This window comes from Megascapheus bottae, chromosome 27 (assembly GCF_031878675.1).
Source record: "Megascapheus bottae isolate mThoBot1 chromosome 27, mThoBot2.hap1, whole genome shotgun sequence".
Lineage (NCBI taxonomy): Eukaryota > Metazoa > Chordata > Mammalia > Rodentia > Geomyidae > Megascapheus > Megascapheus bottae.
In genome coordinates, this window is record NC_143535.1 from 17,013,629 (window position 1) to 17,301,986 (window position 288,358).

General features: G+C 44.0%; 2 protein-coding genes across 3 annotated transcripts; one reads left to right on the forward strand and one right to left on the reverse strand.

Moving 5' to 3' along the window:
- Nucleotides 1–82,287: 82,287 nt before the first annotated feature.
- Nucleotides 82,288–204,350, forward strand: Fli1 (Fli-1 proto-oncogene, ETS transcription factor). The gene is made up of 9 exons (XM_090319703.1): nt 82,288–82,629; nt 148,775–148,986; nt 158,154–158,308; nt 163,088–163,291; nt 174,068–174,133; nt 198,328–198,393; nt 200,693–200,752; nt 201,825–201,872; nt 202,352–204,350. The coding sequence occupies exons 1-9, from the start codon at nt 82,612–82,614 to the stop codon at nt 202,879–202,881; spliced, it is 1,359 nt and encodes a 452-aa protein (XP_090175829.1). The 5' UTR covers nt 82,288–82,611; the 3' UTR covers nt 202,882–204,350.
- A 24,772-nt stretch (nt 204,351–229,122) lies between these two features.
- Nucleotides 229,123–256,740, reverse strand: Kcnj1 (potassium inwardly rectifying channel subfamily J member 1). 2 transcript variants are annotated; one of them, XM_090319829.1, is made up of 2 exons: nt 256,547–256,740; nt 229,123–231,273 (listed from the first exon to the last, which is right to left on the reverse strand). In XM_090319829.1, exon 2 carries the CDS (start codon nt 231,265–231,267, stop codon nt 230,149–230,151), a length of 1,119 nt encoding a protein of 372 aa, XP_090175955.1. In that variant the 5' UTR covers nt 231,268–231,273; nt 256,547–256,740; the 3' UTR covers nt 229,123–230,148. The 2 variants fall into 2 exon arrangements, with proteins under 2 accessions (XP_090175955.1, XP_090175954.1); XM_090319828.1 differs by lacking the exon at nt 256,547–256,740 and adding an exon at nt 234,779–234,980.
- Nucleotides 256,741–288,358: the final 31,618 nt, after the last annotated feature.

Consider the following 288,358-nt stretch of genomic DNA (forward strand, 5'->3'; position numbering starts at 1 on the left):
TATAAAAAAAAACAAAATGGATATGTTTTGCTTTACTTTAGAGACGTGAAGGCTAGTTGAGAATGGTCTGGGTGAGAAGCTCAAATGCAAAACCCAAACCAATGAGAATATCTTCATGTTTTAGGTCTACTTAAGAATCTTCCCAACACCATTTTGGACCAATATAGAAAAGGAGCAGAGAACAAGGAAGTTCTTACCTCAGTCTTTGCCCTGGCTCTTCCTGCTGTAGTGCCACGTAGTTTTCCCTCTCGCTTCATAGATGTCACAGGAAGATCTTAATTCAGTATGACTTCCCTTGATGGCCTCATCCACCCATAGCCTCAGTACTCCTCATCCTTCTTGATCCGCTTTATTTCTCTCCATAGCAATTATGACTAACTATTGTACTATGATGTTTATAGTTTATATAGAGAGTAGAGTTCAGTGTAGAGTAGAGTTCTTTTCTGGTGCTAGGCATACTTCGAAGTCTGGCCATATGAAGAAAATGAAACCCAGCCTGTGAATGTCTGTCACTGCAACAACTCAGGAGGCATTAACAGGAGAACCATGGCCAGGCCAGGAAAAATGAATAGGAAATAGGAAATGAATAGGAATAGGAATAGGAAAGGGAAGGGGGAAATATGAAAAGGGGGGGGTGGGGGAGGGAAATGGGGACAAAACATGAGAAGGTGTATCAATGTGTGTGACGTAATGCACCTTCTATCTGGCACTATAACTATAACTTCTATTAATTACAATAAAATAATAAAATTAAATTAAATTTAAAAAAAAAATGAGCCAGATACCAGTAGCTAATGCCTGTGATCCTAGCTACTCAGGAAGTTAAAATCTGAGGCCGTGGTTCAAAGCCAGTCCCAGCTGGAACATCTATGACATTCTTATATCCAATTAACCACCAGAAAACCTCAAGTACAACTGTGGCTCCAAGTGGTAGACCACTAGCCTTAAGCGAAAGAGCTCAGGTATATCACCCAGGCCCTGAGTTCAAGCCCCATGATATACAAGAAAGAATGAGGAGAAGGAAAAATGCAAATTTAATGACAATGTAACTAGAAATGCATTTTAAAAGGTAGAGACAAATATGGTAGTATGGATTTCCACATCTTATATGGCATGAAATAAATATATTATCTAAAGATGATGAGCCAAGAGAAAGTATGCCATTCAAAGTTACAATGATACCTCAAAGGACACTGAAATGAAAATTCCCATAAAGATTAGGAAATCGGTGTGTTCGGTTACAGTGTAATTGACCTACATATTGTATATTTCGGATTGTAGTCAACTGGTACGATTTAAAGCAACTGAAGTATATTAAATTTTAAAAATGTGACAAGCTGTGCGTATGGGAATGTCAGCTTTCCACTTTTTTTAAATATTCTGTTCCACTTCACTTTTCATTATCAAAATGAATTTCTATTCATTTCTTTAAAAAGAGATATCAGTTTAGTACAGACATTGTTAACAGAAGAGACCATGTGTAATAGAAGAGCTATGCGCCTTAATGTGCCCGCTCTATCAGAATGAGTTAAATTATACAACTTTGCTTTTCTTTTTCTGAGAGCACTTAAAGAAAGCCCATGAGAAGCTTTGATTTAAAAAAAATTGATATGAAAGCAAAAGCAATAGTAATTTCAGAAAAGAATAAATAATAACTATGTCTCAGTTTTTCCCAGTTTGGCAGAGTTCTTCTCGGTGATGGTTCATTCTTTGACTTGGATCTTTAAGAGAAGGAGACATTGGCATCCCAAACCCTAAGGAGTTTTGCCAGTGGTCATTTTCAACCCAAGCCTGTCATCCTGGCAGTAGAGCCAAGCGGTTCTTATGCATTTATAACTCCCAAGTCCTTGTGTGAAAGGTTTAAAGGCACTGGGTGATTTCTCAGTCAGCAGCTCCAGTGCTTCCCCTTGACAGAATCAAATTTCCAAATGTTCTGAGGAAATGGCTAACTTGGCACCCAGCCTGCAGCCTGCCAGCCACCCACGCGGCTCCCAAACCCCAGGTGAGACAGAGGCAGGATGGAGAGCTTCCTTCTCAGAAGGCCAGCTTCATCCTCCCTCCAGGTGTGGCCAGGCTTCAGCTTCAGTCAGGCAGCCTTCCTTGGGTATTAGGCTCAAGGAGGCTGGTGAAAGGCATTCTGCCCAGCTTCTCGATTCCCCTTGAATCGATGCAAGGATCGCCTGTCTTCCAAACAAACATCTCTCCAGTTCCTCTTCCTCCAATGATGGCCTTTCCCATGCAATGCCTGGGATCGGGACAGGAAACAAACAGAGAATGGAAAACAAAAAAGATGGGTGCAAATTCCTAAGAGGCCTGCGTTCCTGGCTATGTACATTTATAATGTTAAGCGGTGTGTGTGGGGGGAATCACCAATAAGGCAGTCGATGAGTTAGTATGAATCAGATCTTTGTTCTTTGGTGAACCCTGTCTGGAAAGCTGAACTCAGGCTTCTCATTGACTTGGAGTATTCATTTTTATAGAAATGGCTGTAAAATGTTCCCAAGACTGCATTCTCCTCTTGCCAAGCCAGAAGGACTAAGAAAGGTGACCACACAACTGGATACCTTGTGGTCAGGCTTATGAAAGGAGAAACCTCTGTGCAGAGATTCTACAACTCCTCCACTCCCCCCCCCAAAAAAAAAAACTGGAAAAATGGCAAGGAAATGGACCCATGGAGGGACCTGGTAACAGAGAAGGGAGCCAAAGACAGTACTAATTCTCCTGGCTCTGTTCTGTGCCACCCACATCCATGAGCTAGATACACTCTCTAAGTGCCAAACCCATCCTTCCTAATCACCCTTGCAGCCAAAATGTAGCTTGAGAAAGCAACTGGAACATTCACAGCAAGCAAAGGAGTTTAATTGGAGACAAGACTAAGACATAAGAAGGGAAGGATTCCTTTTTGAAATCCAGACAGTTAAGAGTTGATTTGACTTCCTAGTCAAGTTATATGAAGATGATCTAGATAGATGCCATTCCCCAATGGCATTATGGGAATTATAATCTTTTGGCTAAGGTCTGAGGGGTTGGAGGGGAGACATTTATGTCCAGCCCAGTTTGATTATGCCCCCTGTGGAAGTAAGGGACTGTATTTCTTTTGACTTCCTAACACTGCACCAACTTCCCTAAGGAAGCATATTTTTATATTGTTCTTGTTGTTCTGGTCGTGATGATGGAGATGGCTGGAGGATTTGAATCCAGGGCCTGGTGCTTGCTAGGCTGGCATTCTGTATCACTTGAACCACACCTCCAGCCCTGTTTTTTGCTCACTATTTTTTAGATAGGGTCTTGTAAACTTATAGTTTCCATGTCCTGGTGGGCCTGCAATCTCAATCCTTCCTCTCTCCACTTCCTGAGTAGCTAGGATTGACTATACTGGCCTATATTATTTGTATTACTATGGACCTGTTTGGGTTCCAGTGACTTCCTTTTTTGATGATGAGACTATTCCACGTCCTAGACCAAATGAGTTCTAATTTCCCTGGTTATAATTTTAATTTCCACATGAATGGAATAAACATGGAGGCCTTCCTATCTCATTTTCCTGTGCTGATGGAACTGAAAATTGAAGTCACCTGGCCATCCATCTTTCTCTCACTGGACAGTTTTGTATCCCGATGCTCTTGCCTTTATTAACATGACCGCTATTACAGCAGTGAGACTGGAAAGACCCATTAGCTCATCTGACCCTACCTCCCTGCCTGGGCAGGATATGAGCCCTAAAAATGCTTCCTGGTCTAAGGACAGCTTTGGGGTTTATTTATCCTAGGTTACAGCAAACATGGCTTTTAAAAAAACAGGAAATAAGGTTTCAGCTAATTATGATTGCAGTTATAACAATGTAATGGAAGAGTTTCCATACAAGGCAGTGAGTCTTCCAGGAAGCTGAAGACCGCAGCTATGGCAACCCCCCTCCCTGCCCCCCCAGGATCTAGGGAGGATTACCTATTCCTACTCTCTAACTCTCTGGGGCCAACAAGTCAGGAAAATTAGATCAGCTTGAGAAATTCTTAAATTGGTCCTAATTCACTGAGTTCCTAATAGGCAAATTAATTGTTCCATTTGCCTTTGGGTGAGGCCAGCCCTTCAGACATGCTCAATAAAATGCTTCATTAATTAAAACTGATGGAAAAGGAGCATGAGGCTGTGAGAGAGGAGGGAAAGGAGGAGGAGGAGGTGGAGGGAGAAATGGAGAAGAAAGTATGCATGGAATCCAGTATCCCTTGTTTGTATGGAAGGAGCCCTTTAAGTAGTAAATTTGTTTTGCAGCATTTCTCTATTTCTCTCCTCCCTCCCTCCCTCCCTCCCTCCCTCCCTCCCTTCCTTCCTTCCTTTCCTCCCTCCCTCTTTCTGTTTTTGGCAGTACCATGGTTTGAACTCAGGGCCTTGAGTTTGCTGAGATTACCTTGCTAGGTAGTGCTCACCAGTTGAGTCAGGCCTCTAGTCCAACTTTTTGTCAATTATCTTGGAGATAGAAGCTTTCCGGTTTTTCTTCCCAGACTGGCTTTGAACTGTGTTCCTCTAGATCTCAGCTTCCGGTGTAGCTAGGATGGTAAGTATGAACGGATCAGGTCAGATTCTTGACTCTGGCACTTGACTGCTTTTCTTGCTTTATTTCTGGAGAAGCAGTGCTTTCAGACAAGAGAAGGGAGTGGCATTTATCACTGTCACGTTCAACAGGTCATTTTAAGTCTGTCTCTATTTCTGGGAGGTGCCTATTTTCCTTTTTCACTCTCCATAGGCATCGCCGGAGCCTCTCTGTGCTCACTCTGCTGCCTCCACCTCTGCTTCCTTTCTTTATGGTCCCTTTCCCATCAAAACCATAAATGGCTGATTAGACCAAAAAGCTTGTTCCTGGTTTGGTTAATGATCTGGGGTAATTCCACTTTCTGTGTATTCCAGCCTCAGGCTCAGGAGAAGAAATAATCTCTTAGCTGCTACCTTCTGTGAAGCAGGACCCATCCTTTGTGTACATCTCATCTGACATCTTCATTTTCATATGTGATGTGAGTAATAAAGATACGAATTAGGCCAGCAGAATCCTTGTCTTTCTCTTTTAGAAAAGTTCCAGAGGTTTGAATTTAGGGTCTTGAACTTGCCAGGCAGGGTCCTCTACCACTGGAGCTATGCCCCTTCTCCCACCCCAGCTCTTTTTGCTTTCTTTAGTTTTTGTTTGTTTCTTTAAGGAAACTTAATCATGATCTTCTTACCAATGGTGTAGAGGCTGAAATGATCAGCAAATGCCACTCTTCCTTGCTTCGTTGTTGAGATGGAGTCTCATTAGCTTTTTGTTCGGGTTGGCCTTGAACTATGACCCTCCCGGTCTCCATCTCCTGACTAACGAGAATCACAGACATTTGTGTACCATTTATTTTCCAGGTAACAACAGCTGAATCCCAGAATTCAGGTACTACTTAGATCTGCTTTCAAATCTCTCCTGTTCTCCTGGCCCTCTGAGGCTGCCATGACACCAGCTTGAGGAGCTGATAGGCTTCACCTATGATTTCAAACCTCACCGATGTGATCCAGATGTCATCCACAGAGGTTATGTGCTCTTGATGAACTGAGGTTTCTATGAGAGGTCATGTTTATGTTGGCTGTGGGATTGCTCTGTTCTTGCCATAGAAACCACGTTATTTTGGTTTCCTTTAGTTGTTTCTGTCTTGCTTTAAACATTGTCTTGGTATAAAGGTAAACACAAGGTTAGCATGAAGTTTATCAACAAGTCTAAACAGCATTATATATTCATCTAGAGTAGAAAGAGCCAATGGTGTATGAGTCAAAACACTTAATTTGTAGCCCAGATCTTCCAGAGGATGCTACAACAAAGCTTTGAGAGGGTCACTCCAGCTCCTGATGGGGAGCTTACCATTTCCATGAAGGAATCTAAAGTGATGGGCTTGTGGGGTACTGCTGGCACACACCTGTAATCCTACCTACTCTGGAAACTGAGATCTGAGGATTGCCGTTCAAAGTCAACCTGAATGTCCATGAGACACTTTTCCCCAACTAACCACCAGAAAACCAGAAGGGGCGCTGTGGCACAAAGTGGTAGAGCACTAGCCTTGAACACAAAGCTCAGGGACAGCACCCAGGCCCTGAGTTCAAGTCCTATAACAACCAATACCACCAACAAAAGTTATCACTCATAGAGTAGAACCACCCTACCCCCTCCACCCCACCATGCCCAGCATAAGAGACTCATGCACCCTTTAGCTTTTCATTTGACCATCCTAACTTTGGTTTCACTTGGGAAGTGTACTTGCTCTAAGGAAATTCGTTGTTTTAGAAGATTAGACCTAGAGTCTTTCTTGCTGGCATGACTAGACAAAACGATGGCTGGAAGAAGATATTCAAAAAAGAGAAAGCTAGGCTATGGGATGGCCTCTCAGAGAAAAAGTAGGAATGCTGAGCCTTCTACTGAGTTAGAAGCTTTGAGTGACCAGTGATGATATTGCTCTCTACGGGTGGTCTTTTTGCTCGGAGTACACTATTTGAAGACAGCTTATGAGGATTAACTCACCCAAACAATTCATAATGAAGTGCTCCTGTGTCCCAGATATTTGATAAGAGCTAACAATAAAAGATAAAGTAAGATTCTGCTCTTAAAAGAGCTTATGGTTTATCAGGAGAACAAATAACCAGATGATATAAATTTTTAGCAGAGTCATATAAAGGGTTGGGTGGGAAAAATGGTTCAACTAAATCCCATCAACTCACAGGACCCTTTCATCTCAGAAATGTATGCTTGTCATGGTTCTGTCTATTTAGACGTATCACACTACGTAGTGAATTTTTTTTTTCCAGATCCACTTCTTTTCATTTGCCTTCTCAGGACTTGCACACATTGAGTGTGAAATCCTCTTGATCCTCCAGAATGTAATGTTCTTGAACCTTTGTGTATGTATATAAGTATATACATGTATGTGTGCATGTATGTATATGTGTGTATGCTGGGGCTTGAACTCAGGGTCTGAGCACTGTCCCTGAGCTGCTTTTGCTCAAGGATAATGTTCTACTTCTTGAGCCATTGCTCTGCTTCTGCCTTTAAAAAAAACCAAACAAACAATAGTTTATTGGAGATAAGGGTCTCACAGACTTTCTTGCCTGGGCTGGCTTTGAACCATGATCCTCAGATCTTAGCCTCTCGAGTAGCTAGAATAATAGGCATAAGCTACCAGGACCCAGCTAGTTTTGAATCTTGTAAGGTATGAGAAGTCCCAGTTAATCAGCTTGGTATATTTCAGATCTTTCTCAATCTGGACCTGAGACTCTATCTTATTTTCTTGTCTTGAAATTGGGAACGCCCACAGAATTTGTTCTCACTGATGATCTTTGAGCCAGTGTCATTTCTGATAGGAGCTGATGGAACCAATGAGAAGTTTCAGTCATTCTGAAATCTCACCTTAGGTGACAGCTGCTTATCAGCCTGCTTCCATGAAACTAAGACTCCTTATTAACTCATAATATGCATGTAGCATGATTAAGTGTTGCTTCAAGATACAGAGAGTTGGCATTTGTCATCGCAACATAACCTGATCCAACCTGATTCATACAGAAGTACTTAACAAATATTTACTGATGTCCAAATAAGAACAAGTTTCAATAGAACCAACTCAAATAAAACAGATGGGAAAGGAAGAAAATAAAAAACAGCTTGGTCATAGTCTGAGGTAAAAGTTATCTACCTATGTCAGGAAAAATGAAAATAAAAAACTTTGCTAACTTTCTAATAGATAAAGCATCCTCCCCTCATATCCATGGGGAATACATTCTAAGACCATCATTAGATAATGCTAAGTGCTATATATAGCTTGTTTTTTTTCCTGTACTTTACATACTTATGGTGAAGTTTCATTCATAAATTAGGCACAGTAAAAGATTAACAACAGTGACTGGTCATAGATGAACACAGCTAGATAATATCGACTGATAAAAAGTTATTTAAAACTTAAGAAATTCTTATTTCTGGAATTTTCCACTCAATATTTCTGGACTGTGGTTGACCATGAGTAACTGAAACTCTGAAAAGTGAAACTGTAGAGAAAGGTCGATGACTACATTGTTCTTGCTCCTATTTCTAGAAAAGTACCACTCAGAGTCTTTGGCATTTCACCTCTCCTCCTCCCTGAGGCCGCTTGGTCTTCACAGTGTCCTTGACAGGGACAGACAATTGGGAAAGTATAGTCACCTGAGAAAGCATCTAAAGACTCCATTGAGAAAGTCGCAGAGACCTCAGTGAAAACCATTGAGAAGGCCTAGGGTACAGCTCAGGGGTGGAACGCTTGCCTAGTAAATATAAGGCCCTATGTCCTGTTCCCAGCACCATAGGAACAAAATGAGATAAAACAAAACACCCTGAAAATTGTAATTGATGGGAAAGTATTTGAGAATTTGTTTTCTGGGGCCCCAGAGCATAGCTTGGTTGTAGAGTGCTTGCTTAGTATGGATGAAGCCTTAGGTTTGATTCCTCCATACCATATACACAGAAAAAACTGAAAATGGTGCTGTGACTCAAGTGGAAGAGAGCTAGCCTTCAGCAAAGGGTGTCTAAGAACAGTACCCAGGCCTTGAGTTCAAGCCCCCGGACTGGCAAAGTAAAAAAGAAGCAGGAGGAGGAGGAGGACCATATGCATACAAAAAAAAAGCCAGAAATGGTACAAGTGGTAGAGCTCTAGCCTTGAGAAAGCCCAAGGACAGTGCCCAGGCCCTGAGTTCAAGGCCCAGACTGGCAAAAAAATAAAAAGTGGTAGAGTGCTAGCCTAGCATGCACGAAGTCCCAGGTTGGATTTCTCAGCACCACATACATAGAAAAAAGCTGGAGGTGATGCTGTGGCTCAAGGGTAGAGCTCTAGCCTTGAGAAAACCCAAGGACAGTGCTCAGGCCCTGAGTTCAAGGCCCACAACTGGCAAAAAAAAAAAAAAAACAACCTCAAGGACAGTGTCCAGGCCCTGAGTTCAAGCCCTGTGACCAGCAAAAAAAATAGGGCTGTAGGCATGACTCAAGTGATAGAGCACCTACAGTGAGCAAGAAACTAAATGAGCACACAGCCCAGCATTCAATTCTCATTACTACAAAAATAAAAATAAGACGATGATAAAATTAAAAGAGGAAGGTAATATTCCTCTGTGCGCGCGCGCGCGTGTGTGTGTGTGTGTGTGTGTGTGTGTGTGTGTGTGTGTGTGTAGTAATGATATTTGAACCCAGAACCTTGTGCATATTTGGCAAGAGCTCCCTTGTTTTTTTTGTTTTTTTATTACTATTATTATTTTGTTTCTCTGAGATAAAGTATCTTCTCCAACTTTACTACATTTCTCTTATCTCTGCCTTCTAAGAAGATAATGGGTACCACTGGTCCCAGCTTATAAAATTCTTCAATAAAAAGAAAGCATTTTTCTATCATGTGCCTTAGAAAGTCTTTAACAATGATGCGTGTGAACACTTTCTAGGACGAAGATAGCACAGTAACTATGACATCACATTTTTTAAAAGACATCGTTCTAAGAAGATAAAAAAAGCTACCATACAGAAAAACAAGTTCTGCCTGGCTTTAGCTTTCAAGAAACACTGAAAGCCCTGCCCAGAACATAGGATAGCATAACCATTGGTCTCCATGCAAGTCATGATAATTTATTGTCTAGAAGTAATAACTTACCTATACCTACTCAGTTAGAAGAAAGCATCATCTAGAAAGTGCTCTAGGAGGGCTTCCAGCCAAGGAGACAATAGTGAAAGTTCTTCCTGGACTAGTGTATAATACTTTCTAGAAAGTTGAAGCAATTGGCCTTTACTCTTTGCATCTGCCTATGTGACATTGTCAAGGTAACTATGAGCCTCAACAGGGATAGCCTCATTGTCCTTTTGTTTCATCTACCTGGCCCCAGAAATACTAATACAGAGACACTCTGAGGTGGTCCACTTCCCCTCTCTCCCCTCCACCCCATTACCTGAGAACAACTTTCTTAGGGCCATATTATCAGGCTGTCTTGAAATTCTTCTCCCTGATAGAGTAAAACAAAACAGAGACTCAGAATTAAAAGATAGAAATCAGAATTGGAATGCCTTCCCATGCCAGCTCTTTAACTGATTGTTCCACAGCTTCAGTTTCCTGAAATAATAATAACCACAATTTTATTCCCTTATGGTAGTAACAGATTTGAACAGCAAAACCAAAAAAGGATTAATTTCTGCTCCTGAAGGTGAAGGGAAAATTCATCACATGGGTGGATATATTGCTCTCTCTCTTTATTGTTCCATCCATCCACTCACTCAGTAAACATTTATTCTACACTCTTTACTAAGTTAGCCAGGGCTAAGCTATAACACAGAAAGAGAACTGAGCCGTGGGAGTGGAGGAGAAAATACATTAAAAAAGAGTACATATCCTACCAAAACTAACAGTTGGGATTTTTTTTGTTTGTTTTTTGTTTTTGTTTTTGTTTTTTTTTAAAGCAAAGAAAGTGTAGGGATGGAGGGAGGAATGGGTGAGAATGATGAAAAGTTAAACTGCCTTATTGAATGGCAACTCCTTTGTAAAAGTACTGAAAGATAATTTTCTTTTGTGGGTCATGGGGCTTGAACTTGGCCTGGGTGCTGTCCCTGAGCTCTTCAGCTCAAGGCTACCACCCTACCCCTGGGCCTGCACTATCCTTAAGCTCTTCAGTTCAAGGCTACTGCTCTACCCTTGAGCCAAGCCCCACTTCCCATTTTCTAGAGGTTAACTGGAGATAAGAGTCTCAGACCCTTTTGTGCCTGGGCTGGCTTTGAACCTCGATCCTCAGATCTCAGCCTCCTGAGTATCTAGGATTACAGCACAGGCATGAGCCACCACCACGGCCCACTGGATAATTTTTTTTAAGATGCAATTTAAAAACTCAAAGAACTTCAAGCCTGAGGGGCAGCCTAACACAGAAACAGAGCTGAGATCAAATGCCAGGCAGTCACAATGATAGAAGAAAAACAAAAGGTCACCCCAGGGAGTTCAGGAAAAGGCAGCATGAAGGAGAAAATGCATGGCTCAGAGGGAAATAACTAAGTGAGGCAGAGGGAAAGGAAGGGAGGGACTGGATGAGAGTAGAGGCAAGGGTGGGAAATGGTCAAGGAAAGCGAGTCTTTCCATGGAACAAGAAGTAGAGACGCTGGTAAAAAAAATTCTTGCACCCAGCAAACTCTTGCTTCAGAACGGCAAGTCTAAGAGAAGCCCCTGTCCTCTGTGAGCCACCTGTGTCACCAGCCTCCTTGGTTTTCTAGCACAGAACATTCATGTTGAAGAAACAGGTAGAAGACTGAAATGACTATCAAAAGGTTCATAGCTCTCTCCTTGGCTCCTCTGAGTCCTCTCCTCCCTCCCTTTCTTCCCCCACTCTCTTTCTTTCTCTGTCTCTTTCTCTCTCCTACCCCCCTCCTTTTCTGTCCCTTTTTGTGAGCACCAAACCCCTTTAGTAGGAAGCATTTATCTAAAAATAGCCTTTCTCAAAGACCCAATCTTTTCTGAGTTTCATAGAACATCTGTTCAACAGTTTCCCATAACTGCTTTTGGCCATTAAATCAAAGCCGGCAAAAACAATGTTCTGTTTCTGTCTTTCAAGCAAAGAATTGCCATGAGGCCTTCCTCTCAGACCCAGACTACAATGGGGCCAGAAATAGCTATGGGAGGCTTTGAAACACCTTTAAGGCTTGAGTCCAAAGAAGGGAGTTGTGTGTGTGTGTGTGTGTGTGTGTGTGTGTGTGTGTGTGTGTGTGTGTGTGTGTGTGTGTGTGTTTTCTCTCTTTCTACAAGGACCATCCAACTCCCAAGCAGAGAAAACAAACTTCCTATAGCTCAAACTTCCTGGGAGAGGCCGTGCTACCCCATGCAAATTACCACCTGCAATGTGAGGCCCTGGGGTCTGAGCTACTCTGAGCTGGCAGAGATCAGAGATGGCAAATGTCTCATCCACACATGGCAGTATCTGGGGGTGGTTGGTATCTGCTGTGTGGTTGTATATGGTTCTAAGTTGTGATTGTGGCATTGCCTGACTCTTCTATTCACAAAACACTGAATGTGGAGGCCTGTAGCAACCTATGTTAGTTCAGGGGAAAAAGACTCACACCAAAGTTCAAGTAGATACTGTCCAGACTTATCATCCAACTAGCCAGGCATGTGTGCAAAGACATTTTGTCTTTCTGACCCTGCCTGTGTTTGCCCAGTACTGAGAACACACATTCGAGCATGACACTTGGGGCCTTTGCTTCCCAGGCAGATGGCAGCAGGAAGAGGAGGAGGGAGCCAGGGCTTGGTGTGAGCCAAAGTTAATGCCTTGCCCAGGGCCAGCGCCAGGGACTGGCTGTACTCACCACAGAGCCCAAGAGACCCAGTGCTGGAGACAACCGGAGGGGCCATTCTGGGGCAGAGCCCAGACTTCGCATGGATAACCATGCTGGAGCTGAGACATCTGTCCAGCTCTGCAAGATTCATTTAGGAGCTGAGGGTGCAGATATAGCTGGATCCAGCTCTCCCTCTCTCCCTGCTCTCCTCAGGGAAAAAGAAGCCTTCCAATGTTTTCCCAGTGTAGGCCAGGAAGGACTTGAATCTGTGCGGCAGAAGATGGAAGATTAGGATTAATAAAACAAGAGGTTTGTACCACGGAGGTACAAACCAGCACAAAAATGCAGGGTCATATGACCCCCAGTTATAGATCACAAAGAGTTCATGGGTACATGGGGGGCATTTCTTCTTAATTCTGTCATAAAATAGGCATATGGGCCAAAGTGACAGCTTGCTACTGTGAAGCTTGTTATGGAAATGAATGCCCCGGATCCACCTAGAAGCACAGGAATGAGGACTGTGGGGTCTGATACATGAGGCTGATAGGGAGAATGGGGGAGGTAACTTGAATGCTCATCCATCCCTCGATTTAGCCTTGTACACTTCTGGGTGCCTTCTTTAGATGGTGTACAGATGTTGGTAAAAATGCATCTCCATGGTTCAAGTCCATCTTGATTTGTGAGAGGATCGTGATTCAATGGCAGCTGGTCCATTGAATAGGTAGGCACAGTTGGGTAGAGCTAGGTGTGCAGTTGTAAGAGTGAGGAGTGGGAGCGGGTATTTCCTAGTCTTTATGCTTTCCCTGAACCAGGTCACACTGGGGGAGAGGAAGATACCGAAAGAGAACCCAGCTTGTTTCCTTGCTTACTTTCTCCCTTCCTTGCTTCTTTCTTGCCCTCCATCTCCTCCTCCTCCTCCTCCTCCTCCTCCTCCTCCTCCTCCTCCTCCTCCTCCTCCTCCTCCTTCTTCTTCTTCTTCTCTCTCTCTCTCTCTCTCTCTCTCTCTCTCTCTCTCTCTCTCTCTCTCTCTCTCTCTCTCTTTCTTCTGTTTCCTACTAGATAGCAGTTTGCAGTTTGGATTTAATGGCATTTTGAACAGAGTTGAATTTTTCTTAATATATACATTAGCCAGTGGCTCGAACCTATAATCCCAGCTACTCAGAAGGCTGAAATCTGAGAATTGCGGGTCAAAATCAGACTGGACAGGAAAGTCGATGACACTCTTAACTCCAATTAACCACCAGAAAAACAGAAATGGAATTGTGGCTCAAAGGGTAGAGCATGAGCCTTGATCCAAAAAAGCCCAGAAACAACACCCAGGCCCTGAGTTCAAACCCCAGAACTGTCACACCAAAAAAACCCCACAAAAAACAACCAAACAAAAATCCTTGGAAGGGGATGGGGGGAAGGAAACAGGGACAAAAACATGAGAAGGGGTATCAGTGTACAAAAAGTAATGAACCCACTACCTGATGAATGTAACTGTAACCCCTCTTATACATCACCCCGACAAAATTTAAAAACACTCAAAAAACATATAGATTAATATGCTATATGAATGGTCCAAGGCAATAGCCAGTTCAGGAGAACTGAACAGCATCAAAAACACAGAAATAATGTCCTCCTCTGCTGTAGAGGGTGCAGAGACAATGCAGCTCTGCTGACAGCCCACACCCCCAAAATGCCTGCTCCATCTGAGAACACGGAATAAAGTGAGTCCGTGCTTTTGTTTCTTTGTGAGACCATTTCTACAGATTTGTGACTTAGTGTGTGTATGTGTGCACACAGATGCACCAGTACTGGGGCTTAAACTTAATGCTTGGACACTCTCACTTGGCTTCTCTGCTTCTGGCTTTTTGGCGGCTTTACTGGAGATTAAAAAAAAAAATCTCAAGGACTTTCCTGCCCAGGATGGCTTCAAACCCTAATCCTCAGGTCTCAGCCTTCTGAGTAGCTAGGAATGCAAGAGTGAGGCATGCATGCCCAGTTTGCCCGTCACTTTGTGAAGCAATGGGTGAGGTCTAACTATCGATGAGTACTTGCACAATAGCAGCAGTACCGAACGGGCTATTGGGAGGCAGGTGTAGGTGTCTGGGCCAGCCTGGATGCTGTAATGAAAACCATTGATGACCAGAGTGCCTAGAATCTTTCCCTCCTTAGGCCCCTGCCTGCCTGTCAGTCTTTCCCAGGTCCCCAGACCTGAGCAAAAGCTTCACCAAGTAGATACACAGAGCAGAACATTGAAGTTAAAGGGAATGTGAGGGAAGTAGGGGGCAAAATGGTCTAATATTGTAAGCAGATGGGAGGGAAAAGTTTCATAAATAATACTTCACAAGAATGATTTTCTTTCTTTTAGTCATCTGGCTATTTCCCTGTCTGCCCAAGGAAACAACAACAACAAAAAAGAAATGTCAGTCCCTAGTTCCCAAATATTAGGCCATGAATTACCAAGGTGAGCCACCACAAGCCAAAGAAATCGCAAAATGCCTAAAAGTGGGGCTGGGGCAGCCACCACCCTGCAGTTGCCTCTGAGCTACATCCCCACAGCAAGCAAGAGGTGGCCTGAGGCGGTTGTGGAATTCCTAGGAACAGCAGGGTCTCTGCGAATGCGGTCACGGCAGCTGGAAGAGCTGCACAGCTGGGGCTGGTGGGAACTCTAGGCCCAAGTCCTTATCCATGGTTCAAGGAGTTCCATCCTAAGGCTGCTTTAAAGAAGCTTTTGTAGTGTTTCCTCCTCACCTGTCCCTTTCTGCAGAAAAACCCAGTTCATTTCTTACACAGTGTAGGGGTAGCCCAGACACCTCCAAGGTGGGATACCTGAGACAGGACACACAGCAAGGTCTTGCCGAGCACTAGGCTCCATACAGAAAGGATTCTACAGATAAGGAAGCTCTAGGGATTGCATATTCCAGGCAATATTCAAACTCTCCCTGTCACATGTTCTGCGTTCAAAGAAGTAGCCTTGGGACGCTTTGTTTCCTTGGAAGCAATGGATATGATAGGGTTAATATGTGGCAAGTGACCTGGAATCTCCCAGCACCAGTACCAGGCATGAGAGCCACCAGAGAGGATTTCCAGCCAATAAGGAGGCTTACAGGAGACTGTGCCAGCATAATTTATTCTGACTAGCCTAGGGTTTGTCTAGCAAAGCAAGAGGAATCATCCATAGATGGACAGGAGGAAGAAGGGGCTGCCTGCACAGTGCAGTGCTAGAGAAAGAACAGACCCTCTCTTCTCTCATGCACACACACACACACACACACACACACACACACACACACATGCATACCCAGATGTTTGTATACTGGCACTCAGACAGATAGACCCAGGTTCCATGCTGGTTTCACTCCTAGCTTTGAGGGTATGTGCAAATTCTTTATTGCTCTGAGCCTTGAATTCCTTCAACAATAAAAGGTATTTTAATAAATGCATTTCACAGAATGGCTGCAAGCATCCCGGAAGACAATACACCATTCATTCAACCAATATTTTGTTTAGCACCTGTTTCCTGGAAGTTATACTAAGTCCTGGAAAGACCATAGAATGAAGCAAACACAGGAAAGGAATGAATGAAAAACTCAGGTAAACGTGTGTTTACAGGTTATGACAACAAGTTTTAGAAGGAGGCCCCATAAGACAGCTCAGGGAGGGTGGTCTTCAGGCTACTTTGGAAAAGAGGAGGATGTCTGTCCATAGGAGAGTGCTGGGACCATGGCAGGAAGCCTGTCCTGTGTCACCAGGCTCTGGGACTCAAAGTCCTGGTTGTGTGTGTGTGGGGGGGGGAGGGCTGTGTGTTAAGGCCTGGGAGAAGAAAGACAGCAAACGGAGAATAGCTGAAATAATCCAAGTAGCATGGAAGAAAGAGAGTAGAGTAAGATAGATGGGTGAGCTGGGGTGTGGGAGGGGACAGAGCCAGTGTGTGGTCCCTTCATGCAGACCAGTCAAAAAGCCAGAGGGAGAAAAAGACTGAAAATGGCGAAAGAAGAGAATGATGATTTGTTCATTCTGGCTACTTTGGTGGTAGGCTGGGAGAAAGCCATTGCAGACATTCAAATGAGACTTGAAAGGTGACATAGTAAGGGGCAGGGTGAGAGAGAGGCCAAGAAGCTGGTGGGTACTGGAGTCAGCTGAAAATGGAGATGCCAGGATTTGGTGATACATTGGATGAAGGGCTGCAAGATCAAAGAAGGGATGTAGGATGCCAGGATAGGAAGACAGAAAGATGGGAAGAAGACTGGGGGAATAAGGTGTGTGACAGGCTGCGGTTGTGACCACCTGAATCTAAGATGTTTGTTTTGTGAGTGCCATAGGTCTATCTGGAGACCCAAGGGAGCTTAGGTGAGAGTTCAAGTGTGGGGTGAGCAGCTAGAGATGCTTTCCAAAGGCAGGGTTCTCCAAGCTGATTTAAAGAAAGAATTTGGAGCCAAGGACACAGCCAAATGCAGGGACCAGACACTAGATAAATAACAGGTGAGGGAGAAGGAGGGATATAGCAGAGGAAAAGCTAACAGGAATGACATCCCAGTGGTGGCTCATGCCTTGTAATCCTAGCCATACATGAGACTGAGATCTGAGAATCACAGTTCAAAGCCAGCCCAGGCACTAAAAAGTCCATGAGACTCTTATCTCCAATTAACCACTAGAAAACCAAAAGTGGTGGTGTGGCTCAAAGGGTAGTAGGGTGGTAGCCTTGAGCTGAAGAGCTCAGGACCAATGCCTGGGTCAGAGTTCAAGCCCCATGACCAACCAAAAAAAATGGCATCCCACGAGCCATCAGCAAAGGTAGCTAATAGCATCACAGGTGACCTGAGTGGAAAAATAAAATGAGGCTGGGACATGTGTATTTCAGGGGGATTTGAAGGGACTTCAAAGCTCTGTAGCCTCAAATGTTTCCTGTGGTATACTCCTTCCCTGAGCCTGAAATCCCTGCCTGGAATCATCCCTTGAGGACAGAACAAAGTCTCAGAGAGACCTGCCAGCCCCTACCTGGGAACTCACACAAGCATCCATGTAAGGTTGTACAGGGATCCTTCTAACCTCAGAAGGAGGCAAGGAATCTTATGAAAAGGAGGTCTTGGAGGAGGAGGATTTTGAAGGGAAGGGGGTGGGGATTGGAGACAAATGCCAGCCATTTCTAAATTTCCACCTGGTCCCTTTACACAACTCAAGTGAACATGCGGGAAGCCACAGGCATCCAGGACCAGATCAAGAGACCCTAGGACAGCAGCGGTGTGTACTGTGAGTAGGCAAGGAAGGAAAGAGCCTGCAGGGAAGCCTCCTCTGCAGGTCCTGGAACAGCAGCCCAGTCCCATGCTCAGCAGTGTTTATGGATAGGAAAGGAGGGGATGGGCCCCAGAGAGGAAGGTAAAGGGCCTGGTCTGCCCCGGCTGATAAGTGATTCTACAAGACAAGCAGAGCATCCAGACGGAGATCTAAGAGCATCCAGATGCTCAGCACAGCAGGGTCCAGTTCCTGAGCTAGGATGGGCTTTCATGTGTGCCTTGACTCCTGGGGAGAGGGCCTGGCGGAGGGTCCTCCCCACTCTCCAGCAATGACCCAGGCTCCCCAGGCAAGGCAAAGAAAGGCAGGGACTGTGTCTGTAAAAGCAGCCGCCCAGTCGCCCAGTCCCCCAGTCCTGCCTTGTCTCTGTCCTTATTCCCACACAAGGTCCAGGCTGGTAGTTTGCAGAATGGAATGTGAGAGGCTAAGATGGTGATTGATAGGACAGTGTGGGGCAGGTATGTTCTGGCTGCTTTGGGGATTTTATAGATTCAGTCCTCATACACCAGCAATTTGGAGAGTGACTATTGTTTTGTCTCTGTTTGATGAATGAGAAATGGAGTGTGGGGACAATGAAAGGACTTGCTCAAGACTGCACAGCTAATGAATGCTGTGATTCCCATCTAGCCCAGGCAATCGCCACAGTGCTTCTTGACCTGTTAACAAGGGTGACCAGTGAGCCAAGCCTCTTTGAAGGTGTGGGGGGAGAATACTCAACCATTAGATAAAATTCTCCTCCTTCTGAAGTGTTTTACATCACGAAAGACAGCAAACTGGGCACCATAGCTCATGCCTGTAATCCTAGCTACTCAGGAGGCAGAGATGGGGACAGTCCAGATAAAAGGTTAGCAAGAAACCATTTCAACCAATAGCTGCTCATGATGGCTTATGCCAGGAATCTCAGCAATGGAAAGCATAAATAGGAGGTTAGCAGTCCAAGACAGCTCAGATATAATGTGTGACTTTATTTGAAATACAAGGTCTCTGCCTGACAAGAGAAAGACCCTGAGTTTAAACTCTAGTACCACAGGAAGAAAAGGAGGAAGGAAGGAAGGAAGGAAGGAAGGAAGGAAGGAAGGAAGGAAGGAAGGAAGGAAGGAAGGAAGGAAGGAGAGAGGGAGGGAAGAGGGAGGGAGCAGGGAGAGGGAGAAAAGGGGAAGAAGGAAGGAAGGAAAGAAAAGGGAAGGAAGAGGGAGGGAAAGAGAGAGGCAAAGAAAGAAGGAAAGGGGGGAAAGAAAGAAGAGACAAGTAGAAAAGTAAATCACCTACTTCCTTCTTCCCAAGTGTGACAGATTCAAAAGTCCAAGGAAAAACTCCAAGAGTGGGTTTAAAAGACAGAACACTAATGTCTGAACCAACGGAACCAACCAGTTTCTAACTATCACATTAAATGCAAAGTTGGAGTTTGTCAACAAACCTACATTCATCTGCAAACCGGATTATAAGGAACTCAGCGCTAGAGACAGGACAGAAAATAGTTCAGAAGTCAAATGATTCTCATGGTCTAGTGGGAACTGGCCATGAAAGAACTAGCCATCGGGTTGTGGTTGTGGTAAGTGCAGTAAAGGAGTGCATGGGAGACTTTGAGAGCATCCTCTAGGAAGAAGCTGATAGGACAAGGCTGAACAGTGAGCAAGAGTAACTCCCCCAACATCACCTGCAAAGGCCCTGGAAGGAAGAAGCAGGACCAATCTGCAGTGCAAAGAGGCTAGCTGGCTGGAGTCTAGAAAGGACATGAACAGCCTCTTGATGGTAGATCCTGAACACAAGAATCAGAAGTCAAGAGCAAGCCAAAGCAGCAGTAGATAAGGCCTATAACAAGGTAGTGACTTTATTATATGGCCTTCACGCAGCTGAGACTTGTGACTCAGGGTGAAGGTGACCTAGGAGGACCACTGTGACTTCAGGAAAGATGGGATAGTTAAAGGGAGCACTGCAGAATCAGAAGCTGGGGGCCCAGAACAGCCTGTATGGATACAGCATTCAGGGCCCAGGTCTTAAGCCAGTCATCAATAACAAACTGTGTGCTTCAAATGTTAGCCTAGGGCCAGGAGTGTGGCCTAATGGTAGAGTGCTTACCTAGCATGCATGAAGCCCTGGGTTTGAGTCCTTGGTATCACATACACAGAAAAAACCAAAGTGGTACTGTGGCTCAAATGGTAGATTATTAGCTTTGAGAAAGCTCAAAGACAGTGCCCAAGCCCTGAGTTCAAGGCCCAGGACTGGCAAAACAAATGTTAGCCTAATTTCTTTACAGAGAACAAGTAGTGAGGAAAAACCACTGGGGATGCAGGGGATTAGAGAAAGGACCAAAGGAAGCACAAGACTGGAGTGGTTTCAAAGAGCTAAGGACTCTTCTTTCCCTCCTCCTCCTCCTCCTCCTCCTCCTCCTCCTCCTCCTCCTCCTCCTCCTCCTCCCCCCCTCCTCACTACCACTGTTTATTAACAGATCCTATTGCAAAAATAGCATGGCAGACATTCATCCTTCCAATAAGCCTGTTGATCTGCTCCTCCCTGTTGCTAGGGTCTCCATCGTTTATAAAATGGGTAATGACCTTCTTCATCCTGCCTTGTGGAGAAGATAATCTGAAAGGCCTTGGGAAGTTATTTGCTTCCTTAAGGCAATCTCACAAATCAGATCCTCCATGCAGATGATGTCTATTTCCCAAGAGATGGAGCCATCAGAGAAGTTATTTAAGGCAAGTCACTTCATATTGCTTTTTTGTTGTTGTTGCCCTAACCATACTTAGAGATTAGCTCATTTACTGACTTGGGGTTTCGGGTACCCCACACATGTAATATATGGTTTCACAGTTAAGGATGCTTCTTACATGGGATGAGAAGAGCAAGATGGAGAGAGGGCTACAACTCAGATGGGCAGAGCTGAGCTAACCACACAGATACTGGGCCACACAGTTTGAAGTGAAGTCAGAGGACTTCTGGGAGAGGCTAGAAGAGACGCACCAGTGGGCTCTGATGGGTGGGTGGCCAACAGCACAGGTGGGAGAGAAGCATCCACAGTACTGCGAGGCCTCAAGGGAGGGAGTGAAAGGCTGGCTGGTCAGAGGCCACCTGAGAGGAGGCCCCTACAGGAAAGGATGCCCAGCAGGTGGCAAAAGAAAGGGCCAACCTTAAGAGGTATGTCCAGACGGCTGAGTTGCTGAAGGTGAAGGGAAAGCAAATCCTTGGTCTGAGGCACATTTATCTTGGGACCATTTATATTATGCCATCTTCTAAGTCTATAAATGTTAACCTTATTAGGCAGCAATTTTTTTTTCAAATAAAATCTTTGGAGGAAATCTAATTGGTAAAGTAAATTAAGAGAAGACTGTGCTGTTTTAAAACAAGGTGAGTCTCATAAGCACTCACTCCATTCCTGGGATCTCCTTAGAAAAACTTAGGAAGGGAAAAATAACACTGGTTTGGGGATGTGGCTCAAACAATAGAGCATCTGCCTAGTAAACCCGGAGGCCTTGGTTCAAATGCCAGTACCACCAAGAAAGGAAAGAGGGCAAGAGAGAGGGAGGGAGCAGGACATCCCTGCCACTCGTAATTGAAGACTACACCAACTGTGGAGTAGAGATCTGCGCTAAGGATGAAGATTTGGGGTCACCGGCCCAGGGCTAATGTCTTAGGACATCTATAGTATCTGTGAGTAAAGTACTCAACTACAAAGCCAAGTAAGCCAGGGAACCCCAGGTTAGAGACTGGAGCCTGTTGGTATTTTTTATCTAAATATTAATTACTTGTTTTCATGAAATGTTAATCGCATTTTTGCATGACTGGATTTCCTCCCTAGGAACTTACTTCTTCTAGGCTTCCTTTCTCCTCTCTCAGGTTCTAACTCCATGTCTCCCTTTCCTGTTATAGTTCTTGCTAACAGGTATAGCTGTTTCCTCTTTCTTCCCCCAAAAGCCGCCCCCCTCTGTCTCTCTCTCTGTCTCTCTGTGTCTGTGTCTGTGTCTGTGTCTCTGTCTCTCTCTCTGTCTCTCTCTGTCTCTCTCTGTCTCTCTCTCTCTCTCTCTCTCTCTCTCTCTCTCTCTCTCTCTCTCTCTCTCTCTCTCTCTCTCTCTCTCTCTCTCTCTGTGCTAGTCCTAGATCTTGAACCCAGAACCTAGCCACTATCCTTGAGATTTTGTTTTTTGTTTCGTTTTATTGTTGTGGTTGTTGTTTTGCTCAAGGTTAGCACTCCACCACCTGAGACACAGCTCCTCTTGCAGATTTTTAGTGGCTAATTGGAGCTAAGAGTCTCACAGACTTTCCTGCTGAGGCTGGCTTCAAACTTCAGTCTTTAGGTCTCAGCTTCCCAAGCAGCTAGGACTACAAGCCACTGGCCCTTGGCCTCCTCTTCTGAACTCTCCTCCTCCTCTTCTACACCTCCTCATCAGACTGCATTTCAAGCTTTATTTTTAGCTCCTCTGTGTCCTGAGGATGTGAACAATACTTCTGAGTCATGGTTTTGCAAGGAAGTAGGGGCAAGCAGCAACCCTACACACCTCTGAAGATGGCTTATCAACCTCCAGCCAGCCAGGCTTGCAGGGAGAGAGCTTTATCTTCCAGTTCCTCCTCTGGTTGGTCTTTCCTCCTCCTTCCCTACCCCCAGCGCAGCCTCCAGCTGCTAGCCCCCAGGCCTGTAGTCACAGAAACCAGCTGTTCCTGTGGATCCCAGAAAAGCAAAGCGAGCAAAATTCACTTGCACCCATCCACATCACATCCTCTGCAGCATGGGTTTCAGGAAAAAAAAGAATCTTGTCTCCTGTGTATCTATGATTAAAAACAGAGAGGAAGTTTGTTCCGAGAAGGAGGGAGGTGATATCCATTCTTGAAATGCCCAAACTGGAGTCCAGAGACTTGAGCTCAAAGTGAATCACCTTGAACAAATCACGTAAGTCTATTCAAGAAGTTTTTACTGATCTTATCCTGGAGGGAAGTTCCTGGCTTCATTTGAGTAAAAATGAGATAGATGATTATGCTAGAAAAGAAGGACTCTATTTATGAACACTTAGTGAGTAAAATGTAGTACATATACTCTCCAAGACAAGGGTCTCAAATAGTTAATAAAAGTCAGGATTTAAGCATCATTTTGGGTAGGCACTGGTAGCTCACGCCTATAATCTTAGCTACTCAGGTAGAGATCTGATCATGGTTCAAAGCTAGCCAGAGCAGAAAAGTCCCAAACATTCTTATCTCCAATTTACCACCAAAAAACTAGAAGGAGAACTGTAGCTCCAGGTAGTAGAGCGCTAGCCTTGTGCAAAAAAAAGCTCAAAGACAGAGCCCAGGCTCCAAGTACAAGCCCCACAACAGAAAAACAAAAATCAATTTGGTGTCATTTCTACTTTATTCTCCTTCCTCTGGCTTCTTTCAGCTCCAACCTTTACCTGTCATCACTACAGTCCAATGGCTGGATCTTAAAGAGGTGTGGACTTGCTAGGGACTCAGGCTAGCTGGGTGAAATTCAGTATTTGAAGGGGGGGGGGCAACAATCAAGCAGATTATGTCATAAAGAAGTCCCCATGTCAGAATAACCTGCTAAACATCTAGACATGAACCATTCTAGATTTCTCCCTGATGGTTAGAGAGAGATTTTCTGTGACAGACACAGCTTCTCTGGCATCTCCATCTCCCCCATTTCTCCCTTCCTTCTGTCCTCCTCCTTTCCTCTGAAGCAGATCTTCCTTCCTCAAACCTCTGACTCTAGCTTGCCTTTTAGATGCTTTGAGGTTTCCCAACAGAAAAATATAAACCGCAGAGAGGTGGGAGAAAGAATGTAGTCCTGAATCACACTCAGAGATGAGGTTTCTGGTTTTCTGGGTTTTTTTTTTTTTTTTTTCCTTTTCCAGATGGACGCGGACAATCCCAGGGGTGCTTCTCAGAGAGGGGGCTGGCTGTTCTGATAATCCTGTTGCAAGTCCTGGGACCTGACTGACTGATCCCTGTAGGATATTAGTCACTCTATAAAACCTCTAAACCAGTTTCCCAGGCTGTAGGCCCCTATAGGCAATTTCCCATAGGGTCTCTAAGCCTGAGAACCTATGCATCTCAGGAACTTGGTGGTCGGTTTATGTGTTGCATCAGATGTCATTTGTTGCTTCAAAGATGATTTCAGTGAATATCTCCAGACAGAGCTGTGAGCTTCCTTCACTTCTCTCACAGAGGGAGCTGCAGGATGGAAGCCATCATTTCTCCTTGGGGACACGAGGCCTTCAAGGGCCTTGAGGAATGCAGAGACCTCGCCTCAAGGCCAGTATCTACAGTCATGTTTCAGAGAAAGTGCATAGTCCATCTCAGGGGATTGGAACAGAGAAGAAAGTCAGCTCCCAGATACCTCTGTGAAAACCCTGAGGACGAGGAATTTCAGGTCTTAGATGACAGCAAGGCCCTATGTGGCCTTGCTTCCCACACATACACAGACAGACAGACACAGACAGACATACAGACAGACACGCAGATACACAGACAACAGACACAGACACAGATACACATACACACACATACACACACAGCATTGCCTTCTTGGGTTTGTTGGGTCTTGGTTTAAATCCCCTCCTCCTCTTCTCCAACTGATTTCACCTATGGATCCCTTTCCATGTTTAATCAGTTTTCCAGCATCTGATAACCAAATTGGACTGGAGGTGACAGGGAGAGCTCATCAGTGATGGAGCAAGGAAGCACATTTATTTGTTCATTATTTATTCCACCACATAGGTAGTAAGCATCTCTCATTAACACTGAAATGGACTCAGATTCAGAAGAGAAGGACGACAATTACAGAGGATAGAGAATAAGAGAAGAGGAAAGAAGGAATGTATAAGGTCTAGACATCAGACAAGGAAAAATTAAGCCAATGAGTTCCCTGGGCAAGGCCCAGCCTAGGAAAAGTGTCATTATATGTACTGTTTAGTAGGGCTTGGATTTGTTATCTCTGACCATTAAAGAATTGAAGGGTAGGAAAGTGCTTAGAGCAGACAGAGCAGATTTATTTGAAAGCAAAGAAAACTCGGAGAGATCCTAGAACTGGATATCCAATGTCATCCCTGAAACTTTGCCAGCTTCAACTGTCATGATACCTGACTTAGTGGCTGGTTTTCAGCAGCCAAGAATCCAGTGATGAGAGAGAGTGAGGAAGAAGCAGAGTGGTGCAAACCTATCTGGGGAGGCTGGGAGCCAGCTTTCTTGTTCCCTAAGCCCTCTCAGAGTATGGTGACCGAGTACAGGCTCCACAGGCCTGAGACGTCCACACAGTTCAGGACATCAATGACCCCCAATGGGTTCTCTGGGCAAAATCCAAGTATTAGGTGCAAAAGCCTCTATAAATGACACCTAGTTAGTCCCGTATTGGTGGCTCACGCCTACACCCCTAGCTACTTAGGTGGCTGAGATCTCAGGATTGTGGTTGGAAGCTAGCCTAAGCAGGTAAGTCAGTGAGACTCCTATCTCCAATTAACCATAGAAAGTGCCAGAAGTGTGCTTAATTGGTAGAGCACTAGCCTTGATCTAAAGGATCTCAGGGACAGCGTGCAAGCCCAGAGTTCAATCCCCAGGACCAGCAAAAATAAGAAAAGCTGAGACAGTGACCAGGCTCTGAGTTATACATATATGTGTGTGTGTGTGTGTGTGTGTGTGTGTGTGTGTGTGTGTGTATGAATGTAGTATGTAGTATACAGTATGTAGATGTATATAGTATATAGTAGACTGTATATAGTATTTAGATATGTATAGTATCTGCCAAACCCTGTGCCCTGCTTCCATACTGGAAGTCAGGTCACCGTGCCCACAACCAGCAAACAGCAATAGGAGCCTGAGCTGGGAACTGGCTTTCTACCTAAGATGACCCCTGATGTGTGAGAACCCTCACACACACTGAGATGACCCCTGCTGCTTAAGCACCCTCTCCCCCTCCACAGGCAACCACATACCACCAGCCTCCCCAGAACCCTTTGCCCAGCAGGCTGTCTCTCCATCTGATTAGCAGCAACTTCAACCTGACATTTTGTTTACTGATTGGTTGATCTCCCCTCATCTTGTCCCCAAATCAGAACATAGCATTCAGACATGAATCAGGGATATATAAATCTATAACGGGTTGGAAATCCTGAATCCAGAAATCAAAAAGCCAACATCTAAAAGTTTTGATGCCGCACAAGAAAGAAAATCCACCCCGTGAAAGCATTTCATGCTTAAATTTATTTTAAAATCATTTAAAACCCTCTCCAGAGTATTGTTGGGCTCTCTTATAAGATGTATATGAAACATAATGTTCACGTTTCTACCTGGGTCCTGTTTCCAAAGTATCTCATTAAGTACAGGCAAATATTCCATACCTCAATAATTCCCAAGTTTGAAATGCTTCTGGCCCCAATCATTTTGGATAAAGCATGCTTGCTCTGCAGTCATGTCTTCCTGGCCCCAGCTCCTCAGGAACAGGACCAGAGTCTTACAACACTATATATGTCCTACAGTCTTTTTTTTTTTTCTTCCAGTCATGGTGCTTGAACTCAGGGCCTAGACCCTGTCCTTGGACTTTCTCAAGGCTAGTGCTCTACCACTTGAGGCACATCACCACTTCCGGCTTTTTCTATGTATGTGGTACCAAGGGGTCAAATCCAGGGCTTCATGCATGCTAGGCAGGCACTCTACCACTAAGCCACACTCTACCACTAGACCACACTCCAAGTCTCACAGTCTCCCTTTTCTCTGAGTCAGTGCCACGTGGGGCCCTCTTGGTCCCTTGTGTCCTTGCACCCAAGTATACCTTGTTGGCTTGTTCCTGCCCCTCGGTGATACAAAACCACTGTGCTTTCTCCAGCTGCCCAAGCTCATTGAGAATGGCACTTCCCAGAGATGGGTTTTTTTTGTGTCCTTTTTTGATAAGAAAAGTACAGTAAATCTGAAGGTGGAACAGAGCATCTTGCTGGGAAAGGAGTAGAAAAATGCCTAGCAAGTGAATGGGGCTTCATTATGAACTTGACATCCTCAGGAATTCTCCAGAGGACTCCCTGTTACTGTCTTGCTTTCCCTTCAAAGGGAAGGTGCAAGCCCTGCAAGCTCCCTGCTCACAGCCAGCCTCTGGGCTAGTCCTCTATGGCTTGCTTACCTACACAGTCGTGGTTATGGGATACAGCAACAAAGCCATGAGTTGGAATCAGAGAGATCTCTGTGTGAATTCTGTCCTTGCTAGCCAGGTGATCATGAGACACTTATTTCAGCTCCCTAAGCCTCAGAATTCCTCATGTCAACTGAGAAGTGACATTAGCCACTTTGTGCCTGAGCATTGCAATCATTTGATAATGCAAAATTTAGCATGGAAACCATTTTTCTTCTAGAATACCGGGCATTGTAACCCGAAGAGGTGTGAGTTTATTTGTGTTTGTGCCAGTCTTAAGGTTTTAAATTCAGGGCCTAAGTGCTGTCCCAGAGATTTTCTGCTCAAGGCTATAGCTCTACTACTTTGAGCCACAGCTCCAATTCTAGTTTTCTGGTGGGTAATTGGAGATAAACATCTTATGGCTAGCTTTGAGCCATGGTTCTCAGATCTTAACCTTCCGAGTAGCTAGGATTACAGGTGTGAGCCACCAGCACCTCAGAAGAGGTTTTGAAGATCTTATGAGCTATCCAAAATGTGGAGGAAGAGGAAGGCAAAGGCATAGGAAGAGAATGAATTATCTTTAGTAGTTTATTTGGAATGAAATAATAATAATGGTAAGGTTGGCTGGCTGGAAGCGAACAGTACAAGAGAGGGACAAGAGGCTCTGTGTGTATATTGCAAAGCCTCATCCAGAATGATATGAATGAGTACCAACAGGTCAAAAAGGGAAAGAAGTAGTCTAGGCAAGAGCTGAGGCCATGCCTCCTGTGCCCAAGAAGCCATAGGGAAAGCCACATGGAGGAAGTGAGGACAGAGGTTCTCAGTAGAGGAAGGGAGGCTTGTCCAGGTTTACTTCAAGAAAGGGGCATAGGAGGCTGTGGGAGGGAGGCACAAAGGAGGAGGAAGAGGAGCAAGCAGGCATTTGGTGGCACTCCACCAAGACAATCATATGGATACAGGTGGATGCTACTGGATGGCAAAAGAGTGGAGTCTTCAAGGCCAAAAGGGGGCATCAGAGTCCCTAAAATATAAATATGAGTCAGGCTCCATGCACGGTGACTACAAACAAAGCCATATCTCAGCCCTACAGCTGCCTTCTAATCCAGAGATAAAGGTGAGTGACCTGAAGAAAGAGCCCCCAAACCCAAAGGGAGTATTTATTTTAAGTAATCTGACGTCTGTCCGTAGGAAGAGTGTGGGGGTGGGGATTGGCCCAGGCCTGAATGGAGAGAGCTGAGACATTCACAAAGAGCCAGGCCATTGTGTCAAGAAACAAATTCCTCAAGATTATGTTTGTCCAAGAAATCAGACCGTTTACGGTCCCTGAGTCAAAACACTCAAGGGTTGGAAGCCAGCATTTCCTGGGCTGAGCCCTGTTACTAAATTAAAAAAGGAGAGAGCGATTAGATGCTACGAATTGTTGTTCAGGGAGTAGGGGGATGGGTTGCCAAGGCTCAGATCCAGGAGATGTGACAGAAGAAATGTAGAAAGGAGAAGCTGGGGCCTGGCTGAACCACTTGACCCTCTCCACCTCAACCCCCACACAGACTGGCAGCGCTGACGTCCAGTGAGTCCCACTCGTGGTACCCCTATCCACCGGTACAAGAGGGTGACTGTGGGTTCAGTTAGGTCTTGCAGATAGCCAGTCAGATTCATGTTATAGTTATCTAAGAGATCAAAGGAAACCCCAGTTTTTAGGCAAACATGGGTGTCTCACACCTGGAAGCCTACCTACTTAGAAGGCAGAGATCTGAGGATCATAATTCAAAGCCAGCCTGGCAAGAACATCTGTGACTCTTTCCATTGAGCTATCAAAAAGCCACAAGTGCAGCTATAGCTCAAGTGGTAGAATGCTAGCCTCGAGGAGTAGGGCAAAAAAAATTAAAAAAGCTAAGGGGGGCAGAGTGACCAGGCACTGAATTCAAGCCCTAGTACCAGAACAGGCATACACACACACACACACACACACACACACACACACACACACACACACACACCCCATCCTTCCCCCCCCCCCCCCCGGCAGTGGGCAAGACAGATAGCATTTGCTTCCTGCTCACCAACCTTCACATCATAACCCTCCGAACCAGCTCAGCAGCTATCACTGAAGGCTGCATGCAGAGGGGACATGGAAAACTCTCAGTAGACCACAGAGCCCCCTAACAGACCACCCTGGCTGCAGCACCCCTAAGGGTCAAAGATGAGAAAAGAGGGTGACTTGACAGTGCAAGGCTCCATCTGTGCTCCACATCACTGAAGCAGCCGTGCTTGGAGTAAGTTACAATCCAGCTGTTTGGGACAGAAAAACACAGAAAAGCCCCTGAGGCCAAGCTGGAGGTGTTTGCATTGTCCCTGACCCCAGACCTCAGGCAGGTGTCTCCCATATGCTTTTGGCCCCTCTTCAGCCTGCTGGGTTCCAGGCAACCGTGGGAGGTATTTGCAAGGCTGAAGGTGCTCTAGGATCTCAGGCCTCAACAGACTCTCAAAGGCTCAAGCCTAAGTTCGGCTTTAACAAACAGCAGAGGGGAGGTGTGAGATCTCTCCTTGAAGGTGAAGTATAAACACATCTCAGAATCAAAGAGGAAATGCAGCCGCAAAGCCTGAAAAAAAAAATGATTAGTCCAATCTGTTCACGAGGAGAAGGAGGAGGAAGAGGAAGAGGAGGAGGAGGAGGAAGAGGAAGAAGAGAAAAAGATGAGAAGCAGAAGTTAAGTGATTTGGTTCCTTGTAAATATTTTTAAAGATCATTTCCCCATTGATCTCCTTAAAAAGAGAACAAGGTGTTCTCCTGTGGAGTCTGATCTTTCTGCCACCACAGTGAAGGGCTGAAAGATCTCACGGATACCACAAAGTGTTTGTGGGGCAGGTAGCTGATCCTCAGCTCATGCAGCTGGGCTGGGGAGGGCCTGTGCTATTTTGAAGTGGATCGAGCTTCAAGATATCCATTTCATGGTGGGTGATCTCAGCAGCCATTTGCCTAGGACCGGATTCTGTCCTGTAGCAAATTGAAAAATGGTTCCTCATCCTTTCTGTGCTTTTGTGCCCTAACTCCTCTTATATTTTTTTGTCGATTGTGGGACTTGAACTCTGAGCTTGGACATTGTCCCTGAGCTCTTCAGCTCAAGGCTTCCACCCTTCCCTTTGAACCACAAGCCACTTCCGATTTTCTGGTGGTTACTTGGAGATAAGAGTCTCACAGATGTGTTGTGCCCAGGCTGGCTTTAAACCATGATCCTCAGATCTCAGCCTCCTGAGTAGCTAGGATTACAGGCCGGGGCCACCATGCTTGGCCTCTCTCCTCTTTTATAGTTTCTGTTTATTATTGTGTTCCCAGCAAAGAAATGGAACATTGATAGAGCATAGGAAGATCTGAGTTACTAACTAGCCCAGCCTCCAAGCTGTGTCTGTATGGTATAGAGCAGAATCATTTAGGCCAGGGCTGTAGAAGAATCAGTAGACCAAAACCCAGAATGGCGGACCCAAGTAGAGGTTGAAGGAGACTCCCTAATGCACCTCATATCCGACACACATTGGCCCTATGATCTGGCCCAACATTATTTAGATAAAAGAGAGCATCAGAGACATTGAGAAGCCTAGGTGCCAAGCAGCCATTGTCAACACAGCCTAGTAAAACTCTGCAAAGAGAAAAGATGGTCAGTGGTGTTGAATGCAGTGAATCTGTCTTCAGGCTGGCTGCTACGAAGTCACGAGTACACATGTCCTATGTACGTCTCCTTATCCTCCCAGCACCCTGCCTGATAGGAATGCACACGAGAGATCCTAAGGGTGATTGAAATGAGCTAATGTGCCTATAAATTTCCTTTATGTAGAGATGATCTAAAAAGGTCTGCCCCTGTCTGTCTGTCTGTCTCCCTCCACTGAGGATGGATCCCAGGGCCTCAGGCATGCTAATCAAGTTCCTCCTTACCATTGAGCGACAGCCCCAGTCCTTGGAAACATTCTCTTTCCATCTCCATCTGAGAGAAGAAACAGACTAATTGTGATGACCCAAATGTGCACTTAACATGGACAGAAGGGGAAATATGGCAGTTCTTCCAGAGTGCTGGTAGTTTTAAGCTCAAAGCAGAAGGCTAACTGCAGAGGCTAGCACAGGGGTAGGCCAGAAGTGGATGTCAGAATGTCCCAGATAGGAAGAGACTTGTGTTCCAAGAAAGTTTGGCTTTTCTTGCTAAAGATTTTCAGCCACCTATATTGAAGCCTCACATTTGGCGAATAAAGAAAAAAAGAAAGGCATAGGTCCTAATTATTTCCCAGGTGTCAGTGCTCTCTGATGGGTTAGATTCCTGTTTGCATGAACCACAGTTAACCATTTGCTTTATCTTATGATAGATCAAGAACCTCCCAAGATGGCTCCCTAACAAACTCTGCTGGGTCCAGAGTTGCTGTGTGGGTGCTTTTGATGATGTTTTGCTTTGTTTTGTTTTGTGTTAAGGTAGTTTTATAGTTTTCTTTTTGAAGTTCCTTGAGCAAAGAAGAGAAACACGTTGCACTAACCTTGACTTGTCCCAGCTGTGGAACAATTCTGTTTGTGTGTGTGTGTGTGTGTGTGTGTGTGTGTGTGTGTGTGTGTGTGTGTGCATGTTTCCACAAAGACAAAAGACTTAGTGGTTAGGATTTCAACTTTAAGAGTTTTTCTTCACCTCCTGAATAATTTTAAACTGCACTGTAGTTTCTGTTGGCCTGGAAGTGGTGAACACAGCTCAATGGCGCCCTCTGAAGGCCAGTAGGGGGCAGTACAGTAAAGAGAATATGGTGCCTGGAGCCCTCCACTTCTGATTGACAATGTCTGTTACTAAGCCAGTTTTGACACACCAAGCTCTTTGCACACATGCCCCATAGATGAGAAGAGACTGGAATAAAACCTGTATTGGATTCAATTCCTGCACAGACCTATTGCTATCTGATTTTATTTCCTCTGTCTGTATAATATGATGTGATTTGGTCCTAAGACCCTCAATCCCTACCCTCACCTGCATATAGAAAAACTCCAAGGATGATCAAATCTCTTCTACAGTGGTGTGGTCTTTACATAAACACACCTTCCTGTGTGTTTTAAGCACAAAGATGGCTGTGTGTGTGTGTGTGTGTGTGTGTGTGTGTGTGTACATGGGGGGTGATGGGGGGTGGCAGGGGAGAGATCCTGGGACTTAAAGCCTTAAAGCTAAAGCCTGAGTTTTTGTGCTCAATACCAGCACTCTATCACTTGAGCCATACTGCCACTTTTTGCTTTTTGGGGGGGTATTTAAGTGGAGATCAGGGTCTCGTGGACTTTGCTGAATTGCTAGGGTTACAGGAATGGCCAGTATTGCTAGGCATCATTTTTTTTTTGACTGCTTCCTATCTTGCTGTGTCTGCTCTATTTTCAGCAATAAACCATTTAATCATCAAAACCCCCTCTGATTCCAGCTCTAATATTACCCACTTTGTACAAATGAGATATAACCAAGGCCCAGAATGAGTATGGAAGCTTCATAGGTGGTAATGGACAAAACCAAGTTGAACCTAGGTGGTGTGGCCCAGCGCCTATAGCCAACCTCACTGCCTCCATGCCCACGAAGCTGGGCTCCTGTGAACAGCACAAGGGAAAGGAGTGGGGCTGGCACCGATTTAATGCTCAATAAAAAGAAGCTAGAATTAGATCCCTGGCTTGTGGTGGGAAACACTAAAAATATGGTACTATGCAGGTAAAGAAACTAACAGAACCGGGTGTTTGAACAATGGGCATACCATATAAAATTGTCTTACATAACAAAGCAGCAGACTCGTGGCTATACATTCTTAGCATTCTTATTTTTTTTTTCTGTGTCAGTGCTGCTATTTGAACTCAAGGCCTGGGCTCCCTCCCTTTGCTGCTTCTCTCAAGGCTGGTGCTTTACTACTTGAGCCATAGTTCCCCTTCTGACTTTGAACCTCGATCCTCATATCTCAATCTCCTGAAGAGGTGGGAGCCACACTGCTGCTTAGCTAGTATTCTTATTCTTGATACTTATTTGTGACAAGAAAGAGCAGACAAATTAAGTGCAGTGAAGTACTTCTTGAGTTATACTTACCATACACACAATTATCCAGAGACAGTTCCTTAAACTGTCTCAGCGGTAGAGCACACGCCTTGCAAGGCTGTGAATTCAAACCCCAGTGCCATCAAGCATGGCAGCCTCTCACCCCATAGTGTATTAAAAAAAAAAAAAGGACAGCTGGTGAGTGTAGGGGAGGAGAAGAGAACTTGAAAAAAGCCTTCCAGAGAGAGGTCACATTTAAAGGTGCCCTCTCCCTCTCTCTCCCGCTCCAGCAGTTAAAAACACTAATTTGTGCTCTGCACGACAGAGACCCCATCTGGCCAGATGCTGGAGGTGCAACCCTAACCAAAGAGAGACAACACCTGCCCCTGGGCCACCACAGAGTTCCTTTCCCACCCCTACACTCCGTGCCTTCACCGGACCACTGTACATCTCTTCCTGGGCTCCAGCTGAGCTCTAAGCACTGGGCTGGGAGCCACAGAAGACAAAGAAGAGCAGGTGCTGTTTCTATGCCCAGCATACCTACACAGAGATCCCAGCATGTGACCTCACCTGGGGTACAATGTGACAGGGGCGGGGGTGGGGGTGGTGGAGAATGTGTATGTATGTGTGGACACAAAAACCAGAGGCTGGAAGAGATACCTGTAAAGAGACAAGGGGTGCAGCAGAAGATGATAGCAGAGTGTCTGAAAGGACACCATCTGCCCCTCGACCCCCTAAGGCCTCTCCTGTCCACAAGTCATGACCTGTTTTGTTTCTTGGGAAAAAGGGAAAATGGGGTGGGTGGGGGGAGCTGGGGGCTCCCCTAGGATGAGCCCAGGCTGTAATGACTGAGGCCCAAGGAGACAGAGAAGAGCCTTCCCCAGAAGCCAGGCTCTTTGTCCCTTCGCTTCAATTTTCCTGTGTACATGTCACTTACACATCGCCTGAGAACACAGGGATGCAGGCCTCTATTGGCTTCTAATTGAAATCTGTAATGGGCAACACAGAAAAATCTCCACCATGCCCCAGGAAACTTCTAAGGCCAAAGGTCTCCACCAAAACAGACAAAAATCCAAACAAGAGCAAAAGCTATTATTAAATTCTCCCTTGAACCAATCAGGTTTGTTTTTTCCTTCCTTCCTTCCTTCCTTCCTTCCTTCCTTCCTTCCTTCCTTCCTTCCTCCCTTCCTTTCTTTCTTTTCTTTCTTTTTTGCTGGTTCTGAGGCTTGAACACAGGGCCTGGGCTCTGTCCCTTTGCCTCTCTGTGCTCAAGGCTATTGCTCTACCACTTGAGCCACAGTACCACTTTCTGGTTTTCCTGAGTGTTTTATTGGAGATAAGAGTCTCACAGACTTTCTTGCCTGGGCTAGCTTTGAACTGCAATTCACAGAAATTGCCTCCTGAGTAGTTAGGATTGCAGGCATGAGCCACCCACACCAGCTAATTAGGTTTTGACTAGTGATGGAAACAAAGGCAACTGGGCCAGGAAAGAAATGAAACTAGGAACAGAGCTTTAGTTAACAGTTTTATAACTTTTAACATATCCTTAAAAAATGCTTCCAAAATGTTACCAGACACTGTTGGCTTACACCTGTAATCCTAGCTACTCAAGAGTCTGAGATCTGAGGATCAAAGTTCAAAGCCAGCCTGGACAGGAAAGTCCAGACTCTTTTCTCCAATTAACCAGTAAAAAGCTAGAAGTGGTGCTGTGGCTCAAGTGAGAAAAAAAAGAAAAGAAAGAACAAAAGAAAGAACGAAAGAAAGAAAGAAAGAAAGAAAGAAAGAAAGAAAGAAAGAAAGAAAGAAAGAAAACCAAAAATACAAACAAACAAACAAAAAAACCAGGCAAGAGCATGAGGCCCTGAGTTCAAGCCCCACTATTGGCTGCCCCTCTCCTCTCTCTCTCTCTGCTTCTCTCTCTCTCTGTCTCTCTCTCTGTCTGTCTCTCTGTCTCTCTCTCTGTCTCTCTGTCTCTGTCTCTCTCTGTCTCTCTCTCTGTCTCTCTCTGTCTCTCTCTCTCTGTCTCTCTCTCTCTGTCTCTCTGTCTCTCTCTCTCTCTGTCTCTCTCTCTGTCTCTCTCTCTCTCTCTCTCTCTCTCTCTCTCTCTCTCTCTCTCTCTCTCTCTCTCTCTCTCTCTCTTCTCTCTTATCTCCCCTCACCTCCTTTCTGCCCAGTTCCCTAAAGAGGAGACAGACACTTCACCTGTTCCCAGCCTCACAAGCCTTTGCAGCTGACCCCTCCCCAGGACCTCAGGGAGCCTCCTTTCCTGTTCCTTTCCAGGGGAGGGCTGTCAGCAGCTTTGCAGCCCATCGACCCCCTGGCAGCCAGGGTCAGGAGCCACCCAGGCTGGGGAACCCAGGGATGGCTCATGTCTCCTGACCTGGAACCCCTACAGACAACAGGAGCTCCTGAGGTCACCATCCTCTTACCTTGCTGTGCATGGAAGAGGGCTACGGAGGTTGAGGGTTATCAGGGGCTCCAGGCTCTGGCTCTCATACACCCCATACACATAGATGTGCACACGTATGTATATACCCCCCCACACATACACACAACACACCTCATGCATCCTCACATACTTATACTCACCTCTATACTCACATCCCACACAAGCCATAAACACTAACATACACACAGACGCATGGAGATACACAGGCACAGGTGAACGTATACATACATGCATACATACATGCATACATACATACGTACACCCACAATATGAAGGGTGATCTGCTGTTCAGAAAGCCTGCCAAAGTGTTAGAGCTAAAAGGTGTGTTCACGTGAACAGTAGACTGGAGTTTTAGCATGCAACTGTACACTGCAGCCTAGCCTACACAACACACAAAGTTCACCACCACCGGTGGCTCTTGCAACAGCAGAGAGCAATGAAGTGTGTGACAGGTTCCTAAGTGACTCCACTTTCTATCATTGTGACAGAACACCCGGGATAAACCAAGGTCTGAGGATTATGGTTCAAAGACAACCGAGGCAGGAGAGTCCATGAGAGTTATTTTTCCAGTAAGCCGTCAGAAAACTGGAAGTGGCACTGTGGTACAAAGTAGTAGAGCACTAGCCTTGAGCAAAAGAGCTCGGGAACAGCGTCCAGGCTGAGTTCAAGCTACACAACCACCACCACCAACAAAGGCAGTGTCCCAAATCCACTTAAAGGGTATGACCTCACTAAACTGCACCAACTCCCAATACTGTCACAATCTTTTACATGGAGGCTCATTTCCAAATTATAGAAGGTCCCAGGACTACAGTAGCAAGAATTTGGGTGAGATTGGAATAAGAGTGAAGGAAGAAATAGGAGGTTGAAGGGAGGAGAGGGAAAAGGAAATGGGAAAAGGAATCATTTGCATGAGCAACTTGGCAGAATAGCACTAGCCTCCAATCCCTAAACTTTTGCATCAATTATTTTGGTGTCAAGACAGGCCAAGGATTCAAGACAACATTTGGACTGGCTGTAGTGAAGCAACAATGAAAATGCCCCCACTCTTGGCACTTCTGTTTCCTGAAATTTTTGCAGACAGACTATCTGCAAAGTGGTGAGGAATTCCCCCACCCCATGGTGGTCTTTCGTCTCAAAATGCAATGTGTGTCAAGTTCAAGGTCAGCTCCTGGCTGCTTGCTGTCCTCCACAAAGACCATGCTACAAAACCAGTAAAGCAGCCATTTTGCCAGACCTTGAATCACAAGGTAGCACAGACAATGTTCCAGAAAAGGGCAAAAAAGGGAACACACTGTAAGGCCATGTAGAGAGCTATCACGCCCTGCCCATGTAAGGAGATTCCCTGAAGAGAAACCACCACGGGCCTGGGGCAGCCCTGGGAGCCTGCCATCTAGTGGTCACATCCTCTATCTACATCGTCAGATTCCTCCACCATAGGGAGAAAAGCTGTCATTCTGACACCTTGAGGCCACATCTAAGCCAGGACCTTCCTTTTCCTTTCTCCCCACCTGTGACCATGTTCTAGAAACCACTGAAACGTAAAAGACAAACAAATAACAGATCTCCGTAGGCACAACTGAAGAACCTGAGAAGGTGTTGGAATGGCCCTTCCTTCGGTCATCATCATAGAGGTGACAGGCCAGCCAAGGAGTTTCAGGCTCAGATGCCAAAAGCAACAGGAACCACTGACCAGAAATACATTTGCTTTCCTCCTCCCTTCTTGCCAGATTATTGTTCCCCTGCTACCTTTGTCTTGACAGTGGAGCCCACTTGGTCACTGAGGGAAGCAATACACGTGTGTGGGCTTCCACAAGACTCTGAGGCTTAGGGGAAAGTCTTTGGTAGCTTAAGGAACTGGTACTGATAAGAATAGGCCACACACAAGCCTATGAACCAGGCACTGACCACTGGCCCAGGAGATTCCAGAAGGTCATTTTTCTTCCCTCTCTCACAGGATGAAGCCAAGGGAGGCAAAGATTGGAATTTGGGGGGGGGAGGGTATTGCACTTAATCATTGTCAAAAACCAAACAGGAAGCTGGGTGCTGGTGGCTCACATCTATAATTCCAGTTACTCAGGAGGCTGAGATCTGTGGATTTTGGTTGCAAGCCAGGCAGGAAAGTACATGAGACTCTTCTCTCCAATTAACTACAAAACTGCTAGAAGGAGAGCTGTGGTAGAGGAGCCTTGAGGAGAAAAGCTAAGGGACAGTACCCAGGACCCGAGTCCAAGCCCCAGTCATGGTATACACAAAACAAACAACCAAAAGAGCAACAGGAAGATCCAACCAAATAAAATCCAAAATATTATACAAGGCCTTCACTTACCATGTTGAATATGGGCCCGCTACGTGTGATAGTTTCCCTGGTTGATGGCTGGGTAGACACAGAATTACACGTTCCCAGTAGGCTTTCTATTTCCTAAGAACACCCCGCTTCAAGGGAAATTACAGAACTCTCTTAGGACTTGTTTCTTCTCAGCTTTAACATCGGTCTTGTCATTTCTTCATTCTTCATTTCTTATAAATGTACAATCAGGAAAATCATGAGCATATGGTCATAGGGTTGGTCTGACTTGCCTGTCACCTAGATGTTTCCAAAGAGGCTCAGCCTGTGTTTTATCTTAACCTCATCAATGGCTCCTCTCTTCCAGGACAGTGGCGGGACCCCTTAGCCTTCAGAGGCCCTCACACATGGAAGTACTTTATCTTCTCAGGTCTGTTTTTCTATAGCTCTGGCCAGAATCCTTTCACTAAGTCTGCCTAGAAAGTCCTAATTCACCCTTCAAGTTTTAATCATCAGAAAGTATTTGATAGATCTTGGATCTCATCACATTGCCCTGTACTTTGTATGGGATAATCTTTTACTTTCTGTCGAGCTCCAGTTAAGCAATGGATGCTCACTCCTCAATGCCCAAAATGCAGGTGGGGCATCACGTGGAAGAGGTAGGCAATTCTAGTTCTTCATGTCAAATTGACAGACAAAGGAATGGAAAGATGGATGGATATATAGGATGGATCACTCAGGAAGATGAGCAGATGGATGATAGATGGATGGATGGATGGATGAACATAAACAGTGGATCTAATACGCAACTTTATATAAGATTGTTCCTACTTTTACTCAGTCTTCAAAACTCTATGTCCCATAAAAGTATATGTCCTACAGAATTTTCAACATGTATATATTATATTTTGTTCTCAGAATAACCATAAAGTAACTCTTTGTAGTCAGGTGCAGTGGCTCACGCCTGTCATCCTAGCTACTCAGGAGGCTGAGATGTGAGGATCACAATTCAAAGCCAGCCCAGGCACTAAAAAATGCATGAGACTCTTATCTCCAATTAATCACCAGAAAACCAGAAGTGGTGCTATGGCTCAAGTGGTAGGGTGGTAGCCATGAGCTGAAGAGCTCAGAAACAATGCCCAGGTCCAGAGTTCAAGTCTCGAGATTGAGAAGAGAAAGAGAGAGAGAGAGAAAGAGAGAGAGAGAGAGAGAGAGAGAGTCCCTTAATGGAATTAGTATACATTTTAGAAAAATAGGAGAGGTGTTTGAGAGTAGGAATTAGTAAGAGGTGGGAGGATGAAAGAGAATGAAGGGAGAGGGTTGGGGGGGTATAAGCAGAGAACTTCATACACATGTATGAGTAGTTAAACCTGTTACAAATTATTTAGAAGGGGGGAAGGTGATCATAGAAAGTGGGGAAGGGTGAATCTGGTGAGATGCATTATGTATATAAATTGAGTATCACGACAGAACTTTTTATATAATTAATATATGTTAATTATATTACACATTCTTAGAACAAGGCCTGGTGGCTAGTTACTTGGGTAATGGTGCGTGTGTGTGTGTGTGTGTGTGTGTGTGTGTGTGTGTGTGTGTGTCTATCCAGTATACCCCACCCTCAAAGAAATCACATACTTTCAAGGTTTCATGTTTTCAATATCCATAGAGTGGGGCAGAAGAATGGCAAAGAAACCAATTCACACAATAGCAATAACTACTATTTGTCCCTTCCATTTAACATTTCCAATTCCCACCAATTGTGGATTTCCTTGTCCTCAGTGAGTAAGAATTCTGAAATGTTCATGTCTCTAACAAAAACTATCTTTGTAAGGCAGAGAGCAGATTTCACAACTTGTGTCTACCCATGGATTTTACACGACACCAAAATAACTGCATTATTCCAAGCTAAAGCAGACCCCTATGAGGGTCCGTCTCTGAACAGATGACTCAGGATTTCTGAAGTCCTTGTTTGGAGTCTACAGAGGAAGTCTGAGAATTTGAGGCGAGTGGGAAATGGAGCAGAGAGATAAGAAACAGAAAGAAAGGAACAAGAGGAGAAGGGGAGGAAAAAGAACCCCTGTGGGGAGTGTTCCATGCAATATGAGTCTTCTGTACACATGCTGAATCCATGGGCCGAATGTCTTGACAGGATATGTGGGTTCTTATGGAAACAGGAAACAGGGGAGGAAGTCTTGAGGAGAGGAAGGCCTGTTGCAGAAGATAAACCCACACCCTATAAACCCGAGTGAGTGTTTGCTTGGACATTCGCTAAGACAAACAGGAACACCAAATGATTCTCGTATCATAAAGAATGGAATGGACTAGAAGGAATGAGGACAAGAGGCGAGGGGGCTGTTTCCTGCTGTCCCCAAAATGAGAAACTCAGGGAGCGGGTTCCGTGATGTGTGTATTCCCTCTTCACTCTTTGTCCCTGAAATAACTCACAGCTGAGGCACAAGATAGCATTAGAATCTAAATGTCTGTCCATTCCTCATTTCCCTTTATAAATAGAAAGGGTTTCTCTGACACTTCTCTCCATTTAGTAGGAAATCATCTCTCACTATCCAAAGATGGCATCTCTTCTACATGCACACACAGCCCCCAGGATCCTGCTGTAACATTATCTACTCTAAGCTGTTATTTATCTATACCCTGACAGGGCAAATACTAGGTTCTGCCACTCAGAACTCTTGTGAACACAGGTACAGCCTATACCCACATTCAACTAATGTTGAATGGAATTGAATATTCACTCCATTGAATAAGAACAAATGCCTATAGTGTGTCTACGGTGGGCCAGCAGCTGATGCATGCATCAGCTCAATTCACCTGCACAAGCAACCTTCTAAGGGATGCCCTGGTATTTTCTAGACAAGAGAATTGAGTCATTAGAAGAAGGTGCTCTTGCCTAAGAGAACTCAGGAAATGCGTGGTACACACAAGCTCTGGATCAAATGGGGAAATCTCATTCTCAACAATGACACAATATTGCCTCATGTAGCTTTTTGAAGCTTCCCATTCTACATTCACTCCTCACCCACCCCTTGATATCTTCTGTATCTCTTGATACAGAAGACCAGCAAGCTGTGATACCCTGGTTTGTCATCAGCTTGCATTGCAATAGGACAGGTGACACTGGTGGCCTAAATATATCGCAGGCTTCCCTCATTATGAAAAAGTTCAGGTTTTTACCAAGGTCATTTTGCTCAAAAGTGCAAGAAGAAGAAACAAGAACATAGGCTGAACATGGATAATCCAAAAGCTTTGACACAATACTCCACAATCCAAAGATGCTGAGATCTGAAATGACACCTGCAATTGAAAAATCCCACACCATAGAACTGGGTTGCATGCACAAAATTATTTAAAATCTTGCAAAAAATGTCAGATTGTATGAATAAGGTGTACATAAAATATAAATGAATTGTGTGTATGTATGCCTATACTGGGACTTGAAATCAAATCCTTCTGAGCTGATTCTACCACCTTATCCACAGTTCAGCTTCAGGCTTTTTGCTGGTTAATTAGAGATAAGAGTCTCCCAGATTTGTCTGCCTCGGGTCAGCTTTGAAATCTTGATCCTCAGATTGCAGCCTTCTGGTTAGCTGGGATTATAGACAGGGGTAAGCCACCAGTCCCCTGGCTTAAACTCTGTTTGGCTGGGGTCCCAGGCCCTAGGTATCTCATCATGTACACACAAATATTCTGAAATCCAAAATCATTATGGTGGTAAATACTTTGGATAGGTTCTACTCAACTTGTAGTCTAATTTCCCATGCTACAGGAACAAAACAATTCTACCACTTAAGGAATGTGAGCATGTGCCTCAACTACTTGATGTGGAGATTCTGAGTTGAGTTTCAGTTGTAAACCATCCCTAGTTTGGGTTGCCTCAGGACCTCCCCTGAGAGCACTGTAGTGGTCAAGTTCAGAGTGGCAAGATTCATCCTTAATAGTCACAGAAGCCAGGTCAAGAACATAAATGAAAACCACATAGCCTTTGTCTCAATGTTTCTAAGTTTAACTCTTAAGTTCCTAATTACATAATTACAACATGAGTTAAGAATCTTCTATCTGGCGAATATAATGTAACCCTTCTATTAATTACAATAAAAAATATATGCAAAAAAAGAATCTGTGGAAAGGTATAATTCTTCTACTGTGAGAAGAGGAAATTGTCAAAGATAATTGAAATTTACTTTCATATTGAAAGCTTATCTTCTCTGTGTCTCTGTGTCTGTTTGTCTGTTTCTGGTCTGTCTGTCTGTCTGTCTGTCTGTCTCTCTCTCTCTCTCTCTCTCTTCTCTCTCTCTTGGATCAAACCTAAAGACTTTGGTATTCTAGGCAAGCACTCTAAGCTCTATCCTCAACATCTTGATTTTCTCTAAATGAACCAACACTATCTGAATAAGAATCAAATAAAGACAAAAGTAATAAATTTTTGCTTGTATACTTAGTCCTTAAATGTTATTTCTCATTTCCACATTTCAATTTATCCATAATTATATAATCAGGATTTTTTTCAAAATCTTTCTGTTCTATTGATGGTACTGACTATAACTCAAAGAAAAAATTGTAACCTGGGCTTGGTGGCTCAGGCCTGTAATTCTAGCTCTAATTCAGGAGGCTGAAGGCCACCATTCAAAGCCAGCCAGGGCACTAAAGACCATGAGGCTCTTATCTCCAGTTAACCACTAGAAAACAGGAAGTGGGACTGTGGCTCTTCGGTAGGGCAGTAGCCTTGGGTGGAAGAGCTCTGGGACAGTGCCCAGGCCCAGAGTTCAAATCCCACAACCAACAAAGAAGGAAAAGAAAGAAAGAAAGAAAGAAAGAAAGAAAGAAAGAAAGAAAGAAAGAAAGAAAGAAAGAAAGAAAGAGAGAAAGAGAGAACTATAGACTCAAAGAATACACATTTTCAATGTTTTATGAAAAAAAATCTAAAGGAAATGTTAGAGAAAAGTGAAAAATATTACTATGGTTTTAGAATTTTTTCTTCTAAGACTTAAAAAATTATGAAGATTAAAAGACCAAGCATAAAACATAAATAACCAATATTATACTTCAAATCACAACTGTCTATAAGAGCTAGTGGACATTTTTATTCCAGTTGTTGGAGAACGCAAGTATTTTAAAATAATTTTACAAAAGGGAAGTTCTTTGAGAGGCTAACATTCAATGTCTTGCTAATTGCAAGAGTAGAGAGAATCATTTTCACATTCTACCCACGTGATGTCTAGACTTCCATGTGCACAAATGTAAGATTAATATGCCTTATTCAATGCTGCAAAAAATGCTCCTCAGGCACCATGTGCCACTGTGGCAAATAGTGTGGCTACAAATGCAGTGTAACGTGTGAGTTCCTGAAGGATCACACGTCACAACAGGAAGACAAGCAACGGGGTGGGGGGAAAGAAACAGCAGGAACACCTGGGAAATTACAGTTCTCCAGGCTGGTTTGTCTGGCATTCACTCCTACCAAGGAAGAGGAAAGACTTGAATCTTTAGGAAGTTTATCTTCCTCTTGCCCCAGGAAAAGATTTCCTTTCTCAACCCTTCCTCACCTTTCATGGCGTGAACAGTACCACCCACAAACCCACACAGCACTTGAGGAACACAGGCACACAGCCTGGAGGAACAAGGAAGGAGATGACTTCCTTTGTTTTTCTTTTTAGATACTTCACCATCTCACTTTTGATCAGTCCTTTTCATTCAAGGGAGAATCTTAGAACATTCATTTCCCAGCAGGAATATTTTTCTTGGATGTATTTTATTACTTTTTTTTACTTGCCATAAAGTATGAATGCAATTTGCAGACACACACAAATAATTAACTCCTAACTTGCCAATGCTTTCAAGAATAAGATAGTTTTTTTAATGTGCCTTAGACACAAAAGGGGAAAAATGTGCATTTTAAAATCAAAGGTATAAAATGTATATATAGCTTAATCTCGTATATATGTGTATAAACTAAACTTATGCACATATGTAATATAATTAGATTGAATTTAGTCATATCAGTAATTATTTTTACCAGCTCATTCATTTATAACCCTACTTGCTGTGGGTGTATGGGTGTGGGTGTGGGGGGGGTGTTTGATACTTAAACTCAGGGCTCTGTCCTGTAGCTTTTTTGCTCAAAGCTGGCATTCTACCCACGAGCCACAGCTCCACTTCTGCTTTTTGGTGGTTAATAGGAGGTAAGAGTCTCAAAAACTTTCTTGCCTGGGTGGTTTCAAACTGTGATCTTCAGATCTAACTCTCTTTCATAGCTAAGGATTATAGGATTGAGTCACTGAATCCTGGTTGTACTTGTTTTTGTCTATTTTGTATTCCAAGTCATGAGAAGCACAGATTGCATGGTGGCCTGACACAAACTCATTCATGCTCACATGTCCTCATAAATCATAGTTTCCAGTTTGAAATAACTGAACTTTCTTTATTCTTTCCTATGACTTTTAAGTTCAGTATTTTTTGGCAGTGGTAAGGTTTGACCTCTGGTCCTTATGCTTACTAGGCAGGCACTTTAACCACTACACAACACCCCCGTCCTATTTTCGTGCTGGTAATTTCTGTGATCAGGTCTTTCTTCGTGCCCATGGTGATTCATCCAGGTCAGACTTCCCTGTAAACGTGTCTTACGAATTTTATTCTTCCAGATGATTCTTGAAGCTCAACCCCAACAATCTCAGTTTCCCAAGTAGTGAGGATTACAAGTGTGAGCCTTGGAGCCTGGCTTGGAGTTGAATTTTCATCAGAAAGGATGCACTGCCTCCCAGAGTAAGATCATCAAAAGAGAAGCAGTGTATCAAGCTAGATGCAGAGAAGGTCAGACTTGGTGAATTTAGCTCTGTGCTGCGTGTAGATGATCCTGACACAGCCCTGAGGAGCTGAAAAGGGGATTCATGTCTAAGAGCATAGAAAATGCACACAGGCAGTCTCCACAGTGTATTTTGTGGGGCAGCATCTTCCTTGGTTAGCCATATATCTTCTACAGGACAAACTGCAGAATCAAAGAAAGGATGTCTCATCTTTACTGTTCTGGAATATATCAGAGCTCTAAAAGGGCAACATTGGGAGAATGCCAGAAGCTGTGGCCTCTTTAGACTAGTAAGAGAAAAACCTAAGGCAAGAAGAAGAGATGAAGGAACCAAAAAAAAAAAAAGGAAGAATTGGGGAGAGAAAATACAAAAAGGAAAAAATTAGATGTGGGGAAAAAAAGAATGAAAAGATAAAATCATAGCCTTATACTTGGTATGGGAAAAGGCAGACTTGAAATTGTAGGGCAAAAAAAAAATCAAGCTAAAGTTGGAAAAGAAATAATTGGACAATTGAAAAGTTGTTGGAAGATAAATAATTGAAAACTCAAGCTGGAATTGGAATTTTTCCCCCAAAAATGATGACAGCCGAAACAAAGAGAAAAAAGATGCTAGAGCCAGAGGCCTAAGTGATGATTTCATATCGGCATAATGTCCTGAAGAAAGTAGACGTGTACTGGTGAAACCAGAGTAACAATCTAAGCCCTTCCTGGCAAACTGGGGTTTTGTTTTTGTGCCAGTATTGGGATTTGAACTCAGGACTTGGGCACTGTTCCTTAGCTTGTTCACAAGGTTGGCTCTCTACCCTTTGAGCCCCAGCTCCACTTTCATCATTTTTGCGTGTGCGTGGTTAATTGGGCATAAGAGTCTCACAGACTTCCTTGCTCAGGCTGGCTTGCAACTGTGATCCTCAAATCTCAGCCTCCTGAGTGGCTAAGAATTACAGGTGTGTGCCAGCAGCACCTAGCTTATAAAGAAGAACTGGTTTTCTGAGGAGGTGAAAGAAAAAGAACATATACTTGGGACTAAACGTGTTCACTATTAGCCAGGCGCAATGGCTCACGCCTATAATCCTAGCTACTCAGGAGCTTGAGATCTGAGGATCGTGATTCAAAGACAGCCTGGACACTAAAGTCCATGAGACTCATCTCCAATTAACCACTAGAAAATGAGATTTGGCGATATGGCTCCAGGGTTAGGGCAGTAGCCTTGAGCTGAAGAACTCAGGGACAACGCCCAGACCCAGAGTTCAAGCCCCACGACTGACAAAAAAAAAAAAAAAAAGTTCACTATCTACAATCAACCACGAACAGCTCTATTCTGGAAAACCTCGGGATAATAGAGGAAACACCCTACTAGGACACAAGTGTGAAATCATGTCACTTTCGATGGGACTGAAAAACAGACTGACAGTATCTATGAAGAGTATGTAACCAAAAGAATTGTGTGTTCACCGACGATTTCTTTCATCTGCAAAGCAATAAGGAAAAAACCTTCTCAACTGGGCAAGAGTACAGTCCTTTTGTATTAGTGACTTTTGTATTAGTGACTTTTGTATTAGTGTTTGTATTCGACAAACAGGTTTCACCATGGCATTGCATATCTGTATGTAGTGTACATTAACCAGTTTAGTCCCCTCCGTGACTCTATTTCCCCTTCCTTCTGTCCCTACATTTCATCAGCTCCCAGTGAGTTTCCTTATACCATCTTCATATAAGGATATGATGTATTTTGTTATTAATCACCCCTTGCCATTATTCCCTTTTCCTCCCTCTTCCGGTCTTTTGCCCTAAACAATCCCACCTGCGCCTCTTTTCAGATGGAGAAATTTCAGAACCCAGCAATGGAGGTGACAAGGTCTGGTCAGAACGGCAGGCAGCATTGAAAGGAATTCCACATAGAATTACAGTGCATCTATCAGAACTAGTCTTAAAAGAAAAGATGCAGAGGCTGGGAATATGACTTAGTGATCGAGTGCATGCATGAAGCCCTGGGCTCCATTCCTCAGTACCACACACACAGAAAAAGCCAAAAGTGACACTGTAATAATAATAATAATTTAGAATGTTAAAAAAAGAATTTTGCAATCATCATCTGGAAGGAAAATGCTTTATTTTTTTAATAGAAAATGCTTCCAAAAGTCTTCACTTTGGCTAATTAAATAAATTAACATTCAATCTGGGAGCCAGCCTAGCTACTCAGAAGACTTATATCTAAGGATCTTGGTTCAAAGCGAGACTCTTTATCTCCAGTTAACCATCTAAAAGCTGGAAATGGATTTGTGGCAAGGACCAGCATGAATGGAAGGAAGGAAGGAAGGAAGGAAGGAAGGAAGGAAGGAAGGAAGGAAGGAAGGAAGGAAGGAAGGAAAGAAGGGAGGGAGGGAGGGAAGGAGAGAGAGAGAAAGAGAGAGAGAGAGAGAGAGAGTCCAAACGACCCATGACACTGTTAAAAGGAAAAAACTGTTTTTTCTTAAAAGCCGCTCCTGTCTCCTCTGCAGCTTTGAGTTCTGTACTCTCAGGATTTCATAGAGTCAACTATCCATTCCCTTTTCTTTCATCTAGATCCTTCTTGTCAACAATCAAGTATGCTCAAGGCTCTGCAAATTCTTAAAATATACAATCTACCCTCCACAGAGCCCTGAGATCCCAGGATTCTACATCCTCCTCGAGTTCCATCAGCCACAGATTGAAGATTTTTCCAGGATGGGGAAATGTATCTGTATTTTCTTATTGTTGTTTTCTCCTAATCAGCGCAGCCCAACAGCTAGTTACATACTATTCACATTGTTTCAGATCTTATCCACAACGTGGGGACGTGGAGATGACTGAAAGATGGAAGGATTTGTGAGGGTTATAGGTAAAGATTGTACAAGTCCATATAAGGCACTTGAATATCCCTGAATAGTTTCAAGGTTTAGAATCAATGAGGGTAGGAAGGAAGTCTCTGTCTCTGTCTTGGGACCAATCCCCTGGGGATAAAATGATATATGACTATAGAGGGAAATGAGATATGATGTAACTCACTCTCAGTAATTGTCAGTCTTAATTGCATATTGGGATCATCTGGGAACTATAAGTTAGCGGAGAGTTTTGGATTTAATTAGTCTAGAGACTGGTCTTGGTGGTGGTGGTGGTGGTGTGTGTGTGTGTGTGTGTGTGTGTTGGTCCTGGGGTTTGAACTTAGGGCTTCATGCTATCATTTGGCTTTTTTACTCATGACTGGTATTACACCACTTGAGCCATATCTCTACTTCTGACTTTTGCTGGTTAATTGGAGCTAAGACTCTCACGGTTTTGGTGCCCCTCAAACTGTAATCCATCCTCAGAACTCAGCCTCCTAAGTCGTTAAGTTTATAAGAATGAACCACCAGCAGCCAGCTCAAGTCCCTCTCTCTCTCTCTCTCTCTCTCTCTCTCTCTCTCTCTCTCTCTCTCTCTCTCTCTCTCTCTCTCTGTATGTATGTATATACATATACATATATGTATATAGATAGAGAGAGACAGAGACAGAGAAGTATATATAGATGTATGTAAATATATATATTTATATATTATATATAAACATCCCGATACTGGTAGCTCACACCAGGAGCTACTCAGTAGGTTGAGATCTGAGGATCATGGTTCGAAGCCAGTCCAGTCAAGACAGTCTCTGAGACTCTTATCTCCACTAAAACTACCCAAAAAAGCTGGACGTGTAGGGGTGGCTAAAGTGGAAGGGTGCTAGCCTTGAGTAAAAGAAGCTCAGGGACAACACCCCACTCTGAAAAAAGGAGAATAACTTCCAATTTTTTAGGCTACACCATAAAGTTTTATAAAGATTTGTGTGGGGAAAATGCAGACTACAAATACAAAATACAATAAGGAGAATAGTCAGTGGACTAAAGAAAATATTCACTTCCTACACCTTTGCTTTGGATTTTCCCAAATGTCTCAAAGTATATGTTACCCAGGCAATAAAATACAATAAATAAAAAGAAGTCTTGAAGGATTGTCTGAAGGATATTTACAAGCTCACAATCATTGCCTCATAGTTCTAACTCCTGATTGGGTACTATGATAATTTACCCAGCTTTTGAATTGCATCAGGGTTAAGCAACCAACATGGAGTATAACTTAGTAAAGAACAGCAAAGTGGCCTTTTCCTGGAGTTAGCAGAGATGGAGTGGGAGAAAGTGATGGTCAGAAAGTTCAGGCTTGGGCGTAAGTCTCTCAGCATCCAAGAGTTTGAGTCCTCACATAGATATTGTATAGGACATGGGAACATTATTAAACCAAATTCTATCTTCTCCCCATCACAGACAGGGTGGCTTTGGGCAGTGCCCTTGGGCCATTTCCAAGGTTTCTAAGCTTTCCTTCTCTGCCTTCCACATCTATGGCAATGAAAATTATCTCTGGGATGGGGGGGAAGAGGGATTCTCTCCTCTCATCTCAACTCTCTCCAAGAATACTGTTTTTGTGTGAGCTGGTAGTTTTGTATGACACTATAATAAGATCTGGTTAAACACATGAAACATGGCTCAACTTGTATGTTTACCTCAACACTGCCCAAAGGTTTAGCCCATCTCCCCAGCCACACACACCCAGGCACTGCCATCTCTGCTGAGAGCATCGCGGGCCTGGAGCTACAGCCCTCTCTCCTCTCTGCACTGGCATTCTGCCCACAGAGCCACTTTTTGCAATAGCAGAAGGCAGGACTGTCTGTCAGTTTTAATTTCCTGAAGGGGACTGGCCTGTGTCACAATCTCCATGGTGGCTGAGTACTGTTTGTTCTGTCAAATCCCTGGTATTGGGATTGGAAGGGGAGGCAGTATGCAAGAGCCAGCTAGCAAGTGACAGTCAACAGAGTATTTGAGTGGGAAAGGATCTGACAGTGTAGGGGCTGGGCTCCCACCAAGACAAAAACTTAAGAAACCTTCTCAGAGTCCTGAGTAGAGTCCTTCGTTCAGGTGACTTAGTCTTCCTTCAAGTCTACTTACAGTAGGAAAAAAAAATGGGAGAGAAATCATCCAGCTCATGTACACAAGGTATGTGGCCTATGGGGATAAATTTGGTCACAGCATTGCAGGTGATTTTTTGAATAGTCACTGTGAGAATGACTCTGACCTCTTCATGATTTCTCATCTACCACCTGGGGATTTTCCATTCTGATTGGGACACCAAGGAGGATTTTAGGGACAGGCAGGAGGCAGAACCAAGCAGCTTAGATGTCCAAGACCTTGGATACACTCTTGTTCAGAGGGAGGAGAGGGAAGGAAGAAAAGGAAGGGGAGAGAGAGGAGGGAAGGAAGGAAGAAGGGAGGGAGGGAAAAAGAGAAGAGAGGACAGGGTCCTTCATATGAGAATTTTTGTGTATATCTATTCATTATTTTGTTTTTGTTTTTGATTTTCTCCCTCGGGAGGTTACTTCCTTTGGGAAATGGTATAAGTGAAATGAAAATCCAGTAGTCTACATTATTCCAATTGCCTTTGCTCAATGGTGATTTGTCCAAAACTCTTAAACATGAAAAGAGAACCTCCCATGAAGAATGCAATATCATGAAGAGAAGAGGAGCTGGGAACCAGTGGCTCACTTGTAATCCTCACCACTCAGGAGGCTAAGGTCTGAAGATCAAAGTTTGAAGCCAGTTTGGGCATGAGACTCTCATCTTTAACCACCAAAAAGCTAGCAGTAGAGTGTCCTTCAAGTGATAAAGCATCTAAAGGACAATACCCTCGTTCTGAGCTCAAGCCCTAATGGTGAGAGAGAAAGAGAGAATCAAACTTGCCAGAACAAAAGTGATGTGAGTCAAGTATTGTCCCTGTAGACTTTTCTGTTTCGTTAGAATCAAATAAATCTGGAAATACCATGGAAAATTGAAATGTTCTTTTAAAAAATTTAAAAAAAAAGATCTTTCTGGTTATCATTGAGGCAGCTTACTCCTCTGAGGTCTTTAACCTTCTGCCCTCTGTCTCTAACCCTGAGACCCTGGGGGTATCTGTCTGAAAGACTGGTTTCCAGAGGGGGTCAGTGTTCCTTTCTTAAGAGCCACCAGAGCAAATGACTGAACAGATTAGGACGGATTAGACAGATAACAACTCAGACCTTTTTACAAGCACATTTTTCACTCGACACTCAAATTCCCTCCTATGCCTCGCCTTACCGTCTCACAGAAACCAATGACTGGATGGTATTACTGAAATATCTCTGAGCCAGCCAAGTGCGTGGAACTGTGCAAAGCCAGATGTTCCTGCAGCCCTGTTTTACTGAGTTATTTATATCCATATAATATTTGACATTTCCTGTGTTGTTAAAGAGTTGGGGGCCCTTGACGTATTTTTAAGAGAACAGTGCTGACTTTTCTGAGGTTTTCTTTCATGCCTGGCACCAAAAATAAGTATTATGGAGTGGGCCTGTATTAAACAGATATTCAGATACCCAAAGTTTAACTTATTTCAAAGCCTTTCATCTCTAGTGATCTTTTGGAACATAAAGATACTAGATTATCCAGAGCATATGAGTTAAGCTTATCATATAATAGCACATGTCTATGGGCCTAATCTAAGCCAGCCAACACACAAAGGAATAATAATATATGTATATATATTACTGCTATCATAATTATTGTTTATTTTGTGTGGATACTGTCCATTAGCTTTATCAAACTCAAGACTAATGCCATACCTTGAGCCACAGCTTCTTAACATGATCCTCAGATCTCAAGCTTCCTGAGTAGGTAGGATTATAGGCATGAGCCATGGCTCATGAGTGCCCAACTAGGAAATATCTTTAATAAATACTAGAACTATAACCCACATTTCTAGAGATCAGTTTTATGAAGTCTTGATATGTGAACTCTATCATGTCTTTGAAGTTGATAGATATGGAAAGAGCTAGCTAAACTCTTTCCGTAAAAGCTTAACCAAATATTGGCTAGCACACTTTTCTGGTTAATGGAAACTTATAAAGTTGAAAGTATTTGGTTGATCCCATGTGGTAATAATAGCCGAATTATATAGGAAGTAAGTCAATATCATAAAAAGGAATCACTCTGTTTACTTTGCTTATTACATAGATCCACTCATAAAATATTAATTTTTCTTAAAGTTTTGTGATTTCCAAACTGTAAACTAGGGTCCTCCTCTTCCTTTTATAGTATGTGACAGGCAGGAGAGAAGTCCTAGTTACAGTCAGTTCTTGGTATCTCTGGCAGTTCAAAATAACCATAGAACACAATGGAAAGAACAACAACAACAAAAAAGAAAAAAATAATATGGAGATGGCTGGGCTTACTTTGGCTTCTAGAGTTGTCTTACAAACTTGTTCAAATCTCCCTATGTTACAACACTATTTTAGAAGATGAGCTTTCTATCCTCAGAGCAACAGAAGTATGCACAAGTTAATTGTACAGAGATATTTCCCAGAATACATTCTGCCACCCATTCTGTCATATCCCTGCTCTGCCTCCCTCTCCCACACTCCATTTTTAAGCCTGAATATCCTTTTGACAAATAAAATCCTTTCCCTCTCAGTTTAAGACAACAAGAAGTCAAGGAAGGCTAGTGCCCAACTAAGCACACTCCAAAGTAAGACAACTGTATACTTCAAAGCCATGGCCCAATCCCTTGTAATCCTTCAAAGCCATTAATGCTTCTGGAAGAGTCAAACAATTCTACCTCTTGCAGCGGGCAGGGAAGGATAGCCTTCTAGGGCATGGGTCTTCTTCTTTGTGTCACCAATTATTTACCCCTTTGCTGTCATCCTCAGGTTCTGTGCTAACAATTTCAAATCACTTCACTGCAATGGTTAGCTTAGGAAGTGAGCATACTACTCTACATACTAACTAGGGTTTTATTTATTTTTAATTTTCAATTTTTTGTGGGTCATGGAGCTTGATTTCAACCTGGGTGCTATCCCTGAGCTCTTCAGCTCAAGGCTACCACCCAGCCCTTGAGCCAAGCCCTACTTTCCATTTTCTAGAGGTTAATTGGAGATAAGCATCCCAGGTTCTTTTATGCCCAAGCTGGCTTTGAACCTTGATCCTCAGATCTCAGCCTCCTGTGTAGCTAGAATTACAGGCATGAGCCACTGAACCAGGCTCTAGGGTTTTATTTGTGTTTCTCCTTATTTTTTGCCAGTCCTGGGGCTTGAACTCAAGGCCTGGGCACTATCCCTGAGCCTCTTTGTGCTCAAGGCTAACTCTACCACTTGAGCTACAGTGCCATTTCCAGTTTTCTGGTAGTTAATTGGAGGTAAGAGTCTCATAGACTTTCTTGCCTGGGCTGGTTTTGAACAGTGATCCTCAGATCTCAGCCTCCTACATGGTAGAATTATAGGCATAAGCCTCCCTCTCCGGGCTAGGGTTTCGTATTTAGATATATCTAGATTCTTCTGGCTTCCAGCTAGGCTGCTCACATACAGCTGCTACCACGTCAAGGTCTTTCCTTCCTTGGTGTGTGCGCTCTCTCTCTCTCTCTCTCTCTCTCTCTCTCTCTCTCTCTCTCTCTCTCTCTCTCTCTCTCTCTCTCTCTCTCTCTCTCTCTCTCTCTGTCTGTCTTATTCAATTATTTTGTTACTTTGAAAGACTCTCAGGATGATTTTCCTCTTGAAATAAGTCTTCCATCTTCGCATTTTTCCTATTTACTTCAGAATCTCCTCCTTGTTGCTTCAGATCACCTTTAGCTGACTGGAGATAATCACTCAAGGTTAAGAATTGTCTGTGGGCCAGTGGGAAGATGACCTAAATCTGCCTGGAACTAGTATATTAGAAAGAGTAGAATTCTTTTCATAATCTTCTGGTTTCACGGCCTTTAGATCCCCACATACAATGTAATCCTTTTCTGAAGCAAGAATTTTGAGCAATGAGTGTAATATTCTATTTCCCCAGGCTGTCTTTGATGGGCCAGAGCCTCAAGTTCAAGAGCTACTTCCTCCAGACAAATGGATGCCTTCTTTTTTTGACATTTTTATTGTAATTAATAGAAGGGTTACATTATATTTGCCAGATAGAAGGTACATTAATTCACATACGTTGATACCCTTTCTCATGTCTTAGTCCCCATTTCCCTCCCCCCCACCCCCACCCCTGGATGCCTTCTTGAAAGAGAAGAGTCCAATCTCCTCATTAGAGGCTAGAGCTTATGAAGCCAAGGTTCCCAGATATGAGTTTGGATTCAGGAAAAATACATATATTAAAGTCTTTCATTACTAGTAGCATGAATCTCAAAGTTCTCTGAGAAATTTAGGCTAAGGGGTGTGGGAAGCTTTAGACAGCAACACTGTGAGAAAAGCAAGCAAAACCAACACAAACCAAAACAAAGCAAGAAAACTTACACCATGGTTGATAACAGTAAAATTCCTAAATGTGAAGATGGTATGTTTAAGTCTAAAGCAAAATATCTACTCCGATATTGGATTAAATGAAAGAACTCATAAGCCATGCACTGTGGCTCATGCCTGTTACCCTAACTACTCAAGAAGCTGAGATCTGAAGATTATGGTTCAAAGTCAGCATGGGCAATTCCTGTGACTCTTATCTCCAATTAATCACTAGAAAACCAGAAGTGGAGCTATGGCTCAAATTCAAGCCCCATGACTAACTAAAAAAAAAAATTCATTGTAGAGGCATTAGGAAACATCTGTATCCCTGGAGATGTAACAGTAAACAAGAACACGTAATATATGTGGTGTCTATTATATACAAATACATATAAGAAACATAATGTGCATATATAAATGATAGCTTAGAATGGTTGCATCAGTTAAAATAGGAAGAGACTCATTTTCAAATAAAAAAATGAAGGAACAGAATGGAGAAAATTGCTTTCGGCTCAGTCAAAATCTCCTCTCATTGCTTTTGCCTCTAATTCTTACCCTCAAGGCAAACGCCATCTCAGCATGGTGTGGACACCCACCTTTCCATTTTTTCTTCATTCTATGAGCTTAGCAGTCAGAAATGCTTCAAAAACAAACATCCCTTTGCCAGATGTCCCTCACATCTGGCTAAGCCTATAAAACTACCTCTACCACCACAACCTCCTTTCAAACTCCAAAGGGGAGGGGGAGGAAGCCTACAAAACCTCTGATGTAGTGAAATTAGACCTTGACATATCCATCTTTATGACTCTTTTCTTTCTTTGTGGTATGTCTTGACTCTGTGCTCAGGGTTTGGAAACATCACGTAGCTCTAAGGAAAACACATTTCTCTAACAAAAAAAAAATAAGCTTGAATATTTTTTAAAAAATGAAAACAATCGAATCTCCTGGGATTCAGAAGGGGAAGTCCGAAGTGTGCAACAGGATGTAAGGTGGGTGCCAGAGTACAGGTGAGACTGAGAAAGATGACAGGAAATGGATAAAGGTCCTGCCCTAAAGAGATATGATGGTGGTAACCTAGCAACAGAGCAGTACAGGTCCTAGGCTCAGCTGTTAGAGGGTCCAGACAACAGAAGTAAATGAGACAAGATGATAAGGAAAGGCTGTTGGCCACATTACGGACAAAAGAGTACCCCATCTCTTCCAGGGTGACATATTGGCTGACCCCCAAATCCTTTGGGCAAAACCCCTCTTAAAGAGCCTTGTTTCTCCTCCAAACAAAATACATAGCCAGGATCCAGGACCTTTCTGAACTCATTGTGGGCGCCAAATGACTATTGTCAGGCCACCCCAGACTCCCTTAGATCTTTACCAAGCTGCAATGGGCTCCACTGAGTTTTTGTTTTGTTTTGTTGGTTGTGGGACTTGAACTCTGGGCCTACGTGCTGTTCCTGAGCTCTTCAGCTCAGGGCTAAAGCTCTCCCACAGCACCACTTCTGGTTTCCTGGTGGTTAATTGGAAAGAAGAGGCTCCTGAACTTTCATGCATAGCCTGGCTTGGAACCACGATCCTCAGATCTCAGCCTCCTGGGTAGCTAGGATTACAGGCGAGAGCCACCCGGCACCTGTCTCCATTGGATCTTGATGTGTCCACAGGAAGGTTTCTGTCTTAGCACCAGTGGTACCTGAGGTGGCACAATTCTTTGTTTCGCAGCATGCTTGGTCTCCACCTGTAGGCTGCAGGAGCATACCATCATCCCCTTGTTGTGACAACCGAAGCATAGATAGGAAAACCAGTGGAGATGTCTTTGTCTATCCAGCTAGGAAACCCTCCCTTATCATACTGAAGCTGTACTTACCTTAGTCTCAGCTACACACATGCACATACACACACACGCACACACACACACACACACTTTTCAAGTTATGGTATAAATCCAGCACAAAGTACTTCTTTTTTTCCTAAGTGCAAAACAAGCAAGTTAATTGGGGAGAGAAAACAGGCATAAACTTAAGGACCTGAGAAACAGTAAATGGAAGTTAAATAATGGCTCTGTGACTAGAGCAACATAGAGAAATTGAGAATTTGAGACCCATAATAATGTTTTATATGGAACTGACAGTTTCTTGAACATATGCTTGGTCAATTAGCATCATCTTTAACTATTTATTAAATACTCGTTTGTTAACTGCAGCATCTAGCAGCTAATACAGAAAAAAATTTTAATTGTTTTTTGTCATCTGAAAAATGGGAATATAAGAACGTACTTTATAGGATTTCAGTCCAGATAAAAGGAACTAGGCCCCACTGGGCACAGAGCTTGATACAAAACAATCTCTCGGCAAAATTGACTGCCATTATTATTTTCATTCAGATGAAGGGTTGAAACTCAAATGACAGTAATAATTGTTGGATGATGCATTTTGAAACTTAAACATTCTTGATCCCCATCAAACACAGTCCTGGAAATCAAGATCCAGAGATGGAGTTGACACAGTCTCAATACCTGGTACCCCGAATTCAGTCAGCATCTTGAGTTCTCAAATGAACTTTCTCACACATGGGGAGTTAACTGTCCTCAGTCAGCTAGGACACATCCAGCTGACTCAAATGGCTTAAGCAATGGGGAATGCTATTTCTTCTACAACTGCACAGCCAGAGGTTGGGCAGCTTCTAAGAAGTCAGTCAAGAGCCTGACTGTGCTTCACTGAGTTTTCTTCCAATACACCTTCCTCTGGCTATCAAACTTATTTTTGTTTTCAAAGTAGTTTCCTAGATGATCATAACAATGTGGGGACAGGATCAGAGAGGGGAGGGAGAAAATATGATCTTTATACTTCTTCTGAAAGTGAGAAAATAATCTACACCATGTCATATTTCTCGATTTAAAACTAAAAGTGAGAATGAGCCTCTGTAATCTATGCCCACAAACAAAGTTAGGTGACATGGCCAAATATTTTCTTAAAGGTCAGGCTTGGCGCTATTTGTGTAACCAGATTTTACCCATACTTAAAGCTAGAGATGGCTCAAGAGTGGCTAGGACAGCCAGTGACATGGGGGGGCAGGGGGAGATGGTGTACAACAGGCCAAGTTGTCTCAGCCAGGAAGAATGCATAAAAGTCCTATCAGTAGAGACAGAAAACCTAAAAGCCAGGCTCTGGCTGGAATACCTATGATCCTAGCTACTCAGGAAGTAGAGATATGAGAATCAAAGCTCTATGTCAGCTCACACAGGTGAGACTCTTTTCTCCAGCTAACCACTAAAAAGCCAGAAGTAGAGTGGTAACACACTAGCTTTGAGCAAAAAAAAAAAAGAAAAGCTAAAGAGATGGTGCTGAGTTTAAGCCCCAGAACTGCACACATGTGTACACACACACACACACACACACACACACACACACAGTGTTGTATTCCAAATATGCAGCCAACCCGCAACTGCCTCATGATCTTTCCTGTCATTTAATTTGCTTCATGTAACAAAAGTGACTCCACACCCTCACTTTGTTATTTAACACATTGCAAGGAAGTTGGCTCGTCCTTTTTTCTTCTTCTTCTTTTTTATGAACAGTTCCTCTTCTGCAACATCATAAATCTTTAGCAGTTCTTCTAGTGCTGGACATACTTGGAGTTTCCAGAACTTAGCTGCAGTTGATTCACAGATACTACCTCATAATGGCCTAAAGCTGTCCCCTGAGAACCGAGCTGATGAGCTGAGAAACCCTTCCCTACGTGCTTAGAAAAGTATTTCTCTAGAAGTTGTTTTCTTCCTGAGCTTGGTGCTTTCTGGAAATCCTGTGATGAGTGCTTTCTCCCTGTGTGTCCTGACAGAAGATAGAGACCAGTGGGACCCAGAGGTGCCCTGAATCCTGCATGTCAAAGACCAAGAGAAAAAGTAGAGAGTAAATAAGTAGGATTTTGAAATTGTTTCAACTCCTCATCATGCCCAACTCCCCTCCCAGAACCCATTGCAAACTGGGAGATGAGACAGTTGCATGAACACTAAAGGCCTTCCAGCATTCCACAGGACAATGGAACGAGATGCAACCACCTCTTGTGCACCTGACCCCTGCATTCTAGAATGAGGCCCCAAGATCACATCTCACTCTTGAGCCTGACTCTCCTTCATGGGAAAGAAGGGAAACCAAAATAGGTTGACTTCAAGGTGAAAATATGTCATGTGAACTGGCATTGTTGTCTCACACATTCCCTCCTACCTGCTTAGGAGATTGAAATCAGAAAATCATTGTCCAGAGCCAACCCAGGGAGACAAATCTGTAAGACCTCAATCCCTAATTAATCAGCAAAAAGCCGGAAAGCCCAGTGAGAAAAAGATGCCAGTATTGGAATGCATTTTAAAAAAAATCACTTATCCTTTATATTACATCCTATCCACTCAAATGCATGCACTGAGTTAGCAGATCAACTAGGATATCTGTAGCCACAGAAATTCAGGGTGAAGGAGAAGAGAGAAAGAGGTCATGCATTTGTGAGTTGCTTTTCTCCCCATTGCATTGCTGTGCAGACCTGCATAGTGGATGACAGATCTTTAGCCCAGTGGGACATCTTCAGGTACAAAGACCAGCAGGAGACATTGTCTGCCTGTCTAAGCAGAAGGCCTCTCTTTGCTCCACACATGCTCACTCTAAGTTATGCGAACCCAAGCCTTCTGTTTCTGTTTATTTGTCTTGCGTTGTGTTGTTTTATGAACCAGAAACTTGAAAAGGAGGCATTCTTTGTTGTGTTGCCATTTGGCAGAGGACTAGAGGTTACAGTAGCAAGCAGAGCCCAAACATCTATTTTTTTAAATCTTGATGAAAGTTTCTTCCAGAGAGAAAATCTACATCCGATTCCTTGTCTCCCATTGAAATTCGAAAGGACTTCACACACCTTACCTTCAAATAACAGAACCCTAGCCAACAAAAATGGAGAAACATAAATTTCTACACATAAAATGAAAAAAAAAAATCTCAGGGTGCAGACAGACCTATGTCAACAGGCTAATTTCACTGATCAATGATTTAAATAATAATAATAAGTCAAGTTGCAAGATGGTTTTCTTCACATGAATCTGGGGTATGTTTCTTAGGGAGTTTTCCATCCATGGCTATTTTGTCATATTTTCTTTGTGGATCAATATCCCCATTTTAAAGAATGGGAAAACAGAGGCCCAATGGAGAGAAGACGACTTGGAGACACTCACGGTGATGGCCAAACAGTGATGAATATCTCGACATGACAACCCACCAGTCAGTACGTACCTCTAGGCAAAGGTTCAGATTTTCCTCATTTCTGATCTCTCTGTCTTAATATTCAATTTTAGGCTTCCTCCTTACAACTGAACTACTAAGCACAAAGAGAAAAAAATGAAGTACAGAGAAAGCTCACCTGCAAGTTTCACCAAGTCTCCATTCCTGGTCCTAACAGATAGTTTTAAAACAAAGACAGAGGCTGACTGATAATGACTGACAGGCCCTAGACCAGGCTCAGTTATCCCTGGCCCTGCCCCTTGTGTCAGGAGAGAAGATGAATGTAGCCACTCAATTTTCCCTCTATTTCCCACAACAGTCACGGGTGGCTAAAGTCTCAACGATCAAGCTGTGGCAGTTAGAGGCAGGAAATGGAATCAGAGGGAAGTGACTCACGCTTACCCACCATGGAGAGTGCAGACTACCTTACTCCCAACTCTTCCAGGCCCCACCTGCTCCAAACTGGCTTGCATCTGAGCAAATCCTCCAGGGCTCTCAAGCCCCATACTGTTTCCTGAGCTACTTCTGAGTCTCAGCCCTCATCTCTGCTAGGTAGCACTGCCCATCAACTTTCCGGAGCTGCCCTGAGCCTTCTGAAAAGCTGAGACTCCATCAGTTGGTTAAGTGGTTGCAGTCTCACATGTGAGGTTCAGGATACAGGGTCCCTTGCTCCTAAACAAAGGAAATGGTCTGAATGCAAACTACTTTTCACCAACCTGGACATAGTATGAATCTGCAAAGGTAGTCTTATGCACCTACTGGATCCTTCCTTCCTTCCTTCCTTCCTTCCTTCCTTCCTTCCTTCCTTCCTTCCTTCCTTCCTTCCTTCCTTCCTTTCTTCCTTCCTTCCTCCTTCCTCTCTATCTTGCTCTCTCTGTGTCTCTTCCTCCTCTCTCTCTCTCTCTCTCTCTCTCTCTCTCTCTCTCTCTCTCTCTCTCTCTCTCTCTCTCTCTCTCTCTCTCATCAATTGTGTGGTTTGAACTCAGAGTCTTAGCTCTTTCTCTAAGCTTTTTGCTCAAGCCTAGTACTCTATTACTTTGAGCCACAGCTCCACTTCTAATTTTCTGGACGTTATTTGAAAATGAAGAGTCTCTGGGACTTTCCGTCCTGATCTGGCTTCAAATTGTAATCCTCAGATCTCAGCCTCCTGAGTAGCTAGGATTACAGGCATGAGCCAATGGCACCAGGTAGAGACCATTTTTCTTGCACTTAGCATTCCAGGAAGCTTTTTTGTGGTTGATGCAGCCTTTGATCAAGTATTGCATGTGTAGAGAAGCCTAGAGGTGACACATGGGAGAAAGAATTAACATTTGGAGTCAGTAGAAGGAGATTCCCCATAATCATGCAAAGCAATTAGAGTTTGTTGTGTTTTGTTTTGTTTTGTTTTGTTTTCCAATCCTGGGGCCTCAGTGCTGTCTCTGAACCTCTTTGTGTTTGAAACGAACACTCTGTCACTTAAGCCACAGCATCACTTCTGTTTTTTTTCTGAATAGAAAGATGTCTGAGTGACATTCCAGTGTCACGGACTTTCCTGCTTAGAATCACGATCCTCAGATATCAGCCTCTTTAGTAGCTAGGGCTGCAAGCATGACCCATCAGAACCCAACTCTAGAACATTTTTATTCAAGGCTACTGGTCTACCACTTGAGCCACAGTTCTACTTCTGGTTTTCTAGTGGTTGATTGGAAATATGAATGTCCTGTACTTTTCTGCTTGAGCTGGCTTTGAACTGTGATCCTTAGATCTCAGTTTCCTAAATAGCTAGGATTACCGAAACAGGCACTAGTGCTCAGCTGGTTTGTTCATTAAAGAGGATAGTTTACAAGCTGGACAAGATGAATTCCTAAAGCCAAACTCAACCCACTATGCTCATGTATACCCCTGAGCTGAAAGCTTTCTTGTATTCATAAATAGTTTGAGTATTAATAGCCTATCATCCTGCCTGGTTCTGTTTAAAAATGAGTCAGCAATCAATATGCATGTCTCTGTTTTTTCTGATAAATGGAAACTCATGAACACATCCTAGATTTGAATGCAAATAATTCAGTATTTCTTTATCAGAGGTTTTCTGGTGATATATTTTTGAGTCATTATTTACTGAATGTTTAAACCACTTTTCATCAATCATGTAAATCGCATATTGAGGATATTTAAAACAAAAGGGCTGGTATTAATATGGCTAAGTGTGATATGTGCTTTAATATATAATATATAATACCTCTAATCCTTACTAAACATTTAGGGATTGTTACTATTACATCTAATTACGTCAGTGATGGGAAAGCAGGCTCTGGGAGGTGAAATAACTGACCAGAATGCTGTAGCCTGGATGGAGGGGGGCAATTTTACAAATCTAGAGCTGTTGATACAAAGCTAGAACCTTAAATACCATGCCACGTGGCCTTACTGGACACCTCAACATGCCATTTTAATAGCAATTCTAAGTCATCCTGACAACACCATTAGCCTGTCATATTTTTGAGGATTTCTCCTATGGTCAAATTCCCACAGGTCATCCTCAGGCTTCACATCTCAGGACTGAGTGTGATGCACACATAGTTGTTACTCAGCAATGAAAAGTAACAAGTTATTAACGCATACAGAACGATTGCTGAATCTTACATGCACTTTGCTAAGTGAAAGAAGCCATATTCTAAAGGCTACATAACATATATATTCTATTTGTAAATTTTAGTAAGACAGGCAAAACTCTCTGACAATAAAAGCACGTCAGAAGTTGTCAGTGATTGGAGGTGGGATTAGGGGATGGGATACGAGAACTCAATGACAGATTGTTACAGCACTATGGTTATGCATTTGTGGAAATCCAGTGAATAGGATACCGCAAAGACTGAGTTTTGCTGCATTTAAATTTTATAAATCACAGCTGGGCACCCATGGTTGATGCCCATAATCCTACCTTCAGAAGGCTGAGATCTGAGGACTATAGTTCAAAGCCAGTCTGGGGACTCTTATTTCCAATTAACCACTAGAAAACCAGAAGTGGGTCTGGAGCTTGTGATAGAATGCTAGCCTTGAGTTGAAGAGCTCAGGGGCAGCACCCAGGCCCAGAGTTCAAGACACATGTCCAACAACAAAAAATAAATTTAAAAAGTTATAAATCAGTCAGAAGCTGATGTCTTGTATCTGTAGTCGAAGCAACTCAGGAGATGGAGATCTGAAGGGTCAAAATTTAAAGCCATCTGGAGCAAAAAGCTCAATAGACTCCACCTCCATAATAAAAAATAAGCAAATATATCATGCATAGTAACGGGTAGGTTTTTCAGTGCATAGGAAGCAAAAGACAAATTTTCAAAGAACAAATTCTAGAATGATTCCTGTCATCCTGGACTGCCATTAGCAAAACCCAGCATCACCTCCATCTCCTCCTCCTGCTCCTCTTCCTCCCCCTCTTTCTCCTCCTCTTCTCTTTCTCCTTCCCTATCTCTTCTTCCTCCCTGCTGCCCCTGTCCCTGCACTTTAATTTTTTTGATTAATTCTAGTTCTCTACCACTTGAGCCACAGCTCTATTTTCAACTTTTTGGTGTTTAGTTGAAGATAAGAATTTCACAGGCTTTTTTGTCTTGACTACTTTGGACCATGGCTCTCAGTTCTCAGCCCCCTGAGTAGCTAGGCTTACAGGTGTAAGCCAGTGACATCCAGCTAACTCTTATTTAAATGTATTTACTAATTGATATGTGCTGGGTATGTTCTTCTAAAGAAAAAAGCATCCTATTTTGAAACTCCTTCCTCAATGAAACTGTTTGGAGTTAAGTCCTTCCTGGAGGTAATTAGTGTGAAATTAAGTCCTTAAAGGGAGCCATAACTCAATATCACACATCCTCATAGGAAGAAGTAGGGATGAGAGTGTACAGAGGAGAGGTTATATGTAGACCCATCAAAAGCCCAGGAAAGAGACCCCAGGAGACATGGAACGAGCCAACACCTTGACAGCTTGGACATCTAGACTGCAGAATCTTGACGGGGGAATAAAAAAGTTCTATTGCTTAAGCTACTCAGTCTAGGGTATTTTCCTACAACATGCCTAGGCAAGTTGCACGGAGGAAAAGACAGAAATACACCAGGCAAGTGTGTGCATTTACATTGGTACAAGTTCATATAGTTCAGTTCCTTGTGTTGTCTGCTGAGAGTTAGGATGCAGTGACACCAAGTGATATACACCTCATTCCTAAGTCATGGTCCCTAAATACCATTCTGCACTAGAAAACAATTAGGGATCTTCTGAGAAGCAGTTTGATTCCTAAGCTTGAGCAGTCAGAGCACAAGAGGATCGTGGAATATCTGATGATGTCATAGCATAAGGAGGTGCTAATGAAACAAATTCAACAGGGATAAGCACAAATGGAGTGGAGACAGGGGCAAAATGTGGTGGTGCATCCCTGTAGTAGCAGCACTTGGGAGGCTAAAGCAGGAGGACTAAGGACTTGAGGCCAGCTGGAGGTATACAATGAGACCCTTCGTAGATAGATAAGTTTAGGCATATATATATATATACTTGTATATGTAAATAAATAAACATATATAGAGATTAGATGCATACCTGCATGCATGTATGCATATATACATACAAACATACATATACAGACAAACAGGAGTCAAACTGACAGAACTCTTACATAGTCAAAATATGGACAACAAAGTAAATGCTGATAGCTATGGTGTACAATCCAATGAATAAAAATACATATCCACGAGTCTATGCTAAAATGAATAGGTGATTAACTCAATACAGATAACTCTTATTACGCACAAAATTCCAATCATGTAGAGAGAGTAGTGAGACCACCCTGAGAATACCATAGTGATTGTTGTACTAGATGAAACTGACTAACCTGAGGATAAACCAACTTCAAGATTTGTCTCCTTTGCAAAGAATCTCCTTCAAGATTCTTATCAAGTACAAAGGAAAAGATAAAATAAATAGTAAATTTACATAATGAACACTATCCAGGCACTTTGAGAGAAACAAATTAATAACTACAATAAAGAACACTGGCCAGGCTACTTGCATTTCTCATGTGAGATTCAATTTTCAGCATATTAACAATGGTATTAATAGACAAGGCAGTATACATCTGTAATCCCAGCTACTAGGAAGGCAGAGATCAAGAGGATCAGAATTCAAGGCCAGCCCAGGCAAAGAATTAGCAAGACACCCCCCCCCGGCCCCAATCAACCAATAACTGGACATGAGGTCTTCTGCTTGATATCCCAGCTACAAGAGAAGCATAAACAATAGAATCATGATCCAGGGCAACCTCCAGGCCAAAACATGAGACTTTATCCTCAAAATGGCTAAAGCAAAAATGGTTGAGGATTTAACTCTTAAGTGATAGAGCATTTACATAAGTCTCTTTAGTTCATTAAAATACAACTTGAATGTAATATAACCAATTTAATGGTAGCATTCAGGAAGATATCACTTGCATGAAATAATGTGAGCCACTTTCCCATCACACAGACACACAGATACACACACACACACACACACACACACACACACACACACACATTCATACATACACTAACAGGCCTTAGTTGTGTATACTCGGAGCCAAGTATAAGGTTCTTTCTTATTGTCCTTATTACACTGCCATGTGAACATGGCTGCCTGCCTAACTCCAGCCTGCATATTGTTCATCTCCCTCGAACCCGTCCCACCTCTCCTGCCACACACAGTACTGGTAAAGGAGCTGAAAGAGAGCTCCTGAGCTTCAGCCCCCTGCTGCCTCCATTCCTGTCCCCACTGCTGAGGCAGGCAGGAAATGCCAGCCTCTTCACAGGAAGGCCTGTTGCGGTGAGATTTCCCGATTTACTTTATAAATGCAAGAAAGCCAGATACAGGAGATAAGCACTCAAGATTGCAAGCGCTTATCATCTAGCTCACTTCTGGGCCTCATAGTTAGGACCAGGAATCAGCTTCTCTTCTAGATCTGTGGGCCACATTTCAGCTTGGTTCCAAATGGAAAGGACTGACTAACGGAGTTCTCCAGAGAAAAGTCCTCCAAACAACTTGCTGGCTAGGAGGGAAGATTCTTTCCTTAGCAAATTGCCAGTGCCTCTTGTTCACAGGTACATTGAAATCACAAGGAACCCTGGACTGGAGCTAGGGAGGAGGGACACAGGAAAGCAAGTGATACAATGGGTCACAGCTGTAATCCTAGCTTTGGAAGGTGGAGATTGGGGATCATGATTCAAGACCAACCAAGGCAGAAAAGTTTGAGACTCCATCTCAGCCAGTGGCTGGGAGACATGGCAGAAACTGGTCATTCCAGTGGCACAGGGATCTCAGTCTAAGCCAGCTTGGCATCAACAGAATCTTTATAACTAACCAATGGAAGATGATGTTAGTAGACTAGGTCAAGAGGTGGGACAACTGTATAGCCCAAGTGAGGTCTTGAATTCATACCCCAGAATTGCCAAAATACAAGAGTGGGTGTCAGGTTCCCTGCCAAGCTGGGAACTAAACCATAGGATGCACCTGACTGGTGTTTCCAGGAACAGCACTCTCCTGGCTTTGATGCCTCACTGTTGGTGAAATGAATGTAAAAGGCTAAGTAGAATAAGAAAAGGATAGAGAACTCAAAAGAACAAGATGCCTGCAGGTGGTGACCAGAAGAATTAATACAGAATATGTGGAACGAGTTCTGTCTAAAGTCAAGTATACTCTGACAAACCACACAAGCCCACTTACACTTTTTTTTTTTACCAGTCCTGGGCTTGGGCTCAGGGCCTGAGCACTGTCCTTGGGTTTTCTCAAGGCTGGTGCTCTACCGCTTGAGCCACAGCACCACTTCTGGCTTTTTTCTATGTATGTGGTACCAAAGAATCGAACCTGGGTCTTTGTGCATGCTAGGCAAGCACTCTACCACTAGGCCAAACTCCCAGCTCCCCCCCCCCACTTTTTTTTGCCAGTCCTGGGCTTGAGCTCAGGTCATGAGCACTGTCCTTGGACTTTCTCAAGGCTAGAGCTCTACCACTTGAGCCTCAGCACCACTTCCGGCTTTTTTCTATATATGTGGTACCGAGGAATCGAACCCTGGTCTTCGTGCATACTAGGCAAGCACTTTAACCACTAGGCCAAATACCCGGCTCACAAGCCCACTTACTATTGGATCAAGCTTGGGCAGAGGCATAGTAAAGGCTGGAAGGCAGATACCACATACTTGAAGACAATTGTGACCCCTTCAAAATCCTCTCCACTACAAACCTTTACCTCCTAGTTGATTTTTATAAGTAGAAGCATCAGCTGGGCGCTGGTGGCTTACATCTGTAATCCTAGCTATTCAGGAGGCTGAGATTTGAAGATCGTGGTTCAAAGTCAGCCTGATCAGGAAAGTCTGTGAGACTTTTATCTCTAATTAAATCTCAGAAAAAGCTAAAACTGTCACTGTGACTCAAGGGGCAGAGTGCTAGCCTTGAGCAAAAGATGCTCAGGAACAGTGCTCAGGCCCAGAGTTCAAATCTCAGGACCAGCAAAAAATAATAATAATAATAATGAATAAATAAATAAAAATAAGTAGAACCACTATAAGTCACCAGCCAAAGCAATAGCCTGCAGTCTCTCTCTCTCTCTCAATCTCTCTCTCCATATATATATTCATATATATACATACATATATGTGTGTGTGTGCGTGTGTGTGTGTGTGTGTATCCTCAGGCACTTTGAAGCTATGAGAATTTAAGAATCACATACTCAGTATGTCAATGTGTCACTCACAATTTGATCTTTCTAAAAGAAAGGGGGAAAAAAAAGAGATAAGACATGAATAAAAAGCTATGCTCCCTTCTCCTGCTCCCAGCCAAAAAAAAAATCTAAGAGACACTAGTTCACAAAGCTTTGACTTAACAAACATACAGCAAGAAAATGAAAACATGCCTTCCACGTTTGATCTCTTATCTAGGCCAGCCAGGTTCCCTCCGAGGGACTCTCAAGGCTGGAGTCTCACTGTTTATTGTGTTAAGTGGCGGACATTGTCTTGTGTTCAGCTATGACGTGCGCGGAGGTAATATTGAATGACCATGTTCTCGCTAGGTCCCTCCTGTTCCCCGTGTCTCAAAGTTGAGGGTCACCACAATAATAACAATGACATAGAAAACCAGTCTCTAATCAGACAAGTATTTGCATAGCATCTTTTCTCTCTAGAAGCTGGAAGCCCTGGGGCAAAGGAACCTTAGCTCCCCAGATAAATGTTCTTAGGCATCAATATTAAAAAAAAATACTATATATTCCATCTCATCCAGCTGTATCTATACACTATGTACTATCTAAAGAATAAACTCCAAGGACTTTCCTGTTAAATAGAATTAGCCTTGCTCCAGCTTAATTTCTATTTAGTTTTTCTTTTCTTTCTTTTTTTTAGAGTGGGGTCATCACTACCTATTATTCTTAGTGACTAGAGTGCATTTGCTTTGTATTTCTGTGGCAGGTATCTATATGGGATTGCTTTATTTTCAGTGTACACGGTCACTTCTGTCTTTGAGTTGCAATGGGTGTCCACTTGTCCCAAAATGAAGTAATTCATTTTTGAATCCTGCTGATGAGCCCTCGGTGATGGAGTATCATTCCTACAAGAAGTCCTGAATCAGATGCTTTCTCTTTATTCTCTGCTTTCTTCCTTTTCAAGGTTGAGTAAGGCCAAGTTGACAGAACAAAGATAACAGAATCTGTGCAATCCTTTGGCTTCTCAGAGACAGCAAAGCAAAGTTTCTCAGGTCCTGTCTACTACCTTTCCCCCACACTGGAATCACCTCTTCTCCTCTCTCTCTCTCTCTCTCTCTCTCTCTCTCTCTCTCTCTCTCTCTCTCTCTCTCTGTGTCCTTTTACACACACACACACACACACACACACACGCACACACACACACACACACACACACAATCACCAGCTCCATTTGGTTACAGAGACAATATTGTGTCCAGAATCATAGTTTGTTATATCAAAAGGGCTAAGGTTGTAGCTCAGTGGTAAAGTACTTGCCCTGTATGCATAAGGCCCTGTGTTCAAGCACCAGCATCACAAATAGGTAAACAAATGGAAATAAACAAAATCTTTGGTCTAATACTTCCTTGTCTCTGTACAGTTTTAGCATTCTCCAGCAACCCAGACTTCATCCTTGGGAAAATTTGCCAGAACTATGTTTAATTTACAGATGAACTGAGGGGAAAAACTGCTTAACTGGAGGAGGTCCTATCTGACACTTGGCGCAGATTGCAAATCTAGCATCTCCCTATTGTGTACCTCCTGCTCTCTATCCATGGGCCATGCCCTGGTCGCTGCCTCTATCTTTGACTTATCTCCCTTACCAGATTTCCTACCCATTTTCTCTGCCCCTGAAATATCCAGGAGCTCAATCTATATTTATTAACTGGTTAAGGCTGTAGATGTCACAGATAATGAACGATCAAGAGAGTTTCTCTTTGGTAGCAACCTATTAAACTCTGAAACTGTTTGAGGAGCAAGGAGTGACTTCCCTTCTTCCTCATTATTATAGGGAAAAATAGATAAATAGAAAAACCCACAAAGATGCTAAAGATAATAGTGTTTTGCTCCTATGTGAAGGGGTAAGTGAAACTCCAAAGTTACAGCAAAAAAAAAACAAAAAAACAAAAAAAACAAAAAACAGTCAACTCCATGTGGGTACATAACAAAGGAATCTTGATCAGGACAGCTGGTTCTAGGAAGTGGAGTAAAAAAGGTCAGCCTCCCACCTTTGTGTGCCAGTTTTAGGACTTGAACTCAGGGCCTGAGCACTGTTCCTGAGCTGGTGTGTTTGGGTCTAGCACTCTATCACTTGAATCACAGCTTCATTTCTGTCTTTTACTGGTTAACAGGAGATTTTCTTTGTCAGTCTCATACACTTTCCTGCCTTGTGATGGTTTGGAGCTGAGATCCTCAGACCTCAACCTCCTGAGTAGCTAAGATTACAGGCATAATCCAAATTATGACCAAAATATCATTCCGTGGTATGTATTTGTTAGGCCTACAATATGAACTACTACAGACATGGGGGTTTAAATAATAGAAATGTATTTTCTCACAGTGCTGCAGGATCAAAGTCTAAGATCAAGAAGGAAACAAGTCTGGGGTTTCCTGGGGTCCTTCTTCCAGTTTACAGATGGCCAAAATTCATTCTATGTCTTTGCGTGGTCTTTGCTCTGGGAACCCTCCTGCTGTGTCCCAAATTCCTCCTCTCATAAGAACACTTGTCCTCTTGGATCCAGGCCACCCATTTAACTTCATTTTACCATGGTTTTCTACTTAAAGGTAATAACCAATGATGGTTTTTTTTTTAAGTGTTCAGGGTTGAAGTTTCAAACACAAGGGCTGTAAGGCACCATAATGGAGTCCAGTCACCAGGAACAGAACCAAGACTGGAACAGAAAGTTCCTAACCTTGGAAGAATGATTTGCCTTTCATTCATACCCTCTCCCGTGCTCAATATTCACGAAGAATGAGGACCAGAAGTTATCTCTTGATCACCTAATTTTACTCCTGTCGGAAAGTATGGAAGCTGAATCTTGTCGATGCCTTTGGATGATCCAAGGGAATGCCACTCAAGGATGTCCCCCTGTTTCCCTAATCTCCTATTCTCTGTTCTCCTGACCCCATGGCAAGCATTGCTGTTGCTTACTACCCCCAAGGCTGGATGGCAAATCTATAGCCCAGGAATTTCCTGCAGCTTGCTAGAGGACTGACCCCCCTACTCTCCTTTAGGAAAGGTTGAGGCTAGCTTTCATGACTCCCCCTCCCCCTACCTCCTCTCACTTATGCCTGCCTCATAGCAGCTGTTACCAATTTCAGCAATTTTCTTCTGGTGAATTGAAGGCTCCAGGTGACAAAGGGAGTTGATTGTATTCTCCTGGAGAATGAGATAGCCTCAAACCTACTCCCACCCACAACTGGGTCTGGACTGGGAAAGTGAGGCTTTCAGCTGGTACCTCATAACCCTCCCCATTCTCTACCTGCACACATCTGTGTGCGTATGCTCATACACACACACACACACACACACACACACACACACACGTAAATCTGTCTAAAGGGGACTCTAGATTCATCCTCAGTTCATTTGGCTTCTTTGCCCAGCTCCTGGATTAAGTATCCATTTGGGCTCCTGAAGTCCATAGGAAGAATAAGAAATACAACACAAACACCACCACCTAGGATATGGTCCACCCCCAGTGGCTGATCACACCCAGGGAGCTTGGGAATGCTTGGGGATAGGGTTTAGGTCGGGCCTCCTGGTTAAATCATCAGTGTAAAAATGCAGCAAATGGGGAGCACTGATTTGAAAGGAGACCCCTCCCTATATTTAAAGCAGATAAGGAAACCCTATCACTCAGGATAAAACCCCTGTCAGCTTTCCCTTACTCAACCTCCTCTGTAGTGGCTGCCCAGAAGGAGAAAGACAGTTAAGTAAGCATCTCACTTCTCTGCCAGTTAATATCAGTGGGAATGCTAGGTATCCAGACATTTACAAAATAGTCAATGCCTGCCTTTCAGGTTGCTTACAAGCTAACCAGGGCAGGCATTACAAAGATATGTCTAAAATACTAAGGATGTCAGAACAAGAGTGAAAAATATACAGAAAGAAGTGTGCAGAGTCTGGAGGAAGGTCTCTGTGTGATCACTTTAAGAAAAGAAATACAGGCCAGGCACCTTGAGGTAGCTCAGACTGTAATCTTGGCTACTTAAGAGGTGGAGAGTGGAAAGATCAAAGATCAAGCCAACACAGGCAAAATGTTTACAAGACAATATCCCAACAAATAAGGAGGTGTATATGGATCATCCCAGCTCCAAGGAAGATACAAGTAGAAAAACGGTGGTCTGAGCTGGCCTAGACTGAAAAAATGCAGGCTCTATTAAGCTATAAAGGGATAGAGATTTTGCTCAAGAGATAGAGTGGCTTTCTTACAGATGTGAGATCCTGAGTTTGTATACTGGTAGGTTTGGGCAAAGAAAAGGAAAAAGAAAAAAAGGAAGGGAGGGAGGAAGGGAGGAAGGCAGGTAGAGGGAGAAGGAAGAAAATAAGGTATGGAGGGAGGAATAGAAGGAGGGAAGCGGAGAATGAAGGAAGAGAGAGAGGGAAGAAATGGAGAGGAGAGAGGGAAGAAAGGAAGGGATGAAGGCAGGTAGAGGGAGAAGGAAGAAAATAAGGTATGGAGGGAGGAAAGAAAGGAAGGACCGAAGATAGTAAGGTATATGATACTTTAGTTTTTGCTTCCTTTAATCTAGCTGAAGCCCTCACTTTCAAATCTCCTACCTTTGAACTGCATGACATGGGTTCAGGATGTATTATCTGACCTGGACACATCCCTCATTCTATTTGAAATTGTTTGAAAAAGTATATTTGTCCATTTGGGAAATCAGAACAACTCCCCAAGAATCCTGGTAACAAGCCAAGCATTGGTGGCTCATGCCTGGACACCTAGCTACTCAGGAAGCTGAGATCTGAGGAGCCAGGGTGGAAACCGCCCTGGCAAAAAGTTCCTGAGACCCTTATCCAATTAACCACCAAAAAGCTGGAAGCAGAGCTGTCGTTGAAGTGATAGAGCACCCATCCTTGAGGCTAAGAGCTTGCACCCAGGCCCTGAGTTCAAGTCCCAGGACACACACACACACACACACACACACACACACACACACACACACACACACACACACAAAGAATCCTAAGAACAGAATTCTAGGGCAGTGAGTGGCTCTGGGTCCCCCAACCCCTACCCTCCTCAGCTCCCCAGCGGGTCTTGTTTTCCTAAGCAGTGGTCAGGAATGTGCGGGGCGGGGGCAGCCTGGTCGCTAGTCAGAAGCTCAGTCAGGTCCCAGGCTGGCCTTTCACCTCCTAGCTCTCTGGGCTGCTCTTACTAAGTAGCAAAATGTTTCAATATGTGGAGCTTTGGGGGAGGGACTGGAGAGAAAAATCGGGATATTGTTGAGAAGGAAATAATGAATAACCCTGCCGCCAGTCCGCGTACCCCCCACGGTGGGCAGATCTGGGTGATAAGTGTGTGCTTTCTCTTGAAATGGAATCCTAGCAATTGCCTCTTGGCCAGAAATTTCCAAAGTCAGTTAGGGAAGATGGGGGAGGGGGGTGAGGGCAGAGAGAAGGAACAGAGGCGAAGCCAACTCTCCTTCAACGGGCCAGACCCCAGGCACTCAAGTGACCAGAGTACCTGAAAAAGAAGAGGAGAAAGCACAGAGAAAGTCCATGAAGCTGTAGGACTTGTCTGTGCAAATGGGCATAATCTCATCTCTACTATTAAAGCATATCCAGGGCTGCAGTCTCCCCTGCTCCGCTCTGACTTTGAAAAAAAAAAAAATCTCCTAGTTCTACAAACCCTGAGTGAACCCCTCTTAAGGAGACCTAGAAAGGAGAGGGCAAGCTAAACACAAGCTTTGCTGACCCTGGACTGGACAGGCCACTGAAGGGACTATCTGTTCAGAAATCTGAGAAATGTGAATCCAGGCAAGGCCAAGGCTTCAAGGGAACATGGAGAAAGGAACTGCACTTCAAGTCTCAAGAAAGCACAAATTTCAGGACCCCCCCCCCAAGCAACTCTTTAGCAGCAGCACTTTAAAAAATGCTTGTATTAAGAAGAAAAAGAAAAAAAAAACTTCCATGATTCAACTACTTCTATGACATTTGTAATCCACCTCTCTTTGACAAATGCCCCCTAAAAAGGGTGGCCAGAAGGTGAATTCTTAAAGGGATCAATTACAGACTTATACTAACTCAAGAGATGGAGGAGATCTGAGGATCACTGTTCAAAGCCAGCCCAGGCAGATAGGTGTATGAGATTCTTCTCTCTAACTACCAAAAAGCCAGAAATCAAGCTGTGGCTCAAGTAGTAGAGCATTAGTCTTGAAGGGGGGAGGGATTTAAAAATAAAAAAGCTAAGGAGAGTGTCCAGGTCCTGAGTTCAAGACCCCAGTATGGGTGCGCGCGCACACACACACACACACACACACACACACACACACACACACACGGAAACTCTGAGGCTTGAAAAGTGAAAGAATTACTTGCTAGCAATAATATGAACATTCAGAGAACAGATGCTCAGCTCTGGGCCAGAGTGTCCTGACCCCTTTTGGGTCGGTTAACAAGTGGCTGTCTGCATATGCATGAAGTGGTTTCTAGTGTTCCTTAAAGTTTTGTGGCAAGGAAGGGATGTTTCTGGAAAAGTGGCTGGGGGCAGATGGGTGGCCATCCTTTTAGAACAATCCATCAGACAGCGGTTGAAATATTGATAAGAAAACGGAAACCAAATTACAGGAGGGGAAAAGCCAGAGGAAGAGGGAGTGGGATGCGGGAGAACGGACTGTATAGAGGAAAACTGCCCTTGTGTGCACAAACTCTCTGGTTTCTGCAGCAGACACCTCTTCTACCCCCACCCCACCCCACCCCCACCCCCAGGATGCACAGAGGAGCTGAGATCGCTGTTCTGTAGGAGCTGCAGAGAAACAATAACAGCAAGTTTTGCCTACTGGCGGTCAGGTTTAATTTCTCCCTGTCAAGGTTCTGGGATCTCTGGGCACAGACAAAGCACACCAAGAACTAGAACATAGTTTCATTCTTGCTGGCTTCTTGGACAGATTGTCTAAGGTGAGTGTCATTTGTGTCTGAGTCTCCGCAGGTGACATGTATGGTCCCAGCGCCTCTCTCTTCCCCTTCCTGCCTGTTTATGTTGCCCACGGAAAGTTTGTGGCTTCATGGGACTGTTTTTTCCTTTCAATTGTCTCTGTCTGTCTCTCTCTCTCCTCTTCCCCTTCAAATTGTGCCCTGCCTTTCAAAAAAAGGGGGGGGGGGAAGACTGTGAAAAGGGTATGAGATGAGGGAAGAAGCAGGGAAGGAAATCTAGTAGCCATAGAAACCTACCTTGTCCCTGAACTTGTGTGTGTGTGTGTGTGTGTGTGTGTGTGTGTTGTGGCTTCAGGAGCCAAAAAAGCTGGAATTTGTTAGTAAGGAGAAAAGTGCTTTATCAGAAACACATTGGCTGCTGGAGAAGCTGTGGGCTGCCACGTTAAAGATGGATTAACAGAAAGCAATAGAGGAAAGGGGGAAGAGACAGCTGCCAAACTTGGCAAAGTCAGAAGACAGACTCGCTGAGGCAGAGGCACCTGGCACCCTCACATGCCTTTTGCTCCCTCCAGCCCAAATAAGCAGACCTAAGAGACAATCTCATTGGTTATTATGCATGCACTGTTTCTGTCCTTGCAGAAAATCCATTTTCTTTCAGGAGAAAGCTGGTTCCTGGAAAAGAACATGCCCAATTCCCCCACACCACCTCCACAACAGACCCCAGAAACTTGACTTAGTCTTCTTCCTAGGCTGAGGGAATCCTTCTTCTAAAAAAGAATGAGTATCAGCTCGGCTGGCCTGGCACTGCCAGGGTGGCAAGAGAATCTTCAGTAGAACTCTGCCTGCTCCTACTGATAGCTCTCTCTTAGTTCCTTGGGAGCTCTGGTGAGCTGTGTGGAAGGGAGGAACATTCTCTGTTCTGGACAAGTTCTCTTTTTCAGCTAGGGGCAATCCTGGCACATAACTACCTAAGCCCTGGGGAGGACAAGGCCAGGAGCTCCAATCATGCATAGGAGAGGAGAAAGGACTAAAGAGAGAGACCCAAAAGTATGAGCTGGCCCCAATCCTCACAGACACTCAGGTGCTTCTTTCCCTCCCTGCCCCCTCTCCATTTCTATCAAGCCCCCCCCCACCTCCTTATCACCACCCCCACCTCCTCATCACCTCAGTCAATCTTGGGTGACACAGTTTCTCTCATCTAGGTTGGTTCTGGGGCCTTCCTGACCCTTCCTGGGTAACCATAGGATGTTTCAAACCGTCCCTGACACGGCGTCTTACGTCAAGGTAAGACATGGCAGCGTCTTTAAACAGGTAATGACCCTCTAGCTCTATGTAATCCTCAGCTTAACCTTTGTCCTTTGGCCTGGAAAAGTGGGGAGAAAAGCCTTGGGGTATCCTGGCGTCAGGTAAACCACTCTTAGCAACTTCGGTTTGGGGAGAGTGAGTGGTAGCCTATGAGACTGGAGTAAGGCTCGCATCCGCAGCGTTTTGGGTCCCGGCCTGCAACTGGTTGTTTCCCGGGCATTAAAGGTGTGCGCGTGTTTGCCTGTGAGCAAGTGTGCCATCGCGAGGGCCCATGCGCCGGCGAGTGTGCACGCGGGTGTGAGTGTGGATATGGCTCTGCGCAGGTGAGCTGGACGCCACGCGTGTCTCCTACCCCACGGACCCAGCCCGCCCCTGGAAAGCTCAGATTGCTATGTTTGACAGTCCATCGCCCATCGCCCATCGTGGCTTTATCTAACTTTCCTTTCTACCACAGAAGAAATATAAATAAAACCGGAGCTGGGACATCTGGGTCCCAGCTTAAGGAAAATCCCCTAGTGGGAGAGGGCTGAGAACGCGCGCCGGGACCGTTGTTTGTGTAGCTTTTCAGATAGGGACTCAGAACCTGGGACTCTCCGACCCTACTTTAGAACCGAGGAGGGACTCGCCAGACCTAGTAAACCTAGCCGGGCGCCTGCAGACACTCCTCCGGCCCTGGCTCCGCCCTCCGGCTCAGAAGTCCAGCCCCGAGTACCTCCTAGACCCCACTTCCACCCCACACAGGCACCCACACCCCCCACACCCCGCTCCAGTCTGCTGAGCTACCTGAGCTTCAGCGAAATCAGGTGCCAGGTCTAGGTGTGGGTCGGCCAGCAGAACGTCCACCTATACTGGCCCCTCAGTTCACGTCCAAGGACAGCCAAGTACGTGCCCAACCCCGCCAGATCTCTGGAAAGGGAAACTTGACACCGCAGAGCATCCCTTCTGTTCCCGCCCAGCTTTCTGAAGCCTCAGAGGGTCCCTTTTGGGAAGCAGGATCCTGGAGATGAAACCCCCAGAGAAGCGTTTAATCGAGGATGAAAGAATGAATGTGTGAATGAACAACCAAACGAAGGTGTCAGTGACCCAGGGAGGGAGGGAGGTGGTTCGAAGACTGGGTTACAACATGCACTTGTCCTTAGTCTTAGGTTTTCCACAGATGGACGTTCTGCACATTTATCCCACCATCACCACTTCCAGTGCAAGGTGTGGGGGGGAAGCCCAGATTGGGGAGTCTTCACTTAAGTCCTGTTTTCCATTGTAAGTGGTCTCCAAAGGGCGAGGGCTGCAACCGCCCTCACAGTACCTCTGTGTCCACACACACACACACACACACACACACACACACACGCGCGCGCACACACACACACACACACACACACAGCACCCACAGTCTCAGGGATGATGATCCTCCCTGCTCCCCCCCAAAAGAAGCAAGTGGAAGCTGGAGGCCTGACTGGGCTAAGGGTTAGGGAGAAAGGGGCTGGGGAAGACCAAGGCTGCCAGAAGGGGCCGCCCCCTGCTAGAGCTATTTTTTTTTTCAAGGAGGGGAAAAATGGATTTTTCAGCAGCCACAAAGTTTGTATTGTTGCACAAAGGGGTGCATTGATGATGGGGAAAGTCTGCATGTCAGGACAATCTTGAGTCTGTTTAGCCTGCTCACTTCGTCCATCATTTGCCAGAGGGGCACAAACAGACCCCAGCTGCCAGTCTCACTCTCCCACACCGCTCAGGGTTGTTGACAAACACAGAGTCAGGCTCCTGGACCCCCCAGGAGTCAGAAGCAGAGCTGGGTCCAGAGGGGCCAAGACTGTCTTCTTTGCCTAGATGATGGTGGTAAGGCAGCAATCTGAACCCTGGTGTGGGCTGGGAGGAGGGAGGGCCCTGAGTGGGGGGGGTACACCACCACAGAAGAGCTTCATTTGGGATGGGACTAGAAGGCAAGTGGGGGGAGGAGGTAACTGTGTCAAACCCTAACAATCACAGCCTGAGACGACTCCTTGTGGTGGTATTGACAGTTAATCTGTCACACAGCCCTTACTCCCTTATGTCTGCCTAACTCTGCTCTGAGCATGGAAAGACCTCATTTCAATAATAAGCAACCTATTCAGTCATTTAGTTTGCAGATGGAAAGCTGAGGCGAGGAGAGGTTAGAGTGACTGAGCTTGTATGGGGAAAATCAAGATACAGATAATGAAGAAGTAGTAGAGACTGCCAGGCACGTTCTAAACACTCCTTTACAATAGCTCATCGAGATAGATCCTATCAAAAAGGTTCATACAGATCAAGATAATGAGACACTCAGAGGTTCAGGAACTTGTCCAAGGCCAAGGAGCTGATAAGTGCAAAGCTACATTCAAACCCAAGTTGGCCCTGGTAAACTGAATTCAAAGGCAGCAATCCACTTGGGGATGGGGACTGAGGAAGGACTTAGAGACCTCAGTAAAGCAATCCTGTCCAGTGCTGGTGAACTACCGCGGCGTGCAAAGCGAAGGGCACATTCCTGAGCGCCCCCCCTACCCCTGCCTCACACCGAAGGTCTCTCCTCGCTTCCTCCTTGGGCTTCTTCTAGACTCCTTACTTTTTGTTCTACTAACCTTTGGATCTGGCTCTCATTCTGAGACACCCTCCTGGATATTCCGCCCCCTCCCCTCCGCGGTCCCAAACCCAGACCAAGGAAAATGGCAGGATTCAGAGTGTCTATCCATAGCCACAGCGAAGTGTCCAGAAGTGGTACCTAGCCTGCCTGAACTACAGGACTCGAAGCTGTACTTCAAGGGTACTCATTAAAACTTGAACTATACTGTTTGGGTCTACTGGGAGGAGGGGGGGGCGGTTCAAGGCGATGGAGAAACGAAGCCCACTCTCCCACTTCTACTACCTCCTTCTGGGCTGCTACTGAGGTTCGGGGTGAGGAAGTGGGGCTGCAATCACCTCTGTGGGTCTCCCGCGTTTGTTAGCTTAAACTCTCTGGTCGCCCCCCCCCCATTCCCTTGGACTTCCACCCCTCCCCGCGTCTGGACACCGTGTGGTCTGCCCCCCCCACTCCGATCTCCTTCCACCGATCTCCTGGGAATCGCCTAGGGGGATCTCCCGGGACACCCCGCCATCCCCACCCCAGCCTCCCGCCTGCGCGCCCGGCGCGCACCCTTTCAGCCTCTGTGGCCTCCCACGTTGCGATCTGAATCCATTGGGCGCAAAGGCAAAGAAAAGAGAGTGGGGAGCGGGCAGGGCGAGCCGAGGCTCTAAATCTTCCTTCAATCTGTGAGTGGATGAAGTCGGGGAAACAAATTCAAAGCAGGCGCGCCTACAGAGCCTTCCTGCAGAAATATTCCCCGGCATTCAAGCGCATCCAGGGGCGGCTTGAGCTGCCTTGTTTGGCTAAGGTCTGACGAGACTCGAGTTCTCCAATAAAAATAAATCTCAAATTAATTATGGCCTCGAGCGAGAGGCCAGACACTTGAAGCTGCAGTTTGTGCAGTCTGGAGTCTTGGCGCTCGCATGCCCGCCCACCCCCTCCTCCCCGCCCCCACCTTCTCCCGCCCCCCTCGCGGCTCTCTTTCCCCTCCCCCTTTGCCCGCCCAGGGTACCCGGCCTGGCCGCCCAAGACCAGCCGCCGCAGAGGTGTGTGTGGGGGGGGGGGAGGACCCCGGGGAAAGGCCCCGCCTAGACGCCCTGCCTGGCTGGGCACCTTTAGGAGTTTAAAGTGACCCTTATGTCCAAGAGTTTAGAGGCACACCAGGGACTCTGCTCCATTTGTGGCGTCCCCACCCCCCTGACCCTGGCTGGGACCTAAGGAGCCCGGGAAGCTTGCGTCTGGAAAGTCTTGACCCGGTCAAAAGGGCTGACATTGAGCGAGCCAAGACACGTTTTCGCCCCGTCGTCCCCCCGACCCCCCCCTCCCAGGGGAAGCAGGACTTCCGCATCTTTGAAAATGTTGTCAAGTGCGATCTGCACTAGGCAAAACCCTCTCCTCCACGTTTTAATGAAAAGACTTCAAATCTTTATTAAAATGCCCCCCCCACCATACACACACACATACACACACACACACGTACATGTCTTGGATAAGACTTAGGAATGCGAGAGGGGCTGTTTTGCTGTTGAAGTCTCTGTAAATTTTTTTCTCTCTCCAGTTGGTAGCTTAAGGGAAAAAAAAAAAAAGTTTGGCCCTGGGTGTCTTGGCTGTGAGTGTCCCTGACTTTGAAAGCCAGGAATGGGTTGATGAAATGGGCACTCCGGTATTCATACCAAATCATGGCCGCGGCCCTGCCCAGTCTGGAAAAGAGTAAATCCAGGCAGTGCCTGAGGAGCCAGGAAAGAGGGTGTGTATAAGTGTGTGGGCAGGGGCAACCATTCCCAAGCTAGGCTGGTAGACTAGGGGGTGGGGGGAGACGGGGAGAAGAGAGGGAGGGGGAAGAAGAGAGGGTGGAGAGAGGAAGGGAGGGAGCCATAGAGGGTAAGGAAAGCCACACTCCCAACACAAGACAGTTTTCATTTGTAGTGGGCCTCACCGCAGGCTCTCTATCAATTTGTCTCAATGCAAACATTCAAAATATTCTCTTTGGCTGCTCGTGAAAACAATGTGAGCTGCCAGGATCAAACCATCTTTCCAGATGTCTGGCGGTAACCACATGAAACAGGGCAGACTTGTTTACTGTTGTGTTTGGTTAGGGCTCTCTCCCCACCCCTTTGGGATTTGTCTTTTTTTAAGAAGAACCAGCAGCAATAGAATGAAGGTTCTAGCCCACAGTTATATAAGTTAGGCAAAGTTGCCCACCAGCACATCATCATCACAGGATGAAAAGAATCTGATATTCCCTCTCAGGATTGGTGGAGGGGTAGGGGTGGAGGTCCTTATCAGTGGAGACCCTTATGAATGGGGAACTGGTAACTAGTAAGAAACAGTAGCACTGGCACGATTCAGGGGTCCACAAAGCCTATGTCTGTGCACAATGTGTTGCTTATACCAGGGCACATCCCGCCCCCCCCCCCCATCTCCCAAATTACGAAATCTCCATACTTTTGGTTTTACAGGCAAAAACAGAAAGTGTTAGTCTTACAACTCATACAGGCAGACCAGTCTTCCTTTCCGTGTAGTTTTATATTGAACACTACCAAAGAGCTAAGAAGTGAAGCTTAATGAAACTGGGATACTAGGAATGTTGGGGTGATCCTTGATCAGAACAGTGAAGACAACTGCTATTTGGAAGCCAAGAGTAGTTGATCGGTGGAATTGTTATAGTTTAGGAGGGGGGGGAGAGGGAGAGGGAGAGGGAGAGGGAGAGGGAGAGGGAGGGAGGGAGAGAGAGAGAGAGAGAGAGAGAGAGAGAGAGAGAGAGAGAGAGAGAGAGAGAGAGAGAGAGAGAGAGAGAGAGAGAGAATGAATGAATTTGGGGGGAGTTGCCTCTTGTAAAGTGGCTATTCACAGCTTCTGTGTATAGTGAACCCCTGGAAGAGGGGCTGGCCACCACAGACTTGAATGATTTCTAGCTGAAAGAGAGGTTGGGGTGCTTAGTTTTCTAGTGAGGTCCTGGTGAGACTCAGTCTCCCCACACCCTCCTGAAAGTCCTGTTGTCGTTTGAAGGTCGGTAGAGTCTGGGCTGAAAAGGAAACAATTTGGGGTTTGAAAGGATGTAATTCATTCTTCCTTTCCCTTTAACCTCTTTCCTCTCTGGAAAGCATGTGGAAATGCTGAAGGGAAGAGCAAGAGGGCGGGATTTGGGCTGGTGGGGAGGAAAGGGTTAAGCCTGATTTCTTTTAATTGAACTCCAGAACTGGTGGCCCCAGGCAAGGGGGGGGGGGGACTGACCCCGCTAGCGGTAACCAGATGTGGCGGTCCCTAGGGAGCCCCGGAGCAGACCCCTGGATTGAGAAGCAGACAGGAGGGAGGGGGGAAGTCCGCCGTGGCCCCCACCCCACAAACCACCGCCCCCCGCCCCCCACATGAACACTGAGTCTCAATTCTGGCTGGCTGCACCCGACACTCGCGGTCTAGTCACGTTCAGACCCGTGTCTGTACTCGAACTCAAAATTGGAGCTGAATTGATGAGACTAATTTCGAGAGAGGGAGGGGGGGAGGGACGGAGGGAGGCGAGCGAGCTCTGGGGCTCAATTGCTCCTGAAGAAATAAAGCATTAATAAGTCACTTTTTTTTTCCCTCCCCTGCCCCGCCGCCGTGGACACTCTTTTGACTTTTTTTTTTTTCTTTTCAATTTACTTGGATCGTCTCTGGATTTCTTCTTTTTTTCTTCTTCTTCTTCTTCCTCCTGGGAGGACTCTTAAATAAAAGTGAGAAAGTCCAAAGCGTGGTCTGGAGAGCGTGGACAAGGTAACTGGTTTTGAAATTGGGGAGAAGGGAAATCAAGCCAGAGAGACCCCCGGGGCGCGACAGCCCAGTAGAGGGCCCGGGAGATCCTTGGGTGAGCCGGGCCTGAGAAGTGGGCCGTGGGGAGGCCGGCTACACGGCGGGGTGGGAATGCCAGTCCGGAGAATAGGGAGGAGGGGACCCCAAGTCTCACCGGTGAGAAGTCTGGGTCTGTGGAGCTGCGCTCTGGTGTGCTGCGCGCCGGGGGACCTGCTGGTCGGCGTGGAGGGCAGGTCGGCCGCTGGGTCCGCTCTGGGGAGGCCCGAGGACTTGAAGGGGAGACTTGGGGCTGGACAACCTAGGCTTGGAGCCCTTGGGTTCCGGTAAGCGCGAGGGATTGAACTAGGCTGTTGTTGGTCTTGGTCTTCGGTGGCTGCAGGACGCCCCGATCTGAGTGAGGAGGCGCGCGGACTGGAGGGAACACCCCCCCTTTTTTTCTTTGAACAAGGTCTGGGGTGTCGAGTCCCGCCCCTGGCAACGCAGATCAGCCTGCAAACTCCCCGAAAGCCTGTTTAAGGTGAGTCTCTCCGGGAGTCCGCAGCGCGCCGGTCAGCTGCGCTGGGATGGGGTGGGAACATTCCCGTCGATTCATTAACCATCGTCATCACGATCATTATTATTAGTATTAGTGTGTGGATAGTTGGTTTGCTTCAGTCTGCGTCCGGATCATCCCCCCCTCCCCCGCCCCGCCGCCCTCGCCAGGTTATCCCTCCTTCTAGCAAACTCTCCCGCCGTCGTCCTCCCATCCCCGAAAAAAAAAACCCCTAGTCTTGACTCCGGCTGGAAAAAGCATTAATGAACCTATCTGTGGGAAGAAGCGGAAAGTGAATGAGTCAGGACGGCCACCTTTGGGCCAAGGGCCCCGGGAAAAGGAAAGAATCTACAGGCGTCTGGCTTTGGCTTTGGGGACGGAGGGGGTGGGGTGGGGGCTGGAGGTGAAGGGGGCAGCGTTGCAGTCCCCCGGGGGGGGGATCGGGGCGCGGACGCTGGGCGTGGACCCCGTCTCTGTTCCTGGCCAGCTCTTATCTCCCGGCAGCAAGTATCCTGTGTGCCCGGTGCACGGCGGCGTCGCCGCATCTCCGCGGATATTTATACAGTGTGTGATGCGAAAAGCAGGACGAGCAGGGGAGAGGAAAGAGGGGGTGTGGGGGAGGAAAGGCCAGAGACGGAGGAGAAGGAGAGAAGAGAGAGAGAGAGAGAGAGAGAGAGAGGAGAGAGAGAGAGAGAGAGAGAGAGAGAGAGAGAGAGAGAGAGAGAGAGAGAGAGAGAGAGAGAGAGAGAGAGATAGGACTTCCTCCCCGATCGCAAAGTGAAGTCACTTCCCAAAATTAGCTGAAAAAAAAGTTTCATCCGGTTAACTGTCTCTCCGCTACAACAACAAACGTGCCTAGGGGAGCGAGGGCAGGCGCTCGCAGGGGGCACGGGGAGAGAGAGGGGGCCCCGGGCGCCAGGGAGGCCGCGCCGGGCCAGTCTGCAGGGGCTGCGAGGTCAGGCTGTAACCGGGTCAATGTGTGGAATATTGGGGGTCTCGGCTGCAGACTTGGCCAAATGGACGGGACCATTAAGGTAAGTGTGTGGGGGGGGGGCACTGGGCCCCGCCAGGCCAGGCGGGGGGACGGGGTGTGGGTAACCCGGCGGCGGGCAGACGGGGCGCGGGGTGTCGGGGTGCCGGAAGACGTGGCCGCTTCTCCCTTCCCTCTGGCGCCCGGGCTCTGTGCGTTCTTCTCCAGCGCTCGGGTGGTGGTGAGTCCTACATCGCGGAGAAGCCGGCCAGGCTCTCCATCCAGGATGATCCCCCCCCCACAACACACACCCTCCCCTGCCCCCCCACTCCCCGCTCTCTTTGCAAAGTGGGAGTCCAGCCACCCCCCCACCTCCGCCACCACCCAGCAGCCCAGAGGGCTTGCGGGAGGGGCGCTGTGAATTCTGGAGACCCCCCCTCCCCAGCGCCGATCAGAGTCAAGGGGCGGGAGACACCCCCCCCCGCCCCGCCTCGAGTCTGCCATTCTGTCTTGGCAACTAGGGCGCCCCGATACTGGAGCTGGACGCTCTTGGCGGCCAGCTTCCTCTCGCCAGAGGCCGAAAGTAGCGGGCGCAGAAGCAGCAGCTGCCACCGTGTGTGTGTGTGTGAGTGTGAGTGTGTGTGTGTTGGGGTGGGGTGGGGGGGTGAGTAAAAGGACTCCCTTTAGGCGGATGGGGTGCCAGGGAGTGCGTCTGAGGGTCTGCGTGAGCGAGCTCTTCCCGATGGAACCCCCTGTTTACAAGCCAGCGAGGCTGGTTTCTCTTCCCTCTCCTATTTCTGGGGCTCGCTGCTCAGCGTTCGGCAGCCGCAGCTTTCCCGAGACTTAACAGGCCGGGCTTGGCCGCTTCTCCCTCGGGGAGTGTCGGACCTCCACCAGCATCCATCTGCGCCTCAGTCTTTCTGAGCCCCACGAGCGCCAGCTTCTCCACAGAAGAGCTCCCCACCCCCAAAAACAAAAACAAAAAAACGGGCCCAGAGATCTTCATAACACTCCCCCTACCCTGCGTCTCGCCTCGGGTTCTCAGCCCTCCACCGGCATCCCCACCTCCCCCAGCTCAGCTCCCACCCTGGGTATTTATCACCAAGTGTGGACCAGAGCATTAGTGGGGGGTCGGGGTTGTGTGCCACCCTCCAGTAGGGGCTACTGGACAGTTTCTCTCTGAAAGAGGGAAGTGGGGAAAAGAACATTGAGGTGAGGCCCCCCTCCCCCAAGTTGACTGGCCTTTGAGGACCTAGAGAATGAATGGGACCAGAAGCTGGTTTCTAGGCTGGCCTTGCAGAACCAAGCCGAAAGTTGTCTGGTAAAACTATTAGGCTGGTGAATGGGACTGGCAGAGAGACTGTCATCCTTCATTTCCCAGAGGCATCAGTCCCCCCCCCACCACCCAACCCCTCAGGCCTCAGCAAAGAAGTCTAGGATGTTGAGTTTAGAGCTTCAAGAGATTTTTATCATCTGGGTGGAGTCGAGTTGTAGTGGTTTTATTTTCTAAGGTTCTCTTCTCTCTCTCTGAAAGTTTGAAATATGCTGACTTGAGTAAAAAGCACCAACTGAAGGAGCTTGACTCTTAGAGATGAGATAACTGGCATGAGTTAAAAGGAACCCTTAAAATTCACATGTAATTCAAACTTTAACTGAGTGGGTGAGAAGAAGGCCGTGGAGGCAGGGAGTGGAGGTCACTGGGCCACTTTACTCTTGTTTCTCTACTTCCTGTTAGTGTGTGCACACAAGTGCCTGGGTTCCATTCTAGGATGCCCTTCCACTAACCAGAACTCTTACACTCACTCTCCTCTACCTGCTTGCTTCCCTCTGTGATCCTCTCATCTCTTGGAAGGCCAGCAAGATGGCTTCAGGGACTTGGTGTGGACACTCTAAGGCAAAGTGAGGCAATATCTATCCCCCCCAGTGCTCAGAGCTCGTAAGCAGAGGGAGGAAGCTGTGGTCGACGTGTGTACCCAGGATGTGTTAACCTCCTTCGATATACACACGGAGGGATGAGCACGGCAAGTAGTAAGAACGGCAGCAATTTGGTGCTTTATGTCAAAGATGGGAGTACAGGTGTCTTGTAGGGTGGGTAGCAGGAGGCTCTGAGCCCCTCCAAGCCTCTCTTTAAGCAATTCGTTCTCTTCTTGAGTTACCAGTCTTCATAGTCACCCACAGAGCCATGGCTTTTTCAAGCTATGTTCAGTCACGTTCTTCTGAAGGATGAGTCTAGAGAATGTATTGTTTTGGTGTTCTTGTTATGTGGAAGCTACAGGTTTCTCTGTTCACTTGTGACTTGGGAATCTTAAGATTCCCAGACCTCCACTCCAATACTGTGCTTCCAGAAGGCACTATCTGGGAGAAATGCCAGCCAACTTCTGATCTTGCTATGAGAAAGCATGATCTGTTCAGTCTCTTTTGTGCTTCTTGTTGGTCAAAGCAAGCTGAAGATTAAGGTGCTTCTACCATAGAGAGTGTCTTTCCAACCTATCCTTTCAATATTTTGCTTCTGGCAGATTTACCTGTATATGTGTTAAACCCCATTCTGTCATGGAGGAGTTCTGAAGCCCCTGATCTGAATTGTAGAATCCAGAATGCATGTTCCCAGTTTGAACAGCCTGGAAACAGTCAGCTTTGAGTGATTCCGGGATGTCGTGTTCATGTACCTCTACATTTCTTTTTTTTTTTTTGCCAGTCCTGGGCTTGAGCTCAGGGCCTGAGCACTGTCCTTGGACTTTCTCAAGGCTAGAGCTCTACCACTTGAGCCTCAGCACCACTTCCGGCTTTTTTCTGTGTATGTGGTACCGAGGAATCGAACCCGGGTCTTCGTGCATGCTAAGCAAGCACTTTAACCACTAGGCCAAACTCCTGCCCCCGTACCTCTACATTTCTTCCTCCAGTATAAAACATATTTTAAAGGGCATGTAGATCTCAGAGCTCAGGAAGTATTTTGTCCAGGTTGCAGAACATATCTGAATCTCTTTATAGAAGCTCCTAACTTGTGTATATCTTATCCAACTCCATGGGATTATACGTTTCTAACCGTGTTGGCTTTCAGCATTGTGTTCTCTATTCCAAGAATGTTTCCTGAAAGTTCTGAGCACCATTTGGGGAGTACCAATGATAGTTACTCTACTCTTGCTAACGCTGTATTCAGAAACAGCCTATTCACTACCACCGTTCCCCACAGTGATTATCATCAGTGTTGAAAAGCACTTGACTACCTGAAGAAATGACCTGGTTTCAAAAAACAATGTATTTTAGTTCGATCTAAACAGACTTCAGTTGAATCCCATTAATTTTGTCGGTGGAACTTGACGATATATACAGATTGGGAGCTATCAAAGCTGGAGAAATAATCAGAGAAGTAGACATGACAGCAACAACAACAAAAAGGAAATAGGGAAGTCAGAAAACTGCATCCATTTTCATCTATAGAACTTGTTGCTCTATGCTGCTGCATAGCAAGACTCTTATCACCTTTAGTCTTGGTTTCCTAATTTATAAAACGAGGCCAAAGCATCCCCTTACCACAGTTCACAGTTGGCAAGAAATCAAGTACCTAATGCTGTGTATACATTAGTTGAACTAATCTTTTAGATTAGAATTGATGGAGCGCTAATGGTCAAAACATTAGAACCCATGTCTGGATTTATCATATTGTATATTATTAAGTCAGCAAATATATATGGTATATTTCTTATGTTCAAGACTCTATGTGTTGAGAATAAAGCTAATGATCAAAGACCAGGCTCTGGTGGCTCACACCTATGAGTCTAGCTACTCGAAAGGCTGAGCTCTTAGAATCCTAGTTCAAAGCCATCCCAAGCAGGAAAATCTGTGGGAGTTTTATCTCCAGTTAACTACCAAAAGGCCTCAAGTGGAGTTGTTTTTTTGTGGCTCCAGAACAATAACAACAAAAACATGCAAACAACAATAACAATAAACAGTGTTTATTAAAACTCTGGGAGTTTTATACACTAGTGGAAGTGGTGGATGTATTTGAAGAGAAGCAGATTCCTATCCAGGAGTCTTGCATTTTCTGAATAGCTGTAAAGATCTTGGGGCACAGAAAATAGATGGCTAGGGAAAACCTCACTAGGGAAAACTGAGCAGATATGATCGCTAGTCTAATCCTTTATCTGGGCAAAGTTTAGTACCCCACCCAACCAGTGAGCGATGGAATTGCAGGATGGGAAAGCGAAGTTGGGGTTACAAGCCTGGCTTTGCACACCTGAAGAGAGTCATGTGACAGACCATGGATGGCAGGAAAATGTGGGAAAGAAGTCTTGGAAAGAAATGGTCAAATGAGAAACACGTAAGAACGGACTTGACTGACGTCCTCAGGTACAGGATGGATTGTGACCCCCCCTTTCCCTCTCCTGTCCATTTCATGGCCCAATGCCATCCCCTTGTTTGGAGAGGTCTTTAGGCAACAGAGTTTCTCAGTTACTATAGCCATGCAGCTTGCTGTCAGAAGACAACTACCAAGCGGTAAGCTCTGTTCTCTGTGTGAATAATTTCCACTAAAAAGCTCCCTTTCTTTGTGTGACTATGAAAATTTAAAATGTGTAGGTTGGCAACTTTAGAGCTTTATAGGATATTTGTCAGGACATTTTCATTTTATGACTAGGGATACTGAGGTGTAGGATATTAAATGGAGCATCCAAAATCACACAGTTGAGTCTTCACAGAAAGAGTAAGAATTTAGTTATATAAGGCTCTGTACTTTCCTCTACACCATGAAGACTGAAGATATTGTTTGCTTTTATTATATAAATTGAAGAGTCATAAGAGGCACTGTGTGTGTGTGTGTGTGTGTGTGTGTGTGTGTATGTGTGTGTGTGTGTGAGAGAGAGGGGGTGGGGAGAGGGAGGAAGATCAAGACCAACCAAAAGAGAAGATAGAAAGCCCTTAATACAGATACCATGAGGACTCTGACTTTAATCTGAAAACACATGTCATTTAGTGAAAAATATATTATTACTGTCCTGGCCAGATGCTGGTGGCTCACACCTGTCATCTAAACTACTCAAGAGGCTGAAATCTGAGGATCTGGTTCAAAGCCAATCCAGGCAGGAAAATCCCTGAGATTCTTATCTCCACGTAACCACCAGAGCCAGAAGTAAAGCTATGGCTCTAATGGTAGAGCATCAGCTTTTGAGAGAAAAAGCTAAGTGACACTGTTCAAGTATCAATATTTCTCTGTAAGATAATACTTGCTGTCTTGAATTATTTACCTACTTAGAGTTAAAAACAAACTTCCAATATTTGGATAGAATGTTGACACAACTGTTTTCTAAAATAAATTCTTCTTTTACTTCAGACAAACTACACAACTTAACAAGAATACATCCCAAAACATTATGTTGAATTTTAATAACTGACAGGTTCTTCTCTTTGAGCCATGCACTGGGTGCTGAATTCTTCTGTCAACTCTTAATAATTAAAAATTAACCTATTTAAATAAAACATGTTCAGCAGTGTTCAAACATTTCCATTTTCTAGACTGTGCAGAAAGGAGATCTTTAATAACAACCACATTTAGTAATAAGATTTAGGATTTCAATGGCTCCCTCTGTTTGGGGTTAAACAGTTAAACTGGCATTGTTTTTTTTTTAATAGGTGGTTTAAATTGAGCCTTTTTTCCCTAGAAATACAGCATTCATCTAATGCAAGTATTGAGTTACCCCCTCCCCAGAAAAAAAAAACAAAAAGCTGGGAAAATGGTTTTTATTGATAAACCCCCAGAAAGGTTTCCTATTGTGTTGACTTTTAATCTTACCTCAGTCTTCAGAAAATATCCCCAGATTGATGTCTTATACACTCTGAAGCTTGGTATAGAGATCTTTAGATTCAGAAATAACTATCTTAAGTTCAAATAGAAAGTGTACTGTTTTCTTTCATTCGAGACAACCAGCTGCATAATATAGTTATAGAATAGTGTTTTTGTTTTATTTTGAATAACATGGTTTTTGGAAGAGTGCACTTAAAACAGACTTTCTAAGGCTATCTTTTGTTTATTGTTTTTCAACAGATTGAATAAGCTAAAGACACAAAAGTCTTGTAAAACGTTTAAAACAATCCAGCCCTAGTAGCTTTTCTTTTTCTTTTTCTTTTACTACGTAACCCAGGCTCATCTTGAATCCCTCTCGCCTTTACCACCTGAGTGTTGGGATTCTCGGCATCATCATGTCCCGTTCTAATGGCTTTTTCAGTAATCTCAATATTGTGCAAGTGTCGATTCCTCTGCAAAAGACTATACCCTGTTTCATTTTCTGTTAATGATTTCATGCCTGTTGTAGTCAGGCCATTTAGGTATCATTTCATCTATGGAGTGGTTTTACTAAATGATTTCACTCTTTCACACGTAACTCTACTACTGGCTCAGTGAACTTAACCATTCGTACCTGTGCCCTTTGCGGTGGAGATTCTTCAGAGACATCAAATGGGGCCATCACCTGTTTTCCTGTGGTCACTCCAATCACCAATGCCTTCAAAATTTGTCAGTGTGAGACAAAGTATGGAACAATCTTTTTCTGCGTAGAGTGAGATGGCTTTGTAAATATTGCTAACTCTGACTTCTGGGAGAATCATCAAGTGACCGATCCTATTAAGGCAACTACAGAAACCATTAGGCAGGACCTGAACTTGGTGACTATGTTTTATGAAAAGATGTCACTGGTGCCCACAGGGAGACTGCCTGGTAAACCCAGCCAGAGGATAAGCAATGCAGTCATCAGCAGAAGGCAGCAGGTTAGATAGCTCCAAGGAAGAAAGGAGCAAGGTAAACTGAAGAGACAGAGAAGGACACCACGATAACAATGACCTGTGTAGTTTTTTTTTTATCTGTGTGGTTCGCAAAGCGTGCTTTCTTACATCTTGTACTTGCAAGAGCTCTGTAGGACAAATAATCACATATCTCTATGAAAGGAAGTCCAGAGAGCTCAGACACCTTGCCCGATATTGTATAGCTCATAGCAACAGAGCTGCCTTTCAAGCCTAGCCTTCCTGATGGCAAAAGACATGTGTTGTCTCTATATACCAGCCACACTCACTTCCTCTTTGCAGAGGCAGCACTGAAGGCTGGCTTTGAAAAATGGATAGAACTTGAACTTGATGTATGGTCAAGGGTGTTTTAGGAGACAATAGGCTACTCTGGGCAGTGAGGAGGTGCATGTGAAAGAAAGAGTGAGAGGGGGAAGGTCAACTGAATTAGATTATGGGAAACCTTAGTTACCATAACAAATCATTTGGATCTTACAAAGAAAAGAGGAATCCACATTTTTGAATAGAGAGATGGTCCACATGGATGTTACAAAACCCTCAAGGATACAATCCTCCCTATCGCCATTCTTCTCTTTGGTAATGGCACTGTGAGTGGCTCTATTACTTAGGAGAAGTCTCATGAGAAGTTGGTAGGAGTCAGGAGTAGTCAAGCAGTGATAGATCCAAACAATCAGAGTTCTACCTTTGATTTATCTATTTATTTGCCAGTCCTGGGGTGTGAACTCAGGGCCTAGGCACTGTTCTTGGACTTTCTCAAGGCTAGCATTCCACTACTTGAGCCATAGCACCACTTCCAGCTTTTTCTGTGTATGAGATACTGACAAATCAAACCCAGGGCTTCTTACATACTACGAAAGCACTCTACCTCTGGGCCAAGCTCCTGGCCCCTCTACCTGTGATCTTTAAAGAGATATTATTATTATTATTATTATTATTATTATCATTATTACACCCAGAAAGGAAGGAGAAATGGGATAACAATGTCATTAACTCTTTTTCTTGCTTCAGATGGGTCTTCTTTGGCCAGTATTCTGGGAATCTCACCATGACCTATTTTTGTTTGTTTGTTTTGTTTTTTTTTTCATTGAATTGTCTATGCTGGGGTACAACTTTAGTTCTTTTTGAGAATGAGTCAGTAAAGAGTAACTGAGAAGAGGCAAAAAGATAGGTTGTTGGCTTGAAACTCAAATCAAGTTTCTATGGAAATCCAGGAAAGTGTAACATTTTTCTTATGGGATGGATGCACCCATCGCCTCCCTTACACAATTGGCATGTCTTCCCAGTGCATCAACCAACTACTCAGAGACTTAACATCATTGTTCCGAATAGGATCAGATCTTGAAGACATTTTCAGATAACTCATATCTATTTTATAGCAGCTTTCAAATTCCTGGTACCTACCAAACAATCCAAAATACCCAAGTATTTAAGATATTTCCTGTCATTAGGGAAGGAACAATGTGCACGTCATGTCATTTCTGATCAACAGTTAAAATTACATGACATTTAAAAAAAAAAAAAACCTCCAGGAGAATGTAGATGTGAGTTCTGACATGCTTTTTACCAAGAACAGGCCCATTTACCCAGCTAGTGCTGTATGTCCAAAGTAATGAAAGACCTTAAGTTGCATTTCAGTGCACACGTGCAAGAGGCCAAAATTATAGGGGCCCAGGGAGCTCTAACCTTGAATTTCTAGACATGTGTGGGTCTCCATTGTCTACTGGAATCTCACATTCCAGTAGCAGATTTGGTTCTGAATATGGAGTTATTTTCATTGAGTTTATGTAAGAAAGTGTCTGAAAGCAAATAATTTTGCAATGCGTTTGTGCTGCAAGAATTAATGTGAAAAGAAATAGGTTAAAAACAAAACTCCCTGGCTTGCAGAATGTCTCTGTTTGTGCTGTTATAATCCCTATGAAAACATACATTGAGAGTGAGATTTTCTTTTTTATAAAAATTATTAAGTAGTTCTACGAAGGAATTGCCATTTAACAAAGCAGTTCATGAAAACAGTGTATCTTGATCAATGCATGGCTTTCAACTTTCATTGAGATTGAGATTTGTGTATCTATAAGACTCATTTTGTCTTTCAATGTGTATCACTTAGTTTATACTCAGTCATCTGAATAGGGCACCAGGCAGAGTGCTCAGTAGAATAGCATATGGCTGAGGAAGAACAAGCTCTAATGTTTCATTCGGACTTTTACAGAAAGTTTCTCTGCTTCTTGATTTTTTTTTTTTTGCCAGTCCTGGGCTTGAGCTCAGGGCCTGAGCACTGTCCTTGGACTTTCTCAAGGCTAGAGCTCTACCACTTGAGCCTCAACACCACTCTCGGCTTTTTTCTCTGTATGTGGTGCCGAGGAATCGAACACAGGTTTTCATGCATGCTAGGCAGGCACTCTACCACTAGGCCAAACTCCTGGCCTCTGCTTCCTGATTTTAAGTGCTGACTTTTGGTGATTCTAAAAGAAGAAATACCCATGAAGAAAATCTTTGTGGTTTACTGTTAGGAAGATATTTAGGCATCTCTTTCCCAAAAGTGATAGCCAGTATTTTTCTTTCATCTTTGGTGATACCAGACCAGTATGTGATCATTTTTGAAAAGCCAAAGATTCAAGCCAGTGAAGAGTCCTTATTTTCCCTTTCTCAGCTTCAGTTCCTCTTTTAATATAGAAGCATGGAAAAAAATGCCACAACTAAAGTGAAAAGATTGGGTTGGGTATATGATTCAGTGGTAAAGTGCCCGCCTAGCATGTGTCAGGCTTTGGGTTCTATCTCCTGCACCCCAAGAAACAAACAATGAAAAAATAAAAATAAAGATTATTTCTTATGTTTAGTGTCATATACTTAAAGACCTCAGAATCTGCCAGTCTTAGAAAATAAGCAAGAATGTAATGATTAGGCAATACTAGAAAAAGAAATATAAATCTAAGAAATATAAATGTAAATATGTACAACAAATATGAACAACAACAGGGGACTAGATAAATATATTGGGGACAATTCATATAAGGAAATAGCATGATAATATATTTGTGTGTGTATGTGCGTGCGTGTTTAATGATACCGGGGCTTGAACTCAGGACCTTGTGTTCTTGCTTAGCTTTTTCTCTCAAGGCTGAACCTACATCACTTGAGTCATACCTCCATATCCAGCTTTTTGCTGGTTAATTGGAGCATAGAGTCTCTTGGAGATATCTGCACAGGTTAGTGTTCAGCCAGAATCCTTAGATATCAGCCTCCTGAATAGCAAGGTTTACAGCTATGAGACATTGGTGCTTGATTTAGCATGCCAATATTCAGTGAAGTAAAGTCAATTGTCATATACATTCAATGGTATATTATTGCCACAAAATAAAAGTGACTTCCAAACTGTATGATTCCATTTCTAAACAAAAATAAACATACATATATGACTACTTATAGCAGAATAGAAGGATGCTTATATTTAAATAACATTCTAGAAGGCTACAGATTAATATATCTTTATTAAGATGGTTAAAAGTAGTTTCTTCTATGCATGAATGCAGACTTTAATTCATGGACTACTTCATTTCTTTAATCATTTATGTAGGTTTTTTGTAACTTGGAAATAATGATGTAAAGTATTTAAAAAGGTCTATGACAAGTAGACCTGTAAGAATCATTCCTATCTCAAATTTGTATATCCTAGTGAGTTTGGGGTCAACTTTTATAGTAGAAGTTGGAAGAAATAGAATAGTCAGATTGAGAGGGTCTTTACACTTGATTTCTAGCCCTCGGCCTAACTCAAACTATTTATGGGTACTTAGGCAAGTTAGTTCTGGGTTAAATGTTTTTTAGGGTATAAAATGAAAGCATAATTTCAGTTCTTCCTCTCAGCTCTCAGGTTCCTATGACTCTGCTTTTGGTCAGGTTTTGTATTCTTGCATCTTATTTGGGAATTGTAACTGAGACTCTTACAGGTCTTCTTAATGGTCCAGTGTGGCTCTTTTATAATTTCAGAGCTATTTTATATTATGGAAGGACCTCAGAGGCTGGGGCTCTTAGGAGGGGTTTTCTGAGTTTCTGGGAGCCAATTGTCTTTACTGCCAAGTGACACTGGAGCTGTGCCAATCTTTTTGCGTTAATGCAAACTAAGAATAGAGCCTCACTCTGCTCTGGGGTCCTAAGACATTTTTTTCTCTTTTCAAAATTTAGTCTCATTTCAAATCCAAAAACACATTTGGCTCCAAGTGCCATTCCCCTGGACTTAAATAAAAAATCTTGTCTAATTGAAGGGAAATTGAATTTGTCTGGTTTTAATTCATTTACACTTAAGTCTTAAAAAAACAATATTTTTGAAAGCTTATTTGATGTCTAAGAAGAATGTTGAGCCTCTTAATGAGTTTTCTGGAAGGCTTTTTTTTCTCTTTCTTTCTAAAACAGGAAGTGGTGCTGTGCTATGGGCAAACATACTCAACCCCAAAGGCCCCAATTCAGTTTGAAACTGTATCACCCATAACATGTGCATGGGCCCCAGCGGCCCTAGCCAAGGGCTTTCTTCCTCTAGACCTTACCTTCCACCCAAAGAGGAATAAAAATGAGGAAGAACCATCACAGTTATAAGAGGAGAAAGAACAAATTATCTGTCCAGCTTTAGGTGCTAAGCCTTAAGACATCTACTCAGTGCTTGTAACAACCCTGGAGGGTCTGCATCATATCTATTTTGGAGCAGTAACAGTCCAAGTCATACACTTAGGTAGAAAGCAGAGAAGCCATCATTGGAATCTAATTCATAGAGCCCAGCCATGGTGATATATCACCAGATGGACACATAGGTGTATTCTACACCAAACCCATTGAATGCACCAGGACAGATTCATTAAATTGATCAAGATTTCATCACTCTTTCCTCAAGCCCTGGTTTTGTTAGCAGATATACCAGGCAGGCAAGAAATGGTAAAGTTGACAGGTTCTGTTTTGGCCATAATGAACTAGCAGTAACTTCAAACTCAGTATAGCATATTCTTGGAATTGGCAATTCTTTGTCATCTGCCTTCTTTTCCTTTCTTTTTTCTCTTTTCCTACAACCTGCTGCTTTCTGTCACTTTCTTGCACTTGTAAATTCATAATACTACACATAATTTTTTTAAAGTAACAGATTTGGGAGATCCCAGTAACACACAAAGAAGCAAATGTTCTGTAAGACTAATAGGAAATCATCGAGCCAGACTGACTTTGGACTTCAGTTTCTCTTGAACAGCATTTCTTGTTAGTTCAAGGTAGATTTTGACTTATAACTGCATCCAAACCTACCTCACATCAGTGCCTTTTATCAGCTCAAGTGAGACTTCCTGTGGACTGACCCAGCTTCCTGATGGATTTCCTTTTTCCTTTGGCAGAACAAAGAAAATCATAGCTTCAAGGATCTTTGGGAGCAAACATATTTTAGCATTAAAGGACCAATTATTTTTTGAAAAATTATTCTCCTTATGCAGCGCTAACTGCCTGTCTTTATCTCAGCTTTACCATGGGAAAGCCTATATGCGTTTATCAGGGGCTAATGAATCATCTGAATCAGCTTTGATTTTATTCAAAGATAGGAAATGAATCTATCATTATTACCAGTGCATGATAACTTCTCTTCCTAACTACTTCTTCCCCCATGTAAAACTTTTAGGAGTTAGGTGGAGCTTTGTTACATAGAGCTGTTAGCATTTGTTATCTTAATTCTGAATAACATCAGTTAAAAAAATACCTCCAAACTGCTCATATGTATAGCTTTCTGCTTACCTAGATTGGTGTCCTAGCTAAAAACATGCATATTACAAAAAAGCTTCAATGTATACCCAGAGGCTCATCAAGTCAGTCAAAGTGGAAATTACAGATATTGGGATAAGGTTACTGCTTTTCTCTTTTGTCTGGCGTATTCTGTATTATTCTGTGAAATTTAGCTTCACAATTGACTCTATATATTATTCCTGAAAGGCCTTTAGGCATAACCCAGGGCAAGAAGGAGACACTTAAAATAGCTGTTTGTATTTTTGTCCTATCCTCCAAAGCAGTCATCACATACTGTCAAGTTAAATATAGTAGCTCTCTCTCCCCAAACTCTTAGAAAGCAAGAAACCATTACACAGAAAAGATAGTCGAGGCTTCAAGATATCTGTTCTAGAGATGACAGGTTGGCAAAAATGCATGGCAAGCATGACTCAAGGACTCATGGGTCGAGAAGGCACATTTTGTAGTAAGAGTGTATTCTGAAGTAAAGAAACCAACCATCATTGAATCCATAAGGACTCCTGCTCTCTTTGACCCTTGGTCCCCTTTTCTGACCATTATCATTAGGAAGTGGAAGAGGACCTTTGTCATAGGAACCTCTGAGGTATCATGTCACCACCCAAATATTATTAGAGTTTTTGTTTTTGTCTTTAAAATGATTGATTTGGAATAGGAAAAGTTAAAGCTGAAATGAAGCTTGGTGGCAGGAAGGATCTGAGGGCTAAGCCATCTTGATAAATATCAAATTCGCCTAATCCAGTTGTTAACATTGTCGTCTCTAAAAGAAAATTACTTAAGCTGGGCACATGCCAGTTAACCTTGCCACTCCAGGAGACTGAGATTTGAGGCTGCAACTCAAAGGTAGTCTGGGAAGGAAAGTTTGTGAGACTCTTATTTCCAGTGAAGGACCAAGAAGCTAGACTTGAAATGGTGGTTCAAATGGCGCTGCACTAGCCTTGAGTAGGGACAGTGGCTATGCCCTTAATATGGCAAAAAAAGTAAGTAAGTAAATAAATAAATATGTTGAGAGGGCATTCTGAAATAATAAAAGAACTCAGAAACTATCTGGCATAAAGATGATGGGAGTGGTTTGGGGCCTGACTGGTATACTCATGTAATCCACTTTGGTGACGCAGAAAGGAAAGGGTTAGAATGACTACAGCAATGAAAGCATGAGACTTGAGATCATTCTTTTCCTGACCCTGTTCTCTACCAACCCTTTCTTCCAAGTCTGTGACCACACAGTCATTCTACAACAAAGATTTATACATTGCCATGTAGCCATCCCCAACTCCGACACTGCTGTCTACAGAAAACCATACTGACTTGACTCTTAATCTGCTCCATGCTAGGAATACACTGGGTCAAAAGCCACTAGTAGTCTTTCTCATGTAAGATCTTTGATGCAATGACTTCTCTTGTGATCAGTGACTTGAAGGATACCCTGTGCTTTGTAAAATTTTCTAGAAAAAGAAGGGAGAAAGACCAGCCATGTTTTCTGGATATCTCTCAGGAACTGGGCACACCGAGCATTTTCCCAGGGTGCCTTGGAGAACATATTCAAAGATGCAGATTTGCTTCTTTGAGGTTCTAAGTTGTTCCTTCTGGAGACTTGTGGATCTCTGTACTTTTTGGTCTGTAGGGTGGTGGAGGAATTACCCTGTGCACTCCTTCCTTTCCTCACTGATGTCCCCCAGAAAGTTCTGTGCATGAGCCGGTGAATGGACAGTGGCACTTATCTTGCAGCATACAGAAATTAATTATTTTCTTCCCATCAGTGTGGACTGGATTTGACCCAGTCTCTACTCTGCTCAGAGCATCCTTTTAAAAAGAATTTTTAAAACCCTGTGTGTTTCATGGGAAATTTCACATGCCTGTTTCTGATTCATTTCCAATTAAAGACTCAAAATACTGGTTTTATAAGAGCTCTTTGATGATTCTGATTCTTGTTGGTTCATCTTTTTTCCCCTTCCCTAAATGTCCACAGAAGTTTAATAAATGTTGTTCAGACATTTGCATGCTTAATTATTAAACATAATTGGAAACAGGAGAGGATGTTTCAGTGCTATGGACAATGCAAGCACATTTACAAGCATGGAAGAGACAGAAATTCGCAGTGAGGATGAACTGTGGAAAAAATTAGATATATCACTGAAGATGCTGTCCATCATTGGAAAATGGTGGGAGATGGGAGCTCAGGTCTTCTGGAAGAGAGAAAGGAGTATTATGAGAAGCAGTCAGCTTAGCTCTACAAATGTCAGTTGAGTCTCCACTATTATCTGAGATAGAACAGGTAAAATACCACTTTTTAGAGACAGATGCTGATTTTTACTTCCTTCTGATTAAAGGGGATTAGTTAGTCTATAATTACAGCAAGCCTCATTCTCATCTCTTCCTCTTGGTCAGTAAAATCTTTGTTTATTCTATCTGGGTAGATCTCTACACTGTCTCTCCAGGAAGCTTCCATCTTCTTTGCGTCATCCTTCTAATGTACCAAAATGTGCCCTAGGTTTGGGTTAATCCACTCCTATGCATGGTCTTGCCTTAGACTTAGGAGGGTTGGAATTGAGTCCATTACTCTTCATTTCTTGACCTCAGCCTCTCCAGCCACCCTCAAAACTTTAACTTAGTTGTACAATCCTTTCCTACAATGGATCTGGTAGAAATGAGGAACAAAAGAGTTGGTTGGAATTTCTTGAAGAAAAGTATGAATTAATTGTAGATCTTTGTATGCTACAGATAGTAAACTATGTGGTGTTTTAGAGCCTGTCAAACTTACCAAGAGTAACTCTATGTGTATACAATGGTATGGGAGAATGCTGTGTGCTGCAAAGTACTTCAGGCCTAACAGAGATGACATCAAGTCATAGTGAAACAGGTAGACAGTTGCCAGAATGTGTCTCTAGATAACAATGGCTGTAAGTCATGCGCAGATTGGAATTTGAAACTGTAGATTTTACCCACCACCCTATTGTTTAAAATAGGTGATCTTGGAAGAAGTATTCATTTTTATAATTCCTTTCTCTACTTGTAAAATTAGAATAATAGTGACACATCTGTAATCCTTGCTACTTCGGAGGCAGAAATTGAAAGGATGGTTGTTCAAGGCCAGCCTGAGTAAGAAGTTAGCAAAAATTCATTTTAGTCAATATCGAGGGAAGGTTGTAGATAGGAGAACTTTTTTCCAGTTCAGCCAGGTACTTGAGATCACATCTGAAAATTAACTGAAGCGAAAAGGGCTGAGAGCATAACTCAAGTGGTAGAATACACTGAATTTGAGGCCCTGGGTTTAAACAATAGTACTACCTGCCCTCCCCTCCCCCCAAAAAAGAAATGACAGTAATAATAAGTAATCCTAACTGTTCTATCTACCTTACTAATTATTAGAGTAAAAAGAAGTGTGGGAGTAAACTACTGTGCAGACAATTGCAAAAGTGAGTTGTTATTATTAAACTAGCTATATTATTTTTGTTTTTCTCCTCATTCCAGTCCATGACTTCACAAAACAAAATAAATGTGTGTTAAAGTGAATTTATTGGCTTGCTTTTCTCTGGCTGTAAGACTTCCAGGACATAGTTGGTTAAATTCGTCAACTGACTACTTACTCCTATCTCTTTGCCCACACAGACTCTCTTCCAATGCCCAGTAACACATCAAATATCTATATTCCACCTTTCCCTCCCTTGTATCCGGCCATTGTTCCAGTTGTGAAACTCCCATTAAATCAATGGGGTTTTTACGTAAAAAGCACAAAGCGATGGCAGGATATGACTCTTGAGTTCAAGAATTCCAGGCTTGTGTGGCTGATAAAGAGACTTGTCAAATAGAAAACACCCGAGAAAGCTCCTCCTTTCCAACTTAATGGTGCTCAGCTCCATTTGTTTGAAGATTTGCTTCTTTCTTTATAGAGCCAAGAATATCCTAGACTACAAATCACACTATTCTTTACAACAATCCCTTGTACTCATCTGGCTATTTAGCTATTCACCAGCAGCCAACTCTTGTTTACCGGGGTCCCTTCTGATTTTCTATCTCCTTTTGTAAAGAAGACATTTCCATCAGCGATAATAGAGGTGACTCTCCTGGGTCAGTGGATATGAATTTGTTGGGTCATCTCAGAGATTGTCTATCTTCAAAGGTGTTGCTTCCATGAGCATATCTGACTTCTACATGAGCAGAGAGCCATCAGAACAAAGGCAGTAACTGGTCCCTCTGGTCTTGGAGATGTTGGAAATAGTGGTACTTCTCATTTCATGAGCCCTGCAAAACAATTTATCTCTGTCTTTTCTCATTGTGCATCACTAATACTTTAGGAAATCTTGCATCTAAGTCTTTGGGGCCATACGAACACACCACATGTGATTGGGTGACCAGAAGGAAGCACTGAATAGCTGAGTTAGCTGAGAGATGAAAATAGAAAAATAATGTTGGCTGTTTCCATTTTAAGCACTATGAAGACACTGAGGATTGAGATTAAGAACTCCTTAAATCTTTCTTTCTGAGTGGACTGAATTGGGTATGACGATTCTGACTGAGGTACAGAATTAGGATTTCAAAATGGATAGAAATGGACATCTGTGTGTCTGTGATTTCTAGAGATCACCAGCTAGCAAAACCAGCCACACAATAATCACCAATGAAACTTAAGGGAGGCATTGAACAAACATTTTATATTTTCCCACCAACCAGAGAATACAATAAAGATTACGGAGCATCTCGAATGTGTTAGACCATCACATACAATGAAAGCATATCAGTAACCTTTCAGGAAAGACTTGCCTGTTTTTTTTTTTAACTATCTATTCCTTACCTATGGAATAGGAATACATCCCTTTCTAAGTTTCCCAAAAAACTATTAAATTTCCAGTTTTACATTTGAACTGCGTAAGAAAGAGAACTAATGTTTTCTTGGGCTACACAGCTTAAACATCTCTTTCAAAGGTATTAGTAAATAGGAAGCTTCACAAGAGATAGAGCTCTTACAATATTATATGCATTTTAGTAAATGAGATTTGGGAAATGTCATTGGTTATTCTTCATGTTCTTAGCTCTATCTCAAAGGTCAAGGAACGTAGAAGATTAAAAAAACAACGGTCAGCGTTGCCCAATAACACTTTCTACAAAAAAGGAAATGTTCTGTTGTGTACTGTCCAATATGGTATCCAGCAGTTTTAGCTTATTCAAATGGCTACTGAACCCTTTAAGGGTTGCCAGTGCAACCTTAATTAAATTTACTTAAAATTAACCTAAACGTATATAGCTCTCTATGGTTACTTGGCTACCATACTGGAGAGTGCAAATCTGTCTATAATTCAAGTTTAAAAAATCTTTTTTGAGATCTGAATTGAATCAGAAGGCTGTATTTGTCTGGAATTTTTTCATATATTTTTAAATTGTAATTAATAGAAGGGTTACATTATATTCACCAGATAGAAGGTGTATTACTTCACATACATTGATACCCTTTCTCATGTCTTGGTCCCCATTTCCCTCCCCCCACCCCTGTCTCTCATCTTGTTTTCCTCCCTTCCCTTTCCGACCTCAAATAACCAAATACGCATATATACAATATATCAGATAACCAGGTGAAATACTGTAACAATATGAGATAGCCAAGGGACAGCAAAAGAGATGAGAGATAACATAGTACATTAAGGACAACAATCACTCGTTATATGGCTTTTGTTTCTACTGGAGGTCCTTTCATTTAGCATCATTCTATATGTGCCTGGAATTTTTTTTGTCAGTTGTGGGACTTGAACTCTGGTCCTGGGTGATGTCTCTGAGCTCTTCAGCTCAAGGTTACAGCCCTACCACTGAAGCCACAACACTACTTCCAGTTTTCTGGTAGTTAATTGGAGATAAGCGTCTCATGGACTTTAGTGCCTGGACTGGTTTTGAACCTCGATCCTTAGATCTCAGCCTCCTGAGTAGCTAGGATTACAGGCGTGAACCACTGTGCCCAGTGACCGGATTATTATTATTTTTTAATCCGACTCTGCAACATGCCTATTGTTCACATGAAGAGTGATCATTTTGTTTACTCTTATCACTAGCACTAAGTCAAAGTAAAATGAAAAGTTAGTGCTCAATATTGTCAGATTACCACCCATATTGGACTGGGTCTGCAGGTTAAAGTTTATTATCTGGTCTCCTGGCTTCATCCTTAACTCTAGTCTGTCTTTTAGTTGTGAAACACTTTCTTTCACCTCTACAAAATGGGAGCATTTGGATTTATCAAAGGGATATTCACAAATCATGTTTGAATGTCTATTAGGTTTGCCAAAGACACAGGATATATATATATATATGCATATGTGTATATATGTATATATATGCATATGTGTTTATATGTATATGTTTATACACATATATATCCTATGTATCTTTCTACTGAAAAATAACCTTGGCTGACAAGAACGCTTATACAATACCACAACTTCAGTTTCCCGGCTATAAAATACTGGTATTGTACTAAGTTCCTTTTAAGGTTGCTTTTGGCTCTAATACTTTATGCCACCATGAAAATATGATTTGCTATTGCATAGGACTCTGTACTATTAACAGATGGTTTCCTTTCCTAGTTCCCAGATCTTTATAATTCCTTGTAAGACAATTTCTTCTTAAGTATAACTGGGAACAAAGCAGTTCAATGTAGCCAATGACTTAGCTGGCTGATCTTGGAAACTCAATTTCCTTCCTGTGGATATGCCTAAGGCTTTGAACATTTTGTAGTACTCTTGTCCAAAGATCTACTGCTGTCTTCTTGTTTTCAAACATGGCTAATGGAAATACGTGACATAATATCCTTACTGTGGCTTGAAAACTACCCTAAGGAATACATACTTCCATTCTCTTCCTGGGGTGTGGTGGGGAGATCTGCCTTAATTCCTGAAGTCTTTTTAATGAATAAATCGGTGATAGATTTTGGTTCAGAAGCCCACACATCATTGTAAACATCAATACTGTGTTCCTCACTGGATCTGTGGCCTAAACTTGTGAGTTGAAATGTGGAAAGCAGAGATAGACAGGCTCCCCTAGAAAAAATGAGGCAGAGTTCCCTGAGGGCTAACTCTCCCTATATGTCATATGAGTGATAAACCACTGAGATCCTGCTTCTCACTTTTACCAGTCCTCTAGAGAGCTAGGATTACAGGTATGAGCTACCAGTGCCTGACTGAATAAAGTACAGACCCAAACGTGGGCTCCAATCAGTGTTCAGTAGAGTCTTGGGTAGTCACTCAACCTGAGTACACATAGTGTTTATCATGAGTTCAATAGTTCTCTAGTTTGAAGAAATACCTTCAGCTTGAAATATTCTACCTTTGTTCTTTTCAGACTGAATCTTAACAAAAGTTGAAGACTGTGTTAAAAAAAAAAAGTCTTGGCCATCCATTGGTAAAACCAGGCTACTCAGGAGGCTAAAACTTAGGATCAGAATTTGAAGTCAGTCTGTGCAGGAAAGTCCATGAGGCTCTTATCGCCAATTAACCGGTAACAAGCTAAAAAGAGTAGAGTACTAGTATTGAGTGAAATAAAACAAAGGACAGTACCTAGGCCCTGAGTTCAAGACTCAGTACTAACACCGACACACACACACACACACACACACACACACACACACACACACACACACACATTAATACTCTTCTTTGGTGGATCAATTGATCTGTTATCTGTCTACTCAATCTAAACTATTTCCTAGTTTTCAGGATCTAAGTCTTGGTTTGTGATGTTTACTCAGAGCTCATTGAGAACAGTCTCTGCTGATTTGTCTTTATAGCTTGAGTACTTCACTAGTATTTCGTGCATTTATTGAGCAGCTTTCAGATGCCAGGGGCTGGGTACAGTTGTAAAAGAGACAGATAGAGGGCCTAGTGGTAGTGTGCTTGCCTATCATGCATGAAGAACAGGGTTCAATTCCTCGGTACCACATACATACAAAAAAGCCAGAAGTGGTGCTGAGGCTCAAGTGGTAGAGCTCTAGCTTTGAGAAAGTCCAAGGACAGTGCTCAGGCCCTGAGCTCAAGCCTAGGACTGGCAAAAAACAAAAAACAAACAAACAAAAACATTATAAAAGAGACAGATACAGTTTCTTCTTTGGAGAAATTCTGATCAAGCTGAGCAAGTAGGTATCCAGTCTGAAGAGTTCTGTGTGAAAGGGGAAGTATGGGGGTGCCTCATAGAGTCTTACATGAGGACCTAACCTAGCCTCAGAGGTCAAAGGCTTTCCAAAGGAAGTAATTTCCTAAGAAAGTAACATTTGGTCTGAACCCTGAATGACAAGTAGGAATAAATGTGAAAGAGAATAGACTGTCTGCAAACCTTTGCTAACTAATGAATGAAGTGGCCTTGCTAAGTTAGGAATCAGAAGCTTAGTCATTGGAACTATGGTCCTTCTGGCATTATCTGTGCATTCACAAGCCATTTGCTTAGCCATTCTCTTCTTCAGTACGTACAAGCAGAGTGTAATGAAGGTTATGGAAAGTCATTCTCTTTTGCTGGCATTATGAGATGCATATTCTACCAAATGCACAGAGCCAGTGATTAGAATGTCCTATCATTTTAACAAGCAGAGCATACAGAAATGTCAAAAGCAAGATGCTTGAAGGGTGACTGATCCCTGCCTGGTTTCAGGCTGATGTATCATTCTTCCCTGGGAAGTCAAGCATCTATTGAATAGTTAGCTCTGGGGAGTGGGGGGTGGAGGGGAACATACTCATTGGCTTTCACAGGAGCCACTATCTCACCTAAGTAAGAAACTGCATCTCCTCAGGCTTCAGTTTGCTTATCTACAGATCAGGGAGATTTGTCCAATGATAATTTTACCTCCTCGAAGTGATGTTGCAAGAAGGCAGTGGCAAAAGCATTTTGCAAGATCAAACACAGACACACAGACACAGACACACATACACACACACACACACACACACACACACACACAAAACACCTAAATAGGCACGCTGATCTGTATCCGGTTTTTGCTAAAATTTCAGAGGAAACTCTCTGGTCTAAGATTCTAGAAAGGTTGAGGATTGGAACTGGCTATTGAGATCTTTTATGGACTTGTTGGGTCTTTCTCTTCTTTTAAACCACATTCTTAGCTTAAAACAGTGTTTGCAGGATGGGTCAATGCAATGCCCACGATATTTGTGGAGTAGCTACTAACCAGCCCAGCATGGTACTGAATCCTCCAATGCATTTTATCACCTCATTTCCATCCTAGATCCCTGGAACTCAACTATTATTATACCCATTTTTCCAGGGAGACTAACGAAAGCATAGGAAACTCAAGCAATATGCCAAAACCTTTTCAGCTTATAGTCTCTCTGATACCAAAGACTTTACTCTCATCATATGTGAAATAGCTTAGAGTAAGAGCTTTAGGTTGCTAAGTGACTAAACATATACGATTAATTATTTCTGCCCTGGAATGCAAGCATATTAGCATTTGCAAGAGTTTATTCATTCATTAATGTTTTTGCAATTCCTTTGGCCTTCTGGTGTTTTCCACATGACTCAATTCCTTTTCCTAACTGTATTGCTCTCCTGGTGCTTAATGGGAGGAAATCTATTTTCAAGCCTGTCTAAATAAAAAAATGTCTTGTCTTAAAAGTTGTAAGAGCTTCAGAGAGATGGTCGAGGGTGGCTCGTGCATGTAATCCTAGCTTGCCAGGAGGCTGAGATCTGAGTCTGCCCTGATAGGAAAGTTTGTGAGATTAATATCTCCAATTAGCCACCAAAAGGATAGAAGTGGAAGTGAAAGTGTGGCTCAAGTGCAGACCAGCTTTGAGTAAAGCTGAGTTCAAGACTCCATATTGGGACACACACACCACAGAAAAGGAATGAACTGGAGGAATTAATGACATAGGTTGAAAACTCACTAAGCAAGCCCCATAGGGCCACCTGGACTAGTACTATGTTTTATTATCAGTATCTTAAACCATTTTTTAAGAGTCTTGTTATTCCCTCCCTGTTCCCATCCCACCTCATTCTGTTACACGATATATACAGAGAGAAAATAACATTTCTACCTTCTTACTGGGGAAACAATAGGTTTTGCCTATGCCCTACTTTTTTATTTCCCCAGTGGGGAATCTGAGAGATGACCTGATCAAATTCCGACCCTTTCAAGGTCATGGTTTACATTCAAGGCAGAGGAAAAGAGTGAAGAAAACATTTTGGAACTATACCCCATGTGTTCTGAGCACTCTGAGACCTTTCCTGGATGCCCTGTAGTCTGCTGATAAGATTAACAAGGAAGACAAGTGGTTCATTTCCAGGACAAAGGAAATGCTCTGCTTCATTGTTTAAAAGAAGCACAGCTGGGAGTGCAAGAATGAGTTGGGACCTAAGTACAGATTTTCCAGGTTGGAAAGGTGAGCAGAGCTTGGCTGGAAATGCAGTGTGAGACTGCCTGTATCTGTCCCCAGTCCCATCTGGGCAGCGTTTGTGAAGTTGAAGTCACTAAGAGGTCATTGCAGTTTATGGCATGGTATAGGGGTTAGGAGCCAGGCTGTTAGGAATGAAGGCACATAGCTTCAGAGAGAGGACAAAAAAAAAAAGCCCGATTCATACAATGTGGTCCATTTAGAAATCAGAGCAAAAGCACTAAGAGATTTAGAGAAGTTGATCTGGTTTTGAGTTTAACTCTGGGCCCTCCTCTCCCACCCCCTCCAAGCCAAACTGTCAAAGAAAAAAAAAAAAAAGGCCTGGTTTCCCTTTATGGAGTGCAAAATAAACAGATCTTCAAGAGCAGCAGAGGAGCCCACTTCTCCAGCCCAGAGCTGGGGGTGGGAGCCTTGGGGGAAAGCAGGGATTTTTCTCTCTCTGGTTAGGATTTGGCATTGACTTTGATTTTCTCCAACCCCTATTTTTCTAGAAGTCCTGCCTGGGTGGAATGTACAGGACTAAGGCAGAACCTGATCTTGGTTGTTTTTTGTTTGTTTATTTGTTTGTTTTCAAAAGAGGAAGGATGTTTTTGTTTTGAGACTTTGGCATTTCCCAGACTAAAATCAACCTGAGAGGGGAGGTGAATCCACCATCCTGAAGAGAGCAATGTACTCTAGGCTGTCAGCCTCTCCTGTCCCAGCCCAGGAGAGCCATCCAGCCCTGGGCATCTCAAGGTCAGCTGTGGTTAGTCTGGTCACAGGGCCCTGCATTCCTTCTGGGCTTTGCTGGGTTTGGGTGGGTGTGACCACGAGTTTACTCTGTAGAAAACCGGAGACAAAGAGTCTAAATTGGGCAGGATCTTGAATCTAATGACTTGTTTACGATCCTGTACTTCTTCTAGGGCAGGGAGGAGAGAGAGGACCGGGTGAGGGCTCTTTGTGGGCACCAACACACTGTTGTTTTTCATTCTAAGGAGGCAGGCCAACTCCAGCAAGCAGCAGGGCATCTGCCTGGCAGCCAGCGGGCAAAGCCAAGCCCTGCTCTGTGTAATTTTCCAAGGTGGAGAGGAAGCAGTGGCAGTAACTTCTGCCTCTGACCATGAGTTTGGCTTCCGGGAAACAAAAGTGCTCCACAGAGAATGCCCAATCCTCCACATTAAAGCCTTCATTTCCTCCTACTTCAGCTTCCAACCAGCGGGGGAGACCTTACCCTCTTCACCCCTGCTCTAAATGTACCTCACCACAAAAGTACCTCATAGGGAATGCAAGCCTGTGATGGCACTAGGAGAGCATCCTGGGACCTGCAAAAGGAGGGAAGGAAGAAAGAGATTCCCAGAAGTAGATTGAGATTGTAGTTCTAGGAGGTAGCATTTATTTAATAATTGCTAAGTGCAAAAACATTCCCCCCCCAAAAACACACCCACACACACACACACCCACACACACATGAAACCCAGTTCTACTGCAGATTTGGAAGACTTGGTTCTTCCTGGCTCCAGAAGTGCTATAGCTCAAAGATACTGCTTTCAGGATGTTAAGATTCGAGCCTCTGGGGTTTATCCAACAGGGAAGAGTACAGATGAAGAAGAGGTTAGAATGAATTTGTCAGGCAGTTTACAAAGATCACTTTTTAGTTTAAAATTATTGTGATTTTTTTGGGGGGCCCTCGAATGAGGTATATATTACAATGATCATTTTCTAATGAGGAAATTGAGGCTCAGAGGGGTTAAGTCATTGGCTCAAGGCTGTATATCTGCTAAGCAGTAAGTCATGGTACCTCTTATTTGCTGCACAGGTTTATGGGAGAAGTAGTGGTAAGTAACCCCCGTGTGCCTTGGCTTCTCAAACTGACAAGAGGGTGGCCCTACAATGTGGTCTGTTATCTTTCCTGGGCAGTTTCAGTTGGGTGTGGCCAATTTGAAATTGTGCTTCAAAAGAATAAGATCTGATTCACCTGTAGAAGAGCCCAATATAGGATGAACTCTGCCTTCCTCTTGCCTTGCAAAAGCTTCCTGATGTTCCTATGGGAACCACGAAGGCGGTACTAGAGATAGAGGTGGCCACATTCACGAGATCCTCCATGCCTTCCTATCTGGGAAGCCTCATAGATGAAAACACTGCCAGGAAACTACCACTAAAATGGAGAAAGAAACAAATAAATGACAGCAACCAGTTGCCCTGAAAGAAAGAGAAATGTAGTAGTTGATTCTTCCCATATACTTCATCAAGGTAATTCGTTCATTTGACTGCTAAAGAGCTAGGCAAGGCAGTTATTGTGATTGGCAAAAGAAGACCACCTGGTGTGCTCCTGTCTCATAGGACATGGATAGCTAAGCTGTGGGAAGGGGTACAGAAATGGCTGTCCACACTGTTCTAAGGTGGCCACAAAAACTGGCAGCACAAACCTTCTGCCACGTCCTTCTTTCTTCTCCTCTCCCGTCAGACTGGCCTAAATCTGACCACTGTGGAAATCAGATCTGTATGGGAAAGAGAATAGGTGGCAAGACTCCTTTCTACTTATTTCCTGTACCTGGAGACCAGAGCAGAGAACATTTTCCCCCCCCGATGACTTACTATTTTAAGTTATCGTTTGTTTGGGGTTGGATATTTTTTTTAACCTGATGGATGGAAAGAAATTTTTTTTTTCCTTCATCTTTTTCAAGTTTCAGCTGGTCATCTCTCCTTACTCCCAGCTAGTTACTTGGCAACTAGTCAGTTACTGGATGCAATCTCTATGACTAGCAACCCAGTGTGTGATTTATCTCCAGAGGTGGAGACTCAGTAAGACCAGAACAGCTGAGGTTGAACTCAGTGGAAAATCCAGAAGTACAGATGTGGATCCAAACTGGGCTGAAAAACCTCATGAGATCAGGCTTTCTTGGACTTCCTGCTTTTTGTCTAAGCAGTATATTCAACATAAACGAACTTTCGGTGTTTCGAAACTTCCGTTTCTGATCTCAGAAGCTGGAAGTCGAGAGCTGTTGTGAACATTTCCACAAATTTTTGTCATGGTTATGCTGGGCGCCAAGTTGAAGCTAGCAATTGTGGAGCTTTGGAACTCTTTACAACCACTGCAGCCTGTCTGAATTGCAGCAGGAGAGGGAGAGTGGTGTTTTTTTGGTGAAGAGGTTAGGCCTTGGAGACTAGCCCAGGGGTGTGTGTGTGTGTGTGTGTGTGTGTGTGTGTGTGTGTGTGTGTGTGTGTGTGTGAGAGCATTTCTCTCCTCTTTTCTCATGCTTATGTATGATATGATTGTATATATATATATTCATAAACAGTTTATCTATAGCTTGGAAAGAGTCCTGCTGGAATCTTAGGCAGCAAATTTCTGATACATTTGAAGTTGTCAAATGTTGTCCCATCCATACAAGGACAGTAAGGCCTGGGCTTTCAAGAAGGAAGAGCTGTGAGATGGGAGAGATGACAGGCTGCCTGTGATGACAGGTGAGGCTCCTCAGAAACATTGGAAGTTGAGTTGCTCTCCTCCCATCATCTGGTCTTGTTTTTCGTGAGAAATGCTGGGCAGGCAGGTGTGGTGGAAAGCCAGATCCGCCACACCCTCAGTGACTGAAATGAACTAGAGCTGTGCAGAGAGAAGGGAGAGAAATCAGGGTCGGGGACAGTCTGTATGAGGTTCCTGGAAATCCCTCTCAGCACTGCCCACCTGGCGCCCTTCCTAAGCTGACTGACTCTGTGAATGCTGCCACCTCCTTGCTGTGTTTGACTTACTTGGCATGTTTGCTTTTTGGTAGTGGTACTGGGCCTTGAACACAAGGCCTGAGTACTGTCCCTGAGATTTTTGGGGGAGGGCTCTAGGCTAGTGCTCTATCATCTGATCCACAGCTCCATTTCTGTCTTTTTGGTGATAAACTCGAAAGAGAAATGTTAACAGTCTTTCTTGTTAACAGTCTTTCTTGTACTGGTTGGCTTGGAACAGAGAACCTCAGATCTCAGCCTCCTGCATGGCTTGAGCCACCAGCACTCAGTTGTTTGTTTTGGGGTTTTTTTTTGTTTTTAAACAAAGACTTTAAAATACTGACTCCTGCTGATAATGAATTTTGTATACTACTTGAAAAACCTGAAGGAAAAAAAAAATCACAAAATAAAAAGGCAAACCAGTTCATGATTTTGCGAACAGGAAACAATCTATTACTACATATGTAATCTATTCAATAATATGTTGATGTATTTCCTCCCAAACGAATGTCTTACCAACACATAAATGATTTTTATTAGTGCTGAACATACACACAATGAAGGCTGATCATATATTCACCTCCTTTAAATATACTCCCTCATCCTCTTCCTCCACTTCTTAAAACTATTTCAATACATTTCATTGTTCTATTGTTATACCTGCGTGTAAAGTATTTTGACCAGGTTTAACCTGCTCTGTCATTCTTTCTGTTTTTAATTTTTAAGTGTGTATCTATTTGCATGCCTTATTTTAATATAAACAGATTCATATTGTTTGATAAGTAACCTCCTTTAAGCTTCCTTGTACTAAATTGGGGACACTGAGCCAAGTATGCCTGCTTGTCTACAATTGAGCTCTGTATAAGAGATGGTCTCTCTGCAGGTCAGTTACTAAGTACTGTGAGCTTGAGTCATGCAAACACAAATACAAAACACAAACACAAAGCAAAGGATAGGTATGTCACTAAATTTTATTAAATATTGTTTTTCCCATATTGGTAAATATTCGATTTCTATTATAATAGATATGCGACAAATCATTACACAAGTGAAATACTGGGATTTTTTTTCTCTTTTCTGTGCTATGGACCAGACTCTGGGCCTTTTACTTGCAAGGCAAATACTCTAGGTACACCTCATCCCTATATGGGTGCTTGACTAGTACATGCCGTCCTGGCTTCCCTCCAACTTCTGGCTCCAGGATGGCATTCTCTAACAGAAATATATTTCTTTCCTTTTCATTTTAACAGAAATTTCAGTATAAGGTTTAAAAATGAATCCACATGACATGCTGAACCAGTGATGTTATACAAGTCACAAAGACCCCCTTGAGTCATAAAACCAGAAACCCTGGGGGAGGCAGGGCTGCGCTTTTGCTCAGTCCTTGTGCCTCTTAATACAGCCCAGATGGAAACAGCATCCGAGAGCAGATTGAGGCCAGCCCAGGACCTGGTCTGATGGCACAAAGACACCACGGCTCCAAATTCCCCATTACCAGGACATGTCTTTTGCACATGGAAAACAGCTCCTAAGAAGAGGAGAGTGGTCTCTTCTCTCATCCATCTACCATCCCTCCTCAGTGACTTCTGCATCTTAGGGCAGCTGTCTGCCATTTCTACCTGCCCTTCTCAGCACCAGGGTCAGCTGGGTAGGCTCCTTGACAGAGAGGCAAGTCCATTCTTTGCCTTCTCTCTGTGTGTGGCAGAGGTTGGAAGGTTAACTTCTGAAAGCTCTTTGGCAAGAGGGGAGCAGGACCTGTGTGCAGCAGAAACTCTCTAGGGTCCCTTTGCCCTCTCCACTACCTCCCAAACAGGCAACTTCTTCACAGGCCATGTTCACCTCTCCATTCACATCTAACCTATACTTGCTTAACTCACCCAGAGAGGCTGGAAGCTTCTGGCTACTATTACAGAATCTGTGTCACTGGGATTGTGATAAAGAGTTCCTGGGAGGCATCTGTCAAGCCTAGCTTACTTGGAGAGATCACCTCCAAAAGAGCTGGACTAGGCAAACCTTCATTCATGCCTTCCATACCTTTTGCCCTGACATTCATGAGAGCATCCATTCAATCACACACTCACGTCACTCATTTATATTTCGTATCTCCTCCCATCCCATGTCCCATACTAGATAGAACATGAGGATGGAATGAAGGAGGAGACAGAAAAGGTCGTTGTTCTCCAGGGAGATGAGAAAGAATCAGAAGAGAAGCAGCTAGATTGAGAGAGTCCCTGGTGGAAATTACAAAGGGGGAGTAAGTGCCAAGTTATCAAAGATCCTCAATACCACCCACCCTTTGCTTTGGGTTTGAAATTGTGACCAGCTGTTGGCATGGTTCAAGCTCACAGTTCTCAGTTACTGACCTTCAGAGAGACCATCTTCTCATATACTATGGGTAACAGAGCATGCCTGGCTCAAGCATGGAGCCCAACAGACCTTTGTGGTCAGGGAGTGCCTAAATGAACTCAAACTTTTGGGGACTGGGATATGTTTACTCTTGACACATTGGGATTTCCTGTTTCTAAGAAAATGGGTTTAGATGCTCAGCTGTATTAACCAAACAACATGTTGACACAAATGAATACAAACTGTGCCAGCTCCAGGCTCTCTGGAAGGCTGGGTTTAGGAATAAAGTGCTGGGTGGCTTTCATATTCTGATTTCTGAGATAGATGAGTCAGGTCAAGAATGAACTGGAGATTCTTCCACCCTGCTTAAGGAGAAGTCCTGCCTACAAAGGAGGCTTCTAAAGTCCATTCAAGGGCTTTGGACTCAGAGGCTTCTAAAGTCCATTCAAGGGCTTTGGACTCAGAGGCTTCTAAAGTCCATTCAAGGGCTTTGGACTCACAGGCTTCTAAAGTCCATTCAAGGACTTTGGACTCATCTTTGTTCATTATCCTACAAGATGAAGGAACAGGGAAGAAAGCTCTCAGTGACCCACAGCTGGCCTTGGATGAAGGAATGCCAAGTAGTAGTAGTAGTAGGTGAAGGTATGACAAGATGCTGTAAAAGCCCACCTCTCCCCACTGAGTCTCCATCACTAGTTCCTATCTGCCTGAGAAATCTTATGATATACTCACTTCTTTGAACATCCAAGAGGCTCATATAAAAAATGCAAGAATTACCTAAAACATACCTGTATAATATTTGACATTTGATAGTAGGGCATTTACTCTATGATTTTTGCCTAGCTAGCAAGGTCCCTGGAATATGGGGAAGCTAGATAATTTTGGCATGGGTAAAGAAGGAAAAAGAGAGACGTCAGAGGAGAAGCTGGCTAGGACCAAAGGCTACTGATCCAGAGAAGAGAGGAGGATGAATGGATGGAGGAGCAGAACAGCTGGGTGACTGAAAACAAAAACTCAATGGATGGGGCTGGGAGTTTGGCCTAGTGGGTAGAGTGCTTGCCTGGCATGCACAAAGACCCGGGTTCGATTCCTGGGTACCACATACATAGAAAAAGCCAGAAATGGTGCTGTGGCTCAAGTGGCAGAGTGCCAGCCTTGTGGAAAAAGCCCAAGGACAGTGCTCAGGCCCTGAGTTCAAGCCCCAGAACTGGCAAAAAAAAAAAATTCAAATGGACTTAGTGTTCATTCTCACATTGCCATTGGCTTTGTGTATCGCCCAGATGCCAGCAAACTCAGGGGATGTTCCTGTTTAGGTCCTTGAGAATGTAATCTATCATCCAGAAAGGATTTTAACCATGTTGTAATGCTTGAGCCAAAGATTTTGTATAATTTACACAAGAAAGTTGAACTCGGTGGTGAGAAACATGTAATTTATCAGAGACGACTTCATAACAAGTTATCATCATCGAAGGACTGTCAATTAGTATAGCTCGGTAGAGCTAGTCCGTTGAGGTGCAGCTTTCTTGGGGGAATCATAGGTAGGGGAATGTGTGATGGATGGCAGTACTGAAGGAATGTTGAGTGCAGTCACCGATTGTGTGTTATGACTCTCCACGTCAAGCTGGAGAATCACAAAGAAGAGGAACAGCTCCAAAAAATCAAGAGGAAAAATTACCCAGGTCTTCAATCAGTTCAGTTTGCTGTAACAGTTTAGGTTGCCCTAGACTAAGTTGCTTACAAAACAAACAACAAACAAAATGCATCTCTTACAGTTCCGGAGAGTAGAGTGCCAGCACAATCAGATTCTGGTAATGTGTCCTCCAGGTTGGAGGCATGGTTGGAATAGAACAGGCTACCTTTTCCTATAATCTTGAATAAGAGCACCAAATCCCATGCTATTTCCATCCCCATAACTAAATCAGCACCCAAAGATCTCATCTCCTGGTATTGGGGGTTATGATTTGACATGGATTTTTTTTTTAAGGAAACAAGACATTCTACCTTAACAATTGTGTATACATCCAAAATGAGAGTATAACAATAAAAACACGGAGGAGAAATTGGGGTCAGGCTGTATTAATACAGTTAGTCAATTGATTCTGAATGAATGGAAAATTCCTATGAGCTCAGGTGAGGGGGCCTTTTTTGGGGGGTCATCACCCAGGTGTCTTATATCACAGGTGATGAATCAATCTCCTTTTGAACATTAGCATCTCAGGAGCATTTTGAGTAGGAATTGACAGAACAAGGGTAGAAACATTTCAGAACTGGAAATTAAAAAAAATGCATTCCTCATGCCATCTGGGTGTGTTCTGAGCTCCAGGAGGTGGCCACGTGTGGGAAAGAAAAGGAGAGAAGGAGGACAGGAATTCTCTGCTTGAATTCCAGGAATAGGCCAGTGCAACTCCTTCATTCTTTGATTGATTCTTATTATCAGATGTTTACTGAGTGCCAGTGATTTCTGGGCAATGGGAAGGATAGAGAATGCCAATTGTATATGAGACTTAGTCCCTGCTTTTGATGGCTCAAGGCTTCTTGAAACACAAATGAGCACTCAAGTTATTTTAAAAACGTTCTTTCACAATAATAGCTGTTAAATATGACAGGAGGCTGACTGAAGAAATGGCAGAGTGTTCTAGAAAGAGCTAAGGAGTCCGGATGGCATCACGGAGGACGTACCCATGGGGCTGGCTTACTAGAGGACCTATATTTCACAAGATGGGCTGACAAAGGCATTATCATAGCTATGAGAAGAGCATGCCAGGTCTGCAATAGTGACCCAGTAGGGAGCAGCTCCTCCCTGCATGGGGTGAAAACTGAGAAAAAGGGTGAGACTTTAGCTCGACCAGGCTATAGGGAATAAGATTTTCTTTTGTCTATGAAAGGAAATTATGTGTATGTTCTTGTAAGAGAACATGATGGCCAACACTGCATTCCATTCAGTTAAATAAGCACGTATAAGGTGCCTACCACGAGAAAAGGAGTGAGGTAATTTGGGGTTCATGCAAAGAAAAATGACCTAGTCTGAGCCCTCAATGGATCCCCTAAAACAATGAGAAAGAAATCATGGTGGGGAAAGGTGAGCATAAATGATTTAGATATGCAATTGGAAGAGATTTGTGGTTCTAAGAGAGTGAGAAATAAGAAGAATGGGGGTGATTTCTAATAGCTCAAATTCGTTCCTGCCATCTCAAGCCAAAGCATCCACAAAAATGTGCGTTTATTAGACTCAGAGAATTCTGGAGTTCAAGTTAGAATGCCATGAGTACGTGGTACACAGACGCCAGTGCCAGTGGGATTGCCAGGTCATCTTCCTGAACAACCTCCCTGTTCTGCCCAAGGTTTGATTCCAGGCTACAGCTACAGCTGTTCTCTGGGTCCTGATAAAAACTGTAATTAACTCCCACAAATGCAGGTGATGTACCCGAAGGGTTAAGGGGAGATCCAAAGGTGGATGTTTTTCACTGGATTCAAATGATTTCTGGCTTCTCTTCTTGACTCTATCCCATCTGCGGTTGTATCTGAACACCATCATTGGATCATATGCAAACCTCATCCGTGTATTCCTTTCGCTGCACCCTTTGTCTGCCTTCCCCCTCCAGTCTGAACACACGAGTTGTACCTTCTGGTGCACACATACAAGCAGGACGTGAGAAGCAGAGTGCCACTTCAAATCACAACTGAAAAGTGTTGGCCCTTCCCAACTTACCTGTCACCCTCAGGCAGCCATCACATAGGCAAATAAAGCTCACTTCATCTAAAGCACTATTTTTTTTTTAATTGGGGGGTAGTGTATGGAGGGGTTACAGTTACATTTGCCAGGTAGTTTCATCTAAACCACTCCTATTCAAAGACCCTTAAGTGTGTCCAAGAGTTTTGAATTCTGCAGTGGGGGCCCAACAATAATGAAGCTACCACAGGGACTATTGGGATGTAATAAGTGATTCACAGAAAGTCATCTTATTATGCTTATTGTATTCCTTTTATGTTCCCCCCCCCCCCCCGCGTCCTCCCTCTCTCTCTCTCTCAGTGGCTTTAGGGCTAGTGGTTTCAAAACTAGCAGCTGCAAACTTATAAAGGAAAAAAACTGAAACCACAAAAGCTGTCTTGTGAAACGTGTGTGCCAGTCTAAAAGTGGCAGTCCACAGAGTGGGGGGAGCTGTGCCTGTTAACGTTCAGGAGATAGAAACAGGCACTGTTGAGACAGTAGCTGGGTCTTTAAGGTAGAGAGGAATTAGCTTGTGAATGGGGGCTTCTGGGGTCAGGGGATAAGTTGGAAAGGATGCCAGGTGGTGGTAGTGGTGGTGATGGAGGAAGAGGAGAAGGAGGAGGAAGGAGAGGAGGAGCAGGTAGGAAGCAGCAGGGAAGAAGAGGGGATGGAGGAGATGGAGGAGATGATGGTCTCAGGAAAGGCTCTCTGGAATGGCTCTGGCCCGGGCCGAGCTCAAGGAAACAGCCATCTTCCCCAAACGCAAACCAGACCAGCTGTGACTATTATGACACTGCTATCTTCTTCCAAAAGACTTGAGATCTGGCCTCCCCTTTAAATCCTCTGAGGGCTTTTGAAGCATGCTGACACACCTAACTGTCACCCCACTTCTGAGTCAGATCATCCTCTCTCCCTCCAACAATACCACCCTGCCCCAAAGTCCCACTTGCAATGCTTAGCTCAACCTACAAAACATCTAAGAGGGGAGGAGGAGGAAGATTCCAAGGAAATCTTCACAAGGTTCAAAACATGTGCACTTCCTTTGAAAGGTAATCATTGGCCTGGGCAATTAGTCCTGTCCTGTCTAAACATCACACAAACGCTATCTCTAGCCAGGTCAAAATGGACAGTGGGGCCATTTGTCCAGAAGGTGGGAAAAAGTCATCTGGATATGGATAAGAGCAGGGCACACACAAGCCCACAAACAGACAAAAGAGGCCAACCTCAAGGGTCCCCTGTGACCATGTGTCTTATACCATTCTTCTCCTTCTTAAAGAAGATCCAGATGGATTCTGGTCATAAAACAGAAGGTATCTAGAGTGCATTTGAGCATGAATATCTGAAGAGAAGCAAAGTAGGTGAAGTGATTAACACTGGGTGGGGTTAATGAGAGAAAACTTCAGGAGGAAGTTCTTAGTAGAGGCTGAAAGAGGGGGCGGGACTTTGGCTGGGGCAGAGGAGAGAGAAGAGGAAGTACGAGCTTTGGGGGGAGGAAGACTGTCTTTGGGAAGGGTGATGGCTGACTGCATGGTGGTCTTAGGAGCCGTGCCACCTTTGAAGGGAATGTCCAGAGTTATCAGGAATGGGATCTCTTCTTTTAGAAAGAATACTAGAATGTAATATCTTTTAAAAGGAGAAGAGCCGTGTTTAATATTAACAATAGGCATGCCATGAAGTAGAAAGATCACAGAGTTTTGGAAATAGCACCCAAGGAGTTAGATAACCTCCCAGATTTCACCTTCCTGAACTAGAAAATGAGGAAGTGATTTCTTAAGGCCACCATGAGGAAGAAATTAGATCATTCACCCCAAGTATTTACTTCTGTACGTGGTAAAGAACAGCTCCTAAATTCATGGTGGCTAGTATTATCTATTTTATAGCTCATAGATTAGAAAAAGGCAGCCAGAGCAAGTTCTTCGTGTCCTCCAGAGGTAGAACACAAGGCTCTAAGATGCCTGGATGTTGAGCTTAATAGATCTGACCCAGTCTGTCTCTTCATGTAATGGAGTCAACCAATATGTGACTAGAACTCAAGCACTGGCCTGTATCGCCATTGTCTATTAACAGAGCTGGCAAATCAGTTGCAGATGAAGACTGACTATAGCCCAAATCCCGGGTACTGGAATTTGATTCATTAAGATCCAGGTACTTCTAGCCATGTGTATTAAGAATATTTAGCAACCTGCTCATTGGGTGCTGTTCACTGATTTTCATGGCTGATTTCAGGCCACAATTGTGATGTCCTTAGACACAGTGCTGGGAAGAGATGTATGCCATGGGCTGTTGGGAAACTTCACAGGCCAACTTGTGCCAATCTCTGCATCCAGTGACCCCATCTTATGAGCTAGCTGTGGTTGATCTGAAAGCAGAATGGGTCAATGCTCTCCTACCTTTGATTCTTATTTGTTTCAGTAGAGAGGCAAGGAGTTGAAAGGGAGTACACTATCCATTCTTGCTCAGTTCTCCATAAAGCTTCCTTTCCTAAACTTACATCCCTGCAGGCCAGATCTATATGGAGTATTCATTTTCTTCACAAACCAAAACAAAAGAAGTGGTCCTGAAGCTGAAGGAGCAGCTCTAAAGCAATGGAGTCTCATGGTACATCAGCAAGTTGGGTTCAAAAACCTAATGTTGCTCTACCTTACTCACCTGAACATAGATGAGTGGGGTACACCTAAGCAGAGATGAGATATACCCCTAAATTTCTTGCTTTATCCTTAGGTTATCAGTAGGGAGGATGTGGCTCTTCATCCTTAAAAAATTGTAGGACTGGAAGCATAGCCTAGGGACAAAGTGCTCGCCTTGCATGCAAAAAGCCCTTGGTTTGATTCCTTGGTAGCACATACTCAGAAATAGCTGGAGGTGGTGCTGTGGCTCAGGTGGCAGAGTGCTAGCCTTGAACAAAAAAATAGTGTCCCAGGACAGTGCCCTGGCCCTGAGTTCAAGTCCTAGGACTGGCAAAAAAAAAAAATTCTAGAACCAGCTGGATGCTGGTGGCTCACGCCTAAGGTGAGTAGCCTAGCTACTCAGGAGGCTGAGATCTAAGAATCATGGTTCAAAGCCAGCCTCAGCAGGAAAGTATTATCTCCAGTTAATCATCAGGAAACTAGACGTAGAGCCATGACTCCAAATGGTTGAGCACTAGCCTTGAGCAAAATAACTCAGGGTCAATGTGCTCAGGCCCTTATTTTAAGCCCCAGAGCTGAACCCCCTCCCCCCACAAAATTGTAGAACCATGAAGTGCTAGAAACAAAAGACCTTTTCAATTATGCACATGCCCCTTGTTGTATGGATAGACAAACTTTCCTCTTATGTCACCTACAGATCTCTCTCTCACCCGCTCTCGCTCTCTCTAATGGGTGGTGCTTCTGTGCATTGGACAAGTGATACTTTTCTCATAGGATTTCTCCAGTAATTGCTGTGCTCCTTGTGATAACATGCTCCTTCAGCAAGGTCTACTGCCCTCTCTTTCTTATGCATTGTCTAAGAGCTCCTAATAAAATCCTGGGCATACGGTAGATCAGCTGATCTGCTCCAGTTTGGCAACAGAAGAAGTGATGGGGAAAAGTAAATCTGTGTTGAGTTTTCTTCCTTCAAGTACAGCATCTAGCTTGTTCGTATTCCCTCCTTTATCCAGGAGGCACACCTGACCTTGCTGGGACACCAAATGGTCCATATTTCTTACATAGTGCCATAGTATGAGGAGCCATCTAAACCAAAGATGTTCTGTTCATCCTCTAGCTTGGAGATGGAGTGAAAGAAATGAGAACTTATCACTTTTCACAAGTGGCTTTCCAAGAGGAGAGCCATTTTAGGCCTTCTGCCCAGGTTTGTCCTCATTTGTTGAGAGGCCACCAGGCTTCTTCCTGCACGTCACTGGAAAACTATATGAGTCTGAGCAGTTGCTACTAAGATGCTAGGGTACCAGCCTATCTCTTCCAAGAGCCAGTTGTTATGCTCCACTGCTCAAGGAAAAAAAAAAAGAGATAGAGGCAAGCTTGACTAACAGAGGGACAGGAAGTACGCTGACTATTTTTATAAACAATGAGCCCATGTTCTCCGGTTCAGGTGTCCTGATTTATCTCACAGGTGGAAGCAAGAATTGCTGGCCACTGCCCTCTCTTGGGGATTGGAGTTTGGGAGCAGGATTTCCTTTGCAAATTGTCAGAGATCAGATAAAATCTTAATCTCAGGCATACACGCAGCCCCAGGCTTTGGGCCATGCTTCTGTGGGCTCAGTTTTCACAGATCAGAGTAAACAATGGTTTAGTACTTGGTACAAGTGCTGGGAGAAAGAAGAGAGAATATAGTGGAAGTCTGATAAGTTTGGGTCTTGCTTGAACAAAATACAGGCCTATGGAGTGGGCTCAGGACAAACTGAGGCTCCTTTTATTCCTTTTGGCCACTTTATACTAATTAGGAAGTGTACTAATACAGAGCCTCACCCACTACCTTTTTTGTTGTTTGAAAGGATGGAAACCAGAAGCATTCATTTATCTCTGCTTTTCCAACATGGTTCTTAGGAAACAGCCCGGAAAAACATGTCCTGGTCATTGGCTAGTGGGAGTGAGAAGATGGGAAATCATTTAAATTTGTTCCTCACAGTGTTTGAGTAAAAGTCTTGTCTGATGTTTTTCAAAAGGCATCCTCAATCTTTTCAGAATAGGAAGAATCCAATATTGGAGGCACCCATTTCTTTTTTTTTTTTTTTTTTTTTGCCAGTCCTGGGCTTGAGCCCAGGGCCTGAGCACTGTCCTTGGACTTTCTCAAGGCTAGAGCTCTACCACTTGAGCCTCAGCACCACTTCCGGCTTTTTTCTATGTATGTGGTACCGAGGAATCAAACCTGGGTCTTCATGCATGCTAGGCAAGCACTTTAACCACTAGGCCAAACTCCCGACCCCTTGAGGCACCCATTTCTGTTGAAAGGGTCGTTGACCCAACCAACACCCAATCTCAAAAGTATTCTCAGTATCAGAACATGGCCTATCTGTTTTGAATGAGTTAGCCAACCAAGTTTTCCTGATTAGGTTTAGAAGATAAAAGAAGGTGAAAATCTTAAAATTGGGATCTGTACCCCCATGGGATTCTTTCTTCTCCAGTTCTTTCTTTCACTGCAATTTTTCTGTATGCAATTCTCTCATTATTACCACTTCAGCGTGGCATTTGTTACATGGGCACTGTGTCATCTGCTCTATTTCTAGTCTCATAATTAATCTTCATAGTCCTGTGCTCTCTGTTTTACAGAGGAAAACTCAAATCTCAGTAAAGGTTCTTAACTTTTTCCTTCACATGTGAAGGACCATGTAAGTAAGAAGCAAGTAAGCCTTGCTTCTATGGACCAGTATTTCCACAGCTGCACTGTTTAGAAGATTCATGTCTGTGCTTATTCATATGAGCTGGTTCAAAAGCAAACCAGCACTAATGAAGCCTTGGATAAATATGCATCCAGGCATGGTAGCTTACACCTGTAATTCCAGTTTTCAGTGAGGAAGTCCATTCTCTTAGGTAAAAGTGCAAAACCCTACCTGAAAAAACAAACTAAATGAACTAACTAAAGACAAAAAAACACTGAGTCTTTGCATAAATTACACACCACTTATCAGGCCCTAAATTTAATTCCTAGCATGGCAATAAATAAAGATAACAAAAGAAAATAAAAATAAGCCTGAGCTGAATTCTAGAAAGCTGATAGATTCATTTCCATGCCAAGAATAATCTTTTCCAAAGGACCGAAGAAGGGTTCTGAATCCAGGACATGCTTCAATCAGAGGAAATGGGGTCTTTTTGATGACTCATTCAAGAATAAAGAGGGTTTAGGGTTCTGGGCCCTCTGATTCGGACAGCTACCATTTTCCTCTTGTCTTTGCCTCTGGAAGGGTCTTTAGGGAGCCAGAGCATGTGCCAGGTGATAGATATCTCAGTAAATTTATTTCATTATTTATCAGGGGGATGGAACAGGAGGAAGCACAACCTAATTAATGAGTTTGGGGGAAAAAAATCCCCATCAGTGGAAATGAATGATTTGCCCAGCTGGGCCATTGAGAGGCTCACGGAAATCCTGTGTTTTCCCACCATTATTCCCCATCCTTTCAAAGCCTTTGCTGAATGTAGCCGGAAATCCTTTGGAAAAGAAAAATGCACCCGCCAGTTCACTTGGAACTGAAAAACCAAAAAGGTGCAATGCCCTTGTTTCTTCTCGAGGAGGAGGAATTCATTTTTACTAGGACCTCTGAGGCCCCACGAGGAAAAGGTGTGTGCACGCATGCATGCATGCATGTCCCCTCCAAACACAAGAAGTTCAGCTTAATCTGTAAAAAACAGCACCTTTGGATAAACACAGTGTGGCTCTCTCTTGCTCTCTATTCTGTTGGCCATTTCCTGTTGCTCTTACAGCTTGTGTAGGCTTGAAGGTAGGGTGAGGCTGTGACCAGAAGCCACAAGGTAACATGTACATTCTCTGGAACCCTCTGCTTCCTGTGTGGCTTCTGACCCAACTGGACAGAGGGTGGTGCTGCCCAAGGAGGGGGGAACTCACGACCTGAATGTAGGGATAAGAACCCACGCTGCCACCTTCCATGGGCACAAGGTTCTTGGTTGCAGATGAGTGTAGATGCAGAAAATAAGAGTAGGTTAGCATGTGTATCGAACAGCCCGTTTGTAGAACTTGTACCACAAAACACGAGGTCAAGTAGGAAAGTGTGGTTATCAAATTGAGTTAAAAGGGCATTCTCAAGAAATGAAAAAAAAAAACCCTTCTGTAATGAAGCTGTGTGAAAAATATCATTTAGCAAAACCTAAGGGTCACAAGGCTTGTTATTTGCAACCCATCACGCTAGAAAAAGTAACTGTCATTTGAAATTCAGCATTGCCTCTTGTTTCAAGATTTCAAAATGCTAAAGTAGACATCTCACAGGCTTTGGGGGTGGGGACAGGAGAGCTAGGTAGCCAATGTAACACCCACTGTATTGAATAGAGAAATTAAGTTAACACCACTATTGCAGAGCCTCTTCAAAGACCTCAAGCAACTCAGAGGGGACTAGAATATAATTTACAAACTTCTTTCAATCTACTCAAGTGGAGATAAGCACATAATTCCCACACTCTCCTGCAATCCTGCTCATTTAAGAGCCTTTACATAGAACTCTCTACTTGGGAAAACCTTTTTAGGAAATCTTGATGTGTAACTAGAACCATGGTGAGCCTAAATTTTTTCAGCTCCTGTGTTCAATGTAATTGCTAAACAGAATTCTGTCCTTCCTTCATGGGGATAGTATGGTCAGACATTGTGTAAAGTTTCAGAATACCCAGAGGACAAAAAGATCAAGATTCTATCTCACATAGAGTTGAGTTTAATGGGAGTCATTGTTCACATAAGTGACTATATATAATTATATTATGACACTCATAATGAAGAAAAGACAGAGTGCTCTGATAAAGAAATGCAAATTGTGCCTAACATGCACGAAGACCCGTGTTCCATTCCTCGGTACCACGTACGTAGAAAAAGCTGAAAGTGGTGCTGTGGCTCAAGTGGTAGAGCTCAAGCCTTGAGAAAGCCCGAGGACAGTGCCCAGGTCCTGAGTTCAAGCCCCAGGACTGGTAAAAAAAAAGTGTAAGCTGTATATATAATTTAAGTTGCAGGATTTGGTAAAAGATAGGATCCTTATGCAGAAATTATTCAGGTGGAGGAAGTAATATCCTTTTCTGCTTTCAACATATAACCAGAGGAAGTTAAGACTCTTAAGAATCAGCTAGTTAAAAATACCCCCAAACAACAACAACAACAACAACAACAACAAAAAAGACAAAATTTAGTGATATTCATTTTTCCCTTCTTCCAATAGTTTGAGAGGTTTATGGCAGGAAAAAGAAGAAAAATGAGTCTTGTAATAGCTTTCCAATGTTTGTCTGAGATATAGTCAAAGTTGCTGAGTGTTATGAAAACAAGATTCCTTGTCCAAATAAGTATGAGGAATTTAAATAGACATAAAGAGATCTCTTTGCCTCAAGAATTATCAGAGCCTTACTGGGGAGTGATAACTCTCATCTATCATCTTAGTACTTGGTAGTTGGTACTTAGGAGATTGAAAACTGAGGGTCACTGTTCAAAGCCATCCCAGACAAGGAAGTCCTTGAGACTTTTAAAAAACAGAAGTGGGGGTGTGACTCAAGTGGTAGAGTGCCAGCCTTGAGCAAAAAACATGAAAGGGACAGCACCCAGGCTCTGAGTTCAAGCCACAGCACTGTCACCAAAAACCAAGAACAGAATTACCAGAGCCTTGAATGCAAAAACTCTGTCTAGTAGCTCCAAAGGAAACGGGAAGGAGCTATGCTATCAGCAGCATATTCCAAATGAATTTGATTGTGAAATGGTTTTTTTTATTCCCTCTGAGCAACTCCTAATCCACTTCAGTAACTTCCATGCAACAAGCCTGGAAAATGATTATAGTTGGTAAACTGTACTAACAGCACGTCAGAAGCTTCTACCCACTTCTGGCATTCAAGCTTTCCTCTTTGCTTTGCTTTTCTTATTACTTTAAATTTAATTCATGCTGAGTAAATGGGGCCAACATTATCGGTCTCGAGGAGATGAAAATAACAATAATATGCAAAGTGAGTCAGAGTTTGCAAACTGAACCACGGGGATGGAATCTGTTGTGTGTCACACATCAAACTAGAAAGACTGCATTTGGAGGATTCCAGTTGGCAAGCAATATCATGGGTGGTGTGCGCTGAAAATTCCTGAAGCTGTACAAATACAGCATCCCATAGACTTTTCTCTGCTTTGCCCGGTCTAGCCTTCTCTAATTCACCAAGTCTCTGGCCCCCTTTTCTTTCAAATCGGACAAAGGACCTATCTTGATGTATTTCTATGCAATTGTCCTTCCTTCCATCCTTCCATCTCTCTTCTTGTCCTCTCATTTTCTCTGTGAGATGACTGATCAGAGTGAAAAAAAAAGGCTCCAGAAACTGCCTCTTCTCAGAGAGGAGTTAACTCCCACGTGCTTCTCCTATCTGGCTTGCCATCGGCAGAATGAGGAGAATGACAGAGCACATGATCATGACCCGGGTTTGCTGCTGAGATATGGAGGTTCAGTTAGCACTACCTGTGCAGCCTCCCCAGAGCGCCAAGTACCTCTTGACAACACCCAGAAAATGCCTTTGCAGTCATATGCTGGAACAAAAATAAATTAAAAACAAAATAAACCATTGCCAGAGACTGGACTTGCTTCCAGCACAAACCCAGGACATGGAGAAGTAGAGGTGAGAGATAGCAAGGCAAATTGAAGGAAGGCAATTAATTTACTTTCCAGCACATTAGCAAGCCCCTGCTTTGTCTTCCTAAGATGATTCAGACAAAAACATTTAGAGCTATTGATACTTACTTGGGCCCAGGCAGAGACAAGGTTAGAGGCTGTGTTACAGTGAAAGGCAGGCCTAAGTTCTTTTGTACACCAGTAGGTACACAGCTTGTTTCAAAGTTTGGGATGAGATGCAACCCCATGCTACACTTCTTTATAGATAACTGCAAACTGAACACATTCATCTTCGTGACCAGGCTGCGTGTACCAGGGTGTTTTGCTTGGTCTGCACCAAGGCCCTAACTCGCGGTCACTTGCTCTTGGTGGTCAGTTTCACTTCCTGATTTGAAGAAAATGGTCGTGAGGCCTGTTGCTCAGGCCTGCTGTCACTGAAGGAAGTGTGCACTTTGAAAATGTCGAAGCCAGCAGGCTTATGCCCAGTGTGCAATCCAGCAACAAAAGTGTCTGAATCCCTAAACTACCTGACAAGTCTAAGTGACAGGCAACAGGCAGATGAGGAGCTGAACTTAAAACCTCCTGGAATCTATACGAGTGGACAAGATCAAAAGGGAAAGGCAAACAAATGGAAGAAAAACAAATGAAAGCATTCCTCCTGTTTGTAAGCTAGGAAAGCATTTGAGAAACCAGTACACCTTTGAAAGAGTACTGATATCAAGTCTTTGAGAATTTTATCTCCAGTTAATCACTAAAAAGCTACATGTGGAGTGGTGGTTCAAATGGTAGTGCACCAGCCTTTAGGGGAAAAGCTAAGGGATAGCACTCAGGACCTGAGTTCAAGTCCCGGTAACTACCCTGCATGTATACATGCAAAGTGTGGGAAGCCTTCAGAAAGGTATTCTTCCTTTTTTCTTTTTTGGGGACTTGAACTCAGGGCCTGGGCACTGTCCTTGGACACTTTTTGCTCAAGGCTAGTGCTCTGCCACTTGAGCCACAGCATCACTTCTGGCTTTTTCTGTATATGTGGTACTGAGAAATCGAGCCCAGGGCTTCATGCTTGCTAGGCAAGCACTCTACCATTAGGCTACACTCCTGGCCAAGATATTCTTAAACTATGAAATTGTTTCCAATTTCACTTGCTCCTAAGTATTTCTATAGTAATGGTAAAATGTAAGAAAGTCTAGGAAGGGAACCATCTGCTATCCCCATTAATTAAAAAGAGGAAGAAGCAGAGACCAGGTTGAATTAGGAGTTAAGTAGGATTTAGTTGGGGTCCATCTGGAGTGCTTACATTTCTCTACAATCACTTTGAGATAACTGTGGCTATCATTTGCATGGAATTATTTTAAGGCAAACCTGTCATTTCTTAAATTGGACAATATCTAAGAAAGAAATAACTCCTCCCCTCTCCTTTTGTTTAAGTTTTCGTCCCTAATTCAGAAGAACTTGGTGAATGTGTAGTTGATGTAAGAAAGAGTGATGAAAAAATAATGGTTGAGATTGTCCTTGCTATCCGGTCTGTGGAAAGGCAAACACAAAGGCAAATGACATGCGGTGTGACCCTAGCTAGGTGTTGAATGAATTAGGAATATGCATTTGGAGAAGGATCTGTAAAGCTCTTATGAACTTGCTAGGAAGGACTTCCTGAGGCTTCTTCTGAACCTCTAGATATCCTCTTGGCAATACATGATTCTGAAAACAACATTGTAATAGGGATCAGATGTTGTCTCAGATTTTCCTTGTTCAAGGATTCCACATACATGGGACTGAAAAAAATTGTAATGCAATTTTAAAGGGAATTTTGAAAGAAGAGTATAAAGGACAATTGAAGCAAGCAGCTAGTGTGTGTGTGTGTGTGTGTGTGTGTGTGTGTTTGATCCTGAGGTTTTCTGATATTCAAACCACCAAATTGGACATCTCTGAGCCTCATCACTGAAGCCATCTATGTACAGCAGAGTCCTTCCTGTTGAAACCCCTCACCTAGCTCCACTAAACAGGAAATGCAAGCCATTAGAGCTGAACATAAAACTAACCCCAGGACCTCCGCCCCCACTCTACCCCCAGTCAGTATAGCTATCTATGCTTTGTTTTCCGTTCTGGTGAGTAGAACACACTCATTTATACTAGACAAGGTAATCAGAACTCCTTGCACGTTGAAAAGTGGGTTGTTGACTCTTACACTCTGGAATCTTGTCTCCCTTTCAGTGAAAGGGAGCATGGGAAGTGATAAGCTACCACTTTTAGTAGTGGAATGAACACCCTCACTGCTCAAACCCTGGAGGTTATGATTGAGAGACACACTGATGACAGCCTCTGTCACACTTGAAATCCTATTGGTGGCTTTCTACTCCCTATCAGTTTCTTGCTTGGGCAATTTGGGCTGAGAATGTAAGAACTTGGGAGAGATTTCTGAAGACACACCCATTTCAGACCCGCCCCAAACAAGCCAGGTAGAGATAAAAATATCCACTATTACTGCATCCTTTCAGAACAGAAGCCTGTAAGCCACAGTATACCAGGAGACTGGTATTGTTGATTTATTGGTTTCCGGAGACAGATGTTCAGTAAATAGCTGCTTCTATGATCAGTGGAAAACAATTTTTTCAGGTACTGCTAGAAAAGATACTAGAACTTTGTCTATGTGCATACTTCCTGCTCTAATAGCATTTGCATAAGTTAAATATTACAAATATGTTCACCATTGTTTTCAGTTGATACACAAGCACCTGAGCTATTTGTCCCATGCTTTTTTTTTTTTTGGTTTCTTCTTTAGTTATTTTTCTGAAAGGATCTCATGATTTTGTCTGAGTTCACCCTTCAACTAGCATCATTCTACCTCCTTTTCCCATGTGTTCAGCTATGCACATGTGAAACTCCATCCACCAACATCCCCTAGTCAGTTTTTTTTTAGTTATGGTTTAGTGGAATACTGGTGGCTCCTGTCTATAATTCTAGCTACTCAATACGCTGAGATCTGAGCATCTGGAATGAGCCAGCCTAGGAAAGAAAATTCCTAAGACTTTTATCTCTAGTAAACCACCAAAAAAGCTGGAAATGGATTTGTGGCTCAAGTGGAAGAGCACTAGCCTTGGGCAAAAAAGCAAAGGGACAAGCACTGGTGGTTCGAGATCTGAGGATTGGGGGTCAAAGCCAGCCTGGGCACCAAAGTCCATGAAACTCTTATCTACAATTAACCACCAGAAAACTAGAAGTGGTGCTGTGGCTCAAGTGTTAGAGTGCTAGCTTTGAGCTGAAGAGCTCAGGGACAGTGCCCAGGCCCAGGGTTCAAGTCTTTTGATTGATAAGAGAGAGAGAGAAAGAGAGAGAGAGAGAGAGAGAGAGAGAGAGAGAGAGAGAGAGAGAGAGAGAGAGAGAGAGAGAGAGAGAAGGAAGGAAGGAAGGAAGGAAGGAAGGAAGGAAGGAAGGAAGGAAGGAAGGAAGGAAAGGAAAGGAGGGAGGGAGGAAGGAAGTCAAATACTTTAATGAACTCTTGATGAGAACTGAGTTTCCAAACTATGAAAACATCTCTAACTATTCCCTTCCCCCACCTTTTAAAATGATGTTTAATAAAACACATCACATAAGTACATATATATGCTTTTGTTGCTGCTGTTGATTGTGGGGCTTGAACTGAGGGCTTGGGTACAGTCCCTGAGCCTCTTTGTGCTCAAGGCTAGTGCTCTACTACTTGAGCCACAATACCACTTCCTGTTTTTGAGTGGTTAATTGGAGGTAAGAGTCTTGTGCGGACATTTTTGCCTGGGCTGGCTTTGAACCACAACCCTCAGATCTCAGCTTCCAAAGTAGCTAGGATTATAGGCACCAGCCAATGGTGCCTGGCTATTTTTATAAAAATATTCAAAGAGAGATAGTGGAGGAAGCCCCATACCCCATAATCTCACAGATCATACTGCAAGAAGTGATGGGAGGTTTACTGTGTTGTCTAAGCTTGCGTAGTTGAGTGATCAATCAATCGAAAGGTCTCTCTTAGGCTGAGTTCTGTGTATTTTTCTTTAATACTTGTGAAATTTACTCCTTATCCAAATGCTGATGTTACCCCCCTCCCGGGACGGGGGACTTAACAATAGGTAGAAAACTGAGGATTTGGCGGTCAGGGGCAGAATGGCTTAATCAATGGCCTGTTTGTCATTTCATGGTTATAAATGCCCAGCAGCGGCTTCCAGATTTAGTGGTTTCCAGGTCACCATTGTGGAATTCAGGATTTGGGAGGAATGAGTGCTATGTACCTGTGTTCTACCCACACTTTTGTTGTCGTTGGAATCAGGGTGACATTTACTTGGGTCTTGTCATCATTGTACTATCGTTGGAGAATGCATTCACAAGGGAGTCAACATTTTTTGAGTTCACTTTCTCTTTCCTGCGTCCTCCAGCCTTGGGCTCCATAATTGCCAATTTATAGAAGGAGGGGGAAAAAAAAAAGAAAATGAGAAGTCACAAAAAACTTCTACCTAGGGTTCTGTCCATAACAACAACCTCGGCTTCTTACTCATATTGGATGCTAAGAAATAACCGAGAACCAATGCAACAAAATACAGGACAGCCAAAGCTCATTATTCAACTGCCCAGTCCATTCCCCCACCACTGCCTAGGCTGGCCAAGTGCTTCCAGGTGCAACAGCCAAGTTCAAGGCCATTCTGACTTCTGGTTATCTTCTACTTGCTCTGCCTCAGAATGGAAATAGGACAAATGGAACTCAGCTTTATAGCCAGAAAGATCCTTGCTGTTGTTTTCCTTTGTGCATCCTAGTTCAAAATGGGTGGCATTGGGCACATTATACATCTTAGCCCAGACACAGTGATTTTTTTCTTTTTTGGTGTTTTTTTTTTTTTTTTTTTTTTTTTTTTTTTGCCAGTCCTGTGGCTTGAACTTGGGCACTGGGCACTGTCCTTGAGCTTTCTCAAAGCTAGTGCTCTCTCTACCACTTGAGCCAGCTTTTTCTGTGTATGTGGTCACCAAGGGCTTTGCGCATGCTAGGCAAGCACTCTACCACTAGGCCAAGCTCCTGGCCCCTCTGGTTTTATGTGTGTGAGTGCACGCGCGCCCGCACGCGTGTGTGTGTGTGTGTGTGTGTGTGTGTGTGTGTGTGTGTGTGTGTGTGCCTGTCTGTGTCAGACCTGGGGCCTGAACTGAAGGCCCCTGTTTTCCCTGAACGTGTATGCTCAAGGCTATTACTATATCACTTCAGCCACCAGTTCCAGCTTTTTGATGATGGTTAATGTGAATTCCACAGACTTTTCCTGCCTGGGTTAGCTTCACACTGCAATTCTCAGATCTCAGCCTTCTAAGTAGATAGGATTATAGGCATAAACCACCAGCATCTGGCTGCAGGCAGTTTCTTTTTACTTATAAATTGTCTTCCCTATCATGAGAGCAAGACACGATGATTATAAAAGCACTTTAGACAACAGAATGCTATATACAGATTGTAATCGTTATGCATGTTGAATTCATTCTCTTTTTTTTAATGTCCAGGAGTATATAGGTTTTCCTCCATTAATGTCAGGAACAACAATAACCAAACAAAGCAAAGTTCCAGGGGTGCATTTCTGCTCTAGAGTCCTGTATTACTGTATCCGTGTTGGGCTTTCCAACATGAAACAAAACAAAAGAAGAAGGAAAAAGCCACAGCAAATACTGCTTGGTTTTGCATTTTCCCTTCTGTTTTCTGATTAGCGTCTCTACAGCCTGAGTGCAGAAGACAACCTCAGAACCTTGTGTTTGCCACGGATAAGCACCAAACCTGATGTGTATCAGCAGTTATCTCCTGCAAACTCACTCTGGAGGCGTCAAAGATACGGAGAGATCTCTCTCAATTCTTGCTCTGGGGGAGAGGCAAATCCTTTTGCTTGGTTTCAGCAACAAATATGGCCCAAGAGCTTATTTTAGTTCATCCTTCCAACTTGCTTCCCTTGTCCCCTCTCTGTTCTAAAGAAGGAAGCAGGGAATTGGAATGGGCAATCAAGTAAGTAGAGTGGAAGCCGAAAAGGAGTTTTAAAATGAGCCCTGAAGAGCTGAGGAAGAGGAGGAAAAATGGCAGACTCTCTGCCCACTCAATGTCCCCATTTGCCTTCCTACCATTTGGCTTCTCTGCTCTCAGCTTGCTTTTTTCCAACCTCCTTGGGGTTCTCCCACTCCTCACTATTCCACAGGATTGTTGGCAGAGTGGGATGGTAGAAGGGAAGGGGGAGGGGCAGAGAGAGGGGAGAGCCAGCATTTTATTAGGCTGTTGGATTTGATTTATTAGGGGGGAAAAATCCTTCGCTTTCTTGCCACACAGGTTATTCTCAAAGTGAAAACTCTATTTTACTTTGAGGGGAAAAAAATGGTGAAAGTGCCTCCAGTTATGAATGGAGCTCTTTGTTACCTTCCAGATCGACAAGACAGACTGTTTGGTTCATGTCTGTGCACTAGTAAAGGAGTGCGGGGGCCTGGGAGACAGATGTGGCCTTAATTGCATGGAAATATTAGAAAATCGTTAAGCCATTTTGACAGGATTTTCCTCTGGCTGCTCGAGCAAAAGGGCTGCGTCTGAGCTGCATCAAGTCTGGCCTGGCCCTTCGCCTGGGCCTCTCGTCCCCATATGCGAGGACACATGGGCCGTGATTCACTTGCCCTGATATTATAAGGAAATAGATAGATGCCTCTGTGTCACCAGCTTTTATTCCACATCTGTACCCCATCAGTACAAAGAGCAATCTCCCAAGAAATCTCTAGACCAATAGTAAGGCTAAGGAGAGGGGGAAAAATAAGCTGTTAATTGAAATCCATGTGTTCAGATAACTCCTTAATATATTGCATTTGATAACCCCGTGACAGGTCCATGGTTCACTTAAAGAACATTTCCTAACACCTAACATTACACTTTGGCCACATAGTGCTCTGTAGAGAATCCATCATGTCCCTTCCTGATTATTCTGGCTCTATGTTGCTACCCAGAAGTTTAAGAGAGGATTGTACAGCATGTGCTATCCTAGAAGCCCCAAATATTAGATGAAAATGTGTAATTTTTAACTTCATACATGTGGACTATTTCACAGCTTTGGAAAGTGAAAAAATATTGCAAGTCAGGAACTATTCTATTTCCCTTGTTGTGGGGTTTGAACTCAGGGCCTAGGTGCTGTCCTTGAGCTCTTCTCTGCAAGGCTAGCAACACTGCTACTTAGAGCCATAGCACAACTTCGGGTTTTATGGTGGTTAATTGGACTTTCATGGGCTTTCCTGCCTGGCTTGGCTTTGAATTGTGATGCTCAGATCTCAGCCTCCTGAGTAGCTAGGATTATAAGCATGAGCCACCAGTGTGAGGCTAGTCAGGGACTATTTTAATTGGAGATGTGTATGCATTTGCTCATGGATGAAGAGTGATTAAACCATCTGCCAGCTATAAGGTGCACTCCGTAAAGTTCCAGGGACCCCACTAGACTGCAGAGAATGAAGTGTCATAACAATCTTTAGTGATGTCCTAGGAATAATGGCTTTTCTACATGTTCCTTCTTTCTTATAGAAGTCACAACCCAACCCACAGAAGTTTAGAAATCAGATCAATAGAATCCCTTGAATGTTTAGTTGGCAAAATAAATAAATAAGCCTCAAAAAGACCAGCTTTACTTCTAGGCTAGCTTGGTCACGTTTCTCATGTATTTTTAGCTTCTCTTCTCCCACCCAATCCAGGTATTTTCCACACACATACAGAAACAATTTTACCATTAACTTAAAATAAAAATAATTAGGGCAGTTACTTTTCCTTGGAGGAGAGGAGAAGGCCTTTCAAAACTACTCTGGATGTATGTGTAATCTAGTAATCCATTTGGGATGTAGGGGAAAAGTGTATTCCATCAAATCTTTCTGAGCTGCATCAGACAACATCTAGGGCTAGAACTTAGAAAGGGTTAGTATCACATAGCCCTCCCTCCAGAAGGATGGGCCAGCCTGAAATCATCAATGGCTCAGAAACCACTTCGTATTGTTGAGATAATAGATGGCTGCTTAGATGATGCTTAGGCCACAACCCAAAAGGAATGAGGACTGGGAGATAAAAAGGGAAGGCAGGTGAAGAGAAGAGGGCAGCAGCTGAGATCTTGTTTCTTTACAAATGGCATTGTTAACCCAAAGGGGTAAAGGGAAACACTTTTAGGCATGGTTGGCATGTCAGAACCCCTAGGCTAATCTTGTCAAAGTTGTTGTTCTCATAAGGGCTTCCCCTTCAAGAAGTATCAAGGATATATTAAGTAGCCAGACACCCCAGTCTACAAGTTCTGGCACTTGGCTTACTAACAGTCCAGCTCTGGGGCCCAAACCACCAGCTGGTTGTTAGGGGCCTTTCTAGCTCACTCCAGATCTACAAACTGTGTTAGCGCACTCAATGGCTTTGGTGTGTAATGGTGTACACCTGCCATCTGCGATGACATAGGGACATGCAAGTGAGAAGATCACAGAACAGGCTGGTCTGGATATAAAGTAAGACCTAACCCCAAAAGCAACGACTGGATTTTTGACCACCCAATCCTCATCCCTTCTGGGTTATGGCCTAATTATTTTCTAAGCAAAAAGAGGCTGGAAATGTGGTCCAAATGGAAAGAGTGCCTGCCTGGCAAGCATAAGGACTAGTACCCATGGAGAAGAAGAAGGAGGAAGAGGAAGAAAGAAAATAGGCCAGGTGCTGGTAGCTCACACCTGTAATCCTACTTACTCATGAGACTGAGATCTGAGGATCATGGTCCAAAGCCAGCCTGGGCAGGAAAGTCTGTGAGACCCTTACCTCCAATTAACCACCATTAAACTGGAAGTAGAACTGTGGCTTAAAGTGATAGAGTGCTAATCTTGAGCAAAAGAGCTCAAGGCAGAGCCCAGGCCCTGAGTTCAAGCCTAGGAGAGACAGAAAGTAAGAAAGAAAGAAAGAAAGAAAGAAAGAAAGAAAGAAAGAAAGAAAGAAGAGCAATATGCCTTTAATCGTTGAATTTCAGTCCCTGTCTTAGTTCACTTTCTGTTACACTGAATGTCACAAACAGGACAATTTGTATAGAATAAAAATGTGTTTCTTACAGTTGTGAGTGCTGAGAAATCCAAAAGTATGGCACTGGCATGTGCCCAGCATTGGTGGAGGTTTTCAGTTTGCTCAGACACGGTGGAGAGCAATGTGTGGTGAGGCAGTGAGGCAGCCAGCTTTGGTCTCTCTTCTTATAAAGCCACAAATACTATCTTAGGGCTCCCCACTTCATGACCTCATAGTCTAGTCCTAAGGAATTCCCAAAGGCTCTACCTCCACATAGAGTTAAAAATGGGAATTTGCACCTTAGGTTGTAAATGCATGAACATTGAGTAGACACATTCATACGGCAGCCATCCCCTTTCTCTTGTGTGTGGCCTGGAAGGGTTGGGGTGGTAGGTTTACCTGGGGTCCTTGCTGGCTATTTATGCTCAGCAAAGCCCTTCGGTTCACAAAGGGTTAACATTCCTGTTCTTGTTCACTACTTTTTCCTCCTCTGAAACTCCCTTCCTGCTTCATCTCTTTTTTGCCTCACTTCCTACTATCTCCTTGCATGCCAGGAGACCATTGCCTCTTTGCTTTCTGAGATACCTTATTGATTGAGGTGCCTGGAGAAGCTAGCTGAGTTTCTGGTGACATTACCAATGTTTGATTTTGATTTGTACACACCTTATACTTTCCAGAGGATTTTTAAGGATCTTGCTCTTATTCTTCTCCAATATCATAGTCCTCCTCCTTCCCTTGCTTATTTAATTTGGTCACTACTTTCCTGTTGCCGTGTTCTGACCTGAGTACAGCTTGTGTTTCCACAGCAGAATTCTAGGGCTACTTGCTTGTCCATGATGTGGCTTGTCCATTGGCAAAATAACACGTGTCCCCATCACATGTTTAGTTCCCTGCAGAAACACAGTCACACGGGGAGAGGAAAATGTCTGGTGATTCTCCTAACTTCAAAATGCAGACATTCTTGCTATCCAGATGTAGGTGATTCCATGGCCCTCATGGATACCAAGTGTAAAGTTATATAAAATGGCAAAATGTTTGAATATATCCTAAATATAGCCTTCTGTATTCTCTTAGTCGGCTCTGGATTACTTTTAACATCTAACACAATGCATGCTATGCATCTTCTATGGTATGGTTAGGAATTACCAACACGAAGGACAAACCTGCACACATTCAGAACAGAGAGAACTTTGTTTCCAAACAGTTCAGATATGTTGGGATCTATACGTATAGAATAGATTGGATACAGAGGACTATTTACACCGAACCGGTACAAGTAAAGTCTCAGGATAGCGTTTTTTTTTTGTTGTTGACATATCCTGACTCGTCACAATGCTTAGCAGATGTCCAATACATATTTATTAAATGAATGACTGTGTGTGTGTGTGTGTGTGTGTGTGTGAGAGAGAGAGAGAGAGAGAGAGAGAGAGAGAGAGAGAGAGAGAGAGAGAGAGAAGAATGCTTCATAGTCCCATCATATAGGAGATGCTAAAGAAATATCAAAAGTGACTTAAGTATGCCTTTAAGCACACAACCTACTCCCAAATAGACATGTCTAGAAACTGTACTGTTCACTAATGGTAGCTACTCATAATATCCAGCTACTTAAATGTAAATGAACTAAAATTAAATGAGATTTAAAATTCAGTTTTCTCAGTCACACTGATCATATTTCAAAAGTTTGGTAGTCACATTTGGCTAAAGGCTTCCATGTGACATAAGGCAGGTTTCCAAATATTTCTGTTAACTCAGACATTTCCACCAAACAGCACTGATCTAGAGATCAGACCCGAGAGTCAGAGCAAAGCTGATCACCAATGAGTCACACCTGTAATCCTAGCTTCTCAGGAGGCTGAGATCTGCCAATCCCAGCTCAAAGCCAGCCCTGGTAGACAAAGACAAAAGACGCTTATGTCTAGCTAGCTAACCAAAAAAAAAGCTGGAAGTGAATTTATGGCTCAAGTGGCAGAGCATCAGTCTTGAGAAGATCAAGCTAAGGCTCCATGTTTAAGGCTAGACTAATGCACACACACACACACACACACACACACACGCACACGCACACACACACAAGTTCAACTTCTTTCCACGGAGAAACGAGTCAGGGTTTGGGTAAACATTCTTGTTTTTTAATTTTGATTTTGTTAAGATTGATGCTGAAGATTATGCCCTTGTTAGTCTTTTCCAAAATCATTAACTTGTTTAGAAGTCATGCAAGCTGATGTCAGACCTGAGACGTTACTTGGCTCAGGATTAGAAGGCATCAAAAGATCACAAGATTCTCCATACAAGTGGGGTTGGGACAGATGTGGGAGAGAATGCTGGAAGGGGTGACATTGATCAGATGCATTGGGCTCACAAATTGAAATGGTAAAAACAAGCTACTTCATACAACTATTTTTAGATAATAATAATAATAATAATAATAATAATAATAATAATAATAAAAAGGTCCCCTGGTGGCCACCATTTCACAGGAAAATACAAAGGGTATTTCCACTGACTTGGGCCTTCTCACCAACATGGAGCTATCAGTCTTTCAGATGCTCAAGTAGAAGTATCAGCCTTTGATAGTGGATCCTAAAGTAAATAGAACTGAGCAGGAAAGTAAAAGAACTAAAAAGCTTTTGGATAGTTTGGGACATCTCTCCAGGGCATTTCCAGCTGGCACAGTCACTTGCCATCCCCCATAAATTTTTGGAATGTCAAAAGTTGGGTCTTGGTGCTGCCATGACACATGTCCTTGAGACAGGCAGACAGGAATTGCTCCTGCTGGGCAAGGCCAGCACCTCTGGAAGCTTCCAAGAGTAGAACACTCAGGGCCCTTTATGAAGTAACTAAAGCAATACCAAGTTTCTAGGATCTGTCAGTGGGTTTTAAGCTGGGGTTTGTGCTCAAACAGCTTTATTGAGGTTGACAAAGAAAATATCTGCATGTAATCCCACTGAGATGTTTTCATTGGAGGGCCATGGCAGGACTTGTTCACAAAATATCTGCTTTTCCTATAGATGGATGCCGAGAGACAAGGAGGCCCCAGTGCCAGACTGCCTAGGTTTGGCACTCAAGTCAAACAAGGACGAAAGCCAACTCAGTGGGCGACAGCTTTGAGGGTAGTTGCCAACTGTGAGACCAGCTGTGTACCGGAGATGGAGTCTGAGCTCCACGATGACAGGACACTTGGCTTCTCGTTTATAGACCAGGCTGTCCTTGCTTCCCCTGACCTTCTCCCTGCGAGAGATCGCAAGGGTAATAGAGAGGAGGCTAAGGAGCCAGTTCCTGCAGAAGATAGCCAGGTTTGCTAGAAGAGACAGTAATCATATAATGTGTCATCAAAAGCCAGGTAATTCCAAAGTTGAAGGAGGTACTGGCATGCGTTTTTTTTGAGACAAGTATGAAACAGAATATTGCAAGCACATAGGGTTGTTGGAGCATTCTACTGTTGGACTGTAGAGTTGAAGTTCAAAAGGGATCTTTCTGTTTGGTTGGTTGGTTGATCAGTCGTGGGGCTTGAACTCTGGTCCTGGGTGCTATCCCTGAGCTCTTGAGCTCAAGGCTAGCACTCTACCACTTTGAGGCAAAGCATCACTTCCAGTTTTCTAGTGGTTAATTGGATTAGAGTCTCATGAACTTTCCTGCCCAGGCTGGCTTTGAACCACAATCCTCAGATCTCAGCCCCTTGAGTTGGGAGGATTACAGGTGTGAGCCACTGATGTGTAGCCAGAAAGGATCTTGCTCAGACTATTTATACAATAGGTAAAGAAATAGGCCTAAAAAGATGACTTGTTTTGCTATATTAGAATTTGTATATGATAATAAGATCCTATTTAGGAAGTGCTTACAATATGATAAGGCTGAGTTAGAATATGACTATTATCTCTATTTTCTTTTTTGCCAGTTCCGGGCGTGAATTCAGGGGTTGAGCACTGTCCTTAGGTTTTCTCAAGTCTAGAGCTCTCCACTTGAGCCACAGCACCACTTCTGGCTTTTTCTATGTATGTGGTACTGAGGAATCGAATCAGGGTCTTCCTACATGCTAGGCAAGCACTCTACCACTAGACCAAAGTCCCTATTATCTCTATTTTAATTAAAAAGGAAATGGAGGCAATGAAAGATTAAACAGCTTGCCTAAGGTCACAAAACTGACAACTGGAAGATGCTAAATTCAAAATTCAGATTGTGTGTGTGTGTGTGTGTGTGTGTGTGTGTGTGTGTGTGTGTGTGTGCATGCCAGTACTAGGATTTGATCTCAGGGCTTCACACTCTCATTTGGCCTCTTTTTTTTTTTTATCAAGGTTGAGCTGAACCACTGACCATGGCTCCACTTCTGGCTTTTTACTGGTTAATTGGACATAAGGATCTCACATATTTTTCTGCCCAGGCTAGCTTTGAACTGGGATCCTCAGATCTTAGTCTCCTTCACAGCTAGAATTGCAGGCATAAGCCACCAGTGGTGAACCACAATTCAGATCTCGATTGGTTTTGTGGGTAACAGCTCAGATGACAGTCTGCTCTCCAAACAGCACAAGGGGTGTCCTTTACACACATGGATTAACACTTTGTACTCACTCAGCTCTTACCTCTGCCCTCTGGAGGAGCTTTCTTGCCTATTTCATGATTGAATGGACCAAGGCACTCAAGTAGTAAGTGATGATAATGACTATGGAAAAATACAGAGCAAATCCATCTTTGAGACATTTATAATCTAGTCAGAGAGAACACACACCTATGAAAAACTATACATAAGACAAGTTAAATGGAAATAAGAGCACTGTGATATGGTGACTCAAGATCAAGCGCTGAGGAGAACATACAGCAGCTTTGGGCTGGATGAGAGGTTTCTGTGGTGGCCTTAAAGTGGGCAGGCTGATCGGAGGAGAGGGTCAGAATTTGGAGTGATCAACAGTTTGGTGAATGAATGAGATCTGATTAGGCAAAAGTGATGGGGAAGGCAAGTCTGTGAGAAAGCTGGGCAGAGCCAAGTGTTGGGAAGCCTGTCTCAAGTGAGACACTCAAAAAGCAAACAAGAAATGTATGTCAAACACACATTTTATTAAAAGTTAGGAGCAAGACAGGTTATTTGTGGCAAGGAAGAGAATTGGAAATCTAACATAAAAGAAAAAAAAGCAGGGCCTGGAGTTTGGCCTAGTGGAAGAGTGCTTGCCTAGCATGCACGAAGACCCAGGTTCAATTACCGGGTATCACACACAGAAAAAGCTGGAAGTGGTACTGTGGCTCAAGTGGCAGAACTCTAACCTTGAAAAAGTCCAAGGGCAGTGCTCAGGCCCTGAGTTCAAGCCCCAGGACTGGCAAAAGAAAAAAAAAGCATATTCTAAAAAAGATTTAGAGTACAGAAGAGAGAAATTGGCGTGGGGGTGGTGGTCCTGAGACAGAAGTGAAGAACAGGTGAGGAAAAGGAACAGAGGATGCTAAAGGACCATAAGAGACCATGAGAGTTCAGCAAAGACAGAATCCAGAGTTAGTGAGCCAGCCCAGAAAATGGATCTCCTCAAACACCCACCCCACCCCCTTTCCATACTCCCATCTACCAAGTTTGGCCACATGTTGCTGTAACAATATGGTAACCATATGCCCTTGGCCCACAAAAGAACTAAACACCTTGAATAGAATGGTTCATCCAGATGTGAAAACTAGAAATACTGCACCCTCAGGACTCCAGGCAAGGCTGCCTCCGACGTGGTGGGCATGAGGTCAGCAGGCATGCCTCCCCAGCAGTGGATCATGAAAAGGAAGCAGCCGTGGAGAGCCGGGGAATGGACACAGGGGCTCCTCTTTTCTCACATTCTGGGAGGAAATGAAATGACATGTAGTTTCTATGCCTGCTTTGCTTATCAAGTTGAATTGGCGTTCTCCCTGGCCAGTGCCAGCAATACAGACTATCTCAGACTTTCCTCCATGATGAAATGAAACCATAAGGGAAGAACACATAGCTTCCTGAGGCTGATGTTGTGTGTGTGTGTGTGTGTGTGTGTGTGTGTGTGTGTGTGTGTGTGTGTGTGTGTGGTGTTGGGGCTTGAGCTTAGGCTTGGGTGCTGTCTCTCCACTTTTTCTTTAAAGGCTATCTGTCATTTATGCCACACCCCCATTCCCGGCTTTTGGGTAGTTAACTGGAGATAAGAGTCTCATGGTTTGTTTTTTTTTTAGTTCAGGTTGGCTTTGACCTGTAGTTATCAGATCTCAGCTTCTGGAGTAGTTAGGATTACAGGTGTAAGCCACTGACATCCAACGGAGCTAGTACTTCCTTCACTTTCCTACTAATGGCTGCTTGAAGGTTGGTGGAGGGATAGGAGCAGAATTGAGGCCCCCTTGCCAGCCTGTTTCCTCTCAGGCTTCCTGTGAGGATGCTGAGGGTTCTGGTTGCCATGGCAACTGTCACATGAGGAAATTATGGGATAAGATCACAGTTTCTAGGAATAAGACCTCAAATGGCTCTACAGAGGGCACTGTCAGTGGCTCTGTGTTTAACAAGAAACGGTCACTGGGTGTGGCTGATATATATATATATACACATACATACATACATATATATATATATATATATGTGTGTGTGTGTGAACAAAATGTTGAGAAGAGGGAGTGAGGGTCAAGGCTTTGTCAAAAGTACTTGAAGCACAGATTGAACATGAAGGTAGCTGGTCATAGAGGTATTCACTGGGGAGGGAGGGTCTCTACCTTTTCCATCCTGCTGTGGAGCCTTTATTCAACAAAATAATTGTTTGTCCATTGACTAGGTGCCAGAAAGTGTGCAAGCAACTGGGAATAAAAGCAAAACAAATTAATTTGACATGGGCCTGCTCTTTGGGGAACACATAGCATCAGAATTTGCCATTGAGAAAGAAAAAAGAAAAATTTTTCCTGATCCCAGGTGTGGAAGAAATATTTAATGAAGCATGTCACCTACCACAGCCTGATCTATCTGAAGGCTAAGACTTATGGTTGCTTTATTTTTTCCTTTTATTTCCTTTCGCTTTTGCTTGATGGCTTTCCTTAAGGAAACTTCCTGAAGTTTTGTCTCTTAAGTAGTAGGAAGGCTCAGGACAACTGTCCTGGCTTCCAGGCTGTTCTGCCATCCCTGCCATGGGTGAAATTCAGACTGCTGGCCATAGGAAGCCTTGCAACCACTACCCAGGGAGGATATTTCTCCCAGGATGGAACGGAAGAGGGCAGAACCTCACCGATGGGACAAGGTCTGAGTTTGTTTTCTGTAGCAATAACTGAAAAGGTTATTTATAAAGAATAGAATTTCTGGAGGTCGGAAAGTCTAAGAACACCGTGTCAGCATCTTCTCAGATCTGGTGAGACCATTACTGTGGATTGGTTCACTCCGGAGAGTCCTGAAGTGGTATCCTATGGTGAGATGGAACAAGGTTGAAACCTTAACTTACTCTTCTCATGAAGCCACTAACTCAGTCGTAGGAGGTCCCACCCTCATGACCTCATCAACTCCAAATTGCTTCCCAAAGGGCTAGCTTCCAAATATTATGATCCCATGACTGTAAGGTTTAAGTTTCAACATAAACCTTGGAAGGCATCATAGCAGGCAGTATGGCTGTGTTATTATTTTTAAGGAACTAATACAAACCACCTGGTTGAAGTCAAGGCAAAATAGAATCCCAGAGAGAAATATACAAGAAGCCACTTGTTGGAGTAGGTTGAAATATAGGAAGGCTACCAAGACACTGCTTACTCTGGCATCTAGGTTTCGCTGCAGTGGTTGACAAGTCCTCTTTATCATCGTTTTTGTGAGTCATCAAGAGTTTTCCTTAACCCTTATGGACCCATCCAGAACAGCAGGACAGTATGGGAGATAATATCGATGCTCTGCTCACAGTAAGCTCAATGTACCACCCTTGCCATGCCCAGTGTGTTTGGTACCAGGGGTGTCATCTTAGGCCTCTTCCAGGATAGTCATCTAGGAGAAGATGAGCCCTCCTAGGGTCAAAACATGACAAATTATGCTGACCCTGGGCAGTTTCCTTATCAGCATCTTGATGGGCACCAGAGGCTCACTCCCATAGTCTTAGCTGCTCAGGGGGCTGAGATCTGTGGACCTTGGTGTGAAGCCAACTCAGGCAAGAAAAAGTGTGAGACTCTTACTCCAATTAGCCATGGAAAATTTAAAAAAGACTTAAGTGTAGCTTAAGTAAGAGTGCCAGCCTTGAGCAAAAATGCTAAGTGACAATATCCAGGCCCTGAGTTCAAGCCCCAGTACCAACATACACAGACACAGACACACACGCACACACACACACACACACACACACACACACACACACACACACAAAGACCAGTTCACTAATTGGTCAGATCCATTATAAAGAAATAGAAAGTAAAACTATAGCGTAAATTTTTCTTTTCTTCGGGCTCAGATGAGCCTTGTATCTTCTCCCTAGAGTTTTCATGTTCAGCACTTTTTTTTCCTTTTCTTTTCAGCAGTAAATTTATTCTCTGTGGGAGGAGATTTAACTTTGATCTCTAGAAATGCCCTTTAAATGTGGTTATGGTCACAAAAGTGGCTGTGAAAACTCAATGACAACAAGCCAAGATCCACATCTACCCATGGGAGACCTGAAGAAGCATCTAACAGGAGGCTTATGGTGAACAGAGGGCCACGACTCTGGATTCTATTACATGGTCTGCCCTTAGAGAACTCAGAGATCCTGTTCTCTGAACTCATTTAAGCTCATTCCATTAATTAATTTAACCCCATTAAATAAAGTACTTTTATCTGCAAAGATTTTCAGTTCCATCTTGTGGGAACTGCTCTGGCGGCTCTTGTCTGGGTCATCCACTGTGAAAGCCCCCTTTCTCTGTAAGTGGAGATTTAATACAGTGAGGGTGTTTCAGTTGTACTGCTATAACAAAATGCCACGGATTGGTTCTTGTAATGAATAGAAATGTATTTGTCATAATCTGGAGATGACTGAGAAATCACAATCAAGGAAGGACATCTGGTGAGAGCTCTCTTTTTTTATTTTTTTCCCTGCATCACTGAATGATAGAAGGCAGAAAGGCAAGATGATGAGAGGAAGGAGAGAGGACAAGGGGGTAAGGAGGAGGAGGAAAGAGAGATACTCGGAGCAAGGAACTTGCTTTTTGTAACTAATCTACTCTCAAAAGAATACGTTAATCCATTCACGAAGGCAGAGTTGTTATGACTTAATAATCTTTAAGTTCCTACCTCCCAACACTGTTACCCTGAGAATAAGTGTCTAGCCATGAACTTGGGGGATACATTGAAAACATAGCAGAGGGAGAGAAGACTTGCTATAAGATGACTGAAATCCATCCAGGCATTCTGAGGTTCTGGAGCAACTCTGGTTGTGGTATAGGAGGCCTGAGATTAGAGATGGCAAACTGGAAACAATTTTGAAGAAAAACATGAACTCCACAGTTAGAGACCCAGCATCCAGACTCACTAGCTGGAGGACCTAGGGCTAAATCTCCTTAAGCCTTGGTTTCTTTGTCAGTAATATGAGGATCCTAAGAGAAATAAGGTGCTGTGATTATAAAAAGTTCTTTGGAAACTTTGTGTTATCAAAAATACTAGTTTCATTTTTTTCTTTCTAATTTAAAATAATGGCATGGTTTGCTAGTTTGTTTTGCTTGATCTGGTTTGCTCTGTTGTTGTTTACCAGGGAGTAGCTATGAGAGGGAGGAGGACATTTTGCCAATGTTGATTCTCTTCCACAATATAAATCTAGAATGGTTATGTTTGATGACTCACTTTCCCCCCATCTAGTCAGTCATGGTGCTGATTCCTGACAACCAGTACCGAAAACAATGGTAAAAGGGTATTCAATAACCCCTACTTCCTTTGAAAATAGGAGTCTAATGTAGCTAGCTGATGTTGGCTAATTACAATAACTATATAAGAAATGATGCCCAAACCTAGTGGCATAAACCAAACTTGGTGTTCAGGAGTTCCATCAACCTTCATTCAAAGGCTTATCATCTGGAAGTTGATGCAGACTTATGGCCTCAGCTCTTCGCTGTATGGACCTCTCTAGAAACTCTTCATCTTGAGCTAGCTGGGCTTCCACACAGCATGGTGTCTAATTCTAAGGCTCAGAATCCCAAAAAAGAATGAGAAGTGCCTGGCGCCGTGGCTCACACCTTCAATCCTAGCTACTCAGGAGGCTGAGATCTGAGGATCAAAGCTCAAAGCCGGCCCGGGCACTAAAGAACATGAGACTCTTATCTGCAATTAATCAGTAGAAAATGGAAAATGGGGCAGTGGCTCCAAGATAGGGTGGTAGCCTTGAGCTGAAGAGCTTAGGGACAGTGCCTAGGCCCAGAATTCAAGCTGTGACCCACAAAAGGAAGGAAGGAAGGAAGGAAGGAAGAAAGGAAGAAAGGAAGGAAGGAAGGAAGAAAGGAAGAAAGAAAGAAAGAAAGGAAGGAAGAAAGGAAGAAAGGAGAATGAGAAGCATATGAGCATAGTATGGTATTTTATCAGAGTCTTGGATGTTGAGCAAAGCTATTTTTATGGTAGTTTCCCTGTGAAAGCAATTATGAATTCCCTCTGGAAGAGAAGGGGTAGGAAAAATCAACTCTACCTCTTCACAGGGAGAGACAAAGTTTAGAAATATTGCAGTGGTCATTTGGGGAAAAGACAACTTTTCCCTGTTAATACGTGGTGACTTGCTAATGTTTCTCACCCTCTACCATAAAATTTACCTCCTCTTTCCTTTCCCCCTCTCTTCTCTAGGGAATGGAAATAATGGTCAAGAAACAGGCTCAGGGCTAGTAAGTAGGTGGTTGGTGGAAGCAATATATTTGACTTGACTAACAGCAGCCACTGGCTATCTTGGAGCTACCTCCCCCCCACACACACACACACTCCACTCTGGATGTTCCTCCTACTGAAGAACCCAGTGGGTTTCCAAAACAGAGAACAACAGAGGCCTCTGCTTCTAAGTATCTTGTCTGCATTCTGCGTGCTATCCCTTCAGCTGGCAAGAGAAGGGACTGCATGTCATTATGCAAAGAATGCAATAATAATAATAATAATAATAATAATAATAACAACAACAATAATAATAAAGCTACCCTGTGGTGAACTTGGGTAATAGATATACCAGAAATTAGCTTTCCAGAACCCTGGTCTGGGAACAGTGTCGTGGACCCACTGAACAGGGGCAGAGCAGGGAACTTGATCTGGTTGATTGTGACATTCCTTTTACCCATTGCCTCCAGCAAAGCTCACCAGGCATAGAAAACGATCCTGACAAGATTCAGGGTGGAGTAAAGGAAAAAATGAGGGGTAAATACCATGGGAAATGAATGCTTCTCAGTCACCATGTCTGGGTCCTTCTTTGGGTTGGAACTGACCTCTCTCCACAATGGGGCCTGGAATTTCTCCACTAACCATGTCCTGTAGAACTGTAAATCTTGTTTGTACCCTTCCTGCACATAGGATGGTGGTGATTTCCCCTCCTCCTCCTCCTCCTCCTCCTCTTCTTCCTTCTCCTTCTTCTTTTATTGGTTGTCCATGGGTTCAGAACTCCGGGCCTGGGTACTGTCCCTGAGCTTTCCTGCTCAAGGTTAGTGCTCTACCATTTTGAACCAAAGCTCCACTTTTGGTTTCAGGATTTCTAATTGGATATAAGAGCCTCAGAACTTTCATGCCCAAGCTGGGTTTGAACTGTGCTCCTCAGCTCTGAGCCTCCCGAGAAGTTAGGATTCTAGGCATGAGCCACCAGTGCCCGGTCTGTGGGGATTTCTTTTGTGCATTCCTGAATAGGCTGGGTGAATCTTCAAGACACAATTGCAACTTATCTTGTCACTCTGGGGACACTGATGTCTCTGCTTTAGCTGATGTTTGGGAAAGCTCCTGAGAACTCATCTTTAATAGTGGTAGGCCATTATTTGGTAACGCTGATGCTCATATCTTCATCACACAACTAATCTCCTGGTCAGATATGGAAAGTAACATGTGACTCTCCTAAGGAGGACAAAGGTTAGCAGATGAGTTAGTAAATAAAAGAAGAAAACATAAATATTCACAGATATGTATAATACAATCATACATATCTTTGTGACAGATTCCAAAATAAGTAAACTTTTTACTAGTGATCTCAAAGACACACAACATTCTTCAGGTATTTACTGAGTACATGCCATGTAAACAGGGCCTAGGCACATATAGGTATTGTCCTGGAGTGGATGGCTCTTCTTGTTCCCAGGACTACTTAACAGAGCCCTCAGCCACCTAGAGGCCTGAACCCAGAAGCCAGACAGATGCAGGGAAGAGCCTGACCATTCATTCATGATTTAAAATGAAGACTCGAAATACAGAATAGTGGAACAGGGTCTGATTAGAAGGCCAATGGGTTCACATTTCAGGATCTAACTATCATCACTCTATCTGCTACTTCTTCACCTCTGACAACTGACCTTTGTTTTCACTGTAAGCATGGAATTGAAGTGATATTTTTCCAATGTTGAGTACTCAGCAAACATCAGTTACAGAGATGAATAGAATCACCTTTTCTTGTTTCCCTGCTTCAAGAAGAACCAAGGCAATGATTTTTTTTTTTAATCAAGGTTGTGAGAAATAATTAGAAAGTTGCTGTGGCTCAAGTGGTAGAGCTCTAGCCTTGAGAAAGCCCAAGAATAGTGCCCAGGCCCTGAGTTTAAGGCCCAGGACTGCCTCCCCCCCCAAAAAAGAGAAATAATCAGAAAGTAAATAGTGCCTTTGGGTCTAAAGCCAGTGATGGGGTCTGCCTGTGGTATTGTGGTGTGAAATGGATGGGGTAGTACAGAGTGACTGTCATGCCGTGGGTGATTATACAGGATTTCTGGACAGAAATGGTTCTTTCTTCCTGCAAGTGTCTGGAGGTGCTTCCTTAAGCAGGGGGCATTTATGGTCAGTCTTGTAGGGATGCTTCTGGCATTCATAAAGGTTAACATGGTTTTTAGTTGAACAGGAGCTAGTATAGGAAAATAGGGGTGGATCCTGAGGGCAGGTAAAGGATTTCTTGGAAGCAGGTAACAAGTTTCCAAGGCCTAGGGGCAGCAGCTGGACAGCTCTGAGAAGGAAGGCAGAGCTTATTACCCTACATTTCTTGACATCTGTCTCTTTCTCTCTATATGCTGCTCTCTGACTCCCTTTTTCTATAGATTAGCCTCTTTATTTAGACTAACTTCTTTATTCTTTTGGAGAAGTAAAACCTACACACCTCTCCTGAGCTGGCCCATCTTTGAGTCAAGCACTCATCAGAAAGGGATCTATTTATTTTAGAATGAATTTCAGATACTTGGGAGAAAATCCTAATTGGTCTTGTTTTTCTAGGTGGTCCTCAGAATTAGTCCGGTGCAATGGGTCCGCAAGAGGGAGATAGATAGAAGATAGCCAGATAGAAAGGAAAGGAAAGAGGGAGGAAGTGAGAAGGGAGGGAGGGAGGATGGGAAGGAGGAAAAGAGGGATGGAGGGAGGAAGAAAAGAAGTTTTAGAGGCTGAGAAGTTTCATGATTTTCTGACGTAAGCTATTGGAATGAGGGAAGCAAGAGTGGTGGCTTGATCCAAACTAAAAGTCCTGGGAACCTTGGATTCTAGTGTCCAAGGGCAGAGAAAAAGGTGTCCTAGATTCAGAAGAGGGAAAACAACTTGCCTCTCATAGGGCAATGGGAGTTTTGAGTAACTAATGCAAAAGCCTGGTTCTCAGGCTCTTTTAGGTTTTTTTGTTTTTTGTTTTTGTTTTTGTTTTTTTTTTTGCCAGTCCTGGGCTTGAGCTCAGGGCCTGAGCACTGTCCTTGGACTTTCTCAAGGTTAGAGCTCTACCACTTGAGCTGCAGCACCTCTTCCAGCTTTTTTCTGTATATGTGGGACCAAGGAATCGAACCCGGATCTTCATTCATGCTAGGCAAGCACTCTACTACTAGGACAAACTCCTGGCCCCTCTTTTAGTTTTTCTTTTACTGTGTTATTAAGTACTTGACTTTAGATACTGTGCATAGATCATATCATTGTGTCCTTATACAAGATCCACCAGATTAATCTCTAGTCTACAGATAAGTGCAGATAAATGATAGTAATACCTAAGGAGCAATTGACATAGCTTCCATAGGCACTCAGATCTTTCTGGCTCCAAGGATAGTACTCTGTATGTGTGTGTGTGTGCGCGCGCGTGCGCGCGCGAGCACGTGCATGCACGTGTATGTGCAAGCACTACCCTCACCATATTTTCTTGCATATGAAAAAGTTATACCTAGATTATGATTGTAAGTATACATATAATTATACACATGTTAACACACACAGGGTCATATGCAGATATATACAAACATGTCAGCCAAGTAGGGTACATGCAAGAGAGGCTTCCAGTGGTGTAACTAACTTATAGTTTAACAAAATGAATACTAGAAATGCCCTACCACTAGGGTTATTAGTAGGTTCTGCTCTGCCTCCAAGACCCCTTCACCTCTGCTTCCCCATTCTGTCCTCCCCTCAACTACATAATTGGTGTGGAAGGAATCATTTTATTGGAAACTCCATGATTCACCTATGACAAGCCAAGCTTGTAGTCCACTCATCCCAGCAGAAGATAATACCAGATTCCTTTTAAATAACAGCACTGTGGAGATGGATCTTCATCTTGCTCACCCGAAGAGCACTTTCTGGGTGCTAGGTATTCACATACATTGCTGAGAGATTCAGAATCAGCCCACTGAAAAATTGCATCCACATGACTTCCACCTTCTTTGGTTGAATCATCCAGAGGAAGTTCTAGGAGACACACCAGCCCATGCTGCAGAGGCCACACCTCTGCCACAGGGGCTCATTTAATCCACCTAGCAACGGAGTGAAAATTGACCCAGTCACAGCCGTGGATATCACCACTCCTTTAGATGACCTTGAGCTAAATGATCTCTCTCGTGAGTCTCTATGATATAAATGCTCATTCTCATCGAACTCTCTCCCCGACTCTGGTAGCTTGACTGTGCTACTTAGCTAATAAGAGACATTCCCATTTATGTCTGAAAGAGTACAACAGCTGCATGCCTCCAACACCTCATCGCTTGCCATTCAACCATTGTTTCTGGCCTCCTTTCCTCTAGTCTCCTTTTTGAGGTCCCAACCTACGGAGCCCCAATGAATGTACCCACTTCTGTGCTCCATCAGCCATGGCACAGTCAGAGCTTGCAGGCAAGATTTTCCCCTGCAGCCCTTGGCTACTGAGCCAGCTCAGAATGAGAATGCCACTTGTAAACCCCAAGCTTCTTGTCTCTTTGACCTTGCAGGAGGCTCTGTCGGTGGTGAGTGACGACCAGTCCCTTTTTGACTCAGCATACGGAGCGGCAGCCCATCTCCCCAAGGCAGACATGACTGCTTCGGGGAGTCCTGACTACGGGCAGCCTCACAAAATCAACCCCCTTCCACCGCAGCAGGAATGGATCAATCAGCCAGTGAGAGTCAATGTCAAGCGGGAATATGATCACATGAATGGATCCAGGTAAGTCTTCCCCGATATGGGGATGGAAAAATCCCAAGCATGTTCTCTCCCCAAGTTTCTGAGGCCCCAGAAATTCTGATGGGATCTTTAGGAGTCAGATTAAATCCAGGTCCCCAACCCCCCTCACCTCCCCCCAAGACACACACTTGCAGAACACCTGCTTGTGTTCGGCCCAGGCCAACTCCATTCTCTCTGGGTTAAAAAAAAAAACCTAGCAATACGATATTTGTCCTATTTCTGTGGGTCTCATTGGAGTAAAGATGAGCAGGTCATTGTTCTAGTAAAAGTGAAGTGGTGAGGAAGGTAGACAACTTGGAAAGACGAGCTGTGCCAGGCAGCAGATGCCCCACTTGGAAAGTATGGAGGAAGGGCAAGGGAGGTAAGCTTTTGCTTATAAAATTGGAGAAAGAAGAATCTTAGAAATATCACTGAAATGATAAGGAGTATCTCCTCATAAACAAACTAAGGCCTTGGGTTCCAGGACCTGACTCTCTATTTTGAGCAAATGGTCTAGGTGCCTCCAAGCACCAGCTTCCTCTTGTGTGAATAGCACAGAAACCTTTGCTTCTTGTGAGCCTTCAGAAACCTCAGGGAAACAACCCAGAATGGAGACCACAACTCAGAAAATGTCCAGTAGAAATTTGTGATCATTATATGCAAAACCTTGAAAGAGAGAGATCGTTAATTTCATTCATGACCTGGCCATTTTTGGTGGACTGTCAGGTCCTCCACTGAATCTGAAGACAGGGAGATAAAGGAAAAAAATGAGACACACGAAAGGGCCTTGACTGGCAGGCAAAGAAAAACAAGGTCATTTCTTGTATAGGTATAGACTGACTTTAAGCAGACTTGAAATGGAACATCATCAGAGCTATAATTCAAGACTGATGAGGTGATAGTCCTAGCCCATGGGGAGCAAAGATGGGCTTTCTGAGAAAGTCAGAAATCTGAAAGACTAAAGGAGGCAGTTTATACCTATACTCTCAGCTCTTCAGGAGGCATAGAGTAGGAAGATCAAGACACCCCCCCATCCCGGCAAACAAGCCAGATTGGTGATTCACACCTAGAGTTCCAACTATGCAGTAAGCATATGACCAGATTAGGCAAGGGCGGGGGGAGGGGGAGGAAGGAAGGAAAGAAAGAAGCGAAAAAGGAAAAGAAAGAAAAAAGAAAACAAAAACATCTTCTTTGAAAAGCAAGCAAAGGATAAAGGCTCAGGATATAGCTGAAACACTTACTTAGCAAATGTGAAGCCCTGAGTTCAAACCCTAGTATAGCCTCCCCCAAAAAATAAGAAATGAGAAGCAGGTACTGGAATATCTCAGATAAGAAATAATAAACTTGTGGATTAGAATGATGGAAAACTCCACGTGGATGCTCAGAATATTTTGGAGTTTGGAGCATTGCAGATTTCTTTATTTTCAGGTTTCAGATATTGCAATTTGGGCCTCAGAGCCCCAGCTCTGTTGACTGAACCTGGGTTGCTGCTCAGGAAGCCTGCTTTGCTGAGTACACTGCTTCTTCCTTGACCTCCAGAGGAGGGAGCCTCTACCTCTAACACTCCAGGATACTAATCCTGGCCTAAAAGAGATCTGCAAGGAACTGACATTAAAAACTCCCTTTCCAGCTCAGTCACACTGGAAGCCAGCTGGAGGAGGCTGTGTGACAGTTCAGTATTTATCTGGCTTTGCTTGCACAAAGCAGCTTGTGATTTGAATTCACCTATCTTGACCAGACCATCAGCAGGTGACAAAGCAGATCCAGATAAGGCTAAAATATTCTTACATACTCCAGGAAAACACAAAGGAGCTACTGGGGCTTCAGAGCCAAGCAAGTTGGGCACAACTGTGGCCAGTGCCTAAAAAATGTTCTCTAAGGACTCATAGGTAAATAGAAGTAAGGAACATCTTTCTCAGAAAGATGCCTTTGCTTAAGGTGGAACCATGGCAGGTCCTATTACTAAATTGTGTTGAAATAAAGGATAGAAAGAAACAAATGGGGGCCAAGTGTCAGTGGTTCACACCTGTAATCATAACTATTCAGAAAGCTGAGATCTGAAGATGGAGATTCAAAGCCAACATAGGCAAGAAAGTCCATGAGACTTCTTACCTCCAATTAACCAGCAAAAAGCCACTAGTGGAGCTCTAATCGAAGCAGTAGAGTGCCAGCTCAGAGTAAAAAAGCTAAGGCACCACCTCAGGCTTGAAATTAAAGACCCAATACTGGAAACACACACACACACACACACGATGCATGCACACAGGAAATTGCTGCCAATCCATTTAGATATCTCATCCTAAGTGCCATGCTTCTGTTCTCTCATCCTGACTGCTAGCAGCACTTTGTCATTTATATTTATGTCTTTTTTTTACCATAACCTAAAAGATAGGAGTTATTGTTTATATGATTCCTAACTTTACATGAGAAACCCAGAGGTTTTCCTTGAAATTGCATAGCTTGTTTTGTGCCATTCAATACAGAGAAGCCACTGGTGTCTGTGTTGTTCTTAAGCTTTGGGGATGGAGCTAGACCAAAAGTGTGCATCATCTCCCATGGAAAATACACACTGGACTTACAACGTTTAGTAGGAGGAACGTGTAAGGCATAAGTCAGAATGATCATCTTTTGTGTGTGCTTACAGACTGATAAAACAAGCAAGAGCACAAGGCCCTGCGTTCAAACCCCATTACGGGCATCACTATCACTACCAACAACAAATACACAACAAAAACATTCTGGATGTTTTTAAATGATCTGTGTGGTTCAAATGTGTGACTCACATTTGACTGGACAGCGCTGGGTCAGAATGTCTTGCACCGTCTTGTGGTTCACCATGCATTCCCTCCATGTTCCTTGATAAGCATGGCTTTCTGAATTACTTCTTCAGGCTTATTGGAGGCCCCAGGGGTATTCGTGCCTCTGGCAGGAAGGAGGCATCTCATGTGTATGATGCTGCAGAGCTTTATATCCTAGCAATGAGCCATCTGAACCAGGGTCAAATGAAGAAAGAGCATGAGCTCTGACTTGCTGAGAGTTGGTCTGGGCCACCCAGGTTGTAAGCAGTTCACCACGTCTCTTTGCTCATCTTCCTGTTGCAGTTGAATCTGGTCCTCTGAGTTGCCCTTGGAATAGCCTGACCCATAACTTTCTGTATTAGATATAGACTTCAGGCAACTTGATCCAAGCTGTGGTCTGCAAATAACTTTCAGCTGCATCCTGTCTCAACCACAGGGATTGGAGGAAAATAGCCCAGTGTCAATTTATGGAGAAGAAACCCAGGATTTGCCTTTGGTACCCAGCCTTCAGGACTTTAAGCTCAGGGTTAGACTTCCTGGATGGGCCAATAACCTCAGGAAAAATCAGACACACACAGACACACACACCGTACTCAGAAAGGTTAGCCTTGTGCATCCGGTTAGCCTTATGCATCCTGTAAATGAGCCTCTCTTTATTCTGCACCTTCCTACATTCTTATGTTCTGAAATTTATAGGAAGCAGACATGACATGTGTCACCGGGGTTAAGGGTAACGGTAGACAAGGAAGTAGTGAGTGGATTTTGGATGATGGCTTTATTATAATTTTCCTTTCCTTGAAAGTTGCTTTTTCTTTGTGAAGTCACATCTATGCAGAGATCTTAGAGGAATTTTAAGTGCTACAGGATTGCTGAATCACACAATGTGAATCTGAACCCACCTATGTGATCCTGGTAGCCGAATGAACGTTGAGTAAACGCTTGACAACTGGCTTGAGCTGCAAATGTGTAGACCTGACAATATGGCTTATTTTCAGCCACGCTGAGGTAGATGGGAAGGAAATTGGAATCTTTGAAATTGTGGAAACCTTCTAAGACTTTACACCTTATTTAAGTTGCTGAAAGCTTTGCAGGGTGCATTTGAGGTTGTTCACAGCCTTGAAAAGCAATGTTCACTAAACACAGACACATAAAAACAAGAGTAAAGAAACCATGATAGCCTGCTAAGGAGATGCTCCCATCCACCCTCTCCCTGCTCTATTGTGACAGCCCCAGGTCCTTTTGTCACCTGTCCTAGTGCAGTCAGCTGCTTGTGGGCCCCTATCCCTCAAATGCAAATAAGCAGCTACCCCACCAATGGCTGAGAGGAGCTGAATAGCAAGATTCCCCCCTTCCCTGTGTGCTCCCATACACACATCTTGTTTGCATCATGCTCTCTTCACAGGCACCAGCTGCTTCATTGAAGAGCTGCTTTTATGCAGGGTTCACCTGGACCCACCCTTAGCCATAGCCAACCAGCTCATGGCTAGGCTCTCTGGAGGAGACACAGAGAATAGAAAGCAGTCTGGCAGGTGATCAAGAGAGATGCAGCTCCCCTTCCCCCTCCATGGTCAGAGGAGGGCCAGCTGGGCAAAGGCAGTGCTCTAGGATGGGTGTACGGGTGGTTTGTCCCTAAGGATGCCCCTTTGAGGTCTTAACACAGAGATCTGAGGCCAAGGACATGGGCAGATAGATCGCCTGCCCGCTGTGGAGCAGATGGAGGTAGAACTGGGGGAGGGAAACAGAACTTCCATGTACTACTGAGTGCAGTTCTGCACAGTGGCTGCTAGCTAGCAAGACAGCTAGGTGGACCAGAACTCTGCTTTACACTCTCCCCCTCCTCCACACCTTTCTTCTCTGACCCCAAATCCTACTTCCTTCCTCTTCAGTCTTCAGAATCTACATGTTTTGAGGTCATAGCCAGGAAGGCTGTATCAAATTTATTCTCCTCTACCTCCTGCCGTAAGAGACAGGCAGGCCCCGTGACCTGTGCCCAATGTCCATGGTCATAAACCAGAAAGGGTCTCTAGTTCGGGCAGTTCCTGAAGTTTAAAATGCTCAGCATAGCAGGAGGTCAGTGCTTAACTCAGAAATTCCCTGAGACCCAGCTGATATGAAAAGGGATTCTTCAAAAGTCCCAGAATTCATATAGGGGAGTACCTCCTCTTCCTCTGTCCCCTGTAGAGGGCCTCTGGCTCCGCAGGTGAAATGTGTGTCAGCTCCTCCCTCTTTTCCAGAGAGAGTCCTTGCCCTCCTGCCCCCTCCCCCACATAATGAAAACTTTGCTTTCTTGGATGCCAATTTAATCCTTCCAGCTTCTCTGGCACTTGAATGGTTTTATGACTGATGAAGAGAGGTTTTCAGACTGTTGTGAGTATGTGCGTGTGTGTGTGTGTGTGTGTGTGTGTGTGTGTATCTCCATGCACATGTATGGCAGAGGGTAGACACATAGGTAAGTATATCTTTGTTTACAGGTGTGCACAAATGTCTGTGTGTATTGTATACATGCAGAAGTATAGTTGAGTGATGGAAGATATGTGTATCAATGTGTGTGCAACTTGGGTGCACATGAAAAGACATATTTGCCTTATGCATGTGTGTGAGTGTGGACTACATATGTAGGTGTATCTGTACAAGCATCTGTACATGTATGTACTAGGTGGTGAAGTATATGTGGCACATGTTTGCATATATGGTGGAGTGTATAGGCATGTTTGCCTTGTGTGTGAGTGTTGTGTGTGGTGGAGTGTGTTCGTGTTTGCCTTGTATGTGTGTCTTGTGTGGTGGAGTGTGTACATTTGTGTATATGTGAAGGGTGTGTGTGGTTGCATGTGTCATGGAATGGGTGCATGCACATATGTGGTGAAGTGTGTGTGTGCATTTGCTTTGTGGACAGCATGTAGAGTGGAGGATTGTGTAAGAGTGTGGCATGTGAGTTTGTTTGTATTAAGTAGGAGTATTGTGTGTGGTGTTTGTGTGTGTATGCAGGGGAACGTGTGCATGTGTGCACTGTCAATCAGGTATGGTAGAGTGCATGTCTGTGCATATGTCATAGAACATGTGTGCACGTGTGGTGGGGGTATATGCACGCTTGCATGGTGGGGTGTGTTGTGCATCTAGGGTCGGGTGTGTGCACATTTTCTTGGTGGGTGTCATGTGTGGGGGGGTTGTTGTGCATGGGAGATGGGGTATATACACATTTGCATGATGACATTTACGATGGAGGAGTTGTGCATAAGTGGGGGTGTGTAGGTTTGCATTAAGTACGAGTGCTGTCCTGATATTTATATGTGTGCATATACAGTGGAATGTGACATGCTTACATTCTGTGTCCTTGTGTGTCTGTGCACACGTCATGGGATGTGTGTGCGTATGTGGTAAGATGCATGCATATTTTCCTGGTGTGTGTGTCATGTACAGTGGGGGTGTTGTGCATGTGTGATGGGATGTGTACACATGTCATAGTACTCATGAATATTTGCATTGTGTTTTTATCATGGGGGTGTGTATGAGTGGTGTGTGTGTGTGTGTGTGTGTGTGTGTGTGTGCGCGTGCGCGCGCGCGCACATGCGCACGCACATGCACATGCACAGGACCCAGCATGCTCAGGCCAGCTCAGCCCAGATGCCTGCACCAGGGTCTGACTGGCGCTGCTTCATCTCTAGCCAAGTCCTTGAACAGCAGAAGCCAAAGGGCCGAGTACTGGTGAAAAGCCCTGATGTGCTACTGCCTTGCCTCCGACTGCCACAGGGACATTAAACCTTCAACAATCTGGGACTCTGACGGCTGGTTCTTGGTTCTTTGCCTGGAAAAACAGTAGGCGAATAGTAAAACCTTAAATTCTAACATGTGTAAGTTATACATCTTATTTTCATTTTCAGCCCATGTTCCCCTCTGTAAGACATCAGGAAAAAATTACCGTCTGACTTCTAATATCTCAGTGGAGCATTTATCTCCCAGCTATGATAAGTGATCTTCAGTACTTTTTTCCTTTCAGATTAAGAAACAAATTCATTTAATTTTCTCTATTGAATGTGCTCAGGCCGCCTCCCCCCACCCCCAGCCACCCCCACTCCCATCTCGCCTGAGTCTGGTAGAGCCCTGGGCTGAGTGCCTGCAGCTCTGGGTTGCTGACTGTTCTCCTAGCTATGGGGATGGGTGGGTCCCTTATCTGGCTTGGTTGGTTTCTTGCATCTCTCATTGGCCCAGTCCTGCCCACTGCAGAGTGGCAGAGGGCAGTGAGTGGCCAGGCTCTGGAAGGTCTTAAGAGATGAATGCAGAGCTAGAAGACTGTGCTCTGAACCTTATCTGAACTCCCTGGTCTGTAGAAGCTCTGGGTTGGAGTTCTTGAAAGAACTGGCCCACTCCCAGGCTGCAGAAACGGATGTTTCCTGCTTGGAGTAATGGCAGCTGTAATCCTGTTTGGCCTTCTGGGGTCTCATTCTCTCCTGCTGTTGGAAGGTCTGAGTGGGAGCTGGACAGGCCAGGATGATACCTCCCTTGAGCCTACGGGAGGTCTATGGCTACACTGGGCAGGGAAGATATGGAGCCAGGGTACCAGGTGGCCAGCGGAGGGAGTGTCAGGCCTGCTGTCCAGCTAGTTGCTTAGCAACCATCCCTACAACATCCCAGTGGCTATGGCTCCCACCTGTGATCCTACCTACACAGGAAAGTAAGATCTGAAGATCACAGTTCGCAGCCAGCCTAGGCAGGAAAGTCCATGAGACGCTTATCTTTAACTACTCAGAAAAGGCCAGAAGTAGTACTGTGGTACCACTTCAAGTGGTAGAGTACACTAGCAAAAACTCAGGAAAAAATGCTCAGGCTCAGAGTTCAAGCCTCAGAACCAGCAAACATGAAAAATCCTAGGTGTTTATTGGGTTGATGTTTGAAAGCGAGCTAGGTGACTGCCTCTTTCCTTTGTGCATCTCTGTATCGCTTCCTCTGTGAAGCTACAGCAGCCACAGCCTCTGTAGCAGGTTGAAATTCTTGCACTCTGGTCCTCCATGCAGGACCTCAGCCTTTTGCATGTGGGCTTTGGATAAATCCTGCCTCCACCTTCACTAGACTGTGTGACACTGGGACAGTTTCCTTACCATTCACTTTCCTTCACCATAAACCACAGATTGTAGTCCTTGGTGGGGTCTAGTGGGCAGGTTATGGAGAAAATTCAATATAACGAAGAGTGTGTGACAAATGCGTGACAATGAAACACTGCAATAGAAATAGCTCAGGGAGAGAACTGTTGCCAGTCGTGTCCTCTCTATGCCAATTTGCAGGGCACATTATTGATGTGGAGGGAATTTCAAACTGTGCAGGCAGCACACGGGGAGACAGAGACTCAGTGAAGGGGCTACCCCCTAGTTTCTAGGGACCCTAGAGAGTGCCTAGTAGAGCCTGTGTGCCCTCCTTTGGGAAAGTTGAGTTTATAGCAAAGATTTTGAGGACTCAGAATGGATCCACACAGAAACAGGCAACCATTCCCTTGGAGTGAGATGGCAGCTATGACCCCACCAGATGCCAGAGAAGACAAGACTATAAAGGACTATAAAGGAGAGACCCCAAAAGGCTCATGGGGAACTACTGTTTTCTAGGCCCCACTTCTAGCTTTCTTATGAAGGAAAGCCCATACCCTTCTTCCATTGCCTCCTTTCCCTTGCCTGGCAAGCAGATAAATAAGATTCCATATGACCTGAGGCAACCCTCCCAGCTGGGGATCCAGGTTGAACGTTTATACCAATCTACCAACAGCTAAAAGACTTTTCCTCAGTTTCCCCTGCCATCTCACTCTTACATTCAAATACATGTTACATCCACTCTCCATGCCTTTTTATTCTGGGATGGGTAGAGAAGGGAAAACCCAGACCCTAGGTGGTAACAGTACCATCTCAAGAAATAGCATGACAGGGGGGCATTACCCATGACAAGCTAAGGATCTCCCAATGTAACAAATGCTCAAACCCAGGCAGAGACAATGTGCTTTAGGACGATGGAGAAGTCATGTCCAGGAGCAGGGACTCATCAGGGTGGGGAATTCAGATGGCCTGGCGCTCAGGCTAACACTGTAAAGCCGCAGTCAGGCAGAGGGCTGTGACACCACCCGAACAAAGCTCACTAAGCAGCCACCATATCCTTTGAAGTCCTGTAATTATAGGATTGGGCTGGGATTTGAAGCAAACTATGGTGACAGCATAGAGGATTGGTCACAGGGCCTCAGACCTTCATCATGATCCTCATCCTTGTCCTCGGGATACCAAGTGGAGTCAGTGATGGCTCCACTTGTGTCTCGTAGGCCCAGCCTGGGCCTCTGAGGCGGGGGGTGAGCTGTCCCTCTTAGTAATGTCTGCCTTTGGGTTTTGTCTCCTCACACTCTAGGGAATCTCCGGTGGACTGCAGTATTAGCAAATGCAACAAGCTCGTGGGTGGAGGCGAGTCCAATCCCATGAACTACAACAGCTACATGGACGAGAAGAACGGTCCCCCTCCTCCCAACATGACCACCAATGAACGGCGAGTCATTGTGCCCGCAGGTACCTGAGAATCCAGGCTGCCTTGCTGCCATTCATGTCTTCATTCTTTGGGGGTTGTAATGGAAGATCAGGCCTCGCTGGGGCAGTATCTACTGGAAGCTAGATGCTGGTGGCTCACACCTGTAATTCTCAGCTACTCAGGAGGCTGAGGTCTGAGGATTGAGGTTCAAAACCAGCCTGGCCATCAAAGTCTGTGAGACTCCAATTAACCACTAGAAACCTGGAAGTGGAGCTGTGACTCAAAGTGACAGCACTAGCCCTGAGCAAAAAACAACCCAAAACCTTCAAGTACAGTGCCCCAGTCCTTAGTTCCAACCTAATCATCAAGAACAATGAAACAAAACTGTTCTGGGGGCAGGGCCAAGTCTCCTCAACTCACAAGGAGTTCTATGGGCTGAGGTCTGGCCTTTCCTGACTTTGAAGGAGGAGGGTAACTGGCGTCGGTTCGCTTTTACCTTTCCAAAATTATAGCCAGGAGCTTCAGTTTGAAAATAGAAATAACTATATTTAACAAATGGAACGCCTCTACGTATGTGCCACAAGTTATGTCATTATGTAAAAATAGCCTCACCCCCCCCAGGTATTAGAACTGTTTGTTACAGAAAATAAAACCATTATTCAATCCTTCTGTCCACAGGCTGGACACTGTGTCCAGTATGGACTCACTCAGCTGCCTGGCTACAAAAGGAGTTTGACAATGGCTACATGTAGAATAGTCGCCAGAGAGAAGGAACACGCATGTCCAAATCTTACACCAAGTGAATTACAAGGCAGGAACTAACCCTGCTTACTAAAATAACTTGACCAAAGAGGCTAACGCCTTCCATTCGTAGGAGTAGAAATGCAGTTGTGTCTGAAGACAGAGGATTAGGCATTTCTTTGAGGGAGTCAGAAGGAATTTGTTGGTCTAATACTAAATGCTTGCTTTAGTGATGGGCATCTCCTTTGTAAACCTTGGTGTGTGTGTGTGTGTGTGTGTGTGTGTGTGTGTGTGTGTGTGTGTGTATGTTTATGTCCAGACAGGGGCAGGACCAAGGGTTCACAGGAATTGTCTGGCACCCTTTATGATATAAAAATGTTCATGCTCCTTCTACAAGGAAGAAGAGTTTTGTTTCATGGGTGCCAATGGCTCATGTCTGTAAGTCCCAGCCATCCAGGAGGCTAAGATCTAATGTTTGAAGCCAGTTCAGGCAGAAAACAAATCTGTAACACTCTCCAATTAAACCCCCAGAAGTTGGAAGTGGAGCTATAATTCAACTAGTAGAATGTTAGCCTTGAATGAAAAAAGTTAAGGGACAGAGTCAAGGCCATCAGCTCAAGCCCCAGTACCAGTACACACACACACACACACACACACACACACACACACACACACACACACACACACACACACAACTTAGTTTGGTGAGTCTCTCTCTATGCCATGTGTGAATTTTTGAGAGAGAATCCTCCCTCTCCTCATAGGTAATACTAGAGCATGCTGGGAAATTCTCTATATTGGCCCAAGGCTAAGCCAGGCTTTTCTTCATTTGCTCCCAAACTCTAACAGAGCTATTAGCCCAAGGAAGATCTCCTGAGAGACTGAAGCAACTAAAGGATCAGAGATTGTCCCTGAACCAGGTTGCTGGCCCCGTTTCATTTTGTTGGTCGCTTGGGAATGGCTTGTGAAAAGTAGGCAACAGGGGCCACACTGCTTGATTGCCCCTCTGACTCCGAAACATATATTAAAATACCTTTAAAGGAAACCATACAATGTCAGCTTCAGGTGCCCGCCCCGTTAACCATAGCAGTAATCATGCAAGCAGCGTTAATTCCTATCAAGTGGTTTTCAACGTGCTTTGTGGAGTGAATGCATGAGCCGTGATTTGTTCCATGTTTCCACCAGGGGCTGGATCTTGAAGCACTCTACTCAGACATTTGGCTTCCTCCAGGGCAGCCTCTGGACATGAGGGAAAGTCTCTTTGGGGCAAGTCCACAAATCAAGGCAATAAAACATTAGGGGAACAAGCGATTGAATTTATGATGGGCTTTTAAGACAAGTATAAACGAGGTTCCTACTTAATCACCAGCTTCACGTTCAGATGGGAAGAAACTAAGGCTAAATCATCCAGGAAATACATTTGGAAGAGCTTAGCGTGGTCCGGAGTGGAAGATTTATAATTCATTGTGCTGTAGAGGGAGAGAAATAATATTGTGATAGAGCCCAAAAGTAAGGGAGGATATAATAAAATAAATAAAATACAAGGTCTAAAATGGAATCTGAGGCTTAGAATACCAAAAAGTGACGTATTTGGAGACGTGGAGGATGCACAAATATGCTATATCATCCAATTCCCTCCTCGACATTTTTCTTTCAAAGCTAAAAGAGTAGAAATGTATTTCCACTTACCAGTGGAAATTACTTAATTGCTTAGGGCAAATGGAAGGGATAACACAAAGCAAGAAATGTATGCAAAGGAGACAAATGCACACTTACACAAGGAGCTTTAAAGGAGCTCAGCATTCTGACACAAGGGTTCTTAGTTTACAGCTGAGTTAAGGCAGGATGTGTTAGAGGACAGAATGAGAAGTCAGGGTCTGCTTTTCAGCGAAGTCCCACAAGATTTGCATAGGACCCCATGGCTCCAGATGATAGGAGCAGTGAGGCTCCAGGCAAGAGAATTACATTTCCAAGGCACCTCAGTCCACCTGTAAAATGGAGATAGTGACATCCATTTTTCGGGAGAGAGAGGCCAAGCACCGCTCAAGCCTGTAACCCTAGCTCCTCAGGAAGCTGAAATCTAAGAATCACTGCTAAAAGCCATCTCAGGCAAGAAGTCTGTGGGTCTTTTATCTCTATTTAACTACCAAAAAATCAGAAGGGAAGGTATGGCTCCAGTGGTAAGAGTGCCTGCTTTGAGGGGGCAAGGGGTGGGGGGAGAGCACAAGGCCTTGAATTCAAGCCCCAGTAATGGCACATGTGCTTACGAGAACGGGTGTGTGAGCGAGCGCGCGCACACGCGCACACACACACACACACACACACACACACACACACACACACACACACACGAAAAGAAGAAGGGGATTTAAGGAGGATCTGACACATGGTAGGAAAACACAGTCTAGGTCATCATCCATTCCAGGGTTCTAGATCCTTCCTATGAAGAAGACTACAGCAGCTATGACCTATGACCCCCAGCTCCCTCTCAACCACTCAAGGTCCCTCATAGAATTCCTTTTTTGTTTCCCTGCCACCTGCCTCAACACCAGCACAAATACAGCCATGTGTGGTAAGAAATTCCCCTGACACATATAAACACACGACAAGGTTGTTGGACAAGGATCAGAGTGAAGTTTCTAGGAAAATACATGCCTGTGGCTGTCCCAGTTCAAGGCCTGGATCTGACCACAGCATGTCTTCATGCTCTGGATCATTCAGAACTGGCTCCCATTGTGCCAAGAGTCTTCACAGACTCTCAGTGGGACAATGCATTGTTTGAGGATGACCTTTTACCATAAAAGCTATTGCTTACTAACTGCCTTGTAGCTTCCATTTTCCTGCCAATGGTAGGAATTTCATGAAGGCAAAATTCATGTGGCTATCTTTTATGATGTGTATATTTAAGGTGCTTATGAGTCCCAATAACTATTGTCACCAAGGGAAGATGTGGGTCCCAGGCTGTGGAATCGGAAGGAACTTTTCACTCCTTCCTACCAGCTACCTCCCCCGCCCTGCCCCAGGGTGAGAAGGATGGGCCAGAACTTGTGAGAATGTGAGAGGAAAGAAGGAAGAAGAGAGCAAGGGAGACAGATAGAGGTCACCCTACACCTTAAAGATTCGTGCTCCTTCACAACTGTCCCTGACACCTTTTCTCATCTTTGAGTATTTAAATAGCCTCATAATGTTTGGGGGATGATGTGGTAAAAATTTCAGCACAGCTGTCCCCAAAAGAAGAGAACCTAGATTGGATTTATGGCAAACATGAATTGAACAGATGGGAAGGATGGCAGAACGAGTATGCATTCATATATTATATGCATTGCCTTCTCTCTAGCCATAGAGGGATCTGTGTTCTTTCTCCCTTTCCCACTTGTTGGCTTTTTTTTTTTTTGGTAACTATACACTAATTGTATAAAATAATGGGCTTCGCTGTGACATTTTTATAAATGTGTATACCATATACTATACTTTGATCATTGCTGCACCCTCATTCCCTTCTCCCTGATATTCTTTCTTGAAATCATTAATGTTCTTCAATACAGATGCCACCCACCCCCCACACACACTCCCTTTCCCAGAGACACAGGCCTCAGCACCAGTGTTTATTTTCATTCTGATGTGACCATTTCTCAGGCAAAGGTTTCAATTGCCCTCCAAAAACTTGAAAGTGGGTCCTGTCGGGAAATCGGTTGAGGTAGCTCAGAACCTTCCAGAGTGCTAAGTGGTTCAGGCAGCACCAGATGCAATGAAACCAGATGGGGTGTTGCGGGGGAGGGGGGACATCTGGAAAAGGGACTGGGAGAAGGGAAAGGGGGGAGGGAGAAAGAGACAGAGGGACTGAGACAGAGAGACTGGGGAGAGACAAAGAGAAAGTTGGAGGGATAGAATCAAAGAGAAAGAAAAATGGGGGAAGGAAGAGGGGAAGAGGAGAGGGAGGAGTGGGGGAGAGGGAAAGGGAAGGGAAGACAGAGTTGGAGGTTGGGAGGGAGAAAGAGCCAAAGGGAATGGGAGGGAACCAAAGCTGCCTAGCTTCCTGAGGCAGAGTGCTTGCTGACAACCCCCCTTCCCCTCCGCAGACCCCACACTGTGGACACAGGAGCATGTGCGCCAGTGGCTGGAATGGGCCATAAAGGAATACGGCTTGATGGAGATCGATACGTCCTTCTTCCAGAACATGGATGGCAAGGAACTATGCAAAATGAACAAAGAGGACTTCCTCCGAGTCACCTCCCTCTACAACACCGAAGTGCTGTTATCACACCTCAGTTACCTCAGGGAAAGTAAGTGTGGCTCCAGCTTGTCCTTCTACCCAAGGAAGGAAGGGGGCGCCCTTGGGTCAGCCCATGGGGCAGGGGATGAGGAGACACATCCTGGAGCTGCTTCCTTGTCAAGGTCAACAGGGCTTCTACAGACTGCACAGGGGCCGACCCAAGGTCAAGGAAGCAAACTAGAAAAGGAAGAAGGAAACTAGGATCTCTATTTTTAAGGTACTCAAAAGCTAGTTGTGCTGTCCCCTTTCTACAAGCCACTTCTGCCTGGGATTTTGTAAGATGGTTATTATTGTGGCTGGAGTTTTCCTGGAGATATGATTTCAAGTTCCTACAGGAAACTTTAGGTTCATATGTTTAGGATGAAAAGTTCTGCAAGCCATAGCTGGACACGGGTGGCTCACAACTGTAATCCTAGCTACTAAGGAGGCTGGGATCTGAGGGTCCTGGTTCAAAGCCAGCCTGGGCAGGAAAATCCTTGAGACTCTTACCTCCAATTAACCACCAGAAAACTGGAAATGGAGCTGTGGTTCAAGTGGTAGCATGCTATCCTTGAGAAGCTCAGGGACAGTGCTCAAGCTCAGAGTTCAAACCCCAGGACTGGAATGAAAAAAAAAAAGTTCTGCAAGTCAATGCATTAACGTTTTCTTATGCTAGTGTTATTCTGGAGCCCCACATCTAACCCAATAGGTTTACCTCTTGCACACTTACTCACCAGGGAAAGAAATTCATGAAGCAGAGGTTCAAGGAAGAATACCAGTGCTCTCTGGAAAACAAAAGTAGGTATTAGAAAGGAGAGCTTAAGAAAGAAAAGGTTTATGTATTCTGAGGCCAGCTAGCACAAAAGGCCCCTCAGGGCTGTTTTCTTTTTGTTTTTCCAATACCTATACTCTTGTTCCACTATTTTTTTGCCCACAGCTGATGCTTTACCATTTAAACTATGCCTCCAGTCTAGCATTTTGCTGCCTTATTCAATGTGGAGTCACTTGGACTTCTTTGTCCATACTAGCTTCAAACCATGATCTTCCATATCTCAGCCTCTCAAGTAGCCAAGGCAGCAGTCACAGGCACCTACTGTGCTTCTTAGTTTGATATGCATCACATGTGATATGTAGTGGTCACTGAGGAGAGGAATGGAATTATTGTTAACCTCGGCCTTTTCTTTTTACCAGAAATTCAGGCCAGGTAGCAGAGCTACCTACAAGTCTTAAAAAGCCCCCCAAAGATGATGAAAGCCACAAGAATATGGACACGAGTCTATATTCCTTTACAGATGATCAAATCCAAACCCAATAGACTCAGGATAAGATTATTAGAGAATTAAGCTTAGGAAAGATGGTTTTGCATTTTTGTTTTGTTTTGTTGTTTTTTCTTGGTCATGGAGCTTGAACTCAGGGACTGGTCCCTGAGCTTTTTGTTGCTCAAGACTAGTGCTCTGCCACTGTGAGCCACAGCCCAACTTCTGGTTTTCTGGTGGTTAATTAGAGATAAGAGTCTCATACACTTTTTTTTTGGTCCAGACTAGCTTTGAACTGTATTCCTCAGATCTGAAGTCTCCAGAGTAGTTAGAATTACAGGTGTGAGCCTGGCTGAGCTGTCAAATGATTTGTAAGCCCCTTTCCTAAAGCTGCCATCTTACACACAGCATGGGACTACTTTTCCTGGTCCTGTGGGCTCTGGGTGGTTTTGTTCTTTCCCTAGCCATTGCTCAGTGAGGTTTTTGATTCTGCAACTGTGCTCTGCATGGGGCAGGGGCAACACATAGCATACTTGCTGGGAAAATGGAAAAGTAAGAAAAATGCCTTCAGAAGTTTCCACTCGTGCCTCTGGGCTATCTGGCCACTTTCGAGGCGTCTGGTGACCGGTGGGAGAGTATATGTGAGCACCGAAGAATGACCTCATGTCTGAGTCTTGCTGCAATATGAAGTCAGCCCCAGAAACAACAATTTCAGAAAAGGGGCCATTTTCCATCCAGCTGATGTTGAGCCTTGGTGATTAGCGTTTTCTAATGATCTAGATTTCCCTCAGCCTTATATGTGTTTGTAGGATGGAAAAAAGCCAAGAATCTTTGAACATAGTCTTGGGGAAAAATAAAACCAGCAAGTAAGGAGCAAGGAGGTGAACACAGAGGATGGATGCAAGAAGCAGCAACAGATAAGCAAAAGCAAGGAACCAGTCTGCCTTTTCCACCTCCCTTAGCAACTTCACAGCTGAGAGATCCCTGGTCCCATTTTATCGTTTCTCAGAGAAGAAATTTTAGATGCATAGGTGAATTATGAATGGCAAAAGGGCCCAATAATCTGGGGCTACATGCTACATGCCCTTGTGAGAAGCATGTTCAAATTCCACAAGCTGGATTTCTGACTATCCCATAAACACCCCACATCCCTTTTGGTACTTCTTGTCACCAAGAACCTGAAGTCAGACAAACACCTTCTGCTCTGGAGGCTCAGGGATTTGAGGTCATTATCCACTTTTAGGAGATATTTCTGCTTTGCGGAGGGCAGGTGACAGGGAAGGAAGTGGTGAGCACATGGTAAAGAGGAGGAGGAGGAGGAGGGGAAGAGGAGGAAGAAGAGGGGAGGAGGAAGAGGAGGAAGAGGAGGAGGGTGAGGAGAATTCAGGTGTATAAGATAGCAAGAAAAAGTGTAGATTGTTTCTTCTTAAGAGCATAGGTAGAAATTAAGGATGATCCCTCAACGTAACCAAAATATGAAAGTTCCAGAAAGGTAATTGTTCGTAAGGTCAACGGCCAGAGTTAAGCATGTAAAGGCCTTTGAGAACGCAGTATAGAACCAGGCTGGGTGACTCACCTCTGTACTCTCAGTCACTTGAGAGGAGAATACTTGGAGGACTAAAGTTCAGAGTCGTCCTGAGCAAAAACATGAGGGGCACCCCCATCTCAACCAGTCAAAAGCTGGTGTCATGGAGTGTAACTGTCATCTCAGCTGTGCAAGAAGAATAAATAAGAGCCAGGGCATAAAGGCAAGACCCTGTTTTAAAAGTAACTGCAGGATAAAGGTTAAGAGCCATGAGCGGTAGAGTGCTTGAGTAGCTAGTAGAATGTCCTGAGTTCAAACCTAAAATAGTTGTTTTAGGTTTAAAATGTAAAAACAAAAACACTTGCCCCAACCTAGTAGTATAGTAGCCTTTTGCAGAATGTTAGACTTGAAAGAACCCTCAGGGAATAGCTTTTTATTTTGTGCTGTGTGTGTGTATGTATGTGGGCTGGGCTCGAACTCAGGGCCTGGGAGCTGCCACTGAGCATTTGTTTTTTTTTACTCAAGGTTAGCATTGTACCACTGGACTACAGCTCCACTTCTGGTTTTGAGGGGGTAGTTAATTTGAGCTATGAGTCCCTACTGGGGCTTTGAACTGCAATTCTTAGATTTCAATCTCCTGAGTAGCCAGGTCTACAGGGGTGAGCTACCAGCTCAACTGGTAAACTTATCAGCTCACTGATCAACTTAGTTGATCAGTTGATTTGTGCTTTGGTCATGGGATCCTCAGGACAGATGGAGGAAGGGCTGTAGGATGAAGAAATAGTGTCCAGAGCCCATCTATGGGTTCTTCTAGGCCAGAGATGTAAAATTAGTGGCACAACTCATCTTTCTAGGCTTCAGCAGAGAAAGCCACACCTTAGAGACTAAGAAGTTCTTGCCAACCTAAAGCCCTGAACGTTTCTGGTTGTCTGAGAGGGGAATTATAATTGTAGACTTTATATGTCAAATTCAAAAGAATACTTTAACGTATCTTTAGAAATAAGAGAAAAATAGCAATGTCCTGAACCTCTCTATACACTGTTGAAAACATGCAAGAGCGTATCTGACCTTCAGGGAGGTGTGCACTCTTCACCTGCATCTCAAGTAGGATGAAGAGGGTAGGTCTGGTCAGGGTGCCCCAGTTCTTGGGGTCATACTGAAATCAGCTCAGGTGACACCAGCAACCCGTCCAGGTGTCCTATGTGACGTTTACGTCGACAGGGCGCCCCCTCGTGGACTCAGGGTGCCTAACTCGATGATCCCCATTTCAAAACCAAAGCCATCTGAATCCTGGTCTACTCCAGGATTCAATCCACTCAATCTACTCAATCCACTGAAGAGCATCCATCCTCAGTGCAGACACCTGTCCTGGCCTCTGAGCCTTCCACTTCAGTAGTGCCAGCCTGCAACCTGACCCCAGCTTCAGACTGCTGAAGTCTCCTGCACTGAGGGCCAGAGGACATTATCCACAGGGTGGCTGTTTTTATTTGTATCCGGAGATATGTGCTTTCCAAATATTTTTCTGTGGCCTTCTGGAATGAGACTGATGAAACCAAACATTCCCTCCACCCCGCCCTTTTCTGGTCCATAGCACCCCAAACTCGGGGACTGATTGGTAGCCACACTAGGCTTTCTCCCAGATACATCCGGTGGGTACAGAAGAAGCTGTGGTGGGAGGAGGACATGCAGGGTGGGGGTGAGGGGAGGCTGGCAGGCAGAACGGATAGGCAGGACTGTTCATTCCCATTCCCACGTGGCAGTTCAGCCTTGGGGCCACTGGGGGGAGCTGGGAGTTGTTGGAGGACTTGAAAGCTCCTGGGCAGAGGGAGAAGCCAGTAGAAGAGTTTGGGGTTTTATGTTTTATTTCCTTGTTGTGCATCTGTCCGAGCTTGGCCTAGGAAAACCTGGTAAGAAACGACATGCTCAAACAGTGGTGTGGTGACGTTCTCCAGGAGGAGAATGAAGTATTTAGTGATAGGAAGATCACCAAAAAAGGTATCAATCTTGACCTCCCCCCCTTTGTTTTAAATTTCATACTAATGGAAAACACATTGTGCGATCTGCGGGCTTTCCACCTGCAGCCTCAGATGCTGATAGGCCTAAGCAATTAAGCCATTATGGTGTATTGTCCCTTCCAGGCTCCTGTCTGGGCAGGAAAGGAGAGCAGGATTACAGCAGGACAAAGGCACTGTGGGCTGGACTCTGTCACTTGTCAGCCCCAGCCTTCTGCCCTCCTCCAGCCTCCCGTGTGTGCTCAGGGAGAGCAGTGTCTGCCATGCAGAACAAGGGCGGCCAGCTCAATGGGCCACTTGTGGAGTGGCCTGCCAAACTGTGTGTACCAGTGTCCGAGGCCCAGACAAAAGCTCTGGCCTGAGGAGCTTGCCCACCCTGCATCAGCAAGTGAGGAACAGGATTCTTGGCAAAACCCAAGAAAGCCCAGGGTTCTGCCTCATACCTGTGAACCTTCCCTGAACCTAGTCTCATCTTTCAATCCCAGATACGGGATTATTATTCATGTCTTATGCATTTACCTTGAAAAAGACAGTTTCAGACAAGCACTTGTGGCTCGCATCTGTAATCCTGACTACGAAGGAGACTGAGAACTGAGGACTGTGGTTCAAAGCTAAGCTGAGCAAAAAAGTCTGTGGCACTCTTTTTTTTTTTTTCATCTGTCGTAGGACTTGAACTCTGGGCCTGGGTGTTATCTCTGAGCTCTTCAGCTCGATGCTACTGCCCTACCCCTTGAGCCACAGCACCACTTCCAAGTCTGTGGCACTCTTATCTTCAATTAATTCGCAAAAACCAAAAATGGAGGTTTGATACAGCTCTAGCCTGAGTTGCAAAGCCCTGAATTCAAGTCCCAGTATAGGTACAGACAGAAAAAGAAAAAGAGAAAAGAGAGCGGGCCCTGTGGCTCAGGCCTAGCCACTCAGGAGGCTGAGAACTGAGGATCGTGGTTCAAAGCCAGCTCAGGCACAAAAGGACCTGAGACTTTTATCTCCAATTAACTTCTAGAAAACAGGAAGTGGGGCTTAGCTCAAGGGCGGGGTGGTAGACTTGAGCTGAAGAGCTCAGGGACAGCACCTAGGCCAAGTTCAAGAGAGAGAAAGAGAGAGAGAGAGAGAGAGAGAGAGAGAGAGAGAGAGAGAGAGAGAGAGAGAGAGAGAGAGAGGAGAAAAGAGGGAGGGAGGGAGGAAGGAAGGAAGGAAGGATTCTAAAAGGTCATTCCAATCTCAGCAATAGCAACCTCCTGCTTTTTAGAATAAAGTGTACCCCAAATCAAGATATATACATATATGCATGTACATATATCCACATATGCATACATGCATAGACAGATGCTTTCATTGAATGAAATTTAATATATAGCGAATGGCAAACTTCACAAAACACCACTGGGAAATTATCAGAAAACACATCCTCTCATTTATGTAACCCCTGCCATCAAGGAGAAGAGAAGCCTGTGCCTTCTCTCCTTCACCCCCACCCCTTCTCTCAAAAGTATCCCAACCCTCTCTGTCAGCCCCATAGGCGAATTTTCATTGCTCTGCTTGAGCCTGGAGGACTTGGGGGCTGCTTGGCCTGAGAACAGGTTTTGTAGAGAGATCAGGAGGAGAATCTTGCTTCCTGTACCTTCTGGGCTGTGTGATCCTGGGCGAATGACTCGACTTCTCTGAATGGTGGTCTCACCTGTAGCAGGGAGGATGATGCAACACTAGCTTTCGTGGCCTGTGCAAGGATGGAGTGAGGGAGCAGAGAATGTGTGGCCTGGAAGCAGTGGTTCCCCTCTTCCCTGCTCTAGCCTATGAATGGATGAGTTCAGGAGCAACGTGGGCCAGGTCAGGTCAAGCCAGACAGATCCTCAAAGAAGGAAAAAGAAATTCAAAGCCACCCCAGAAAAGGAAGCCAGACTCCAAGAAGAGCTTTCTACTGGCAGCACAAGTTCCCTTAAGAAAGCTGCATGGAAGCTGTATGTAGTGACTCAAGTCTGTAATTCTAGCTTCTTGAGAGGGAGAAATCTGAAGTTGCAGGCTGATCTAGACAATAAAAAGAAAGAAAGAAACACATTTGAGAAACTCCACCTTGAGCATTGGCTGGGCATGAGTTTACATGCCTGTCATTCCAGTGACATGGGAAAGCCCATGCATAAAGCAAGACCCAATCTCAAATAATATCAGCAGAAAAGGGTTGGTGAGTGCTTGCCTAGCAAGTGTGAGACTGTGAGTTCAAATCCTAGTACTACTAAAAGAAAAAGGGAAAGAACAAGAAGGAAGGAAAATGAAAAGGGAGAAGAGAAAGAAAGGAAGGGAAGAAGAAAGACAGACAGAAAGGAAGAAAGAAAGAAGAAAAGGAGAGGGCTTGTTTGCCACCCTCCATGGCCCAGGCAAAATAAAAGTTGAAGGGAGAAAGGAAATGTGGGTCCCTGGGGAGAGGGGCCAGTGGCCCCCAGCCAGCCCCCTCTCGGGGGAAGCTGCCTCTCCTTCCCAGAGTGAAATCTGAACCAAAAACAGTCTTGGGGCAAAATTGCTTTCCTAGGTTACCATGAAATATGTATTTCATGCAAGCTTTGGGGAGGTCAAGTGACCCTTTCCTTGGCTTTCTGGGAGTTTCCTGTGGCTTCACGTGTGCCCACAGACCGACTTTCACCATGGGGAAATTTGATACATGTGGTTTTTCTGAGCTTCGTGCTCAAGGCTAACTTTGCACTAATGACTTGGGCTTTTTGCTCCTCAGAGACTGTCATTTTTCTTCATTTGCTTCAGCAGTAAGTTCCAGCCTGAGGGAGAAAATGCCAGGGACAGAGGCACACATTCTCCATCTTACCCTGCTGGAGATGTTTGCATTCCCTTGGAAAGTTCCATTCTGCATCTTAACCAGCTTCCAGTCATGGAGGGTTATTTCTTACTGCAGCAGAACCCATTCGCAGCTCTTCTTCCAAGGGACAAGATGAATGCTTGCTGATCTCTTAGACAAAAGGACTTTATCCTGGGTCATTATGGATGCCTGTAGGAGAAAGAGTAAAAAAGACATGATAATTACAGCTAGCCACTCTTAATCATTATTCTTTATTATTAATTAATTTTTGTTTGTTTATTGGTACTGGTACTGGGGCTTGAACTGGGAGTCTTGCTTTCTGGCTTCTTTGCTCAGGGCTAGCATTCTACTGTTAGAGTTACACATCCCACTTCTAGCTTTTTCCTGGCTAACTGAAGATAGGAATCTCATAGACTTTTCTCCCAGAACTGGTTTTGAAGTCCTATCCTGAGATCTCACCCTCTTGAGAATTGCAGGCATGAACCAATAGTTCCAACTTTGTTCTGAGCACTTTACATATGATTAACAAAAAACAATGAAACAAAAATAAACAAACAAACAAAAAAACAAGCCAGACACGGCGGCTCACACCTGTAATCCTAGCCACTCAGGAGACTGAGATCTGAGGATCACAGTTCAAAATCAGCGAGGGCAGTAAAGTCCGTGAGACTCTTATCTTCAATTAACCACTAGAAAAGCAGAAGTGGCCCTGTAACTCCAGGGGTAGGGTGGTATCCTTGAGCTGAAGAGTTCAGGGACAGCATTCAGAGTTCAAGTCCTATGACACACACACACACACACACACACACACACACACACACACACACACTCAAACCAGAATTTAAGTTTCACAGTAATTACATTTGGTAAATGCGCCTTGTGTGTAAGGCTTAGAGAAATGAGTGAAATTGATGCCCACTCACTAAGCTAGTCACTGGTAAGAAGCAGATCTAACTTTACCCCCTCATTTGAAGAATAACCTATATTCAGCTGAAGGTGTAACATGAATTTCAGGATCTTCACTGTGCATGGATATTCTCGAGAATGGAAATCATCAAGCAGAACTGGTTCGGGGCTACTGCATTCGAGTGATGGCATCATTTATACCATGTTATCCATCCATGAGAACTTCAGCAGGGAGCAGTCTCTCCTCCTGCCTCTCCAGGGATTTGTTTCAGAACTTTCTAGAAGGGGTAGGCACCCAAGCCAGAGTCATATGTCCCTAGAAGTTGGAGACTTTATCCTCTGACCTGGTCTGGGTGCATTTTTTTCGCTGCAGCACCTAACTATCCACTGTAGCTGGATGAGGCAGGCACTGTTTCTCCTCCATGGCTGGAGACTGAGAAGAGGCGTGGCTGACAGCCCATTTCCAGTCTGGCACCCAGTCAGTCTCTTGGCCCTGGGCCCTATGAAAAGAGGAGTTGTTTAGAAAGTCTTTCTTAGCCTCAGACACATCTGTCCAGCTCATGGTAGCCTTATAAAAAGCAAATTCCAGTCCTCATTTTTGCTGGCTTTTTAACATTTTTCCTCAGAGGGATTATGAGAAGAATCCTAAAAATGTCTCCCTGTGACAAAATGGAACTCTTTGAGTTCACTTTAAAGGAAAGAGCCCATCTAATTGGAAGGAAGAAAGATCATGCAATGTTTCAACCTGCAAAGAGACCCCGATGGTCCTCCTTTCAGAAGGTGGAAACTGAGGCCTGTTTTAATGACTGATGTAAAGACGTCATCTCCACTCTGAGACGACAGAACCATCGGCACTTAACTCCTTGTGCTGAGTTATCTTCTCTTAGAAACAAAATGGGATTAAAGAGAATAAAATATATCTCATTTCCAGAATCACCATCCCTGCTCTTTCCAACTCTCAACACCTCTTCACCAAGAACACGGAGCCAAACACTTAGCTCCACCTGTAAAAGTACCCTAAGTATCCAGGGGAAGCCAGAGACTCAGTGTACTCGGTTCTTCCCCAAGGCAGGGCAGATCACAAGGTGTAGGACAAATCTGATCATGGAAAAAGCAGAACAGAAGCTAAGAAGAATTTACACCGGACACTATGTTCACCCCATAAACTCTAAAACATTGACGAATAGGTCTTTATAGAGAAAAAAATGTGCCAACCCATGATCTAGTTCAATAACTTCATTAGTCTAATAGGCAAAAAATCAAGGTCATGTTACCCATCATCCATCAATAAGATAGTAAAAGATCCAGGTGCCGCTGGCTCACACTTGTAATCCTACCTACTCAACAGGCTGACATCTCGAGAATCACGGTTTGAAGCCAGCACAAGCAGGGGAATCTGTGAGACTCTTATCTTCACTAAACTACCAAAAAAGCCAGAAGTGGTGCTGTGGCTCAAGTGATAGGGCATTAGCTTTGAGCTAAAGAAGCTCAGGGACAGTGCACAAGCCCTAGTTCAAACTCCAGAAAAAGGAGGAGGAAGAAGAGGAGGAGGAGGAAGAGGAGGAGGAGGAGGAGGAGGAGGAGGAGGAGGAGGAGGAGGAGGAACACCTGTGTTTATTCATTCTCCATTCTGTGTTTCTTCTGTGGCACAGTGCCTAAACACTTGAGAACACAAACATGGCTGCTCGAGAGAAGGTAGTCTTGTCTCCCCATACACATCCTCTTCTAGTTTTCTCTGCCCCAAACTCCCAAAATTACCAATGTCCTAAGTATCTGATACCAAGCAAACAGGTCTCATTAGCTTCTTCCTCTCTCTCCTTTCCCTTCAGGAGTTCTCTGCCCTTCTTACCCTCTTTTCTCTACCCCTCTCCATTCTCTTCTCATGCCATCTCCTAGTTTGGTTAAAAGAGAAATGTTTTAGTTCTAGCCTGTATTCATCAGCTTTCCATGACTATAACAGATGACTGAGACAGTCAACTTAATAGGAGAAAAGGTTTGCTTTTAGTTCACAGTGACTGATTTGCTTCCTTACTTTAAACCTGTGGCAGTTCAGCATAGCAGGGCCTCAAGTGAGCAACCATTTCCTTTATGAATAAAAAAAACAAACTGGAAAGAGGAAGAAGAGGAAGGGGGGGTGGGAGTGCACCAGTTCCAATGACCAGAAGACCTACTAGGCGCTACCTCTTAAAGTTCCCATCAACTCTGCAGAGTATCATGTTTGGGATTAAGCTTTGTAAAACATTCTAGATCCAAACTATAGCATTCATTTTTGCCTTTTTTTCTTTTCTTTTTTTTTGCCTTACAGGTTCACTGCTAGCCTATAATACAACCTCCCACACTGACCAGTCCTCACGACTGAGTGTCAAAGAAGGTAAGTCCATTCTCCCTGTGGGCTCAGAACCTTGCTGGTGGCATTCATGGCACCATTTTCTTTGCTTAAGACTGAGGTGGGAAACTTGATATTTGTAGACCAATTCCCTTTTGTTTTTCTAGCATCCAAAGAATTTCACTCTTGTGCTGCTTGTTGCAAAACTACAACATCAGGAGGCTTTGTGATATTCTGTAATCATCTTATAAATAGAACGTGAAGCTTTCTTTCAGGGGAGAAAATGAATGCTTGCACTTTGCCTGAGCAGAAACTGCCTAGTTTCTGAGTTTTAAGTGGGAGGATTCTCAAGGAAGTGATAGTAAAGAGAAAAGTTGAGGCTCATTTAGGGTGCCTACCTCATAAGAAATGTAAATCATGTCGATTTCATTTGTAATGAGGTAATTTAAGGATGGTCTGGTTTTGTCTGCTTTGGTTGGATTGGTTTGATTTGATTTGGCTTGGTTTGGTTCAGAGAGAAAGAAAACGGCTAGAAAATGACTTGCGCTCATGAATCTAAAGTGTATTCCATTAGTGTTTCTCAGCATTCTTATTTGGGAAGCAATTTTATAAGGATTGATCTAAATACTGTGGAAAATTTTAGACATTTAAACACGTGAATAATTTCTACGTTCTGGTTCATGGAGGAAAACAATGGGATATCATTATTAGAAATCAGAAGTGTGGAATAAGTTCTTAGGAGAAAAAGAACATTCCACAGAGAAGGGGTTTCAGAGTGAAGGCTCAGGAGCAGAGGGAAGTATGATACACACAATCTTCTCCCCACCCTTTCTTCTTTTCTCCTTCTTCACCTCACATCTGCCACAAAATGGAATGAGAGCCCAGGTTTTCATGTTGGCTCTGCACTGTGTGGGCTGCCTCATCAATCAGAGGGACATAAACTCTTCTAAGGGAGGACATTTGCTCCAGAATTCTCATAGGATGTGGAGGTTGTAGAGTTCTCAAAGGTCCAGATTGTAGCTTCAGCCACACAGAACTTAGTGTTTTCTGATAATAAATTATCAGCCAGGAACAATGGCTCACCCTGCAGTCCTAGTAACTCAGGAGGCTAAGATCAGAGGCTCCAGGTTCAAAGCCACTGGGCAGTAAAGTCCATAAGATATTTTTATCTTCAGTGGACCACCAGAGAACCAGAAGTGGTGCTGTGGCTTAAAGTGGTGGAGAGTTAGCCTTTAGCCAAAGAGCTCAGGGACAGCATTCAGGCCCCGAGTTCAAGCTCCAGGCTTGACAAAGGCAGATATAATAATTCTGCTTTTAAATGATTGCTTCCTTCTCTTCTGCCTTATCTGGGTGGGCCAATTTTGTTTCCATTGCTGTTTTTCCTTTCCAAGTCAAATATATTAGTTATCACCATGGAAACAGAAGAGGGATCGAGGGATTGATTTAGTCTTCATTCTGAGTGACTTATTTTTTTTTTTCTTGCTAAGTTATGTTAACATCACATTGGGGATGCCTGTAAGAGAGAAAATACAACTACATTGAAGTCAGGGCACCTTGACAGATTCAAGAAAAGCCATTTCCTGTTTCCAATGCAGGGGCTGAACTGAGTCAGTGAGAGGCAAACCCATTCATGACACTGGAGCCCTGGCTGCAGTCATTCACGGAGATGACTGGGGAGCGAAGCCTGAGGAGGCTCAACCGCCTGTGGCCTCTGCTTTGCTTTGTGCTACATATTCAGCTTTGCCTTTTACTTGCAGCTTTGGAAAGAAGCAAGAGGGAGAGAAGGGCAATGAACCATGGAAGGGGTAGAAGGAAAGGAAAAGGGGTGGAGGAAAGGGAGAAAAGAAGCCAGGAAGGGTAAAAGGCTAGGGGGAGGAAAGAAGAGAGAAAGGAAAGAAAAAAGAGAGGAAGAGAGGGAGGATAGAAGGCTGAGGGGGAGGAAAGAACAAAAGGAGGGAGGAAAGAAGAGAGAAAGGAATGAAAAAAGAGGGAGAGGGAGGGAAAGAGAAGGAGGAGGGAAGGGAGGAAGGAAGGAAGGAAGGAACGAAGGAAGGAAGGAAGGAAGGAAGGAAGGAAGGAAGGAAGGAAGGAAGGAAGGGCAAAAGGGCAAAGGAGGATAAAGTAAAGGAATAGAACAAAGAAGAGGAAGAGAGAAGGAAATGAGAGAAGGAAGGAATTGAAGATAAGAGGGAGGGAGAGAAGAAGGGACGAAAGGAGGGAGGAAAGAATAAAAAGGAGAGAATCGGGAAGGAATGGAGGGAGAGAAGGAAGGTGGGACAGAGGAAGGATAGGAAGAAGGGAGAGGAGCTGGAAGGGAAGGGCAGAAGGTAAAGCCTATAAATGGCCACAGTAGGATTCAACACTGCATTCTATCACCTTCTGGCAGCAACCTTCTGCAAGATTTCCTAACACTGGCCTTAAAAATCAAGGTTTTAGTTTAAGAATCCAACTTATTGGGCTACGTTGAAATGTGTTGACCGACCTATCCTCTTCCTCTCCAGGACCTCAGCCCTCAGTTCCCAGCCTCGCCTTCCACCTTCCAGGCTGGGTCCCTTATGGGGGTAGGGTGGAGTGGGGAGCTATTGTGTCAGGAGACTACATTCACCATGCTGAGGCTCATTCAGGACAGCTCTTTCTGGCTGGGTAGCAACCTTCTTCTGACATGAATTAACTGTAGTATCCAGGCAGACGCACAGGGCCTGGGGTCCGGGGGAGGCATTCAGGTGGCGCCTGGCATTTATCTCCTAGCATCGGGGCCCTGGCCTCTAGAGATGATTAAATCTGAGTATTGCAGGTGCATCTTTTGTTCCCAGTAAAGCTGTGCACTTGAGCTGCTGCCTCCCTCCAGGGAGGTGGGCTGTGGCTGAATGACCCACTGTGCCAAAACACAAAGTGCATTAGCAAGACAAAGCTACATAGCCTTTCCTCCTCCCTCCCTCTCTCCCACTTCACCATCTCTCTTCTTTTCTAATAGCTATCTTTATTTCTTTAATATTAAATGCAAAAAAAAGAGAGAGAAGACATCACCATGCAACCTTGGTTACCTCTTCTTTGAATAAGTCAGAACTGAGCTCCAGAGAGCGGTGTGTGTGTGTGTGTGTGTGTGTGTGTGTGTGTGTGTGTGTGTGTGTGTGTGTGTATGTGTGTGTGTGACACAAGAGCAGGTGCTGCATTAGGCACAAAGGAAAGAAGTTGAGGAGATGATTTAGAGACATTATTAATGTATCTTTAGAGTTGGTATGATTAGAATGCCTTTCTACTTTCAAAAAAAAAAGCTGCAATCTCCAATGGCTATTTGTGCCCAGGAAGGATGGCTGCTACACTTAAAAAATTAGCTTATAATGGTCTTTAAGTAGCTCCTGAGAGAGCATCCAGCTACCCAGTAGGGGAACAAGGATTCAAATCTAAGTTAAAATATGAAAGGTCTCTTGCTTCACTAACAGTTAATCTCATAGAATCAGAGATTAGAATCCAGGTGCCAGAGGTGGTGGGGGAGGGGGTAGAGAGATGATGGATGCCAGGATGCAATTAAACTGAAGGAATAACTTTCTATGTTCTATACTACAGGTAGGGTAGCTATAGTGGGTAACAATAGATATTTCCAGCAGATGCTAAGGAATATGAAATAGTCCCAATATAACTACTGATAAATGTTTAAGGTGACTCATATGCTAATTACCCTGATCTTATCTTCTGACATCGTATACATACACACATGTAATGTATAATCATTATATATCAGTTAAAATGTAATGACCCCTGGTTGGGAATGTGGCTTAGTGATCGAGTGTTTATATAGCACGCATGAAACCCTGGGTTTGATTCCCCCACATAAACAGAAAAGGCTGTCGCTCAAATAGTAGAGCAAAAAAAAGCTCAGAAACAGTGCCCAGGCTCTGAGTTCAAGCCCTAGGACTAGAAAAAAGAAAAAGTAATATCCCTCTTCCCCCACCCCCACCTCTCTGATGGTAGCCGTACTGAGGTTTGAACTCAGAGCCCTGCAATTTGCTCCACTGGCACTCTACCAACTTGAGCCAAAACTCCCATCCTATTTTTTTTTTTTGCTACTTGCTTTGGAGATAAAACTTAGTAAACTTTCCCACCCATTCTGCTCCCAAATTGCCATCCTGGGATTACAGGCGAGAGCCACCTGTGCCAGGCATCAAGGCTCTTCATGAATACAAACTTTTCTTTCCTGCTGCCTTATCATGAAAGCAATACCTTGCTTAAATAGAACTCAGGCAGAGATTTGAATTGAGAACATTATTTTTTTTGCCATCTTCTATGGTCACTTCTAGCTACAACTCTATAAGGTTCTTTCCTGAAAATAAACTCACACATATGCTCTCCTTGGCAATATTCACTGGGCACCAGAGTCCCTTGTAGAGCTTTGTGAATATCAAGGACAAGGAAAAGAAATGACTCTATTTCCAGGAGAGACATAGAGAGTAGGGTCATAGAGTGAGAATCAGCTGGTGATTATCAGAGGCTACAAGAGGAGAAAAGGAAGTTAGTGTGTGCTGGGACTGTGTGTGTGTGTGTGTGTGTGTGTGTGTGTGTGTGTGTGTGTGTGTGTATACGTGCTGATACTGGGTCTTACACTCAGGGCCAGACTCTGTCACTTGGCTTTTCCAAAGCTGGCAGTCCACCACTTGAACTACAACTTCACTTCTGGCTTTTTGGTGTTCATTGAAAATGAGAATCTCACAGACGTTTCTGCCTGGGTTGGCTTCAAACTGCAATCTTCAGATCTCAGCTTCATGAATGGCTCGAGTACAGGCAGAAGCCACTGGCGCCCAGCTCATGTGAATGTTCTTAATGCCACCCAGCTGTATACTGTACCAGTGATTGAAGGGATGCATTTTAAATCATCATTATACATATGTGATTATATATACATGTGTTTGTGAGCGCGTGTGTTTGTGCATGCACGCGCGTGCACACACACACACACACGCACACACACGCACACACACAGAGCATCTTGGAGTCTGAGCTACCACACAAACCTTCTGGAGTCTTCTACTCCAGGTTGCAGACCTGAGCTTGCCTGTCCTGGTCACAGGTCAGACTTGTGCTGTTTTTCTGGGCAAATCCTGCCCCCGGGGACCTGACCCCGCGTGCTCAGCTGGGCAGCTACAGGCCAGAATCAGCATATCCTCTCTTCCGAACTGCTTTGCACTCCTAAGCCCTCATTTCCTCAGCTCCTCATGCTGAATCTGTTTAAGTACCCCAAGACGCTTCAGAAGACAGAAGATACTGAACTCTTTGTTTATTAACTCCTGGAACTCATAATCTACCAAGGGCCAGTGGTGCACTGAGTGTATAGTCTCAGCCTGGAAGCCTTTCAGGACCTGCTGTTAAATGGGAAAACCGAAAACCACGGCCCCACGGCCCCACTGAGGGAAGACTGTCTGCCTGTGGAATTGCCATTGCTGGGCCATTGTCCTGGCTAATGGATAAAAAGTCTGTGTCCTTGCTTGCTGAGACTGGGAAAAAGAGGAGGGAAGTTTCCCTTGGTCCATTGCCACGAATGCATGGCTGCTGGTGGTTTGGAAGGGAGCTGGGGGGGGGGAGGTGGTGCTGTGCACATAGTAGCAGCCCCTTTCTTACTGGCCAAGCATTTTTACATCTTGTGTCTCGTTGGTGCCTAACACCTTCCCTCTGAGTAGTCGAGGCAGCTATCCTTCTGGTTGTCATTCTGCAGATAAGGGAGCCAAAGGGCAGGATTTCCAGGCTTCCTCAGAAGTCCTTAGGGTGTCTTGGGGCCAAGTGCAACTTAGCCTAATCTGTGACTTTGGACAGGGTGCTGGCTGCCTCAGTTTCCCCATAACTGTGGTGCCCTATTAGGGATAATATGGTTATTAATCAGTGATGTCTGAAATGCCAAAAATATTTAGTAGAAGCTATACAAATAAGAGTAAATGAGTACTTAACTCTTCATGCAATTAATATGACATATTATATAATATTATATAACATATAGTATGGGGGCATGTGTGTGTGAAGTTACTAGGGCTTGAACTCAGGGCCTGAGCACTATTCTTTGCTTTTTTCACTCCAAGATGGTGCTGTACCACTTGAACCATACCTCCACATCTGGCATTTTGGTGGCTAGTCGGAATAAGAGTTTTAGTAACTGTCCTTGCCTGGGCTGGCTTTAAATTGCAATCCTTAGATCTCAGCCTCTTAAATAGCTAGGATTACACGTGTGAACCACCAATGCCTGGCTGGTAATTAATGTTATTGTTGGGAAAATATCACAATGTTTTTGAGGGCTTACCCGAAGTATCATTCGCAGGGTTAACCACAGTAAAGCGTCTGTGGGTTGTACAGAGCTAGAACTATCTATGTAGGGGGCTATGTCACAGAGGAGAGAGGTTGTTCAGAAACTTACAGTATTTATAAAAATATTAAAGAGGGTTATAAAACTTCATATGTGATATAGAAAATGATCCGTAAGGATAATGACGGAGTGAGAAATCACTAAAGTCATACATCTGTCCCAAAACTTCACATATCACAGTAGAGATCAGAGTCTGTGGGCCCTGCTAGGAACACACAGGGAAATAGTCTCTAATCTGAAAACCTCTAAAATCTGAATTACTTCCAATCTCAAGCATTTCAGGTAATGAATGCTCAATTTGTATAAATCTGTTTATGTGCAGTAGACCTCTGGGTTGTAAAGAGACCACTGCTGAGGAAAAAACAATAATTCCTCGGGAGGTACAGAAATGAGCCCTAGTTTGCAGAGCCAATCATTTTTCCCACCATGCCACTAAAATTCTGCTGAAGTTGTCGCCTTGCAACAAATCTAACAATTTTGCTTTCTCATTTCAATTAAGTACATATATTCAAAATTTTAACTGGCATTTTGGGGACTCTATTTGCTGAGGGAGGGTCAGATTTTCATAAAATTAAGGACATAGATGACATAATGATTTAACACAAGGGAATATGAGACAGGACTAAGATTCTCTATATCATCTGAGCTGCATAAGGCACACACATGGATTTAAAGTTTTATTTTGAAATGCTTGTTATTGTTCTTATTATTACTATTACTGGACCATGCTTGGTCCAAATTACATGTAGTAAATCTATCAATAAGTTAGGCTTGGTGGTGGGGGGGGGAGGGAAAATGGGAGAAAAACATGGGAAGGGGTAACAATGTTCAAGTAATGTACCCACTACCTGATGAATGTAACTTTAACCCTCTGTACATCACCCCAATAATAAAATAATTTTTTAAAAGTCAGGCTTACTGTAATGGCTAGAGAAATGAGGTGGAACTGAAATAAAATCAACCTCAAGTTACTGTCTAGGCAGGCTGATGGGCCCTTGGGGTTCACGGGACTATTTTCTCTACTTTTATGTGCTATTGACATTTTCCGTCACTTTAAAGTTTTGTTTTGATGAGGAAAAGTATAGACAAGGAAAGAAGCTTTGCTCCTAAAAGCTATAGTACTTAGAGAGGATGGTTGAGGGTTCAGTACTTTTCAGTACCATTTTTTTTTTTTTTGTCAGTTGTGGGACTTGAACTTTGGGCCTGGGCACTGTTCCTGAGCTCTTTTTGCTCAAGGCTAGCACTCTACTACTTTGACCACGGCACTACTTCCTGTTTTCTGGTGGACAATAGGAGATAAGAGGACTAGCTAGAATTACAGACATGAGCCACCAGCTCCCGAACTTTTGATAGCATAGTATGTTTGCCGGAGAATGGAGGGTGGTGAGCATGAGGCCCAAAGCAGACATGGCGTGTGTACATGGTGGGGGGAGAGCTGAATATAAAGCTCAGAATATACATGTGAGAGTGTGTGTGTGTGTGTGTGTGTGTGTGTGTGTGTGTGTCCTTGTATAGCAAAGTGTTGGGAAGACTGTTCTAGAACATATACCCCCTATGCTAGAAGAGACTCTGGAGGGAGAAAACAACCCCACAAGTTGGTTGTCCCACAGAAGTACAGCATGCTGAGAGGTCTCCTACGACCCCCTGATTCTGATGAAACCCCCCTCCTCCATTGTAGCGAAGGCATAGATGATTGTTGCGAGGATTGTCTGTGGTCCAGGGTGAGACTGATGTTCAAAACACAGACAGGACTTTCTTTCTCTGTTTTATTTATTAACTTTTTTTTTTCCCTCTGTCTGAAATCCTGCAGTTAGTGTTTTGTCTGCTTTCTATCTAACAATCTGTGGAGAGTTGCATTTTTTTATTTGTTTTTTGTTTTTATTTTATTTGGCTTGAGAGAGAGAGAGAGAGAGAGAGAGAGAGAGAGAGAGAGAGAGAGAGAGAGAGAGAGAGAGAGAGAGAGAGAGAACAAAGAATCGTGTGTCTGCTGCAGTAGGCAGGAAACCCCAGTCCTGAGGGAATCCAGCCCGCCAGCCCTGTCCTGGAGTCAGACTCCAGCTCTCTGAATTCAATTTGACAGCTTGTCTGGGACACTTTCTAAGTAACCATTATCCTTCCTTTCTCTAAGTAAAAAGAACGGTTATTCCTTGCCGTGGTGTGCTGAGTGTACCGTGATAGCACACGTGTGGCCACAAGGTGGTGAGGACACGGCCTTTCTAAATGGTTGAAAACAGAGGGTTTTCTAAGACAAGTGCCTATAGCTTCTAGGACAATAAGGCAAAAGATTGTAAGCATTATCCTACTGCCTTAGAGGCAGGTCTGTCTCAGGAGAAGGGATTTCTCTCTCTCTCTCTCTCTCTCTCCCCTCTGTTTATTAGTTGTACATTTTCTTCCTCTGGGGAGTCCTTTAAAACATGTTAATGCACCTTCTATCTGGCAAATATCATGTAACCCTTTTACTAATTACAATAAAAAATGCAAAAAAAATAAAACATGTACACACACACACACACTTGTCTTCTCTGTCCTTGTGTTGATTAACTGATTAGTGATTCCGAATAAGAGTGTCAGTATGGAGGGAATGAAGAGGGGGTCCAGGTTAGGAATGAGGGACAATAGGCAACAACGAGGGGAGCTCACTAGAGTTCAAATGGGACTCTGCTCTGGCTGGGAGCAGCCATGCTTCATGGGCCCCGGGAGGGAGCATGTGTCTGTCACCCAGCATTCCAATGGGGTTTCTACTTGAAGAGCATCCAGATTCGCTACTGCAGGGTCCATAGAGGTCTAAATTCCTGAGTAGTCTAGATAGCCATGGAGTTCAAGGGTATGACAGTTTTGTCCTCAAGACAGTTGAGTTTGGAAGCCTTTAAAAGAGATGTTTTTGGGTCCGGGAATTTGGCCTAGATAGAATGCTTGCCTAGCATGCATGAAGACCTGGGTTCGATTCCTTGGTACCCATACATAGAAAGTGGTGCTGAGGCTCAAGTGGTAGAGCTCTAGCCTTGAGAAAGCCCAAGGACAGTGCTCAGGCCCTGAGCTCAAGGCCCATGTCCGGCCAAAAAAAAAAAAGAGAGAGATGTTTTTGGGGGTACTGAAACCAGGGTCCATGAATGTTAGCTAAGCACTTGAACCATGCACCTCAGCCCCATTTTTTTGTTTGTTTGTATTTTATTTTTGATATTAAAGTCTCGCAAACTTTGTCTGGACTGATCTCAAACATACAGTCATCCTGCTGTCACTTTTCTTCTCACAATAACAGTTTCTACTGTGTGCTAAGAACTTTTATATTCATGTCACATATGCACATTATAAACTGATATTATTATTATTCACACTTTCCATCTAAAAAGCCCAAACCACTTATCAGGTCAGAAGCAAGACAGAGCTTGTTACTGAGTTCCCTACCCTAGCCAGACTTGCCTTTCTCTAATTTATCCACCATGTTGACCTATTTTTTTTCCAGGTAGCTGATGTTGGTTAATTGGCAGGCAGACTCCCTGGGTCATGCCTATAATCTCAGCAACTCAGGAGGTAAAGATTAAGAGGATCTGGGTTTGCAGGCTGCCTAGGCAAAAGGTTTTGAGAGACCCTATCCCAACCAGTAAGTTGGACATGGCACTTGTTAGCCCATCTATGAAGGAAGGGTCTAAAAGAAAACCATCATAATTCAGGATACTTTGGGCATAAATTGGAGACCTACACACAAATTAAAGCAAAAAGAGCTGAAGGTATGACTTAAGTAGCAGACCTGCTCTTCTGCCCACTTCTTTTTTAAGAAAGCATAAGGTCTTGAGTTCAAACCTCAGAACTAACAAGGAAAATAAAAAGTTGCCAGGCACTGGTGGCTCACCCCTATATTCCTAGCTACTCAGGAGGCTGCAATTGGAGGATCAAGGTTTGAAGCCAGTCCAGGCTCCAATAAATTACTCAGAAAAAAAAAACCAAAAAACAAAAATAGCACTATGGCTCAAGTGCTACCTTTGAGCACAGAGGCTCAAGGACAAGGTCCAGCTCCTGAGTTCAAGCTCCAACACTGACAACAAAAGTGTAAATATTTAAAATTAACAAAAATTTAAAAGTTATTTCTGTTAGGTTAACAAATTGCTGTTGTGGTCTAAAGAGCTAAGAGCCTCATTCAACACATTCAGTTTTCTTAAGAAGCGTATTAGGTTGTCTCCCAGATTTTTTAAAACGATTTTGCTTCATAATTTACACATTTCACCTATCCCTTGTGTTTAATGCTACATTTAAGAGGAAGACCAAAGAGGAAAGACAAAAGGATTGGAAAGGAAGTGCCATGTCAAGTAACACTCTACCCAACAGTATTGCAACCAATGAAGTTTGAAAATGAGGGCAGGAGGTGGATAAGTAGTCACTAAATCAAGTAGTAAAGATGCCCCCAGATTACAGATAAGCAATACCTGAGTCATATCTTAGTGACTCTTGTCAGGATGCTCCTGCCATCTTGCCTAAACTTGCTTCCGTCATAAATCAGTGATTCAGAAAAGGTGAAGGGCAGGCAGGAAGTTGCTCTGTGCTCATAGCGAAGCATTTTCCATTGCTCTGGAGATGCCATCCCTTCTGAACGCTCCCTAGTCCATCACGTACTGAAAAAGGCCCACAACATTTTCTCTCCATCAACACCCTCTCCGCCCTTTACAGGGCATGCTTCTCTCACCTTTGTAGCAGAAGACTTGGGGAGATGTTGCCCTTTGGAGGCTATGACTTTCATCTTTTTTTTTTCTTGTTAGTCTTAGGGCTTGAACTCAGAGCCTGGGTGCTGTCTCTGAACTCTTTTTCTCAAGGGCAGGGCTCTACCACTTGAGCCACAGCACCAGATCTGGCTGCCTAGTGCTGATAAGAGTTTCACAGATTTTCCTGCCCGGGCTGGTTTAGAGCCATGAGACTCAGATCTATAGGTATGAGCCATCTGCAGCTCCAGACTGCTTTCATCCTTATGATCATCACAACTGCACTTAGATGTTTTCCTGTGAAACAAAAGACTCCCCAGGCACCTATTTGCACTACTATGTTGGTGACCAGGAATGCAAGTACCTTGATCCTGTCTTTCATTTTAAGCAAGAAAAGCGATGCTGTGTTGGCCTGAAGGTAAATGAGAGAAAGGTGTGAAACTGTAGGAAAGGTATTCTGGGTAATTTGGCTAACTGAGCAGCTTTATAAACAGACTCAGCCCCAGGACTCCCAGATAGAGATCCTTCCCTGCTGATTGAGCAGTGGCAGTTCCCTCAAACCAAATGAGCCTCTTGGTCTGTGGGTTCTAATTCATCTCTAGAATCTGGGTTATTACCATTTCAGCCTGGTGCCATCTCATAAGTTTCACTTTGACTTGCACATCCATCCCACTCAGATGCCAAAGCCAAGGCTCAAAAGAAAGTCTGTCTGGGCTAAGATAGTGCCATCACCAGTGGTTGGGATCTTGGTTCATAATGGAAACTTATGAACAACCTTATGGCTGTTTTGAAGAGCAGGTTCCCAAAATCATTGTAAAAGCATGTGCTCTCAGGGTTGCTGATGACCTAGTAATGGCCAGGCCACATCTACACAGAATATACCAAGTGTATTTGTTGGGCCTAATGCCCTGGTTTAGAAAACCCACAGCACTGAGGTTGTTGAGGGCAGTGGTGGGTGGAAAGTACAATGGGCCTTTTGTGTTCCTGGTTCCCGCCTCTACCGTCAACCAGCCACTGACTTGAACACTTGGGGGGAAAAGTGCACCAGTACTGAACTCATACAGACTTTTTCCTTGTAATTCTTTAAATAAGTGTAAGTAATCTAGGGAAGATCTAAAATGCATGGCAGTGTGTGTATGTTCTATTAAAGAAAATGTCCACCCTTTTTTGCAAGGGAATGGAACATCTGTAGATTTGGTGTCTCTCAGAGGTCCTAGATCCAATCCTTATAAAAATTGTTTTTGTTGGGGCTGGGAGTTCAGCCTAGTGGTAGAGTGCTTGCCTAGCTTGCACAAAGACCCGGGTTCAATTCCTCCATAGCACATACATAGAAAAAAAGCCGGAAGTGGTGCTGTGGCTCAAGTAGTAGGGCTCTAGCCTTGAGAAAGCCCAAGGACAATGCCCAGGCCCTGAGTTCAAGGCCCAGGACTGGCAAAAAAAAATGTTTTTGTTTAGTTTCATGCTTATAAAGCATTTTTTTTGCCAGTCCTGGGGCTTGAACACAGGGTGTCTGGGTGCTATCCTCAAGACTCTTTGTGCTTAAGGCTAGCACTCTACCTCTTGAGCCGCAGCACCACTCTTGGCTTTTCTGGGTGGTATATTGGTGATAAGAATCTATGGACTTCACTGCCTGGACTGGCTTCAAACCTCAATCTTCAGATCTCAGCCTCCTGAGTAGCCAAGATTATGGGTTTGAGAATCGGTGTCTAGCATTGGCATTATAAACCAAATTTATCTCCCTTTTCCTTTTCCCTATCCATCCTCTCTGTCTCTCTCTCTCTCTCTCCCTCCTTGCCTTTTCTCTCTCTCACTGTCAAACACTCTCTTCTCTCTGCAGAGAAATTGTCTTTAGTGAAGACAGCAACAAGATATATGTAGAATCATTCATTATTCCAGACAAAACTAGATATAGTAAGTTCTTCTCTTCAGAAAACCCACAATTAAGGCAACAAATGGTTTGTTTCACCTGAAAAATGCCCTATCGGAGGAGATAAAGTTTTCAGAGAAGTAACACAGAGGCCTGGACACTCATGTGAACTGGCTGGTCTTGGGACTCCACAAGCCCCCCCCATCCATAGCAATCAAGATGCTTCATGTGTCTTTCTCATGACATTTTAATTCTTGTCAAGTGTAAGGAGAAAATGATGGTTCTGAGAGCAACAATCACTTCACCTGTCAGAACCTAGTTCACTCTTGAAAGCCCAAATCAATCGCACCCACCTGGAAGTATTTTTTTCCTCCCTTTTACAGGCTACAATCTCTCTACACTCTCCTTCTGCCCCTGGCCCATATCCATAAGCTATTTATGGACCTAATTACAGATTACCTGGAAGTCTTTCATTGTAAGTTTTCTCCTGTATCCTTTTTGTCCCCCTCATGCTGTGAATATTCAGTAAATATCATGGATGGTTGATGGATTCACTGGAAAGGAAAATATAGTCTTTTGTCAATTGAATTAAGTATTTACTCAGTCCTGCTTCATTAAAGAAAGAACCAGAAGAAATTAGCTTTGGTTAGCCCAAGAAAGATTATCTTCCTCTCCCATGAATGAAACTCTGAAAAAGAATAGTAGCTAAAATTCCGTGAGAGATGCCGTAAGAGTACATAGAGGGTTTTAACATGAATAATCTTATTCTGCAGAAATCCTCACGAGGATTACATGTACAATTTGCTTTTATAAACTCTTCAACTTACAATCGGTCTATTCGGTCTATTCTTAGGCGGAGGAGAGGGTAAGAAGCTAAGCTAACTGAGGTTCAGAGACTCTAAGTCTTTTGCCTAAATTCACTCAGCATTAGTACTCATTAAGACTGGAGATTGACTGTGGATTTGTGACCTCCAACCCATACTTCTTTTGCTTTGCAAGGAGCCATTGCTCCATCTGCAGAAATGATAGAACTGTTTCCCATAAAGATCTCTAAGAGCCCTTAATAGCACTATAAACAGTCCTGTGCTTGCTTAGAGCTTGCCATTCTTTAAAAAAAAATGAAAAATACTCTCGATAGAAATTTGAAAAAATCTTTGAGCCTGAATGTCTTTGGCCTGCTTGCAAAATAATTATCTGTTCTCCCCAATATCCTAGAGAAATTCAGAAAAAGGCAGTTTTGATGCTCTGAGTCATATTTTCAATTTCTATTAAAATTCCTACAAGGCCACATGTTCTGTCTCTCAGGCTTTGGGACTCAGCCTATGTTAATTTGCATGTCTGGTTTAGATCTTGTCTGAGGTCCTTTACTGTCTGAAAACAAGAACCTCCCATCCTGTGATATGCTAACGAAGACCATACTTCACCTACCAAGCACTGATGATTCTTTTTCTCTTAACTCCTATGCTGCTATCTAGTAGTCAGATTCAGGGTGTGGGACGTGATGCAGCATGGCAGGCCTCAAAGACAAGATCCTATAGGATAAGTTCACCTGTGTCTCCCCTCCCCCAGCAACCTTGCCTTTTCCTGCAAGCTACTCCAGTCATTGGTCAAAGGCAAATCCTAGGAAGTGTTAGGATTTTAAGTTTCCTGAGTTGAACAGGAACTCATCCTCATTCTAAATATGAAAAAATGGGTGACTGTCTCCTTGGAGGCGCTCTCACCTTCACTGTTGTTCTTAGATAAATGTCATGTAGCTACTAGCTGCTGACTCACACCTGTAATCCTAGCTACTCAGGAGGCTGAGCTCTGAAACCAGCCAGAACAGAAAAGTCCACGAGATTCCTATCCCTAATAAATCAGCAAAAAATATCCCCAAACAAACAAACAAACAAATGAAAAACAGGAGTAGGGCACCAGCCTTGTGCTTGTACAAGGCCCTGAGTTTAAGCCCCCAGTACTGGTATACACACACACACACACACACACACACACACACACACACACACTACTGTCCAGCTATTCCCCAACATAAAATGATTTCCACCAGTCAAATAACTAATAAAAAGGAATTGACCTTCCTGAAAGACTAAGATCAATACAGGGCAATCTACATGCAGAAAGAATCATACTAGAAAGCCGAACTAGATGGCGGTGGTAAATATAAGGCAACTGTCCAATGAGCTGTGATGGACAGACCTCTGAAAGGAAAGAATGCAAAAGACAGAGACAAGATGGCTCCTGTATGGTCAAGGAAAGAAGGACAGAGTGGGCTGTGCACAGGGCAGAGGGGACTGAGCCACAGACTGCCTCTCGTGACTCCTCAAGCCAGGCTGAGTTAGCATAGTTTCTTTTCCAAGCTGGCATCCTCTTAAATCTGAGGTCCATCTGCCTGAAGAAGTATGTAGTTGTGCAAATGTGGCCTAGGACAATGAGAAGTTTGGCAAACACTCCACTCATCTAGTCAACACGAATTGCTTTTTCCACAAGACTGCTCCCCCCAACCCCACAAAAAACATCCCATTTTGAGGCCTTCTTAAAATGAAGTCATTTAGAGATCTGTGCCATTTGGACACAAAAGTACAAAAGGACAAGGTCAAAGAAAAGACCCAGCCTCAGTGGATCTCCTTGCACAATGGCGGCAAGGCTATGCCTAGCCCGCACACCACACTACTTACCTTGCCAAATCGTTCACAGTTAAAAGACATCCATTTCTTTCAAGCATTTTGCTCATACATCTATCCCCCCCACTGTACATAGAATGTCTTAAACACTACCTTCTTTGTGCTCCACACGGCAGGGCTGGCTCTAAAACTCAGGGGTTGTTTAGATTCAAGGCCAACGGATCTCTGAGCAAAGGAAATGTGATCCAGCATACTTTCTCTTTTCTTTCTTTCTTTCTTTCTTTCTTTCTTTCTTTCTTTCTTTCTCTTTCTTTCTTTCTTCCCTCCTTCCTTCCTTCTTTCCTTCTTTCCTTTCTTCCCTCTTTCCTTCTCTTTCTCCTTTCTTTCTTCCTTGCCAGTCATGGGGCTTAAACTCAGGGCCTGAGCACTGTCCTTGGACTTTTCTCAAGGCTAGTGCTCTACCACTAGAGGCATAGCACCACTTCCAGCTTTTTTCTATCTATGTGGTACTGAGGAATCGAACCTGGGTCTTCATGCATGCTAGGCAAGCAGTCTACCATGAGGTCAAACTCCCAGCCTGCCTGCCTGCCTGTCTGTCTGCCTACCTTTCTTTCTTTCTTTCTTTCTTTCTTTCTTTCTTTCTTTCTTTCTTTCTTTCTTTCTTTCTTTCTTTCTTTCTTTCCTCATTCTTCTGTAAATTCCAAGCTTAGGCAGAATCTCTCCTTGGGTCCCTCCCTTCTCTTCTTGAGTATCAGGGGAAGCCAAGATCCTCTTTACTCTTTGAGACACAAGATGCCATCGAAGGGAATCACAGGTGACTTCTAAAAGAATGGATTAAAATGAACAGAAAACTCAACAACCTCAGCAACATCTCAGGGCAGGGACACATGGAGGAAATGTTTGGGGGGTTTGGGTGCCAACAGGTTTCCCTCGTCTTCCCCATCTTCTTGGCCACATTTCTCATGCCAGAATAATCCATGTCTTCCTTTGGAAAAGAGACATGCTTTCTTCACATTTGATCATCACTAGCCTGAGGCATGGAATAGATCTGACCTTTTTTCTAAGACCTTTGGGCTGCTCTTGCCTTATTTTCCTTCCCAAGGTCTTTGCAGATGAGCTTTGTAATGTTATCACCAGAACAAATATTGCAGAGGTGACAGCAAAATGTTACAGACCACATGGATAGTCTGTACATTTTGTACTTTTATTTCATTATCTTTTGTGTGTGTGTGTGCTGATCCTACGGCTTGAACTCAGGGCTTGGGCACTATCTATGGACTTCATTTGCTCCAGGCCACTTGAACCACAGCTCCACTTCCAGATTTTTTCTGTGATTAATTAGCGGTAAAAGTGGACGTTTCTACCAGGGTTGCCTTTGAACCCCTATCCTCAGATCTCAGACTCCTGAGTTGCTAAGATTATACATATGAGCCACCCACACACCCATCACATGTACATTTTAAAACTGTCCTTTATCACATGCTAATATGATCCTCCTGGCACTGAGTGAAGCATTTGTGATGCATACTTTTTGGAGAAGCAAATGCTGAGGTTCAAAGATAATAACAAACACCCACATCAGAGACCAGGAGTGTGGCCTAGTGGTAGAGTGCTTGCCTAGCATGCACAAAGCCCTGACTTGGATTCCTTGGTACCACATACACAGAAAAAAGGTGGGGCCGTGGCTCAAGTAGTGAGTGCCAGCTTTGAGAAAGCTCAAGGACAGTGCCCAGTCTCTGAGTTCAAGCCCCAGGACTGGCATTTTTTTTTTTAAAGGCCAACATCATGCAGTTGAATAGCAGGAGAGCAAAGTGATTCCAGGGTAATTTCAAGACCACCCGTGAGAAGGGACAGCTCCAGGTTGGATTCAGAACTACCCATCCTTCCTTTGCTTCTGGGCCAGATGCCTTTGTCCTTTGTTCTGGAGCTGGTAATAGAAGGACATATGAGGAGTCAGACAAAAGAACATCAAGTATGGCATAGCAGTCAGTGGAGTTAAGAACAGAGGATGGTGGAAACCATGGTATAGAAAAAGTTGGTTCTGAGCCAGGTGCCAGAAGCTTATGCTTGTAATTCTAGCTACTCATGAGGCTGACATTAGAGGATCAGAGTTCAAAGCTAGCAAGGGCAGGTTAGTCCATGAGACTCTCTCATCTCCAATTAAACACAAAAAAGTCAGATGTAGAGGTATGACTCAAGTGGTATAGCACTAAACCTGAGAGAAAAAAAAGACCTAAGAAACAATTCCCAGGACCTAAGTTCAAGCCCAGTACAGGACACAAGGCCGAAACACAGCATGGGTGACAGATAGCAGATAGCTGAGCCCTCTGAGTTAGTATCCAGGAAAGCTTTCTCCTCTTCAGAGACAGCTTATTGGAAATGCAGGCTGTCAGAGAGAGAAGGGCTTTGTAGACTCTTGTCAGGTTGCCTAATGACAAAGAACATTGCTTGTCTGAATGTTGTTTCTTTTTCACTATTAGCCTGGGTAGTGAATTTCTCCTGGTAGGCTCAGACTTTTTCTTAAGGATTAAAAGCCTTGGATTCTGAGACACTGGTCATTTGCATACTCTCATTCTCTCAGGATAGCTTGTAAGGTCCATGCCCTGCTCTAAAAACAAAGGCCTTGCCCACTTGTCTGCCAGAAAGTCTACGTTTGGCACTGGACCTTCCAAGCTAAATAGGCCTGGGAGCTCCCAGCCTGTGCCACAGAAAGTAGATTCAATGAGAGGTTGTAGTAATAATGCATTATTTTTTGCCAATCTGGGGCTAGAACTCAGGGCCTGGGCACTGTCCCTGGGCTTTCTCAAGGCTAGCACTCTACCACTTGGACCACAGCACCATTTCCAACTTTTTTCTGTGCATGTGGTACCAAGGAATCGAACCCAGGGCTTTGTGCATTTTAGGCAAGCACTCTACCACTAGGCCACACTCCTGGCCCTGAAATAATGCATTTTTATCCATCAAGTGATGGAGAGAGAACAAGATGTTTGGTCACAGGGATGGAAGAGAAAGGCTTTGTGATCACATCACTGTGATTTTTCCCTGCCCATTGGGTGGAGAGATGGAGTCCTGACAGGGCAGAGAGCCGCTTCCTGTCTGGCCTTCAAACTAACTGTAGGCATGGAGGTAGGCAAACATCTTTCCTGAGTCATTTGGCCCTATTTCTAAAATCAGCTTTAAAAAGTTCACACAGAAAAGGAGTTACCACTAGCTTGTATGTGCCAGGGTCATGGTCAGCAAAAGCTTTCTCCTTCCAGTAGGGACCTAAAAGGAATGGGGGGGAAAACTCTCCAAGCTCATATTTCTCTGCCCCAGGAGGCTCTCCTGGAATCTAAAAGGCCATTGAGTGTCAAATTCAGCCACACTGAGCATGGCATAATGGAGAAACTGTTCAGGCCGGTGTACATAGGGGAAGCTGAACTATCCACAATGGCTGGCAAAGTCTCGTTGCTCCAGCACGAGATTCAGGTCTCTTTGCTTTGGCAAAAACTGACCTCAGGACTGCCTGAAACCAGAAACCCCAAGCAAAGTCTTTTAGTGGCTCCTCTGCAAAGCAACTACAATAGGATTTGTCATCTTGGTATTCTGTAAAGCCAGGGGTGTCAGCCTTCTTTAGCACGGAAAGCAAGTTTGTCAGAATCAGGGCATGATTTCTGCTGATAAAGCCGGTCTGGGTCTGTCTGCCTCCACAGGGAAACCATGAGATTGTCAAATCTTGGGCTGGCCGGAATGGGCATATTTTTTGTAAACTGTGTTTGGCTATTGCCTCCAGTTTGCCTTCTGGGAAGTCACTTCTGGAATGCAGACTTCATCCATTGCATCTGAAGCTATCTCAGTGCTCACCTGGCTGCTTACTGCTGGCTGGCCACATTGAAAAGCCCCAGAGATTAGCAGCCCATTTAAGGAGCTGCACAACCAGCCAGTTCCAGGCTCCAGAGGAACGGTTGGTGCAGGAACGCAGGCTGCTGGCCTAAGTCTTTGATCTGGTTTTGCTATGTTAGTTGTACTTATAATTCTGTTTGTGTTTCTGGTACCAGAGCTGTGCACCCTACCAAATTGTTATCCATGTGACATTTAGTAAGACGAAAGCATAAATCCACATTGCAGAGATGACATTAGGATATTTAACTGTGAGACTGATGTTGATAAATACTTCATTGGGGGGAAATCTGCCCTTCTGTGAGCATCATAGATTGTGATTAAAGAGGGACAGCTGTAACATACAAATTATTATGACTTCAGGAGATTGCCTTCATACCTATTTACCATTGCTGTTGTCTGAATGCCATTGTGTGGGATGGGACTGTATATCAAATAAAACACAGGCTACTCCAGCCTGTCACTTCTCTGTAAGGACACTCTGTTAGCCCCTGCCTCAAAATAGGTGGATGGTTTTCCCTATGCTTAGTGGGGTTTCAGGGGTGATTGTGGCCCCCTTTTCCTAGTACACTACATAGATGCATATCACCTGAAAAAATAGGGAAAAGTCAGGCCAGGAGCTTGGGATTCCTTTCAGCTAGTGAATCATAAAAGAATTGTGTGTAATGAGCAAGAAGGTCAGCCCAGTTCACTCATCCATTCACCCAATATATTCAACAAATGTGCTGGACACAGTGTCTCTAGACACAGCAAGGCTTCCTGACCTTATAGGCCTGACACGCAAGCAGGTGGCAAGTGCCAACCACAAAAAAAAGGGAATTAGGCTAGAGGTACCAATAGCTCATGGCTCACACCTATAATCCTAGCTACTCAGGAGGCTGAAACTAGAAGACTGACTTCAGAGCCAACCCTAGAGAGAAAAATCCACAAGATTCTAGCTCCAATTAATTAGCAAAAAAAAAGAGAGAGAGAGAGCCAGACATGGCGAGTGTGGCTTCAAGTTTTAGAATGCCAGCTCTGAGGCAAGCAAGCCAAGTAAAGGTGAGTACAAGGCTCTGAGTTCAAACTCCAACAACTATACATACATATGCACACCCCACCTCCACCACCACACCAGCAAAAGAGAGAGAGAGAGAGAGAGAGAGAGAGAGAGAGAGAGAGAGAGAGAGAGAGAGAGAAACCCAGCAACCATATATTAGCAAATGAGTGGAAAACTAGAAGCAGAGCAGCCTAAAGATAAAAAGATAAAGAGGACAGAGGGAAGAGGAGAAACAATGGATGTATGTGTTGGCAGCAAGTGTGGGCTACATGATAATGGTGCATCTCCTAATCCTGATTGTTCACCTATACTGAGGCCTGGCCTAGGGCTGACTGCTTGCTTGGATTTCTCATGTCAGCTGCAAGCCCAGCTTTTTGGGAATTGCTGCAAAAATACGAACTCTCATTTTAGTCTCACACAGAGGACAAGGCCCTACAAATTCTAGGATGTAGAGGACATTGGTTAAGCTCTGGAGAAAATAGCCTCAGGGTGTTCTTCCTAGAGTTGGGTCTCTGTGGTAGGATTTTTCCCTGAAAACCATGAGGAATGCAAAGACCAATGGAGTATGGGCCTGTGCTCCTTGTTCTCTGTCTCTTCTTTATTGTGCCACTTGGCTGGAGACATAGGTGATCACAAAGTCACTGGCTGTTTATTGCTCTATTAACTTCCACAGCGGGACCATGGTACATAAAGGCTGACTGCAGGGCAGTCTCTGTTTCTGTCACCTTGTTTATCACCTGTGGAATGACTGTATGGTTGATTGGGCTTGAAAGAATACCACTTGTGAGACTCTGTTCTCCTCCTCAGGCCAACGAGGCCACAAGAAAACTCCTCTGTGTTAAAAAAAAAATGTCATGCATGATGTTTTCCACTTAGAGCTACAGAAAAAGTCAGTGATTGCCCAACCTCTGTAAGAGAGAGGGATTCCATTCTCTTTTCTGGGAATTCTGTATATCTGTTCTGTCCCTGGAGCTAGAATATCAGATCAGTAGAAATAATACATAATAAGTCAAAAGCAGACTGGGCAAAGTGGCATATTCCTATCATCTCTGGGAGGCAAAAGCAGAAGGACCTAGATTTTGAGAATAGCCTGGACAAAGTAAGCATGAGACTCTATCTAGACAATAAAATGAAAGGCCTAGCAGCTCAAGTAGTAGAAAGATTGTCCTGCAAGCCTAAGGCCTTGAGTGCAGTGGCTACTGGTCATAATCTGGGCTTCTGAAGCCATGATCCTTCGGAGTGGCTAGCATATGGCTTTCAGTAGACTCATGATTAAGTGACAAAAGTGATTCTGGAGTATTGGAGATGGATTGCATCTGTGCAGCTCATTCGAAGTCAAGAATCAAGATGGCCTTCAAAGATCACACATCCACTGCTTCCTGGCACTTAGTGACTTCCCTTTTTGTTCTAGCTTGTCACTTTCAATTCTGCTTTTCTGTTCTGTTCATCTCCTTTTCCCCACCAGGCCCCCCAGGCATCGTGCATACCACCTGGAGTAGAGGCCTCACATTGCTCTTACTTAGGCCCGCTGCATACCCCGCACCCCCACTGACCTCCACTGCTGCAGTCACCAAGAACAGCAAGTTTGCTTAACTCCAGTCAACTCCTGTCAACCCTCAGGCCTCCAGAGAGCCTCTCCCCATCACTGTACCTCCAACTTCTCCATCTTTCAACCCTAGTATCTACTGACATCTCTGTCTGCCATGCTTGGCCCATGACTGCATTTTTCTTAGACTCTTAGAGTGTATCTAAATCTGAGGACAGGAAACTTGGCTCATACTATTGCATCTCTACTCTGTGGCAAAACACAGAATACATGCAGAAATTGGTCCCTCATAAGTGATTAGAGGCCAACGTAGCAACCTTCTCTGGCCCAAAGAAACACTTCCGATGACTCCCACCCTCCCTTTTTCTTCTTCTCCTTCTACTCTCAGCGCTGATTTCTGCAGATTCTTTCACCAGAATGTCTCAGGAGCCTTCAGTCCCTCTCGAAATTCCTAATCCATTGGCTCAGTTGGCTTATTTGGTTTTGTAGCAAGAAGGACCTGGATAGGGTTGGGAGATAGAAGGTCAAGATGTATTGTACTCACAAACTGATACGCTGAATTGAAACCCCTTTGTACAACTACCTGAGACAATTTAAAAATTAAAAAAGAATCTAGTTTCAAGAGGCAATGTGAATGAAAGGGGGAAACAAAAAGAGATGACTTAAAGCAGTACAGTTTTGTATCTTTGTCTCTTTACCAGCCTTTCTCCCTATCCCCATTCCCCTTGCTTTCTGCTTTGCTTTTCATGCCAACTGGTAAAGACTGTAATTTAAAAGCTGAACTGGCTTTTCCAGAGCCACGAGGAATTTGCATCTGCACGTGGATATTTGTTTTCCACAAGAAAATTGTCCCTTTCTTTTGGTTCTTCTTAGCCAGTAACCATAAGAGTCAGGCAATGTGGATCCATCTGTCCATCCATCATCCCAGATCTTATTCTAATTTGTTTGAGAGGCTCTGAAAGGGTGGAAAGGAATGGTTTATGTTTCACCATGTCAAGCTGTTGTTTGATGAGGTTTGTGCCCCATTTGTTCAGATTATTTTTATGGTTTCTTTGTTGTTCAGGGAAAAACTTTGAAAGTCATAATTCTGTATCCTTAAGCCCTTCTGCTATTCTTGCTCTATGTCATAACGGGACTCGCACCACAAGAGAGGAAATGAAGGACATTTCCAGCCAGTTGTTAAGCAATTTCTGAGTATGGTTGTGGAGGCAGATGGATGGATTCTTTCAAAAAAGCCTAGAGACCAGTGAAGTTCAGATTCCATCGAGCAGTCTCCAAGAAAATTTAGTCTCTAAGTCCTCCCAGATGGGCCATTTCTTGATCCAGCCTCTTCTCAGCCACATCTCTGGCTTTCTCCCTTACACTGAGGTTATCAGGCTTTGCCCCCCCCCCCCCCCGCCCTCCACCAATATAAAAGTCTTCAAGTTCTAAGACAGCCTGGAATGTGCTCACCACTGTGAGCAACATCTCAGTGAACTGTGACAGGAGGCTAGAGTTGACCTCCAAGAAACATCAAGAGTGTGGGCTTTGAGATAGATTTCCCATGGGACCTTGCGTCTGGACACCCCATCTCTCCAGAGCCGCTTGAGGACATAGCTAGTCAGCTATGGATGTTTTTTTTTTCTTTTTAATTCTGTTTTTGATGAGTTCTATAAGGTAATTTGCATATATCCTACCCCTTGATCATTAGCTTGCCTAAGGTAGATAATGCATGAAATATTTGATATGCATATCCAAGGCAGTTAGGGGTCAGATAAGTCTTCTAAGTCATCTAAGATGGCATAACATATCACAAGTCTAAGATCTGAGTCCATCTTCAATGTAAACACAAGATCTTCCCAGTACTTCAGACAAAACTGAAACCTTCCCCAATTTAGTGTTGTCTTTTCCACCCCCGCCCCCTGACCCCTAATACCACAGGAGTACACTTTAGAAATTTAGAGATGCTTAAAAAGTCATTGCTGCTGTGGGAAGTTTGGCCTTAATGGTAGAATGCTTGTCTAGCATGCACAATGCCCTGGGTTCGATTCCTCAGTGAAAAAAAGCAGGAAGTAGTGCTGTGGCTCAAGTGGTAGAGTGCTGGCCTTGAGGAAAGCCCATGGATGGTGCTCAAGCCCTGAGTTCAAGCAACAACAAAAAAAGGGACTGGCAACCAAAAAAAAGTCATTGCTGAATGAGTGTGTATCTCTTCTGATAACCTTCCTAGAAAACAGTCAAAGCTAATGGTTCCTATTTGTTCTTTTTCATTAGACCCTTCTTATGACTCAGTCAGGAGAGGAGGATGGGGTAATAACATGAATTCTGGCCTCAACAAAAGTAAGTAAATGTCATATCATTCCTTGCGAGGACATTTTTCTGAGGACAGGGTGGAAACCGGGTCATGAGATAAAGAACAAAAAGCAAACATTTGTTTCTATGCTTTTCTGAGCACATGTCAAAATTCATTCTCAGGGTCTAGAGACATAGAGATGTGTGGTTCCTATACACAAGGTTCCAGGTTCAATCTCTAGCACTATAGTTGTTTTCAATTTAGGGCCTGCTTCTTTTGTGAAAGATGGCGTGGGATTAGACCTTTGAAATTTGCTTTGCTATACTTGCTTCTAGGATTTTTACTTTTGAAGGGGTCTTGGGACATACTCTCATATAAATAAAAGATGACTGGATCTGAATTTCTATTAAGGTTCATAAAAGATTATCAACCTTGATGACAGGTACTCAGGTGACACCCCTGTCTCCACTAGATGAGAAACAAAATGGAAGATAGCCTGACAGAGAAAGGGTAGGGGATGTCATGATGATAGTTAAAAGTTTACCCAATATGGGAATAAGGAAAGAAAATGGCTCATGAATTCTGGGACCAAGATGTGTCTATCTTGCTTTCTCTAGGAAGTAAAAGAGCAAGTGGATAAAGGCAGGTGAATGATATTATTAAAAAAGAGAGGGAGACTGGGATTATAAACGAACTTCCAGGCAGTAACCAAGATCCATTTCTGTTTTGTGTGTTCGCTGTGGACTCTGCACACAGCCCTTCACTGTATGGAAACACACACAATCATGAACCAGGCATAGAATAGTCCTTTCAGAAGGAGAAGGAAATGGTTGTACATACATGACTCTGTTCACCTGGGAATTATCAAGGAAGTGTATGGATCTGCTATCACTTAAGTTAGATCTGGATGGAGAGGCATTATTTGAACCTATAGAGGTGAAAGACATTCTCTGCAGTCAAGCTGTGGGCCAAGGAAGACCTTGTTAGCATGTCAGACAGTCAGGGAGGAGCCCTGGTTCCTGGAGTTTAGAACATACATGGAAAAGAGCCTGGAGAGGTAAAAACAGGATTGATAGTGGCATGGTGCTATGAAGCTAGATGTTGATTCTTCAGGCAACAGGGCAGATTCCAGGTGTCTAGACAGGAATATGAATGAGAGGTCAGTGGGAAGAGAGACGTCTGTGCATGCCAGACAGCCAAAGCCTCAGCTCCTGCAAGAAGCAGTAGAGCTTCATATGAAGAAGCCATGGTGGGAACAAAGAGGGGTGTGTGTGTGTGTGTGTGTGTGTGTGTGTGTGTGTGTGTGTGTGTGTGTGTGTGTGTGACAGAGAGAGAGAGCAGACAGAGAGACAATCAGAGAGACAGAACGAGGGAGAGAGAGAGAGAGAGAGAGAGAGAGAGAGAGAGAGAGAGAGAGAGAGAGAGAGAGAGAGAGAGAGAGAGAATTCTGAAAAAAAAGAGAGCACAAAAAAGAGATATTCCAGGGAGAACATATGAAACATGGAATCACATGCAGCAGATGAGCTTTGCACAAATGTTGCCTTCTCGTTAAAGACTTCTCAAACAAACTTCATTGCCACAGTACCAGAGACATGCTAGATTACTAGCTTTATTTTATTTTATTTTGGCGGCAGGTGTGGGGGGGGGGCAGTCCCGGAGCTTGAACTCAGGGCCTGAGCATTGTCCTTGGGTTTTCTCAAGGCAAGAGTTCTACTACTTGAGCCATAGCACCACTTCTGGCTTTTTCTATGTATGTGGTACTGAGGAATCAAACCCTGGGTCTTTATGCATGCTAGGTAAGCACTCTACCACTAGGCCAACCTCCTGGCCCCTAGCTTTATTTTTTAAAGTTCATCTGGCATTAAAAGTAAGTTCTGTAGGATCTCCAGTCTGGAGAAGAAGAGCACTTGCTTGTAATAGCTTCATGATAAATATTTATAAAATAAATCTAAGCACAGTGGTTCAAGCCTCTAATCCTAGCTACTTTGGAAGTAGAGATTGGAGGATAGAGATGGAAAGCCAGCCCAAGCCAAAAGAAGTTTGTAAGGCTTTCATTTCCACTGACAGCTGGGCACAGAGGTACACACGATTGCCATTCCCAAAGACACAGGGAAGCACTAAGTAGAAGGATCAAAGCCTGGGCTGGTCAGAACATAAAGTAAAGCCCTACCTTGAAATTTACCAATGTAAGCAAGGTCAGACGATGGATGGCTCAAGTGGTAGAACACTTCCAAACAAATCCCCAGTATTACCAAAATAAAATGAATAGAACACATGTGTTCTGGCCATTTCTCTGCCTCTGGTAAACAGCCTACTTACCTCACACACTTGCTTCTCTTGGCACAGGTCCTCCCCTCGGAGGAGCACAGACAATGAGCAAGAACACTGAACAGCGGCCTCAGCCAGGTATTTGACCCCAATAGATGATATTTCTTTTGCTTCTTACGTAGCTGTGTATTCTACATAATCAACTGATGGAGGATTTAGACAACATCTCACTGGTCCTCCATAACTGAGGGTTCTAACCCAAGGTGTTGACTCATCACACACGGAACGAAAATATTCAGAAAAATGTGATGTATGTACTGAATGTGGCCAGGCCTTTTCTTGTCATTCCAGGAATAATGCGATGATAATTTGTTTTCATATTACGTACATTGTCTTAGGTTTTATAAATAATCTAGAGGTGATCCAAAGTCTACAAGGGGATATGTGGAGGGCTGGGTGCCCACGGTTTAAAGCCAGCTGAGGAATTAAAAGATGCATGAGATTTCATTGCAATCAGTGATTTGGATGCAGTAGCATGTACCTGACATCCCAGAGACAAAGGAAAGCACAGCTAGGAGGATCATGCGAGCCTAGAGAACAATCAAGACCCTATCTCAGAAACTATGAACCTAAGAAGTAGCTGGTGGAGTGGCTCAAGTGGTAGAGCACCTACCAACAACAAACAAAGGAAGGAAGGAAGGAAGGAAGGAAGGAAGGAAGGAAGGAAGGAAGGAAGGAAGGAAGGAAGGAAAACACACATGAAAAAAATGATGCTTTTACTTTTCTATAATTTTTTTATGGGTCATGGGTCTTGAACTTGGCCTGGACGCTGTCCCTGAGCTCTTCAGCTCAAGGCTACTGCCCTACCCTTGAGCCAAGCCCCACTTCCGATTTTCTAGAGGTTAATTGGAGATAGGAGTCTCAGGTCCTTTTGTGTCTGGGTTGGCTTTGAACCTTGATCCTCAGATCTCAGCCTCCTGAGTAGCTAGGATGACACCACGCCCGGCTACTTTTCTATAAATTTTGACCCTAACCAATAATCTTTGAGATCTACAAAATGAAAGAAGGAAAGCAGTAATGTTTACTGAAATTACCCTTTCCTATGATATTCAAATCAGACTATAAAGTCTTAAGGTATTGTTATTTGGGATGCTGTTATTATATTTTAAAAAAGTAACAGTGGAACAACTTTCTCTTTTGATTTCATTAGATCCATATCAGATCCTCGGTCCAACAAGCAGTCGTCTTGCCAATCCTGGTGAGTTTACCTTGGCCTGCAAACTCTTCTGTTCCATGTTCCCTAGCTTTGTGAGGTTACCAAGACTTCCATCTCATATCTCATCCCCTGACAGAGGAGTAATGAGTTCTTTTTCTGACATATAGTCAATACCTGTCTCATAGTGTGCAAACTAGAGGTTGGGACTTGTTATTAGTTGAGAATGCCTGGAAGCTGAGGATGCTTCTAGAAATGAAATATATTAACTAGAGGATGACTATTTGATTCTGTTAGACAAGCTACCCATCCTGATTCCTTCAGCATATGCTGAATACCTGAACTGAGATGCCAACCTGTACTCCACAAATGTGTGATGTTATTATGGCTCTATGTTTGTAGAGAGATTGGCAAGAAGGAGTTATCTGAAGGTAAAAGACCAAAAGGGGGTTGTAAGAAAGGACAAGAAAATCACTGGCTCTGACTTCCCCAGGCTGAGTTGTTGCTCTCTCCTCTGCCTGCAGGAAGTGGGCAGATCCAGCTGTGGCAGTTTCTCCTCGAGCTACTCTCCGACAGTGCCAATGCCAGCTGCATCACCTGGGAGGGGACCAACGGGGAGTTCAAAATGACGGACCCAGATGAAGTGGCCAGACGCTGGGGGGAGCGGAAGAGCAAGCCCAACATGAATTATGACAAGCTAAGCAGGGCCCTCCGATATTACTATGATAAAAACATTATGACCAAAGTCCATGGTAAAAGGTATGCCTACAAGTTTGACTTCCACGGCATTGCTCAGGCTCTGCAACCACATCCGACTGAATCATCCATGTACAAGTACCCTTCCGATATCTCCTACATGCCTTCCTACCACACCCACCAGCAGAAGGTGAACTTTGTCCCTCCCCACCCGTCCTCCATGCCAGTCACTTCTTCCAGCTTCTTTGGAGCAGCATCACAATACTGGACCTCCCCCACGGGGGGGATCTATCCTACCCCCAACGTCCCCCGCCACCCTAACACCCATGTGCCTTCACACTTAGGCAGCTACTACTAGAAGCTTAACCGTGGTGGCCTTCTCCTCTTACCTGGAAACTCTGGACCCTAAAGGACTTAAGTGGCCTTCTGGTGAAAACAAAACTGGATGTTCTTTCTTGTTGGATAAAACTTTTATTCTTTTTAAAAAATTCTTTTTTAAATATCAGTATCTCTTGCTTCCTCTACCTAAAGAAAGAGATGGATCATTCCATTGGCCAGTAGATGAGTTTGGATTCTTAACTTCCTATCACTTTTTAATGAATGGAATATTTTAGATTACTGGAATGATTGTGTCATGGTTCTAAAAAAAAAAAAGAAGAAGCTGTAAATTTTCTATTTTTTTATGACCAAAGCAGTTTCTTATCAACACACGGGTTTCATCATTCTAGGATTCAATACAATAATGAATTATGGACTTAACCAGTCATGTTCTGGTTTAAAACCAAGTGAGAATAGAAGCAGGAAGCTTATAATCTTACTTTTAGGAGGACCGAGTTCAGTGGATGGTAACTGGAACACTGACTATAAAGCCAGTGAAGGTTTCACCCAACTGGAATTGAAAAGAGAAGACGTGTGTGTGTGTGTGTGTGTGTGTGTGTGTGTGTGTGTGTGTGTGTGTGTATTTATGAACACATGGACATCAGAAAATCCCTGTTAGTGGTCCATATGCACTTAGCTGACCGTTCTTTCTGCAAATAGCCAACCTTTGAACTAAGAAATTCTAATGCAAACACAGACATTCCTGAAAGACAGTTGAGTTAAATAACTATTTTTTTTTTAATGACAATGGGTCCCAGAACTTTGAAAAGTCATAGGGATTTCTAAACTCAAACAGATTCGCAAGCGCTGTGCGTTTGTTAGACCATCAGACCAGTCAACCAATCAGAAGGCATCTTACTGTATAAATTATGCAGAGTTATTTTCCTATATCTCACAGTATTAAGAAAATAAATAATTAAAAATTAAAAAGAATAAATAAACGAGTTGACCTCGGTCACAAATGCAATGTTACTATCGAATCAATCATTGTTATTTTTTTAAGTGTAATTTGTACATCTTTTTTTTGTCAATCTGTACATTTGGGCTCTTTGTACGTTTTTATAGCTGGTTTTTTTAAATGCATAATGTGACTATTGCTGAAAAGAAAACAAAGTGTCTAAGTCAGTGACTTACTAAGAAATGAAGCACTGGTGATATTTAACAGGCATGCATAGGCAAGAGAATTCCATTTAAATCTTGAATGCTTTGGAAAAGTTTGTAAATAACAGCACTGCAGTCATCACAACTCTGGAAAGGACAACCAAATTTTCCCTTGTGGAGGCAAGGGATTTTCCTGCTCTATATATGCAATATATTTTTTAGACTTTAAAATATATATAATTTTGCAGGTAATCGCTGACTTTTAACTATATTAAGTGTTAAGCTGACAACTGTCAATGAAAACTATGTTGTAAAATAATTTGACTAAATAAATTGTGCCTTTTTCTCTTGGAACAGTAGACATTGTTTTCTTACATAGGCGATGCTAAGGAAAAGAGTTTTTCCAGGGAAAGTTTTCTGTTTTCTTCTTGGGCTCTGAATTTTTCACAGGCCAGGCACAGTGGTTAATGATTATAATCTAAACTGTTGAGGAAGAACCAATGAACGGATCACAGTTCCAAGAGATCCTGTGTAGCGACATCCCCCCATCTCAATTCCAAGCATCGTGACATTCTTGTGATTTCAGCTATGTAGGTAGGTTATAGGTTGGAGAATCTGAGTCTAAAGCTAGCCCAGATTGACAAATATGACTCTCCTTAAAAAGTAATGGAAGCAAGCTGGGTGCTGGTGGCTCATTCCTATACTCCTAGGCTGAGATCTGAGGATCACTGGGCAGAAAAGTCCCCTGAGACTCATCTCCAGTTAACCACTCAAAAAAGTGGAAATGGAGCCATGGTTTAAGGGGTAAAGTGCTAGCCTCTAGCCCAAAGAAGCTCAGGAATAGCACCCAGGTCCTGAGTTCAAGCCCCATAGCTGGAAAAAAATAATGAAAGAAATAAAAGGGATTATATGTGATTGAAATCATAAAATGCAAGCATGAGGCCCTCAGTTCAAATCTTAGTACCCATCCAAAAACAATTTTTCAAATGTGTGTAATACATCAGAAGGTACAAAACCAATGTAGTGTTGCTTTTTGTCAGTGGAATTTATAGACTTTTTTCTATGTAAGTCTTTCTTCAGTCTAAGAGAGTTTTTACCAGTTATCAGCCAAGGTTACATGTCCAAGGAGCAAAGCAACGTGAACAGATCCGTCCAGGACCTATTCATTAGATTTCACTGTGTTGTGTACACAACATACTTTAAAAAAAAACAACTGGTCAATTTGATGACCCAATGGAGAATAGGAACCCCTCTTTGGTCTCATGCCAGGATTTTATTGCCTGTCCAGAGTTTTGAGAATTTTATTTTCTTCTAAAGGAAGAAACTTGCTTCAAGTTGCTTCTTAAGGCAGCTGCTGGTGGCTCACTCCTAAAATTCTAGCAACTCAGAAGATTCAGAGATCTGAGGATTGTAGCTCGAAGCCAACCTGGGCAAGAAAACCAAAAGTAGAGCTGTGGCTCAAAATGATATAATGCTAGCTTTGAGGGAAATAAAAAAAAAAGTTTAAGGACAACATCCAGGCTCTGACTTCAAGCCCCACAACTAACAAAAAAAAGCTTCAGTAGCTTGTTTTCTTTTCCTATATTTTACAAAGAAAATGAATGGGACTTTGAAAGTCCTTCGTGTTTCGAGGCCAGTGTCAGCATTGGTTAGCAGAGTTCCTTCTAGATCACATCCACCTAAGTGAAATGAAATGTGCTACAAATCTTGATCTCCATTTTTTTTCAAACTTGCACCATGCCATTTGAAAATATTCTCAATAAGTACACATTAATTTATACATGTCCCACATATAATTATTGCATTATTGTTGAGGGACATATAGCATATTTAATCAATTGAGGATTGAAACTATTACCCAAAAAGCTTTACATCCATTCTGAAGATAAATGTGTAGTCATTTTGTCCCCTTTGACCTTAATCACTACACAATACAGCAGGGCAACTACTTTCAAAACATTTACAATGTAATTTGAGGTTGCAAATTAACTAGGGATGATTTAAAATCTGTGGAAGGATACATGTGGGTTCTATGTAAATAAAGTGCCATTTTACAGGTTCAAAACCAGCTAGGGCAGAAAAGTTCAAGAGATTCTTATTTCCAGTTAATAAAGAAGATGCTGGAATGGAGGTGTGATTGAAGAAGTACAACACCAACTGTGAGAAAAAAAAAAAAGCCAAGAGAGATCTCAAGGCTCTGAGTTTAAGCCCCTCCCTGCCAAATTCCAAAATATGGTTGAATCTCATATAAAGAGTGTTATATTTTCATACCTGTTATGTTGAAGCCTTCCTAATATTCACAATCATTAGAAATTTAATAACACTTAAAATGGTCATTATTTTACTTAATAGTGTCCTCATTCAATTGAGCAATAAGTAGATTGTTTAGTCTATAGGTAACCAGTGAAATGTGGGTCCTTAGATAAGTAATCCCAGGTTAGAGCAAATGAGACCTGGAAAATCTAGAATGCTGAGGAAAAAAGAGTGTCTTTTTCACCCCAAGCCAAGGCACTGATTGGTGGTGAAACAAAACAAGAGTAGAGCCAGGCATTAGTGGCTCCTGTCTCTAATTCTAGCTACTCAGGAGATTGAGTTCTAAGAATTATGGTTCAAAACCAACAAGGCAGGAAAGTTCATGAGATTCTTACATCCAATTAACCAGTAAAAATGTCAGAAATGAAGTCTAAGGGAGAGTACCCAACCTCTTAAGTTCAAACCACAGTACTGGAACAAAAGGAAGAAGAATACCATGACCCCTTTGTATCAACAGGTTTGACTGCTGCAGATTCAACCACCGATGAGGCAAAAATAGTTTAGAAATTGCTTGTCTTAAACACATACAGACAATCTGTTTGATCATTCCCTAAATAATGCAAACAATTAAGCAAACATTTAAGCAGTGCTTACCTTGTGTTAGCTCTGATAAATAATCCAGAAATGATTCAAGTGCTATGGGCGGGAGCTCATTCATTCTTTGCAAAAACTATTCCTTTCAAATAAGGGACTTGAGCATTCTTGATATTCTTGACTTGTCTTGGAAGGCTTCCACTCAGATTCCAGGAGAGGCCTTCATGAGAAACCTGTGCAGTGGATTTCACATAGTAAGTTCTTTAATGTGCATTTTGTCAAAGCTTGCAGTTGCAAATACAGTGCATGGAGCACTATCCCTTGGGAGAACATGCTTGGAGGAGACAGCTCCTGTACATAACTTCTCCATGGTCCAGCCAGGCTTTCTACCTTACAAGACCCTCTTTTCTGAGGTTCCTTCTCCCTTAACAGTACAGCTAGACCCTTCAGGAGACACCTAGAGCAGTGAATGGAGGCAAAGGGAGGGGAGATAATACTGATTCTGATGAATACCCGGAGTCTTTACACTTATCCATGAAGAAACTTATGGGGAAAGAAGCATACAGAAGATATTTCATCATGTAGAAAGCTACTGAAATACATATTGTATTCCTACAGGCAGAGAGTCCCCACTAAAGGATTATGAAAGGTCAGTTGATTTCAAGACTACAAATCCCAGGCTTCCTCAGGGGACAGACACTTCTGAAAGGAAGTGGGTTAGCCAGGCAAACCTCTAGTGTTTCAGCCAATTGAGAAAGGATAGGGGAGGAAAGCTTTTAATAGGAATGTCAGCTCCTATGCCTGGGGTCTGTCTCTCTCTCTCACTTCTACTTGGCCTCCTGTCTAATTGTTTCAGTCTGTCTGAGCTGGTAAATTCCTAAGCACATAGTCAATTTACACTTAGCTTAAAAGCTCTAGAGGGAAACAGAAAAAGTTTCCAGTGAAACTATTCATTTACCTACAATTGCTGGATTAGCCTTCTGGATGTTAACTGAGTTAACTCATGTGTTTTCTTTGTAGGAGGGGAATTACTTCCCCCCCCCTTTGGTAGGGGGCAGTGGATAAATGAGCATGAGTATAATGCCAGAAACTCTGGTTTCAAATTCTGACCTTTGCACCTACTAGACAAGTCGTCTGCATCTATTAAGTGGGAAACTGAGGATTCTTTTGAGGTATTAGATGACAATATGGAAAAACCAATGCTGCACAGGAAGTGTATAAATATATACCAAATCACTGGTATCTGCCAGTATTTACCAGGCTTTCTCCCAAGAATAAGTCATTGGTAACTGGTGAGCACTCTGTCTGAGGAGTTCAGTATAGTGTAGAACTTGTTCTGTGGTCTGAGAGACATTTTCAAAATGAGTGAAAAGTGGGAGTAAATTGGATTTTTCAGGGAGCATTTCGCATTTTCCCCATCCAAGGCACTTACTGTGAGCCACTTGGGTGTTTGCTCTTTGTTGGCTCCATATCCATACAGGAGGCTGCAAACAAAATGAGACTGTCCTAAAGGAATGCTAAAAATGTACCTGGTCAGAAATATTGGATGGAATGGTCAAATATGCCAAGAAATAGAAATTGCGAGGTAGATTCTGTCTAGTCAGCTTGGATCCAGTGATTGTTTTGTTTTGTTTTATTTTTAACAGACTTAAAATCACCTGGATACCTTCATAAAAGAGAAGACTGTATTTGCCTTATTGTTATTATGGTGACAGTGGCTCACAGTCTATGCTTTCTAAATATATAGTGAGTGAATCCATAGAGAATCGGTGCTGACTTAAAAAGACCTGATTGTGGACCAAGACACGAGAAAGGGTATCAATGTTTGTGATGTAATGCACTTCTATCTGGTGAATATAATGTAACCCTTCTATTAATTACAATAAAAATTTATGGAAAAAAAGACCTGATTGTGAGTTTTGGCATGTCCCCTCACTGAATTATGACTTCCAATGGCTGGTCTTGGTTTCCTCATCTGTAACATAAGAATCATGGAAATACCTGGCAAATTTATCCCAAGGAGAAAAGAAGATTATAGAAGAGAGGATGACCTATATGTTGGCTAGAACTACAGAAATGCAAGATGTTGGCTGGGTGCCAGTGGCTGAGGATTAGTTTGAAACCAGCTTACACATCAAAAACATTTTAGTGTTCTGGGTTTTTGTTTTGTTTTGTTTGTTTGTGTGTTGACAGTCCTGGAGCTTAAACTCAGTGCCGAGTTGCTATCCTATACTTTTTTGTTCAAGGCTAGTGCCCTACCACTTGAGCCACAGACCCACTAGCAAATTTATAGTAGTTAATTGGAGGTGAGTCCCACAGACTTTTCTGCCCAGGCTGGCTTTGAATCATGATATCCTCATAGCTCGACTTCCTGAGTAGCTAGTATTATAGGTGTGAGCCACTGGCTCCTAGCCTGTCCTGTCCTGGTTTTTATCATTCTGAAGTCTATACAGGGCTCAAATTCTTCTTGATCTAAGTTAGAGTTAAACTATATTGTGCTGGAAGTGGTGCTGTGGCTCAAGTGGTAGAGTGCTAGCCTTGAGCTGAAGAGCTCAGTGATGGGCCCAGGCCTGGAGTTCAAATCCCACGACCAAAGGGGAAAAAAAAAACAAATATATTGTGCTAGTCTCTTGCACTACTCATTTATGATAGCTCATATTAACTATACAAAGTTTCATTGTGCTAGTTCCACACATGCACAAATTTTATTTTGATGATAGGCATGCACCCTCTATTACTCTTATTGTCCCTCACTCCGTCCCCCTACATTGTACAATTTTTAAATAAGGTTTTGTTGTATTTTCTTATATGTATACAATGGAATCTTTTAATAAGAACATTTGTAACAACTTGAGATAGTAACAGACTTCCTAGATTGAACAAAGTACAACGAACACATTTTCTTGAACCATTTGAGAGTGAGTGGCCAATCTGATATTCTATCCACCTCAAATATGACAGTGTATAGTTAGATCAAACAAAAACGCCTTCCTGGGCTGGAAGTTTGGTATCACATTACATAGAAAAAGCCAAAAGTGGTGCTGTGGCTCAAGTGGTAGAATTCTAGCCTTGAGAAAACCCACGGACAGTGCTCAGGCTCTGGGTTCAAGCCCCAGGACTGACAAAAAAAATCCTACTGTATAATCTCCAGCAATGGAGACAATCAGAAACCTGATGAGGACAGACTATTTTCCAGCAATCCTCAGTTACCATCCAGCCTTTTGCTAAGTGGTTGAATGCAGCAAATCCTTCCTTTGCTTCCAGGGCTGAGAAATTCTGGGACACAATAGATTAGTAATTTTGTGGCATGTTCATCCATTTAGATTTACCAGGATTAGACTTAAATGAGGCTTCCCTGAGAGGAATAGCACAGAAGTGATCCCACGTGTTCTGAAGGCAGCACAGATCTGAATTTACCTCATTCTTGATGAAATCACTCTGAGGGTTTGCTTAAGGCAGTATCTGCTCTGAAAAGATACTTTTCTCTTTGCAGTGAGCAACTATTTTGCATAGTAGTTCCATGCAACTATGGAGCTATCATTCATCATTAAGTTCTAGTGCATTTTCTACCTCTATACTGAAATCCCTGACTTTACTCAGATACATTCTTTGGTTGGATTGGAAATCAGGACTCACCATAGTTCCTTCTCTTCCATATTTGTAATTCACACATCTGGCAATGAGAAACATGTCTTTCCTTAAGCATTCTGTATGCACTTCCTTATAAGCTCTTCTGCACATAACCAGTCTCTCCTCTCTGCTTTCCCCAGCTCCCATATACAACACATTCTTCTCCTTCCTGGGCCCCAATGGTTATTCTGGTATCCCCAGGGATTAGGGACCCTCCCTGCTTTATACATCTCTTAATAAATGTCACAGGCAACCTGCTCAAGCCTAACCTGCAAGTCACGGCCCCTTGGCTTGGCAGGACAAAGTCCTCAATCTATGACAGCCCTAACTCCCATGACAGTTGGCACCACATCATGCTCTTTTCACCCTGTGGGCCCTGGAAACTCATACTAGGACACTTTCAGCTCAGATACACATTGCATTCTGTCCCTGTCCTGCCTCACCTCTGGCTACAAGAATAAATACTTTAGGAGAAGAGGAGAAAAGGGAGGAATGGGAAGAGAAAAAAAGAAGTCAAGAACTACAGCATTCAAAGCTTGCCTGCTTTTGTACACACACACACACACACACACACACACACACACACACACCATGTGTGCACATATTTTCTGAAATTTGGGGTCTGGGGAACAGAAGAAAGCATAAAAGTGGATGGGGGAGGAGAGGGCGACTAGAGAAGCTAATGAGCTTGCAATTAGCTGGGAATGAGGGCAGGTGAAGAAAATAAAATTTTAAATCCTGTGCTAGATGGTTTAGGAGAGTGATAGGAAGAAGGAAGGAAAACAGGGACTGGCTAGCAATTATAGACAAGCAGTGTTTAGGTTCTGACATTAATGTTTTGGATAGAGGCTGATGTAAAGAGTGTGTCTCTAAAGCTACCCTTGCTGGCTAAACAGTTGCAATAGCAGAGCAATATGAGAGCCAGGATCTATTTGTGTTTGACGGCCTAGGTCCTCCATTAGACAAGCAGGGAACAAAGGGCAGAAACCCTGGCTGGCTGGGTGCCTGGCTCACAGAAGGATCCATTGTGTGTACCTGTTGTTTGTCAAACTACACCTGCAGGACAGAAAGTGTCCACAGCCCAGCCAGGCTGCGAGGAAGGGTGAAGTGTCTGCTCACACTGATTGCTAACTCCAGAGAGACACAGAGAAAATCAGAACCAGGGGAAGAGGCAGGCAAAGCAGCAAGCCAAGCCACTGTTAAAATCTACTAGCAACTTCTTCTGATTCCATGTTTGGGGTGAATGTCTTTCCCCAGAAGATGCAGTATTTCTTTTTCAGTTGATCATTATGTTAGCCAGAGCCCTTGGCTTCCAGAAGTGTTTGATCAAGCATCACGTAGATCTTAGCAATGCTTCCCAGACCCCTCCGCTTTTCTTGACAGTTTCACCTCTCTTTGCTCCTTCTCTGTCATTTTTCTGCAACGTAAACTTATCTAGAAATTTTCTGCATAGTGTAAAGATTTGTCATTTAGGGAAATAAAATCACTATAGGACATTTGATCATGAAGCTGATTTGCATCAGCTGTCCCTCTGGAAATACGTGTGTGTGTGTGTGTGTGTGTGTGTGTGTGTGTGTGTGCCAGTCCTGGGGCTTGAACAAAGGGGCTGAACACCGCTCCTGAGCATTTTGTTTGTTTGCTTGCTCACGGCTGGCACTCTACTTTTTGATCTGTACCTCCACTTCTGGTTTTTCTGGTGCTTAATTGGAAATGAATGTGTTTTTTCTGCCTTTGTCTTTCCTGGCTTTGAACCACAGTCCTCAGATCTCAGCCTCCTAACTAGCTCAGATTATAGGTATCACCGTCAGTACCCAGCCTTCTTTGAATTTAAAATTGTGGAGGATATAAACTGTCCACAGGAAAGAAACATAGATTTGCAACTGACTTCTAAATAGTCGAATTCGTTGAGTTATACCTTAAGCTTGATGCTACTTACCCTATTCCTCTCATATTATGTCTTTAAACAAACCAATGATTCTGTCTGTCCAAATTCTAAGACTCCAAACATCAACAGATCCAATTATTTAAATGGATTCTGATGGAGCAATTGAATCCATTTGCCATTTGAGCCCAGTGCCAGCCTTCAAAGTTAGGTAGGGTTTATATAGTGAAGGGGAGTAGAGGAAAGCAGGGCTCTTAATCCTCACAGTGAGTTTTGCATGACCAAAGACTCAGTGATCCCCCAAATTGTCCTATGCACTCCCACACCCTTCCCTCTGCTCCAAGACCCTTACCTCTAATTCCAAGAGAACTCTCCATGTTCAACTTTGTTGTTTCCAAAAAGTACTAAGGTGCTACAAAAACTCACATTTGCAGTAAATGCACATTGAGGTTAAATCCTTATTCTGATGATTGGCAGTTAACTGCATACAGCATGTGTGTGACCAGGAAACAATGGAGAGACTCCTAGAGTAAAAGCAAGCACCTAATAACTCATAGGCCGCCCAGGCTCTGGAGGGAGATTGTCCCACCACTTACGTTTGGATTCTCAGAAGGATGGATGGATGGATGGATGGATGAATTCTTATGAGAAACATGTAACAGATACATGAGAGAATTGTCACTGGATCCCCACAACTTATGTGTAATCATCTCAATGCAAATAAATAAATAAATACAACTACTTTTTTCCTGAGGCACCTCATCTCTACAAGGTATAAACCATCCCTTGCTTTGATCTGCAACCATCCTAGTTCCAGAGGAAAATGGAAAGATTGACCTAACCATGGAATTTCCTGATTTCGGTGGATTTACGACTAAAGATCCAGCAGATGACCCATCATAACTGCTGTCAGCAAAGCAAATTCAATTATCTCAAATTCCAACATACCACCCTTCTTTCTTCTCCCTCACCCCTTTCTTATCATAATCTTTCCTGGGCCATCGACCCCCCACTGGGTCATCTACATCCAAATGTGATCTTTCTGCAAGCTCAGAGCTAAGAAGTAAGGTTGAGGACACCACACTAGAGGGAGAAAGCTACATTCTTGTTTAAGAGCCACCATGACATAAATTCAGCCCTTGCCTGGCTTAACCCTCACAAACAATATATCAACCCTGTCCCTGCTTCCCAGTCATTTTCAAGGACAAAGAAAACAGCCTTAGGATACTAGAAGAATTTTTTTTCTAGCATTATAGTAGCCTTAGCTAACAGATAAAGCAAGAAAAGCTTCTGAATTCCTTTTATTTGCTGAAGTTTTACCTGCCATTGGGCAAATCTTTCATTATCCTGCCTTTTACCAGCCAGCCTGGCCTCATGGGGCTAAAGAATGGCTCTCTATTATTAGGCATCACGGAGAGTTCTCAGAATTGTAAGGGATGGGTACTCAGTCAGCCTTCCAGAGTCCTGAGAAGGTATTCTAAAACATCCTTGATAATGAGAGAGACCTTCTAGTTGGACACTGGTGGCTCACACCTGTAATCCTAGGTACTCAAGAAAGCTGAGATCTGAGGATCACAGTTTAAAGCTAGACCAGGCAGTCCTTGAGACTCATCTCCAATTACCCACCAGAAAACTAGAAGTAAAAATGCGAATGAAAGTGGTAGAGAGCTAGCCTTGAGGAAAACAAAAGTTCAGGGACAGCGTGCGGGCCCTGAGTTCAAACCCCACCACTGACAAAAAAAAAAAAAAAAAAGGATAAGACTTCCTACACAGTTGGCCTTCTGGAGTGGCTGAGGTAAGAAAGTTCTTGGTCCAAAAGGACCCAGGGAAGATTCTCCTACTCTCTTTTGGATGAGATCTCTTCCTTTTCACTCTCCCTTTTTTCACTGTTTTACCACCACCTGCCTCAACTTCTTATTTACCAGGTAAGCTGTTCCAGAGACAAGGTCTAGTCTGCCTAGTTAAGGACCGTCACCCTTAGTAGACAAATTTCTGTCACTTCACTCTGAGTACCCAAGGGTTTACTGGGTATCTGTAGATTAGCTACCCTTAGATCAGGGCCCACTGCCTGGAACCAGAAAAGTCACATGGCCCAGAGCACTCTAGTGTTCCTGAATGGGGCACAGCAGGCATAGGGATAGCCAGCCCTACTGCCAAAGTCAGGACAGCATGTACAGAATGAACCTGTGTAGCCTCTCTTGTGAGCTTCTCAGCTGGGTTTCATTTAGAATCCTTAAATCATGTTATAGAATGTCTACAGAGGTCATATTACAAAACTGTATTATAACAGCACTGGGCCTAGTCTACTATGTGGCATGGAGAGGGAGGGGGGGGTTAGAAACAACCTGGAGGTGCCATGTGCTGGTGATTTTCATTTAACCCCTGAGGTGGACACCATGTAACTCATAGATAGCAGTTTGGAAGCTCTGGAAGTCCATTACTAGCTGAACTTGACTTCTGGCTTGTGAATGCAACTTCTGGGACCCTTAGTAGCAGCTGCTTGTTGAAACTCCATTTTCAGCAAAGTGACTACATCTCTTGAATCCCTGATGCATGGAAGACCCAGCCCAGAGCTGAAGCCCACCCCCCCACACACCCCCAAAGCTTTTAGAGCCTTTTCAAAGCATCTCCCCACACATTCCCTGCAACACACCTCAAGATCTGTTTTGAGGTCACTTAGCATCTGTCACCCAGTAATGCCCTATGATGTGGGGGTGTCTATTTTTCTTTTCTGCTGAACCCTTTATGTAGAGCAGCGAGTTCAAGTAATCTTCCCATTTGGGGAACAAGAGGATTAATACTGGAATTCACCCGCAGAGACTTTTTGTTTGTTTTGATGAGGAAGGGGGGATCCCAGGATTTTACTGATGCCAGCCAAGCCTCCACTACTGGGTTGGCTACACAGCCGTCACACTGGATCTGGAAGAAAGAGCGCCCTGGAGAGATAGGCAACGCAGGTCTCTCTTTAGGAGGGAAAGGAGGACACCCCCCCCCCCCCCGCCCTCCACTGGGTGCCACCTACCCTCCTGAGGTCCTCCTTTGCCAGGAAAGAAGAACGTGCACGGGGGTTTCTAGAAATCTACCTTTATAACGTTTGGCCCGCCAAAGAAAGGTTTGTTTAATTTTATGAGAGGTTCCTGGAAGTCCTTTCTCTCCCCCCCCCCTCCACCTGCCCCCTCCCCACTCCCACCCACACCAGCCTCCTCCATCCAGCAGCAACCCACCCCACCCTGGCGAGGAGACGCCCACCTGGCAGAGCCTGAGCTCTGCTCCTTTCTGACCACCCAGGCCTGCGTCTCCCCGACGCCCCCACCCTCCCCACCCACCCTCCGTCCAACCCACTGTGAATCCAGCCCATTTAAAACGCCCTTTGAAAAAGGTCTCTGTTCGGGTGGGTTCCTCGGGCTCTGCCTCCTCGAGAGCGGCAGATTATCTGAAAAATAGGTGTTATTGATTACAACCAGGTGGTCTTTGTGGAAAGGGGTCCACTTGAACCAAAATAAATATTTGACAGCACACCAGCACACATTACAAGCGGGGCCTGTTGAGGGCGGGCGGGGCGCGCTGGCCGGCCCCGGGCGGGCGCGGGGCGCGGCGAGGCGGGTCGGGGGATCGAGTTTCTTCCATTAGAACGGGACCCCGCGGGGGGCTGGCGGGGTGGGCTGGGGGCGCACAGAGGCCCGGCTGGCTCCCACGCCGAAGGCTCGCAGCCCCCGGGGCCCGACGGCAGGCTGGAAGCCTGCTCGAGGCTGGCGATTGTATTTTCTTTGGCTTTCGATCGCACTCTTGATTATTTATTTCTTTTCCTTGGGTTTTATTTTTATTTTCAAGTTGCCGGCCCCGCGGCTGGATGGGGTCCATTCACCCCGCTGCTGCCTTGGAGCAGGGTGGCGCGCAGACCGCCGGAGCCCGCCGGCTTGGGCTCAGCCCCACGGCCCGCCCGGACGCCGCCGCCTCCCGGGGGGTGCGGCTGGAGCAAGTGGGGGTGGAGGGCGGGCGGCGATGCGGGCGCAGGCGAGAGCGCAGGGTGGGGGGCGCAGACACAGACGGGGCGGGGTGTGGGGAGAAGTTGCGGCCGTTGGGGACGCGGAGTAGTTTTCCGAGCGCAGCCCAGGGTCCCGGGGCGCAGGAGCAGGTGGTAGAAGGGGAGGGGGCTAGCGGGGCGCAGGGACAACGCGCGCGGGCGGGGGGGGGGGGACAGGAGAGAACGCTGGATGGGGATGCCCGGGCAGTTTATGGGAGTAACCCAGAGCGCAGGGACACAGGGGCAGCTGGGGAGGGGCTAGAGACCCGGGGTGCAGGGGTATTTTGGGGAGCTCAGCTCAGGGCGCAAGGTCCCCACCTTGGAGGGGCAGGTCAGGTGGAGGCGCAGGGCTAGCTGAGAGGGGAGACCGTCCAGGGCACTGGCCAGGGGCTCGCTCAGAGGCAGCGCAAGGACTTCAGGAGCAGGAGAGGCAAGAGGACACAGTTTGGGGGGGTATCACAGACATGAGCTGGGGTGGGGAGAGAAGGGAGCAGGGTTCTCAAACAGGGTGATGCCTGAGGAAAAGGTGCTGGGGGAAGGTGGGGGGGGGTGCGTCCCTGATGGGCACGCAGGGGTGCCATTTGAGATTGGATCCCTATTCAATCCACAAATCCCCTGACATGGCAGTAAAGAGAGCGTTTCCTTGAAAAGATAATGGTCCTTCCAGGGAGATCTGAGGGTCAGTGCAGAAGCAGCTGGAACTTTTGGTATGGCTTGGTCACTTTCCCCATCGTGCATGCCTGCTTTCTGTGCTGGGAATCACACACCTCTTGGGGTGCTCTGTGGAGTTCCCAGGAAGCCTTTTTGTCTTAGTGCCGACCTCACCTCTCCAAGAGCTAGTGATGGCTAGACCTGGGCAGAGACAGGAGGGGCTCCCCATTCTCTGATAGTTTAGGAGGACACAGGGCTTTGGGGAGTCCCGACCCATAAGCCACAAAGGGTTATCCAATGCCAAAGATGGAAGGCTGAGGGCTGCAAAAGATTTACCACAGGGATGAAGACAGGCCTAAATTCTGAGAGCTTCTAGAAGGAGTTCTGGTCAGAAAGAACCCAAGGAAACAACCTTAAAAATGGAGCAAACCATTCCTCTTAAGGTGGAATTACAGGATAGCAGATCCACCAGAGGCTGAAACCAAGTTGTATGTTCTCAAAATATTCCCAATTGAGGTAGGCAGTGGCGGCTCACTCATGCCTGTAATCCTAGCTACTCAAGAGGTTGACATCCTGGTTCCAAGCCAGCTTGGGCAGAAAACGTCTGGGAGACTCTTACCTTCAGTTAACCAACAAAAAAAGCAGGAAAGGGAGGCGTGGGCTCAAATGGTAGAACGCCAACTTTGAGCAAGAGAGCTGAAAGGACAGAGACCCGGCTCAGTACAAATATAGTACATGTACATAGACTTTTTGTTGACCTGTGTCTCATTTGACACTTGAGGATGTCTTGAAACAAATTATTTCAGGTTTTTTCATTGTTTGCTTGTAAGTTGCTTTTGAGTTAGAGGTCTCACAATATCATTATATTAGTCTCTGGCACTTACATTCAAGAAATCTTCCTTTCTCAGACTCTTGAATAGCTGGAATACAGGCGGACCTTCACGCCATGTTGTTAAAATGTGGTCTGTGATGCTTTCCTCTCCCACCCTGGAGTCTGGGCATATGTTTCCCTTTCTAGAGCACCCTGATCTCTTGCTCTCTGCCCTTCTTCCCACCCTCCACCTCTCACCCCATCTGCCCCCTTCACCCCACCCCTGGCAGGCATCTCACTACCTATGCCCTGCACGTCAGGCTCCACCTTTGAGCTTTTCCCCAGGTGCGCTCTCTCTTTCTCCCTCTCCCTCTCTCCCTCCCCCCCCCTCTGTCTCCCTTTCTCTCCACCCCCGCCCCGGGGGACCCTAGATTCAGTTATTCACTTGGGGGTTAGCCCCTAGAGCTGTGATACATGAACTCCCCAGGTATTTCTTTTCCAGTGTGACCCCCAGTACTTTGCTTAGTGTTTAGATATTTGTTGAAAACAGCCTAACATTTCACCCTGCTGTGGTCTACCCTAAATTAATTTCCCTATTGTGATGCCAATAACCCTAGAATAAACATCTTCCTATCCACATGGATATGAGGTGAGCTATCAAGTGTGTGTGCTCTAAACAGTCTCTTAATGTGGAATCCCCCTTTATGGTTAACACTGCTATTCACAGAGATTTTCCTCATTCTTTTCTACATGTGGCTTGTTTCATCATCATCCTATAGATGAGAAAGCCACAGCTCAGACAAGCTCACTGACTCAACAAGAAAGCAAGTGGAAACTGGAGGATTTGAACTCAGGCCCCCAGAAGAAAAGAGGTGACCTCTTCCCATCGTTGAGGAAAACTCAGGATTTTGACCATAGATGAACTGTGGTTGTACCAGAGGGGTTGTTTGTGTCTCCTGTGGAAATTATAGGTCTCAATTATTCTAAGGGGAAGGCATGTTTGTGTATGTGTGTATGTACACGTATGTGGGCACACACCAGTACTGAGACCTGAACTCAGGGCCTTGCATTTTGACTTGGTATTTTTTCAGCTTAAAGCCAATATTCTACCTCTGGAGTTTCACTCTACTTCGTGGGGTTTTTTTGCTGGTTAATTGGAGATAAAAGTCTCAAGAACTTTTTTCTTCTCAAGGTAGCTTCAAACCACAATCTTCAAATCTTAGCCTCCTAAATAGCTAGAATTTGCAGATATGACCCCCCCTCAGCACCCAGCAAGGTTTAAATTAGCATTTAGGATTACTAATCAGTGTATACTTACATTATGTTATATATTATACTTATATAAGTAATTAATTTAATATGAGGCTATATTCCAGTCCCATTCTGACTTGCAGGTATGGATCCAGGGATTAGGACTTTAACCTCTGAAGGCCTCCATGTTCTTATGCATAAAAGAAGGGAATAATAACATTATTTCAACTTTTAGCAAACAAAAACACTCCCCTGAAAAAAAAGAAAAAGAAAAGAACCCCAACAGGTTTTTTCCTTTTTTTTGGAGACAAGATTTTGCTGTTTCCCAGGCTGGACTCAAACTTGTAATCTTCCTGCCTCAGCCTTCAGAGTAATGGATTGCAGGTGTGTACTACTATGCTGACTTGATCAACTCGTAATATAATAACTTTCTTTTGGCCATTCCCATTTATCTAGAATTATGAATTTCATAAAGTACTTTCCCAAAGTCTTTCACAGTCATTTTATTGGCCTTACAACCATGAGTGACAGGACTCAGACATGTTAAATAAACTTTATTAGCGCCACCAAAGAACTTGTTGGACTGGGGAGCCCCTCTCACCTCGGCTTAATCCTTGGAGGCATCTTTTCAACTAGGTTAAGTTCACATTTTGGATCTGGAAGTATAGAGCGCCACCTGCGGGCCAAAGAGCACACTTGCTTATGACTGACCCGTCCTCCTGCAGTTTACTTCATTCCCAGGTGCCCTAAAGACTGGAGCAGGAAGAGGTTCAATATTGAATGTATTCTCCCATCCTTTTTCCTCTCATAAAAGGCAGGAGCAGGGTTCGCCTGGATCCCTGATCACTGCTGAGTCTCTAGACTTCTGGGGAACCATCGCAGAAACCAAAGCAGAAATGGGAGGAAGGTATTTAATCAAGGCAAGGGAAAGGACCTAGAATAAGAGAATGGTGAAGCTCAGAGCTGAGGGATCAGAGATAAATGTTCAGTTTGTGCCAGTTGCATCCTACCCTGCTCATCTTTGCATATCTTCTGGAAATCCTCATTTCAACTTCATTGTCACTCGTTTATTGAGATCCGTATTATCCAGCACCTGATGCTTTTCATGCTATTGCATCAAACCTTATGACATACTATTATCTTATGGTGTGTGTGTGTGTGTGTGTGTGTGTGTGTGTGTGTGTGTGTGTGTGTGTGTTGGTACTGGAATTTGAACTTGAGGCTGGGGGGGGGCACTATCATTTGAGCCCCAGCTCTACTTCTGGCTTTCTGCTGGTTAATTGGAGGTAAGATTCTCATGACGCTGGGACAAGATAAATTATCCAAGACTCATGGCATTCAGTGAGACTGAAGGCGCATACTCTTGCAGGAGGAACATGAAGGTACAGTGCGTATGTGCCTCTGATCATATAAAATAGTATTGATCAGCTGGGGGCCAGTGGCTCATGCCTGTAATTCAGGAAGCTGAGATCTGAGGAGTGTGGTTCAAAGCTAATCTGGGTAAGAAAGACCTCGAGATTCTTAAGCTCCAATTAATCACAGAAAAATCCAGAAGTGGTACCGTGACTCAAGTGGTAGAGCACTAGCCTTGAGCAAAAAGGAGCTCTGAGCCAGTGGCCAAACTCAGAGTTCAAACCCTAGGACTGGCAAAAATAAAAATACATAATATTTATTGAAATGTAGTCCAGGAAATAGAAAAAATATCTGTGTGTACATTAAAAAAAAATCTCATGGCCTTTCCTCATGGCTTCGGATTTCAATCCTTAGATCTCAGCTTTCTAAGTAGGATTGTAGATTTGAGCCACTAGCGCCCAGCCTATAGTAACTCTTTTTTCTTTTTTGCCAGTCCTGGGGCTTGAATTCAGGACCTGGGTATTGTTCCGGAGAGTTTTGGGTTTTTTTTTTTTTTTGCTCAAGGCTAGCACTCTGCCACTTGAGCCACAGCCCCGCTTCCAGGTTTTTCTGTGTCTGTGGTACCAAGGAATCAAACCCGGGGCTTTGTGTATGCCTCCAGAGCGATCATAGGTTCAGGCTGTCTCTGACCATGACCATGCTGTGAGGAACAGAGATTGCCCCCGAGACCAGTCATCCATACCCACTGCTTTTAGATCAACTAAAATCAACTTTGTGGACCGGTGGAGTGGCTCATGTGGTAAAATGCTTACCTAGAAGGGTGCGACCCTGAATTCAAACCCCAGCACCACCAGAATAAATAAGAATAAAAACAACTTTGCTGGTGACTCCCAAAGTCAAGGAATTCATGAATCAGCAACTTTCACTTGATCCCCATGCATGGAGTCACTGCCATGACCACCTATGCAAAGTCTCTCACCTGGGCCAAACCTCTCACCTTGGCAAAGACTCCTCCTATTGGCTCCTTGCATGCCACTTACAAAGGTGGATGTGTGTGATTTTTCCCATTGGAAACAGTTTGGGGGTGTCATATCTTCTCCATTCTTCAGCGTCAGCAGCTCTCCTGCCCCTTCCTTACGAGCTGAGCTTCTCTCTAGCCTTGGTAATTTCACAAATGGTGTTTATGGTGACTTAATAGAAGACAGAAACTGCATACTCCATCCGTGCCCTCTTTCTCCCCTCCAGAATTGCGAGAGCCTTAGAAAGTCACATGAACTCTGAGCCTCGGTTTCTCTCCCTCTTTCCCTTAACTCCCTTCAAAACTAGATTCTGCCTAGATTTTCGAATCTATCTTTCATGCCAATATTAAATATGTATTCCTACAACAGTTACTTAATCATGAACTTACTTCTTGAAGGGCTTTGGTAGTTTATGACCTATGCCAGGATTCCATCTCCCATCTGTCTAACCACAAAGCTTCAAACACTTCAGATCTTGAGCTTCTCTTCCCTCTTACATGAGGCCATGGAAACTGGCCACATGCCCTTTTCCCATAACTCCATGTCCATGGAACATTTCAATGCTTCTGTGATGGCCTTGGATATGAGCTTGCCTGCTGGTTCGTCTTTCTGCTTTCACCTTTCCCTGTTTCAAACTTCACCTCCATACTACATTGACCCTTGTACTTCTGCCAAGAAAGGTTCCCAGACTTTGTTTCCCCTAGAATTTTTTATTGGTAGTACTAGCATTTTGAACTAGGTCTATATATTTGCCCCTACATCCTTGATCTGTGTGTGTGTGTGCGTGTGTGTGTGTGTGTGTGTGTGTGTGTGTGTGTGTGTGTGTATGGCAGTACTGGGGCTTGCTCACACTGTTCATTGGCTTTATGGTTCCTGGATGGTGCTCTACCATTTGAGTAACATCTCTAGTCCGCCATTTTGCTGGCAATTAGAAATGGAGTCTGATGGGCTTTTCTTCCCAGGTTGGATTTGAACCTCCATCCTCCAGAACTCAGCCTTGTGAGTAGCTAAAATTAAAGTTATGAGTCTCTGACATGCAGCTTTGTGACACTTACTTTTTCTTTTTGTGACAGTCCTGGGACTTGAACTCAGGGCCTGGCCACTGTCCCTGAGCTTCTGTGCTCTACCACTTGAGCCACAGCTCTAGTTAAGGTTTTTTTGGTGCTTAAGCAGGGATAAGAGACTCAGACTTTCCTGTCTGGGCTAGATTCAAACTAGCCCAGATCTCGGTGTAACTTAATCATATTTGATCATTCCACAATATGTACCAACACATCACGCCTCATCTCACAAATATACATGATTGTTTGTAAATATAATAAAACTTAAAAAAACAGTGAATAGCATCATAATAAACAATAAGGATGGTTAGCTTTACATAAGGAAAAGGGGAAAGACACAGAGCAGAGGAAGAGAAATGTCTTTCCTAAAGCCTATTCTGTGATTTTTTTTAATCGTATCAATTCCTTGCATAAACTAAATTGTGTGGACCTGGGTTTGATTCCCAGCACCACACAGAAGAACTTAAGTCAAAATTAAAAGAAATAATCAACCACCTAAAAATTGGAAAAAGACGGAAGGAAATGAACCTAATTCTATTAAACTGGTTTAGTATCTTGTCGAAGATATCTTCAATCTTGAATGTACTAACAATGAGTTATTACCATAGCTTTCAACCCTGGAAGAGTATATTATCAATATTTAAATATCAGCTAATTAACAATTATAATTGTTAACAGTAGGGTTAACATGATTGATTTTGTTTTGGTAGCGGCATTAGGGTTTGAACTCAGGGCCTTAAGTTTGCTAGATTGGCTAGTGCTCTGCCTCTTGAGCCATGCCTCCGGCCCTGCTGTTTTGCTGTTGGATTTGTGTATGAGTGAGTGCTGGTCCCGGAGCTTGAACTCTGTGTCCCCCAAGCATTTTTTGCTCAAGGCTAGTGCTCTACCACTTGAATCACACCTCCACGTCTGGCTTTTTGATAGTTAATTGGAGATCAGGGTTTCCCTTTCCTGCCTGGGCTGGCTTTGAACCTTGATCCTCAGATTTCTGCCTCCTGAGCCACTTCCACCAGCATTTTGCTGGTTATTTTAGAGATAGGTCTAGGCTGGCCTGGACCTGTGATCAAAGGGTAATGTGGTAGTGATCCCACACTGGTTAAAGTCCCAGGGTCATTTGTGGACTGGGCAGGAGCTCTCCATCCTCATTCTGGCATTTCTAGAGTCCAGCTCACAATAAATCCCAAATGAGGATCCTGTGAGTTGAATTGGAGTCTAAGAAACAGGCTTCCACTCAAACCCTCCCCTGCTCATAGAGTTGGCCTGTGAGGTGTTGTCATTTGTTTCAAGGACTCTACTCTGATCTTTGTCAGAGCCTCTCCTCCCCCCATCACCAGCGAAGCATAAGATATGGGTACCATCTGCTACCCGGGTACCAGGGTAATCCATTGCTCCTGCTGCCTTAGCAAGCCACCATTCATTTTCATCTTCCTTCCTTCCTTCCTTCCTTCCTTCCTTCCTTCCTTCCTTCCTTCCTTCCTTCCTTCCTTCCTTCCCTTCCTTTCCCTTCCTTTCCCTTCCCTTCCCTTTCTCCCTCCCTCTTTCCTTTCCTTCTTTCTTTCCATTTTCTTCCTTTCTTTCCTTCCTCCTCCCCCCCCCATGCATGATGATCTGGGTTCAATTCCTCAGTACCATATACACAAAAAATGTCAGAAGTGGTGCTGTGGCTCAAGTGGTAGAGCTGTAGACTAGAGAAAGCCCAAGAATAGTGCTCAGGCCCTGAATTCAAGCCCTGGGACTGGCATAAAAGGGAAAAAACATTCCTGGACTAGGTATGGGTTCTAATCCATTCAGCCATATATGCCTTGAGCAAATCAGTTATTTCTTTGTTCATATTTTCAAAAGCTGTTCATTGCCTCTCTGAGGAATTACATTGGCAATAGGAATACAGAAGTGAATGGAAAATCCCCCAAGGAGAATGAAGACTCCATTTCTCCACTGCCTAGAATAAGTCATATCTGTTCCACCTTAGATTGAAATAAAATATTGTGTATAATTTTTAATTTTGTATATGTGTATATGTATATGTTTAGAAAGAACATTGTATGTATTCATACACATAGACATATTTTCTGTAAGTTTATGTATTCTGAAAATCAAGGAGACACCCAATACTCAAAGTAGCCAGGAGTTTCAATCAGCTGCATGGGATTCCCCTGCACCCCACCACTAGTTAGATTGTAGAGCACAGTGCTGGCCTTCCAGTGAGTAGAGTTGGGGTTATTTTTTGCTTGTTTGTTTGTTTGTCAGTCCCAGGGCATGAACTCAGGACCTGGGCACTGTCCTTGAGCTTTCTCAAGGCTAGCACTCTACCACTTGAGCCACAGCACTGCTTCCAGCTTTTTCTGTTTATGTGGTACTGAGGAATTGAACCCAGGGCTTCATGCATGCTAGGCAAGCACTCTACCACTAGGCTATACACCAAGTACAGGTGGTGAATACGTGCAAGAAAGCAAGCAAGAGAAGTTACAGAAGCAGAAGTCAGCAGTTAATGATAGCAATTACAATTCAGGCATATGTCATAAATCATTAAAACAATTTCGATAACAAGTATCGATCATCAAACAGAACAAGGTTCACATTCCAAGACTGTTCAATTTTTGTAACTGATTTTACTAAATACCCATTTACCTTGAAGCCCTGTATTCCTGGAATTTCCTGGTAACAATCTAAAAAGTATGCAAGCTAATTGTAAAGGTAATAATAAGCTAGTTATGCTTAGTTTCCTTCATTCGTCTCATTTACAGTTTTTGCCCACACTGTAATTTCCCCATGTTGGAACTTTCACATTTCAACAGGCCTTTTGTGGAGCCTTCTATATTCCCTTATCCTGCCTGCAAACAACCTGATTCACAGAAGCAGAATTTGCAGTTGGCCTCATAAGCAATTTCATAAGCAATTTTCATGAGGAGTTTTTGTAAACAATTTCACGAGATTACTGTTAGAGCCATGGGGGGGCACTTACGTAGCTGTCGCTGGACATCAGAGATACCACATAGCAGGTGGGGGGGTCAACAAATTGTGATTGGATCTGGGTGGACAGCTTTGTGATGCTGCTGCTGGAGGCCAGAGGTATGAGCAGTTCAGGACCAGGGGTGGGGCTAACACAGGTTACATCATCTCATGTGGGGAAAGAACTAAGGGTCTAAAAATTATATCTAAAACTGGGTTCTTACATTCTATGAAAACTAGATCTCAAACGGGATTTTTACAGAAATCATCATTTATATTATTAGTATTAGTATTAGTTTATGTAAACCCTACAGGATACCCATGATACTTCTGGAGACCCACAGGGCAGATTCCTTAGGAAAAAAAATAGAAAATCACTTCCTTTTCCTAGACCAGGTAATCCCCAGGTGCTTGTAAAGCGCCAGCCAGGGGCTCTCACCTGTGTTAAGTACCAAGTACTTTCTCCCAGAGTATAAACTCAGGCCATGACCCTGCACCCTTTAGGGGTTTCAGGATCTCCCTAGGGATTCTTCTCTGAGGCTGTGACTCCGGAGACTTTTTTTTTCCCCAGTGCTAAGACCAAACTCAGGGCCTTGACTTGCCAGGCAAGGGTTCTTCTGCTGAGCGAAATCCTCAACCCCTCTGGTGACTTTAAATGAATGGTCTTCCAAGACTCAGTTGATGGATTTTGAGTCCTTGCCCTGCCAGTTACTAGCACATAGCTCTGATAAATTCCCCATTCCACCTGCCTCATGTAAAAAATAGTTTTGATTATACCACTGACGACATAGGATCATGGCACCTATGAAGAGAGGAAACGGATGCAGAAGGCTCAACCCAAGGTGTATGAAAACCTAGTGAATGCCCCTACACTATGCTTTGTACTACAGCACAAATGCTGGTGTTTCTCCCTAGTGTGAAAGATACTTGGGTCTTCTAGAACATTCCATAGACAGGGAGGTACTGGAGGGAGAGACACATACTAAGTTTCTAGCCCTTGCAGTTAGTGTTCAAATCACCCCCAGGCTCAGCTCCAAAGAGTCCAGCTGGGTGCATCTGGTTGGGGAGATTAAATTATTTTTGAATTCCTAACTGAATGTTCTTTTAATGGAAACTTAATGACAAGCATTGAAATAGATTTCCTCCATAACCCCTCCTCCCACCATGCCTGTCCCCCCCCCCCAACCCCCAGGGCTCTGGGTTGCACAGTTCCCGATAACCTTTATTCCCTACCCCTGGACTTTTATCTCCCCAATGACAAACAGCCCTTACTGGACAGAAAGAGGAAATTCCAGTCATTGTTCTCAAACTTCTGGCTTCCAAAATAAAATGCTCTATCTCTCCTGTCAAGCTTTGATTGACACACACTTCCTGTAATGGCAGACAGTAACGGCCCAGGGGCGGGCCCAAAGGTTCATTTGCCTTCATTCCATTAGAGGTTTTCCTCTGTTTGTTCTAGACAGGGGATGAGTCTCCATGCTATTCACAGAAGCATCCTGTTGAACACCATCTCTTGGTTTAAGATCAATCTGAAAGAGAATTCTTTCACAACCAAACCTGCCATCCACTTAGGAAGTTTATCCCTAAGGTTCAATGTCTGTGTCACGCCTGCCTTTTAGAGGTTTAAACAGTTACTCTTCATTGATCATCTCATTCCTTTGACTTGGCCATTTAGGAGATTTTTTTCCTCTTACCCTTATTAAAGATGGCATCTCTTAAGTCCTAGACAAATCCCATGACAACAGAGAAATGAAGGAGCATCTGTACCCAGGAAAACATGAGTATAATAACACAATATGGGATGGAGTTTTTCTTAGAGGGATAAGAAATACCGACAGGCTTTTGAAATGGATAAATCAGGAAGTAGAACAGCATGGCATACCTATAACAATAGTAACACTGATATGTTAGAGGCAGCTGGGGAAATGTTTCTACACTGGAATAAAGCTTACCTGTTGGCAAGCTTGCTTCCCCTCTGTTTCTCCTATTTTCTTCATTCACTGCATATGTGAGCCCTCATTAATCCCAGCTCTCCAAATACCCAATGGTCTCTATCTTGAGCTGGGTGGGGGGTTTCTAACTATCCCTAAGAACTATCCCAAGTTACCAGTCCCAAGATCCATTTCTTAAAGGACCTTGGTGAATGTATATTCATGAGTGCTAGAGATTTGATGGAAATTTATGTTAAAGAGGAGACTTCAGTTGGACACCAGAGGTAGTAGCTCATATATGTAATCCTATCTCTGCAGCCTGGGCAGAAAGTTCTAAGAGATCCCATCTCCAAGTAATCAGCAAAATGTTAGGCTAGAGATGTGGCTCAAGTGGTAGAGCACCAACCCTGAATGAAGACTGTGAAGCCCTGAGTTCAAGCCATAGTACCAGCACAAAAGAAAGGGGGGGAGAGAAAGAGAAAGAGAGACAGAGAGTGAGAGGCAGAGACACAGAGACAGACACAAAGAGACAGAGAGACAGAGAGAACAAGAATGGGAGCACTTTGCTATTATTATTTTTGCTGGTCTTGGGACTTGAACTCTGGTCCTGGGCATTGTCCCTGGATTCCTTTTGCTCAAGACTACTACTCTACCACTAGAGTCACAGCACCAATTCCAGCTTTTTTTGTGATTAATTTAGAAATAGGAGTATCATGGCCTTTCCTGCCTAGGCTGAATTTGAACTGAGATCCTCAGCACTCAGCCTCTTGAGTAGCTAGAATTATAGGTGTGAGCCATCAGTGCCAAGATCCCTTGATCTTAATGAAGGAATACTTATCATGAGAATAGCCCAGAAATATACTGATCAGAAACATTCCCCTTTTCCAGTTCCTTTAACAAAAGAAATGGATCAGTCTACAGCCTTTTACTCCACTTATATGCCTGGCTTGAATGAATTCATTTTTCTACCAGTTCATAAAGGGCTACAGAGTGATAAAGCCTCATGACAACAGGCCAGCGGAAAATTCCTACTCCCTGAAGCTTGCAATATTGATTCTTGGCCTTGTCAGCAAATTAAGTTGTGCTTCATAACTGCTTATAGCCACAGAATCATAGTCAACGTGTGTATGCTTACCACAACACTACTAACAAGATATGAGACCCTAATCCCATCTTAGTTCTCAGGTTGAGGTCAGGAGAAGAATGTGCAGATGGATCTGAACAAAATCATTCTGGTCCTGGAAAAACAAAGCCATCTCTACCAACAATGGCCTGTGTTCCCTCTGTGGCTGCCAAGACTCAACATTGGAGAGATTTGATGGAGCTAGACAGGAAGGGGTGGTCTTCAACCTACCTCACTTCTCCCTATTTCCTCAATTTCCCTCCTCTCCACTAGTTCTACTCTTCCAGGAGAACATTTACCCTCAGTAAGATTGTATTTCCCACTTGCCTTGTTGGTTAATGTGTAATTTAAGGACACTTTTGGAAAGCGCATGCAGTTTTAGAACTTTATTAATTAACACATTGAACACATTTTTAAAATTCCTAAGCAGTTTAAAATTCCATTTTTTCCAAATGATGTTCAAAATAATGCAGGTAGGGAAATAATTGAGTTGATTCCTTTTTGAAAAAAAAAAAGAAGAAGAAAAGATGTGGTGTTGGCTTTCAGAGACAGGAATATCTAACAAGGTCCAGTGAGGCCATATCAGCTGTATTTTCTACTTCTCTTTCAGACATAGGATTTTAATACAAGCTATAGGCAGAGAAATACCAAGTTATCATTGCACCCCTCTCCCAGGCTGACTGTAGGTCCACAGCCCCCATTGCCATCTTGAAAAGCAAGAAATACTTTTTTTTAAAACATATTTGTAGTACCTTAGTTCATCTGTTGCAAACTGAAGGAACTATCACTAAAGTGTTCAACAGAAGCACTGTACCTTGCAGAAAGATGTTCCTTGAGGGTCGACAGTTTAGATTCAGCCTCTGTCTAACTGTACCATGGGAGATTATTTGGACCAAAGCCCAATGTGGGCCACAGTATTTGAATAGGTCACAGAACAAATCCCAGTCATGTGATTCTTCTCCAACATGGGTATGGGATGGTGTCGAGTGGCTGGGCTCTGTCTTCCCTGTCCTTTTTCTCCCCACATGACCCAGACTCCAGTGAAGGCTCCAGAGATGGAACACCAGAGCTGGAGAAGATTGGATTTTCAGCCATTCTTTTCATAACCACTCTGATTGCCATTGATGTGTTAGTTCACATCCCCTAAGTCAGGAGATGTTTTCTTCCCTGATCAAAGTCATCATCAAAATGAAAGGAACATTTTTCTTCTAACTAGAATCAAAAGCAAACATACAGTTGTCTTTCTGATCCTATCTAAAACTTCAAAATTCTTCAAGAAGCCTATACGACAAAAATATCTCCTTCAGACTGTCCATGAGCTAGAAGGACAGATGATTTTTATCTATTCCATATCAATATTATATATGATCTCCAGTAATCATATTCAAGATTTCTAGTGAGCTCCTCTGGTTTCCATATGCAGTTTCACACGAAAGCACCACATGCTCTAACGTGGCAGGGCTCTGAGTCCTGTCGGATCATGGATTGTGGGTCATGGTACCAGTAGTCGTAGCCAGTTCTTGTTCTACTCCCAGACCCTCCAAATGCTGACTGATGTATAATGCTTCTGTCACCTACGTACCTGAAGACTTCCTCCTGTTGAAAAATCCACTGCTACATTTTCGTGTCGTCAGTCTCATCGACTTCTGATAAGATGAAATTGGGGTTATCATAGCCTCTCTTCATTCTAGCTCTAGCATCTTTCTCATTATAAAGGCACATAGCACAGTGAGGCGTCTCCACTTCTACTGTCTTGCTGAAGTTATGGAAGTCGACTCGGTATTTCCCTTCCTTGGTCTTAGAGACGATAGGAACAAAACGATAGCCCCACAGCACTTCCTCTGGGACATAAGATGTGCGGACTTGGCAAGTTGCACTGGTTGCTTCCACCGTACCATCTAAAAATACCACTAATTCGAAGTCCTGCTGGGAAAGAGTTTCTGCTGCCATGTGGAAGAATGGGCTGCTGTGGTCAATGACGTGGTAGATTGTCAGTGGGGAGATGAAGAACAAATTTTCATTGCCTGCATCGACGACAAAGTTAACGTTGGTCTGGTCCAAAATAATGGTCTCTCCTTCCGGAGTAACTGTGGTTTTCAGGAGCTTTCCATATATGTGGCTGCCAATAAGAAGGCTCTTCCTAAGATTGGCCACTCGGATTAAAAGGCAGAGTTTGCCACCCCGCTTACTGATCACAGCATGTTTGCTGAATGTAATGGTCTTGGCACGTTTTTTGGGTCTGGAGATCTTGGCTAAGATGGCACCACACATGAATGAATTGATGATAACGCCAAGAATGGACTGGAAAATGAGCAGAAAGATGGCAGTGGCACATTGTTCTGTGACACACCTGAATCCATACCCGATGGTCACTTGAGTTTCCAGAGAAAACAGAAAGGCTGAGGTCATACCGTTAATGTTCTCCACACAAGGAGTGTGATTGTCAGCTGGATGGAACTCGGGGAGATCTTTGTGGACGTAGGCTACCACGTACCACAGGAGACCAAAGAGAAACCAACTTCCCAAGAAAGCCGTGATGAACACTGTCATTTTGTATCTCCATTTGAGCTCCAGCACTGTGGTCCAGATGTCCACAAAGAATATGAACCTAGACTGTGCATCCACATTGCCAAATTCTATGTTACACCTTCCATCTTTGGAAACGAGTCGTGTTCTTTGCCGAGAACGCCCAAAACAGTGAGCGACAAACCACTTGCGGAGATGTTTGAACATCGTGATCTGCAAACACAGCGGACGAAAAGAAAATAAGAGTTTTGTCTAGCAGTAGTGAGCTAGGAAACAGACAGAGCTACCTATGTTTGAATAGACCATCCAGAATGTAGGCATGCTAATGGATGCCACCATGCTATCCTCAGTAGAAACTTGCCACTGGCTGATCATATTCCCTAAATGCGAAAATTATGACAGAGATGTGAGTTGAAGGAAACTAAAAAATAATATAGCCAAGAATTTCCTGATTTCTATCATCAAAGGGAACCTGAAAAAAATGTTTGTGATAGCCAGTTATGACCTGTTCTTTATTTTATATTATACTTAAATCTCCTGCCCTTAAAATTTTTAGTCTTCCACTTAGCAGTGATTATGAAATCATAAGTTGAAGTACTATTTACATTTTTGTGACATGTAAGAATAAGTAAGTTCTGAGTACAGTGGTGTGGTGTGTGCTTGTAACCCCAGCTACTTCAGAGCTGAGATGAGAGAGTTACAGGTGGAAGGCAGCTCCAGGAAAAAGGCAGTGAGACTCTGTCTCAAGTACAATCTAGGAATGGTCATACATGTCTGTAATCCTAGCTCCTCAGGAAAAGAGGTAGAAGGATCTTGGTCTGAGGTCAGCCGGGGGCAAAAATGTGGGAAGTGATCTCTAAAACATAACCTAAATTAAAAAAGGACCAGAGGACATAACTCAAATGGTAGAGTGCTTAGCTAGCAAGTAAGTTCAAAATTCATACAACTCTTTCTCTCTCTCTCTCTTTCTCTCTCTCTCTCTCTATATATATATATATATATTTATATTTATATATATAATATATCTGTAATTTAAAAAAGGAACATTCTGTTAAGCACTGGTGGCTCATGCCTGTAATCCTAGCTATGCAAGAGGCTGAGATCTGAGGATCTCATCAGTAGCAGGAAGGCAAGTGAGATTCTTATCTCTGATTAACTTCCCAGAAAAAACTGGAAAGGGTGCTGTGGCTCAAATGGTAGAGTGCCACCTTGAGCAAAAAAATCCGTGGGACAGTGCTCAGGCCCTAAGTTCAAGTTCAAGGACACACACACACACACACGTGCGTGAAGAAAGAGAAAAAGAAAGGAAGGGAAGGAGAGAGAGAGGGATGAATATTCATCAATATATCAACATACTACCTAAAATGTCTGGTGTCCTGCTACTGATACTCATATATCATGAGAAATTCTGACTCAATTCAGCACCGTCATTTGTCGAATAAAGGAAGCAAGCCTCAGAAATTTTACATGACTTATCCAAAGTCATGGAGCAAACGAACAACAAGAGAGCTAAAACATAAAGCTCCCTGTCTCCACCCCAACAGGACGCCTACCACAGCACCCTTAATGGTCAACTTCCCCACTCTAAAGAGAGATTTTCCTAAAATACTTTAAGACAAGCACAATATTGGTGAAAATCCATTTTGTACCAGGCACTGGTGATTCACATCTCATATCTCAACTACTCAGAAAGCTTGAATCTGCAAGTTCCAAGAAAGCCTAAGCAGTAAAGCCAGTGGACTCAATCTCCAAAATAACCAACAAAATGTCAGACTGGAGATAGGGCTCCCATAGTCAAACACCAGCCTAGAAAGCAATTCAAGTGAGAACAGGAAGCTCTGTTCAAGTGCCTAAGTATTTGTTTCCCCAGTATTGGTACCAAAAAAAAAGTGTTGTTTTTTTTTTCCACTTCAGTAGTATTTAGAACAAGGCTCCGGCTTTCTCTGTGGACATGCAAGCCTGTTTCTAGACTTTTCTTTTCATTATGTGCTAAGATGTCAGTCTATGTAGAACTACTCAGTGAAGGAATTCAGATCTTCAAAACACAATCTGAAGTTGAGTGCTGTTGTCTATAATTCTAGCTAGACAGGAGGCTAAGTTCAAGGATCATGGTTCAAAGCCAGCTGGGGGAAGGAAACTCTATGAGACTCTTTATCTCCAAACAACCTGTAAAATCCAGAAGTAATACTAGGAGTTTGCCTTAGTGGTAGAGTGCTTGCCTAGAATGCATGAAGGCCCAGGTTTCATTCCTCAGTACCACATACATAGAAAAAGCCAGAAGTGGTACCGTGGCTCAAGTAGTAGAGCTCTAGCTTGAGAAAGCCCAGAGACAGTGCTTGGGCCCTGAATTCAAGCCCCAACACTGGCAAAAAAAAAAATCTAGAAGCAGAGCTATGGCTCAAGTACTAGAGTACTAGCCTTGAAAACTTAAAAAAAAAAAAAAGGGACAGCACCCAGGCCCTGAGTTCAACCTAGTATTAGCATACACACACACACACACACACACACACACACACACACACACACACACACACACACACACAATCTATTCAATGGTTTCTTTTGTGACTTCTGTTTTACAGAAAAATAGTAAAGGGAATTTCCCCATAAACAGCCAATACCGGTGAAACCCAGGAGTCCTACAAACACCAGACCACATCTTCTCCTATGCCAAAGAAATTCAAAGGTGTGTCCATTATGGTTAGCAATATCTTTGTGGTATTTTTTTCTTCCAATGCAAATAGATTTTTGAAATAGATTTCAAAATCCCCCTCTTTAAAAAAAAAAAAAGGTATTTGGTCATAAAAACCGGGAAGCGAAACCCACTAAAGTGATAGCTTGTAAACCCAAAGTGATATTCCAGTGTTCCAGCATCTCCTTCCTAGCTTTGACACAGGTGAAAACACAGAAAGCCAGTGCTCTGCAGAAGTAGTAGAGAGAAAAATCACAGATGTGGTGATTAGAAAAATGGGAGGGATTAGGACTGAAGACATGATGGAGACACAGGCTTGTTTTGCACACCCTCAGAGGGCCCTGCCCCGCTCTCAGTAACCTCAAGTCACCAGAGGGGATGAGGGGATGGCCCCAGGTGTGATGCAAAGAGAGAGATGCAGGTTCCTTCCCCCGAGGTCTCCTCTGAACATCCTGGCCTATACCAACTGGGGACTCATGCCCTCTCTAAGGTATGTAGATGGTCAAACTACTTATATAGCTTTCCACTGAAGCCACACACTGGGGCTCACGCCTGGAATCCTAGCTACTCAGGAGGCTGAGATCTGAGGATCTCGGTTCAAAGCCAGACTGGCCACTAAAGAACAAGACTCTTATTTCCAATTAATCACTAGAAATGGGAAGTGGGCCTGTGGCTCAAGGGGTAGGATGGTAGCCTGGAACTGAAGAGCTCAGGGACAACACCCAGGGCCAAGAGTTCAAGCCCCATGACCCACAAAAAATAAACAACAACAAAAGAAACAAAAAAAAAATCTTTCCATTGGAAACCATGAGCGAACGAACCTTCTCTTTGTCAGATGATTTCTAATACTCTAGTTTCTAAGCTTTTCTTCCCTGCCATCCTTCTCCTTCAGCCCTCTGGAATTTCCTGATCTCTCTCTTGGAGAAGTCTGGGTTTCTATGACAGCCTTCATAAAATAAAAAAGTAAGAGAGTAAAGCAAAAGCAATTTATCACCATTGATGCTTTCCCAGATGGTCTGAACTTACCAATGTCCTAGACACACTCTCGCTGGAAGCATCCATGGCTGGAACAAGCAAGGATGTGGCAGCATTAGGAGCTGGGTCAAAGCCTGACGGCATCATTTAGGCCCAGCCAGATTTATCACAGGCTTCAACCAGTGGACTGATGCTAACTAACTTGAATTAGCTTGCCAAACACTAATTCAGCGGTGCAGTTGTGTGGTTTTAAACCAAAGCAAGAGGTTGTTCTCAGACCCTGTTCTGAGCTGGGTATATATATATATATTTTTTTTTCCCCAAATCTCACATGGCTTGAATACCGTCATGCTAAGACATGACAAAGCACCAGCTAAAGTCCCTGGGAGCTGAGCTAGATTGCCCTCTTCTCCTTTGCCACGCTCTCTTGCTCTCTCGCTGTTCCAAAGTCATGCCAAATGACTTGGCCAGAAATAAACTAGTTATCACCAATCTCCCTGCCATTTCTCTAACACACATCGAGATAATGAATTTTCCAAGAGTTCACAATTGTACAGGTGGATGGAGAGACGTAGAGAGATGTAGTTGTTAAATCACACCAGGAAGAAACCAAATAACCAGGTTAATCTCTTTCTACAACAAATGGTCATTGTTCTGTAAGAAACTAAGACGGTAAAGAGAACCTTTATTGTTGGATTTATTCTGGGAAAACTGGCCTTTACTGAAGTTGTGTTTTACATGTACTGAATTAACCAATAATCTATTTGCTCTAAAAGTGAAAAAAATCCACTGAGAGTAAGCAAAGATACAGGACAAATTCATCCACCAACCAAACCCATCATTCACATGGCAGATACATCATTACACATACCCTACTTTGCTTAGACAATGGCACTTAATCTGACCACAGACAGAGCCAGTGTGTACTTTCTTGGTGATTAGAGATCGTTCCTGGTGTCTGGGTTATGTAACATGCCCAGTTGTTTGTGTGTATTGTGTGTGTGTGTGTGTGTGTGTGTGTGTGTGTGTGTGTGTTTAGGTTCCTTTCTATTGAAATCAGTAAATCTTAATAGCAAGCAAAGGGCTGCATATTAGCTAATATTTGCCAAGAAATCCTTGGTGGTCTGGCAGCACAAGTAGATTGCATTATTGCCACTTTTTCTTTATTGCCCAAGCATTTTCATTCTGTAAATAGCTTCTGCTCAGAAAACAGACTTCTTGGATACTTCCCACACATGGAAGCACACATGTGTTTCTTCTGTCCAGATTTCAAAGAGAAATTTCCTGTTCTCAAAAGACAGACCATCAAGGGATGAGTAAACAAAACATACCAGCAGTTACACTGGGTGGTTTGTTCAACACCAAAAGGACTACATTTCTACAAAATCCCTTCTGGCTGCCGATCCAGCCAAGTGGGTGCAGCTGAGATATGTTCATTCATTTATCTGTCATCATTCAGTCATGATGTGTTGATACAAGCTAGTGTCTGAACCAGCCATTCTACTAGACCCCACATAACCAATCACCTGACATTCACAGCCTATCCCATGATACCACACAGCCAATTCCATGATGCCACAAAGTCAGTTCTGTGATGTATCACAGCCAATCCTGTGGACACGATTCTTGTCACCAATCCACTTTCTGGCAAGTTATGGATAGCAGATGAGTCTATAAACAGCCAAACACAGAGTGATGGCATCATAGGAACAGTGGGAGTGATGCCCTATTTTTTAGGGGCACAATAGTGACATGGAGGCCAAGGCCTGGAGATGTGCTAGAGTTACACAGACTTGCTGAATGAGGAAAACTAACCTAATGAATACATATATAAATGCCAGGAGGTTTCCTATTGCTTTGCTCAGCAGCTGATGGCTGTACCTCCAGTGGAGATATTTTGAAGGGGTATTCCTCTGTGGCCATCCTATATTTAAATATATGTGGCTTCGGCAGAAAGGGGACAAGGAAGCCAAGTACATAAGGCTGAAGGAAGTTCCAGGACAACAAATTTAAAAGCATTAGAGGACCTTGGTGTGACTGTGAGCCAGAAAGACAAGCAGAGCCCAGACAGCCATCTTCTATTCACTACATTTCAATTGCAGACCTGCAGGAGAATATGGCTTTGTTCAGAACACCCAACTAACCCCTAGTGTTAACTACTACTGAAGTCTTTTCTGTTTAAAGATCATTAAACACACACACACACACACACACACACACACACACACACACACACACACACTATTTCCTTGAAAACAAACATATTTTCCTTCTGAATCTCTAGTCTTTCTGAAAATACACTCTTCATTTGCATGTAACACCCTCTTCATTTGCAGTTAGGTGACCTTTGGTCAAACTCACTGCTAAAATTTGAAGAACCTCAGTACAAAGGCTGTGTTTTGTAGGTACCCACCCATGATGCTAGCTATATAAATTTTTTTCTTCTTGTACCCATTCTGGGGCTTAAACTCAATGCCTTGCTTGGCTTTTTCAGTCAAGTCTGACACTCTACTACTGGAGCTATGTCTTTCCTTCTGGATTTTTGCTAACTTTTTGAAGACTTTTTTGCCCAAATCATAATCCTCACATCTTAGCCTCCTGAGTAGCTAGATTTTAGGTGTGAAGCAATGGTGCCGTGTGTTTTGGGGTTCCTCACACCATTTACCACCTCATCTTCCTCCCATCCCAATCTCAGATGCTCGACAGACACTCTATCAGTTATTTACATCACCTCTGAGTTAGAAGTATGAAGGCTCCTTATATCACTATAGAAGTGAAAAATACCTTTACCACAATCTATCTACCTTTTAGCTAAACCTTTTGCAGATCCTGCACAAGTTTAGTTACCTACACAAGTTTAGTTACATTTTCTGAGAGACAAACATTTATGTAACAGGTAGGATATGGAAGCTTGATGGTGGATGACATGATTTTTCTCTAGTTCCTTGGAAAGAACAGTGAAATTCATGTTTTGGTCATTATTTATTGCTCTGTCATGGACCAGGAATTGATTGAATTAAAATTTCTAGAGAATCTTCCACAACCAGGCATTCCATAAGACTTTGGGTCCTGTTTCAATCAACATAATGGAACATATACTCTATTTATTGAACATCTACTAAGTACCGAATACTAGGCATGTAGCATTTTTGACTTTCCAGTTCCTTCCAGAGAGCCAGCCTTGAAAAAAAAAGCCAAGAAAGAACAAAAGGCCCAGAGTTCAAGCCCCTCATATCAACACCAAAAAAAAAATCAACCAAGTTTCTGAGATATAATTCAGGGATTATAATACAGCATATTTCCTGACTTGAAGGGCTGAAGGCAGGGTATCAAAGAGGCTGGGCATCAAGCTTGTTTTGTTCAACACAACTTTGCTAAGGAGCTAAAACAAATGCATCCAACTGCAACTTCAGAGCACTTCCTGTTTTCTACGAAAACCATATCTGACTGTGGAACGACCAACGCCCAGCCAGATTTGCAAACCTTCAGTTCCCCTGAAACACCAAGTTACCTAGCTCCCTGAAGGGGCTCTACCATATCCAAAGCTACAGTCGTAGACACCTCCCTCTGGTTTGAGAATGCCAGGAATGTTCTCTCGTGTCTTTGGTATTATCAGACAGCTCACTTAGCATCCTCCTGAGCTCCTTTTTGAGGTAGAACTTGGCAAGACTGGTGGAAACAATCTTTCCTGGGCTCATGGGCATACACAAGGGCATCCAAGTCCGCAGGCTTCTTCTGGAAGCACTGAAGAATGAGATGGGAAAGGAGAGCATGTAGCCCATAATCTTGAGGCCAAGTGCAATTGTCTCTAGGTGTGAAGGCAGTGCAGGCCTGCCCAGGCACCTTCTCCAACCAGAGAAGGGAGCTTGGAAACAAAGATCCGAAACCATGAGTCCCCATGGCTTTGGTGTCATAGCCACACGGTGTTCGGTGGGTATGTCAGAGCCAGCCAGTCACAGAGGCATTTTCTGACTAATCCAGGGCATTCTGCCAGAGAGGATGCTGGAAAGGTAAGACACCAGGGAGAACAAAGTCCCTAGAATGAGGAACAACCACAGGCAAGTTTAGTGTAGCAGACAGGCTCCATCTTAGGTGAGCACAGCTATGGATCTGACCTGGAGCTCTACTACTAGGACATGGCCAAGTGACCTTTTAGGAACCTCAGCTTCCTCATCTGCGAAATGGCTCTAGGAATGTTCTTCAGAAGTCACAGACTGGACAATACTGGTGGACATCTCTGATCCTAGCCACTAGGGAAGCTGAGATCTTAGAAATGTGATCCAAAGCCAGGGAAGTTCACGAGGTGAGATGCTCGTCTCCACTTAACCAACAAAAAGGCCAGAAGTGGGACTGTGGTGGCTCCCGTGTCAGAAAGGGCTAGTGTAGAGCAATAAAGCTAAGAGATCGTGTTTAGGCCCCGAGTTCAAGTGCTAGAACAGTCACCAAAAAGTCATGGTATGATTTACATGCAGTGACACATACGATGTTCCCTGAACACAGCCATCAAATAATGAACAATGGCCATTGTTGTGAATTGATTCCCAAAGGAAGTGAGGTGGATTAGGGTCACTAACTTGAGTCTACCACACAGAGGTGAATGGCAGGACAGGGGACCACAGTCAAAGAAGGACCTGCATCCAAGAGAGGAGAACAAAGATGGCCATGTATCATGTGTATGAAGCATGAGGGCTACAGAGCCTACTTCCTAGCATGGGTCAGAAAGACCTGGAAATGGCAAACATGTTTTCCTCAGGGACTTGTTTATAATTGGAACAGAAGCCTTCTCATGGAGAGATGGGGCTGTGATAGGGAGAGAATTATCCTTGGGATGGCTGAACCAAGGTATGGCACCCAGGCAAGATACTGTCTTTCTCTTCTGTAGCCATTAGCTAGAGTATGGCCTGAAACATATGCCCTCTGAAGAAAAGGCGGCCTCAGGCCTGTAGGAAATGATATGGTATGCTCATAGCATAGTCTCACTCTTCTATTGAAGGCAAAAAAACCCTATCAGACAAGATACTCTGATCATGGTGGATGAGGCTAAAAACAAGGCCTGTCAGTAATCTCATCTGAACATAGACGCAAACATAACCACAAGTCCAAACCACAAAACAGCCAAATAGGCCCCTCTCGTGGCTAGAATGAGAGGTTGACATTTCTTTACTGAAAATTGGTAGCATGCCACTCATCTCTCTTAGACAACAGCAATAAGATTAATTAACATAATCACAGAACTGCCTCTACTTCCTCCCAGAGCAAAATATTATATCCTTAAACTTTCCCTGTGTCTCCTAAAACCAGCCCCAAACCTTACTACCTGATCTCTTCCAGAAATCTCCTCCAGAAGAACTGGTACGGGAGCTAGCAAAGTTGGAATAGGGGAAAGTTGTCCTTAAGATTGTGACTTTAGGGTGACAGGTACACATGTGTTGTGGGGTTATAAAACAATGCTTTCACCAGACACCAGTGACTCATGCCTGTAATCATGACCACTCTGAAGGCTGAGGTCTGAGAATAACAATTCAAAGCCAGCCTGGACAACGAAGTGCACGGGACTCTATTTCTAATAAACCATCAAAAAACCAGACATGGAGATGTGGTTCAAGTGGTAGAGTGCTAGCCCTCAGCAAACACAAAAATCTAAAGAAGAGGGGCCAGGATTATGGCCAAGTGGTAGAGTGATTACCTAGCATGCATGAAACCCTGGGTTGGATTCCTCGGCACCACATACCCCAAAAAGCCAGAAGTGGTGTTGTGGCTCAAGTGGTGGAGCGCTGGCCTTGAGAAAGCTCAAGAACAGTGCTCAGGCCCTGAGTTGAAGCCCCAGGACTGACAAAAAAAAATTTTTTTAACCTAAAAAAGAGTACTTTGGGCCCTGAGTTCAAGCCCTAGTAGCTGCATGAGCGCGCGCACACACACACACACACACACACACACACACACACACACACACACACAAATTAATGTTTTGGAGGCTGGCAATTGCTTCTCATAGTTGTTTCCTAAGGTCTTGGAAATGCTAGCATGTAACAGCCATGCAAAGAAGGACCCAGCAGGAGTACTTTGTCTCTGCCTTGTTCAGAGGTCAGACTGTGAGTCAGCCAAGGATCACAGTCCTCTTAAACTGTGTCACACACAACTAGAACAGTATAAATCACAACATCTGGATTCTTGGAGGAGACAAGAGGATCTCACTGAACTGGCTTCGAACTATAACCGTTCTAATGCTCACCTCTTGAGTAGCTGGGATTACAGGTATGCATTGCACAGGGTATTAAAGAGAGTAGAGCAGCCCTGGGGACAATGAGATTGGTGACCAGAGAAAGAGGGAATCCTAGAGACAAGAGAAACTCACATGCTTCATGCTATATGGCTTCTCTTTCAGATTTCTTTTTTTAAGGGCTCTCCACTTAACTCTGGAATATAACATTTATGCTTTGCTCTTCATGTCCAAAATAGATGAAGAGAAAACCAGTTTCATGTCGAATGGGTGGTAAGTAAGGCTGCAGGTGGAGTTTTCTATGTAGCAACGCCAGGAAAGCCACGCGTCATACTGTATCAGCAGTGCCCCCTGCAGCTCAGTCCAAACAATGCACTTTTCTACTGTGTTGTGCAATTATTGTTTTTACATGTATTAAATTATCTTATTGAAACCTCATAATAATTCCAAAAGCCTGAGAACTAAGGAAGGTTGAGCAACTTGAATTAGCTCACAAAGCAGAAAAGGAAAAGATTAGAAAAATCTGACTTGCCTGACTGATGAGTCTTTACTTTTAAGCCCTATGGCACACTCCAAAGAGCGGATAAACAGTGTTGAAGGGAAGGCAAACATTTATTCAGCACGGCTTCTAGGCATCAGGAACAGTGGCTTCTCACACATTTCCATGCTATGTGTAAGAGGATAAGAGCTACTGAGAGTCTGAACATGTTAAGGGCACTGAATTAGAAAGGATAGGAATACTTGAATAATGGGAAGCTAACAGGGTCCCAAGAATCAAGAGGAGCATGTGGAAAGACACCAGAGGAGGAGAGGAGCAGGGCGTGTGGCTGGGGTACTGCATCGGGAAGGCCTAGAGCCTTGGACTCAGTCATATACACTGGAAAAGGCCACCAGCCCAGGTACCACTAGTCTCATGATGTTAGGCAATAAAATGGAGTTAACTGGGGATGTGGTTGAAAACTTTATAAAATCAAGTATTTCCCCTCCATCATGTACAAATTGTCCTGGCTCAGGAACTAGAACAAGAAAAGCATCTTCTAGTTGAGATGCCCAGAGGCCTCTGTAAGATGGAGTTTCTGCATCATCTATGACCAGGATTTGATGTGCTGGCAGTGGCTAGTGTGAATTCCAGGACCCCCACCCCAGCTCAATGGGTAAAGAGAAGCTTTCATGATGGTGAGATGAGTCCTGACCACTTCTAGCAGAGGACAAAACCTAGGCCTTAGCATCCGTGCCCAGGTCACTTCCATGAAACAGCTAGTAATACAGAGACACAAGACTCAGATTGGAGTTCCAGCCTTACCTCATTCCAGCTGTGGAAGCTGAGCGAGTCTCCACCCTGCGAGCCTGCCTCACCTGCTGCTTCCTCTGCTAGGAGTATTTAATACTCCCATCTCCATCACCCTTCCTCGTCTGAACTTGGCCTGTGCTCGGTGAGGGGATTACCTGACTACTTCTGTCTCCATGTAGGTCAGAGCGTCTCCTTTTACAATATTTGATTTTATTCTACTTTTGTATTTGTAAGTTTCACTTATATAGTTACCTTTGTTCTGCCTAGGGACAACGGCCTCAACTGTCTCTTCTTCTGAGATGTGCCCAGTGCCTGCCTACCCCAAGGCCAGGCATGAACAGAGGTTCAATAAGTGTTTGTCAATGAGGTAAATACATACAGGCATGTACAAATAATTCTCTGGCTTGATTTTCAAAGGGGGCCATGTAGGAGGCATCTTTCTGGGTTTCCAACGACCTTCTGCTCCCAATGTCTTCTTTTTTTTAGAAGACTCTAGGAAAATCAGGCCACTTGTCTCTGAAGAGAAACCATGATCTTTGAAGCTGCCTGTGTGAATAAACTTCAAGACCAATAAGAACCACTGGATTTGAGATCCCAGTTGCTGGGTTTGGTATGTGCCATGCAGTCTTACCAAGACACAGGATGGTATGTGTGTATATATTCGGGGGTGGGGGAAGGAGTAGCTTGGAACATGCTAGTAAACCACAACTGTCTGGAGAGACAGGATAGGGCCCTCCAGAACCCTAATAACATATTTTCCATCACATTGGATCAGAGAGACAGGGCCCATCCCCCACCCCCCACCAGAGCAAGAAGAATGGCAGTCAGCACAAGTTCTCAGACTGCTATCTTGGTCTCTACCCAGACCTTTCTGGTCATTGTCGTAACTGATAAATTCTAATTTCCAGTGAATTTAGGATTGAACATTAAATTCACATCATGATCCAAAGGCTTTTCTAGCCGGGTGGTCTTTTAATTCTCATTACTACTGAGAAGAACATGATTATGCTGAAAATATCATTGTACATGTCTGGATATATAAGCTTACGTGAAAACCAATGATCTCAAAGGCATGTGACCAGAAACTGTGTGGAGGATGTCCTGTTACACGGACAGACAGACAGACAGACAGACACACGCGCACACACACACACACACACACACACACACACACACACACACATACAATAGGATACTCGATTCAGAGAGCAATTCTATAGTGGATTACCGTATAAAGCATATTTTTTGCAAAGCAAATAATCATGCTCTCACTTGTTTATCTTGTGACTCTGTGTGGCGGTAGAGGTGGTTTTGATGGAAAGTGGACAGACGCATTTATAATAACCCTATTCTTAAATTTCACATATTGAGCCATCTACCTCAAATGGCACTGTAATTTAATGAAAGAATTGAAATGTTTATAAAAAGTTGTATTTATTACGTGTGTAGAGATCCTGTTATTAGTCCAACCCTTCTAGTTTTCTGTGGTTTGGTTTGGTATTACCTCAACTCAGCCCTTTCCAGACCAGAAACGAATGAATTCCATGTGGACAAGAAGCCTGAACATACTTCGTGTCTGTCTGAAACAAGAACGCTCTCTTGCTTTAAGGGATATGTATAGAATTCCCCAGCCTTGACAATTTATAAAAATGGGGAATGGTTTACTAATGCCTAAGTTAGACACCTAGAAATGAGTACCCAGGCCGCTGTATCCACAGGCTCTAAGGTTGGCTGAGCTCAGCTTGGCAGACAGGCAAAACGGAAATGGTGGAATACCCGCCCATTCTGGTTTTGGATGGAGATTTCTGAGGCCTTCTCATCCCACATGCTAGCTGACACACCTCATCATTGACCTTTTGGGCCAGTTGTAACAAGTAGGTTTGTTGGAGAAAGGGACTCTGAAAGTTGGTCACTTATGAATGCTAACACTGGGTGCTCCTATATATCATTTTCTCATTTTCTCCTCTGTAAAATGGAGACATTCATATATATATAACATATATATATATAACATATATATATATATATATTCACAGTTGGTTGGTTGTTAGGGCTTGAACTCAGGACCTCACACTCTCCCTTCACTTTTTCTGCTAAGGCTCTCACTCTATATCTCTACTTTGGGCTTTTTGCTTAGCTAATTGGAGAGCACAGTCTCTCAGATTTTTCTGTCCAAGTTGGCTTTGAACCTTCAGATCTAAGCCACGTGAGTAGCTAGGATTACAGATATGGGTGTCACCAGCACCCAGCTTAGATGTATCTTATAGATGGACAGAAAGGGCAAAGGTTACATTGTGATCTAGGAGGCACTTGAGCTGCTAACGCTTTCAGTAATAAATACTCCAGCTTGATCTTCCCCTCTACATTGCAACCATATGTGGCTGCGTGCAGAATGGAAAACTCCCATCGTGCATCATCCATATTGCTTCCTGTCTCCAATGTGGAGGCTGTGCTAACTTCATGCCTTCATAGCACAGCAGACTGGCTGAGAGCTAGCCTTCTTCCAGATCCTATTTTCATACCTTCGGAGCCGACAAAGGTCAATGATTACCAGTGTTGGCTTGAATTCTGCCGGGCCATCAGGGTGACATTAATGGGGCGGCACATCACCCACCCTCCCACGTCCAGGTGCTTTCTGGGAAAGCCCTGAGGCCCTTAAGGAAGCAGAGCCAATGGCCCTGGTGGCTTTTGTTCCATGACACAGAGCCGTCCTCTGGCACACACTGGATTCCTCTCTTCAATGGTCTTCTTGTGGGGAGTCTGCATGTACCTCTATTTGTCACTGTGCAGAGACCATCTAGGAAGGGACACTGTCAGCCAGACTTCCCATATCCTGAGGCTACTCCGGGAAGACACTTGCTAGACTTTCAGCCTGATCTTCTGTCTGTCTCTAGAACAAGGAGGACACATGGGAGGGGGCCATACAGAGCCATGCCAGGCCCAGCAAGCGCAGCCATCACCTCCAGAAAGACCAGTGGAGCCTATAGCAGGCAGGCCTCTGACGCATGTTCAACCATGCCTTTCCTCTCTTCTCCTCATCCAGCCCTGTGTAAACTGACCTGGAAAAGGTGAAATAACATTCCTCTCTATTTCTCCTTCTTTGCCCTTCTGTCTTAATTCATCTAAATTGAGAGAAGCTCTGCAGACTTAAAAATGCTCCTGTACCTCTCTGAGCTTCAGTTTTTCACAATAAGCCAATGATTTTAGGGACTCTGTTGTTTGGGGGATTGAATGGAATGTGTGCCTGTCCACACAAAAGCTGGTTTTAGATGTTAATAGTAGCATCATTATTCATGATAGTTCAGAAAAAGGAAACAAACCATCTGACCATCCACAAGAATAAGCAAGAAATAAGATGTGGTGTAACTATCTGATAGAATATTATTTAGCCCTAAAGAGAATAAAGTTTTGATACGAGATTCTACATAGATGAAACGTGAAAGCATGATGCTAAATGAAAGAGGCCAGAGGGTGTACATTTCTTTTTCCATGAGATGTTTAGGGCAGCCAACTCTATAGAGAAAGATAAGAGTGTTACATAGATAGCTGTCCAGGGGTTGAGAGGAAAGGTGAACCAGGAATGACAGTTAATGAGTGCCAACATTTTTTTAGGGATGGTGAGAATATTCTGACTGATTTTGGTGATGGTTCTATGATTCTGTGAATGCACACGTGCACACACACACTGAAATACACTTCTAATTGGGAATATTTAGGAACTATGTCTCAATAAAGCCAATGTAGACAAAATTATGTCCTTGTCATATGATAGGGTCTCAATAAATACACTCTGCCACTTTCATCTGTCAACCTGTTGCAGGCTCTCATGTGAACTGCGCATCTCCCTTTCCTACCAAGTGGCTATGTGATCCTGAAGGCATCAAGAATAAAATCACTTTTCTCTGCTAAGAGCCCCGGTGCTCAACATGGAGTTTGAGCCAGCACCTGCAGCATCTCCTCTCTCAGGGCCTGGCTTTGTCTTCCAGGGCTGAAAGAGTGGAGGTCCAGACACGCACAGGCAACTGAGCCCTGAGCCCATCCCAGCCTTACCAGCATCTGAGCCCCTCCCTCCACCCCATCCCCCGCACCTGGCCCCTCCCATCATCCCCTGGGCCTGGTCCCTCTCACTATCTCCTGGTCCCAGGTGAGATAGGACTGAGAGTCTTTTCCTGGATGTGATCTGAGCCTGGGCTCCAGGGGTCACCCCTTCTGACTACCTTGGCAGCCAGGCCTTGTGTTCCCACCAGAAGACCAGGCCAGGGAGCCCCCTAGCTCTGAGTACCGGCAGGTGGAAAGACTCCTCCTAGCTCTGACACATTCAGTTCTCCATCTCTAGGCCTCCCTTGCAAGCATCATGCTATGCCCTGCCTCAACCATAACTCATGCTCTCCCTGGAGCTCACATTCACTTTTTTCCTCACTCTAATTTTCCTTATTCTGGGGGCTTCTTGCTCTAAAGTCTTGTATTTCTGGAGCCAGCCTCCTTACCGAAGGCTCCATAGTACATCACAGGTGAGCCAGAATCCACAGACAACTCGAAACTCCTCCATGCCCCATCTGCACCTCATCCGGTTTCCTCCCTCATCCCTTCCCAAGCCCCACCCCCCCCACACACGTGAGAAGAATGAAGATTCCCCAAGCATGGCTGGGAGAAAAACTGTTATGGAGATAAATATATACAGTCTCAAGGGAGGGACAGAAAACCAGTCACACCCTTCCAGAAGATTGCCCTGTTCTGTAAAACCAGTGTGAGAATGTCCCTTACAAGCTTCCTCAGCAGGCTGAGATCAGAGAATTGAGGTTGAAGTCAGCCTGGGCAGAGAAGTCCACGAGATTCATCCCTCATTTACCAGCATAATGCCAAAAGTAGAGGCATGGCTCCAGCGGTAGAAGGCCAGCCTTGATAGAAAAAGGCAAGTGAGAGCTCAAAGCCCTGAGTTCAAAACTCTACACACACACACACACACACACACACACACACACACACACACACACACACCAAATCACCCTCTCTGTATTTTCAGTGGTCCACCAAAACAAAACACTTCAGCTGATTTCATACAGATCACAATGCCAATTGGATAGCACACCACCAGATCACACTGCTATCACACTGTTTCATAACTCTGTGATGCGTTTGGAGGAAGAAAACTCAAGTAAAGCCCTGTCAAATCATGAGCCCTGAGTGCTTTGGAAAGAAATGAAGGCATTCCACCTACAGAGCACGTGCGCCAACCCAAGATCTCTGGCCTGAACCTTCTGTCTGAGTCTGACTTGAATTCCAGCTCTGCTATTTGCTGGTACGTGACCAGCCACCACCCAGGGGGGTTTGCAGAGCTAATTTCCCCCAATGTAATCGATTAGAGCTGGAAGACAGAAGAAGAAAGCAAGAAATCACTAAGAAACCTAGGAGCAATAAAGACCCTGGAGCTCATTGCAAGTTTTGTCTCCTCTTCACCCTCTTTTCCTTCTTACCATTTTCCTCCTTTCCATCCATCCTTCATCTTCCCTCTTTTTCCCTTCTTTCCATCCATCCCTCATCTTTCCTGTCTTCCCCTTCTTTCCTCCTTCTTTCCCTCCCTCACTCTCTCCTTCCTTCTCTCCTTTCTTTCTTTCTTCCTTTCTCCCTGGGACAAGGACGCAGCTGTGACCAGCCTGTTGACTGTAAACATCACTACTAGAAGGGCTGGCAAAGCTAAGATGAGGATTCAACAGGTGCTTGGAAGACAGGGATGGGCTCAAGATGGTGATACCCTTCGTATGAACTGGACTACTCTTAACCAGATATATTACTGTAGTCTACGCTGCCACAATCACCTTCTCCATAAACTCCTCAATATATAACCTGAAATAGTGCCTATGAGTGAGAAGCGGAGTGGGAGGTAGTTCCAGTCTTGACTTGGCTCCTTTCCATCTCCTCCCAATCTCACCTGTGGCTTTGTGTATTGATCTGATGATGCCTGAGTTTCATTAATGTCTTTCCTGGAAGCAGTAGAACTCTACAGATAGTTGCGTCTTGATAGGCTGCCACTCTACCAGTCTGGCTTTTTTTCTCAGACATTCCTGGTTGGGTTGCCTTAACTACATCATCTTCAGATCTCAGCGTCTTGACTGACTAGGATTATGGGCACGAGCCACCAGGGCCCAGCTTCTGGCACTGTTTGTCACCACTCGCATGCTTGAGGCCTCAGCAGTCTCCTCAGTCAGGAGAGGATGGACAGAGAAGGCTACTGGAGAGGGAAAAGCGCTTCTCCAACTTGCAGCTGAAGTTACATTTTACTTGCTTACCCAATGAATGACCAAGCAAATATCCAGGGCCTGTTTGAAAGCCATTGGTGGTGGATTCAATAAGTGTTGGTGACACCCAAAAGACCAGGAGTCCGGGCTAGTCCATAAGAATTGGATGCACCTGTAGACATTTTTCCTTCATCTTTTTAAGCATGCAATGGGACATGCATCTCATGTGTTTTGAATTCAATTGTATGCCTGAAATCATACATAAGAAATGAATATGGTGTCTGGGCCGGAAGTGTGGCCTAGTGGTAGAGGGCTTGCCTAGCATGTAAAAAGCTCTGGGTTCGATTCCTTGGTACCACATACACAGAAAAATCTGGAAGTGGTGCTGTGGCTCAAGTGATAAAATGCTATCCTTGAAAAGGCCCCAGGACAGTGCTCAGACCCTGAGTGCAAGCCCCAGGACTGGCAAAAAATAAAATAAAATAAAATCAAGAAGAAGCTTTGGGATGAGGAGGCAGACAGAGAACATGGGCAAGTTAGAGTAGTTGGCAATAAGGAGAAATGAATAAATACAGTCATTATAGTTGGTGTACACACATACGTGAAAATGGAACCTAGTAACTTGAAGAGATGGAGGAGAATGACAAAAGGGTGACATTGATCAAGATGCATTGTGCTTATAAAGTGATTTAATGAATTGAAATCCCTGTGTGTAACTACTTAAAGCCGCTTTAAAAAAAAGAAAGAAAAGGAAAGAAGAAAGAACAGAAGGAAAGGAAGAAGAAAGGAAGAAAGCAAGAAAGAAGAAAGCAAGCAAGCACTATGAACAAGCAAAAGCACCCAGAGAGACCACACTCCACCCTAGCGAAAAAGGAATGCAACACAACAGTAAGCCCTTAAATGGAAGATGTGGAAGAATGTCAAATGACAAAACCACATTTAGCCATACTTTATTGACACATCACCTCTGTTCAAATGGCCTGTTCTCTCTGGCTTCAGTTAGAATGAGTACATTGATGGATGAATGAGGAAATGAACACAAGGTATGTTCCTTTAAGAATGATTTGAAGATGAAAGGGACAATGTATATTAAAGTGAAAGGAACACAATGTGTGTTGCAGACACTCATTCTTTTGAATCTAGTTAAGCCTAAGAGGAAGATGTTCCTCTAACCTATGGAAGAATCAACCAGAATTAGTAATTGTGGAACTTATAGTGTGCACTAGGCATGACTTATAGGTAAACTCAATAGCAACTACTACTTCATGTCCTAGACAACATAGACTTTTTGCAATAACTATTAGTTATTCCCATTGTGGAAATGAAGAAACCAAAGAGCAGAAAAACTAAACAATGGAACCAAATTCATGGCATCGGAAGGTTATCTATGCTGCCAATCTACAAGAGAAGCAACAACCACCTGTTTTGGCCTCAGTGACTGACACTTCCCAGAATTCACGAGTTAAATGGAAAAACAAACAGCTTTTTTTTTAAATGTAGCAGTCATGGGGCTGGGAGTTTGGCCTAGTGGTAGAGTGCTTGCCTAGCATGCACGAAAACCTGGGTTCGGTTCCTCGGTACCACATACATAGAAAAAAGACAGAAATGGTGCTGAGGCTCAAGTGGTAGAGCTCTCTAACCTTGAGAAAGTCCAAGGACAGTGCTCAGGCCCTGAGCTCAAGCCCGTGACTGTCAAAAAAAAAACTGAAAAAAAAATGTAGCAGTCACTTGAAGGATGAGATGATTTAGGAAACTCAGGAATATTGTAGTATTCCACTGGTGACATATGTCTCAACCTTAGGTTTTCATTATTGTATGAACTTCATTAAAATGTATCCCTCCCTAGGTAACTTTCTGTGGCATAAACTCAAAGATTGGCAAGGTATGTGCTCTGCAAGAATTACTTAGTATCCACATGACTGAAGGTATACCCCAAGGTATACCCTGGTACTGTCCCCAAGCTCTTCTTTCTCAAGGCTACAACTCTATCATTTGGCCCACAGTGCCACTTCTGGCTTTTTCTGTGATTAACTGACGATAGGAGTCTCACAGACTTTCCTGCCCCAGCTGGCTTTGAACTCTGATCCTCAGATCTCAGCCTCCTGCGTACCTAGGATTACAGGTGTGAACCACCAGTACCTAGCTTCCAGTGAAAACTCTCATCAATGCTGCCAGTGTAAAAGAGAAGCAACAAAAATCTGTTTGGCCCAAGTGCCTAACAGTTCCTAGGTTTCATACTGCAAATGGATTCATAAATTAATATAAAAACAGGTATTTTTTAATGTACCAGTCATTTGAAGGATGAGATGACTTAGGAAATTCAGGAAATCCCTTTATCATTACTAAAGCAGGGATTCCAATAGGTTCTATCCGAAGAAAAGTTGCTGAATAGACTAATTGAAAATCAGTCTTCTACCACTGTACATGCAGGCCTTTGTGACCCACAGCAGCTTGACCAAGGGACTAAGGATATGAGAGCCCAGAAGCAAGGTGAGTCCAAGGGCCAAACAAAATACAAGGAGAACAGAAACAAGCAGATGCTAAGAAAAGTAAAAACCAGAATAGCTTTTAAACCCAGGTATGACTGAGAATGAAGAAAGTCCAGTAGTCACCAGAAAAGCTAGCTTTCCATTGGCCACTATGGAAACTCAGCTCACCATAGCCTCTTCCAGGGGATGGCTAGAATACAAGGAAAGGCAAAAACCTACCCTGTGTCCTGGAAAGGATCTTACAGTCATACAGTACCACTTGAGTCATACCTCCATTTCTGGCTTTTTTTTTGCTGGTTAATTGGACAGAATTGTGTCATAGACTTTGTTGCCCTAGCTGGCTTTGAATAGCAGTCCTCAAATTTCAGCCTCCCGAGTAACTAGGACTACAAGCATGAGCCACCAGCACCAGGCTGAATTTTGATTTTTTTTTTTTTTTTGCCAGATCTGGGCTTGAGATCAGGGCCTGAGCACTGTTCTTGGACTTTCTCAAGGCTAGAGCACCACTTCTAGCTTTAAAAAAAAAAAAATACGTATGTGGTACTAAGGAATCGAACCCCGGTCTTCGTGCATCCTAGGCAAGTACTCTACCACTAGGCCAAACTCCCGGCCCAGTTTTGATCTTTTTGAAGGCTAGAAATATGATCCCCTGTGGTGACATTGGACAATGGCAGGGCCTGATCTCACCGAAGCAGGACATCTAGCTCAAGGAGTATCAATCTATACTCTGTATTGCACTGTACTGCTAAACCAGACTGCTCAGTAGGGGTATTGACTGCGTTTTCCATTGATAGACTGGATTGGAAAACCTACTCAGTGATCATCCAATGTGCTTTATCAGTTTTCTGATGTGCCATGTGGCATGTAGTACCTACCATCACACCTATTCTCCCAATGTGACTGAAAGTTCTGCAGAGCTAAGATTGTTTATACTTTATGCACGAGTCACTGAAGTACAGTCTTTGAAGGAGTCTACCATGATCCTATGACTGGGCCTGTGCCTTATCTCTGAGCCCATTCAAGCTCTCTGTGCTCCATGCATAATTCATCAAAGGTCCAATCCTCTGGAAACATCAGAATTTCTCTGGTGCCTGAATTGGGTTGGCTCTGTCTCCAACCACGAGACTGCGATCACTCTAATCTCTCTGAACATCTCATCATTGGACTCCATTTCCACAGGGCTACATTTCCTGGGGACTTTTCCTGGGAGATGCTAACCACGGTTTATTTGTGGTTGCCAAGTTCTATAGGGCTCTTCAAGGACAAATAGCAGATCTGGAGAGAGCCAGAAAGCTCCCAAGAATTTCATCAAGAGCAATGAACCATGAGCTTTCCCTTAGGGGGAGTCACCTGAGAGCACGTTGGTTGTTCTAATTCAGCAAAGACCATATTAATCTGCTAATTTCAACCGTGTTTGTTGCATATTTAAATGGTCTCCCTGGGAATACAGTGGCAAGGCACCCTAATATATCCTGGTAAGTACAATTCCTGAGTCCAAGCCAAAAAAACATGGGTGTTTATGCAATTAAAAGAGAGGGGGAAGTTGGAAAATTCTAACTAAATGGAAAGTTCTTGTGTGTATTTCAGAGTATTCAAAACAGGATCTCAAAAGTATAGACAAGGTCCCATGAATCTAACTGGGATGCAAAATTTACAAGACTCCTCAATGTGGGACAGATGCATGCTGGGATTGTTTATGTTGCATCCTGGGAAACTGAATCCAAAAAACAGCAATGGGGGTTATTTTGTTTATTCATTTATTTATTTTTGAGTAAGGGAATCATTGATCTAAAGTGTTGTTAAAAGAAGTCAGACTGCCATTTTTAGGTTTGTTGTTGTTGTTGATTGTTTTTTATTTGTACAAAGGACAAACTAGACATAAAGGTTAAAGTTAATATTTCAGAAAAATTTTGACAGGATGATGTTATAGTGGTTTTGTCTTTGGCAGCTAGAGTCCTTACAAGAGTTTTTAAACAGAATACACATGAAGCAGAACATCTTTGCGTCCTTGACCATTTTGAAGTTGCCTGTTATCCACCATGAATAAAGCAGACAAGAGGTAACTTCAAATGATTTCTAGCTGAGATTTAAGCTAATAATTTACTCAATGGTGCCTTGAGCAAGTGATACAGTGCATCTTCTGGCACATTCTTCCACTTAGCCTTTGCAAAAGCTAAGCTGGCATTACTGTAGGGCCCTATCAGGGCTTTAAGGATTGGTTCAGCTCTAGAGAGCAAGACACAGGATTGTCCCACCATAGTAAGTCAAGAATGGAACTCAGAAGCACTGATTTTTTTTGTTTTCCAGACACAGAGACCTGTGGGACCTCACTGCATAGTTCCAAGGTTGTTTACTGGGGTCAATCAGTCGCAGTGCTAAATGCCAAGCTCTGTCACCTACCACTGTGTCATTTGGTCTAGCACTTCTCAAACAGGGAAATCAGAAGGACTGTCATGTGTCCCACAGGGTTGCTGTCTTTGGTTCCTGAGGTCAGGAAGAGCCTGAGACATACGCTTCCAGCGGCCTCAGCCCCAGTCCCACCCTGGAACAGGCATCAGAAGCATCACCATCCTCCATGAGACCAGGGAGGGAAGAGTGGCCACACTGGCTCAGGTTCTCTTTACCTCCCTGCAAACAGAGACTGAGATGTGTGGCTTCTCAAGAGTAATGATCCCGAGAAAAGATTCAGCCCAGGGGTTGCCTCAGCTCAGCCTGGGGTGCATTTGGGCAATCAGTGAAGGTATAATAAAAGCCTCTTACTGGGGTTGGAGGTGTGGCTGGGGTAGTAGAGTGCCAGCCAATGAGTGAAAACATCATATACAGAGTTTGAGTCTTCATCTCAGACAAAACAAAACAAAGCAAACACAGACTCTTAGTCCTCACACGGTTTCAATCTGACTTTGCCACTTGATGTCTGACTTGCATCCTCCAGGATGCCACATGCTGGTGTTTAGCAGAGATTCACAAATGAGATGACTCTAGATTCAAAGCAATTCCTCATTTAAGACCTGGATATCTGGCGGGGGTTGGCAGAAGGAAAACACACAAACTGTGATTTCTTACTGGGCTCAAATCTATCTTTTCCCCAGATTTATGTGCGAAGAGAAAGTGTGGGAAATGTGTTTCTTGTCCAACACACACTATACTTACACTTCCAAGGCCCACTGGCTCTTCTCTCCAAGTCTGAGTCCCTGAGATAGAGGTGGCAGTGTTGTATTAAGTGTAAAGTAAACACCCTCTGCCATTTGAAGTATGCTCGCTGTGTGGACTCTGGGGACATGGCCACATCTCAGGCTCTCCATCATCATCAGCTGTCTCCTTCTGAGCCAACCAGACACTAGGTTGTTGATTACTAGGCACTTTAGTAATCTCTTACCTGGTGTCCCTTGCAATGCCCTGACCCCACCTTGTACTCCACAGATGAGGCAATTTTCTACAATGTGACTAAGATGTTATCACATCTCCTTACTGCCTTCCAGATACTTCCAGCTTCCTCAGTGTCATCATTTGCTCTCTGTGACTTCTGTTGACTCATGGCCCCCCACCCCACCTCCCTGCAGCCATAATACCTTGGGGTTGGTTACATGTGCTTCCTTATATATGCTATGCCTTCTTTCATGCCTTTATTTGTTCTGGAATGTTCTTTTTCTTGTGCCCATTTAGCCACCATCATGCCTATCCAGAGCATTTAAGAGCATGCTTCATGTATCCTCCTATCATGTATCCTCCTATCAGCGACGAGTATTCAGTGCTTCTACCATAAGTAAATTGTCAGATAGTAGACCCAAAGCACTATGATATTTCTCCCATTCACATCCACTCTGGATTGTAAATCTCCCCAGCAAAGCACAGTTTCTAATTTATATCTAGTTGTCCTCACACTTCACATCACACATGGTCAGTTTACTTATTGTAAACTTGTCCAGAAGTAAAGGAAGAAAAAAAATATGATACACGAAGAGAACCAAGATAATCATCATCAATACATCGTTCATTGCAGCACAAAGAAGAGTTCAGTCTGAGTCAAAAATAGGTTCAAACTGAGAAGACAGCTAAGTAATTTCGGAGAGAGTGTCATGAGAAAGCATTAGTAAGCTTTCACTCTTTGAAGCCACAGGGCATAAAGAAAAGGGGGAAAAAAAGCAAAACATGTGAGTCACAACTGAATCATTGGAAAACCACTGAGCTGTAAAAAGGTCCAGGGTAGATCTGTAACCCAACCCAGAAAAATACCTTGCAAAGGAATGGGGGGTTTTGAATCTGCTTTAGGGTGCAAGTTATGCTTCACTTGTCATTATAAGCACTTTATATTAATTTTTAAAGTCAGAACAGATGAAAAACAAACCAGCAACAGCATCAAAGATTCAAGACCCTTTCATGGACAACTCATAAGACTGTGCTTTTTGCAAGTTCAGTCTTGTACTTAAACAGACTTGGTCACTTCCCATGCAGAAGGAAATCCATCTTCATGACTTGAATAGCAAAGAAGAAAAAATCTTTGGCATAGCTCATACTTTCCCAGATAACCCTACCCACTTGCCCTTTTCAAAGCTGACATTGACCCAGTGAGTATACATTTACACAAAACAATGATGAGGAAGATGGCACAAACTGTGCTGTGGCTGCAGAAAACCAAGACTTCTAACATCAGGGGTCTGATGAGCCGTTTCTACTATAGCTTCTACCCACCTTCATTAAAGTTCATTTGCTCTTGATGCTCAAAGAAAGTGTCTGGAAGACCCCATTCTCCCTGTATATTCCAATTGCCAAAAGTCAACACTCTTTGGAACAACTATGTACATACTCTATAAGAAACCAGTATTTTGGACAAGGAGCCCCTTGGCCTGCCAGAACATAAATAAACAGCTTATCTCAGCAATATTTGGAGAAGTCTGCAATCTCTTTAGGAAGCTCCAAATGCCATAAGATTCCATAAAGTGTCAGAAAATGTGCAAAGGTTAGTGGGGTGGAGATAAGCCAAAAAAAAAAACAAAAAAGAAAGAAGGAAAGAAAGAAAGAAAAGAAGGAAGGGAGGGAGGAAGGAAGGGAGGGAGGAAGGAAGGAAGGAAGGAAGGAAGGAAGGAAAAAAAGAAAAGAAGGAAGGAAAGGAAGGGAGGGAGGAAGGAAAGAAGGAAGGAAGAAGGAAGGAAAGAAAGGACGAATGAACGAACAAAAGAAAGTCTTACTAACTTGCCTTCCCCAAGTAGGCCTTTGCCACAAGGGGCCTCAATAGCATCTTTGTGGGAAGGCCCAAGCGGGGTCTTGAAAACCCTCACACGCAGCTGCTCTACACACATTTCTGACCCAAGAAAGCTTCAATGCGTCTGAAATGCCTACCAGCCCCAGGGCTGTGAAATGGCCCCGCAGGTGTAACCCTGCCTAGTAATCTACCTATAACCACCGGATGATGAACCATCCCAGGAGTGATTTTAAAACCACATTTTCCCCCCCTGGGGGAGTGGTTGGACAAGTCTGCCTAGATTTGCAGTGGGAAGAAAGAGGACTAAGTTTCTATGAAAATTAATTCTACTCAATCTTTTTTTTTTTTCCTGCAAAGGGACAATGAGACATTTCTCCTCTTACCTCCTGGATTGCCTGTGTAAATGAAGAGACAAAACCTCATTTGCTTGGTCTTCAAGAATGCAGCCAAATCCTCGATGAGAGCAAATCCTTGTACTTTTAATCTAATAGTTTGGGTGTCTAAGGTGAAGGTACTCGAGGTGGGAGCAGCGAGGGGAGACCCTGTTAGTTTTTATGAGTCTGTGGGTCAGCTCAGACTGACCCGATTCATCTGTATGCAACAGGTCTCAAAGAACACAGTTTACTTTATAACCGGATCCAAGAGTAGGCGTGGCAAATGGGCAAGATACACCAAAGGTGTTGAGCTGCCAAGACTAATTAAGAAAGATTTGTTTAAGGAGCCACCGGTGTTGAGAATCTGAAGCTAGTGTTCGTGGGATCATGTCTAAGTCAAATGAATGAGCCTGCAAGGGGCTGGAAACTCTAAGGTGGGGAGTTCAGGGGCTTTAATGTGTCCCCTGCTCTCCTGCCTAATAACTTACTCAGCTATCCTAAAAGTCAGGCTGACCTGGCTTTCCTTCGGCCCTTCCCTTGTCACTGTAGCTATAAGACAATGTAGCACTTTATCATACAGAATTGGCAGTCAGAAGGTAGGGCTGACCTCCCTCTCTAAGAAAGATAATGTTGGTGAGAAGGAAAGATAATGTGGGTAGGGTAATGGTCTTGTCATTGGGTAAACCAACATAGAAACTCAGTGTATTTCACGAGCACAGTCTTCTCCTGTGGTTCCTTTAGAAATCCTGTTATCTCTCTCTGCGTTGTTCTCTGCCCAGTTTCCTCCTCTGTGAACCCTCACACTGCTTTCCCATTGGAAGCATCAGAACACAGCCACCGTAGTGAGCTGCCCTGTTCACGTGGCAGCCACATGTCTGTGAACTCAGACAGCCCACACATTCCTTCTCCATCTCATGATAAAAGGAGAGCTTCAGCTCAAGTAGTAGGGCACCAGCTTGAGCAAAATAAAAGCTAAAGGACAGTGTATAGGTTCTGAATTCAAGCTCCATACCAGCAGCAAAAAAAAAGAGAGAGAGAGAAGAAGAGAAGGAAGAGGAATGAGGAGGAGGAAGGGGAGTAGAAGAGGAGGAGGAGGAGGAAGAGGAGGAGGAGAAAGAAAAAGGAAGAGGAAGAGGAAGAGGAGAAGGAAGAAGAAGAAGAAGAAGAAGAAGAAGAAGAAGAAGAAGAAGAAGAAGAAGAAGAAGAAGAAGAGGAGGAGGAGGAGGAGGAGGAGGAGGAGGAGGAGGAGGAGGAGGAGGAGGAAGAGGAGGAGGAGGAGGACGACGACGACGACGACGACGAGGAGGAGGAGGAGGAGGATGAGGAGGAGGACAAGGAGGAGGATGAGGAGGAGGAGGAGAAAAGGAAGGAAGGAAGGAAGGAAGGAAGGAAGGAAGGAAGGAAGGAAGGAAGGAAGGAAGTTGTTAGAAGCTCAGAAAACCAATGCCCATATAGCACCATAGCTCAGAGAGCATGCACCAGTGTCTGACACCACTGCCTTGCACAGGAGACCTGATACATCCGGATGTCCACAGGATAAAATAGACATCAGTGCAAAACTACAAGGCAGAAGGATATTCCAGCTTCTCATACATGTGCAAGTCCAATCAGACAGGTGTCAGAGAGAAGCAAAAAGAATAGAGTCAGGGGTGCCAGAGTTTTAGAAGGTGATTAAGTCATGAGGTCCAAGCTCAAAAGATTGGATGAAAGGGATTCTCTCTCTTCTACTGGGGAGGCAAAGTGCACAAACCCTCTTGCTTTAATGCTTTCCACTGTGGGAAGTTGTATCATTGAAAGTCAAATGTTACTCTCCTGAGACTAGGAGACATATATTTTGATTGCTCACAAATCACCTTGACTTGTGTGTTTCATTACAGCAGCACAAGCAGACAGGTGTAAGTAAAACCTGTTGCATGACAGCATTTCCCATGTGATGTTTGTAAAAGACTTTTATCAGGGAATACTACTACCCTGGGGTGAGGGGAATGGAGGGGACAACAGGATGAGAGAATCAAAGCTTCTGTTACATTCAATCTTTCCCTCCATACAATTCCTCCTTGTGGACACCTCAGTCCACAGTGGTTGCTTTTCTGTCCCTAGGTCTGTTCCTCCCTCCTTTCTCAATCTTGCACTGTGTGGCCCTTTGCCTATGTTTCCTCATCTTTCAATCCCATCCACTGGGATACTCTCAACCCCCCTACTCACTCTACCTAACTCCAAGCAGACCACTTTTCCAGAACTGGGTATGAAGTCCACAAAGACACCGCCTGCAAACCTCCAAATATAGGGAGAACAGGGTCTCTACAGATGCACTGATATGACCAGATATCCAAGGAGGTCACTTCCAGGTGAAGCCCTGCACGGTCAGACTCCACACTGCTGCCTGGGATACATCCTCCATTCTGTACTCCCTCTCACCCTCATCCAGGTTCCCCTTGAATCATAGCCAGATGGCTTACTCCTTTCTTCCTTCCAATTTCTTCTCACCTGGGCACCTCTCCTGGAAAAGTCTCTACACTTTTCACCCATTATCTGCCCTGTGTCGTGTAGAATCATATTGGGCTGTTCAGACAGGATGGGAATGGTCACCAAAATTGGTAGGAGAGAGGTGGAGTTCCCATTAAATGGGGGCTTTATCCAGCCAGTGTACAGAGCAGTGGTCCCAGGAGCTGGTGCTCTACTTACCCCGCCAGTACGGTTGCAGGTATACCTACCTTTTCATCCTGCCACCTATCCAGCCCTTGGCTGTGATAAGACAAACACACATACCAACACGTACCTCTCAAAGGTAAACAGTACTTCTCAGAGGCAGTGCAGAATAAATCCCCAAATGAGGAAAATAAATGTTTTCTTAACAGCTTTCCCCAATGGCGAGGTAGGAACCTCTTACACAATGGCACCAGAAAGAATAATTATTATGGCAACCAAGCAGTGACCTTTCCTTTGTCCCCCACCTCTGGCTCATTACCTTCAAACCTACGAGGCCCATTGCTGAGCAACAGAGGAGGACAGAGCTGACACATTCTCTCTGGTCTATAGATCTTAGTGTTTAAGGAGCAGGTAAAGGCTTTTGACCTGATATATTGCTGTACTTCTGTGAAACCAATAGGACTCTTTCCCCCCCATATCTGTTTTTTCTTTTTTTTATTGTAATTAATAGAATAATTACTTTATATCTGCCAGATAGAAGGTGCATTACTTCACAAACATTGATACCCCTTCTCATGTTTTTGTCCCCATTTCTCTCCCCCACCCCCCTCCCCCTCATCTTGTTCCCCCCATTCTATTTCAAATAAACAAATATATATATATACATATATATATATACAATCTCCCCATATCTCTTGTAAAAAATTTTTCTTCTTCTGTGGTTCCACCACTGAGAGAGAGAGAGAGAGACAGAGACAGAGACAGAGACAGAGACAGAGACAGGGACAGAGACAGAGGCAGAGACAGAGACAGAGGGAGAGAGAGGCAGAGACAGAGACAGAGGGAGAGAGAGACAGAGACAGAGAGAGACAGAGAGACAGAGACAGAGAGCACCTAGGTCTTCAATGCACAACAGGTAGTAGCATAGCAGAGTATGGAGGTCCCCTGCACACACACACACACACACACACACACACACACACACACACGTATTGACTTTGTTGACATAAATCATCAGCCTGGGGCCAGGAGTTGGCCTAGTGGTAGAGTGTTTGCCTAGCATGCACGAAGGCCTGGGTTTGATTCCTCTGGAACTGGTGCTGAGACTCAAGTGGTAGAGCTCTAGCCTTGAGAAACCCAAGGACAGTGCTCAGGCCATGAGCTCAAGCCTAGGACTGGCAAAAAAAAAAAAAAAGCATCAGCCTGATTGAAAATCCAAAGAGTGATTTCCTTAAAGAAATCTGATAGGTGCTGGAGACTCTCACCTGTAATGTTAACTGCTCAGGAGGCTGAGATCTGAGGATCACAACGCATTCAAAGCCAGGTGAGGTTGACAAATCTGAGACTCTTGATCATCAAAGAGTGCTAAGTGGAGGTATGGCTCAAGTGGCAGTCAAGTGAGAACACAAGCCCCGAGTTCAAGATCCAGTACTAATGGGTGAGCACGCTGAAACACACACACACACACACACACACACGAAACTGAGGACATGCTAAAAAATATTGCCCTATTTAGATCCTGTTCATCAAGGAGTTATTTTGAAAAACCAGAAGCCTCTAAAGGTGCCGGTCTGGTTTAGGGAAAAATAGACACTCCTAGTTATACAAAAGAGAAGAGTATACATCAGATTCCAGAAAGCAAGACCCCTGCAGCAAGTGAGGGAACAGACCTGGAAAGAACCACATTCTGGGTCTCAGAGGCGAGGGGAGGAGCCTAGTGAGCAGCCTAGAGAAGAGCAGCCAATCAGGGCTGACTTGGTCCTGGTGTGCAAGAGGAGAGGGGAGGAGTTCGCAGGGAGGGCACCCTTTTGGGCTAGAACTCTGCACACTGCCTCAAAGTTCATTCTGGCAACCTGGTACCTATGTCTAAAGGGGCTTAAAGAAGTCTTGCTTCTGGCAAATGCTGAAGCTGAGGCTCCAATCCAAGCCTCCCACTGCTGAGGAAGCCTGTCCCAGCCACCGCCTCGTGAAGATGCTTGTTTGCATGGTTGGACAAAACGTTCACCTTGTTTCAAACGCTTTGCGTTTTCATCCTGCATCTGTTCTAGTTCATTACAAAATGATTTTAATCCTAAGACTCCGTTATGGTATACAGACTATGCAAAGTCCTGAGTTCATCCCCAAAAGGATGAACAATAAACAATTCAGATCTCCAATGAACAATTCAGAAAAAGCCCAGAAGAGGCACTGCGTGTGGCTTGACTGATAGAGCACTAACCTTGAGCAAAAGAAGTTCGGATACAGGACCCAGGCTATGAGTTCAAGCCTCAGGACTAGCAAAAAAATAAATAAATAAAAATAATCTTAAGACAAATATATATATATGGATTTAATGAGTGATTATTTTTGTTTCTCTACAGAAATAGGAGTAACAACCCCAAAGGTTAAAATCCACAGAAAAAGAGTTAAAAGAAGAGACAATGTCAGCCAGGAAACTTTATCAAAATTTAGGAAGCTGGAAACATGAAGACTTCAGAGTTGCAAGCCCTGAGCCCTAGCCTATGAAGAAAGTCCACACAGGGCCAGCTGTGAGCTTCCAGAATCTGGGGACTTTTGACATCAGTGTTGATGTGCTAGGCTGACAAGAAAAGAACCAAAGCAAAAGAGAGCTCAGTGGTAGGGTCCAGGCAAGGATCTGGCAAGGGTTGCAAAGCAAAATAAAATAGAAATTAAAAATCAATTCATTTATTGGTGCAGTCGCTTCACTCCCTTTCCCCCCTTTTAAGATATTGGTGTTTGAACTCAGGATCTTACAATTGCTCTACTGGTGCCTTACCACTGCAACCACACCTCCAGCCCAGCTTTTTGATGGTTATTTTCAGAATAATGTCTAGAGGACTTTTCTGCATAGACTGGCTTGGAATCACCATCCTGTGTAGCTATAGTATAGGTGTAAACCATTAGTGACTGGAGGTGGTGTGTTTTTGTTTTATCTTTGAAGAACTTACAGGAGATGAGGGAGAAAGTAGTATTGGGAGATTTTGTTGTCATTCTGTTGATGCCTCCGGCTTCCCTTGAACCACAACTGTCAAGGCCACAGAAGTATGACATCCTTTTTCCAGGGGAAAATGGTGCCACAACTGTGACTTGGAGATGTTTTCACGCATGCACTGATGTGTAGACAGCAAGGTAGATGAGTCTTCCATTTATTACAGTCAACATTACCTGTTGGAAAAAAAAAAATGTTACTCCATGTACTCCATGGCCTTTCTAAGGGTTTGTCTGAAGGCAGGGACCTTTCCAGAAATTCATCTCCAATGCTAATGCTTAGTTTCTGGACCAGAAAGTTGTGATGTGGGCTTTATTTTTCTTTCCTGGTAGATAATATTTCCCTCTCCTTAATGCTGTCTTGGAGGGAACAGGCTTTGTTGGTTGATTTGAGAAGCGTCTATAACAGCCCATGCGTGTCTCATAGTCAGAGGGGAAGAGGAAAGTAGTGTCCAGTGAGACACTTCAGTTTTTCGAGTTTGTTTATTTATTTTTGCTTGTTGCCATTTTTGTGGTCGTCTTGCCAGCCTGGACTACAGCTCATCCTCGTTATACTTATCCCATAGCTGGCATAGCAAGTACTTTTTTTTTAATTGATGAAGAATGCATTTCAGCAACTGTTTTTTTTTTTAATCAGGACTAGCCTCAAACCTCAGTCTTGTACATCTCAGCATCATAAGTAGTTAGGATTACAGACACGAAACACCAGCACCCAGTTGTACCACAATCGCATCCATTTTGCAAGGTAAGAACCTTGACAAGTTATTTAAACACAGTGAGACCAGACTGAAATATTAACTTCACCTTACTCCATAGCTACCCTCGGCCTCCCATCTGTAGTTAGGGTCACTGTCTTCTCCAGATGGTTCACCCCTGTGAGTGCCCTGATTTGATTTAGACATGTCAGTGCTGGAGAGCCCAGCACCGCCATAGAAACACATCTCCCCCCACCCCAACCGCTGCCCCAGGCCTCCAGCTTCTAAATGGGACAGCACAGAATGTGGCTCAAATGGTTCTCTCATCTTCCAGGCATGCTGTTCTTGACAGCCAACATCTGGTAAGAATGTTGGGAACATTCAAATGTGTTTCTAACAAAGGAAAACTAGAGAATCTACTGAGGCAATGAGAAGAAAGGTGTGTGCTGATTTTTTTTTTTAGTCATTTGCAACAAAACACTGGCTGCCATTTAGGATTTTTTTTTCTATTTATTTCATGTTTTTGGACGGAACTGGAGCTTTAACTCAGGACCTTGCATTTGTGCTCTCTACCTGTTTGTGTGTGTGTGTGTGTGTGTGTGTGTGTGTGTGTGTGTGTGTGTGTGTGTGTGTGTCTATGTGTGCCTATGGTGTGTCTGTGCGTGCTGATTATTTTTGAAGGCACCTAGAATCTTGATTCTCCTGTTTTACACTACTTTTTGTAGCTAACAAGACAGGTGCGTGTCATCATATTCAATTTCTTCCATTGAAATGGAGTCTTACAGACTTTTCCGCCTAGACTGATCTAGAGCTTCGATCTTGTCAGTCTCAAGTTCCCACAAAGCTAGGGTGACAGGAGTGAGCCATTAAGTCCCTGACACCCACCCAAAACATACACAAGGCACTATCATGTAGTCACACACACACACACACACACACACACACACATAGCTTACTGAAGGTGCCACAGTAGTCACACCGAGAGTTTCAGAGATGAATAAAACATGGCCCTTGTCCTTTAAGAGTTCAGTATTTTATAGAGGAGAAGCTGGTGATAAACCCAGTGAGGCAGAAATATCCAGGAAATATTACTAGCACATACAAGAGGCAGTTACTTCTACCTGGAAAACCTGGGGAGGGCTTTACATAGTCATGTGTAAGGAAGAGAAAATTACCATAGATGGCCTACACAGGTGGACAGATTCAGAAGGAATAGGTCGGAAGCAAGAGAGCAGAATCAGAGTGCCCTCAGGAAGAAATGTTTCAATGGAAGAGCACAGGTAGGTTAGGCAGAGCAGACAGAAACCAGGTAGCAGAAGGACACCCATGTCACCCAATGGGATTTTAACTTTTAAAATCTGTCAACACAAGGTCTACTGTGTCCAAATAGCACCCAGATGCAAGAGCAGTGAGTGGGTTTTTCCATAAGTTGATACTCATCATTGTTTTCTGTCTTCTGTGTTTTTCATCTTCAGGAATGTTAACCTGCTGTACCCAGAATTTCCTATCTATAACTATTGTTTCCTATTTTGACATTCTTCTATACTAATACTGGGCCTTGAACACAGAAAACCTCAAGCCCTTGTCCTGATTTTATTTACAGTTGATGCTGTACTGCTTGAAGTCCATCTAGAATGTTCATATATGTGTGTGTGTGTGTGTGTGTGTGTGTGTGTGTGTGTGTGTGTGTGTGTGTGTGTGTGTGGTGTGTACTGGGGCTTGACGTCAGGGCCTAAGTTCTGTCCTTTACTTTTTCGTTCAAGGGCAGTGCTCTGCCTCTTGAGCCACAGCTATACTTTCAGCTTTTGGGGGTAATTAGCTAGACATATGAGTCTCATAGGTTTGTTTTTTTTGTTTTGCTTTGTTCTCTGGCTGGCTTTGAACCTGATCCTCAGATCTCAATCTTTTGCGTAGCGAGGACTACAGCTGCGAGGGCATTAGTACCAGGCTTCTCTAATGTTCTTGACAGATGAGCAAGTTTTCCTTCTGTGACTTTGGAGAGCCCATCCCATCGCCCCAATCCTCACTGAGAAGCTCACAGCGTGTTCTTGATGAAAGCAGGTGATGCAAACAGTCATAAAGTGCTATCACACAAGGAAGAGACCAAATCAGGACAGTGCAGCCTTGGTCTCAGCTCTTCCCTACCAGATTTTCTAGAAAAAATAAACATGCCAGCCATCTTCAGCTCTTCCCTGGGGCCTAGATGTGCTCTGTGGGACTAAACAGATTTCAGGGAGTCCCCCTGTAGTAAGTGTTCCATCAATACTAAATAGAAATGGTGGTTTCACAAGCGTGGTAGGGAATGGTCAGTATCCCTAGTGAATACAAGTTGCAGGTTATTCAGTTTTGGCAAGCTGGATGACCTCAATGAATTTTAATTATTCTCTCCTGGGAAGGAGATGGCCTTGAGATTGTATACTTGTAACTTGGTACGTCCTCAGATGCCTCCTAGCAGAAAGAAAGCTTTCCAACTAGAGTTTTGGTGAGGCTAGAGTCCGGATTCCTGGCTTCCATGTCCTGTTTTTCCACTAGGCCCTTACTGGAGGTTACCTGTGGTAGCTTCCCTCGTGAGAAGCTCCAAAGTGGAAGATGGTGGTGAGATCCTTAGATCGGCGATTTCTGCAGCCTGCATGTCACAGATACCTTGGTTCTGCTTTAATGTGAGTCTTTTGCTTAGGAAGGAGTCAGAGAATTTTTTTTCATTTTTTTTTACATTTTAGAGATGAAGGTGCAGCTATCAAGATCAACTCCTGGAGGGAGAGAGAGAGAGTGAGAGAGAGAGAGGGAGGGAGAGGAGGGAAGAGAGAGAGAGAGAGAGAGAGAGAGAGAGAGAGAGAGAGAGATGAGAGGAGAGAGAGAGGAGGGATGGAGGGAGAGGGGAGGAGGAGGGGGAGGAGGTGGGGAGAGGGAGGGGGGGAGGAGGGAGAGGGAGAGGGAGAGGGAGAGGGAGAGGGAGAGGGAGAGGGGAGAGGAGAGGGAGAGGGAGAGGAGAGAGAGGAGAGAGGGAGAGGGGAGAGGGAGAGGGAGAGGGAGAGGGAGAGGGAGAGGAGGGAGAGGGATGAGAGGGAGAGGGGAGAGGGAGAGGGAGAGAGAGGAGAGCGAGAGAGAAGAGAGAGAGAGAGAGAGAGAGAGAGAGAGAGAGAGATGAGAGAGAGAGAGAGAGAGAGAAGAGATGAGTGTGTGTGTGTGTGTGTGTGTGTGTGTGTGTGTGTGTGTGTGTTGCTGCTCAGGGCCTGAGTACTGTCCTGGGTATTTTTTTGTTCAAGCTTAGTGTACTACCACCTGAGTCAGACCTCTACTTTTGGCTTTTTGCTAGTTAATTACAGATCAGAATCTCAGGAATGTTTCTGCTCAGGCTGGTTTTGAACTGTGATTCTCAGAACTCAGGCTCTTCAATAGCTAGGATTACCAGGCATGAGCCAAAGGAATCCCTTGTGTGGGCCAAGCTCGGAATGTGATTCTGTGACTTTGCAGTATTGAAAAGCAATGTGTGCACATCAGACTAGACAGCTGCCTCCTTAGAATGGATGCAGAGGCTCAAAGATGCACAAACTCCTTGCATTTCTGAAAGGGAATTTTATAATCACCTCTAAGCTATCTGTATTTCCTGTGCTTTCCTCCTCTGTTACCCACCCTGAATTGCTCTGAAGACCCTTATTTATATGAGCCAAGCTTTAGGCTCTAAGCAAACACTCCAGCCTGTGGAGACTCTCCTTAAAAAACAGGCTAAGCACCCTAGAGGTGCACTCGTACCCTCTCAAGAGGCATAAAGCCATCACCTCCTTCCTTCTAGAAAGCATGCAGTTATCAATGGCCCCTTAGCACACCTAAAAAAGCTGCATGTCCTCGATCCTGTCTTGTTTGCCAGTTCCTGGGGGCTAGTTCCTTTCAAGAAAATTCTGTGTATTCTGCCTTGGACAAAGGACATATGCTATCTACTCCTGAAGGATAACTGTCCCATGCAGACTCACCATCAAAGAAAACCTTGTTTGAGAGCTGCCACTGGGGTTTCAACCTTGGTCATGGTCAAGGCATTAGAGGCTCTTCCAGCTGCCTTGGGTACCTTGAAGTTTCTTTGCTTCCTGCTGCTGTGTACCCCAGAGGGACACCAGAGCTACAGAGCACACAGTGTGCCTACTGGGATTTTCAAGATGCACAGAAGCCCCCTATATTACTGTTCTTCCATGTCCACAAAGGACTGGTTGTAGAACCTTCCACAGATAACAAAAATCTACAGGTGCCCAAGTGCCTTATGTGGAATGGTGTATGTAGTATTTGTAACTTACTACATTTCCCTTTGTTCCTTAAATCATCTCTAGGTGACTTACATCCCAGACAACATAAATGATCTGTAAATAGTTGTTAACTGTATCATTTAGGTGATAATGGCAAGAAAACAATCTGAACATGGTGCTCAGGACAGATGCAATTTTTAAAAAAATGATTTTTATTCATGGCTGGTTGAATCCATGAATACAGAATCCCAGATAGAAAGAGTTCAGTGCCATTTATGGAGAAATGAGCATAGGAGAACACCCTCCCCCCGCTCTCTCTCATGCATGCTTGTAATCCCAGCAGAGTTAGGAGTAGTGAGATCTGACCTGAAAAATAAATTATAAACAAATAGAACTGGAGGCATGACTCAAGTGCTGAAGCCCAAGTTCAAACCCTGTGCTGAGAGGAAGGGAGGAGGAGGGAGAAAGGAGGAGGGAGGGGGAGGAGGAGAAAGAAGAGGAGGAGAGAGACAGAGACAGAGACAGAGACAGAGAGAGAAACTTCTCCAAGACTGTAATACCTGACAACCCATCCATTCATACTATATCCTTTGACAGCCAGAACCTCAAAATGCCTATTTAGGGGAGAGGAGTGCAGTGGGAGCTGGCAGGCCAAAGGGTCAGTGGATCCCACTGGAGACTTTCAGAAAGCCATACGGCAGAGCTCAAGAGAGAGACTTCTATTTATTGTAGGCTTGTACTCAGGGCCTATCACTCTTGCTCAGCATTTCTCACTCACAGCTGGTGCTCTGCCATTTGGTCCACATCTCCAGTCCAGCATTTTGCTGACTAATTAGAGGTACAGACTTTTCTGCCTTTCTAAATGAACTCCTTTAATTCTCAGCCTCCCGAGTAGCTAGGATTACAGGTGTGAGCCACTGGTGCCTGGCTTTGAGACAGAGTCTTTTTATATTAGGAACACAGACCTGCAGGATTCTCTTAGACTTTTCCATCAGCTTGTTTCTTGACTCTCATTTGCTTCACATGTATCCCCACAAAATCAGAAGTCAAGCCACTTAAGTTGACCCATTCCCCAGTGGTGGGTCACCCCATGTTTGAGTTGAAAGCTCTGGAAGTTGGGGTGGCAGATGTACCCAGGAGGCAGTCCTGCCAGGCTCCCATATTCATGAATCCCAACACAAACACCCTGGGCTGGAAATTACCAGTGTGGGAAGGAACAAAGTAGGGAACACTCTCCCCAGCACAGTGACCTTGAAGTTGACCTTCCTACAGCCACATTGGCAGATGTGAACAGTCTTCCCCAGCTGTACTCTTACCCCTCACCTCACCTCATTGCTCAGACAGTTTCCTCCCCACACCCAGGCATCTATTAATATTTTGGGGAATACTCAGGATAAACCACAAAATCCAGTGTTCTCCAGAATATGGAGTTACCACAACGGATCTCACTGACTTCTACCATGGGTTTCTACTAGTTCTCTAGGCCTACAGGTCCTGGAGGCTGAGTCGTAAAGACTTCCATCCAAGGTTGGGAAAAACACGTGGTGGAATAAGGGCCTCAAATGAGCCTCAGGGGAGCACAAGTAGTAGGAAAATCACTGAACGAGAGAGTCACAAAATCCAGGCTAGAGGTGTGACTTTGCCACCTCATGGCTGTCCACCCACAATGTGGTTACACAACCTTCCTGAATCATAACACACCGCTTTCTCGTGTGCCGTGTAATAAGAAAATCCAATCTAAGCAGGACCTGGGATGTTCTCTGGCCATTCCCTGCTGGAGAGACCATGTGGGATGCTGGAATGGAAAGGATGGGTAGTAGGGATGATTTCTGAAGACTGAAGAAGACAAGGCTGGATTTAGATTCAGGTCCCAGTCTGCAAGGCCATCACATCCACCCTTAATAAAGGAGTATGGGGACTCAAGTACAATCACCACAGAGGCCTCTCTTGGTCTAGCCCATCACACAGCATGTTTTTTTTTTTTTAAGTAAAATACTGTCTCTTTGTGTCTGCTTTTATTTTATTTATTTATTTTTGGATTTTTAAAATTATCTTTAAGTAGTTGTACAAATGAGCTACTATTCTCTAAAGCAGTTGATGAATACAGGGCATCTCAATTACTGTCACCCATTCAACCTTCTCAGCCACCCCTCTCAACCCACCCCTTCCCTTGATTTTCTCAATTTTACATTATGTATTTAATTCTTTTGCCTTTAAACGAGGCAGTTTATGTATGCAATGCATCTTGATCTCTGTGATGACTTCAAAATCTTTGTCCCCCCCCATTTCAACCTACCATTTCCTTTATATTTCTCAATTCTGTGCTATGGATAATGAATTCTTGCCTGTATTCTCCCCACTTTCTTATTTCATTCTTCTATTCCTCTCCCCTTAGTCCCACACTACTTCCTTGCAAGTGTCCATTTCCTGGTTCTTATTTTGTTGGGCTTTTACTTATGTGACCAATTAATCTGTAGAGGTGACTCTGACCTACAGGGCTCACACATAAATCATCTGTCCCCAGCTGCACTGGTGTCTTAGAACAGAAATAGCCTTGGCCATGCCCATTTCCTGAGACCCACCCACACCTGGGCACTCCAGCCTCATCCTCCCTGCCTAGCAAGTTGAAACCACAAGCCTCATCCTGCACCTCCTCTCTGGTCTCATTTAGTAAGTCTCCTGAGGAGGGAGACCCATTCCTGGCCTCTCTCTCCCCAACAGACTCAGGACTTGACTTGATTCTCTCTTTAAAAATGGAGCTGGGACCACGAACTGCCAGGGTTCTCTGGAGGTTGAGGACTCTCTGGGAACAATCTTGTCACGAGTGGTTTTGATGTTACCAAGAAGGAAGGCCCCTTTCTGTAAGACAGACACATCACCTCATGTCATTTCCAGTCCCCTGGCAGAGGCAGGGAAGCCACTGTAGCCACTGAGTGCCCTCTGGTCTAATACTGTCTTCCTTCACCAGGCAGCTGAGAGTCAGTCAGAATTCAGATGACATTGACTTAGATGCCCTGGACTCGTCAACTGACATGTTCAACTGTTACTCCTTGGAACAACTACTTGAAGACAATAAAATTACAATTAAAAAAAGAAAGAAAGAAAAGAAAAGAAGAAAGGCTCACCTTAGACAAAGAGTGAACCAATGCAGCTAAGGAAAAAGAAAAATCCAGCCCTAGGTCCGCGGGGAGACACTTTCCAAGAAAAGGCCACCCCAGCTCCTACCATTCCAGCTCATTGGGCACTGCCTTCCTCCTTGCTTAATAGCCCAAACTAATCAGCACACCCCTGATTGACTCTAGGTTCAGTCGTGCTTTGGCTCCTAATCCAACTCCCTCCTGCAGGGAGCCACTCTGTGTGTGCTAATCCCTAGCACAGTTACAGGGCTGGTTGTATATCAGTTAATGAATTAGCATTCTTATCTAGATAGATATCAGGAAGCCAGACCTTAGTTAGGGAAGATAGATGTTCTCAGGAGATGACTGTTTAAGAAATCAAGTATCCGACTTTTCAAGGAACTTTGGTAAATTCTGTCAGCTATGGATCTGGAAAATAACCAACCTGACCTCCATGAAGAGACCCAAACATCCCATTAGCCATGTCCTCAGAGAAAGCATCCTGGTGAGTGCAGGGAATGTGATCTCACCATCTCCACATGTCCAGAATTTAGCCTGAAGCCTAGTGCACGGCAACGAGTCAACCGATGTTTGCAGAACAGATGACTCAAAAATGAATAAATGATCTGTGCCAAGATGATGCACTAAAGAAATGCTTCTAAACCCCAATGCTGGTGGCTCATGCCTGAAATCCTAGCTACTCAGGAGGCTGAGATCTGAGGATTGTGGTCAGAAGTCAGCCTGGGCGGAAAAGTCTGTGAGACTCTTATCTCCAGTTAACCAGCAAAAAGTCAGAAAGGGAGGTGTGTTTCACATGGTAGAGCATCAATCTTGAATAAAAGAGCCAAGTGAGAAATTAAGCCCCAATAATCTGGCATTTAAAAAAAATGAAAAAGAATTGGAGGAGAAAAAAGAAAAAATGAAGTTTCTACTTTCATTGCCCTTAGAAATCCTCAAAGGTCTAAATCCTCAAGAGTAAGGAGATATGGCGGAGACAATAATAACAGTTTTGACATACAGAAAGCGTAAGTTTTCTATATTCATGCCATATGTCAGTCAGATTTCCATTCCTGTAATAAATATCCGAGGAATTAACCTCATAAAGTGGGTGTTTTGTTTGTTTGTTTTGTCTCACAGTTCTGTAGGTCCCAGTCCATAGTCTAGTGGGCTCTGGTGTTTTAGGCATGTGACGAGCCCACCAGGGCAGAAGGAAATCCACCACTCAAGGTTGGGAAGCAAAAAGGAGAGGAAAAGAAAACCACTGAGATCCCGCAATCCTCTTCAAGGACACACCTCTCAGCGACCTAACGACCTCCCGGGGGTCTATCATCACCCAAGCGCGCCCAAACTGAGGACCAAGTCTTTGCATGGGCCTTTGAGGATATTCAAGATTCAGCATGCAGAAAAAATCCAGCACAACTGACATTTCCAAACCCTAGACGATATAGATGTCTGTGGTGTGTTTCTCTGTGGAAAAGGAAAGCAGTAAACAAAGCAACAAAAAGAAGAGAGGGGAAAAGAAAAGCCTCATAACTAAGAAACACACAGCATCATTTGACAGTAGGTTTATAATGACTCCAAAGAAAGGGAATCAAGTAAACATATCTACACTCCCAACTCTCATCGCCTTCATTCCAGAAGGCTGATCAGGGTTCCATCCTTCAAGCATGAGATTTAAAGGGCCATACCTGAGAAGTCTATCTTAAAAAAAAAAAAAAAAACCAATAGGAGCTTTCTAGAATATCCTCTTAGGAGCTTTCCAGGTTTCCAGCCTGCCCAAGCTTCCTCTCTTAAACCAGAGAGAAAAAACACACAGGTATGAAAAAGTATTTTAGTAGAAACAAGGAGAAGAAAGCTTGAAATAGAAAAAAACAAACAAAAAGAAACTTTCAGAAACTAAAAAAGGAGAGTCTGGGAAATTAAAATATGATAGCAATTAAAAATATTAGTGGAACCTCACTCCAGTTAGAATGGCCAGGATCAGGAAAACGAATGACAACAGATGCTGGAGGGGATGTGGCCAGGAGGGATCACTACTACACTGTTGGTGGGAGTGCAAACTCGTTCAACCACTATGGAAAGCAGTGTGGCAGTGCCTCAAAAGGCTAAACATAGAACTCCCCTATGACCCAGCAATTCCACTACTTGGCATTTACCCAACCATCCAGAAACAAGGACATACTAAATCCACTAGCACAACAATGTTCATTGCAGCACTATTCACCATAGCAAAGATATGGAACCAACCTAGATGTCCCTCAGTTGATGAGTGGATCAACAAGTTGTGGTATTTGTACACAATGGAATTCTATGCTGCTGTCAGAAAGAATGACATCGCCCCATATGTTAGGAAATGGAAAGACTTAGAAAAGATCATATTAAGTGAAGTAAGCCAGACTCAAAGGAACTTAGGCTCAATGGTTTCCCTCATTCGTCATAATCAGTAGAAACCTTGGGCTCTACTAGCAGAGATTTGCAATAGAGCAAAATCTTGATACATAAGGCCATATAATGTGAAGCTAATTGAAAGGACCTCCAGGATATTGAAACAAAAGCCATATAATGAATGATTGTTGTCCTTAATGTACTATGTTGTCTCTCATCTCCTTTGCTGTCCCTTGGTTATCTCATATTGGTATAGTATCTCACTTTGTTATCTGATATAGTGAATTTATTTGTATTTGGATATTTGAAATTTGATAGGGAAGGGGGGAAAACCAAGACGGGTGGGGGGTGGGGGGGAGGGAAATGGGTACCAAGACATGTGAAAGGGTATCAATGTAGGTGAATTAATGCACCTTCTATCTGGCAAATATCATGTAACCCTTTTACTAATTACAATAAAAAAATTTAAAAAAAATAAATGAATGGGAAGCTGAAAAAAAATATTAGTGGAAGAGTTGGGAGAAAGTATTGAGAGATAGAGTAAAAATATGAAGCCCCAAAAGTTGGAGAGAAAAGAGAAGCAAATGAGAAGTCTACAATATAGATCAGCTCGGGACGGAATTTTTCAGACAACACTATTCAAGAGTAGTATTCTATCCATCAAGCAATGGGATATAATCCCGTTACTGAATAAGATGTGGGAAAGGTACAATAGTGTGACAGGGATGGTGGCAAAGAAAAATAGCTAAGCTTCCATCATCAATGGCAAAAAAAAAAAGTTAATAGATCATCATAAAGTCATTAAATGAACACTGTAGTCTAGCTACTGTAAAATCTCCCATTTTACCACTAGATGGCGTGATTGACCCCTCATAAACATGCGTTTCTATGGATTTTTGTTTTCATCGTGTGTGTGTGTGTGTGTGTGTGTGTGTGTGTGTGTTTAAAAACCAATGAAGTTAGAAAGAAATCTACTCCATTTTCTCAGTTTTCCAAATATTACTCCCTTTTACTGAATGGGAAGAAAAGCTCATTAGTCCCTTGCAGTGTCATAATTGAAAGCTCTGCATGAAGGACCAAGTCCAGCACCCTACAGCCTTTGGAATACTCTGCCTTCTACCTAGCCACACCCAGGTTGATTTCAGTTTAAAACAAAACAAAATGAAAAAACGACGGTGCAGCTACTCCTGGCTCATGTCTCTGTGAAAATGAACCTTTCTCTTAGGGCAAGTCAGGTTGGCGTTTGAGATGTTGCAATTCTCATATTCTTCCAGAGGGTGTCGCTGTCAAAGCCAGACTGTGCCACCCTGGGTCTTGAAATTCTTTGCTATTAATTGGTTAGAACTCAGTGGGCCACCCCCACTTCTACATCCTGTGCCACTCCCCTTCCAGTAACCATCCCACCCAGGTTCCCTCCTTCCCTCTAACCTTAGACTGTGCAATGTGACTTCCCGTACTTACCGTTTACTAAACCTTAACATTCAGTTTCCTGTTCACTGTAGTGTATTTCAGTGTGCCATAGCCACCCATGCTGCTACATAAAACTGTAGGATGGTAGCACTTGACAGTGCCCATCTCATTTTCCTCCATCCCTCTGTGGGACTGCCACAGGGAGCTGCTGTCCTCTCCAGCCGGTGAGCTCCTTGAAGTACAAAGGACAAATTGTTCAGCCATCTGTTCTGCCTCTGGAGGCTCACTCATCTCCTCCAAAAAGATTCATTGGTCATCTTCTATAATATCAGATTCTGTGCCTGGCCCTGGGAGTCAGTAGGGCTCAGCAATGACCAGTATAAATGTGACCCCCACAATCATGGAGGTCCCCAAATCATTCATTGGGGAAAAGAAAATTCATGAGTGAAAAATACCCAAACCATCTCAGGGAAATCACAGTGGCTTTTAATCACATTCCTCAATCCTGACACCTATCATTATTACTTCATAGCTACAGAATAAAAGTTCCATGTCATAGCTTGGGATGCCACGTCCTTCTATGCAAAGATAGACAGGCATCATGGTTTTCTGTCCTATTTCGCAATGGCTGCTGTCACTGAAGACTGTAACACAGGGCTGGACACTTAAATAAATAAGGAAATATTGCTGATGGGTCTGGTTTCTTCTCAAGCCTCCCTCTCTTGTCCTCGCCTGGTCTTTGATTTGTATGGAATACCTTTGGGGTCTTTTCCTTTTGGTCCCAATGTCTCCTTGTTACAAAAGCATCCCCTAAATTGGATTTGTCTGAATAGTCCCATTTTAATTGAAAAACACTTCTTTAATACAGTTATCTCCTGAAGTATTAAGCATTAGGATTTCAATCTACAAATTCATAAGGGATACAAATCAGCCTGCATAACAATTAGAAATATGATTTTAGAATCTAACACAATTGAATTCCATGTAAGAAGAGTCTGAAACCCACTATTGATAACTACTAATAACTACGCTATACTTATCTGAGCTTGTTTCTTCTAAAGGTTAAGAACATCATAAGCAATTACTGCTTAAAGCACACAGTAGAGCACAGAGCACAGTAGGCCCTTAGTTAATTCTATCCTCTTTCATTATTTACCCCTTCCAGCCCTCCAGTAACTGTCTCTCCCTTCCTTGTGGTCCCTGAACACAGGTTGCATGGAGATAGCCAGGCCCTGGTCTCCTTTCTGGCCTTTCTGGCTCCATTCTCTCTGTATAACCTGGCATCATCCCTTAGCTACTTTTTCTAAATGTCCTGGATATTCTTGCTACTTCCATACCACCAGCCAATTATCACCTACAAATCGAAAATCTCACATTGCTGATTTGCCTGCTAACTTTCCCTGACTTTCCAATTAGTTCAGAGGCATCTTTATCAAAGCCCATCAATTATGCTTTGTGTCTCATAACACCTATTAAGTTGTTGAAAACACAACAGGCCTTGATTAATCAGAAACAAAGCAGCCTATAAATTCCCCCACCACTATGCTCCGCCCTGCTTTTTAATCTTGGGGGTGGGGCTAGATCTCCAGGCCTAGAAAATACCTGAAACCAGGTAAGCATCAAACCTCTACATGCAGTTGTTTCCTCTGCATCAATGTATGGATTCAATTCTTTTTTCCCTCCATTTTAAGTAAGCATTCCTCATGCAATGTGGATGTCACGTTTGCATTTTAAGTTATAAGAATAAAACTAGTAGAAACTTAGTTATCCTTTTTCCCAGTTTCACAGGCAGAAATTTCTGCTTATGAAGGCCATATAAAATCTTACGGATATGCAAGTTTTCTTTCCTCATTAGTTTGAGAACATGTATCATCTCACCTAAAAGACACACTTTCTGGCTTCTCTTTGGCAAATCTGTTTCTTTGCTTTTGTGTTTTGGAGTCGTTATTGTGTAAAATGATGTTTGCTTGAACATTTACAGCACGAGGATACTAACAGTCAAGTTGATAACCTGTGGTTAGCTGGCACAGGACAGAGGAATCCCTAAACCTGCTTCAATTAGATGAAGCAGGATGGTGGCAGATTTCAGCATACTACTCCGAATAGAAACTGTTAGTTTATGATTTTTCCATTAGACGTTTTCAGACCACAGCTGACTGCATGTAACTGCAATCTAGGAAAGCACAGATAAAAAGGAATCATTATGTATATGGCCAGTATTTACTGACTGATTGGTTGGTTGATTGGTTGTGTGTGTGTGTGTGTGTGTGTGTGTGTGTGTGTGTGTGTATGTGTGTGTTTAGTATAAAGACATTATGAGAAAGCTGAGGAAAAAGTGGCAGGGTTCAAAAAGAAATGTACTCATTACTTGACTTAATGTAACTGTAAGCCCTCTGTACATCACCTTTACAATAAAAGATTTTTTAAAATAACTAGATAAATAAAATTTACTTAAATAAAGCGAAAAAAGACATTATGAAAAACAGAAACATCAAATTCAGGGTACTGATTCTGTCTTGAAGGAAAAAGAAATAATCTGAAGTAATTGCAAGTGTTGGTGATGTTTTGTTTAGAGTGGTACTGAGGCTTGAACTCAGGGCCTCATATTCTCACTTGGCATTTGCAGGGCGTGGGGGCAGTATGGAGGCTTAAATTCAGGACCTGAGTGCTGTCTCTTAGCATTTTCCACTGAAGCTTTTTTCACTCTAGCCCTTGAGCCACACCTCTAGTTCTGATTTTCTGGTCATTAATTGGAGATCAGAGTCTTTCAGATTTGTCTGCCTTGTTTGCTTTGAACCAAGTTCCTCAGATCTCAGCATCCAGAGTAGCTAGAATTACAGGCAAGAGTCACTGGTTGGTGCCTGGATTGCTCTGTTTTCTAAACTGGGTGGCAACTACATGACTATGTGTTAAAAAGTGAGAAATTACTTTTACTCATTAATGCATAGCTGTGGTTTTCAGAAGTAATATCTAAGAAATTTCTCCTGACCTAAGGAATAAAAAAGCATTTAGAATATTTGTCTTCGACAAAAAGGGATTGAGTGAAAATTTCAAACAACAACTCCATCAACTCTTTTAATTAATATTTTATCTGGCAGAAATATTTATGAGACATTACCAGTTTCATAAATGCAAATGGAATTTCTATGAATAGGAGGGGAAAAAACAATTTCCTGGGAGAGTCGCATTTCAAACAGGAAACTAATTTTGAATCCGTCTCCTGCTTGATGAAGGAAGGTAAGACAGCAGATATAAAGAGACAGAGGAGGTGGATCTGCGTGCTAATTAACAGTGATGGTACTCGTACATTCTCTGTTACTTTTCAGCATCCCAGTGATCAGACAGTAAGACCCTGAGCCCCTTTCAAAGCTCCCTGTGTAGTTCTTCAGTCTTTCCATCTATTTTTAAATGCTATTTCTGATCTTTGGTCACCTTAAGTTTGTACCAAACGAGTCAGGAGTAAAATTTCCATACTTCTCCTTCTTCAGAAACATTACCTGATCCAGGCTTCTATCACTCATGGAATATTTACAAAGTGATGTTTCCCAGACCATACAACTTTTTTAATCAGCCAGAGCCAGACATTAGCTATGTAGGAGGCTGAGATCTGAGGATCACAGTTCAAAGTCAGCTCAAGCAGAAAAATCCGTGAGTCTCCAATTAACCACCAAAAGGTCAGAAGTGGAAGTATAGTTCACATGGTGTCAAACAAGCAAAATAATCTAAGGGACGGTGCCCTGTCACCTCCCCACACATCAGCCAAGGCAGATGGAATATTATAGTCTTTATACTCACTCAAAGATCACTGACCGCTGCCCTAGGACAGAGCACTTAATGATTTTGTAGACATGTGGATTGTCAGAGCCATGCAGCCAGTCCTCTCCCTAGAACTGGGAAATGAAGGACTTAAACACTTTCTTCTTACTGTTATCCCTAAGATTACAGGCAGGCCAAAGCTCCTAAAGGGAATAGAAAGTTGGGGCTTAGTGTGGTCACTCTGAGTAACCAGCCTCTCTTCCTTCTTCTTCTTCTCCTCCTTCTCCTTCTCCTCCTTCTCCTTCTCCTCCTTCTCCTCCTTCTCCTTCCCCTTCTTCCTTCTTCTCCTGGTACTAGGGCTTGAACTCCTGGCTTGGCTATCTCCCTTAGCTTTTTTGCTCAAGACTTTGCCCTCTACCATTTGAGCCACATTCCACTTTCAGCTTTTCAGTGGTTAATTGGAGATAAGAATCTCATGGACTTTTCTGGCTTCAAAGTTCAATCCTCAGACCTCAAGCCTCCTGAGGGGTGAGTTTTACAGGTGTGAGATGTGGCTTTCACCTTCAGTCAGCTGAGCTGAACCCCCACACCTCCCTTTTAGCCACACTAGGGAGAAGCTGGCATCCAGACTGGAGGAATGTCCCCACTCGCTGCTCTCCATCTCAGACAAGGCACCAGAATCCTGCTGCCAGCCTTCTCTGGTCAAAGCAGAGTCCACACAGCCCCTCCAAAGACTCTGACCTGCTGCTGTTTTCTACCCTGAGGGTCTTCTCCAGGACACCCCATAACCCACTCTTGCACGTTGGTTGCTCAGCATATGCACACGCGTTCCCACACAGGCACAGGCTCTCATCCAGGTACCCCAACACCAGCCAGGATGCAGCCCAGATGCTCAGGAAGCTGTAGAGGATGGACAGTGGGCTGGGAAAGGGAGCCAAGGAGAGTTCCCTCTCCTCCCACCCCTCCATCCCACTCCCGGAAATACCGGATGTCTAGGGGATCCCCTGTAGTCCCTGCCCACCCCGCCTACCTCCCCTCCCCGCCCCCCCTTACTGCCTTCTGCCTGTGGCCCTTTAAATCGCGTTATTATCTAGAGATCCTTTTGTATTGGGGAAAAGAGAAGAGAAGCCGGGAGAACAGAAGGAGGAGGGAACGGAGGGAGGGAGGGAGGAGGGAGGGCGAGAAGAGAGATGGGGAGGAGGGCGCAGGAGAGAGCGCCTCGGGAAGCTCCTGGCAAGTGAAGGGACAGGGTGGGATAGACTCGGTGTCCCCAGGACACTGAGGCGGCCACTCAGCGGAGTCTTGGCTAAAGCTGAAGCCCCGATCGTCCCCACCGCACCCAGCTCCAAGGGGCAGCCCCGAAGTTAGCAGCCTGACACTTGAAAGCACCCATCTGGACAAGTAAGTTGGCTTCTTTTCCTCCTCCATTTCTCTCCCAGCTCAGAGGGTCTGGACCGCAGGATGGACCTTCTCTCGGGGTGTCCATTGCCAGACAGCATATGTGTCCCCACCTCACTGCCAGATTTGGGACAGGTAGGATTTGAAACCATCGATCAGGGCTGGAACAAAGTTCATCCAGGGAAACTGGAGCTGTCTTGGGCTGCAAACATCTGTGCTGTAGTACTTCCATTATCTGGGGGTGGAGGATGCAGGTGGGGGCAGAGCCATCCATCTTTGGCTGACAAGCCAGGTAGCTAGGAGGAAGGAAGGAAGATGTGACGGGCCTTGGTGGAGGGCTGGGGGGGGGGGTAGGGTGTGGTGTGGAACTGTTGCTTCACCTTGCTTTTTCTTTGAAGTGTGGCTAAATTGGGAACTTGACTTTGTCATCTCTGCCCTCCCTGCTGGCCAGATTACTTCCTATATGCCTCCTTTCTTCTTTCTAAATGTCTTGGAAGTGGTTCAGAAAGGCCAGGGTCTGTGCTCCAAAGTCAGAAAATGGAAACTAGGGGAGGATTCTTGAGGCTTGAACTCTCTGTGATCAAGACTAATACTCTACTATTTGAGCCAGTGAGCCGCTTCTGGTTTTGTTTTTGGTTTTGTTTTTTGTTTATTCGGGGGTCCTAGGGCTTGAACTGGGCACTGTCCCTGAGCTCTTCAGCTCAAGGCTAACACCCTACCCTCAAGCCAAGCCCCACTTCCCATTTTCTAGAGGTCCTTTTGTGCCCTGGCTGGCTTTGAACCTTGATCCTCAGATCTCAGCCTCCTGAGTAGCTAGGATTACAGACATGAGCCACCTTGCCTGGCTCACTTTTGTTTTTTGAGTGGTTAATTCGAAATAAGAATCGCATGGGGAGGGGGGGCAAGAGCATGGCCTAGTGGTAGAGTGCTTGCCTAGCATGCACAAAGACCCGGTGGGTTTGATTTCTAGGTACCACATATGCAGAAAAAGCCAGAAGTGGTACTGTGGCTCAAGTAGTAGAGCTCTAACCTTGAGGAAAGCCCATGGTCAGTTCTCAGGCCCTGTGTCCCAACCCCTGGACTAGAAAAAAAAAAAGAATCTCATGGGAACTTTTCTGTCCAGACTGGCTTCAAACCACAATCCTCACAACTCAGCCTCCTGAGTAACTTGAATTTCATGCGTGTACCTGAATTTGATCTTTCTCTTCTCTCATGCCTTGGTTGCTACTCCAGGAGCCCCTGAAGTTATGGAGTGGAGGTAAATCAGAATGGGATCCTCTGAGGTGTTTGCAGGCTCCCAAACCAGGTAGCTGGGAGTGAAGGGGAGGGGAAGGGGTAAGAGCCTACCCAGTTCCAGGTACTTACTCTCTTTTCTGATCCTTTTAAAGAAGCAGAGTTTAGCCAGTTGTGGTGGCTCGTGCGTGTAATCCTAGCTACTCAGGAAGCTGAGATCTGAGGATCGAGGTTCAAGGGCAGCTCAGGTACTAAAATTCATGAGACTCATCTCCAGTTAGCCACTAGAAAACCGAAAGTGACGCTGTAGCCTTGAGCTGAAGAGCTCAGGGACAGTGCTCAGGCCCAGAGTTTAAGCCTTATGACTAACAAAAAGAAAAGAAGCAGAGTTTACCACCCTGGACAAGGTGAGAAATGCAGCCCGGAGAGGCTGTGTGACTTTGCCTGAGGTCCTCAGCTTACAAAAGGAGATTCTCATCTAGGTCCAACTACAGAATGTACTTTATCTTCATCCAAAGCAAGCTTTGATCCACAGAGACTGCTCCCATATGTGTAAGGTGGTGGGGGTGAAGGGAGTGGAAAGAAGCACACCTTTATGGATCCTAGCTGGGACATATTTCCGTGAGTTAATCCAGACACCAGTCCTTTGAGGCAGAGCTTGCTTCTTCCCTTGATTTCTAGATGAGCTAATAGAACTCTGAGCACTGAGTGCGATGTTGTTGTCCTTGAAGCCTTCTGACCCATTCTAGGGTCTTTCCAAGATCAAACAGCAACTGTTCAAGGTGTGCTTACCTTCTCAGATCTATGCCATCGGCTTAGATGCAACTCTCTATCTGCTGGCTCTCTGGATTCTGAGGGATGAATAGAAGACAGTCAGTGCTGTAGGATTGCAGCACTGGGTTGGGGGTTCACAGGAAAAGCTTGCCTGGCTATTGATCTGAACTGCTCTGTTTTGTTCTGCTCCCAGGGCCTTCAGGGTGGCTGGTGGTTTCTGGGCCTCCTACCACACTCTCTAATAGCTAGGAGAGTCAGCATTCAGGCAGCAGCTCCCCAAAAGCTACTCTGAAGTATTCACTCACAGGCAGCGTTTCTCACGTTCAGAGGAAGGTCTGCCTTCCACAGAAAACAAGTGCCCTTCAGCTAGTAAGCCACTCAGGAGGAGGAAAGCAAGGAGGGACGAAGGGCGGTGGAAATGGGACATGTTGCTCCCTCTGCCCAGGTCTGGCCCAAAGCGAGGCTGCCTGTTCTGATCTCAGTTGGGTTTCCCAAGCTGGTCTCTGTCCCCCTCTGCGGGGAAGGAGAGGTCTGTTCTTTCTCCATGGGTCCAGCAAACACATCAACTCGGCTCTGCCACTGGGTTGTCTCAAGAGCCACTGCCCCTGGTACAGGCTATTGCATAGCAAGGTCCCTTTGGGGTTTTCTGCAAGCACTTGACTGAGCTTGAATTTGGGAAACTCCCAAAGGCTTCTCTAATGATCAGTGAAGAGATCAATGCTACAGAAGGAGTGAATATCCCTTCTCCACTTCCCATATGTCCTTAAAATGATAGGGACTCTGCCAGTCACCTGTGGAGCAAAAACACCAGTGGGTGTGATGAGTATGCATGCACCTTTAAAGAAACTGTACTTTGTTTTTTAAATTTTTAATTGTTTTTTGTTCTTGTGCCAGTACTGGGACTTGAACCTAGCACCTGGATGTTGTTCCTTAGCTTTATTCTTTCAAGGCTGTTGTTCTACCACTTCAGCCACAACTTCACTTCCCCCTTTCTGCTGCTTAAGTGTAGATAAGATGGTTGTGGTACAACTTCAGTCTTCGTATCTCAGCCTCCTGAGTGCTAGGATTACGGGCATTATCATTGGCACCTGGCTATTCTTTTTGTAAATCAGTTTAACTCACACTTATTTGATCATTTAGCATGTGCCAGGAATCATTAATTTTTGAAGACCTTGAAATAAGATCTTGGAGAGGCTTATGTTTTCTATTTTGAACAACTCTAGCAAAACCTTGTTTGCATTTCCTAAGCCAATACTGATTGGATTTTTAGGTGGGAGGACAAAGGAGAGAAAGCAGGGGGCCAGAGGAGTTCAAAGGAGCCATTTTTAGATTAATCTTCTACCATGTGTGAGCTACAAACTGGCCATTGAGAGTGGCAGTGTTTGTAAGAGATGACAAATCACCAGACAGCCACTATGACAGTTTGTCATCAGCTATGGAAGATTTTTTTCTGTGGCTTCTAACCAAACAATGAGTGTTCAGTCACAAAAGACTGTAGGCACACTTTTGAATAAAAATACCTGAGTGAGTGAGTGTGTGTGTGTGTGTGTGTGTACATACATATATGTATATATAGATTCATAAGTGAATCTATGTGTATATATTCATAAATAAGTGAATATGTATGTGTATATGAATAAAATACCGGAGTTTGTATAGATGTATTTTTTCAAAGCAACTTGGAAAATGGCTATCTCTGAGATTATTTTAAAAACAGAAAGGACAGAATCCCCCTGGACACATAACTGGCCTCAATATCTACTTCCTCCTACCTTGACATTCTGATAAGAGAGCTATTCTCACCCCTGGAGCCCAGAGTAAGCTGCAAGCCTTGCCAAGAGCTGTGTTGAGTTAAATGTCACAGCCAAACCTTTAACCCAAGACCCTGGAGATGCTAGTTGAGGTTTCAACATTAAGTTCCATTATCAACCTAACCATAGCAGTCAGGGGCAAAGGTCAGAGAGAATCTGGACAGTTGGCAGATGGTAAAGCACTGATGGGCCACCAAGTATAAACCCACGTTGGGAGGAGGGACCATGAGGCTGAGGACAAGGAGGTGAGGGGGAGGGGGATGAAGCTGGCAGGCTCACCCCCGTGCATTTGACTTGCTTGTTTGGGGCAGAATATATTTCCAGCCCTTGACCTCCCTCACATTTCAGACTCCCAATCTGACAACCACGATTTCCCAAAGCCATCTTCCTACATTCTCTCTTGGGCTCAGAAAGAAAGCCAGAAGAGGGGAGCAAGAGCCACAAGGACTTCTTATGCTGCCTAGGACCTCAGATTTCCCCCCCACACCCCCAAACACAGACACACAATACCCTCCAACCCCAGGCCAGACTTTGCTACTGAGCACTTGGCATGGTGATAAGGGACTTAAGCTTAGGAGAACAACAGACATGAGGTACTGCCTCTGCTCCAGGAAAGTGGTCATCCCCACTGCAGGCGTCCAGGCCCAGTGACCATGACAGCCAGGTAACTGTGCTAAAGCCAGCAGTCCCACTGAACACCAACATACATGGCTTTTCTGGCCCAAATCCGGTGGCCTGAGGTGGTTCTGCAGAAAACGCTTAGTCACATGGGCTCAATAAGTCACTCACATCTTTTCAAAAATGTGGAGCTGCTAAGAGAGAAGATGGTATTATTAGAAAAGGGTTCCTGCCAAAGAATAAGTGATAACCCAGGTGTGTGTGGTGGGGGGGTGCCATTAGGGAGATGTGCAGAAAGCCTAGGGAAGGAGAGCTGGCTCTGCTAGGGGGATTGTCAGAAAATTCCTATCAGAGACTGGAACGTGGCCTAGTGGTAGAGTGCTTGCCTAGCATTCATGAAGCCCTGGGTTTGATTTCTCAGTACCACATATGCAGAAAAAGCCAGAAGTGGTGCTGTGGCTCAAGTGGTAGAGCACTAGCCTTGAGAAAGCCCAAAGACAGTGCCTGGACCTTGAGTTCAAGCCCCAGGACTGGCAGAAAGAAAGAAAGAAAGAAAGAGAGAGAGAGAGAGAGAGAGAGAGAGAGAGAGAGAGAGAGAGAGAGAGAGAGAGAGAGAGAGAACGAGAGGGAGGGAAGGAGGGAGGGAGGGAGGGAGGGAGGGAGAAAGGAAGGAAGGGAGGGAGGGAGATAGGGAGGGAGGGAGGGAGGAAGGATAATAGGCCCTACCGGGCCTTCCAAAATAGTACAGGGCAGAGGAATAGCAAGGCAGAGGAAGGCTGGAAGAGAAAAGCCAAAAATGCAAGCCTGGGCCTGGGCTTCTGAGGAGCTCTTGGCTTCCATCTGATCACCAGCGGATGTGTTAGGCCTGGTAGGAATTTTCTGGTCCCTTACCCCCACCCTCAAAGCCAGCTCTCCCTCCCTTGGCTTTCTGCACATTTCCCTAACAGCGCCTAGGATATCATCTATTCTGGAGGGCTGGAAATCCCAATCCTGCCACATCTCTGGCCACTTCCCCTCACTCCTTGAAAGTACTCACACTTGATTACATTTTGTTTCCTCCCCTCCTTTTTGCCATTTGGCTCTTTTTTCCTCCACTTTTACCTTTTTTTTTTCATGCCTTCTCTTGGCCATACCTGCTTTCAGCACTGCTCTCAACTATATTCATTTTCTTTGTAGATTTAGATAGATAATTAAGTCTTTACTTTTAGAGAATTATAGATTCACTTAGAGTTTAAGAAATAATTCAGAGAAGCAGCTCATATTTGTAATCCTAGATAATCAGGAGGCTGAGATTTGAAACTCAAGGGTCAGAGCCAACCTGGATAGAAAACATGCTAGATTCTTATCTCCAATTAACCAGCGAGAAGCCATCAGTGGGCATGCGGCTCAAGTGGTAGAGTGCTAGTGCTGAGTAAAAAATGCCAGCAAGAATGTCAGGCCCAGGTTTTAAGCCTATATCAAAGATAGAGAATTAAGATTCATACTACATATAAGCTTTGGGGATTAGCTTGTTTCATTCAATATAATTACCTGGAGATTTATTCAGTGTTCTTCTGTATCTTTGTGGGTACATGTGTGTTGTGTGTGTGTGTGTGTGTGTGTGTGTGTGTGTGTGTGTGTGTGTGTGTGTGTGTGTGTGATTTCAGTGTGGCAGCCCACATTATGACTGTAGTTTAGTTAATTTAACCATCAACCCGTTGAGGCATATTGAGTTGTACCTTGTTGGAGACTACTATGAATAAACCTCTAAATATTTTGCCTTGGTTTTTGTGTGAACATCCTTTTCACTTCTCTGGGATAAATGCACAGAAGGACAATTGCTGGTTTATATGATAGTTGTATACTGAATATTTTTAAAAACTGTCAAAACTGTTTTGCATAGTGACTTCCATTTAACATTCCCACAACCACTGTAGCAGCAATCCAGTTTTTCTACATCCTTGCCAAGATGTGGGTGGTGTTAATTTTTTTTCCCCTTTCTGATAGGTTTGTAGTGATATATCAGGACTAGTGGTTAATATTGTTGTTGTTGGGAGTGGGTCTTGTTGTTTGACTTATATTGTTTTCCTTTTAAGAGAAAGGATTCAAGCGTACAGTTGAGGCTAACCTCGAATTCATGATCCTCTTATCTCAGCCTCCACAGTCCTAGGATTACAGGCCTGTGCCACTGTGCTATCACCTCAGTGATTTTAGTTTGCATTTTTCTAGTGGTAAATGAGGCTAACTATAGTTGTCCTCTCTACATCCTTTTCAGTATACTGTGTTTGGCCCATTTGCTAACTGGATTAGGTTTTGGTGGTAGAGTTCTGTGTATACGATAGAGAGTAGTCCTTTGTCAGATGGGAGGTGGTTGTAATTACACTTTTTCTTATTAGGGATTATAAAGCCTAAGAACTTTTTGATCATCTTGGATTTTGTATCCGTTTTCCCATATTCTTTTCAAAAATTTTATAGTTGTATCATTTGTATTTAAGTCCAAGATCCATTTTGAGTTAATGTTTTTTATAAGGTATGAAGCTTAAGTCAAAGATTTTTGTTTTCATTTTTATTTTTTTACCTGTTGATGGTTGATCACTCCTTCATTTGTTAGAAAGGCTATCTTACTTTGTGCGCATATATGCACGCGAGTGTGTGTGAGTGTGTGTGTGTGTGTGTGTGTGCTGGTCCTGGGATTTGAAGCTGGGAACTAGGTGCTGTCTCTGAACATTTCTGCTCAGGACTAATGCTCTACTACTTAAGACACAGCTTGACTTCCACATTTTGTGTGTAGTACTTACTTGGAAATAAGAGCCTCATAGATAAGCCTGCAATTCTAGCTACTCAGCTTGCTGAGATTTGAAGATGTCAGTTCAAAGCCAGCTCAAGCAGGAAAGTCCATGAGACTTTTATCTCCAATAAACTACTCAGAAAAAAAGCTGAAAATAGGGCAATGGCTTGAATGATAGAGTGCTAGCCTTGAGCCAAAGCAGCTCAGGGACAGTGTCAAGGCCCTGCACACAATCACACACCCACACAAAAGGGCTTCATACGTGTTCCTTCCCCAAGGCTGGCTTTAAGCCAGGATCCTGGGATCTCAGCTTTCTGAGAAGCTGGGATTACAGGCATGAGATCCACTGGCACCCAGGTTACTTTGTATTTTTGTTGAAAACAAATTGAACATTGAGAAGATCTATGAGCCACCAGTGCCTGTGTCAAAATTATTATATCTAGGCTATTTGTTTGTCTTTATTAGTTTTAGGTATTTATCTCTGTCTAAAAGCATCTACAAAACTTTGTTAAGGAGGACATTGAACCTGTTTGTCAGTTTGAGGGGAGCTGCCATCTTTCAATCCACCAACATTGTTAGTGAATTAAGCCTTTCCTTTGTTACTTAGTAACAGAAATTCTTTCTGCTCTGGGGGAACTAAAACTGTGTGACCTTAGGCATCATTTCCTTTCTCAGACCTTCAGTCCACTTTCTGGAAAACCTATCTGATAACACCTTCCTAGAAATGACCTAGAAAAGGCCAATGAAAAAGATGGCAAATAGAATGGGCCTAACAGGAAATGCTCAGTAATGATATGTCCTCCCCACCAATTCATTTATCTGCTCTTTCTCCCCAACTCTCACTCTGTGTCCACTCGTAAATTCATTCTATCTTCCCCTTTCATCCTTTACCCCCCAGCACCCTGCTCTTCTACTCTCAACCCTTTATTCTAACTCTCCTCTTCACATTGCCTTTCATTCATTCTCCCTTGACATTTATTTACTTCCTCGTTCTCTAGTCCTAAGGCATTTTTCCTCTTCCTTTCTTTCTTAGAACACTCATGCTGGGTTGAAATCAAGCAACTTACTGCTTTGGGGGCAACTCATCTTTTGTGCCTCAGTTTCCTCCCCTATAAATAGGGAGAAATGGTAACTACATCATGTCTTGGAGGGAGAGAAGAAATAATCAAATAGAAACAAATCATATATAGAATGCCCTGCCCCCAGTAGGTTTCTGCTATACTTCATAGGATTGTACCTGTTTTGGTCGGTTTGCCTGCTTCTGTCTCAGATCTGGTTCATCTTTCTCATCTCACCATCCCTTCTTAGTTGTTTATAAACTTATGCTTATTGTCAGTTTTTAGCCTTCTTGCTGCTGTCTTCTATCTCATATTTTCTAACTATCACTAAGCACATGGCACCAGTCCAGGAAATCTGTCCCTGGGGCCATAGAAATGAAACAAGTGGTTTTTCATTTTTGATTTAATTATTAATCCTCTTTTATTATTTAATGCAGAGAACATATAGTGTGAGATTACAGTGAGGAAAAAGTTGCTCCCTCTCAGAGAGATGGCAGGCTTAACAGGGAGAGAAGTACAAGACAGACAGATACAAATGTAGGAATATGTGAAAGGAATTTCATTTGATTTTTGTGCCCTTTTATTCGCCGTTTAGCCATACATCTTCTTCAGAGAGGGCTCCTGGACTGTACGAAAAGACAAAGCAAAGCATTACAGTGAAGACATGGGGAGGAGCTGTGTGTGTCTCCCACTTCTGGCTAGGTAGGACACTGGAGCTAAGCAGGCTAGGGTACTGAGTGATAAGCACACAATCCCACATCATGGACACACTGCTCAAAAATCATTTATCTCAAGCTGGGTGCTGATGGCTGAGGCTTGTAACCCTAGCGATTCAGGAGGGTGAGACCTGAGAACTGAAGTTTGAAGCCAGCCCAGGCAGACAAATTCAAGAAACCCTTCTCTCTAATGAATCAACAAAAAGCCAGAA

Coding starts and splice junctions, on each gene's coding strand:
- Fli1 (XM_090319703.1), top strand. Junction 158,309..163,087: donor GCGAGTCATTGTGCCCGCAG/GTACCTGAGAAT, acceptor TCCCCTCCGCAG/ACCCCACACTGTGGACACAG. Junction 174,134..198,327: donor ACGACTGAGTGTCAAAGAAG/GTAAGTCCATTC, acceptor CTTTTTCATTAG/ACCCTTCTTATGACTCAGTC.
- Kcnj1 (XM_090319828.1), bottom strand. CDS start 234,874: ATGATGCCGTCAGGCTTTGACCCAGCTCCTAATGCTGCCACATCCTTG. Junction 231,274..234,778: donor AGAGTGTGTCTAGGACATTG/GTAAGTTCAGAC, acceptor CTGTGTTTGCAG/ATCACGATGTTCAAACATCT.